Genomic DNA, 288358 nt, shown 5'->3' on the forward strand with positions numbered 1-288358 from the left:
TGTGGATCAGGAGTGTGGGCAGGTTGTAAAAATCTGCAAACTGCAATCTGATTGGCTGATGACATGCAGAGCTGTGCTGTTTTTATTCTTCAATTTTGTTGAATACGAAACTTTTTTCCTAATTTATTATTTACTTTTATCAGGTAGTTTTCAATCTCTACATAATTTTATTTAGTTTGCGAAAATATTTTTGAATTGATAGTTTTCGCTTTGTTATCACTTCCCTGATGGGAAGCGGTCTCATACATAGGAAAACCACGGCACTCACCGGATAGATGGCGATCAGCCAGTGCCCAAATAAAATCTAAATTAAAAGTCAGTAACATCAAAAGGTGAGAGATGCAGGAGAAAGTAGCGAGATGACTGTAGCCAAATGTAATGGGGTTAAACGACGCATTTCTTTTTACAGATTCACTTGAGTTAGAGTGTGAAGTATTTACTTCAAAACAACTAGTTGAAGTACCTTTTTTCCAAAAAGTTACTCAAGTAAGTGTAGTGGATTAAGCGTAATATATTATTACCCACCTCTGCCTACCACTAGCTAGTTTCCTGCAGGTCTATAAGTTTCCACCACCCAAGACTTTGGACCATTAGTTATTCTGGGAGGTGCTAGACCATTTTGGTTCCAGTAACCTGGCAATGCTGGCCATCTGAGCCCCAGATATGTAACTAAACTAAGCTGGCTTCCCTACCCTAAATACTCGCACATGGAACACGGAATTAGGGTTAGAACTAGGGTTATGGCTACGGTTGCTATAAAGGGTAGAATCATGGTTTGGGTTGGTGTTATGGCCAGAACTAGTTATAGGATAAGATAACGTAAAACAAGATTTTGACAAGTCAAATGATCTTTTATTGGTATAAGGCTACCGGACGTGACCGCTCGAACGTTTATGACGCGTTCCACGTCATTGTGCACCTCCGCCGACGAACGCTCGCTGCACTACAAATTTCTGTCCGCGCTGTGCGTGCAGCTCTGACTGTACTGCGCAAGATGGATTCGCTACCGTCCACTTTAAATATCAACACTAATGTTTTGACGACCGTTGGGGTAGTTTGGAAACCCTATAGGCTATTTACAAGGCAATAAAACTGTTACATACATGTAAATGCGTATGTATCTGTGTGTAGACTTGTCTCGCATTGAAAATCTCACTCCAGTTAGCTGACCAATGTTGGCAACACTGTGACCTGACTCTCTTAATTTATAAAACATAGGGAAACGGACACAGACCTTACTGTTGTGGTATGTGTGCAGGGAATATCAGAAGAATAATTTCCATTATCATTATGAAAAATATAAATTAAAAACGTTGTGCGCATGTGCAAAGTACGCGGCTTGACCGGAGAAGTATGAACGTTTCTGCAGAGTGGGTACGCGAGTGTCGCGCTTGTGTGGAGAAGTATGAACCAACCTTTGCTCATCAAAACTTAATTCTTTCTGGTACTAATAACATTCTTTCTAGTATAAATGCAAATTTTACTAATAAATAAATAATATGAATTCAAGATATCTACAATGCAACTCTATGATCAATTTTACTAGTAAGAACTGAATTTTTTACTGGTAAGAATTCATTGTGGAGCTCTATAATTCCGTTATTACTTGTCATATATTCCCATGGACTATTTTGCGTCACATATCCTAAATTCAATTTTTTACTAGTAAAAAGTCATATTGTAGAGAACTGTAATTCAATTTTTACTAGTAAGAACTCCTGTTGTAGCTATGTAATTACATGTTAACTAATAAGAATTACAGGTCCAGATATCCATAATTGAATTTTTGCTACTACAAAATTAAATTGCACAGATCTGAAATTACACAAATACAAAATGTGAAAAGATTCAGGGTTGCTATTAGAGGGGGACCTGGATCATGGTTCGGCTTGCCTTAATAGTTAGGGCTAAGGTTTGGGTTTAGGTTCCAAGTTAGGATCAGAGTCAGGGTCGGGCTAAGGGTTAGGTTACCTTTATGTTTAGACTTTTGTTCACTGTAAGGCTTTTCACTGGGATGCTCGGTAGCTTTACTATTGTGGTTATGTCTTGGGTTACTTTTTTTCTAAACTACTAATCATGAATGTTAAAGCCATTTCTGTGTTATACAATGCCAGCAAACCTTTTCTCGTATACAAAGTACCTACATGGTCATCAACATATATTCCAACATGGTATATGTGTTTATTTAACACAATTAAATAGTTCTTATTATTAAAAATTCCAGTTAGTCTTGTATATTTACTTTATTTTTTAAAGCAGTAGGCCTGTTTCTTGCAGCGTTTAAATTATACCATGTTGTGTAACATTTCAGAGCAAATCATAACATATCATTCAACTTATACATATAAATATTTGAATTGGTGATTTTTTGACAGTTCTTGTGTCTTGTCTGCCACCTTGTGGTTTAATGGTGTCCATAAACAGCCGCGACAACACCGTGGTGTGTCAGTCTTGAAAGGTCCTGATGAATTAATAATGATTATACCTGAATTATTATCCCTGAATCTGAGTTTTGTTATGTTTGCCTGTTTTCTTTGCTTTATCATATGCATCTGAATGTATGATCCATTAGCATTTTTTGTGCAAATTATCATTCTTCTTTTTTTGCCCTTTATTGAAAAGTAAGGTTTTCATGGCATCAGCAGAAAATTTTGATTGAGATGGCCATTAGGGGCCGGTTATATTGTTGAGGGCAGCTGCATTGCACCATATCTATTCTTTTAAAAAAAATCTCTTCATTGGGTTTTTACACTGGCACATTCATATAGTACACAAAGAAGTACAATGTAACAGCATTAGCCCCAGATGCTAACTTCTAAGCATGCCAAAATCTATTCAGTTCTCCGAATCATTAAATCTGTCCCTCTCCCACCCACATCTACCATTATCATACCCTCAAACATCAAATAGAAAGGCACGGGACCAGGAATTAAGAAGAGATAAAAGGGGAAGGGAAAAAAGAAAGATAAGTAGGGATAGATAAGGTCATAAAAAATAAATCAATTAGCAAAAAAACAAAGAAATACATGAATGAATGGATGAATGAGTGAATGGCTGGATGAGTGTCTTGTATTGTACCACCAGATACTGAGGCACCAGTTCCAGCCCCCCCACCAATGACCTGAGGGCCCAATATAACATGTTTTCAAGGGGCCCAAAATCTCTAGCAGGGCCCCTGTCTCCACACCTCACGAAATGATAAAACACAAAATCATTTAATGTATTGAAATAGGATTTTATCTTTTCAGTCATTTGTGGGGAAAATATTAAAAATGATGACTTAATATACACAGTATCATGTCAGTAAAATTATTTTTAAACAATTATGCATATTACAGTCAACAATTTTGGGTTGATGCCTAACGTATATTTATATATGCACAGATATTTTGAGGCTTGTGACGCAAAGTGGGTTAAGGCCAGCTGGCCCTCTGAATGATAGATGAATCATTAAGTGAAGGACATTATTAGTTGAGTATTTGAATATTAGATTGCACAGATCGATCCTTGGACAATAAACCTACCCCATTCCCTGGTTAACACATACACAAACTGGTGATATAGTGGCCTTCTATGTTGCTTTTAATGTTCAACGCCTCCCCTCTCTTTAACATGGTCTGTATAATGCCATTTGATATCTGCCATGGTCTGTAAGCAGTCTTATCATCCTTCGTGTACTAATGTGAAGTCTTTACCTCACTTACATGCCTTGACAAGGATTTAACGGTTAGCTATTGTGAGGATGACATGGCAGCACACACAAAGGCATAGCAATGCAGGATACAGGTCATATTCATGGGAATATGAATGAAAATTTCAACCCAAACTTAGATTTTACCTGGGTAAGCTGTGTAAACCATCTTAAACTGCATTGGATGAAAGTTTCTGCGAAATAAAAAAGTACAATAATCAGACACACGAGGCAGAGAAACAGCATTTGAAATGCTTTATTTATTCATTCATTCAGATATTTACATCCTTGCTGCCATCTTTTTGCCATGCAGAAACAGTTTTTGGATGACAAAGCACACAGTACGAAGACGTCAGCTTGGAATACCTGCGTGAAGCAGCAGAGGAGGCCTAACCTCGGCACATATTCAAACGAGTGCCGTCACTCACAGGAGGGTGGCATGTACAGGATTTCAGCCTGCTGGTATTTACACCCATTTATTACATCTCATTGTATTTCCGTATTTGCATTACATTCAATATTTTACATAGCCAGTTTTCACGCACAGAGGATAAAAATGGTTCCTCTTTGGAGGTTTTGCAATGTTACAACTTCACCTTAAGCAGAACTACGATATAGTGCAATCAAAGAATAGCATTAACATTTTTACATTGCAGTGTATTATACAATATTTGGTCTTTTCAACTCTGTTGCAGTTTGGTTTTTTATACAGATGAAAAAAATATTTTGGTCAATAACATTCAGGATATTTATACATCAGGGCCAATAACAAACGTCTGCGACCAGCCACAGAAACACATTATCGAACCAAACTGCTAGACAAAAGCAAAAATAAACAGCCAGAAATTTTACTACTATTGTCATCCACATTATTAGGTGTGTTTCCTTTATTCTAATCAATATGATGAAAAAATACACAAAATATGTCATTAATAGGCACTGAAAAGCAACACTTTGTTATTTTAGACAATGCCCTTAAACACCACAAATGGCAATTTGTGACACGCCGTGGCGCTTGTGCTAAAAGGTTGTGTTGAACCGTGCAGTGAAGCGCTGCTGGGTGACAGAGATGAATCCGTTATCATCATCAATTATGCAATTGCAGCTACAGACTGCACTGTGCCTTTTGTTTGCAGGACAGCTATTCCGAGTCTAGGGACATGGGTTTCCAGTGCGCTGATTACATAATTATCATTGAACTGGAAATGAGGGATGGCTAAAAACTACCAGTCATGGTGAGATGAGAAAATGTTTAATGGGTCAAGAGTTCATGGGGCAGCTTCAGATAAATTCAAATAAAGCCTAAAAATATACCTCACATATAGGTTATACCAAAAACAATTTTTTGTTTAATGTCTTGTTTTAAATCTTTTTACTCTTATGAGGCACAAATTTGCACAGAAAACTGTAAGGGGGCTGCTTTCCCTTTAAATCTGTGTTACTCTGCCCCGAGCTCCGCCCCCAGCCCCCCCTACCCGGCGCAGCGAGTGCATGGCCAGGGCGCAGCAGCCACGCAGCAGCGAGCCAATGTTGCAGACGGGATGTCCCACCCTGCGGGGGCCGCGGCACAGCCAAGCCACAGCTGGCACTATGGGAATGCCCACCGCCAACAGGTCCACCAAGAAGTGCCGTCCCCAGTAGCTATTCGGGGTATGTCTTGCCGCCCCCATGGCTTCCTCCTCCTCTGATTCTTCGTCCTCCACTACCTTCACAGTTGTGACCTCCTGTGGATGTGGCTCACTTTCGGGCTGCTGCGTTTCGAGCTGCAGCTTGATGACGTTCTCAGGGGACGGAAGTTGCATGGTGCAGGAGATGGCGGCAGGTGCTGGCGAGCTGGTGATGTCAGCCATGTGGTCGCTCTCACTAACGGGGCTGGGGCTCTGCAGCATGGTATCAGTCTGCACGGCCTGCTCACACAGCGGGATCGGAGGCAGCGGCTGCAGAGGCGACTCGGGGTCTGCCTCAGCCAGGAGGGTTTCCAAGTCCGCCCGGCTGCCCCCGCCCACGAAGCCGCTATCCAGGGTCTCCTCGCCCGACAGGCCGTCTCGGTCTGGTAGTGCCTCACAGCTCAGCTTGGTGTAGGTGGAGCTGCGGGTGAGTGAGCGGGCCGGTGAGCTGCCGTGGGAACGCACCTCCTGGCACATCTCCATGCCCAGCAGCAGTGACTCCAGCTTGCGGTTCTGGGTACTGATGTCTCGGAAGCCGCGGTGCACAGCTGTTCCCGTGCCCTCCCCCATGGCCACACCCTCGTCTGTGCCTGCCGGCACGCCCAGCTGGGAGCGCACTGCCTCCACAACCCGCTGCAGCTGCTGGATCTCCCTGCGTGCCTCCTTCAGCGCCAGCTGCACCTCCACGCGGTGGCACTCCTCCTCCACCCAGTCCTCCTGCATCCGCCACAACTGCATCCGGAGCTCATCCACCTCGGCATCTCTGTCAGGGAGAGACAACAGGGGGGTGCAGTGGTTTAGGGGTCAGACAAGACCGAAAGGTTACGATTCCAAATGCCAGGAAACACCTGCAAAGAGACATTCAGAAAGAAATTTCAGAGTAAAACATTCAGCTGTTGGACAAGATTCAGATAAATCCAATATACACAGTTATTATCAGTAATGTGCTCATGCAGTTAGCTAATCATCATCACTCGTTAATTTAATGGTAATTTATGGTGCCTGCAGTAGCCTTGGTTAGACTAAGCTGTGGGCAGCAGATGATGGCATGCATAATTTACAGCCAAATCTCTGTTTAAATAATTCAGCATTTTCTGGTTAGGAATGTCAAAAAGAATTCCACTTTTCATACAAAATTGCTTTAGGAGTGCATTTACATTTTCTTTAAGCCAGTTGCCATAATGAATATTATGAATTGAAAGTTATGAAATCTGAATTATCGTTAAACAGGACTGTAACCATGGCAATATAACCATGGAAACATAATTATGCTTTGGATGAGTGGGAGAGCTCTGCCTTAGCTGAATACTATGAAAATGGTAGATAAATGAATCCATCCATCCTTTCTTCAAGATCGCTTATTCAACAAGGGGTGACAGTGAGCTTGGAGCTGATCCCAGGAAGCACGAGTCAGGAAAATATGCCTGGCTGGGATGCCATTGTCACGCCCAGCTCGTACGATCCTCGTGTGTGGACCTTGCAGAGGAGGTGCGCGAGAACCTCCGTCGGGTAGCCGAGCTCCGGACAGAGCGCTACGTTGCTCCCAGCAAGCCGGGGCCCATTCTTCCGCCGTCCGTCTTTGCGGACGTAGCGCCGCCTCCCGCCACCGCCGTGCGCCGGAGGAGGAGAAGGAGAGGATTGGCGATGGCCCCGACGATCGCCCTGGGGGCGTGCACCCTCGTCCCGGCGTCTCTCCTTGAAGAGGATGGGGAGGGCTTCCCGATCACCCCGTAGGCCCCCAGCTCTGCTAAGCTGCCTCCCCGGGCAGCTTCTCCAATCCGGAGAACATGCCGGGCCACTGAACAGCCTGAGCAGCCGCTTCCGCTGCCACCTGCGCAGCCAGTGCAGCCGCCCCTGCTAGCGGATCCGCCGCCCGAGCAGCCGCCCCTGCCAGCAGATCCAGCGCCCACGCCCGAGGCGCTCCCTCTGCCTGCAGCTCCCGCGCCCACGCCCGAGGCGCTCCCTCTGCATGCAGCTCCCGCGCCCACGCCCGAGGCGCTCCCTCTGCCTGCAGCTCCCGCGCCCACGCCCGAGGCGCTCCCACTGCCTGCAGCTCCCGCGCCCACGCCCGAGGCGCTCCCTCTGCCTGCAGCTCCCGCGCCCACGCCCGAGGCGCTCCCTCTGCCTGCAGCTCCCGCGCCCACGCCCGAGGCGCTCCCACTGCCTGCAGCTCCCGCGCCCACGCCCGAGGCGCTCCCACTGCCTGCAGCTCCCGCGCCCACGCCCGAGGCGCTCCCTCTGCCTGCAGCTCCCGCGCCCACGCCCGAGGCGCTCCCTCTGCCTGCAGCTCCCGCGCCCACGCCCGAGGCGCTCCCTCTGCCTGCAGCTCCCGCGCCCACGCCCGAGGCGCTCCCACTGCCTGCAGCTCCCGCGCCCACGCCCGAGGCACTCCCTCCGCCTCAAGTGACTGTGCCCCCTGGGGCTCTTCTTCCTGGCCCCACTCCTGTCCCTGACCCAGCTCCGGTCCTTCCAGCCCCAGTCCCTGAGGAGGTCCCAGAGAGTCCGACCACCACTCCTCCCTCCGTTGAGGTAGAGGAACTTGAGTGGGACCCCTCGGGGACCTCCCTGCTGTCTCCTCCGTCCTCACCCCGGCGAGCTCGACCCCGGCCAAGGGTCATAATGTCAGTGTCCAAGAAGGGGAGAGGACACAGACGCAGGGGAGAGGACACAGACGCAGGGGAGAGGACACAGACGCAGGGGAGAGGACACAGACGCAGGGCTGGGGACCCTCCCACCCTGCCCCCTGGCTCGCCCTCCCTCACCTGCACTGGGGCTCGGTCGGCGCCTGCGGGCTCCCTGACTGCGGCTCCTCGGTCGCCTGCTGGTCCCCCCACTCCAGCTCGTCGGAGGATATCGCCGCCTGCTGCGGCTCCCCCCCTCTCCTTGCCCTCGCCAGGGTCCCCTCCAGCTCCCTTGTCCCCTTCCCTGGTGCTCCCTCCTGCTCCCTCCTCAGCCCCTCCGTCGGTCCCTCGCCCTGCCTCCTCGGCCCCTCCGAGGTCCCCTCCGGCTCCGGCCTCCCGGCTGCCTGCAGCCCCTCCGGCTGCCACCCGTCGCCCGCTGGGGCTCCCCTTTCTTCCCCATCCTTCTCTCCCTACTCTCCTGCCTGTGTCTCTCCTTTCTTTGCTCCTCCTCCTCCTCTCTTTGTTCCTTGTCCTTTCCTTCCTTCCATCTCGGCTCCTCGTCATCCTGTTTTCCCTCCGTCCACTCCTGGTCCTTTTGTTCCACCTGTTCCCACTGTGTCACCTTTCCTGATCTGTCTGTCTGCTTTCCCGGTCCTGTGTCAAGTTTTGCTTACTTCTTGTCTCTGTGCCAGTTCTGTGTCTCGGTCCTGTTCCCTGTCCCTCGTTAATGGGTTTTTTTCTTGTCTTCCAGGTCCTGGTTCCCCAGTCTCGTCTCATCCGTCAGGGGTTTTGTCACGCCCAGCTCGTACGATCCTCGTGTGTGCCACGCCCTCCCGATTATCCACGTGTGCTTCCCTGATCATACCCAGCTGTGTCTAGTTATTTTGATCAGTCCTGTCTATTTCAGTCCGTGTCTTACCTCAGTTCCTCATCTGTCATTGATGTTAGTCGATGTCTGATGTCTCCTAGTCCCGTACCCGAAATAAATCCCAGTATTTCCCCGTATGTATTTCGCCTGTCTGCCTGCCCGCCTGCCTGAGCGATTACCCGCTCTCGCATCCAGCGATCGTAACAGCCATCTTCCAGGGGTACATTCTGTCATTTTGAAATGTACTCAAAAGTATCAAAAGAAATAGCATTCAATCTAAACAAACTACTTAACTGGGAACAACGTCTATCAGCTTACAGGTTGATCTTGAGACTGCGGCTTATAGGGCTGCCAGGTTTCAACCGATACTGGAACATTTGTTCGAACATGATATGAAAGATTCATGTTGAAACTATAATTAACCCTGTAGGTGCATTTGACCATTTATTGCAATTGTGTTGCTTGTCATCTATGGAGCCCCTTAAAGGTCAGGGTGGGAAAATATTTTTTAAGCATTAAAATATGGGGGACAATGTACACCATGTAACTTTATTAATTAATATGTGTTAAAACACATAATATGAATTACATTGTATCCATTCACTGCCAGTGACTAAGCAAGACAGCTGCAGGGCTACTGAACGTGAAGTGCACACACAAACACTGGACTATATTATAAAGAAGGGAAAATATTACAGTCATAACACTGCATATGAAGCTAACTTTATCACCGTTTTGGAGTTAAGGTTTATAATCCGCTTTCTGTAATATTTCGGTACAGACCCGCATATCCCAGGGAGGTTTCTCTGTGAGTGAGTTTGGGTTTAAACCAGGGGTCTCAAACTGCCGGCCCGCGGGCCATTTACGGCCCTCCCTCCGGCCCGCAACTGACGTTAAAAATATAACGCGATCCGGCCCGCAAAATATTAATTAACAATATTTAATATTAATAATAATTATCATTTTTGTAGTTATTTATAGCAATTTAAACTACTCATTCAATATACAAAAACAACACAAACAAAAACACGGTTAAAAAAATGAATACGGTGATAGCGTAAAAAACCTACGTGTGCCAGCAGACATGCTAAGAAGAGAGCTAGTTTCGGGGCTTTAGCAGTTTATTTTTGTTTGGCTGTGAACGAAAATGTCTTATTCCAAACCGAAAAGGAAAGTGGATGATGAACACAGACAGTTTCAGGAAAGATGGACACTGCAGTATTTTTTGTGGAGTTTAATGGAAATGCTACCTGTCTAATATGCAAAGAAAAAGTTGCCGTTCTAAAGGAATACAATCTCAAGCGTCATTACTCTACTAAACATGGAGACCAGTATGAGAAGTACCAGGAAGACGAAAGAAAAAAACGAGCCCCCCAGTTGCAGAAAGAGCTAACGTCCCAGCAAACTCTTTTTCTACAAAGCCAAAAAGGATGCTGATGCTGCAGTTGAAGCGAGTTATGTGGTGAGTGAGATGATCGCTAAAGCAGGAAAGCCATTCACTGAAGGGCAGTTTATGAAGGACTATATGTTGAAGGTTGCTGATATTTTATGTCCAGAAAAGAAGAACATGTTCAACAATCTCTCTTTATCGGCAAATACAGTGGCAGAGCGCATTACTGAATTATCGAGTGACATTTATGATCAGCTACGCGGGAAAGCGGGGGTTTTCACTGCATACTCTGTGGCGCTTGACGAAAGCACAGACAAAACTGACAATGCTCAGCTAGCTATTTTCGTCAGGGGTATTAATGAAAAGTTTGAAGTGACAGAAGAATTGCTGAGTTTGTGTCCAATGCACGGCCGGTCAACAGCCAAAGATATATTTCAGCAGTTGGGCGACGCGATTGAACGCGCTGGTTTACCTTGGAACAGACTAGTAGGCATTACTACTGATGGCGCCCCGTCTATGACAGGTAAAAAAATGGACTGCTGGCGCTGGTGCAAAGAAAGTTAGAAGAGGAACATGCAGATCCAGCGGTTGTTCTGCACTGCATTATACACCAACAGGCACTGTGCAGCAAATGCTTGAAATATGAACATGTCATGTCTGTTGTCCTAAAATGCATCAATTACATCAGGTCAAGGAGTTTACAGCACCGCCAGTTTCGTGCCTTTTTAGAAGAAATTGAGGCAACATATGGCGATGTACTTTACTTCACTGAGGTGCGCTGGCTCAGCAGGGGAAATGTCTTGAAGAGATTTTTTGAGCTAAGAACAGAGGTGAAGAGATTCATGGAAGATGGCAGAATGGATGTTCCTGAATTTGATGATCCTAAATGGGTCATGGACCTTGCATTCCTAGTGGACATTACAGGAACTGAACATCCTTAACCTGAAGCTCCAGGGCCCTGGTCAGCTTATCACAGCAGCGTATGAAAGTGTGAAAGCCTTCTCCACAAAATTAAGATTGTGGAAAACTCAGCTTTCTGCAAAAAACCTCAGTCATTTCACAACATGCAGATCTCTTGTGGAGGAGGGCATAGCATTCAATGGTGATGAATATGCATCTGCTGTTGAAAACCTACTTCAGGAATTTGATAAGCGTTTTGCAGACTTTACGGCACACCGTGACACTTTCCAGCTGTTTGCAGACCCCTTCTCAGCTGATGTGGAGAGTGTCCCAAATTTGTTGCAAATGGAACTTATTGACTTGCAGTGCAACAGTGAGCTAAAAACTAAATTCAGAGAGGCACAGGGAAATGCAGACAAGACTGCACAGTTTTTGAGAGAATTACCTCCACGCTTCCCAGAGCTGTCCAAAGTGTTCAGTCGGTTAATGTGCCTTTTTGGAAGCACATATCTGTGTGAGAAGCTTTTCTCAGCTATGAACTTTAACAAATGCAAGTTCAGGTCCAGGCTTAGTGATGCATCTTGAAGCTGTACTAAGAGTTTCTACTGTGAACACCATCAGGGCCAATGTGGCGCAGTTGTGTGAGCGAAAGCGCTGCCAGGTGTCTGGCAAGAAATAGCATAGTTTGCAAATGTATTGCATTTGTTCAGTGTAAGGTTGTTTGTTCAGAATAGTTTTGATAAGTAACTTAAGTTAAAATAAATTAGGTAACTGTTAATTAAAAAGTGAAAAATATATAACATAATACACAGACACTTGTTTATATTTTGTTAAGTATAACAGAAATATGTTAGTAATGTAATGTAAAAGAAAGTTAACAACTCAGCAATTAAAGTAAATTTCCAGAAATGTTGTGCTTGAATGGTAAAATGGCCCTCCTATGAAATATCAGTCACAGCAATGGCCCCCAGCCAATTTGAGTTTGAGACCCCTGGTTTAAATCATAACTGACACCACGGGTAAATTAGAGTTTTATATTCAGTTTTCCGGCTGTAATATCTTTCAACAAAAGCAAGCAACACCCCTTGGTTTTTCAGATTTCTTTACGGCACCGACGTTTTCTTTAATTTTAATAGTTTTTTGTCTGCACTTCACGCTCAATAGCCCAGCTATCATAGTTACTACCGGTGAATAAACACAGTGTAATTAATAATAAATGCAAAAACACAAATGAAAGTTACATGGTTTGCATTGTCCGCCATAGTTTAATGCTTAAAACACACTTAACTGGACATGTCCGTATCGTTTGGGTTTATACTTATTTGTCCAGTAATTGATTTCGCAGTTTAAGGTATGACCCCAGCGCATCCTCTCACCTGTCCTGCAGCTTTTCCACGTTCTCCCGGAGCCGCGCCCGCAGGTGTCGGATGCAGACCTCCTTTTGCTGCAGGGGAGTGAGGTACTGCTCTGGGGCGGGTGGGTGGATGCCGTGGTTGTCATTACAGGATGAGCTGTACTTCACGTGACGCCTTGGAGTTAGATAGGGAGTGAGGGTTTGGGTAAGACATTCACCATGTAAATGCAGTAGCTATAAAAAGTGTACACACCCCCCCTGTTAAAACGGCAGGTTTTTCTGTAAAAAACGAGAGTACGATAAATCAAAGCATTTCCCACCTTTAATATGACCTATAAACTGTACAACTCAATTGAAAATCAAACAAATCTGTTAAGGGGAAAAATATACAACAGTAATAATAATAATAATAATAATAATAATAATAATAATAAACATACAATGAGCTGGTTGCACAAGTGTGCACCCCCTTAAACTAATACTTTGCTGAAGCACCTTTTGATTAAATCATGGCATTCACTCTTTTGGGATACACACTTGCCATCAATTAAAGTGACTGATTAACCCCAAATAAAGTTCAGCTGTCCTAGTATTTACTCAGTTGCATCCCATAGCGAAAGCCATAATTTGCAGAGCATCAAAGTTATCAGTCAGGAGAAGGGTACAAGAAATTTCCACAGCATTAGATATACCATGGAACCAATGGAGTTGCCGCCATTAAATCTGAGGGAGACGTGTAATGTTTATTTCTTCCTCTAATATCTGCATCCTACTGCAATTCACAGGAACCAGATAGTGTGACATTTCCATCATGAGTGTGTGATTTTTTTTTACCTTTATCTATGTGTGTGTGACCTATATAGGTGCTGGGTGATGGCGCCCACCGTGGATGACGTGTTTGCATCGCTCTCCCGACTTAAAAGTTTTTTTTTGTGTTACAACACGAGTATCATTAAATTTGCTAATGAGACCACAGTCATAGGGCTGATCACCGTGAGGGCAGAGACAGACTATAGGACCGAGGTGGCGGGACTTGTGGCCTGGTGTCAGAAAAACAACCTCACTTTGAACACAGATCGACCCAAGGAAAAAGAAGTCGCAGCTCAGTCCTATTCATATCTGTGAGGCCGAAGTGGAGAGAGTGGAAATCTTCAAATTCCTTATGTCAGTGAGGATCTGACTTGGACTCACAATACACAATAATTCATCAACCAGGCGCATAAAAGACTGTACTGCCTGAGGAAGCTGAGGAGTTTCACATGTCAACCAAAATCCTAACCAATTTCTACAGGGGTACAGTAGAGAGCGTCATCACCAGTTCCATCACCGTATGGTAACTGTTCTGTGCAGGAGAAGGCGGCTCTCCAGCATGTAATTAAAACTGCACAGTACATTTCTGGAACATCCTTCCCCTCTCTGCAGGACATCTATGACAGCAGGGTCACCAAGAGGGTCCACAACATCATCAAAGACAATACACACCCCAACACATCGCGTTCACACCCCTCCCCTCGGGAAGATGCTACAGGAGCATAAAGTCCCGCACCATAAGACTGAAGAAAAGCTTTTTCCCTCAAGCAATCAGACTCTTGAACAATGCGAAAAGCTCAAGTTAATCTGACACCATATTCATATCGATATTCATATTCATATATTCATATCCAACTGTTACTGTACGTCATTTAGTACTGTGCACTTTATCGAGTGATTCTTCTTTTTTTATATTTAAAAAAAAAATTATTCTGTTTTTGTGTATTTTTCGAAGGGTGAGCAAGCAAAGTAAGAATTTCATTACATGGTTCTAACATTTACAAGTTTTTTTACTGAGTATATGCCAATAAACTTCTTGACTTGACTATATCTAAGGCTTCTTTTAGAATGCTCCGTGCTATGTTATGGCCTCATAATTACATAGACCTTACCTGGGTGTGCTTGGGTATGGGCCAGATGTAGGACTGGCATCACTGCCCTTGCAGGAATTGCTGCTACTGCTCAGTGTGGAGTTTGCATAGGTGTCTCTTGTGTTGACTGTTCCAGTTGACCGTCTAGTGCAAAGACATCGACACACTCATGACACGTGACAAGACCAGCAGCACCCACAGAACTGAAGACAACTTTCCCCTCTATCCCACCCCCATCAAAATTAAACAGTCATATCTATGAAAAGTTAAAGTCTGAAGTAGGGTATTACATAGTGCCCAAGGAACATAGGCAAGCTGGAAGGTGTAGGTGAGATGATGGCAATGAGGATACAGGACACAGAAGAACAGGCATGGAGGACTAAAGATGAGGATGGTGGATGCTGGACTGAAGAGGTGTGAGGACAATGGAAGGTGTGAGCAGGGTGTGTGAGGCTGAAACAGAGAGACGCTAACCGGTAGTGGTGCTCCGGTGGCTGAGGAGACAACGACCCACGATTTGGGCGCATTGAAATCATATAGCCTTCCATGGGAGAGAAGGCCAATTCTATGAACCTGAAACAGTCAAAACTTATAAGACAAGAAGAGGAATCAGAACCTAAGGACATAATATTTTGTACAAATGATGGAGTAATGTATTGCCACACACTCTTGTCAAGTGTCTTGGGGCAACTGTGTTGTGAAAGGCACTATCCATCCATTGGCCATACTAGCTTGTCCTATGGAGGTTTGCAAGAGCCCAGAGCCTATCCTGGAAGCTATAGGTGCAAGGCAGAAAATAATGCATGATGGGGTGCCAGCCCATTGCAGGGCACACACTCCATTCATCCCTGTGGGCAATTTGGTAACTCCAATTCACCTAAGCATGTTTTAGGACTGTGGGGGGAAAACGGGAAACCCAGAGGAAACCCCAAGATAACACAGGGAGAACATGCTCAGGGAGAACCTGGGGTGGGGACCCTGCTCTCCAGAGGTGTGCATCAACAGTGCAAGGCATTACACCAATGTACCATCCTGAAGGGGGCTATATAAAAGTAAACTGAATATTTATTAAACTGGGTACACAAGGGATATTATATAAAAGTGGGAATCGTGAAGGAACTATTGGATTTGTTCCTGGAGCTTTCCCCTAGAGTTCAGTGAATCATAGGTGAGAAATATCTAAAAAAAAATCAAGAAGAATGCCACACAAAAACAGACCACTATCTGACACAGCGCCAAAGATTTTCAGAAGACTGTTGGAAAGCTACGGAATAAATTAAAGACAATTCTGTCATCGCACAGAACACTAATCAGAAAAGAAGTGGAATTAAACAGCTTATCCTACTACCACGTACTTCTTCCAATGTTGTTAGGGATGTTTCATTGAGTGTTAATAAGCTGATTCATACACCATTTAATAACCCCATTATGGTAATGTGCGAGTAGCAAGAGCTTCCCTCAACTAAGTGCCAACGAAAGAATAGAAGCTCACAGGTCAAAGCTAGGTCTCTCCAAGTGCATTTGATCGATGCATTGAGATGCATTAGTATGTCTACTCAAAATCCATGGCCTTCCTCTTTTCTCATAGACATGACCCTGGAGTTTCTGTAATTTTCACCTTGCCACACTGGGAAACCTGGAGGGTAAAGCAGCTGCCTCTCTATTTGGTAGCCAAGCTATCCCCAGTGGCATGGATCACACCAGGTAGTCTTCCTGCTCCCTCCATCAAAGCCTTAAAGGTCAAAGGGTGGGTAAGGAGTGCTGGAAGTCAAATTAGCCCTTGGGACTTCTGCTAAGATCCAATCAATCTACTTTCAATCATGCCTCATTTAAGCTACTGATCCAGATTTAACATGACTGACATATCATGTGATTTTGCATACTGGTACGTATAGCACTCTGGAGTAGGTCTCCACAGTAATGGATGAGAATGGAAAATGTATTCAATCCTTTTTCGTGCTTAGCTTCCCATTCATCTGTTAATCTGTATTGATTGCCCCTGTGCTGCATCTAAAGGCATCAAATGGGTTTTTGGTTCTTGTCAGCAACAAATCCACATCCTCCTTGGCAGAAAGGAGCAGCTTTGGTGATTTCCAGACATAGGAGAAACCCCCTGAAGTGAAATGAGGAGTGAATTGGATTGAACGTTTTGTTACTGACCCAGGTCTTCTGAACAAAGACTGTTGACAATCACACAGCCCAGGTAATATCATAAAGTCTCCCTAAACGTGTGAGTAAGGAGTGAAAAATGGCTGACTACTGTAAAAGGAAAAGTGCAAAAATATCCAAGCAGCTTACAGTAGTCTTGTTATCCTGACACGAGCAACCAGTGACAGGAGAAGACAAGCTTAGTTACACATGGGGGTAAGTGGAATAATGGCTGGGACTGACCACAGTAATCTGTAATCTCACCTACAGTGAAGCCTTCTTTCTTCAGTCACTACACCAAGAAAACACTGCCTTCTTTATAATTCATAGCAGCAGCAGTGTACAATCTAATGCTTGTCTGATTCTTCAGCAAGCTTCAGTGAAGACACAACTGAACAACAGGCTGAAAATGAGGACAAAGGAGAAATCGCTATATATCCGCAAAATACTGTTGAAGCACCTGGAATAGGTACTTACATCATATGATGTGTATTTGCCTGACTGTGATATGAGAAGGAGGTTAAGCCTGAAGCCAATTTATAATGCAAGTGGAACACAAGGAAGCACACGTCATAACGACAGAAAACCAACGCAATTCGCCAGCCAGATTCATCAAGATCAAATTCGGCTTATTCGATTCATTTAACGCGGGAGTACTCAACCCTAATCCTGAACCAGCAACAAATAACACAATAATTCGATTAGTTCCGGTTTCACAGACGCGTGAAAACAACGTATCTTCAGATCAGACAAATATGATGGAGTATAAGAAGGTATTTCTCAATTTCACAAGAATAGCATCGGGCGTTAAAACCTAAATGTTTGTTGCTATTTTTGCTTCAAAACAAAGAACATACCATATAGCATACATATATGCAAAAACAGCAACAAAACAATAAAATCTGATGGGAATTTTCCCTAATGTTCCAGCGCACCAAACTAAAAGACACTCCCCATAAAAGGTTGTATGCAGCCCATTCTCGACACCCTAAATTATTTAATCTGTCAACACATTCCACTATACTCTACGATGCTATAGCATCGTACCAGTGAGTTGTATTACCCACCCAGTTTTTCGCGTGTTGTATGTAGTTGCTAGGTGCATGAAGATATTTATATATACATACACCGGTTTCCCAATGAGTCACCCACAAAGCGCCGACAAAATCCTAGTACCCTTTACCTGTTTTCTCCACGGTTCAAGGAATACACCACTCATATAGTAGACTCTGACCAGTGAAGACAGCTGTGTAAGCGCCGTCACAGGTGGGTTCAGACACAGAAATACAGCTCGAAACCTACATGTGACTGCAGAGTGTCACTTCACAGACGCGTCCCTAACATTACGTTTCTTAAAGAGACAGTGACATCTATTCCATTTTGTCTAAGGAATTGTAAAGACGCTATGCGTTAAATACGCAGCACACCGATGACGTTAATTTTGCAGACTGTAAGTCATGTCAGTAACAGCAAGTTTATTATATTTAACGTTATGGATTATAAACTATAATTCTACCAACATCACCACACCAAATTTTCCATATCCCGATCTTGCATCTTTGTCTGTGATCATTACTGTAAATAAGTACTGAATTCTCATTAGTCTTGACAGAATACAAATTATAGGTCAAGGTGTAACGTATTCAAATTTGTGAGAAAAAGTTTCAGACAAAGTACTAGGGTTCCAGTTTTGCTCTCAGTGTAAAATGTGTTCTTTTGTTTTGGTTTTGTTGTATTCTTGCAATAATATGGGAATAATGTGATTTTTTTTTGTTTAATAAGCTGTACTCTTTTGTCCAGAGTATAGAAAATGTCAATATTGTATTAATTTCTCAGTTCAGTTTCAGACTGGCACGTAATATATGGGAAATGACCATGAAGAGGAAGATGACAACCATCACTAAGGTAGACAGACTCAGTTATCACACATTAACATGACAATTGGAAGCCCAAAGCCTCAGAATTACAAGGCTGGAGGAAAATTATGTCACCAGGAGTCAACCATGCCCTGACACTGCATAAGAGCATACATAAGAATTATCTCTACATGTGGAACAGTAACTACCAACGTGATATTTTTGCAGAATAAGTGCAATTTCAGTCAAATCTTAGGATTAATTTCATTTTAATAAAACATCTGTAGAGGAACTTTCTAGCGTTTGGTGATTAAAAAAACCTCAAGTCATATGTGTTTAAAAAAGTTCTTAGAACAATACAACAGTGCTTACTGTGGCAAAAAAGAACACATACACAGAGTGGAAGTACAGTTTAAGTGAAATCAGAATCAATGCGTCTGGCCTTCTACTCTGCAGGCCTGAGTGTGCCGATGACATCAGCATAGGGGGTATCCTGGTGGAGCTCCAGCATTCCCCGTTTCTTCAGCACCAGCAGGCAGAAGAAGGTGGTAGCAGCCATTGTGCGGTTACACCCCTTGCACAGCTCATGCAGGCTGAACACAGTACTGCCACTACTCTGCTGATTCTGCTGACAACGATAAAAGGACAGCTTTGCACACGAGACCCAGGAGGACATGACTGGGCTGATCTGACTTGGATCTGAATAGTGAGATTTATGTTACTCGTGCAAATGATCCACAAACTTTATTTGTAATGTCATTAACAGTTTTAATGCATGTTTTCCCAGTTTTCCCCCATATATAAGTGCAACATATTATTTGCATAACTGACGCAGCATCTTACTATTTTTGCTTATTTATAAAGCTTTATAAAGTTGTATTTATGCTAATTACATCAAGTGCATTAGCTTGGTAAATGAACTAGCATACATTAGATATAAGGTTAAATAACAGTACATGTACATGTAGTGTCAGTATTGTGGCAAAGTCATACGAAATAATGTTCAAATCTATCAAGCAGGCAAGGCATATTAAAGGCATATTTTTTAGGCCTCACTTCTACCACCTGCAATGTTCTATACACTTTTTTTTATTCACTTATTATTTCTCTGGAGAAAACTATTTTGCTGGTAGTCATGCTGCTGAGCAACAAAAATGCCCCCTTGAGGAATAGTAAAGCTATATCTTATCTTTAAGGCGTACAGTCATTGGGAGGAAGCAGTCGGACAGACATTATATTGGCCTATCTTCCTACTGTCTAATTTAACTTACCCCTTACTTTAAAATTTCCAACTCACAATTTCTGTTTACATCTCTATCCCACAAGATTTGTGGGTTATTTTCCGAAAGGCTAAGAACCAGTTGTCCTTCTTCCTTTTTGTTTAAACACTGGCTGATAACAACAGAATATGAATTGCTATGTATTGGTACAAAGGTACCTTGAGATGCCCTGCAGCTATTAAGCTTATAACAGGGTTGCAATTGCACTAAAGTTCTTCTTGAAACAAGAAGAAAATTGTCAGAGAAATAGATGTCGTGGGATCTATTTTTGAAAATCATTTAGCTACAATAGACCATTGTTCTTATATAAAATAAGTTCTTGACCAAAAGTCAACTGTGTTTTGCTGCACTTTTGTGGAGAAGTACCTCCAGAAGCAACATAAATCCTGCTGATGCACCATGCCTTTTAGAACTGCAAGCTTTACTTAGCTTATTTAGTGTCAAGAAGGCAAGGATTGCGACAAATGTGACTTACCAGCTTGCCACAATTATAATACTTAAATCAAATATCTAAATTTAGAAATCCAGTCTGAACCCTCTATTTTAACAAGTTAATGGAGTACTGTGTGAACTTTTTCTCTTTAGCCAGTAATTCTCAGTAATTTACTTCATTATTTGTATTTTTCCTCCAAAGTTCCTGAACTCACAGCGGAATATGTAGTTTAGTAAAACTGACAGATATACAGAGACTGCTTCAAACTACAATAAACAAACTAGTAAATCATGATTGTTTTATGTTGAGATCAGTTTTTCTAACAAAGTCCCATAGCATATCCTGCAGAACAAAGGATGCTTCTGACAAATTCACTTCATGTTAAACATCTACACAGTCTATATCAGGGGTCTCCAACTCCGGTCCTGGAGGTCTACCGTCCAGTGGGTTTTGTATCCTACCTGGCTTCTGATGAGTCACACCTGTTCTCAGGTAAATATCAGGAACAGATGTGACTCATCAGAAGCCAAGTGGAACAGAAAACCTACTGAATAGTAGCTCTCCAGGACCAGAGTTGGAGACCCCTGGTCTATATTATAACTACTGCTAAAGTGAATGTGTACATCCATCCTTTAAATACTGCAGGGACCCTTTTCTTGAGTCATCACTAAACTTTTCTGAGAAGGTCATACAACTGGATTCCAAAACCCTAAAAGGCTCCCTCATCTAACCAAAGGAATGTGCCGAAGAACTACAAGAGTGCTAGATTATAACGTTTCACACCCTTACTCTGAGGAAGTGTAGTAGGCGATGTGTCCTGTGGTTCATCATCTTCTCCTCAAAATCTTGACTGTTCACTGTAGACTGCTCCGGCCAATCCTAAACAAAGAAAAACAAAAACATTCAGGGTATATGTGTAAAGAAACATTCATGTACCTCTTGTGTGTGTCACTAGTTGAATCCTTCAGTGATGCAGACAGAAATGTGACACAGTACCTGGGTATGACTTGAGTCTGGCATATTTGGAAGCAGTACTTCAGATAGCATTTCTGGGAATGTGAATTCTGTCCTACTTTCTTCCTGTGACAGAAAGACAAAATCAAGTAAAAAGACAAGAGAAAGTAACATGTGGATATGTGAGTTGAAAGACAAATAGAGAAACACAGTAGTGATGTTATATTTTCCAATTACATTCATGCTGTTGCATTGTGATGGAGATGAGTTGTGCTCTTCAGAGGCGATCAGAGGCAGGTGATCAAGGCTATGTTTGGTGGAGTCCAGATCCAAAATCCCTGATAGGAGGCCGGTGTTTTCAGCAGCCAGCATGCTTTCATTAACTCCTGAGGAAAACACAAGGATGAGGAAAGAGGGATTATGAGTCAAATAATCATGCAAGTCAGTAAGACAGGTCGATCGGCGATACATTTCCAGTCTATCGTGACTACCAACCCCGCTGACTAGCCAAAAATTAACCAAGGGGGATCCCCCTAATTCAGCAAAAACTATCAAAGGGGACTCCTCCTTGGTCGGCAACATATACCATTGTGACTCAGCAGTTTCCCTGGTTATTTTTTTTGTAAAAGTCGCTCTCAATGCAAAACAAAGTTGGAAACCACAGATATAAATCAGTTTATTTATATAGTACGTAATGCATTTTAATGACAAAGTGCAAATGCATGGGAATGGAGTTTTATGGTACGCTGTCTATTTTGATAGGATCATAAGAAAAAAGCAATAAATAAGCCTCACCTGACTGGTCCCTCATCTCCTCCCAGTCTTGCTCCCTGTCTCTCCGGCTTTTCCACCATTCAATTGACATCATATTGCTGGGAAATAGCTGTCAAAACAGGCAAGGCTGCTCTACCATACTGCATCACTACAGACTACTTTTTATTAAACAAAAGTAACTCATTTAATATGTACACTCAGTGGACACTTTATTAGGCATGCCCAAACAGTACAGAACCACTTCAAGGGCTTGCAGATGCACTTAAGATACCTTTTTGTGCACCACCGTTTTACTGAGCTGTTGTCTTTGCACCTGTGGTCTTCCTGTGAGCTGACAATTATCCTCTGACCACTCTCATTAACAAGATTTATTCCCCCACTTACCTGCTGCTGACTGAATGTTTTTTTGTTTACCACACAGTATTATTTAAACTGTAAACACTGCAGTACACGAAAATCCCAGAAGGGTAGCTATTTCTGAGATGCTAGAACCATCACATCAGACAGGAAATCAGATCAATAGTCCTGTGTGCTGTATGTATTCATTGCAGCCATATGATTTGTTATTTGGAAGAACTGGTTGTTTGGGTAAATAAGAGGTACTTAAAAAGTTGCTATTGTGTATAAGAATGTGCATAACACATAGAGCATGTTTATATTTAGGGTAAACAGGTGAACAAAATCATTTGCAAATGTATAAAGGTGCATTTATTTTCTGTAGATTTGAGAAAGGTTCTGCTCACAGGTGTGAACAGATAAAGTAATTCATTTTTGGGTTATTGTTTTAAGTAAACATCATTGGCATGGCCCAGTAAGGGTGTTGACATCTTAATGGCAGCTGACTGTTACCTGTTGGAGTTGTGGGTGTATAACAGGCACACAGAGATGGCAGAACAGTCTGTGCACCCCTCCAGTCATCTTCCACTCCATGAGCTGACGTGTGGGTGGTGCTATGCTCAATGGCACCAGGAGGTCGGAGCAGTCTTCAATCTGTCTGCGAATCGCCTCGTTAGACAGCTCCTTCACAGAATCCACCAGTAGCCGTCTTTTGGATTTCCCCCTTTTCCTTTCTGTTGAGGCTACAGGCAGAGCAGGCCAGATATTAAATGGTGCGATAGTTAAAACCAAGGGTACAAGCCAGCCAGCTCAAAGACAGGCGCTAGGCTGTATATCGGTTTAACCACAAGCCACCAAAGATGGACTCGCTACTATACTTAGCCTTTTTAAAAAAATTAAAAAAAGGTGTGAGACCAAAGAATAGCTTTCATTAATAATTAAGGGAGTGAGCAAGAAACCTGGGATGATATCCTGACTTTTCTGCCTGTGGAGACACACTCACAGAGGACAGACACTGGTTCAAGTGCAAACGCCTCCTCCTCATTCTCCAGCAGAATGGTCTCACTGACAGCAGCATGTTCTTCGGCAGCCTCAGATCCTGTCTCCTGGTGCTCTGCTGCTAACATTCCACAAACAACCGTTTCCGTAAGCCACAGTGGAATTGGGACTAGAGTGACATGAATATTTGTCTTTCTTAATTGCTTTATTGTAAATTGCATTAGACTCCGTGTTTCCCATTTTGATAAAAGACACAGTCCCATAATATCTTTAGCATAAATGTTTTGTTTTACATTTCACAGGTTTAAATGGCTTCTATTCTAAATAAAGAATACTCCACAGACACTGGATGTCTTTTCCTGTTTTCCTCCGGCTCATTTATTTCTGAGCCAGCTGGGTTCTTGTACCTGCCAACTAATAAAAGGTAACGTGAGCAAATTTTACCATCAGCAGAGGCCACCCAAGGCTAAAAGGAGAATCTTAGGAGCTTTTTAAAGTAGGCTTTGTGCAGTGAGTGCAGAACAGTGTGTGTGTGTCTATGTGTGCACAAGGAGTGCACAGGGCAGCAAAGCCTGAGAGTTGAGAAGAATGTAAAAAGAAAAACGGCCACCAGGATGCTGTCACGTCAACCATTCAGCTGCATCCTTTGACAATGCACCTTATCTGTAAAACTCGCTTGAAATTCCCTCACAAAAATATATACACATTTATTTTTGTCTGTGTATAAATTTAACCTTCTTTCGGCTCAGCAGTCGGAGGTGGAGCTGCTGGGACCTCATTGTTCAAGCCAACTGAGAAAACGTCCATGGGCATGGCATCCTCATTTGAATTCACCATCAAATCTACAGGAAGAACAACACCTCAAACAGGTCAGGATCCTTCTAAAACAAAATCAGTTTTCAACCTTCCTTAAACCAGAGACCCCCAAATTAAAAAAAGAACACAAGAGACCGCCACCACTAAAGAGTGATCACTTAGGTAATTCGGAATTTAGGACTGTGGGGAAGCTTTCCTTCACATAAAGACGATAAATGTACAGAAAACATTTCTCATGAGAATGACAGCTACCTAGAAGGGTGAAGTCAGTGTCCTCATCCCCAAAACCATCGCATCTGGGAGCCAAGCTGTGGAAGCTTCCATCAAGTATACTGCCTTCCTGAAAATTAGCCTCATCCCCTGCCCAGCAGTGAAATACAAAACAAACACAGACTCTAAGTGAGAAAGAATAGGTGGATCAAGCAATAAAAGATCCATCAATATCATCAAATTCATACATTTGAAATCATGGGAAAACACAATTGTTAAAACTAAAAGTAAAAAGCATACAAAATTTTCTTACCAAAATCAGACTCCAGTACATGGAAGCTACTTCCATAGTCCTCTTTCAGGGTAATGTCCTCTGTCTTGCACTGGTTGAGTGTGAAATGATCTGTAAAGTCTATATCACTGATAGAAGTGGGACAAATAAGCTGCTCTGACTTTCTAAGAGGACAAAATCAAACATCACAAGCGATCCCTCCATGTTATTCAAGCTTAGAATCCAGTTACAGCTGAAAAAATATGTACCAGAAAGGCCCAGGAGACCATGTGACATAGATACTGGTTGCATGACTTAAAATTAAAAATCAAGCCATTTTAGATAGAAACATTCTCAGTGTTGGGTAGCTTTACTCTGGATATACTGGTTTTCTTCCATCCCAAATGCATCCAGGTAGATGAACTGGTATTTCTGAATTCACCCATAGTGTGTGTGAATGCATGTGCCCTTTAATAGACAGGCATTCTTGGAAGCTTGGAAGATGGACAGATCTATAGAGCAACTGAACAGTAACTAATAATTAAGCTGATTCCCACAGGAGAGTCTTAAAGTCTTAAAGTGAAATGTATGTAATGTATTAAACAAGATTATAAGGTGTGTGAAGTATGCAGAATATGTGAAGAGTGAGCACCTGATATTGGGCAGCTGTAACTCAAAATCGGTGAAATCCTCTGGCAAGGTTATGGCTTTAAATGAAGCCTCCAGACTCTCACTGGGTAAATCTGTCTGCCCTGTGATGTGGATGGGAACATCATCCATGTAAAATTACATTCAAGGATTCTGAGGGGTTTCTAATTGCTGTAAGCTCTTCAACTTTGATTATATTTCTATGTGTCAATATAAAGTAGACAAATAAAAAAATACCCCCCTCCAAAATGTAAGAAAAGAAATATGTTTCAAGCACAGTAGCTGCGCCTTTATAATACATGGACTTCATAGGTGTTGAAAGTGCTTTCCAACCTATATGTGCCATATCTAGTTTGGAAGAGATGTTTTTGTGTCTCACATAAAGGAAAAGGCCATTATACCCTTAAACACAGTAATTAACCAGAAATGCTTCAGTGAAATATATAGCTGTTGGAAACAGTGATTTGAACAATCCCAGAGAAAACATCTAACAACCAAATGTAATTAGGCATTTTTTAACCACATTGTTATATCAAAAAGTTTTATATTTTGCTACAGGTAATGCATTTATGAAGTTCACTTCCACCAGATAAGATATAAAACCTGGACGAAAGGCCACTTTGATTTTCACGACAGCATCTGTGCAGTCAGATAGGAGGTACTTTGCCTTCCGAAAGTATATCCGTACCACCCCCAGAAGTAGGTGACCAGATATCCTGAGGCCAATTATAACCTGTCAAAATAATGCAAAACGTCACAAAAAATAACAAAATTATAGCTAATACCCAACTGTTATTACCAATAATACAAATAAAGAAATAATGAGTGTTATGGTGGCATATAACATATCTTCTCCCTAGTTAATTGGGTATTTATGGCCAACAGCTACCTCAGGGGAAATAATGTCTTTGATGGTCGCCTCCAGGTTACACTCAAAGACGTGCATTTTCGTGATCTTCTTCTCCCAGTGTGCTGCTAGCCAAATCCTGGCCAGAGGCCCACGTTTCAAAGTGAAAAGCTGCGTGTAAAACATTTCCCAAGTACATCTGGCAGAGGCTTCTGCCTAACCTGCTCTACTTCTCCATTCCTGAAAGCAGGAAGAGACAGAGAAGATGGAGCAGCGGCTGCAACATACAGCGACGGCAGATGGCGCCACAACCCTGGTACCAACCGAAAAGGGTCTCAGAATAGAAACGAACTTTTCCCTTAATCATTATTCAACATGCTGCCAGTAGCGTTACATTTGTTCACAAATGATTAATTTGTGGGTAAAGAATAAAGCCGGTGTTACGCAGATATTAATTTAATCAGTAACATGTTTAACAGCATTTCGGTTCGATCTTTTCCATCAAGTCAAGGAGGCGTGTCTTATTGTAAGTAGTTAACATTTTATCCTTAGTTGCTACTGCTTTCTCATTTGTTATTATTCCGTCTCAGTTCGTGTTTTCTGTAGTAATGATTAGTCACTGACAGCCTCACAGGAGATGACCTGATTACCGTTATACGTGAATTCATTAATTTAAGCTTTCGTTCCCAAGCCTGCATAATTAGCTAGTCGAAATCATATACTAATAGAGCTTTCAGCGATCGTGACAACTTTATATATTTATGTATAACTGGTCAATAACTATATACATATATATTAGAAGCACACTTACGTACCTCTCTGAGGAGAAAAATAATGTCAAGGCGCGAGAGCACCTAGGAATCGCTCGCTCATCCCGCCACTGCGAGCTCGAGACACCATGTCCCGCTGACAGAGCTTTACTACGTCTCGAGCAGATTGTTATTTCTCATATCTACCGTACACTCATGGGTGTAAATTATGCGGGGAATGAGAGGGTTGTAAACCCCTCAATAATCTAAACCAGCCAATACAACTCCCTGGACCCCCTTAAAATGCTCAATCCAAAGTTATGCTCTTGCTTACACTCGCGCCGGCGAGATGTCAGACGGGCGGACTGACTTTACCGCCGTGGTTAGCAACAAGCGTTTGCTGCGTATAACAGCTCATTGACTTTTAAATGCGTTAACATAGCTATTCTGAATCGTATAATCGCTTGTCCTATCAGTGAAACAGAAAGCATCGAGGTGAGGAATGTACGCAGGAAGGACAAGACAAATTCTTTCTAACCTACTACGGAGCATTGCGGTGCACCGGAGTGAAGTTAGCAGTGGGTTCGATATTCGCCAGACATTGACAAATCATCTCTGAATTTACTCTGTTAAAACATTAAAAAACAAAGTAAATTCCACATTCACAGATTCGTGTGTGTTTGTGAAATCACATGCACACCTTGGTTATTCAATTCTTATATCCAGGAAATTGTGAAAAAGCTAACTAATGCAGCTCCTGATGTGAACGCGTTCGCTTGGGTTTTGACAGACCGCGACGTTTCAAAATAAAAGTTCCAAATGTAAAAAAGGAGTTGCTCAACAAAAGATTATTACAAAACACACAAAACACTTTCAAACACTATTCCAATGTGGCACATACTTACAAGAAATGACAAGCACATTCATGGCCCACTAACACTCGTGAAACCGTAAATAGTGGTATAAGATAACATCCATTATTTTTCTATGCATGTGCAACATTGACTATACTAAATTTCAGCCTGTGGTTGAAGTACATGAGTAAAGCCACCCATATCGTAGCCTTTGGCACTTGTGAAACCTGTAGAAAATTTGTGAAATCAACTGATATGCCTCATATCCATTGTTTTTGGAACATAGAACATAGAGCATCCCAATGCTCAAAGGACAAAGAACCCAGCAACTGAATATCAGCCTGTGGTTCAGGGACATGAGGAAAGCTACACATATCATAGCCTTTGGCACTTGTGAAACCTGTAGATAATCTGTGAAATTAACTTAAATCCCTTACTTCCGTTTTTTTCTATGGAGGTGAAACATATAGCATGGTATTGCTCCATAGCCAGAGAATGTAGCAACTAATTTCTCACTTTCAGTGATTATATTTCTTGAGTGTATATATATTTTTAAAACATTAAATTTAATTTAATGTTTTGAAAATATATATTCATGTATTTAATATATTGTTTTAGTATGTTCAATGTCACATGTGTGCTTTTGTTTCATAAATATTCATATTTTCTCAACGTTTTTGTAACTGGAGTTGTACTGCAGAACAGAAAGACACTGTATGCAGGATGATATTCTCATCATAGCCAATCAGTGATATCATGAAAAATGCCTGTCACTGTCTGAGAAAGACTGGAAGTATTTCTCGTAGAAGATGCATGAATGGGTGTATCCTCACTGCAACCCAGACCAGTAAGATTAGAACAGTTCCTGTTAAGAACTAACAGAACTAAGAAACCCCTTCAGTAGATATTTCAGAAATGTTTTATGTTTTCATTTTTATGTCTGTATATTCTACATGTATATAGTTTTGATTATTATAAATAGGTTATATAAATGAATGATGTAAAGTGCCTTTGTCTAACAATAAGGAGGGGAGAAGAGGTCATTGGAATGCCAAAAAACAAACGAACATGAACAAAAGGACCATGAGGGGTCAAAACAGTGAGGAACAATAAAAAAGACCATACTGTATATGCTAATCTAAAATGCCCAGTGGACTTCATGGAGAGGAGATGGAGGACTATCTATCTATCTTGGGGAGAGGGGCTAACATTGACAATGTCTGAATAATGGAATCTCACACAGTTGAGTTCCACTATACAGGGCCAATGAGGACCATGCAAAGGCATTTGTGTGCAAAACAGTGAATCAAAAAATAATCAATATGAGCTACTGAAGTTAATTTCATAAATTATCTATAGGTTTCACAAGTTTCAAAGTGCATGATATGTATAGCTTGACATGTGCCCTTTGACCCCAAGTTGAAATTGAGGTGATGGAGTCTTTGGTTTTGGACCAATAGGTTACTGTATGTTCCACCTCCACAGAAACCAAAGGAAATCAGGGATTTAAGTTAATTTCACAAATTTTCAACAGGTTTGAATATTATATAAGATAATGTTACTGTTATCTTCAGCCGGACCTTCATTTGGAGAAGAGTCTATGACTCACATGAGTCAGGTCATGTAGGATTGTGCTGTTTCAGTATCGGCAATTGCATTTGGAATATCAAGGGAAGAATGGATGTTTTGTTGCCATTTCTCACCACTTGTGTTCATCTTGTCAAAAAGTCCAAAATCCAATTGCAGATTGTGGTGAGCAAGTTTACCTTCTTGAGTTTAAAAACCATCTTAATAGGGAGGATGGTATTAGAGGCTGCGATGTAATCTATACCAGTGGGAATCCCAGACAATCCACGTTTTTACTTCCTCTCCGCTCCCAGGGCACCTGTACCAGATATTTGATGTTCTTGATTGGCTGGAAGCTGGGAGGTAGCAAAAAGGTGAACTATCTGGGGTTCCCTGAGGACTGGCTTGGGAAACACTGATTTATACAACATGATTACATCGTGAGAGCCTGAGTGCAGCCATGCAGCCGGTGACACCCAGGCGCCACACGAAATGGAACAATGTGAGATTTTTCCAGTGGTTGGAGTGCCAATCCTATCACCAACCCCCAAACTTTCCTTGTAAGTTGGAGGACCTCCTTGCAGGGCTGAATGTAGAGTAATGTCATACTCAGGATGAAGCAATTGCTGGCTAAGGGCCTTACTCAAGGGCCCAATGGACTAGGTTCACTCCTGGCATTCTCAGGATTTGAGCCAGCAACCTTCCGATTGCTGACACAGATTCCTAGCCTCAGAGCCATCACTCCACCCTGCATAATCTACAAGCAGTATCCAAATGTGTGTGTTTGGACTGTTCAGGTGGCAAAGAGCAGTGTGGAGGGCTAGGAAGACCACATCATCCACAGATCTATTTCTTTGGTAGGCAAACTGCAAAGGGTCTAGAGCAGGGGTGTCAAACATACTGGTTTGCGAAATTAATTTTGCAAAGTGTGAAAATTACATAGAAGAAAGTAATTGCAATTTTTCAACAAAAGTAACTGCTATTCTCAATTTGTCCACTAGGGACCACAGTTGTAGAGTGTTTTAGACATACAGTAAAATCCCGTTATAACGGACTTCAAGGGACCTGGCAAAACAGTTTGTTAAATACAAAGTCCATTACAGCCAGAGTTGCTGTATGCCCAGAATACAACTACAGGACACCATTTACTCATGCCACAGTCCAGCATACACATTTATGGTATAGATTATTATATTATACATATAGTAATCCAACTTTACCTGGCCTGATCCATGACTATTAATAATCCCGATGACGTATCTGCGCTGGATATCACCGGCACGCCACGCGCAAATTCCGTTACATGCGAGTCCGCTATATATGATGCTTTTTCTGCATGTTCTTAAAGGTGCACGGCCGGGACCAGCGGACCTCATCCGTTATAGACGATATTCCGTTATAAGCGAGTCCACTATAACAGGATTTTACTGTGATACAACACTGAGACCCAGAACTAAACAGCAGATGGCAGCAACATTGTAAAGCTATCATATTGTTTATGCTAAAGCAACCGGCAAACTGGTAATACATATCCGGAACTGAGTTGTTCTAGAAATGCCAATTTTGCTATATCTTTTGATGTATTTTATGTGCGCCTTTGTGTCACTCTCGTTACCCAAAATGTCTTTGTCAAAGAAGAGATAAGTGGACAGTGAGTGCAGAGTTTTCCAAGAAAAATTGACCAATTCCTATTTATTCACAGAGCTGAATGGAATACCTGTGTGCTTGATGTGTTTGAAGCAAGTTTCAGTGCACTACACTGATGAGAAAGTGTACATTTCAAATAATTTCTAGAGCTTGGCAAGTTGTTTTAATCATAAAGTGTATTACCATTCTCCATTTTCAGAGACCTGTGACTATGTTTTGTGTCTTTGTAGATCCACTGTGATCTGAGGCATAATGTTGTTGAAATTGCACTTATTTTTCATATGAAAATTCAGGTTGTTCATAATGTTTTGTGAAAGGATGGTTACATAAGAACATAAGAAATTTACAAACAAGTTATTTAAACTTTAAATTTAAACATTTTCTTCCTTGTGCTTTCACTTACTTGTAGTTCTTTCCAATAAAACAAATGGAAAATTATAGAGTTCTTGTTATGTGTAGGTTGTTATGCTATTATTTTACTGGTCCGGCCCAGATCAGATCAAATTGTTTTGTATGTGGCCTCTGAACTAAAATGAGTTTAACACCCCTGGTCTAGAGAGTCTGAAATTATGCTTTCGATGTAGGAATGTCTTCACATCTTCACTGAGTTTGCAGCCTGAAGTGTGGCAGTATTCCATAAGTTCCTTGTCTCCTCCATCTAACAGCAGAGTGTTTTTTTGTAAATTACACCCACCCTATCACCTGTGAATGCCATGTGATGTGTGTTTAGAAACCTTGCCTTGCTTGGTACTCTTCCAGTGATTGTGTTGAGCCCTTGACATGCTCTGAATTGCTTCCCATTTCATCATTCCCTGGACTACCTGATGAGGGTGTTACAGGACAACTGATTCAACAAAAACAGCAGCAAAGGTAAACATAGAATGAGATGCCACCCATTTCAATCAAATTTTTTTCATACTTGTTTGTGTAACTTCTGCCTACTCCCTGTTTATTCCTATCACCCTAACCAGAGATTCTCCTTGCTTCTATGTGTTTCAGAATTAATGTTCTGAAGTTGAATAGAAGCATGTTTTTAATCTTTTCCATGCTTTTGTCTGTAAATTTCACTGAAAAGTGACCACTTTCAGTACAAGAGGGCTGATTCCAGTGAAATTTGAAGCATTGATCTGTTGAAACACTATTGATCTATTTCCCTAGGAATGCATGATGATTTAACTGCACATTGGACACAGCACACAACACATAGTCTGCTTTGTGAAAAATAGTGTGTTAACACTATTGATGACATAATCACAGGGCAGCATGTGGCTCAGTAGGCTAAGCTTCTATGGCTGTGATTGGAAGGTTGCCAGTTCAAGCCCAGTCTTAGCACTCGTGCGGGTCCTTTGGCACTGTTATGGGTGACTGTCCTTCACGGCCTACTTGCTCTCACCTACAGAGTTGGTGGAAATGTAAAGAAGTGTTGGGGGAAGTGTTATGAGAATTTCCCCATCTATTATTATTATTGTATCTCTGTTAAATCGAGAATGTTTCCCATTTCTGCATTCCTCAGTCACCAGAGGAGGTGACGATGCTGCTGCACCTTCCTGGCTAGTATAGAGGTGTTGAAAATTCAGGTGAGGTCCTACATCAAGTGCAGCTCAGAAATGTTGGTGTTCCTGGTTCTCTTCGCCACAGAGTGGAAGTCATGGGCCTTCCTGAATTCAACAGTCATTTCTCTTGGTTTATGTACGTTGACAGATTGTGGTATTTGCACCAGTCTGCAAGCTGCTTCACCTCTAGCTTGTATGATGACTCATTACTTGCCACTGTTTTGTCATCAGCACACTTTGCTGAACACTCATGAGTCGGAGGGGTGAACAGATCTAGTGAACAGCTCTGGGGTGTTCTGGTGCTCAGTATGGTGGTTCCAGGGATGTTGTTATGGACTGTCTCTCGGTTAGGAAGTTCAGGATCTAGTTGCACAGGGAGGATATTGACACCCAGCTACCTCAATTTCCCGATCAACTTTTGGGGGAGTTCAGAACCACTTCAGTTAATTGTACTGCAACCTGAAGCTGGTTATATGAGGTGACAGACAGATCTGGTCGATTCCAGGCAAGGCACAGCAGGGTAAAATGTCATCTTCTGGCCCTTCATTTCGGCCCTCCCATTTTAATTTTCAGCTCATGTTATTCCCCGACTCAAAGTACTCTGCTAACCTCTTGCTTTAAACCAGTTGGGGCCTCAAGAGCTAAACTACTTTTTGATTTTTTTTTTCACCTCCTACCCATTAGCCCATCCTTGCAGACTGAGGCTTTTGCTCTCTGTGAAAGGGAACATAGAATTAAGGTGATTCCTGGAATAGGGAACCTGAGAATACCACAAGCAGTAGTGTTTCTCCACCCACAGTGAATATGGGATCGGAAGTCATTCCTACTAAGGCTATCACATGCTGCCCTGCTTTCCCACTTCTGTACCTCACATCCAGACCCTTGAATAAAAGCTTTCTACATGGCAACATTTTTGTGGTATTTCTCCCTGCAATGTTCATTATTTCAACCCCATATTTAAAATTTTCAACAAAATGTGAGGAAGGCAGTAGGGAGGGGGGCAGTGATGCGTTTGAGGCCTTACTTAACTCCTGTAGCACTTAAACTAAAGCGGTTCCATTAAAAATTTGACTGGAGTGGCACATGTTGCTACTTTCTCATCTACAGTATAAACACTTTATACCTACATACCTATATATACACAAACACACACACACACACATATATATATATATATATATATATATATATATATATATACATATATATATATACCAATATACTGTATATAAAAATAAATAGTTAACTCACCCTTAATGAAAATAAGCAAAAATGGAACATAAACTATACACATGATGATTCAAAAGACCCAAATGATTTACAATCTGGGGAATCATTTTTGAAGCATAAAGGATGCCGATGGAAAACAAATGGGTTTTGTATGCTAGGAATCTCATATTTAAAACCCAAAGACACAGGAAATGGGGAAAGGCAGCAATACAGTTTCTGGAGACCAACTATAAAGAACAGAATTTTGTAACAGATACGTATGGTTTTATTTGGAATGATTTGGGTGCCAATAATTTTGAAACCTGTTTTACTGCTTTTACTGCTCAATCTTTATTTGAAAAATAATATACAACTATCCCAAATGGTTGATCAGAACATTTGAAATAATATATGTGTTGTACAAATACAGTAACAACCTCAAAACCTAAAACCCTCTCAATCAATGATCATACATTTATTTCAGTATTTCTCAGTATTTATAACTTTAACTTCAGGCTTTAAAATCAAGGTTTAATGTCTGATAAAAGCAGCGGACTAATCAAATTACCATATCAAAAGGAAAAATAAGGTTGCTTGTCATTTTTGTACTGTACTGACATAATTATTGTCAATCATCAATGATGAGACTCTTGGTACCACAGCTAAAGTAGAATGCATATGCATAAGGCATAGCTATTACAGTCAGTCACAGGACTTGAATAAATGATGTTTTCTCAATTTATTTGGATGTCTGGATTATTTTCAAGTATAGTGAAAATGCAGTGCGCATGGAAAGTCTTAGGACGCTTGCTTAATTCTTTAACAATGTTGCCAATATATTGATTTCACAACAAAAGTCCATGAAAGTCAGTTGTTTTCTTGCACTTTTGCTGTTAACTGCAGTTGTAGTCATTGGCTCCCAAATATTTGGCATTTTATGTTCTTGCATAGGTGTTACTAATTAAAAAGGACCTAATGAGACTCCTTGCCAATTAACTTTTTAACTCAGAACAGCTCTTTTAGAACTATAGTTTGGGTTTCAATTTATTACTACTTGAAATTCTATGTTTTTTGTAAAGAAAATAATAAGGTAATGATTTTGTTATAAAACCAATAAATTTGCTGTTTTTTACTGAATTGTGTAAGCATTCCAAGACTTTCTGTGAGCACTGTAAGGGATAACAACAAGTGGGTATGGAAAATGGACAGACATTTTATGCATGTGGTTGTCTTTCCTCTTACTGCAACACCCTTTCGATATTTTAGTAGATGTTTACTAACCCAATTCTCTTTTTCCCCAGACAGAGCAGTGGTTTGATCGTGGTTATTTATGGCCTCGGTGGATAAGATTATATCTGAATTTTAGTCAGTGGTAACTTGGTATGATGATACCTTTAGGCAAATTTCTCATGGTGCAAAGATCCTTGTGCACATATTATGTCGGCATGAAATAATGCACCCATTTACAGTATGGCCATTTATGGCCTGCTAGAATGCAGTACATATTTGAATGCAGTACAGAAAGAGATGCTTAGGGTTTTTTTTCTCCCAAGGCCATAAATTGGTGCAATGGGATTGTATTGGCTTATTCAATGAAGGAAGGTGGATGTGGTGTTTCAAACTCAAATGTCATCAGTAGACACCCAGTTGGCAGTAAACTGAGAGCCTCTTAATGTCATTGTAAATGTATTTGCTGAGGAACTTATGGTGTCCCACAACAAAGAAGTGATCTATCGATCTATCTAAACTATAGGTACAAAGGTGTTGAGACACACCTCTCAATCATTGAATTCAGGTGTTTCATTCAGACCCATTGAAATTTATTCTAAATTGATTTTACTGTATTGTAATAGACACCTGATCTATATATGTTTTCATCACCTAATATTTTCTAGTGCAAGAGAGCACCGTTAGCCCCTTTTGCCTCAATGGTAACGTACTTGGTCCATCTCCAGGTTAACTGACATATTCTCTAATAAGAACCTGTCTAATTTAGCACATTTTCTTCCAAATGAATAGTATACACTCCCTTCTCACCTGTGTTTGCATGTCTTATTGGAGTATATGGTACATGCGAAAGCTAAAGAATTCCTTTGTACCTCTATTTGTACTTATACAAAATTTGTACAATTTATACTTGTAAAACAGCCAAATAAAATATCATTATCGTTAGCATTGCAAAGAGCTGTATAGCATGGAACTATGGAAAGTACCATTTCCACAAAAGCCAGCCATTGCTCTGCTTTGTGGGAGGGGTAATTTTTTCAGTTCTATGAATTAGTTCCTTATAATTAAGCAATTTGAAGAACATTTTGTGCTGGAGAAATGTGATACATCCTTTAAGGACACATGCTACTGTATTTCCGCCAAGAATCCCTCGAGATTTGGGTCTGTATATATTAGCATTTTTGAGAATGGCTTCTTTGTGCTGAGGTTTCTTTTAGTTTGTCATACAGTTCATGACTGCCGACACACTAAAACTATGGTGTATGTGTGCGGTAGTGATACTTTATCAATCGCAGTGGGGAAATTCTCTTTTCACTTCCATCTTGCTCCATCTTCCATCATGAGACACAGACACATATGCATATGCACGTAGAACCCCTAGAGCTGGGGGTTAAGGGATTTTCTCAAGAGCCCAGAGACATGTGACTCTTCTGCAAACGCTTGAACCGGCACCCTTCCGGTTACTGACACAGAGTCTGCTGAGTCACACATTGTCAATGTAAGTATGCTGTTCATCTACAAACATCATGCACTAAGAAAAACAATCCTGAGCATGTTTATTTTTCCACAAATTGCAATTTCGCTTCACTTTTTTTGTAGATTGCACAGTGTCAATTCACTAAGGACAACTGAAAAAGTTACTACTTCAAAGGGTGAGCTCTAAATAAAGACGAGCAACTTTTTCACATGCAAAAAACTAAACTAAACGCTTAACTATTCCAACATGAATCATAATATCAGCATGAAGGAGTAGGCCTCAGGTGAAGACTTCTGTGTTTGGAGATAGTGAGGGAAGTAGAGAAAAGGTGAGTAAGAAAGAAAGTAAAGAGGACAGGAGGAAGAGAAAAATGGGAAGGGGACTGAGAGATGTTTATTCACTGTTAACCATTAGTAATGTAAATCAGTGCTGGATTCAGGCAACTGTCTAGAACCTCATCGGGGGCCTAGAAGAAGGCATTAAAGAATATATGTATAGTATGTTCATACATATTTATAAAAAAGAATAATTACACAAATTTTGAAATAATAAAAAAGAACTATATACATCATATCAAGATGTTTATGTGCAGGCAGAAACATGGCTACCTCCAGTTGTGGGGCTGGGGCCCCTGAATGACCTGCTTGTGGACCTTTGCCTAGGGCCCCTGTAAAGGTAGATCTAGCCCTGATGTTAACAAGCTCCTTTCTCGAAGTAGTAGTTTCATTTTTCACTGAAACAGCATGAATACAGTCACGCCGTTACAGTCTGAAGCCTACGTGTAGCCTACTGTATCTTGGATGTGTATAATGCACTTAGTATTGTCTGTGTTTGTTGTTTTAATATATGTTCTTGTTATATAGCAACATATTATAAGAATAACCACAGTAATGAAAGTTTGTTTCCTTCTTTTGCAATAAAACAATTTCCAATCCCAAGATGCGTGCAATTTTGTACTGAACATTAACTGGTGATTTTCCAGCAACCCTAAACTTATGTTCGATCCCAGTAACTGGTATGGCACATAAACACAGGTACACGGTATACAGAACTGAAGGGTTTAACACCACAAAATACAGTTAAGGATATATATGGATATATATATCATAAAAGATTTTAAAAAGTCACATACTGTTAGAGGCTTTACAGTAGATCCATCTGCATCACAACTTTCCCCATCACAGTTTCAATAGCATAAGAAATTAAACAGGATTTTTTCGGGGAGTTTTGTGAAAGCCACAGTTGCCACAAAAATGTTTAGTAACACATAAACTCATAAAATATATGTACAGTGCTGATTCAAAAGAGGAGGCGGCATGGTAGCACAGTGGTTAGCACTGTCATCTCGCACCTCTGTAACCAGGGTTCCAGCATCCACCACAGCTCCATGGGTGTGGAGTTTGCATGTTCTCCCCTTGTCATCATGTCCATAGGTGTGAATGTGTGAGTGACTGTGAGTGTGCCCTGCAAATGGACTGGCATCTCACTCTGGGTCATCCCCTGCCTCGCACCCATAGACTCTGGACCCTCACAATCCTGTACAGGATAAGCAGTTATAGAAGATGGGTGGTTAGAAGGATACCAAGCTTGTTTACAGCAGTCTCTCCTGTGATATCTCACATATCTTGTACCTTTTTGCTTTGCTTCACTCTGCTCACATGCTTGCTTTCCTTGCCAAGAGGACAAAGAGGCCCAAAAAAATTTATATGGTCTTTCAAGATCATGGGGGGAGACTGTGCCCCTAACCCCCATGAGTTGGAAGGATCAACTGTAGTGTGGTCTTATAGTGAGCCTATGCTTTACACCAGGAGTAGGCAATCCAAATCCTGGAGTGCCGGTATCCAGCAGGTTTTCTGTCCTGCCTGATGAGTTACTATCAGTCTGAGATGAGGTTTGGTTCATCAGAGACCAGGAAAGATAGAAAACCTGCTGGATGCTGGCAATCCAGGACCAGGGTTGCATACCACTACTTTATAAAGTTAGTGAGGGATTCAACTTCAAACACTTCCTGTGTGTATTCTGGTTTCTGGTACTATGTAATGCTCCACCTCTTGTCCAAAATGTTTCAGGTGCCCTTGATGCTGAACGTGTGGTTGCTGGTGATGCTATTGGAGAACCTGGGTTGGACCTGTTGCTGGCCTTGCTCTTGTCCCTGCAATCTCTCATCCCTGCAGAAGCAGTGGAGTGTGGAGAAGAAAAATTTCCGATAGTTGGCAGACACCAGATTGTAGAGCACAGGGTTGATGGCCGAGCTGATATAGAACAGCACGTTGGTAACCATGTAGAAGTAGTGGTAGAAGTCAAACAGTACTCTGTGGGGACAGCAAAAAATGGTTCATTATTCTGTCAGTGCTTACTTTTTAACTCAAGTAGGTTGCATTTTCAATACTGTATGTACACCTCTCTGCTTCTAGTGAAACTCTAGTGGAAGAACATGTACCCAGATCCCCATCACTCTGTCCATTCAGTTAGTAATAGCGCATGGACCAAAGTTATTTATGGGTCAACCCTAATCCCTCTGTCCATCAAATTACATGGGGTCCAGATGCAAATGACACTCACTCTGTCCACTCTGTCACATAGCAGTACATCAGCCGCCGGGAGTGGTAGGGCAGCCAGCACACCACAAAGGCGAGGACCACGGCGCCTAGCAGATGTGCCCCAAGAGCATGGGAGAAGGCAGGGGTGCGAGACAATAGAGCGAAAGCAACAAGGCAGGTTTAGATGGCGAGATGGAAGAAAGAACAGTATCAGAGGTAGTAGCCATGCAAAGTTAGCGAAAATTCCGAAGCATTATAAAGACGTTTGCAGAATTAGAATGGTGTTTCCTTATGGTGTACTTGGATATGTCTTTGAAAAAATAAGATTAATTTTGAGGTTCCAGCTCATTGGAAATATATTTACTACTAACGTTTAGATACTGCTCAAGCAAACAATTAGGCATCATGGCAATGGGCTAATTGTAACATTAGGCTTAAGTATAATTAAGTTAAAGAAAGAAGTCAGGAAGACGAGCTTGGAAACCTAACTATTGATGGTATCATTATAGTACCATCCATCCATCCATCTTCCATTCACTTATTTTGGTCATGATTATGGGGGTGTGTAGGGTCTATCCCAGGTACACCCTAGATGGAATACCAGCCCATCACAGGACAATTATAGCATCAAAACCAACAAATTAGCAACCTTGCCAGAGTGATGCTGTTGGGTTTACTTCTTTACTTCTCCTCTGGGCAGCTGTTGTGAGCCTCATTACTGACATGGTCGTGGACATATGCTTAAGTGCAGAACTGAGAGCTCACGTTTTTGCCTAAATCTGCAGTGGTTCCCTCATTTCCACGATTGGATGCAATTCCTCTCCATTAAGGAAAACCCAAACAATGTTTGTTAAATAATAAGCTGAAGTATATGAAGTATGTGTTGGTGGACTCTGAATATCATATTTAGCCAATCAGGAACCAGCTTCCTTAAGGATAGTGATGAGGTAATATGCTGTAAAATGTGCCATTTTTATAATGAAAGTCCATCCATCTCCCAACAAATTGTTTAAACAGTACAGAGTTGCAGAGGAGCCTGGAGTTTAGCTCAGGCTGCATAAAGGATAAAGGCAGCAGTACAGTGTAACATCTCAGTATAGTACAAACTACATTTTTGTAGCCACAATATAAAACTGAATTTGCCTCAGTTCCAAATGACGAAATGCAAAATGAACAATGAGTATCCTTGCATTTCCCTCATCAATAGTCGATGCTTTAGGTAAAGTCAACCTAATACTTATCTTCTTTGTACTTACCATTTTCTTTTCTAATAATTTTAAGTAATTCTTATTGCTTCATATAACACTCTTTGTTAACACTTTGTTCATGGTCAGAATTTGGCAATATTCTTTGCACTTAATTTTTTCCCTCAACTCCTTGCCACCAAAGCTTTTAAGATGCCCCTTTTCAAAATGATACACATTCTCTTTTAAAAATCCCATGTCAGAGGTCTGTGTGTGCCTATGCCACAGCTTTGTACTAATGTTAAAACTGTCTTTTGAAGGTGAGAGCATAGTCAGGACATCATGCTAAGATGCATCCACTTACTGTGGAAACATCAAAGGATGTTTTCAAACCACATTAAAATTCATCAATTGCCTTGAAAAAGTAGATCAAGCAACTGAAACATGGAAATATAAAAATACTTTCAATGACTCTATGAGTCAACATGTAAGGGGCATGGACCATCTTTATTTTTTTCATCCTCCAGTCTATTTCACTTAAAATCAAATATCTAAAAACATTTAGTCGCAAACCATTTCAAAATAGCAGTTCTAACAGTTTTTTTTTCAGACTGAGCAGTATTGATGATAGCTGCACAGGTATGGTGATTGGTCGTACACGAACGATCACGCAACCGCAGAATTCCGCAGTTCTCTCCACTAGTTCACATTATTTATATAAATTTTGAGAGATAAACACACAAAGCGTCAGCGGTAACGTGAATTATGACAACAGCTGTAGTTACTATTCATTCTGCGTGTATACCATTGTCGTAAGAGTATTTTTGTTTGTATATTTGCTGTGTGACCATGTTAAGGAGTGCCTTATGGCAAGCTGCCCTACTCACGCAGCACCTTGACCCCATGCCGCAGCGACTGCACGCGGCTCGTTTCCATGGCCATGCCTGGTTCGGGCCTGGAACCCTTAATAAAACACGTGCGCCAGTTCGGCTGAAACATCTGCTGCAGCTGCCTGGCAATGGCTGTGTTCAGCACCGAAATGATCACCATAGGGACTGCGAAGGACAGCAGGGCGTTGACCTGCAGGGGGCGAGAAGAGCAGACCACGGGACCCACAGCAGATATCAGCTGCTGGAATGTACAATCTGCTTCATTCTTATGGTATCTCCATCCCCCACCAGATCTTCTTTGCGTCAGACACAAAAATCCATGCTACATATTCTCTGCAGTTTTTCTTCAGCGGTATAATATATTTTTAAGAAGGCATCTTATTGATCCATTTTCCTACTTCTAACACCAAAACACATGGGTTTACCCAACTGATCGAAATCAATATATCAGCAACCATCCATACACCCATGTATTTTTTGACTTGACCACTAGCACACCTCACATAGCTAATCAATATCTCATTGACTTTTTAACTAATTGAGTTAAGTAATCTGGGGGTGAAATTTAATAATTTCATGGAATGGCTGAGGTGTCCATGAGGAGAGGTTTGGGAACTGAAGCGGTGATAATCCAGCCATTGTCATGATACGAGGCGGTTCGGGCATGAGAACGAGGCATGATGTAAGCTGAACAGAAATGTGGACGGGCCACTTGCAGCTCACCGGAACAGAAGGGGTTTATTTAACAAAACAGAAAACACTACAAAGAAAAATAGACCTGGAGGGGCCAGAAACACTTACAAAAGTGGTAGGGCAACGAAAGGTAGGCAGGTAGGTTACAAATAACATAACATCCAAAGTACCTACATCTAACCACAAAACTACAACCAACAACGAACCATTGGTGAACTCAACTCAGGCTGGAAATTAAATAGGAAAACTGAACTGGGTAACGAGACAGCAGGAGTGAGACAGACAAATAACCAATAGGGGAAGGTGCAGGACAACGAGCAATCAGGGAAACACACAAGCGCAGGCACAAGAACAGGCAACAGGTGGAACTAATACACTCAGGGAACTGGGAGGGAAAAACTAAGACTGACAGAAAGAAGGAAACAGAATCTACACTAGGGGAATAACAGACAGGTAGAAACACAGGCACGGGCACAAAAAATTTTTACCAAAACCAAATACAAATCACAAGACACGGGAACTAGAAAAAACTCATACAATGAAACACTAGGGAACAAAATACAAAAACAGGGATTTCAACACGCAACAAAGGGATTTGCAGGTAGCCATATGCTCAACACGTTGAGCCATGCAGTTGCCAGGAAATAGGGGAAACACGCAGACTAACAGGAGGGACAGGATGGCCAGCGACACCTGCTGGCCAAACGGGGTAGGGACACAAAAGACTGAGACAACAGGAGCCGACCCTGACAGCCATCCAACTAGATATCAGTAACTTTTTGGAGAACAGAAGAGATTCTTATGAGGTTTTTATCGTGTTACTCTTCATTTGTGTATGTTCTAATGCTAAATTGTTGCTTTTATTGTTATGTGCAAAAGTGCACTACGTAGATAAATAGCTTTAAACATTTCTCTTGACTGCCTAAGGCTTAAGCATTTTTCCAGTGCAGCATCATTGCTCACAAAGAACATAAACATATAAAATAAAAAGTATATTATGTTACTTGCCAGCTGCCACTTGCTAATTCTGACAGGCATCTGATAAGCTGACCCTGTTAAGTTTAATTAACAGCTTTCAGCCTCACAATGAAATAAAATCACAATAATGTCAGGTTTTGAGTTTTCATTCTTCTGAGTGCGCTTACAGATTGCATTGTGCTCATGCTTTAATTAATTTGAAGCTGGAAAAAACATTAACAATCAGCCCATACCTCCATTAGCATCAAAGTGCCATGTGCTTCAGCTGGCTGTTTATCGCAGCCCTAGGATGGCTGCATACACAGATCACAGGCACAGAAGCCCATTTGCTCTCCTTGCAAACCTCCTTTTCACCCCTTGAACAATACATCAGTTGTAATACGGGCTTCTGGAAACTTCTTGGGACCATTTCCCCCTTTTATATGCTAATGTTAAAACAATAAGTAAAAAAAATAATGAAACAAAAAAATAGAAGATTAATTTTGGAAGATTTAGCAAATGATAAACACTCCAGAATGTCATTTTCTGGTGCACAGGGAGTTCTGTGGAATCAGACTGCTGCTTACTGCTCTTGCAATCTGAACATGATGTACCATCAAAAAAACACTTTAAACTTGCACCACTCCAGTAAAATTGAGCCACAGAAGAAAGGTAAACTGTGTCGTTACAATAACAGCATTTGTTAAACCCACTAAAATATTATCATTAGATTTAGGGGCGGACTAACTTCTATGGGGGCCCTAAGTGGGCTGTTCAAGATATTTTCTGGAGCCAAAAGATAAATGAGTGGGAGTTTAAAAAAACAATGGAATATCAATAATATGTTGATCAAAGCACGGGGTGCCAGTGGTAAAACTTAATGGTCAGGGTGGGCTGGGAGTGCTGTTGGTAAAATTTGCAGATCAGAGGGTGTATCGAGGGATTTCACACTGGCAGATCTAGCTGCTAAATTTAAGATATTTTAGCATGAGCGAGTTGCCTCTCACTAGTGTAAGAACTAATTTACATGTCCCCGGTGCATTCTGGGTGTTGTAAGTAGTCCCTGTATGCTGAATATTGCCTCTGATTAGAAGGAAAAACCATAAACTATCTACAGAGTATTAGAAGACTTGAGACTCATTTATGGTAATGAAGGCTATCCTGTCTGATCCAAACCAACAGAAGGGCTACTGTGGCACAAATGGAAGATAATTTTAATGATGGCCAAAGGAGCAGTCTGTCATGACACACAGGTCATCGTGTCCGGTGGCCAAGGGGCTAATTAGCTGTAGGCTAGTCAGACTGTCCATACTGACCCCTGGCTACTACTGAAAGTACCTACAGTGGACAAAGAAAACAAGTGTCAAAACATGACCTTTCTGGACCGACAAGTCTGATAGGCAACTTTGCAGCCCCATACGCAGCAGGCTTCCCTGCACTGTATGTCATGACACATTGCTCCCATAGTCATCTTTAGTGAAGTAGCCCTTCTGTTAGTTCATACTTGGTTGCCCAACACCCTGTTGGTAGATGGTGATGTATCCCTCCTCAAAGAACTTTCAGTAGGCATTCACAATGGCCAACCACGGGTAGCCTGCAAGCCTTGATACTCTGAGGTACATGAGAGACAACTGGGAGGAAGCAGGGTGCTGGGTTGTACGATATAATAATAGTATCACAGTATTTACATATGTGACAGTGGTCAAAATGTCTTGGAAAAGTAAAAGTAAAAATACTTAGCACTGGTCAGAAATGGTCGATAGCCGAGCGAAGTGGACAGACTTCTTTGCTTTCTTGTGCAAATGTATCTTAAATACGGAGACCATAATACAAATGCAGCTGGACAGCCATCTCACACCTCTCTATTCTTCTAAAAGGACACAGGGGGGTTTCAGCACCACATGGATTTGGCAACCATCACATGATGGTAGTGACAATATGATGAGTGAGAACACCTGCATGCTGAATGTAGTTCATTCCCAGAGGGACTCTGATATTTCCTTTAATAAGATATGTAATCTGAAGTACTCCAGTAAAAAAAAAAAAGAAATACTGTATTGATCAATCTTAGGATGAACAAGAAAACTCACATACTTCGTATTATCTAGGTTCATCAGCTGCTGAGCACAGTTTAAAACAAGCAACTAACTGATACAGACCCTGAGAGAAACACTATCATCCCTAGACTCTAGCTTGACGGCTTTATTCGGCATCCTTGGGTGTGCTTGGGGGTTAAGTCCACTCTGGGAAGCTTTCCAAATAGTGCCGAGGGGTGGAATAAATTTCAGGTTACTTTGCATAATACAGAAAAGGTCACAAACTAAGAATTAGCAATGCTATATTGGACCTCTGTGCTGTAAACTAACCTGAATTAACTTAACAATAAATCGGAACATAGCATTATGATGTTGCCGATTCATATGATGTGCAGTTTCACATGAATACCATGTTTGCTCTAGATTAAGGTATTAGCATAATGGACCATTTCTACACATAAAAATCTGCTGCAGTTCAACATAGTAAAGAGGTTATGAAAAACAGAGAGAAGAATACATGTACAGTGCATTTTGCTTTAACGGTTCATAAAAAATTCTAATGGCATTTCTTGACATCAACTGATATAGATGCGTAAGCTGTAAATGTAAAGGAAGCTTAATGTCCGCATGACATTTTATCCGCGTAATTTTTACGGGGAAAATTGGTCTCTGCTGAAGTACGTGACCTTATTGAAAGGAAAAGAAATTTACTTGTAATTTTTCAGAATTCAAAACTATTATTATAATAACCTCACGTGATGGATGCATGAATGCACCTATAACTGCTTCATTTGTATTCGTTAGAACAACATTTACTATTCATTACCAACCTTGAGTTTTGTCCACCGAGCAATAACAATGTTAACAATCTCAGTTACTTCCCTCGTTTGCAGAAACATTAAATACACAACAGGCATGTTGTCAATAAAGTCGGAAATTGTATTTACCTGAATCATACAATACCGCATATAGGTGTTATACACACAAACATTTTTTTTTCGTCGAAGGCTTGGTAGAATTAATATTCCAGTTCCTCAACCACTGCGCCGCCTGCCTGATGCAGTCTTGCACCCACCTGTAGCACGGTCTTGGCGGTGACCGTGGATACGACAGTAGTGCAGATCTTCTCCCCGTCGATGCTGAGCTGACCCATCGTCAGAAGCATCGGTGTTGCCAGCAGGAACGACGCCACCCAAACTCCACTGATGAGCTTCTTGGTTCGACTGCGGGACATGACGCTTTTCGCCTTGAAAGGGTGGCATATTGCCATGTAGCGTTCCGTGCTGAGGCTGGCGATGTTAAACGCCGTGGCGTAGGAGCAGCCGTCCCGGATGAAGTAGTAACCTTTACAAACTGCATCGCCGAACGCCCACGGGTGATGTACCCAAATGAAGTTGTAGAGCTCGATAGGCATGCTGAACAACAAAATAAACAGATCGGAAACGGCCAAACTGGCCAGGTGGTAATGCACTGTGCTCTGCAGGTTCCGCCAGGTCCGTCTTTTCAGCAGCGTGTATAATGTAACCGAGTTGCCCAGACAGCCGACCAGAAACAGCACCAAGTATATGACGGTGACCAGTACCTTGGAGAACAGACGCGTGTTCACGTCCAAACTGTTCTCCAGTTCGGGCTCTGTGCAGTTCGGCTGGGAACGATTTGCGGACACCTGAAGCTGTAAGGATAAATATCGGAAATCCGATCTGAATTTGCTTTCCGCGGACGGCACGCTGTCATTTGGATCCATCTGCAAGTCAGTCAAGATGCATACCTAAGGCAGGAACCGAGCTTGATTTTCCTGACAGCTAACATGTGGTGTGGGGCGGGCGCCCTTCGACTTCGTAACACCGGCTTTCTGTGACCAGTGGCGAAGCCGCTTTATATCCTACCGGATAGGGGTGTGCTTTAGAGGAGTAAACTTGGCATAACTGAAAAATTATTGAACGCTTTGAACATGCATTCAGAACGCAATGGTATATAGGTCTCGGATCAATGTAAGAAAATTAAAAGATGAGCATCGTAAAACGGTTCGCTGTTGTTGTAAAATATATTTTTCGTGTTTTTATAGAAGGAATGGGACCTTGCTGAATGAATAATGAATTAATCGATATTCATTTGTTATTTATTTTATGCATTTAACCAGGGTCGTCGTTAGGCCTGTTTTAGGGGGTTTTTGCCCCCCCCCCCCCCACCAATAAATGTACTCTAATTAGTTTAAACAATGTGGACCATTTCCATTAGACCCCCTAATAAATAAAGGCGTAACTTCCCCATGTCATAAATCTCTAGTGACGCTCATGCATTTAACCGAATAGTTCGGAGTCATTACTGGCTTTTCACAATCATTTAGATGCAGGGATGAAATGGCCGTAGGGAGACAGCCTTCCATAGATCATTCTGGTTAAGTGTGCTTTACAGTTTTCTTTTAAAAATGCACTGAATGAAAGTGGTGGTATTATTAATACTTATGGGCATGTAAGAAGCTGAAGAGGAATTTTCTGATGCTGAAAGGTTGATATTCCGGTTGATGGATAGTTGATGTTGTCTGATGTATATACTTTAAGAGCTCCGTCACGTAAATGGAACAGGAGTGAGATGATTCTAATTGATCTAATAGTTGTCATGAATCATCAATTACACTGTGGATTACAGGCGAACCGGCATGCATTGCACCGGACTATACATAGTGTAAGTATATGTATAAATAACGTCCGTGGTATAGAGTTATGTCAGTGAATGTAAGTGTGTCGGGTTCTGTTGAAATGCCGAAAATAGTGTTCCCCTATTACGGTGGGTTTGGCCCGCGATGTATTTCGATGCATGTACTAATGACTTTGGCTGTCCGTGCCATTGCTGGTGTCACGCCCGGCTCGTCCGCTCCTCCTGTGTGCCACGCCCCCTGCTTACCCACATGTGTTTCCCGAATTGTACCCAGCTGTTTCCGTTTGCTGTCATTCAGTCTTGTGTATTTAAGTCCTGGTCTCCCCAGTTTGCTTGGTCTGTCATTGATGTTGTCGGTGCCCATGTCCTGTCCTGCCTTGCCCTTATTAAATCCCCTTCTACCCCGTACTCTGTTTGCCTTGCCTGCTCCTTGCCCGCACGATCGCCGCTCTGCTCGCGATCGCTGCCTTGTCTCCCGTGACAGCTGGTACTTAATCTGCCAGTTCTGTCAAATAAAAACGGAAACTGTCATCTGCGTTTTTGCATATTTATCACGATATTCACTACGCTTACATTGCAACAATAATTAACACTGGTTAGAAATGGTTAAAAGCGGAGAAAGCTGGGCAGACTTCATTGCATTTAAGTCTCTCTTGTGTTAATGGGTCGATAAATTTGGCGTTTCATTTTGCAGGAATGGTTTAGGTTGGTTTAGGTTACATTTAGGTTGAAATTTGGTTTTCATTAACAAACTGAAATTGTCAATGTAAAAAAAATACAAATAAAAACATAACGATGACTTACAACATGGTAGGTGAGATCAGCTGCAACTTGAATGTAGTTCATTCCCAGAAGAACTGTGATGCTTCCTTTGATTCCTGTTCAAGACAGGTAATCTGGGGTAGTCCAATAAAATAAATAAAAAACTGTACTGATGCATGAAATTGCCAATATCTCTGGATGAACTGACAGACTTGGTCGTCATCGCAGTTTAGTACAGTCAAGCAACAAATTGCTACGGACCTTCTTAAAAACACCATTGTCCCCAGACCCTATAGCCTGCTTTGATCAGCATCCTTGGGGGTGCCTAGTGCTCCACCCTGTGAACCTTTCCAGTGACTCCCTAAGAGATCTGCTGCTTCCATTGGCCAGAACAAAAAATATTGAAGCTGATCCTTGTCCCAGAATGAAAAAATATTGAAGCCAGATGGAATTTCCTGGGCTGATATTTACTTACAGTCCATAATTGTACCCTGATAAAAATGCAAGAAACAGGTTATTAAATGTCATATGTCAGCACCTCTTCATGTTTTGGTGCATGGAAGTAATATTTGAATAATACTTGCCTTTTCCGACCTGTAAAAAGGCAAAAAAAATTCTCTGTAGACAAATGTAATAGAGAAATCCAAGCAAACATTCACTGAAGCCTTGAAATATCAAATTTGTTTAATTCTTTACACTGTCGGAAAAATAGTACCGATTTGTACCTTTGAGGGTACAATTACTTACCACTGGGGCTGCACCCGCTACGGTCTGCCAGTTGTACCCTAGCTGTACAGTGTTTCAGGCACTGTGTATCTCTGGCCCAGATGTTTCTGCATTCAAAGTGCATGTGTGTAGGTTTTGTGGATATTAATAGATAGGTGGCACTTTTGCTAGTGTCCCTCAACTCTGTGGCCCTAAATCCATGTAATCTTTTGACGAGTGAGATCACGTATGCCTACCTTACACCTTATCAAATGGGTTGAAAGGTTTTAGCGCTGTGACGCTGTCATTGATATCTTTTCCTCACATTGCCTAGGTCCCTCTTCTCTCCCTCCTCCCGTTCTGATCCCTTCAGATCATGTTCATTTCCAGCTGTTGATCATTTGGGTTTAATAAGAAGCCATTTTGTTTGTTATCATGTCTGCCTCTGTCTCCGTCGTCCCACCCAATGTGACAGAATAACAGGACTTGGGGACATCCCCGGGAACCTCTTTTAGTCCGGGGGTCTGCTTGCATGCTTTCCCCTGCACCCAACCTCCTACTGCTTAGTGATTCACGGACAACCCGTTGATTGATCCACTGAGTGATAGTGACCTGGAGGAGCCTGAGGAGGACGAAGACCCCGGAGAGTTTCCCGGCATGCGGGTCACCCCTCTGGTATGGACGCCTTACCGAGCTTCTGGCTGCGACACGGACAACCTACCCGCACTGCTCCCTCTGGAAACCCATGTCTCTGCGATGGCCTGGCTTGCTGGGGTTCCACTGCGTAAAGCTGCTCAACACACTGCTTCCCTACAGTGTGGTTCCCCAAAGCTCACTGCCGATTTGCCTGATGGCTTCCCGAAGCTTGCTACCAATTCGATTTTCTTTTCCTGCACCTGACCCCTTCTTGCTGGACTCAGTTTAGCCGGCGCCTGGACCAGGAGAAGTCGCCACCATGTCTCCAGCACCCGACCCAGGAGAAGAAGCAGTTGCGCCCCAGACTTCCTCTGCCGAAGACCCAGGCTTCTAGCCTACAAAGGGCTGCTTTACCTGAGGCCCTCTGTCCTGGCCCAAGAAGGGTTGCCTCACCTGCATGTGACCCCACTGCAGCAGTGCGGCGCTGCTCACCTCCAGGCATCCCGGCTGCACCTTGCTCACCTCCAGTGTCCCAGCTGCACCTTGCTCACCTCCAGGTGTCCCGGCTGCACCTTGCTCACCTCCAGTGTCCCAGCTGCACCTTGCTCACCTCCAGGTGTCCCGGCTGCACCTTGTTCACCTCCAGGCGTCCCGGCTGCACCTTGCTCACCTCCAGGCATCTAAACTCTTATGACGCCGTCCTGCAGAACTCAGCATCACTGGACTTCAGCCGTTACGCCAAGGTTCTGATGGAGAGGATTTTCCTCTTGCGTCTGCCCCAGTACGATCCCGTTACTGAGAGGGCTGCTATGAATCAGTAAGCGACTTGGTGTACCTCAATACTCAGAGAACCCAATGAGAATGCATTAACTAGGAAAAAAATCTGTTGCTGTTATATCCTGAACGATTGACATTAGAAAATTTGTTGTCATGCGTTCTATTCAATGACATTTCATTCTTTGTACGCGACTTCCTTTTTTTTCTAATGTTTTCAATTTCATCCTGCATATTGTCAAGTGACCAAACTTTTTAATATAGCTGCTAATCCCTCAGACGCAAAGACAGACTGTTAGTCAATAGCCCTGGTCATTTAAAGTGGACTTTGTCATCAAGATGGTGCTGGGTAAAAATCAACTAAATGAATGAATCAGCAGCTTGAATAATGACGTTGAACTCAAATGCCTAATGGTTGACCTATGACCTCATTACCATCTACCGCAGGCACTTCCATGGAGAAAACCTGACACACTTAAATGCCACCATGCATAGGAACCTCCAGACCCTTCTGACATCAGACATTCTTCTGAACCGGATGGACTGGAAACAAGATGGGCTGTTTCGCTTCTGCTACAGCCTGCTATTCAGGTCTGTCTCCGGTGACATTCGCCCTAGATAAACAATTTACAAAGTCGTCTATGTCGGGCCCCATATTTGTAAGCAAAAGAACGTGTGTAATGTGAACCTTCACATAGTTTGAATTCCAAAGAAGAAAATATTGCTGTGTCCTTATTAAACCACCCACACGGACCTCTTTGGTCCATGGACAACAACAGGAAATAAACAGTTTAGTAACATCATAACACTGTAAGTCATTGTAATTAACACAATTAAACCTTCCTATTTTTGTTTTTTAGGGCAGGGTACCTTACACTCTTTGGTTCAGGACAGTACAGCTCGGACACTGTCTACGATGAGTTCAGGAGATTTGATGGACTCCTGACGAAAATGGCCCGGACCACTCTTAAGCCAGGTACTGAGTGGAGGAATGCAGGAAGCAAAACAATATTATTGCTAACCAGCTAATATTAAAACATGTCAATTTTCTTTTCCTGCACCTGACCCCTTCTTGCTGGACTCAGTTTAGCCGGCGCCTGGACCAGGAGAAGTCCCCACCATGTCTCCAGCACCCGACCCAGGAGAAGAAGCAGTTGCGCCCCAGACTTCCTCTGCCGAAGTCCCAGGCTTCTAGCCTACAAAGGGCTGCTTTACCTGAGGCCCTCTGTCCTGGCCCAAGAAGGGTTGCCTCACCTGCATGTGACCCCACTGCAGCAGTGCGGCGCTGCTCACCTCCAGGCATCCCGGCTGCACCTTGCTCACCTCCAGTGTCCCAGCTGCACCTTGCTCACCTCCAGGTGTCCCGGCTGCACCTTGCTCACCTCCAGTGTCCCAGCTGCACCTTGCTCACCTCCAGGTGTCCCGGCTGCACCTTGTTCACCTCCAGGCGTCCCGGCTGCACCTTGCTCACCTCCAGGCATCTAAACTCTTATGACGCCGTCCTGCAGAACTCAGCATCACTGGACTTCAGCCGTTACGCCAAGGTTCTGATGGAGAGGATTTTCCTCTTGCGTCTGCCCCAGTACGATCCCGTTACTGAGAGGGCTGCTATGAATCAGTAAGCGACTTGGTGTACCTCAATACTCAGAGAACCCAATGAGAATGCATTAACTAGGAAAAAAATCTGTTGCTGTTATATCCTGAACGATTGACATTAGAAAATTTGTTGTCATGCGTTCTATTCAATGACATTTCATTCTTTGTACGCGACTTCCTTTTTTTTCTAATGTTTTCAATTTCATCCTGCATATTGTCAAGTGACCAAACTTTTTAATATAGCTGCTAATCCCTCAGACGCAAAGACAGACTGTTAGTCAATAGCCCTGGTCATTTAAAGTGGATTTTGTCATCAAGATGGTGCTGGGTAAAAATCAACTAAATGAATGAATCAGCAGCTTGAATAATGACGTTGAACTCAAATGCCTAATGGTTGACCTATGACCTCATTACCATCTACCGCAGGCACTTCCATGGAGAAAACCTGACACACTTAAATGCCAGTTGCACCTTGCTCACCTCCAGTGTCCCAGCTGCACCTTGCTCACCTCCAGGCATCCCGGCTGCACCTTGCTCACCTCCAGTGTCCCAGCTGCACCTTGCTCACCTCCAGTGTCCCAGCTGCACCTTGCTCACCTCCAGGCATCCCGGCTGCACCTTGCTCACCTCCAGTGTCCCAGCTGCACCTTGCTCACCTCCAGGCATCCCGGCTGCACCTTGCTCACCTCCAGTGTCCCAGCTGCACCTTGCTCACCTCCAGTGTCCCAGCTGCACCTTGCTCACCTCCAGGTGTCCCGGCTGTGCCTTGCTTGCCTTCAGGTGTCCTGGCCTCGCTGTGCTCTCCTCCTGGTGTCTCAGCCTCACCCCCTCCCCCATGCTGGTGTTCCGCAGCTTTGTATCCTGAACATGAGCTGTCATAGCTAACAAGTCACTTTAACGCTTTTTTACCAACTCATTCCCACTGCACGTCTTTTTTAATTGTTGATACTGCTCCCCATTTTTGTCATCAGTACTCTGTCATCAGTTTGTTGTTATTTTCATGATCTTATTCTTATTTTTATTCAAATCTTATTTATTCTTTCCTAGTTAAACTGTTTTACTTTTTCTCTTTGTATTGCATATTTCATCAAGCCTGATACAGGAAGTATTTCACTGCACAGTGTATGATTGCGTATATGACAGACAAAACTTGAAACTTGAGCACACACACGCAGGCACACATGTGTCATCTCTCACATTCAGTACTTTATCTTCAGACAAACAAAACGTCACATGTATGCACTTGGGTTACACCATTGTGCCTCAGATTTGTTCCCCGGTTTCTGTTCTTGTTCCCATGTGTACGGTTTCTCCACAGAATTTTACCGTTTTCATATGCCTGCATTTGTGTGTGTGGAAGTGTGTGTCTGTATGCTTACATGTGTACGTCTGGGTGTGCTGCGTGTGTGGCAGCCCCATGGTGACGCATTTGCCTAGCAGATGGGTGGTATTGCAGGCTTGTCCTCTCGCATACACCCATTCACACCCACACACAGTAAGACTTCACAAATGGGCACATACTCATTCGCGCACATATGCACGCATGCACACACACACACACACACACACAAACTCACACATTGGCAGTTTTATACTGTGTACTATTCCTTCCTCTGTCCTGGTGCTGTATTTGCACTTCACTGTGGCACCAGGCTAGATCACCAGTCTGCCTGACGAGCGACAATGCTTAGCTACTCTGCTAGCCCAAACTGAGTGTGCAAGCCCCCTGGTTTACAAATAACTACATGATTTGCACACTGTTTTATGTGACTGCCCTTCCCTGCTTGGTCTGCATTTTAACTTTCAGTTCTTTCAGTCATACAATCAATAACTTACTAAAAGCCTGGAGCAGCGATTCCACAGAGCGCATTTCGCAGCCTGGTTTTCTTTCTGCCCTGACCCTTGCTGGCAGCTGTGTCCTTGGTCATCTGTTACACAGCCAGCAGCCTGATTCTTGACTTTACTTCTAAATGCTGCCATGCATGTGTTTAGTCTAACTGCCCCCCAACACCACACAGGAAGTGGTCTGCATACCCTCTGAGCAGCAAAGGAAAATGACGCAGAAGTTTGCTTGAAGAGTAGAGCAACACCTTTCTATTAAGTCCTGTAAAGCACTCACACAGGCATTCTAAGAAGCACTAAACTACATGCAGCGGGAAAAGCAGGGTGGTCAGGCACACACGCGGCAGGTAATTTACACAATAACTAGAGACACATGAGGATGGGACAGAGGTCAAAGAAGATGTGGAAAAGTGTAAATGCCACAATAGGAAATGCACTGCGTTCACAGATGGAACACAGCCTTACGTAGTCTTCAATGACACGTACGACACACATAATAATATCAGGCCATCACTGTCTCTATGAGAATAAGAGTGTCTAGTGTTTATGCAGAGGAGATCATTCTAAGGACAATATAAATGTTAATGAAATTTGCTGCTGCATAGGAGCATCGGGGAAGGCAGCAGGTTCACAGTTTTTCCACTTCACAGAGTGTCGAACTGAGTTTATACTGAACACAGGTACCGGATTCCGGACTGGCAGTGGAAAAGCAGCACTTCCGATACCTGAACTTGGAACCTGCTGGCAAAGTGCATTTGGTAGCCCTGTGTGTCACTGATTTACTCCAACAAACAGAGGATAGAAGAGCTGGAGAGAGGGAGAGATATCATAGGGATATAAGACCAGCTGAAATGCCATGCAAGCAGTGCCAGTCAACCCGTTATGCCACGTAGATGGGAGACCTGACTTAGCAAACCGCCTGCACCACCACCAACCCCCGCCACCTTTGTCTGAGATAAAGTGAAATTAGGTGAGGTGGTTAAGCTTGCCTAGGGTGGCACTTCTACAAGTATTCGTCAAGTAGACTCATTTGCATTGATGTACCATAGATAAAAAAACAACGTATGTTGCTGTACGCTACAACAATACAATAATAAAGCAAGTAAAATGCAGCACATTTTACACTAAAGCAGAGACACTGGACAATGTTACACACAAAAAAGAAAAGAAATTAATATAGAATTAAGGTATAACAGAACTGAAGGCCAGAGGTTTTTAAACTAGATTTAAAAGTATACTGTAGTTGAGGATAATCTCACGTGCAATGTTTGGGGATACCACAACCTGGGCGCAGCAATGGCAAAAAAATTGATTTGAAGTGCTGAGTATTTATGTGTTGAGTGTTTAGTGGCTTTTCCCCATAGGTTTAAAATGGGTTTTGCGACATAGATATGACACAATGCAATCAAAGGCACACTATTACCAGTCACAGTATTGTTTGGCGCCCCCTCCTGATAACTTTCATAAGTTGCACATACAATTGCAACGGATTTTGTGTCCTATACTATGCAAGGCAAACTAGAGAAACGCTCACACTGACAAACAGCCCCGATAGCACAAAAATGACACATACACAAGAGCCCCGGAGATAGGGGGACGGGGGGAAACGTGTCCCCCTCCTACTCCAAATATTGGCAGACCCCCCTCATTTTCTTCCTACAAAATAAACATCAACAGATATCTATATTTAGGACTGAACGATATAACGAGGGAAATATCAAGTTACAATAATTGTCCACAACCGAGTTGTTTTTTTTTTTTTTTTGCTATTTTGGCCTTTCTGTCATGATTCAGATGCAACAGATAAGACGAATTAATGGCAAGTTCCCTATCTTGAATCCACGCGTTGCTGAGGCCAATTCGAAACATTTAGGCCTACCTAACAAAGGCTGTAGTCCTATACCTGACAAAATCATTTCATCATATGGATCAATTACCCTTTTTAGTTGTGAAACAGCACCCTAAACACTGTTAGTCTCATTTTAAATTTAAATTATTAAAATGAGACCATTCAGTATAGGATTTAAAAAATTATGTATGAATATACTGTATAATATGTTAAAGCTACACTGATGTATCAAAGTATTTTGTTTAGTTGCTTATAATTGCTTAGTTAAATGATATCACTCTTTAAACTGCTATATAACTCAAGGTTGCTTTAGAAGATTATAAAATGTTTGTAATGTAATGCTTTAATACCTGATCCGACACAGCAAATGATGATGATGATGATGACAATACTGATGAGTACAATTACTGTCTGAAGAACATAGGTCATGTGCTATGCTTAGAAACGCTGATTTGGGATTGTGCCCCTATGCTTCGGCTATATTTTGCTGTTTGGTGATTTGCCAACTATTTTTAACAGTAGTGTTCTTCCGGCTTCATAGTCTGGGTGCTTTTTTGAGGACATTGTAAAAGTGTTTCAGTAAATGTGTAACTGCTAATAGGGAAAAAAAACACTTGGTCCATTTTCTTTTTCCATTCCTGTCTCTTTTACAATTCTTTTCTATGAGCATGAAGCCTTTTAAGAGTGAGAAACTCAACTCTTCCTCTTTTTCATTTGAGGAAGCACTTTTTTTGCAAGAGCTAATTTTCCATCCACAGAAGCAGTTATTTATGTAGACAGTTGAGGGGGAGGGGGCTTAGAAATAGGAAATATGTTTTAAAAATATACAAACAAACCTAACATGCAGATTCTCTAAAATTCTCCTGTTGCTGTTACTTACTGAAAAAGTGTTGCTCCATAGTTAAATTGTGCTGTTTTGTAGATTAAATCTAACTTAGTGGAGAGAAAATATGTAATCCAAGTTAATGGAGGTTAAAATTTCAAAAATATGTGTGATATAATGCACATTTTCTCTATTATAAAACCTATTCCTGAACTTCAAGTGCAGATAGACCTTGCTATCTAACGATTGCAATGAAAAGAACATTTACACAACCTTATTTTAGTTTCTTACACTACTACTTCTACTAGTGAATGATGATGATGATGATAATGACAGGGACAAGGATCATTATGATGAAATATTGTCAGCGTCACCAGTAACAGAAATCAAAAATTACGTAGGCTTATAGTTTAAATGGTATATGGACATTCAATACAAATAAATTATTAGTTATTATCGGTACATTTCTTGTATCAGCATTTTGTGTGATACCAGATGGAACAACACTTTTTTTCCCTTGGCGTGAATATTTCGCATCCGGAAGTTTCGTTTTCAGTCTGAGGTCTATATTTCAGCGGCGCTCTCCAGATCTTGATGCTTTTTCTCGTTGACGGTGGTAGCAGGTTAGTTTACTGGATCAATTCACTCTGCACTCTTTAATCCTTCACTCCTCTTTAACCAACGGTATGGCGGAACCACCTTATAAAGACTAAATAGTCTTGATCAGACGGAGAATCAAATTTCGTGGATGCCAGAATTTGGAAACTGAAAAAAGTTAGTAGAAAGTAAGTATTGACGTATTTGACAGGTCTCTACATATTCTGTGTATCACAGCAATGCGCATATTGTATGATTACAGATATATATTGCCTCTAGGAACAGTGGTGTTTCACGATGGAACATTTAAAAATGTGTTTTAATATATAGTTATTTTATGTATAATCAAGGCCGTGTATGTTATAACGTATTCCTCTTTCAGTGTTTGTGCTTGCGAAGGGCAATTTACTAGGCATTAAAAACGTAACTTTAAATGGATGGTGTAATCTCGGGGCCAGTGGCGTGAAATTCGCTTAAGTAGTACCACCAAAATCTAGAAGCCAAACTGCTCACAGTACTCACAATATCGTTTTTTGGTTCTACGATGGAGCTCACGTGAATCCAGGTGTACTGCCTGGGACGTTCCACCGACCGGTGTATTTTATGATTGAAGAGGAAGCAAGTAGTTGCACTGCAACGAGCGGTGCCAGGGTGAGAGTACGCACATTTCCTTATGTGTTAGCTTCAGATAACTCTTATAAACATATCCGGGTCCGTGGAAATTGCAATAACTATGGGCCAGTTCACATTCATAGCCCAATAAGAAAGCGTCGTCACAGCAGAAGGAAGAGAGAAGGAATAAAAAAATATTTTTTGAGGTAGTATCTGTCAAACAGTGAGGAGATGCAAGATCATCTTTTCAAAGACAAATCAACCATTTTGCTAATGGCCTAGGAAAAAGAAGTTTAAATGTCAATATTTGCTGTTTGCCCTTGTTACTTATTTCAATAATCCTTGGAAAAATGCCCATTTAGTAATCAATGAGAAATGTCCAAGTCATACCTGTTACCATCGCATCACATCTTCGGCAGTATAGATAAGGTCAATGTTTTCACACTGGTTGCTTGAGGGTTGCTGTGAGCTATTAGACATTGCAGTCCAGTGCCATGAAATGAAACTTCATTTCAATATAATACATATTTTGTGTAATTTGATGGTTTGAAAGTGTTAGACTGTAAGGGGAAGACTTTGATCATCTATTAATACGACCGTGTGATACCTGTCAGTCATTTCAGTCTGATGGCACACAACTATGTTTGAGATTACGACCTGACAATATTCATTACGCTGTTAACTTATTGAAAGGTCTTCCTGAAAAAAAAACTGACAAAAGCTTATTGTAATATCCAATGTTATATGTCACAAGTATGTTTGCCCTATAAATGCGTTATTTCAGAAATAGATTTAGTAGGTGCTAAAAGCGATTTAAAACATTAGTTAACTTCTCGTTCACTCTGTCACTGCCAAATAACTACGTAAATGATGTGTACACCATCAACTCCCATCCCAGACTGTTTATATCCCATCATGTAAAATTGATAGAAGAGTCTTTAATGTATAGGGTTTATGGAACATTCTAGAGGCTGGTCACACTAATATTAACAATGTAGTTGTATTAATGGCATATATTTTTCAAATTAATTTTGAAGGTGAGAGGGGCTGAATGATTTATTGTTTGTTCAAAACACCCACAATCTGAGTATGATTTGTACATTTACTTGAAAAACTAGTATTTTATAATTATAGAAAAATTGCTTCTGGGTTCTTAAGTTCCACTCACCACTTTATGTGAGAATCTAGTCCACTGACCTGAGATCAGTTTAGTCTAGCAATGATTTAGCTAGTAATTGCTACCACAGGAAGTCACAGGAAAATGAACCAAGAGTCAAACGGCAAACTGAAAGTGGTGGTTAAGCCTGTAAGCTTGCAGTAGCAGTTAGTCCCCAGATATGCATCTTGACCAGTTTGGCTGTAATTGTTAAGCATTTACACAGCATTTTGACAAGCAAGTGATAATGGTCATGGAACAGCACCTTTTACGCCGGGGTTTAAGGTTCCTACATCAGTAAATAACGTCACATATTTTGGCATATTTAAGCCAGCTGGTTAGCCACAATTGTTTCAGTAAACATGTCCTGGTTAGCAGTTTGCACTGGGAGAGTGATGGAATCTGAGAAGAATGTTTGGGAGATTTAATGTCTCGTGTATTTAATGTCACGTACAACGGGGCTTCTCAGCATCCACTATATTATTTTTAAACTAGCACAGAAATAAATTACTGCTTTTAGTTGAGCTGTTGAATAGACCAGGAACTTGGGGCAGGCTATTTGGAATCCAAATTCAAGCTCATTTTGAATATCACCTGACACTGAACTTTCACACTGCCCCCCCCCCCCCCAACAATAGAACACTGTGCTGGATGCATGTTAGTGTGAATGGTTTGTGCTAAATTTGGTTATTCAATGGAAAGCAACTGTCCCTAAGGTCCTGTTTATTTGTTTGTCTGTTTATTTGCTTACTTACTTACTTACTTACTTGCTTACTTATTAGACTTATGTGATGGTTTTCTGTTGTTTATTGTAAATGAGGAGATATTCCAGCGGGTGTATAATATCAGCCTGTCCGGCGGGAAAAACATGATATGAAATTTTTTTTCTCAGTGGCTGCTTGTTGTTCAGTTAGGGGTTGTTGTTAGGCTTTTTCACACCAGGTACAAGGTAACCTCACCTAAAGATCACAACCAGGCCTGGAGTGGCTACTTGGGAGATTCGGGAGTTTTCTCGGTGGGTCGTTTGACTTTTGTCAGTCAGTATTCTGCCAAGAATGAGGGACTGCTGATTACTTAATTTAAATCCAGATACTATATTCAGAAGTTGATGAGATTTACATTTTAGATTCAGAGGTAAACTACACCCCATCATGGGTGGTTCCCTGCCTCGTGCCCATTGCTTCCCGCGACCCAGTAGGATAAGCGGTTTGGAAAATGGATGGATGGATGGAGGTTACGAAGCTCACTGACTCGGGAGCACTTGGAGGCCTTCGTGCTAATGTTCACAGGGAAGGAAATCCTTATGTTGATAGATAATGAGACGGTAATGAACAAAGTTGCAGAGACCAGTACGCTACTCAGGCAGCCGTTACCGTTATAAATGGCTACTGTTATAGATATTATGTTATTGTTATTGCACTGAATTGGAAATGTTTTAGAAAAATACACTGAAGTACAAGGCTTTACAGAACAGTGCACTGTTGTAGACCTAAGATGTAAGGTTATAATTACATGATTTTAATAATAATAGGTTGTTATCTAAAGTGGTCCGGTCTGAGGCATGAAACTGCAGGGCTCAAAATGATTCCCACCACGGCCCTGACCACAACTGAGGTCATGAGGTTGAGTGTTAACTTCTGCCTATAACAGTTCTGGACACATGTGGGTTTTAACCATGAAATCAGGTGAGGCTTAAACTAGAGGGAAGCTTAGGGTCAGACAGCTAAGTTTAAATAATTCATACTTTTGGTTCAGCTTCAGTCTTTCGCTGCACAAAACATGGGGTCGTTTCGGCATATCAGAGATTGGTGAATTGAAAAGTAGTGTGTATGGGCTTCCTCCTGAAATGTTTATGATCACAAAAATGAAAAGTTGGAGGCAGATTAATTGCTGATTATATAAATTAATGCTCAGTGTATTGGACGCACAAAGATCCCAGTTTGTCCTTTATGTAACTTACTGTGTAGATATGGCAAATTCTATCAAGTTAAGGGTAAATACACTGTGGCATCTACTTTTGTCCAGCAGGGGGCAAGATGGGCTGCATGAAATCCAAGGAGCCACTGGAACAGGAGAAGAAAAGCAAAGATCTAGATGGAAACGCAAGCAAAGCCAACACACAGTACCCTCACTATGTGGAGGACCCAACATCACATGTGAGTGAGGCCTGATAATGTGAGGGGGCTCCTGAGTTTAGTACTGGGTGTGACAATTCATGCATATTCTTAGTCTACCTTTTAGCTCTAGAGTTAACTTATTATTTTGCTCAGGCAACAAATTAAGCCTTTCCTCTACATGCTGAAGGAGATAGCAGTAGCACGTTATTTAAAGCTGTTATCTATAATGCACTCTAGATACCTTCATTATAATGGTTGATATAAGATTTAAGGATGCTTTGTACTGCATTACGAAGGTATCTATAGTGCATTATAGATGAGAGCTTCATAAAGCATTCATAATGCATAATAAACATTGCTAAAATGTGTTATGCCTTTTTATAAACATTTATAGCCATGTTTATGATTCTTTATGAATATGTTATGAATGAGATAGATTCTTATAGATATGACATTCATATAAAGTGTTGCAAAGTAGATTGTTCAAAAAGAACTTGAAAACCTGGGTGTGAGTCATTGGTAGAAGGCAATAAACTAGGAAGGAGGTAAGGAGCCTGTGATTGAGAAGATGAAGCACAATAAGGTCTGGTGTAGGGGACTTGGATAAAGCTGCAAAAAATTGTAGAAGTGCAGTACTGAAGTGGATTGGGGAATGGTAAGCTTGTAAGAGGCATGTGTGAGTGTGTAGCATACTAAAATGAGGGTATACCATGCTTGGGAATTAAGGAGAGTTGTACAGGAGCATGCAAAAAGTATAATCTGCTGACTGCGAGCACAACACTAGACTTTGAGAGAGTTGTTGGTCACTTTGCAGTTTGTGTGACAATTGCATGAAATGTATGGCACTGTATGAAAGAAGCTTTCAGAGAAATGGAATGTAAATGCAGCAGAAGTGTCAGTAAAAACTGGCAGTGCAGGTCCACCCAATTGGGGAGGGGGGCATTGCTGGTGCATTTCACTTTCATGCTCCTTCAGTTCTGCCCCCCCAGTGTTTGGTTCTGACATGTTACGTCTCGAGTCTTTGGTTCAGGATAACAGTTCTTATTTGTTTGATGGGCATAGACTTTGGTATTTATCTGAGTCTTATACTGTAAATGTACTGAAGGCTTTTAAGTGAGGCAATAGAAAAACTAGCATACTACAAAGTTCACCCAACATATTTCAGCTTTGTGCAGAGTTTTCAGAGAAAATGTCCTTTTTACTTTTTCTTCCTCTTTCTTTTCCTCTCTTGCCTGTCTGTCATTTTTTGGCCCCTGTTCCAACGAGACAGAAGAAATCCAGTGCTCCCACTGGAGACGATGGTAAGCATGTGCAAACCAAACCAGTAAGGAACTGCACAGCATACTAAATTATGGGAACTGCTTTCCATATTGAAGTCCAGGCTGCTGCCCCCCTCCCCATCCCCCCCATGTGATTTCATAGTTTGTACTTCCTGCTTTTGCCAAAACTAATACCATTTTTATACCAGATTCTTATTGCTTTTACTGTTGAAAAAATAACACGTTTATTTGATACAGAGTCCTTCTGAATAAAAAAACTCACAAATCTGCAATACCAGACATAATCTAGTTCTGTTTTCTCCTTTTGATTGAAGATTGATGTGGATATAAAATATCATAAAGCAAAACTTAAACATGGGACATACCCATCATGAAGTGTGAACGTTTGTGAGCTAAAAGCACGAGACAAACACTGTCACTCCACCCCGTAACAGGAGGGACCGCAGCCATTGCTTTGTATGACTATGAGCCAATCCATGATGGAGACCTGGGATTCAAGAAGGGAGACAAGCTGAGCATTCTGGAGGAGTGAGTGATCTTCTTCTCTTGGATGCTACTCTATAGGAAGCTTGTCCCCGGGGCATAAAAATGTGTCCCTGAAGGTCTCTCTCTTATATGATTAGTTGTTGTCCATGCTGATTTATCCAGCTTGACTTTTGCCTGGGGTTGCTTTAGGTACAGAGACCAGACTGGTGTTGTCTGTGGCGCTGTTACCTCACAGCTACAAGGATGAAGCTGGTCCCAGTTTAGTTTTTGTTGGGTTTCAAGGAGTTTCAGCTTCTAGTTAGTCGCCTGTTGGTGATTTCTGCTTGTACGAGTATGTTAGTTTCCTCTCATTATCCAGAGACAGCCTTTTTCTTACTCTTTATTCCCCTTAGTGTGTGTGTGTGTGTGTCTGTGTGTGTGAGTGTGCGCCTCTGTGTGTGTCTGTGTGTGTGTGTGCCTCTGTGTGTGTCTGTGTGTGTGTCTGTGCCTCTGTGTGTGTCTGTGTGTGTGTGTGCCTCTGTGTGTGTCTGTCTGTGTGTGTGTGTGCGTGTGTGTGCCTCTGTGTGTGTGTGTGCCTCTGTGTGTGTCTGTCTGTGTGTGTGCCTCTGTGTGTGTCTGTCTGTGTGTGCTTCTGTGTGTGTGTGTGCCTCTGTGTGTGTGTGTGTCTGTGTGCCTCTGTGTGTGTCTGTCTGTGTGTGTGCCTCTGTGTGTGTGTGTCTGTGTGTGCCTCTGTGTGTGTCTGTCTGTGTGTGTGCCTCTGTGTGTGTCTGTGTGCCTCTGTGTGTGTCTGTCTGTGTGTGCCTCTGTGTGTGTGTGTGTGTGCCTCTGTGTGTGTCTGCGTGTGTGTGTGCCTCTGTGTGTGCCTCTGTGTGTGTCTGTCTGTGTGTGTGTGTGTGTCTGTGTGTGTCTGTGCCTCTGTGTGTGTCTGTGTGCGTGTGTGTGTGCCTCTGTGTGTGTCTGTGTGCCTCTGTGTGTGTGTGTGCCTCTGTGTGTGTCTGTGTGTGTGTGTCTGTGTCTGTCTGTGTGTGTCTGTGTGTGTGTGTGCCTCTGTGTGTGTCTGTCTGTGTGTCTGTGTGTGTGTGCCTCTGTGTGTGTGTGTGCCTCTGTGTGTGTGTGTGTGTGTGTCTGTGTGTGTGTGTGTGTGTGTGGTCCATAGTCTTTCTCTGTTCTGTTCCTCTTTCTTTTTTCTGTTCTATCATTCACTTTTCATAGTTTTGGTTTTGCTCTCCTTCCCCACACATAATGTCTAACAAATTTCAGGCAGTGCTTTTCTTGTTTTAAATCCTGAGTTGTGTTGTAAATCTGGGGAGCCTTACTGGCACTAAATGAACATGGTAATAATATGTCTACAATCAGAATTTGTCACACGTGTAATGTTGAAATTGGCATAAAAATGCTTTATATTTAATAATATAGTTAAAGACGTCGTAAATCTATTTTTATCTAGTGCTGTGGTTATTGTATTGTAAAAGGATTTGTAAGTTTTGGTTGGGAAACTATGAATGTCCTATTTGTTTACTTTCCTTGTTCTTGTTTGTTGACCTGCCTCTTCGGTGCTCTCTCTAGGTCAGGGGAGTGGTGGATGGCTAAACTGATTACCTCAGGAAAAGAGGGCTACATCCCCTGTAACTATGTGGCCAAAGACAGCTTGCAGACTGAAGAGTAGGTATCTCGCCTTAACTCGGGGCTTCTGTTTGTCTCGGTGCGCTTCTCTGTAAGAAGCTGGACTTTTGTATTCAGTCACTTTCCAGGATGGAGAGAAAAACAAAGTGCTTACATAAGCTCCAACGTCCTTGTTGTTACCCTCGGCAAGTAAAGCTTCTTCATTATTGCTGTGTGAGGGCTATCAAATGTCATTGGGCTATCAAATGTTCTTCTTTTTTGTCTGTTTCTTGGACAACAGAGGCTTGATGTGTTTCCTGTTGTACCCACTGCACTGGCAGGGGTTCTGTGGGATTCATTTATGGCACTATAACCTCACCTCTCTGGGTCTAATTAATTCAGGTTTGACACTATACGTGAGAAGCAATCATCCATCCATCCATTTTCCAAACCGCTTATCCTACTGGGTCACGGGGGGTCCGGAGCCTATCCCGGAAGCAATGGGCACGAGGCAGGGAACAACCCAGGATGGGGGGGCCAGCCCATCGCAGGGCACACTCATACACACCATTCACTCCCACATGCACACCTACGGGCAATTTAGCAAGTCCAATTAGCCTCAGCATGTTTTTGGACTGTGGGGGGAAACCGGAGTACCCGGAGAAAACCCCACGACGACATGGGGAGAACATGCAAACACCGCACACATGTGACCCAGGCGGAGACTCGAACCCGGGTCCCAGAGGTGTGAAGCAACAATGCTAACCACTGCACCACCATGCTGCCTACCCAGAAGCAATCATGAGAAATCAATTAGCAAAATGACTCTTTTGTTCTGTGATATTTCTGTCCCAGTACATTGGGAAGCTGGGAGGAAGTTATGTGACATGATGCACGTCTTGGTTGGAGGCATAGCTCTCTGACTCAACCGCCACGATGCATTCCCAGGTGGTTTTTCAAAGGACTGAGCCGGAAAGATGCGGAACGCCTACTGTTGGTGACGGACAATCCCGTTGGTGCCTACTTGATCCGAGATAGTGAGACCACCAAAGGCAAGCCCCGTCATTGGTCCATTCCCCCCTCACGTGCTCAGAACAATTTGCCTGTTAAAATACGTAGAACCAGATAAGCTCTAGTCAGGCTCTAAAAAAAGTATTAGAGAGTAATTAGTAAACTGGCACCTCTATTGAGGTGAGAAAATATCTCCTTTTTACTTTGAGTAATGCCTGACCTGCTGCCTTCAGATGGCCTTTGTACTAAAGTGCTACTTGTGCTTGCAGAAAATAGATATATTTTTGTCACCACTAAGTGTGAAATGTGCAGCACTTGATTATCCTAGAGCTGCTTTTCGCTTCATGTTAACCTCTGACTTGCCCCTATGTGTTCCGCTTTTGTCTTACAGGCAGCTACTCACTGTCGGTAAAAGACTACGATGCCCAGTCTGGGAACTCCGTCAAGCATTACAAAATCCGCACCCTGGACAATGGAGGCTTCTACATCTCTCCTCGGATCACATTTGCTACCTTGCAGGACTTGGTCACCCACTACAAAAGTGAGTGACATTTGATTACCATCCTCGCTGATGCACATGATCACAAAAAGGATATCAGTCTATGTCAACACACAGCGCCATGTGCTAGTGGCGTGTCTTGACAGTGATTCACAGGGTGTGACCGACCACATCGTTATACATCACAAATAGGGAATGTTCAGGTATGGCAGGACTCTCGAACTCCAGTCCTGGAGAGCTACTATTCAGTAGCTTGTCTATTCTATCTCACTTCCTGGTATTTTCTTGAGAACAGGTGTGACTCATCAGAAGCCAGGTAGGATAGAAAACTTACAGAACAGTAGCACTCCAGGATTGGAGCTGGAAACCCGTGGAATATGTATACATCTGTGAACTGTGCCTGTTTTGGTAGGCTGTGATTAGGTGTTGTAATCCCTATTTCAGGACAGACAGGCATTCTTCAGGTCAACAATGGTTCCAGTATCTTCATCTTGGCTTGTCTGTTTGCGTGTAAACAGAACAAGGTGACGGACTCTGCCAGCCCCTCAAAAGCGCTTGCATAAGCTTGAAGCCTGAGAAGCCCTGGGAGAAGGATGCCTGGGAAGTCCCCCGCGAATCCCTGAAGCTGGACAAGCGGTTGGGTGCCGGCCAGTTTGGGGAAGTCTGGATGGGTAGGCTGCCTGTTCTTCAGTCTTGCTGACCAGTCAGCTAGTCTGCTGTGCATGCTGAGTAATGTAGTTCCTCTTGTCTACAGCCACCTACAACAAACACACCAAAGTTGCTGTGAAGACCATGAAGCCGGGAAGTATGTCATTAGAGGCCTTCATGGCTGAGGCCAACCTGATGAAGACTCTGCAGCATGACAAGCTGGTACGACTGAATGCTGTGGTGACCAAGGAGGAGCCCATTTATATCATCACAGAGTTCATGGAAAAAGGCAAGTAGCCTTTTCATTCTACTATCGTTCTATTTTTTACTTTCAAAGGTAGGATGTATGCATTTGCTCTTTAACTAGGAGCTGTGTGCATTTGTTTGAGAAGCCAGTGTGTTTAAATAGCTGTCTAGTGTGTGGATTTTGTATATCCTATTGTATATGTTGTATTTTAACATGCGGTAAGTTTGTACAGCTGCTACCTTAGCCAGGTATCTCTTGTAAAAGAGATTTTAATCTCAATGGAACTTCCCGGTAAAATAAAGGTAAATAAATAAAACAAAAATTTGCATGGTAGATGTTCACAGTGTCCCAGTATGAGCATTAAGCGAGTATGAGCCTTGAGCATTGAGTATGAACGTTGATCATTAAGTGAGTATGAGCATTAACGAGTATGAACGTTGAGCATTAAGCGAGTATGAGCATTAACGAGTATGAACGTTGAGCATTAAGCGAGTATGAGCATTAAGTGAGTATGAGGATTAAGCGAATATGAGCATTAAGTGAGTATGAAATTTGATCATTAAGTGAGTATGAGCATTAACGAGTATGAACGTTGTGCATTAAGCAAGTATGAGCATTGAGAGAGTATGAGCATTAAGTTTCCACGTCAGTGTTTGGGTGAGCACAGGTTTATGGTTGATTGCATGTGTTTGTCTCTGTCTCCAGGAAGCTTATTAGATTTCCTGAAGAGCAGCGAGGGGAACGCTATTCAGCTTCCAAAGCTCATCGACTTCACAGCCCAGGTGAGGCTGCAAATGCTGCTGCTGTAGGCATATGCTCATAGGTGTCTAGTGCAGTGGCCTGTCAGCCAGAGCAGTGGGCTGCACAGTGGCAACCTGTGTAAGATGGCTAACATCTGCGTGCTGTGGTAGCTGGTGCACGCTACCTTTCATGCCTTAATCTGTGCCAGTGAATGCAGATCTCTCAGCACAAGAGCAAATTATCATGACGCTTCTCACACCTCCTGTAATGTATAGCGAATAAGCATGTATATTAGTGGTTTGAGTGGCTCATACTATATTGGCCATGACCAACACAGGGCTAATATTGGATTGTGCTTAAATACAAGCCATTAAGATGAGAGAATAACAGTTCAGTTAATTTTACACATTTTTTGAAATATAAAACTGGTACGTTTTTGTACATTTCAATTAAAAGATTTTAAAAGCCTTTACCTTGACCGTAACAAAGTTTGGTTACTGTGGAAATGTTTAATTTACTATTTCCTAGAACTGGTTCATGTCCAATTTAAACAGTCTAACATTCTCATTTAAATAGGCTTTTCATGATATTATTGACTGGGATCTAACAGATACCATTTAAGAAAAAAATGTGGAGAGACCAAACGCTACAATGCTTTTTTTCTGTAATTTATTTGCATTTCCGAATGGCTTCACCAACATTCTCATATATGACGTGTGTGTTTCACACCCACTGTCACACCTTGGAGCCGTAGAAGCCATGTGGGCTGTATGTCAGCATATGCAGTCAGAGATGCACAGAGATAAAAACATGCTGTGCACAAGGACAGGCAGTGGTGCTGAAAGGTATTGGTCAGAGGCAGAAATTCCAGGTCCAGAAAGTAAAAATCCAGACTAAGACTTTATTTCAACCAATCAGCTGAGTACTCTGTGACTGTAACTCTTCAAACTCTATTGTTTCAAACTGGTTGAAACAAAATCCTGGTCTGGATTTTTACTTTCTGGACTTGAAATTTCCACATCTTTTATTGGTACAGACCTACAGAGGCAGGAATGAGTTTGTTGTTCCTGGGGCCTTATTCAAAAAATTACTTTGGACCCCTGAAACCTCAGGGGCCCCCTGCAAATGCATGATCCGAGTGGTGGTAAACACTGCTGTGGCACAGAGGTACGAACAGAGATACATAAACACAGATAGACACACAGATTTCCTGATAATTACCTATGAGGGAGAGAGAGGCAGGCAGAGAAGGTGGGTATGATTGTATTCGATCGGCCAGTGGAAAGAAATAGGAAGTATGTTTTCGGATTGGCCTCCTGTTGTTGTACTTCTCCATTTTGCAGAGCAATCTTATCATTGAACTGTCAATTTACGAGATCAAAAGTACCTTATTACATTTTGTGCTGAATTCTCTTTCCTGAAGCCATTTTCAAAGTCCCTCATGTTTGCATTGTGACCTCTTCTGACCTGCCTCAGAGTTCAGCCTGCTTCTTTTCATATTGATTTATTACCCTTCTGCTGCCTTCCTGTCACACTTCCTGTCATGCTCAGTACAGACAGTCATGTGAGTGGGTCTTGTGTAGCTGCATGTCTGCTGCATTATCTAGAATATACTCTTCCGTGCTGTACATGTGACGCTTCTTACAGAGCAAGGTCATGCAACAGTGCCCCCTAAAGTACCACAAAACAAATTGCTTTTAATGCATAGATATCCATGTGCTCATCGGTCCATTTTCCATACCCGCCTATTTTAATTTATATAATCATAATAATATTGTTGTTGTCGTATAATGAGATGCATGCCCCTGAAGTCATTTTCAGTACTGTTTGGGAAGCATAGAAATGGCTGTAAGATGCATGAATTTCAAAATTTAGTTTCAAAATACATTGTTTTGAAATTCACTGAATTTCTTCGTAGAATCCTTGGGTGCCGCTGGTTTGACATTGTGTTTAATGAGCAGTTGCTCAGGGAGTGCCAAATGAGGCACATTATAGGCACATTGGCCCGGAGGGGCTCGCACACCGGGATCCCAAGGTGTTTTATTGTGTGGTGGACGCGGGCGGCAGTGTGCTCTACCAGTGAATGCTCACTGGTTTGACCTGATTCACTGAATTCTCTAAGCACCTTACTTTATATGCTTTGCCCCCCCCCCCAAACCATTTGGTGTGACAGCAAAGCACTTTCACAGGACACTTCTTTAGCTCAAGCCTGAGAGTTGTGTGTTTTCAAGAAGTCAGCATTTGTAACCGCAACTGTCCAAATGCAGTATTATATGACATAACATTATCAAGCTAAAGCAAATGAAAATTGCACTACCATTTGGGAAACCTTTGGGAGCGCTATTCACAGCTTTTGGGAAGTTACAGAACAATTGCTACTGATACTGATGGATTTCCTCCTGAAAGACATTGACCCTGTGCATTCCCAGATTGCAGAGGGCATGGCTTACATCGAAAGGAGGAATTACATCCACAGGGACCTGCGTGCTGCCAACATCCTGGTCAGTAAGGCTCTGGTCTGCAAGATTGCAGACTTTGGTCTGGCACGTGTCATTGAGGACAACGAGTACACTGCCCAGGAGGGTGAGTAAGTGGCAAAGCACCCCAGTGGCTTGGTTTGCTTTGGATTGCAGTTTCCATGCTGGCCACAGCTTCTAACGGACCTGCCGGCAGGCTCCAAGACCCACTAAGCCAGATTGACTCTGTCCCGGCAGGTGCCAAGTTCCCCATCAAATGGACTGCCCCAGAGGCCATTAACTTCGGCACCTTCACCATTAAGTCCGATGTCTGGTCCTTTGGAATCCTGCTGACTGAGATCATCACCTATGGCCGCACACCATATCCAGGCAAGTGACTATTATAGCACAGTGACTCATATTTAGTGGCTAAGGTCATTAAGGATGTATGGTGACCAAGGTTGGTCATGTCTGTCACATGGTCATTGAAAACAGAGGTGGAAGATTCAGGTTCAGAAAGTACAACTCTAGACCAGGATTTTATTTCTACCAACCAGTTGAGTATTCTGAGCTTGTTACTCTTTATATTCAACTGGTTAGTGGAAACAAAATCTTGGTCTGGATTTGTACTTTCTGGACCTGAACTTTCCACCTCTGATTGAAAAGGACCAATCAATAAGGCCGGATGGCATAGTAGCCAAAATTGACCCTTAAGCACTCATCCTAGTAGTGAAGGAATGAAGCTGTCTCTGAACGTTGTACATTGTGTGTGTATGTGTGTGTATGTGTACATGTGCACATATCTTCAGGAATGTCAAACCCGGAGGTCATCCGCCTCCTGGAAAAGGGCTATCGCATGCCACGTACAGACAGCTGCCCCCCCGAGCTGTATGACATCATGATGATGTGCTGGAAGAACAAAGCCGAAGACAGGCCCACCTTCGAGTATCTGCAGAGCGTGCTGGAGGACTTCTACACGGCCACGGAGAGCCAGTACCAGCAGCAGCCTTGAGAGACACACACATTCTCTCGCAGACACAGGCCCCAGTGAACACTGCTAATGTACATGCATGCACACATCCACATATAACCAACTTTAACTCATACCCAGACAGGCAAGGTTAATGTCCATACAGGACATATCAGTCTTTAAAGTCACCTGTCATTATAACTGAAACTCCAGGAGAGCAGGGTTTCCAGCTTCGGTCAGCTGGCTGCCATGAGATTTTCAATTCGACACAAATCTACACGCAGATTTATTTGTATGTAAATGTTTTATTACTTTGTACATAGTTTGTAGGTTTTGCAAACAGCCCATAACGCTTAGGATGTAGCTACCCCACAACCCTGAACAGAATAAGTTGTTACAGAAAAAGGATGGATGGGACAAGTAATAATCATCCATTAATAATAGAATAATATTGCTGGAGGGTGACACTCTTTCAAAGATGGATGGATGGATATTACTTGACTTATTTAAATTCATAACCAATTTGAAAGGGTATGACAGCAGACATTGTTCTGAAGAATTTACCATTATTTCCCTTATATATTAAAAGTCTTAAATGTTGGTCGGCTGGCATTTCAATGTCTAAAGACTTCTGTATCACCATAATACCGTAAAAAATTGTAGCTCATCCTTAATTGCATACGCAGTACAGAATCGCGTTGGATTGTGCTTAATCAAACAGCCAGACCTTTTGATTTTCTTTAGAGCCACACGTAGGAAAATCCGTCAAGCTTGTCTAACCTGCCTACGTCTAACAGTAACGTTTCAGCTCCCTTCATTTTCCCAGTGTGCCAAAAGAGGGCGATATACACGAAGTACATCACCAGCACGCATGTCTCCGGATTGAACTTAATTGTGATGCAGAGTTTTAGAACCGAATCTATCTAAAATCAAACTTTAAATAAAGCAGAGTCACTTTGTTTTATATAGTAACTAACATATTATGAAGTCTAATGTATTGTGGAGTTCTCGCAATTGTCTTATAGATATTGTCTTTGTTCTGTTATATATTTTGTCTATTCATTGCACATTGGCTGGAAACAAATGTTCGATATTTTTGGAAACGTTTTTCAAATGTATGGACAAAGTGTTTAAATACAAACGGTATTTTGTCTTGACGTGTAACAAAACCATTTCGGAGATAAGTACAATTATTAAAAAATGATATGCTATTTTTGAAACAGTTTATAAAGATTAATGGCAAAACTGACTTATTATTTGGTCGGTATAATTTGCACATTTTACATTTTATATTTCATTGTCACACTTATGTATTTATTGAATGCCAAGGATAGATGTGTGATTTTGGTATTGACATAGAATAACATATTAAAGTTTTTAACTGCAGTTTGAACTCCCAATAACTAATGTACCAGCTAATCTTCCGATTTTAGTTTGCAGAAGTCTTCGTGTTGTGCTTTGCAACTGGATGTAATCATAAAATAAACTTTCACCAATGTCGGCGTAAATTCTGTCCTTGTGCAGCGTTTGTAGTCATCACAAAGCCGTTCTGGAGAGACAAATTTTCTTGAGATAAGTGATATTTTGGAACTAGGCTAAAGGTCCTTGATAGTGTTATAATTAAGAATTATAAAATTTCTTTTGTCATACTGACATCTTTCAAATCAGTAATATTCTACAGTTAATACTTAATATCTCGTGAAATGCTCGCAGTTTGAATGATCGTGTAATTTAACTCGAGATACTAATGAATGGGTATATAGGGGGCTGATCATCGTTTTAAATAGAGTAATTAACTTACTGCTGAAATTAGTTTATTTTGCCTAAAATATGTTATGCACATATTTCAATGACTCCAGGTAATACGGGCATTATGCTGCTATATAGTCACATATTCTGACCGTAGGTGAATCGTTTTATCATGTCAGCGGCATAACAATATAGGATATCAGGTTTTTTCCCCCAAATTCAAAGGCGTCAGCCAGGCGTCAACTAAAAGGCAAATACAAAATACACTAACAACTTGAGAAACAGAAACTTGTAACTCAACTTGCGGAAATATAGGGATTTAGAATGATGGCGCCACTGGTGAGTGTGTCTGACAAAGGGAGTAGTGTTTTTTCTTTACATTTTGTCTTTTAAGGCATGCTATAATACCAATAATGTGCTGAAATATGAGTAAGTTGGCTTTGCCGGTAAGTACTCAGGTAACACTAACAGTGCTTATATAATGATTAACTTTAATGATTTTTGTCTGCTGCAATCTGTTTCTTGTAGAAGTGGTCACCTATTATTAAATAAGACTAATCAGTCTTCTAATTTGATAACGATCTGATTTTTAATCATATAATTACTCGATCCAAACCTGTCTTTTCCCACCTGCATTGTTGTGAGTTCGAATCCCTGCATACGTGCGTTTCGGTTAACGTTTGCAGATATCGGGGCTCCGCAACCATCCACACGATCAATACAATAAGTGAGAAAAAAATTTTTGGCGTTGTTTTGTCAATTGTCTCAGAATAGAATTTTGACGTTACTTCTTTAATCATCTAATCATATACAAATCAAAACATTCCATTTTCTGTTGCTCTTTCGCAATTCTGTCAGAGGTGGATGTTTGGCATCTTTTCTTGCAACAGGTTCGTTTATGTTTGGGGTGAGGTTCTGTGTTGTGGAGATTCTCAGCCACATTAGCTCCACAAATAACACACACGCGTTTACCGTTAATGTCAGTAAACATATACTCAACCTCCCACCGGTTTTGAAATGCTCTGTTTTTAGACTCAACGTTTCCTTTGGCCATTATTAAGGGCTAACTTTGAAATTTGGGCTGTATACATCAACAGACGCTTGTTTGATTTGACGTAATTGACGCGGGAATGATCGCAGGTAGCCGATCGATCGGTAAGGCAACTTTTGCGCTGCATTATGGGATTTGTAGTTTTATCGGCGCTTCATATCGCCGGGCCATCAAAAAAATATATCGAACGATCTTGCGGGCCGGGTAAAATTGTACGCTGAGCCTTGTGTTCACATGTGTCTTAACTGTAGACGGACTAAGAAATAGAAAATATAGAGAAAATGTGGAAGGTGCTGTGGTCTGAAAATGTGAGCTTTCTATGGCCATCTGTTTCTCTGCATTCCATCCGCATGCTTGAATTTTTGCAACCGTGTCTGTATGTGACTTCTTGTATATAAAACGATTTTCGTGTATATAAAACTATACACACACGTACACACGGCTGTCTGTGCGTGCATTTTCCTTTCTAGGCATGGGGTGCTGTCCTGTTGCTGTCTATGGTCCACAGCATTCAGACCTTCTATGTGCCTGGAGTCGCTCCCATCAGCTACCAGAAGTACAGCTTGGTGGAAATCAAAGTAGGCGGTGACCTTCCACACCTTCTCACTTGTTCATAAGTTAATCATAGGTTCAAGTTTTTATTTATTTTTTTTGAGTTCACAGCAAAATGAAAACATATTTCTGAGAAAAGCTACTTTTATTCTTTTATTTTTGGAAGTATAAGTGTGGGCACTCTGCCTACGACCACACGTTTAATGCTGTTTACGCTTATGTGTAGCTGAGAGGGTTAGGCATCTGTGCCCAGTTGCCCCAGGAGCACTGGGCGCTGGCTAAAGCTGCACCCTGAGCTTGAAGCCTGCTCTCACCTGCAAATATCTGTGTGCCTGTGTCTCTCTTAGAGAGCAACATGGAGTATGTGAAAACCCATTTTGCCATATTGATAAGCAAGCTATTCTGTATTCAGGCTGTGAAGCTGACAAGCTCTCATACTCAGCTGCCCTACGAGTACTACTCACTGCCATTCTGCCAGCCAGAAAAGGTGGTCTACAAGACAGAGAACCTGGGTACGCCATCTCTGTCCCCATGGAGATATGTTGAACCAATAAGAGAAGAGTCTACCTCCATTCCATGAAATGAATGCAATCCAGAGGAATTCTCTCTCATATGCCAGAACATATGAAACCTCCTGTAGTTATCGGAGGGTTGATGTACAGGTTAAAGATACTGTTTGTGTGTATGAATACGTGGCTATGGTTTTGATCTTGTATGGCTACAGCAATCTGAGCTCTCTGTTATACATTCAAGTAAAATTGCTTGCAGTTGAAGTGTATCCTGGGTATTTGTTTTGCACAGGAGAAGTGCTCCGTGGAGACCGCATCGTTAACACACCCTACAAGGTTCTGATGAGTGAGGAATATAGCTGTAAGGTTCTGTGCATGAAGCCCAACAAGCCACTGAGGCTCAGCGAGAAGGAAAGCAGACTTGTGGCTCAGCGAATCCTGGAAGAGTATTATGTACACCTGTGAGTCTCTCTCCACCAATCAGATCATGGTGCATTCCTACAAATATCTGTCAGCCTATAAGTGTTTGTGTTGGTTTATACAAATTAGATTGCCACCCCAACTTAATCACATGAGTTAATCACTCAACCAGCTCATTATTGAAAACTCTGAACCCCTATCTAAGACAGTCCATGGACGGTTCCCGTTTATATAAATGCTGTTGGATAGACATAAGAGAAGCCCTATGTGTAGGATTGCAGATAACCTTCCTGTGGCTACCCGTTTGGAGTTCTTACCGGTTGGAGGGCCCGGAGACACAGAGGAGCCAAAGGAGAAGGAGGATGTACAGTTTGAGCATGGCTACAGGCTGGGCTTTGTGGACAACAATAAGGTCCGTCAGCCTATTCACCCAATGGTACAGAGAGTGATCCTACTTACACCATTGCACTTTTATTAGGCTAGCCGGCCTTGGTATACATTTAACAGCAGCATAGAGGCAGTGTGTGGCTCAGTGGGCTAAGGCTGTGTGCTTATAATCAAAAAGTCACAGGTTCAAACCCAGCCTCAGCACGTCTGCAGGTTCTTGAGCAAGTCCCTTAACCCCCTCGCTCCCTGGGGCCCCAACAGGTGATTGCCATTCATAAAGAACTTATTCTACAAAGAGCAAGTTGAGGGAGATGTAAAAAAAGAGAATTTCCCCACAGGGATCAATAAAAGTATCTATTATTATTAACTCATCCTATTACACTAAGAAAGTCTAAATAAGGGAAATAATTCAATTACAGAAGATAATTGAAGTCTGTGACAGTTTTTTTTCTTGTTTGTGTCTTGTCATCCTCGTTTTTTGCTAATTTTTCTGAGGATAAATATTAATCGCCTGAATTGTAAAATGAGCAAAGTGCTGAGCATGACACAAATGTCCTTGTTGGTGCAGGAGTGCCACTGACGTTTGGCTTCCCTTCCCCCCAGTTCTACCTGCACAACCACCTGTCTTTCATCATATATTACCACAAGGAAGAGGTGGAGGAGGATGAGGAGTCAAGCTTCCGGGTAGTGCGCTTCGAAGTGGTGCCACGGAGCGTGAGATTAGAAGGTACTGGAAGATCATCGTTGTGTAGTAAGGGCCACGCTATCAGCGAACCATCGGTTTCTGAACCAGTCGTCATCGTGTCATTACTTAGCTGCCAGAAATGAAATTAGATTCATGACACCTTGTATGTAATGTTGTAGTACATAATTGTTTTTTGGTTCTGAAAGCTGAAATAGATCAGGCTGTTCTGTTAAGCATCTTGCAGATTGAATGGTGATGTGCTCTAACTTTATGGCACGGAAATTATGCATCAACAACATTAGCTAAATTAGCTAGTCTATTAACTGGGTTTGGATTACCTCACCTCAAAAACACTTCTCCTAATGAACATAAAATATTAAGAACAATAGATTGTACACATCAAGGTACATTGATTTCGGGACAGTTACCACAGCACATATGTCAGTCTATAGATGAGTTACTTACTTCTTTTTCCAGCTGCTCCGGTTAAGGGTCAGCACAGAGGATTATCTGTTTCCCTTTCTTCCTGTCCTCTGCATTTTCTTCTACCTCCATGTTTTCTGTCTCACCACAACCATGAACTGTCTCTTAGACCTTTTTCTTTTCCTCTTGCCTAGCAGCTCTATCCTTAGCATCTTTTCCCAGCATGCTCATCATCTCACATTAATTACTTACTAAAGCTGTGAAGTGGGTTACTGTTTGTATTGGTGATATTTACAATGTCAGACCAATGCGGTGGCTTAGCAGTTAAGACTGTTGCCTCACACCTCCAGTTTTATGGGCTCGAGTTCTGTTTGTATGTCTACATGTTTTTATGGTGCTCAGTGAGTTTGCTCCTAAAATCCTGAAATATGCAGTTAAATGAATTTGTACCTCTAATTTACCCATAATGCCTTGTTCTGGTAGAACACCTCAATGAAGAAATGGTATGAGTTTTAGGGAAGAGCCTTTTCTGGGTGCTCGTAATTCATTGGTCAGTCTTTTATATGATTGGTGACTGCTGAGCTCATTATTTGATGACTGATGATTGCTGTCGATGGCCGGTTGGGTGAACGGCTTCCCAACCTCCCTGAAGATTTGAAGCCTGATGACTGGGATGATTGTAGCCTTCCTGGAGTCTCACTACCCCTGGAGATTGACCCCAAGAAGGAGAATGATGTCATTTTCTCCTACTCTGTTAGCTGGAAGGTAAGCTCAAACACGAGCCCTGCCATCAAATGCCACTTATGCAGTTTTGGGAAGGTCATGTCCCTTCAAACCACAACAAAAAGAAAAGAAACATGTATAATTACTATGGTCAAAGCAGTAAAAGTTCTGAATATTTACCTGCATTTGTGAGAATAAACCTTTTGTTATTAAATTATATACTTTTTATATTAAATTCTGCTTGCATAGAAATGATGATACCGCATGACCTGATGATGATTTACTTCTGTATAGCACTACTGATGTCTCTCACTGACGTGTAACTGAAACGTATCCCACTTTCACACAGTTGATATTTTCTTTCCTTGCCCATATGTTTAGTTTTTCATGCACGGTTATCAGTGAATGGTGAGAATCATGGAAAGTAAATCTGAGTGTAACAAGGCTTGACTGTGTCATGGTAAATGCTCCCACTTATTTGCTGGTGGCATTCATGTGAAAAGCTCAGTACCCATTCAAGCTCACATTTTTCTGCATAAATGCTGTTTCCGACTTACAAAAACCTATCACGCCTTTATTTAAATTACCTCCTTACTGAGATTTTTACTGAACAGGGTCTATGTTTTCTGAAATACAGAGGAGAGGTAATTCACTCCTGAACTTTTAATCTGTACACTTGAAATAATTGGTGGATTTGGACTGATTAAAATTGTGGACCTCATCAGTAATTGCTTCGATTAGATTACGTCTCCAGGTGGAAACAATTCCTGTCTAAATATGGCTGTATTCACATGCGTGGGGCACTGCAGTTGTAGTACTAACTAAGATATTTAACCTGAATTATTTCAGGAAAGTTGTGCGTATGCATAATAAAAATTATAAAATATGCATTAGACAAAGGATCTACAGGACTAAAACCTGACTTTGACTTCCGTACCATCCCTTGCAGGAGAGCCAAGTAAAGTGGGCCTCACGTTGGGACACCTACCTGACCATGAGTGACGTGCAGATCCACTGGCTTTCAATTATCAACTCCTTGGTGGTCGTCCTCTTACTCTCTGGTAAGACTTGGAGAGCTTCTTTCCCAGACTGCACTGAGAGTCACATGCAGGAAACTGTACAATTCTCTCATGGTCTGTTTCTGAAAATGAGAGTCACAGCTCGCTCACAGTGCCTGACTGTCTCCTCCTATTGTGTGCAGCTGTTCTAAGCATGATAATGATCAGGATCCTTAGGATGGACATTGCAACGTACAACAAGTATGACTTGGTAAGAAACACTGGTAAGAGCCTGGTGTTTTGTCTCTTTGCTTCGGCATTAAAGAAAATCACTACGATGTATCTTGTTATTCAAATATAATTATAACATGATCATGCGATTTTGCTGCAGTGTTTCCCGAAAACAAAGAAGTACTGCTTTGTCCTCCTGGGCTTCTCTAAATTGGTTGCAATGGGTTTTATTTTTTACTTTTAGGTATAATGTGGTACAATAGCCTGTGGAGCCTTGGTCTGGCAACATGAGTGCTGTCTATTAAGTATAGGTACTTTAGTGAATGATGTTTAGTAGACAGTTTGAGGAAATGTAAGTTGATCTCAAATAAGAGTGTGCTAGGGTATGTTTTCACCACAATGCCCTGTGATCTGTCAGGAGGAGACCATGGAAGAGTCTGGCTGGAAGAACATCCATGGTGATGTGTTCCGCCCCCCTCGATACCCCATGATTCTTAGTTCACTGCTGGGCTCCGGTGTACAGCTCTTTTGTATGATCCTCATTGTCATATGTGAGTGGCTACAACATGCATCCTGTCTTCTGCTACCATGGTCACTGTTTGATTGATTGATTGATTGATATAAACGTGCAGCACTGGAACTTGCATTGTGCATTTCTTGTCAACGCAGTCATGGCCATGCTGGGAATGCTTTCTCCTTCCAGTCGAGGAGCCCTAATGACCACAGCCTGCTTCCTCTTCATGTGTATGGGGTACGTGCCTGCGGTGTGTTAGGTGATTCTGTGCTATGTGCTCTGTCATGGAGAGTCTAATAGGTGCTGTTGAGTCCTGGTCTCTCTCTGCAGTATGAAAGAAAATTTTGCATGCAAATCTGAACAAACATTACATTTACACTGCACAAATATGCTCACCACACAGTAGCTAAGGTGGTGAAGGGGCAGGAGAGAATTAGGAGGAGTTAGATACGGGGGAGATCTGATAGGGCCACAGTGGGAAATTTTAGCCTGGACATCAGATTAGCAGCCCTACTTTTTTGAAAGATGCCCAGAGATCTGTTAGGACCTCAGAGGATCAGGACTGTGGTTTTTGTATCTCATCTGAAAGGCAGTGCCATTTTAACAGCAAAGTGTCCTCATCACTGGGATCCACAAAGACCACAGCATGGGCTAACCTGTTGGCCACACCAACACCTCTTCCAGCAGCAACCTAGCTTTTCCTAGTTTATATCTCATCCAAGTACTGGTCAGGCCAAAACCTACTTAGCTTCAGATGGTCTGAACTGCAGGTGGTATGACTGCTGAAAGTATATACACTATGGTAGAGGGTGTGGACTATATGATGTTTCTTTGCAGTATAAAGAAGGTGACAAGTCTACACAGTCTCCATCAGGCCCTGCAGAGGGGTAGGAGATTTTGAGTGTCTAGTCTAGTAGATCGTGTCTGAATTGTTGAAGATCTGATTTCTCTCTACAGTGTTTTCGGCGGATATTTTGCAGGAAGATTGTACAGATCTGTGAGAGGAAAGAAGTGGTTGAAAGGAGCGTTCTGTGTGAGTACTGCCCATCTTACTGTTAGGGGTCATCTGCACAGAGGTTGGCTTTTTCAAGTTAAAGGACAGTATGGTGTTTTGTACATTGTTGCTTCTTTCCATCGGCCAGATTCACACATCATCATGGCATTTAGATTATGATAATGACAGTATTTCTGTAGCACATGATTAGTTTCTAAAGCAATCAGATGGGCTTTGTAGGCAGTATATTTAAATCTTTTAAACTTACCACTCAATGGCTCATTTTTTGTTGACTGACTATATGCATATGTAGATGAATAAGTATGTATGTTTCCCCTACAGACAGCAACTCTCTTCCCTGCTGTGGTTTTTGGAATTTGCTTCTTTCTCAACTTCTTTATCTGGGGGAAGGACTCGTCAGGAGCGGTAAATAAGTCACGGCCTCGGGTCAGCAGGTCACAAACTTTTCTTGACATTCTAGCACACACATGCACCTACATAAACTCTCACGAAGAACAAACACACATCCCATAATGTATGAGCGCACAATAACCTGTCACGATTAAAAATTAGGGGGAATTAGGAAGGTTTTCCCCTGGGGAAGTATGAATACACTGATTGGTTCTCCCTTCTCAATCCCTAGGTCCCCTTCTCCACCATGGGGGCATTGCTTTGCATGTGGTTTGGCATTTCCATGCCCTTGGTATGTATCGGCTACTTCCTGGGTTTCCGCAAACAACCCTATGAAAACCCCGTGTATACCAATCAGATCCATCGCCAGATCCCCAAACAACAGTGGTACATGAACAATTTTGTGGGGTAAGTGGCTAGCCCAAGGTGAATCCCTTCATCCATGATCACACCGTGTCTGACTCTGTGGCATCTGTCCTGTCAAGACAAATTCAACAGGAGAACCTCAACATGCAAGGCTGCAGCTTAGTGATGGGCAAATGAAGCATCATGAACCATTTGCTACAATTTCTGATCCCACTAGATGGTGCTCTAGATTCATAAAAGGGCTCAAAGAATGCCTCCAAAGCAAACCAAGAGCATTATCTAGATGGGTCAAAAAATACAGCAAATGGTTGATGAAGCTTCATCTGTCCATCACTACTGCAGCTTTAGATTCTTTTGTCTTTTCCTCTGGCAACTCTTAGAGAGTGTTTATGAGTTTGTCTCTGCTGTGTGTTAATATCTGCATGTGTGGCCTTTGGAAGTCCATCACTGGACCTAGCAGGCCTAGCATCTACTGGAATGTTGAGATAAAATCACTAAGAAACCTCCGTCAAAGGATGTCACAGAGAAATCACCTTCCCTCATGTTCTGGTAGCTCATAGTAACATCCAAATTACTAAGTTATGCAGTGTCTTCTCCTCAGTTACTCTTTCTTTGTTAGGATCCTGATTGCTGGAATTCTTCCTTTCGGCGGAATGTTCATTGAACTCTTCTTTATCTTCAGTGTGAGTAGTCAGCAAGCTCAATACAGCCTACTGCCCTGTCATAAGCCTACTGGAATAAGATATTTGTTCCTTCTAGGGGTATTTGATGGATATGTGGTTTCAATCTCTCCCCTTCCACAGGCCATATGGAAGAATCAGTTCTACTACTTGTTTGGGTTCCTGTTCCTGGTATTCATCATCCTGGTCATGTCCTGTTCTCAGATCAGTATAGTTATGGTCTATTTCCAGCTATGTGCTGAGGTAAGTGAAGGGAAAGTGTGGCGGCTTCTTCTGTGCGTATAAAATGGTGAGGGGGAGCAGTTACTTTTGCTAAAACGTCAATGCTGTGCTTCCGTAGGACTACCACTGGTGGTGGAGAGCCTTCATTGTATCGGGGGGCTCTGCCTTCTACATGCTCCTGTATGCCATTTTCTACTTTTTCAACAAGGTAGGACACACTTAAGAGTACTATCTGTAGTGTAGGGAGTCTCTGTCGTATACTATTCCCATAGAGGCGCACTTCATCATGCTCTCGCTAACCTCCAAAGGACTCCCCCATTCACCATATACAGAATGTATAATATTTACATATATAATTGTTCATGTTATCTAGTATGATTTGTAGGACTTTGAGGCGAAAATGGGTGAAGGGCAATGAAAATAAATATGAGCAAAACCAGTATGTGCAGTAGTGGAATATTAAGCATGTCCCAAATGAGTGGACAGATAGGTGGATTGGTTTAGGGACTCTAGAGTAAAGAAATGAGTGTTTACATCATCGCAGACAGGCCTAATTGAAAAGCAGCCTTTTGTTGCGTATTTTATACTATATAATTTTTTTACTAATAGTGGAGCTGGGCAGAATTAAGTGAACCCTAATGGGTAGCTGGGAATGTCTGACTAAACTTCCATATTTATATTGGGCATGTTTAGTGTCCCTCAACCACAATAACCACAGTTCTTTACTTCTGTTTTACAACCCCAAATCAGAAAAAGTTGGGACAGGGTGGAAAATGTGAATAAAAAAATAAAGCAGTAATTCACAAATGTCCCTTAACTTTTATTTCATTGCAGACAGTATGAACACAAGATAATTCATGTATTTTTTGGTCAACATCATTTGATTTGTAAATAAACATCCATTCTTGCCATTCAGGCTTGCAACACATTCCAAAAAAAGTTGGGACAGTACAGCATTTACCACTTTGTACAGTTCCCCTGTCTTTTAACAACACTTAAAAGACGTTTAGGCATTGAAGAAATCAAGTGACTAAGTGTTGCAGGTGTTAGTTTGTCCCATTCTTCCTGCAAACAATGTTTTAGGTGCGCAACAGTACGGGGTCTTCTTCGACGCAATTTTCGTTTCAAAATGCGCCAAACATTCTCTATTGGAGACAAATCAGGGCTGCAGGCCGGCCAGTCAAGCATCCGCACCCTCTTCTTACGCAGCCATGCCTTTGTTATGCGCGCAGTATGTGGTTTGGCATTGTCTTGCTGAAATAAGCATGGGCGTCCCTGGAAAAGACGTCGTCTTGAAGGCAGCATTTGTTCCTCCAAAACTGAGATATACTTCTCAGCATTGATGGTGCCATCGCAGAAGTGCAAGTTACCTTTGCCGAAGGCACTGACACAACCCCATACCATGACAGACCCTGGCTTTTGGACTTGTGTCTGGTAACAGTCTGGATGGTCCTTTTCCTCTTTGGTCCGCAGCACACGGCGTCCATTTCTTCCAAAAAAGATGTGAAAAACCGATTCGTCTGACCACAATACACGTTTCCACTGCACAATGGACCATCCCAGATGCCTTCGAACCCAGAGAAGTCGACGGCGCTTCTGGATGCTATTTATGTAGGGCTTCCTTTTGGCACAGTACAGTTTTAGCTGGCATTTCCTAATGTAGCTACGTACTGTAGTGCTTGAGAGTGACTTCCTGAAGTAATCCTGAGCCCACGCAGTTATATCATTTATTGATGAATGACGGTTTTTAATGCAGTGCCGTCTGAGGGCTCGGAGATCACGGCCATTCAGTTTAGGCTTGCGCCCTTGGCCTTTGCGCACGGTGATTTCTCCAGATTCCCTGATTCTTTTCACTATGTTATGCACTGTAGAGGGAGGGATGCCCAAATCTCTTCCTATCTTTCTTTGAGAAATGTTTTTCTTCATCATTTCAAAGACTTTTGCCCGCACTTGATGGCAAACTGGCGATCCTCTGCCCATCTTTGCTCCTGAAGGAGTAGGCCTTTCCTTGATGCTGCTATTGTACCGAATCATGATTGCAATCACCTGTTAACATCACCAGTTTCAAATCACATCATTATTTAGTTATTATGCCTCATTACTACCCCTGAATTGCCCCCGTCCCAACTTTTTTTGGAATGTGTTGCAAGCCTGAATGGCAAGAATGGATGTTTATTTACAAATCAGATGATGTTGACCAAAAAATACATGAATTATCTTGTGTTCATACTGTCTGCAATGAAATAAAAGTTAAGGGACATTTGTGAATTACTGCTTTATTTTTTTATTCACATTTTCCACCCTGTCCCAACTTTTTCTGATTTGGGGTTGTACTTTATCATCTGAAGTGCTGATTCCTCTGTTATGTCTTTGCTTGGCCTTCGCCACATCTACTCGAGGTTTCACAATGAAAACCTGACTGTGTGTTTATCTGTATGGCTCCTGCAGCTCGACATCGTGGACGTCCTCCCCTCGTTGCTCTACTTTGGCTACACAGCCCTCATGGTCCTCTCCTTCTGGCTCCTGATGGGCACGGTCGGCTTTTATGCGGCATACGCGTTCATACACAAGATTTATGCCGCTGTCAAGATTGACTGAACAATCATCTGTTGTTCAACCTTTCCATTGGGATTCTAATGTGCTTTTTGTTGTTGTTCTTTAAAGTAAGTAAACAACCGATGAAAGATTGGTAAGAAGAGAGACCCCTAGTGGCCTCTAAGGGAATAAATGACTAGAAAAAGAATACAAAGGACAGCCACTGTAACCCAGACAATTGCATCAAGCCTTTTCATTTGATTTGAGTCATTTTTCAGAGCAGGAGTCAGAGGGGTTGAAATGGAATACTGTTTAATTGACCAACTATACTTTTGAACTTTTCTTTTATACTTAATGCTGGTATTCTACACAGATTTCCGCTGATACCAATTTGAGGGAACATGCATGAATAATTATGCTTTTTATGATTTATTCAGTCTGATTTTTAAAAAGTTTCATCCTGCACGATTATGGTTCTATGCTGAATAAGCTGATGGCACCCATAAGTCAGTTATGTATTTCCTGCCACTGTGCTTACTGGTGTGGAAAGGACACCTTCCATAGGCATGAGACTCAGGGTGGCGATACACAGGACAGATTTTTGAGCAATGTTGCTGGGCAGTGTTGCTGACAAATGTCGCTTGGGCGCTTTACCATTGATATTGGGTTACAAATTTCAATGCTAAAAAAACTGATCAGTGGGCAGCTTTCGTGATCCAGATCCAGGTTGCCCGTCGATGTTACTCAAAAGGTTGCCGTGTGTATCATCACCTCAAGAGCTTCCACAAAAAGAAATAGTGCTCTGTAGTGCCCGCTACCTCCAAAGCTGCTATTAGGAGGCAAGTACAGATTTCGCTGCATGATAACCTATAAACACTAACTGATGGCGTTGATCTGTGTGTTCCATTATAACTACCTTCAGCTTCTAAAGGATTTTCTTATTTCATTATGTCTGTATTCATCACTTATGCTTTTATCAGTTGTATCTATGCAGAATTCAGGAACTGGAACCATGGAGAATACATGCACCAGAGAATCAGAGGGCACTGCAACCACTTCCTGGTGCATTCTGTGCACTGCAGTTCTCATTCTAGTCTCTTCTATTTCTACAATATATGACTTACTCTTTAATCACTGCAGATTATTGCCTGAATATGGGGAGTAGCTATCATTTGTTAAAAGTCTGACACATCTGCAGTCTTCCTGGAAATATATTCAAATACAATCCGACTTTACATACTCATTCATTGATATGTTTGTGTTGGCTAATTAATTCACAAATTTGCCTAACCAATACTGTGTTACTTAAAGGTATAATAGCAATGTCTCCCCATTGACTTCGAATTACGACTGCATTCCCATGTGTCCAGTTTATGCACTGTAATAGTTGAATAGTTACATTTTAACACGTGTGCGTCAGTTTAAACGTTAAGGAGATGGAGATTCAGTTGAGTTTAATGGTGGATTCTTCCTTTAATCACTTTAATAACATACTGCATTACAAATCAAAAGTACAACAAAACTGCACTGTAGTTCAATATACCGGTTGAAACCACAAGCTTAAAAATCTGTCAGGTTGTGCAGTCTTTTAAATGAGACTTCTGAAAACCATAACGTAAAAAGCAGACACTTTGCCACTGAAGTGCCTTTGTACAGCCCTTCCCTGTAGCTAAAAGCCCATACAGAAGTACAGGACAGAACCTGGTTAACATTCTCTTTTTTGTGTTCCAGTTATTGTTCTCTTAGTGTTGGCAACAAAAGGTAGGTAGGACGGTTTATGTTACTCAAACAAAGGGGTTTGGAATGCAAACGCTGAGTTAAGATAGAGAAGCTGCGTGGGTGGGGGTGGACAAGGATGGGGTAGTTGGTAATTCTGGCTCCAGAGAGCCTTACTTCCATTTGAGGGCTTAGGTTACCTGACCAAATTTCGCCAAGCATGGAGGTCAAATGCAATTGAAAGGGAGCTGGAAATTATGCACATGCAGCAATTAACTGCACCCCAGTCTCCCAATGGCAGTCTTCCAGTAATTAGTCATTAATACTGTCATTAACAGATTGACTTGAACTCGTGGGAGTGCAAAAGGGAAGGACCAGATCTGGCAACCCTCTGCTGCATGCTGCCAGTGTCCCAACGTGGTGCAGCGGTCTGCAGACCAGCTATGTGCCACTGGTGGGACGGTACTGGGGTAATAAAGGCAAGCGTATGAAAAAAGTGTGCTTTAAAAGGAAAAAGCTTATGAATTTACCAAGATGCTTCAAGTACTGTGCTGATAGCTGCACAGGACCAGTCTCCGTGCTTGTTACTGGTGTTATGTTTACCTGTAAATACACCAGTACGTGGTGTGTTTATATCTGAAACAGGTGACACAGTTTCTCGCCCAATCGATGAAAGGTATGATCTGAAACAGAAACCCCACAGCCTATGAGCACAGGGCTGATGAGGGAAGGTGGTGGAAAGAACCTTCTGTGAGCAAAGGAAGCATTATTGATGTGTCACATCAGTGCCAAGAGGGGCAAACGATAAGGTAAGGATCAGTGACTGTATAGGAGGAGGGGAGTTTATTCCTGTTTAACTGGACTTTCTTATAACGTGAAATGTTCTCCAGCAATAGGGACGTGCCCTAAAAAAATACTGTCATTCTATAGAAAACAACAACAACAAAAAATAAAACACATAGATATGCATAAAACCTACACAACATTAAACCGATGGCACAAACATACGAAATGATAAAGAACGCAGCCAGGGGAGGCCTCCCGACCGTAGTAAACAGGGCCTCATACCACAGTAAACAGGCCAGTACCACAGGGAGATCCTCTGAGGGCTGACTGCATTCAGCTGGAATAACTACTCTGTACACGGTTTAAAAGTGCTAGCATAACACAGGGGCTCTCAGAAAGCCAGGGAGGCGCCTCGTCACCTTTCCATCCTTCTTCCCTTCTTTTTTGCCCTCCTCTCTCTGAGCAGGACAGAGCCTCATTCTCACGAGACGCCCCACATGAGGTATCACCCAGGAGCACGTCATCGTTGGGTTCAAAGGTCAAGCCAAATATGCAAAGCCAATCGGCTACAGCTGGCTGATGATGTCATCTTTAGAGACACTCTGGCCCCCCTTTCCAGCTTTTATTGTTACTATAGCTACAGTACCCGCGACCCAGTAGGCTAAGCGGTTTGGAAAATGGATGGATGGATGGATGGATAGTTACAGTAAAAGGTGAGGCAGTACTCGCATGGGGGAGTATGGGGGAGTATGGGGTGCCGGGGTCTGGCTCTCCTCCCTGGATTTCTGTTGAGAACAATGAGGTGATGTGTTGTTTTAAAGGTTTCTTGAACAGAAAACGCACATTGTAAGACGACGCACAACAATCCCTGTTGGATTTCCTCGGAGCTGTTTGTTTTGAACGTCACTATAACAATGATTCCATTTCACTCCATAACTTTTTTTTTTCTAATCCCCAAAACAAGTCACATATGGACTGATGGTAGAGAACATTCGGAATCCACTCTGCCTGTGTGGAAGGCTGAGGCACATGGAGGCGAGGGCGAAAGTTCATCCAGTTCAACTTGACATGCGGACAACTTATGTCACTAAAATCATCCAGCTCCCGTCTATCCCTGTTCATTAGAACGACTGACTTTTTCCAGCCAGTGAATTTGTTACTTCGCCGTATTGATAAGCACTGTCGCAAAGGTTTCCTTGGAGACCCTGATAAGAACTGGGTCAGCAGCTTAGATTTTGTGCATCCTTTGATATGTTCCTGATTGTCCCTCCGGTTTTAAAAGGGCATTCAATACCGAAAAAAAAGGCCAAGCTGGGGCATTCGCATGCTTGTCCACATTTTGTTCATGCGGTCCAGGAGCTGCCAGAATCCATACAGTGTGGTTTGACTGGGCTGTCTTCGCTCACCATGCTCTGGAACACAATTCCGGAAGCTTAGCTCCAAAAACTCCGACTGGGTCTTAGCACGCGACGGCTAATCCTTCAGCCCCTGAGCCTGTAGTGTGTGCTGACAGTCAGCCTTTAGCTAAAGTTACCCCAGGGATCTGCACTGGGGACCAGTTTTAATTAAGTCAAATAGGTTAAAACAACAGGGCCCATCAGACACAACCTAGGCACTGGGGCAGATATGGCATTTCGGAGGATGTCTGAGGTTAGAGGTGGAGGAATGGGAACAGTATAGTATTGTATCAAATGATATCTGGGTTTTTTTTTTTTTTAAACACGTGTCCAGCCTCCCACAAACAATTTACCGCTAGTCATTCACTTCAGTACATCTACCACTAAACAGAAGCGGAAGCAGATTTAATAACTTTTCCAAATGTTTCACACACTGCAGTAATATTCCTTCACAGGATCTCTGCTTGACTTGCTTGACATTATTCACATATGTCAGGTGGCTTGATCCATTTAGAGATCGCTGGGCGAGTCACGCAGGATGGACGCCTCACGATGCCCTCAGCGGCATGAGTTTGCGAGCAAGTGCTGCAAGATCTATGAGGGATGTAGAATCAATTCTAAGAGCTGATTTGTGTGTTTTTAGTCTCTGTTGGGGTGAAGTGCATGCGGTGTTGAAAGTGCTTCTTTGGGTGGGAGTCCCACCCCAAAAGCCTCTGCTGGCCTCACCTTGCCTCCGGCTTGTGCCGGAAACGGCTCGGGGGGAATCTCTGTAGCTTTCCTTTGAGGCAGATTATCTCACGTATCCTCTGAAGAACCTGAGGCAAACTAGTCTGCTATCTGTACGACTGTTCGTACGATTGTAGGTAGGTAGCCATAAACCCCAAAACACAAAGGGGGCACTGAGTTCTCTTACGATTTGCAGAGGTGGCTAGTTCAGGTCCAGACAGTAAAAGTCCAGAGCAAGCTTTTGTTTCAGCCAACCAGCAGAGTACTCTGTGACTGTGAATTTTTATACTCAACTGGTTGGTTGAAATAAAATCTTGGTCTGGACTTCAACTTTCTGGACTTACACTACCCACCTCTCAGGATGTGTTTGTTTGGCGTGGGAAGAAACACTTCAGCCACGAGCCCTTGAGGTCTTCATAAATCACAGCTGTAGGCAATCTCCTTCTTCACACAAGTTCACTGTACATCCCGTGTAGAGCTATGCCGTCTGGAGCAGCAGCCGGGAACTTTTGACCCCATAACTTCACCATCTGGCTTAGCCTGTTAAACTTCCCACGTGGGTGAGGTAAGTGACGTTGATCCACTACAAACTAATCATTCTGAGAAATATCTAAATTAATCTTTGACTTTTCGTTCCTACAGTTTATTGTGGACAGCATCATGCTTCTAGTCACTATGGTGCTGTCTCCTACCTATACAGACACAGACACAGTGTTACTGTTTTTGGGGCATGAGTTCATAGAGCTCTGTGTCTGACAGGATTCAGACCTCCTAAGCCCTTTCACCTGGGCCTCAGTAAGCTGTAAAGTAATGAGGCCTGGAACTCTAGGGCTGGACAGAGGTCCTCACTGGAAGGCCTGATGGAAGCGGGGAAGAGTGCTGGTACTGAGGGTGGAGCTGAATCCCAGGGGCAATGAGGACAGCGATTCCTGATGCAGAACCTGGGCGGAGGCAAGGGGTGTGCCCAGGGTCTCGGCTGCGTGAGAGGAAGATGAGGAGGATGAGGTGGAGGATGATGAGGAAGTGGCTGGGTAGCCCATCACCAGGCCACCTGCACCGATGGGGGTGCTGTAGGGCGGCAGGTTAAGCGGCAGGAAGCCCAGTAGGTGGGAGAAGTCCATGCCAGAACCGCACAAGGACTCAGCCGGACCCTTGGGCAAGAGGACGTCGCCACACAGGGACTCTGACTCATCGCCGGGCAGGATGTGGGGAGGGGCCGGAGGCAGACCCTGGGGCTCGGGCAGTGGCGGCAGGGGCAGGCCGCTCTGCAGGTCCATCAGAAAGCTCTCCATCTCCATCTTGAGGTAGGATGAGGTAGATCCAGGTTGGTACTTGGAAGAAGGAGGGAGCGGTGGGGGGTGATGCTGCTGTTGCTGCTGCTGCAGGTGGTGCTGATGGTGCTGGTGATGAGATAGAGGGACAGGCAAGGCCAGCTGGGTCGGATGGTGAGGAGGACCACACGGTGGTTCCATATGGCGGCCCATCCCTGGCCGGCATGCTGGTGAAGTATGGGCTGGCTGGAGATGTGGGTCATACAGGCCAACAGGAAAAACCCCTGCGAAGGGTTTGTTCACTGGATGGACCCTGGGGGGGCCCCCGCATGACAGATGGCTGAGCTCCTCCTTAATCACATTCGGGGGCGGGGTCAGCTCAGCCTTACCCTCCAACGGCTCCTGCGGGTGGCTCTTCTTGGCGTGCCGCGTCAGGTGGTCCTTCCGACCGAAGCGCTGGGCGCAGTGCGGACACAGGAAGTCCTTGCGGCCGGTGTGGACCACCAGGTGACGCCGTACATCCTTGCGCGTGTAAAAGCGGCGGTCGCAGTGGGCGCAGGGGTGGCGGCGCTCGCGGGTCACCCCCGCCACCGGGGGCTTGCCGGAGTGACCCCTCAGGTGCTCCAGAAGCGCCGCTGTGCTCTCACAGCCCAGCAGACACACCTGGCAAGAGGTGGGAAGCACAGCGTTTAAGGTTAACCGCAGCGCCACTAGGATCCGGATTCACACTCGACACGGCGGATCCAGCCTGAGACAGATCGACACCCGCAGAAACACAAAGAGCCAACAAACATCATACATAGTGCAGGCAACAGTAACTTACTAACCCCCCCCCCCCAGAGGTAGGCAGTGCTGACAGACCTTGCAGGTGAGGTCTCCGCTGGCGGCCGAGTGCATGGCGGCGTGCCGGCGATAGCCCAGCTTGGTGTGGTAGCGCTTGCCGCACTCCTCGCACCGAAAGGCCTCCTTGTTGGGATCGTGGGTCTGCAGGTGGTTCTTCAGGTGGTCCTTGCGGTGGAACATCTTCTCGCAGAAGGAGCACTGGTGAGTCTTCTGCTGGGAGTGCGTGGCCATGTGTCTGGGTGGAGGAAACGGATTTCCGATGGTCATTACCGTGTCTTCAGGGCTGTGGGTTCGAACTCAGCCTTTACTCTGGGTGCATGCAGTTTGTTCTTCCTGGTACTGCGCAAGTTTACTTCAGATGGGCCAGAAAAAGTCCAGCATTTTAAGTGAAGTCATTACATTGCCCGTAGGCTGTGACTCCATGCGTGTGTGAGTACATGCCCCTTGGTAGGCTGTGACTCCATGCGTGTGTGAGTACATGCCCCTTGGTAGGCTGTGACTCCATGCGTGTGTGAGTACATGCCCCTTGGTAGGCTGTGACTCCATGCGTGTGTGAGTACATGCCCCTTGGTAGGCTGTGACTCCATGCGTGTGTGAGTACATGCCCCTTGGTAGGCTGTGACTCCATGCGTGTGTGAGTACATGCCCCTTGGTAGGCTGTGACTCCATGCGTGTGTGAGTACATGCCCCTTGGTAGGCTGTGACTCCATGCGTGTGTGAGTACATGCCCCTTGGTAGGCTGTGACTCCATGTGTGTGAGTACATGCCCCTTGGTAGGCTGTGACTCCATGCGTGTGTGAGTACATGCCCCTTGGTAGGCTGTGACTCCATGCGTGTGTGAGTACATGCCCCTTGGTAGGCTGTGACTCCATGCGTGTGTGAGTACATGCCCCTTGGTAGGCTGTGACTCCATGCGTGTGTGAGTACATGCCCCTTGGTAGGCTGTGACTCCATGCGTGTGTGAGTACATGCCCCTTGGTAGGCTGTGACTCCATGCGTGTGTGAGTACATGCCCCTTGGTAGGCTGTGACTCCATGCGTGTGTGAGTACATGCCCCTTGGTAGGCTGTGACTCCATGTGTGTGTGAGTACATGCCCCTTGGTAGGCTGTGACTCCATGCGTGTGTGAGTACATGCCCCATTGGTAGGCTGTTCCCAGCTTTGTGCTCCCCCCCGACCCCGAAATGAAACAGCAGTTATGGATGATGCATCATGTTTAACCTGTTTCTTAGCATTGTGATGCCTATCTATCATGTTTTTATTTTAGCCCAGTGTAGGTATTTATCCTTCATCACTGTGCACCCCTATGCTACATGCTACCTGGGGTTATGAGCCAATGCCCTGTGAGGGATGCCTACCGGAGCAGCTTGTACTTGGAGACGAAGGCCTTGGCACAGTGTGGCTGGGAGCAGTGAAAGGCCTTCTCTCCACCCTGGCAGTAAGTCTGAAGGCGGAGTTTGTCCTGCGAGCCCAGGAGACACAGCGGGGACTGGCTCCTACCGAGCCCCTTCCACAGCTCCCCTTCACTCTCGGCTTCTCCCCTCAGCTCTAGGCGTGGCTGCTCTGCCAGCAGGGCGGCGCTAAAGGTAGCGGTGGTTCTGTTTTGTCGGTCCTGACTCTCTGGGCTCACTTGGTCAGTTTGGCATGGGACATCGGTGGCGGCTGCTGCCATGGCAGCCCTAAGGTTTCGTTGCCATGGAGAGGTAGGTGGAGCTTGACTGCCTTCTTGGCCGTGACTGGTCAGTCGCTGGACAAAGCAGGCCCACACAAGGTAAACGTCCAATCAGAGCAGGATCTGTGCTGGGGCCTTTGCTACTCAAATCTGTAAACCAACATGCACAGCGTTGTCATTTGCTGTGTATTAGAACAGTTCAGACCATTCACACACAGTTCTTCGTAACACAAAAAGCATTAACATAAGAAAAAAATAGAGCCAAATCTGCTCACAGCTCACACTGTATGTATTTGTGACACGGCTACACTAGACAATATGGGCAGTGAATCCAGTGCTGTCAGAGGGTGAATCTCAAGTAACTCATGTAAAATGTTTGTTACGGTTTAGTGGGGAATGGGGCCCACAGACATAGATACACACCATTAAAACAATGAAATTAGGATACGGTACAGAATTCAGAGTATGAATTTGCTTTGAACTGCGAGGAGAAAAAAAAAAAACAGTAATCAGAGGAAACCCATATTACATGAGGAGAACATGCAAACTCCAGGGAATTCCTGGAATTGAAGGACGTAGGAAACAGGCCGGAAGCTTACCTTTCAGATGACCATGGGAACGAGGTTTTGACTGTCAGCCGGTTCCCATGGTGACCACTTCTGGGGTGAGGGGTGTGCTTCTGGGCATCCTGTAGTTCTGCATGGGAGATTACAGATGCATATCCTGACTTTCTTTAAGGTCCCAGCCATCCATCACCATTACAATTACATAACAGTAGTAATATGCTAGATTTTTTTGCTGGGGGATATAACTTAAAAAGGGACATCTTGGCTACATGGATAAAAAGCAAATTATAATGGTAAACAGCATGGCTCACGGGAGAATGCGAAAACATAATGAAAGGAAAACACAATAAAGCTCAGGTGTCTGGAGATGGCACAATGTCATTTGATCTAGTCCAATCCCATTATAAAAATTTTGAGTATCTGCCGATACTGATTCCAATCCAATATTTCCCCTTTTATCAACTACTAAGCATTATATGTGATATTTGTATTATTAGTTTGCCATGTTAATTGAAATTTATCTGCATTCAGTGTTGTAGCTGCATTGTTTTAGGATGCTAAGAATCAGAAATGATAATGGCCATGCTGCTGAAACAAAAGCTATGGCACTCGGCTACAGGGAGAAATCCACGGCCAATAGGATTCACACAAGGCTGCATCCGTTTTATTCAGTAGCAACTTTCACAAAAAATGAACGAAATATTTCTTAAAAACGCAAATTACGTATTCTGTTGCCAAATTAAATATGATAAAGAAATCAATCATCAATCATATCATGGTACCCCCACCCCAACTAACCATTTCCAGTCAAAAGGTACATGTCTCCAGTACTAAATATCTGATAAAGCACATATAAAACTTGTAAGACTATATAAATTTTGCTGTGTTCAGTGTAAAATACAGCCTTTGGGTTAGGGGTGGAAGACCCCCGTAAATGTGAAAATTCACAAGTAATAGCCACCCCTAACTGCAACCCATGACAGTCGGCTAACCTAAATGTTAATATTTATTACCAATTTCTAAACAAACAGTACTGAAAACTTTGCGGCTCAAATTACTTTGTCATATCCTGTAAGGACCTTGTCATATAATAATCAAACCATTTAAATTATGTCCCTTACTACTGTACACACTGCGAGCGGTAAGTTTTGGATTCGTTATTAACAATGCAGAATGAACAGCACTGAAAACCTTAAAAGTTACCCCGAAAAGCCTGAGATTCCACAGACACATAATCAGCTAATACATGAATGATGCTGGTTGCCAAGACAAAAATGCATGGTACCCAAGCCAAGACTTTTAATATTAGATACAGTATGTACTTATACTGACAAGTATTTTATATATATATGATTTTGTATGATTTCATTTGCAAGATTCTGCAATCTTTTGGCAAGCTCAAAAATATTCCCGTTTAACTGTTCACAGCCTCAGTTACCAAAACCACGAATGTCAGATGCACAAATGTGAAGCGGTTACTGTACGTCCACAAAGCCTGCATTGGAGCCATCACGTGACCCTCACTACTGGTTATGGTATTTTATGCTAAGGCTGCAAGCATTTTCAAGATATTTCAAACAAGACCAATCCCTATCGGAAAATCTGTTTGGTTTCTTACTTTCCCGCCCTCGATCCCAGCATTTTTCGCCAGTATCAGCCCGATACCAATAGTGGGTGTCGTATCGGTACCATCTTTACGTCATAACTTTGTGACCTAAATTAAAAAGAGCTTATTATATGTTGGTGTATCTAACAACAGACCATTGAAATATTAGACGTTGTTTCCTCCACAAGGAGAGTCATGGACAATTATTGTACACATTTTCATTATTTTCACATTTCTTTGCACAATGCCGTCTCTGGGTCTTCCTGAACTGCATGCTCAATTGCAGTGAAAAGGTAGGCTGGAGATCAACTAACCCTATTCTCAATACAGTTCATGTACTATTGTTGTAACAAAACAAATTTCAATCAGATCACTCAAATTATCCATTACACTGAATGGCATAATTATTGTTCAATGTAAATGTATAGCTCAATATACTCGACTTTAACCTAAAACATACAAGGGTCTGTATAACCTTTATTAAAACTCAGTTTTAATTGTTGAAATATTTGACTATGACCATAATGTGCTGCAACGGATCACACTCCAGATTCAAGTTAAACTGAACTGCATCCATTTATGGTTATTTCACAAATGGTATAAGCACTGCGTGTGATCCCTGCGCATGACACAGACACACCCCACAACACAAGTGTAATGTGACAAAGTTGTTTTCCACATATACAGAAATATAACTGCTTTAAAACTGAGATTTGTGTTAGGTGTTATACAGGAATTAGGCCATTAATCATACTAACTGTGTTACGATTGACCGACTGACCATCCACCAATTATAGGGTCAAAGAGAGGCTGTAGCTTACTTAAGGCGGCAAAAACACTATGTAGTGGTACAGATGATCAAAGATGTTTGCTAGCAAGATGGTCTTAAACAGTAAAACATACAAACAACTCACTATGTTAAGAGCATTGACTGAGTATTCATCTTATTACATAACATGTACAAGAACCTCCGCTGCATTTTAAGTGTCATTTATTGTGGAACATTTTTTTTTAACTTTTTCAAAATGTTGCAGCTGGAGATCTAATGCCATTTCATAACTTTAATCCTTTGTAAATTTGTTACAATGGACATTATCATGCACTTTAATGCTACATCTGCAAACGATCAATTGTTAAATTCCAATGCACACTACTGTCTATAACATACAGCATTGGTGCATGATGCTATTCAAAATCAAAATAAAAATCTTACTGGTGTCAGGCCCAGCTCGTACGATCCTCGTGTGTGCCACGCCCCCCTGATTATCCACGTGTGCTTCCCTGATCGTACCCAGCTGTGTCTAGTTATTTTGCTCCGTCTTGTGTATTTCAGTCTGCGTCTTGCCCTGGTTCCTTGTCTGTCATTGATGTTAGTCTGCGTATGATGTTTCCTGCTCCCCGTCTACCCAATAAATCCCCGTTTGCTCGACTTTGCCTGCCTCCAGCCTGCTTCCCTGCTTGTTCGCTTTCCCCGTCTTTGACAGATCGTAACAACTGGCTACGTTCTGTAATATTTTCGGAGTTGGTCCCCAAACAGCCCTACTGTTAAATAATATTCTTATGTCACATAACAAAGACATTTAGTAATGTAGTAATATACAATAAGCTGTATTACTGAATTAACAAACTACTTATCTGTTACTTTAATATCTGCTAAAGGGCATAAGTTGTAATTCTGGGTTATTAAAACCATTTTAATACAGAGTTGGACACCAGGTTCTTTTTCATTGTCTGTTATGTAATCTGCTCCTACCTTCCAAATCACCACTAGATGATACACTTGCCAGATAGAATTTGGACAGCGTGTAAAAGCTGTAAAACAAAAAGTTGGATATTTAAAGGGAAAATTCATCATTTGTTCTTCATGGTTACAGTACTGGCTATTTAAAAGCTGACCTGACTTATTATGTACTCACTAACAAAAAAAGCATTTCATGTCATCTTTCCTGTGCTGTGGCTTACAGGCAGTAGCTTACAGTTTCTACTTGGACTGGGCAATTAATTGAATTTTAATTTCAATTACAATTTTGCTTTCCAATGAATAATCAAGATAAAATGATTGTGCCACATTTTGTTTCATAATGATGCTCCTGTTTGGATTTGTGTTATAAACCCAGCGCACCCCTTTCCAACACGTTTTTATTTGTTTCTGTTTCACTATATTTAGATTTCAAGGAAATCCACTGCTAAAAGGCGAAGTTTTTTTTTTTTTTTTTAAGTTCAATAAATGCATGATATTTCGAAAGTCAATGAGTAATCGTGTTGAATAATCATCATTTTTGCCATAATCAAGCAGCCCTAGTTTCTACATGCTACAACCCTTGGAATCCAACAGTGATAAACCACACACATAGTTTAAGGATAGGTCCCCCAAATCCAGTCCTGGAGGGCCAGAATCCAACACAGTTGGCAGAATTCCCTGCTCAAACACACCTACCGAACCTGGTAATTCACTGATTAAGGTATGTTTGAGCAGGGATATCTGGTAACTGGCCCTCCGAGACGAGAATGGGGGAACCCTGGTTTAAGGCTTGCTATTATTTTTTGGGAGTAATGAGGAAATGCAACGTGGCAGGATTTCCCCCAGTGAGGTCAGCTACTAAATCTATGCTTTAAAACACTGCAGCAGACCAGCACAGAAATCATTACCCATAACATGCATACAGAAGCCCCAGCCTGAGGGAACCACTAGATACACTTTTCTTCAGTCAGCTTCCTATTTCAGCTTAATCTGACCATTCACAGAACTAATTCAGCATAGCATGACATTCTTTGCGAGGGGAAATCAGTACTGAAAATGACAGGGAACTTCCACCATTTTTATATACGGTAAATAAATGTCTATTTACACTCATAATTCAGCAAACCAGTGACAAAATAGTCCTATTTAGTTTAGTTCAATAACTACACAATTATATATCAACATGTCAGTAATGTACATAAATTTCTGTTTAGGTTAATAGCACACAAAACCTTAAAATGTTTCACTGGCTTTTATCAAACTGACGCCCCCCTACGCCAAAATACCTGCCCTCATTTCATTAACCACTAAGCTGCCATTTTAGCCTTTTAATCTAGGTATGTGTGTGTGACGAAAACCTTACAGTGACATTCAGTGACTCTGTGGGCTGATGGTGTTCCATCTTCTGTTGTGTAAGAGTAGTCGTCTTACTCAACAAAGGATGCCTCTTTTGTATCCTGAGGGCCCAACAGCTCCCCCTGCAGTGTGCTTCACTAACACCAAGCCAACAGATACACCTGTTTGCCTCAATGGCAAAAAATCCCTAATCATGCATCAAGCTCACTGCTAAATAAAGCCAGAGGAAGGACTTCAAATTAATAACGGGGCCAGCGATGTGTGAACTCCAGATCTGTATGAAATCCCTGGGGTTTGTTGGTAATTATGGTATACTTGGAAGAATATTTACCACAAAGCAAAAAGAGTTACTAAAGGGAATTTAAGTGCATCGGGGAACCATAACAGATGCAACTAACCAGACTGTATGCTGATCATATTTCAGACATTTTGTATGATACATAAGCTGATCTCTATCTTAAAACAAGAGCAGCTTTTTAGAAATGTGGCTGCCAAAAAATTGTATAATATACAAACCGTCCAGGTTATATCAGTAACATAAAAAAAAATCAAAGTATCAACAAATATGGCGCAGGTTATTTTTAGAGGTTTAAACTGCATTCAAAACTTGTGTTGTGATTTTTTAAAGCATACTGGTCTCCTTTTTTTCCAAGTAAATAAACCATCCATTTTCACTTATTCAATTTGGGTCAAAATGATGCAAAGGCAATCCCTGAAAGCTAAGAGCACAAGATGGTGTAGGATGGGAAAGCAGTCCATCACTTAGCAGGATGAACTAGCTACAGGGGGCTTACAAAGGGTGCGAAGGCATCTGTTCAAGACAAAGGGGAAAAATGTGAAGTGTTATACAACTAGGCCATCCCTCCCAGAAGTCTGCACCTGTCCAAATGTCATGTCAAATCATATTCACTGTTTATTCATAGCTAGCTGTGTCATTCACACCTTCCTCAAATAGTTCCTGTAAAAACGTTCTTCCACAATAGAACTGAATTAATTGAGTTAATTTATTCAAAGCCCAGCTGCACATACAAACTGAAAGGCTAGAAAACATATAGCGATAACAATCAGTAACAAGGCAGGAACAAAATGTAAGAGTTTAGGTAAATAGTGGACGTGCTCATTTGTGAAGGCAGACATGCACAACAGCTGGAGAACGATACTACAGGTAAAACTGACTAAAAGCATAGAAAAGGTGTAAAATAATTATCGATATATTCATCTCCGTCTTACCGGCATCATTTTCTTAGATGATCAATGATATTCGATTTATTTTTTGTAAATTTTGAATTATAATCCGTATACCAACTAGGGAATGCACTACAATTCAAAGAATCATCGAAAATCTTTACGGTATAGTTTGGGTTTGTAACTTTTGAGATCGTCGTATCTGCTGCTAATCACTAACCATAACTTAGAAATTAAATGCTTGATGTAGCAGGGGGTATAAGGTGCAGGTGCTTTACAGCCCCTCAGTCAAACTGAGCGCTTGTAGGCGCACTTTGAGGTTTACCACTCAGGTAAAACCAGAACTGGGCGCAGTTGCGCGCAATTAGTCTGATTTCGTTAAAAGATTTGCAACGCTACTTTAAGGGTTTTTTAAAAACACAAAGGTTAACCCAGAAGTGCATGTAATCTATATTTGGCATGGAAATGGTGAACGGAACTTAGGTAAATCATTTGCGTCTTGCATTAACGTTATAAACGATTTTAGATTTAAGTCAGACTAGGCTTTTCTAAAACATCAACCTTTGAAGGCTTTTCAACAACTTAACTTGGATCATCACACGGGCCTAATTGAGTTTTTCTTTACCTTCTTTATATGGGCAGTATAGAATGAAAGTTTTGCAAAACTATTTCTATAGTTTTCTAAGGTGGAAAAAGTGATCTGTATACCTCATATCGAGGCGCGGGCATACAAATGAGCGGAAACAAAAAAGCACTCGAAATACTTTTATCTTTTAAGTAAAGATAGTGAGAAACGAGGAACCTCGTCGCAAAACAGCCCGCCCAAGAACAACTGTGAGTTGAACCACTCGCAACTAGAACAACAACTGACAGACCGTAGTTCTAGGGAACAGTAGGAAACACGCAAAATTCATAGATAAGATTTTGGTTTACTTTGCTAAATACGCAATAGGGAAGTACAAAATGATGCACCAAAAAAAACAGCAAGCACAATCATTTCTCTCTTGTTTAATCGTCCAGAATAAATTACGCAAGCTAACCTCGAAATGTACTCATTTACGTCCGCATATGGCTTGTGCTAATGGCATGGTCTCCTTAAAAACATACCCCATTGCTTAAAATTCTGAAGGTGCAAGGAAACCCTAACCCCCCTGCAAAAGCTGTTACCAGTTTGTTTGTAAGTTAAATCTCGCATATCCGCACTCTATTTAAGGGCAATGGTGAGATTAAGTTAATTAATGATTAAAATTCTCCGACGCTAGTAATGCTTCTACAGAAATCACAAAATGATACATATAAAAAGCAATCCTAAACAATTAGTACAGTAATACCGGGTAACCAACAATAAATAATCGATCCATAACGGAAACGTATTTCAGTATTACTGACACGGTCGTAATAAAAATACATAAGGACTGAGAAGTGGAACTACGTTAAAAGGACTCGCAAAAATGAACAGCAATCCACCAAAAAGTTTCCAGCAACTCACAGGTCAATTACCGAAGGAACCCCGGTATCATTCCACTCTGACCCAGTGCAAACCTACCGTGGGAGTACCCTCGGAACCTTATGCTGTCGTTTTGTCTCGGATTTGTTGTTTTATTATTTTTCCCAATTTTTTCTATATTTTTTTTATTTTTCGGGGCCTGACTGTTTCTGTCTCCTCTGGCTGCAGAGCTAGAGTTAGGGGGCGCGAGCATTGTGGGAGTGTGACGTCACGTCACTTTCACAAACTTTTTTTCTTTTTTTTCTTTTTTTACTCGGGTGTGTAAACTTTTTTTTTTTTTTTTAATTACAGCTGGCAAGACCCTACACACAACGCAGTATAAGTTATACTAAGTAGCTATTATTATTACGTACGTACGTTATAAAGAGTGAGAAAAGTCATAAGCGTGTATATAATTAAGGATAGTCTGACAAAACGTTATGCCGCCCAGTACCTTATACCAAATAAAGCTTCATTGGCTTAATATGAAAATCTTATTATCTATAGAAGAAAGTGTATATGTACAAAATAATATGTATATATAAACCGTCTGATTTGTTTAATCAAATATATTCATTCAAATATAGCCTATATACTCATCAGTGGTGTTTTCCTTTATGTTTTGACACCAAGAATCTGTGTTTCATGCATTAATAGAAAGATTAATGTCTATTTTATCACTTATTTATTAAGGTCATCTAGATTGATAGTCCCATGAAAAATTAGGTAAAATTTAAATATATTTCTTTCATATATAATAACTGGAGATTGCAATTTAAAAAAAAAAGTTTAAATATTTGTAATTACAATTCAAATAGTCTTTGTTCATTTTATTTTGAAACATTGAATTGTAGGCTATGTAGTAGGTCTATTATTCTATATTATATTAAAATAATCGAAAATATATACATACATATACACATTTTTAAAAAGAAATATATAATCGATACTTCAATTTTTTAAAATGTTGTCTAAAAAGTAGAAGTACCTATGTAACAAAAAACAAAATATATATTTGTAATATTGGATAGACCATCACATGTTAAAACAAGTACGCTATTTTAGTAACTATTTTATGTAATATTTAAAAAGCAAGACTCAATTATATGTTAACATGTTTGGGGGCTTTCAAAAATATTGAGCCAAAACAGCACAAAAGGACACATCTCTCCGGATTCTGGTTGGTGTCATCCGGCTTTAGGGACATGGGTCGCCATGGGATCCACGGGCGGTTCTCTGTGGTGGTCCCTTTTCACCTATTTTGGGGCGAAAGAATCACTTCCAGGGCACATCGGCGCGTTTCCTCACGTTTCCCCATCCCCCTCCACGCGCGCTTTTATCGCGGTGGTCTGTATGTGTGAGAGTTTAGAAGGGGTTAGTGTGGAGAGAAGTAGACCCCTATTTTATTTCGCGAGTGAGTTCACCTTTTCTATTTGTATAGTTTTCACGCCAATAAATCATGAGAATTCTCGATTACAGTTTAGTGAAATTAGTACATTTGATCCCACGATAAACAATTTCGTTATAGCCAAAATAGAATGCATTAATTGTATTTTTCTATGTGATATTTTTGTGAAATAACGGCTGACAATACATTTGAAGAAGCTTCGAACTCCCCTAACATAAGTGACCCAAACTTCTTTAAAAATTAAATACTTTATAGAGGGATGATTTGTAGCCTTAAACTATCCAATATTTTGATAGGAATGTAAATTGAGTGTTACGAATTTAAATAATTGTAAATTTAAATTATTTAAATAATTAGTGAAATATAAATTTCGATTATAATTTTAAAGATTAATTATTGATGATGCTATTTATATTTTGAGAAACTACTTAAATGACCTGAATATACATATGTGATAGTTTCCTCCCAAATCGGCTGTTTTAAGAAATCGACATCACATAGGATCAAAATAATTTGAAGATCTTAGCCACGGTAGAAACTTAAGTAAACAAACAATAGATGTACAGTTAACAGCAACAAGCTAGTAAATAGGAATTTCCCGTATATACATTATAATCCAGGTACTATTAATATACTTATATATTCTTTTATGTTCTCGAGCCTATCCCAGGCAGGGTTGCACCCTGGACGGAGTACCCAGAGGAATCCCGACACGAGGTGAAAATGCAAGCTCCACCCCCCTCCTCTAGAATAATATAATTTTGATCGAGCAAAGTTATTTTACATAGAAACGTAATTTATCAAGACATAAGTTATATATACCCGTTCATCAATATATGTCCGATACTTCAGCTGAGAGTCGAAGTAACTATATTTTATTATTAATAAATTATTATTAATATTTGCTATGTATAAGCAATGCATCACTATCTCTTAAATATACCAGTTGTTTTATTTATTTCTTACTTTTGGCCAATCGTGGGCTCCCAGTCACAGTTAACCATAATCTAGAGAATCTCATATATCTTTTATTGACTTTTTTCACAATTGTATTGGTGGTTTGTGTGTATATATGCACGTTTAGTTTAAATTCATTAACAGACTGAAACATGACAGCCTTGGTGTGCACTGTTGTATAAGTTCCAGTTTTAGACACAGAAAACACTTTTATACATCCGAGAGTAAAGGTACAAGCAGAAGCAACTGATCATGCAAGCTAACTGATTTCATAATTTGTTCAGACATCGTACATGCATTACTTATTCAGATTGGCACCGTGAGCGACACTATTGCCTCACGCCTCCTCTACCGTCAGGGTTCCTGTTCTGCATGTTGTTTGCATGTTCACTGTGTGTTGCTTTGGTTTCCTGTCACAGTCCAAAGACATGCAGTTAGGCTAATTTGTGTTTCTAAATTGCCCATAGTGTATGAGTGTAGGCATGCATGTTCCTAGTGATGGACCGGCATCCCATCCACGGTGTAACCCTATCAAACATATTCAGCTCACTTTTCATCCCATTCCACTCTCTTTACAGCTCTACAACTCAGTTCATAAATGTTCACTATTGTAATTTGTTCACTCGTTCACTAGTAGGCACCATGTATGAATGCAAACATGTTTTGTTCACGAGTCTGAATTCCTTAATGTGATGTGTCTGCCAGACCCACATCAGTGATGCCAAATTGTTTAAACCACCGAGGAGTCAAAAATAAAGGGCACAATGGCAAAATAGATGCAGAGATGACAAGAAAGGGAACGACTGTTTTTGTTCTTCTGCTCGCTGCCTCTCCTTGTTTACTGCTCTCGCAGACTCTGTGGTCAGAGGGCTCTGTTTGATTGTGGCAGTTATTGTGTGCACATCCCCACCCTCCGCCCACAAAGTTTTGGGTGCCAGATTTGTTTCAAAGCAAGTATGCTATGCCAAATACCGGTAGTCCTCCCAGAGCCCAATTATGAAGCCCCGAGGTGCCCACTATAGAGAGATTTTTGAGGACTGGTGGTCTCCTTGCTCAGCCTGGATCTACTGGAAATCTGGAAATGAACTGTCCTTCTATTACAGCCTCCAGCATCGTCTCAGTTCCCCCTTCAGTTCTTCTCGCCTTCCCACTCCCCATCTCCCAGCTCTCCCACCTGCAGTTTCCTATAAAAGGGATGAAAAGACTGTGTACTGCTCCCCAGCATTGTCACCCACGACAGCTATCACACTGGTCATATGGCAGCTCTACCACATCTTGTTCTTATCTCCTGACTGACAGAGGTCTCACCCCAGAGACCACTGGCGGTCTGGTCTGCTGTCTTTCTGATCCATTGGGTAAGTGGGGGGTGGTAAGAGCAAAGAGCAAACAATTTCTATACATGATATATTTCCTTCTTGTGCACTGTTTTTTTCTTATCCAATTGAATGCATAAAGCCGTATGGTACAGCGGACACTTTAAGCTGACTCATAGTATAATCAATTAATTCTTTACCCAGACTGTTTTTTGCACGCGCTGATTTCTTTCCGTGAAAAATCCCTGATGCTCTCCGCAACTTACTAATTGAAACTTATGAGCAGACCCGCTACCATCCACCCACCGCTGCAGTGTAAACAGAAGTAATTTAGCTCCCGCCCAGTGCTTCTCGGGCGTGGTCCTCCGAGACATTTTTTTTAACGTTTAATTTTCTTCCCTTCTACTGGACAAACTTTGGTCAGTGACATAGTTTGTCTGCATCACACTGATTTTTTTAACAGACGCTTTTATCGCCCAGACAACACACGTTTATGAAGCATTAAGGAGTATTTTTTTAAAAAAGACTAACATTGCAACATTTAATGTATACAAATATTTAATGCTCTTTTGTCCTGAAGCAAGAATGATAACGAAATCTCCGTGTCATTTAATTAAAATAATTAATTATGAAATAAATACTAAAACACACGAAAGTTTAAAAATAACTTTCAATATGTCATTGAGAGACTATTAAAGTGAGCAAACGGAAGTAAGCGGATATTTATAGAACTGCCAAAAGTAGAAAGATTTAATTCGTAGTGGTGCATGTACTGGATCAAATAAAATCCTTTGAGGACTGGGAGGAGACTGACCATAAAGTGAATGGAGACCACACTGAATCGTGTTGTTTCCAGCATACTGACTTAAACTACTCTGAAAAACCTATTGGCGGATTTATGAGAAAGAATGATGATTTCAAATGGCAGTACACAGAACCGTATACAGTTTCTTTGACATTAGTAGACTATAAATTAGTGTAAATACAAAAAGTGATGTAATGCAACATGGTAATTAACAGTGATTTATTTTACTCACTGCTGAAGTTTTAAGGGCTCCGGTTTTGTTATTCCGTAGTATTCCTGCAAATCCAAAAAACAATAGGCAATCAAATAATACACTCATGCAATCGTCACGCCAGATACTAACTACAAATGATTCCGACGGAATATATAATCAATTCAGAGAAAATAAAACATATAATTAATTCATGTGACGTGAATAGATAATAAGATGCTACTAGCTAAGTTCAGGCATTCATGGGTGTAAAGTTAACGTTCAGAGAAGTTTAAACGCGATTTTGATTTTACATGAACAAACAGAACGATTTTCTCATCATTGTGTGTAAAACATAAAGCCGTTCGCAAAACGAAAACGAAGGAACGTGTTACATTTTACACCGTATGTAATAGTTTGTTTTTTTAACTAACAGGTCATATACTGTTGTTTTTTTCAACTAAACGGTTGGACGGCGTATACAATTAGAGCATACGTAGGCCTATTTATCTTGTGTTTTAATTGAATAAAGCCTATAGCTAATAACTAGCCAGTGGTAATAACTACAGCATCATTAGTAACCTAAATGGTTAAGCGGTAAAAGCCTGATCTTAAAAGATATTAAGGATAGTCACCAATGCAAGTGAAAATCATATTAAAATTTAAAATATTGGTATACGTATGCAATTTATAAATGTAATAACATCATCAGTAGCAGTGTATGAATTCAGCATCTTGCGTTTTTAAAAAACATGTTTCTTACATAAAAGATTTTTTTCCATTTTTATCCGTAGTTTATTGATATTTTTATGAAAATGTATTATTCGTATTCAAATATACTATGACAGCGACATCAAAAAGCTATATTTATCGATTTTAGATTACAATGTATTTATCTGAGTAGCCACTAGTTGTGCGGTGGACTCTTCAGCAATTCATTAAGCATCCTTATTTAGAATAGCTCAAATCGGCCTATGTTTGTATCATTACTTTGTTAGTACAGTATACATACAGAAATTAATCATACTGAAACATAATTTCTCAATAACTTTAATTATTTACTCCCAATAATACAGGCAAAATATATAGGACGGGGTCCTTGTCGGGTTCCGCGAGTATTTTTCTTTTCCTTTCTTCTTCTGAAAGCCCCTTTTTGTTGAGTCACTAGAATAGAAGGGTTACTTAAATTCTAACAAAAGTATGCATACATACCATAAATGTAGACGAGAAAATGCTAGTCTAATTTCCAGCCTTCCACAGATTTTTACACTCAACATTATAACTATTAAACTAAATTTGTATTATATTTGTATTGTTATCTGCAGAACAGTATCAGCACTATTTCTGAGGAAATTTCTGAGGAAATTTTGAGAAGCAAATTGTTATATGACAGCTTTACCTCATATGTTGAAAATGTTTAAGAAATAGAAAAGGGCACAAAACCAACGTGCAAGAAACGTGTGAGGCGAATGGACTGCATATATATTTCCATTAATGGTATTTAATATAGCTAGTTTGCGTTTCAGCTCTTAGGATATTACAAAAATAAGTTTCATGCGCTCACCACTAGGTGGGGTTGCTTAAATTTGTCAAGGGTATTTTGCCTACTACTAGCAACAACATCCTGTATTCAAATTTGTATCCTCTCGATTAATTTATATTACAAAACATTCGAATTACGTATATCTGCTGGCAGATAAAGAGAACAAGAATTCGTCAAAATGAGACCGTAAACACATACTTCAACGTATACATTGTGTATTTTGTATACGCTGTTTAACATAAGTTTAATGTTAAAGCGGGTTATGTCGAATGAAATACTAACATATATCCAATGTCATATTGTCTCTAGTGTGAATTCAGTTAATATCTGGACGTGTTATGCACATAATATAAAAGATCGTCGGCATAAACATTTGGACCATACACTGGAAAACGCCATTTTTTCTTTCCCTAAAAGGCAAGAAGGGAGTGAATGGGTAGCGAATTGGGCGACATTTAGGCTCTCGGATGTGTCCTCCCCCGGCGATCGTAGTTTCTGAGCCACAATGGCGTCCTTTCGGTCGGAGAAGCTCCGCCGTGGCGTTGCCTTTTAGAGAGGGGGATGGGGGAAGAGTTGTTTTGTGTTGCATTCCTGCAGTGTGTGTGACCTTTGACCCCGTTGTTATGCTCTCGCCTCCTTGCATTCCAAAGTGAGGATTTCCTGCAGTATGCCACAAGCGTCTGTAGCTGCTGGGGCTAGTCTCTGCGCCCTGTGCCTCTTTACTATCTAGCATTACAAAGAGGAGCCGACGAGGAGCGACGGGCACGTTAATGCGCTACGGAAGCGCCTTTTGAACACACGACGAAGGAGGACACGCATTTTTTTTGTTCCGTGCGAGCGGAAAAGGGAGGCGAAAGAAGACAGGGGGTATTAGCCTGTAGGCGCTCTCTGAATTGCGCAGCTTTATCGTAAACAGGTTCCGAGACAGAAGAGAGAGGGGGAAAAGAGCGAAGGAAATGAAGGACAAACAGAAGAGAAAGAAGGAGCGCACGTGGGCCGAGGCAGCGCGCATGGTAAGACGCGACCCCGACAGGCGCGAGGCTCGCGGTTCGGGCGCCTCCGACACCCGCGGGCGGTCCGGGCCAGACGGGGCGGTCTGGCTAACAAAGGTGCGCCGGCTCTGGGGCGTTTTGTTCGGGGCTGGCCTTGTAGCTACAGGGAGTACCCTAAGTACCGTCCCGTCTCCTTTATCCGGGCAGGCTTTTGGAAAACGGGGAAATAACGTGCGTATGTGGGGAATTTGCGGTGGCGGTGTGTTGCTTCAGCAGACGGGGTTGGCTTTATTTTATAGAAGCTTCTAGTTTGCAAATGTGGTGTGGGCTGCGTTGCGCGTAATGTACGCACCTAGCTAGCAGTTTGACCCTTTGTTAGCTAGCAGGCTGACGAATGCAGGTTCGTGCTAGCATCCGTGCTGCGTTTTAACAATAATGTTAGAAAATGTCATCTTTTGGGACGTCGCTCGGCCGAGTCGCTCTTCGCTGCCGGCCTCTAACGCAGCCATTTAGCCGCGGTGGTGGTGATGTTGTCAGCGTCGGATGACCCTTTTTTGTGAAAGAGGCCTAGTTAGCCGGCTAGCTAGCTGTTTATGTAGCGCTATTGTCAGGATGGGCTACGTGTTTTGGTAGTCGGCCGGGTCGGCTGTCCGCCAATGCTGCACACGTATACGTGTCCGCTTATTTGTTAAAATAGACCATTGCCCCCCGGCACAATAAAAGTCAGTTTTTGCCCAAATCACTAAGTTATCTTGGAAAGTCATTTACAGATGGCAGATGCGCAGGCTGTTAGGATATAAATCTCCCAAAAAGCAATGGCCTTAAGGTTTCTGGGTATTCTGTCCCTGGCGGTTTAACCTGAGCAATTCTGTAAGGCTTCCCCTGTCCAACAGAATGGGGGAGCTTGGAAAAAATAGATGGATCGCTCTTTCCACACCGAATATACGTAGCCAATAGCACATTGAGGTTGTTGAACCCACTTTTTCAGAATCCTGGGGGTTGTTGGCCATCCTAAAGAATCCCAGTGCACCGTGATCTGACATTGTCTCATAATGTCAACCTCTTGACAGCTAATTTGTGGTATAAGGCGGGGTACAGGCTGCTTGTCGAATTTATGGGGACATTGCTTCCGTTTGGTTATAACCACGATGACATCAAAGCTGTTGGCAGATGGTCCTGCTCAGGGACATGGATTAACTCTCTTGCAGTTTATTATTTTGAAGGTTTTATTCCAAATTTTTTTGTCACATCTCTGGAGACCATACCTCTTATTTGAGTGTGTTATGCCCTCAGCCCTGGTTGCATTGTTTGGCCATGTTGGTGCTGGGGTGCTGTTTGGGGCTTGTCCTCGCCGTTCGAGTGAGCGGTGTTTTCCAACTGGTGAGCTTTCAGTGAAACTGGAGATTTTCTGTCAGTTCATTGGCCGTGTGGTTTGAGAGCTTGCCCTGTCACCGCAAGGTTGCAGGTTCTTGTCTTAGTCAGACTGGTGACCGAGACCCAGTATCTTTTTCATAACTGGATGGAAGTGGTTGTTGTGCATTTTATTTCTGCGTTTCAATAGCAGCTGCCCTCCTGGGAGTTGAACTAGATACCTTCTGTTTGCTGGTTTAAAAAATATCATACCCAGGCTGCTGTCGAGAGTAGTGCTTCACTTACTTTCCCACCAGGGGCTGATTCACATCTCGAAAGTCCCCCATGCTGTCCGGCCTTCGAGTCATTGTGGCTTGGACACATTTCCCTCTTGACTCTCTCATGAACCGAAACTGGGTGGAGGCCCAGACGTTGGCTGCGAATTCTGGTTCAGGTTGCTGGGTCTGTGGGGGAAACAGTTTTACAGAAATAGCGTGGGGAGTGTCTTTCCTCGGGTTGGTGTGGGTGCATTTGGCTGTATGATGTATCCCATTGGACTTTCTTCTGCAGTCTAGTCCAGTTCTGTATTCAATTGTGCAACCAGGTAGCGTCAGGCCCAAACTCGAGGTTCACTATCTTAATGATGAGCTGTTTGATCTTAAGGGAGAATGATTGGAGAAGTTGTCCTCCACAGAGTAATGCCCAAATTTCCATTTGAGTGTTAAAGCCTCTTGTTTCCACCAAAGGCTTCAGTGTTTTGCTGCTGGGGTGCAGCCATGTGTGCTTGTACAGGCGTGTGTATGCATGTTGTCCTGCTGGTCTGGTAGCCCTTTGCCCAGATGTGGAACTTGCTGATGAGAATTTCAGTTCTGCTGCAGAGGATCAAGCCATGGTTGAAAAAGGAAAAAGAGTAGTGCCCCATATGTGTGTGTGTCTGGTGTTTTTTGGAGGCGCTTATAACACAGAACTGTATTTCGAGGGGAGGTGTCTTTTTCTGGAGATCTACGCACTGCCCCAGAACATTCTGCTAGGTTTTCTTTTTGGGTTTGAAACATGCTGGCTTCGGGAATTTTTGGGAGCCACTGGAGACATGAAAGGTCTAGCGGAAGTACTGGCCCTTGCTTCGCCATTGAGGTTCGGATCATCGCACAGACCATCATTCGCCTTTGCTGGTGGTTGCCCCTCTGCTTTCAAGCTGCTTCTCATCTGGAGAGCACTTTGTGGGCTCAGAGGGTTGCTAATTGGCAAGAGGTGGGGCTTAAAATCACTACCAGCATCTTCCTGCCGTTTACCCTTCTGACGTCTCAGGCCACTGTTTTGGCCTTGAGTGGGTGTGCTCTGGTGTGGTTAGAGACTGCAGTTCAGGAGGGTGCCCAGCTGGAGAGATGTGGGCCGTACGGGCTTCTCATCAGGCACGGAGCTGCACCCGCCAGGCATCCTTCACACGTGCATGTATGAATTAAAAAGAAAATCTAGCTTTTGGATCTACAGCATGGTTGCATCATGCATTTGTTAGGGAAGCTACTGAGCCTTCATTCAGTTTCGTTAAGGCTGTGAAGGTGGGACGTTGTGAAGATGTGATATTGTTCATTTTTGGAAAGTGTATTATTCGTATTCAAATATACTTTGAGAGTGACATGAAAGGGCTAATGATTATAGGTGTGTCTACAATGTATGTATCTGAGTAGCCACTAGTGCAGTAGACTCCTGAGCAATTCAGTAGGCATAATTATTTAGAATAGCTCAAATCAGCCTTTGTTTGTAACATTACTTTGCGAGTACCTCTAGAAATTAAATGTATTAAAAACGCTGTATTTTAGAGTCAATGTTTAATTTGTCCGGCTCCGCCATTTTACTTAAATTTTTGGTCGTTTTCAAACAACTCTTTCTCCCCCGTTGCTCCCTTAATTCGTCATCAACATGATTTTTTTCCCTCAACATAATAACATTAATTTATAAAACAGTGTAAAGTATTTACTAGACTATAAGGGTTACTTACATTCCAACAAAAGTATGCATGCATGCCATAAATGTACATGCATCCTCTAAATGAAATGCTATTCTTTGTCCTAGCCCCTTTCACAGATTTTTACACTCAACATTATAACTATTAAACTAAAGATGTGGCTTTATTTGATGTTACAGTTCTGCAGATAATGCAAATATATCTGCACTGTTTTGAGGAAATCTTGAGAAGCAATTTTTTTATGACAGCTTTACCTCAAAAAGTGGAAAAGTAACATTCAAGAAACTTGAGGTGAATGTATTGTATATACTTCCTTTAATGTGATTAAATGTAGCTAGTTTACGTTTCAGCTCTCAGGGTACTGAGCGTTCATTCAGTTCCCTTCTGGATACGTATCAGCAGCAGTAAGGCGTTTTGAGGGCTGTGAAGCTGGGATGTCCTCGGTCCTCTTCTTAAAATGGGATGCCGCCTGCCCCAGGTCTACCTGTCTGTGAGGGTGCAGAGTAGAACCCATGTGATGTTGCCTGTTAACCTATTGCTGCTTCAAGTTTGGAGGTTGACCCCCTCTTCAGGTCTGCCGCCCCTAAAGGTTGGGTATGCCTTAAATTTTCGTTTAAGGTTGCATGCGAGATGTTACACTTGCATTCCACGTCTGAATGTATTTTGTCTCCAGCAGAGTTCATGATCCCTTTCCGGCTTTGTTTTCCCTTTCTGTGTCGTGCTGAGCTGTAGGAAAAAATGGAGCAAAGGACTCCAAAGGTTTTAGCTTAATTTCAACATTCTTGCCGCGACAAAAGATGCGCGTATCCCTCTCTGGCTTCCCAGTTGGGGCCTTTTCCGTCCAGATGCTGCTGGCACTAGTGGTCGTGTGGGGTTGGGGATGAGCCACCGTTTTGATCTGAGCTGATAGAGAAGAGAAGCTCGTCAACATTACGCATAACGGGCATGTTTCACATTAATTCAAAATTGCCCCTCCTGCTGGTTTGCGCTGCACATTTGGGCATGCAGCTGCTTGCCTGCTGGTGTTTGTGCAACTGTGTGTGGGCACAAGAAAGCTGTGCATGGGGGTTCTGGGGGTCTTTCCAAAGTGATCTCAGGTGGTATGGAGGTATAGTGACTGCAGCACCCGGATTGTGGCAAAGGGACGTGGGTTTGGAACCAAAGAAAATTGAGCTACGTTTGTAGTTTAAACATTCATTATGTTTGGCATGATTAGGGCTGCATGATATCACATCCTGATTATATGGTTCAAGCGCAATAATCACCAGGGCTTCAGATGATGGGTGTAAACATTTGTCCAGATGCCAGGTTTTCGGTACGGTTTTGACCTCTTACTTGGATTAGTCGTACACCAAAAATATTAGGCATATTATGACATCCCAAATTAGAAATCTGTATCAATTCAGCGTATCCTTATCTTTAATGAATGTCGGACTTTAAATTGCAGAAAGTACCTCCAGACCACTGACTTTTTTTTAACCTTGTCTACCCGCAATATCTCCTCTTTCAAATTAGAATTACGAATTTTGATTACCTGTATGAAGCTGTTCCACATTCTGGAGGAAGCAGCATGAATACTTTGAAACCTTTTGCCAGACGGCAAGAGAGAAACAAAGCCCACGTAGTGGGTGGAATTGGTCTTCCATGATGTTGCTAGCTGTTCGAAGGCAGCAGTCATGGTAAATGACCTTCAGGGGAGGTAGGGGCTCCCCAGTGACTTTCCCCGCTGCCCTCACTATCCACTGCAGTGTGTTGCTGTCGGAAACCTTGATGTTCCCATACCAGACAGTGATGCAGTTGGACAGACTTTCAATGGTTCCCCTATAGAACGTTGTGAGGATTGGAGAGGGGAGCCATGCTCTGTTTAGTTTCTTGAAAATGTGTTGGCTGCTGCTGCAATCTCTTGGCTAGGGAGGCTGTGTTAAGGGACCAAATAAGACTGTCCGTGATGTGGGCACCCAGGATTTTTGTGCTTTTAACCCTCTCTACAGCGGCGCCATCAGTGGTGAGAGGTGGGTGGACAGTGTTTTTCCTGTAGTGAGTTCTCTCTTCTCTTACGAATGTTAAGAGAGCGATTATTGCACTTACACCAGGCAGCAAGTCTTCCCACTTCCTCCACGTATGATGAGACATAATTATTGTCAATGAGGCCCACCACTGTCGTGTTGTCTGCAAATTTGATGATGTGGTTGGAGCCTAACTTCGCTCAGCATTATGGCTTAGTAGGATAAAGAGCAGAGGGCTGAGAATGCAGCCCTGATGCACTCCCATGCTTAGTGTGATGGTGCTGGAGGTATTGGCGCCAATGCGAACTGACAGGCCTTTCTGTCAAAAAGCCCATGATCCAGTTCACAAGGGGTGTGTTCAGGCCCGGCCCTCAATTTAGTGGACAGTTTCTGAGGAATTATAGTGTTAAATGCTGAACTGAAAGCGATGAACAGCATCCTTATATGAGTCTCTGTTGTCCAGGTGGGTCAATGACTGGTGAGGTGCGGTGGAAATGGTATTGTTGATGGATCGGTTTGGGTGGTAGGCAAACTGGAGTGGCTCCAAGGAGCTGATAAGGGCAGCTTTAATGTGACCCATGACTAGTCTTCCGAAGCTCTTCATAATGCCTGATGTGAGTGCTACAGGATGGTAGTCATTCAGACGGGGCACACGTGATTTCTTGGAAACTGCGATGATTGTGGTGTTTTCAGGCATGAGGGTACAACTGCTTGGCTCAGGGAGATTCTAAACAGTGAGGACGTCAGCCAGCTGATCTGCACACTCTTTAAGTACCTGGCTAGGTATGCTGTCAGGACCTGAAGCTTTGCGAGGGTTTGCTCTGGATAGTGTTCTCCTTACTGCAGCTGTAGGATCCCACGTACTACCAAAGCAGTAGTATGTGGCGTGCTTCTCTAATCAAATGTAATAAAGGTAGGGACGTCAAATTTACACACATTCCTAACTTTGGGCGTCACGATACACATCATATTAATATATTGGGCATACTACTAATCTACCTACCAAATTGTGTAACTAAATATCCGTATAGTACAGAAAATCTAGCATGACTGCATCGTGATATATCATGCAGCGCTAGATGTGGAATTCGTCTAGGGGGGCTGTTACGCCACTGCATAGGTTTGTGATTTTTTATTTGCTTATTTTGTGGTGACATCACTATATTGGCATACTAGAACGTGTAAGTGAATCAATTTGCTAAAAGCTTAGTAGCAGTTTTCTGCAAAACTTAATCTCTCGATGGTCTTCATGACATTCATTTAAACAGTGTGTCGAAATCCATCCCAGCTGCAGACGGTACTCATTTTGCGTGGCTGCAAGTAAGTCTTTACACACTGTTCTGGGTGGAGGGGGTCCGTAAAAATGCAATTTTTGCATTCTCGGTAAAAATTCTTTAATTGCTCAGTATATTTAAATGCAGGATTATATGATGATTAGCAATTCTGTGAGGGGGAGGGGGTGTCCTTTTTGAAAAGGATGTCCTGGCCAGCCGTCCTGGCTGAATGCCCCCACCTCTCATCCCAACACTGGTAGGGTTGCCTGGTCTGAATGTGGCAGCGGGCTGGTCGGAGTGGCAGTCTTACCCCCTTGCCTTTGGTGGGTGGTCAAATAGCGTATTAAGCTTCTCAGCAGCGTGTTTTGCTTGCAAGTGATGGAGCTACGTGTGAGCAGGTTGCAGGAGCCTGCAAACACATGGGACGGGTGTGTCTGCTCTGTTTTGGCCGGAGCTGAGGACAGTCGGCTGACTGTGTTGCGGTAGAGCTGACGTTGCATTAGACTGTGTGGCTCCCAGGAGCGCCGGACCACTGGGTCTAGGAGCCGAGGACCCTGGGGTTATGCCTGAGGGTGTCTGTCAGCATGTGGAGCAAAGGGGAGTCACGAGTGGAGGAGCTGAATGACTCTCGGAAGCTACCCCACATGCTGGGGTGCCCACCTGCCTGGCTGGCTGCTTCCTTCTATGGTTGTGTGTGTGTGTGTGTGTGTATATATGAGTGTGAGCACTTAGGAGACCATGTAGCTTCTGCTATCTGACTTCTCAATCTGCCCCCAGACTGTTTCTCCCACCACACTCGCGTAACATCTGTCGTCACCATGGTAGGATGCCCGTGTCCCCTCACGCCCTTTGAGTATTTAACCAGCACAGAGAAGGTCTTGGCTTCTGCTGGTGTGAAGAGCATAGAACCGTCGTATAAGGGCTGCTTTTCTTTCTCCAGCTTTGGTCCAGCTCCCTTTCAGCTGGCGCACATACCTTTCTTGCTTGGTATCGCCTTAACTCTGCATTGGAAAAAACATTTCCTGTTTGCGCATGTCCTTGGTCTGGGAGGAAATGGTGCAGCCAGGAAGCATTATGAAAGTGTGGTCCAGTCAGTGTCTGCCTTTTGCGTTCGGTCATTTCGAGGAGGTGTCCTTCGGTTTTGGGTTGTCGGTTTGGGAAGCCCAAATATGCACATGCAGTGAAACGGATAAACGCCTCTTCAAAGCTGCTGATTACTGGTAGTAATCAAGCTACTGTTGGCGTCTTGTTATTGGTGCTGGGTGTTGTTATTGTTGTCCTGTTTTTGCCCCTTGACAGCTTTTACTGAGAGATAATTATTTCAGCCTTCCGCCCCTATCAGGTAAAGCCCGTCATATGCATTCAGTTGTCATGGTTACACTGTTCTGCATCTCATCTTGGAAGTCCCTGTCGTTAACTGCGGGATTGGTGTGCGTGCGGCCCGCAGGATGTGCCACCATAGGCGCCGAGCCGAATCTGTGCCGCTGGGGTCTCTGTGAATGCGGGTCCTGGGGTGTAGCTGGAAGCCTTTGCATTCCTGGTTTCCTTAGTAAAAGAACTGCTACCCAACGCTGCAGATATGGGGTCCGAAAAACAGGCGTCATTGTAATCCAGTGCTAAAAATACAGCTCTGGAAAGCTGCGGTGGTAGCGAGAGCATGCTTCACGAAGGTTTCCGCCATGGTGGAGTTGGCTTCCCATGTCCGTGCCTGTCTGTCCGCTTCCTCATTAAGAATTCAGAGAGACAGTTTTGTCAATTAGTATTGATCTTTTTTCACAGCATGTGTCAATTTCCTTGATTTTATACATTTTGCATTTAAATTGTGAAAGTGTGACCCCCCCATGATTACATAAGCATAACCTGTATATAAATGTGTGCCAGGGTAAATGTGGGCAATGTTGGTTGTTATATTAGCAGAGGTACCAGTTGTATTGGCGTTTCTGGCAGGTATGCAGTGCCGGCAAACGGTATGCAGTAAGGAGCCGAGCAAAGATGGTTTCCATGAGCTTTTCTTTATTAGAAATGTGTAAAGATAGAGTAAGTAGTGGTAGTCGTGCATGCCAGCCCTATTGGCTGTAGGGCAGCCTTTTGAGGAAGTGCCGTTGAAGGTCCTGCTTACTTGCAGATTTTTGGCTGAAAAACTTGAATTTTAAATTTGTCACTGCAGCCGGATTGGTTGCGTGTCTTATGTTCCGTTCTGGTTTTACTTGGTTGTTCTGCCATTGCATCTGACCATAGATGCAACTAATGTGAAGCTGCCAACTCAATGGATTATTAATAAATATTAGTTAGCTGACATGGTCGCATTGGTCAGTGGTCTGGACTGAAATATGTGTCTGAACTGGCTCCGCAATATTATCAGCGTTGGGGACCCCCGATAAAGATTTCTGGTGAGAAAAGAGTGCTCTCATAGGAGGGAACTGCGGAGAAGCTGTCATTTCTGCATCACCATGCACCACTCGTAGTTTTTATGAGTAAGTGTTCAGTCTGGGGCTGAGCTGTGACAGTGTGTCTGTGTATGTGTAGTTAAACATACATAAATACACAAATACCATTGGAAATTTTTGTGGCGAGTTTTATTTATGTCAGTTGGACATACACCCACTGGCAGACAACAAATAAAAAACCCACATCTACTTTGGTGTAAAAACTCTGCTTTACTTATGACAAATGAACGAGGCCCATGGGAATGAAAATCTGCTCTATCTGACCCCTGAATTAAACCGAAATGGGGGGTTATTACAACCAACAAACAGCAAAACCAAACAAACCATACTAAAATGTCTAATTGTTTAAATAAAACTGTTGGTGTCCGTCTAATTTTTGGCCAGTGTAAAACTATATGGGTTAGTATTAGGCATGGGCTGATACTCATTTTTTCAGTTCCGATCTGATTCCGAAACACAACTGCCGATACAGATTCCAATACAAGAGCTCTTTTTACTTTAACATTTTAATATGATAAATGGATAATATATATTTATACTTTTTATATTATTTTTAAACTAGTAAATACTGATGAAAAAAACATATGCCCAAAATCTTTAATTAGGCTACTAGAACCATACATTATGTGCTCCTCCACCTCGTTTGTACATCTTAGTTTAAGCACTTTTGAGACATTTTACAATTTCTATATCTTCCGAGAGAGGATACGCAAGTGGCGAATGCTGAGCATGCCCCACAACGGCAAGTGTCACACTTTGTTGTGACAGCAGCCCCTTGTGTATCACAGGCTGTAGTGTGCGCAAAGCTGTCCAAGCTAGCAACTCCTAAATCCGCTGTTTTTTTCGTATTACTTTTGTCTCGCACAATTGCGTGCATTTTTAGTGGGATTTTCCACTAAACGCTACTTCCACCTCTCAGAACTAGTTTTTTTTTGCAAAGATTGCAAATCGCTGTGCTACAAGTTGCTGTTAAGTGTAACATACTCCCAAGATCGCCACCTTATCTGATGTTCTTGCACTCTTCGTACTGCAAAGGGTATGCACATGATGTCACAGCAGGCGGAAGTCACTGTTCTCACTCCCACTGAGTGGCAGCGTTAGCGCTCAGCTTGAATGCTGCACAAAGCACATCTGAAATGGGAAAGAGCTGTCATGCGATTGATTGTACAAATAGCTCCTATTTTGTGTTAAATCTATCTTCTTAGCGGCTGACAAAGTCTAAATAAGCAAGCACCGGACGTGGATCGGTCACATATGGCCGATACCCAATCTGTGAAAAAGGTTTGGGTCGGTGCATCTCTAGTTAGTATTGGTTATCCGAGTTTATAGATCCTGACTGAAATTTTCACATTGGCCAGGCTCGTCTGAAAGACTGTTGTAATAATCTCTGTATGTCTGTCTGCCTGTCTACCCTGATCCAATGATTGCTTTCCGGCTGCTATGCAAGAGCTGCTGCCTGAGATCAGGGTTCAGCCTGCTTTGCAAAGATAGGAATCTTCCTGGGTGGGGGTGGGGTGTTCCGGTTGAGCGTGAAGCATGCCTTTCAGGTGTTCACCCGGGTGGGTGATCTGCAGTGCCCAGCCCTCTGAAATTTGCTGGGGTGGTGGGGGTTTGTGAAACGGTTATATTGTGTGAATTAAATTTGCAGCAGTATGTTCCTCTTTACATGTTTGTGAAAACAAGCATCTATATAAAAATGTCCACCTCCAGTTTGGCTGAATTGGGACATTGAAAGCCCCCTCCCCTTTTTCCCATTGTGCACGGCAGACCACGAAATCCTCAGCCCTACCTTGTAACAAGAACTACAGTGGCTGCTGAAGTACTGAGTTGTTGAACAGTCTACTGAGTCTGTAGAGTATTTTGCCTGATATATTGAAGGTGCGGTCTGAAATGCTAGTAATGGGTAAACACTGTACAATACAAATGCTGTTAGATTCATCTTATTTGAGGATCTGCTTGTCAGCTAGTGTAGTTGATTTCAGTCTAAATGTTTGTTTTTTCATTAATTTTGGGTTGTTAAATTTCAGTGCTGGCCCTACCACGCAAAGTTAAACGTTCAATCAACTTTCATCTGAGGATAGCTCAGCCAGCATGTTCCCTGGGCTTAGCGGATACTTCTAAATTGAGGTGGGGTTTGTGTGTTATCTTGTATTAAGGTTGATTGCTCTTTGCTTGTGCGTGTGGCTTTTCTGCCATTTTCTGAAAACACGGTGGCTCTGACTTGTGGCCTTTGACGCACCGGCATCCTGTTCAGCGTGTCCCCTGTGTTTCCTTGGATATGCTTCTCGCCCACAGTGGCCCCTCTTCTGGATGGAAGGTTATCCCCCCCCCCCCCCCACTGACTGCACTTGGATGCTGTGTTACGCTGCTACCCCAGACCATTCTTCCAGTGTGGGCACAACTGTAACTCTAGCTTTTGCCTTGGATCTCCTTCCCTTTTATGAGCAAACAGGATAGGGGGAATGTGGCAGGGTTACTGGACTCCCTGGTGTGTTTCTCTGCCCGTGACATTCTCCCCAGCCTCTCTTATAAGTGTGTCACAGTCTATTGTTCTGTATCTGGTGCCGAATGGCCACATAACTGGCTGCCAGCCAATCAGATCTAATGTGCCGATGCTTCTAAACAGTCTGGGAGGGAAGGTTCACCATGCCAAAAGCAGAACACATTCTGGGATTTCCTGTTACTGGTGACCGATGTGGACCTATCCTCATTTGGGGGCGGTGGGGGGGGCGCTGATATTGGTCAAACACTGGTCTGACAGTCCTCTGGCTTATCCACATGTGTAAGGTGAAATTAGATACGTTATTGTCTTACTTGGACTTTAGGGATATCCTTTAATTTACCTCTGTGATCAATGAAGTCTCTCTGCACCTGTCTGTCTCTCTGTCTGTCTGTCTGTCTCTCTCTCTCTCTCTCTCTCTCTCTCTCTCCCCCCCTCTGTGTTTGAGTGGTTGGTCCCTGGTTCTTGCCTGGTTCTCTTTTGTGTCCCAGTCAGTGCACAGGTTGTCTGTTGGCTTTCCCAATGCCCCAGTAGTGCTTTGTCCTTTTAAAGCAGTTTTTTTGCTTTTAAATGCATACTTGTGTCTCTCTGTCAACCACGCCGATGCTTGAGCCAGTGTCGCCTTCAAATGCGTCTTGTTTTTCCATGGCGGCCACCTGCGTCTCCCGTGGTGTGAGCTGCGCAGGTGATGCGAATTGCAGAGCATCTCCCCAGATGGCTTCCTCAGTCTGCACGACTGTTTACCCTTCAATAGGAGCCATGTGTGCTGGTGCTGGTTTTTTGGGGGAGGTTGGTGTTTTCAAGTTGGGTTTTTTCCTGAAGGTGTTTTTCATAAATAATATAGCCATGTGAGTAACCACTGCCCCCCCCCTTCTTCACAGGTGTTGGAGAATTTTTCAGACGCCCCCATGACACCCAAACAGATACTGCATGTCATTCAGACCAAGGGCCTCAAGGAAATGCGGTAAAACCTTTTTTTTGGGCACTCGTTACACAATCGCTATATTAGTCCCTTTATATCAGTGCTTCTGAATCCGGTCCTTGGGGACCCACAGACAGTCCATGTTTTTGCTCCCTCCCAGGTGGGGAAACACTGCTTTATATTATTCCCAGAACCTGCTGGGAAGGGCCCAGCCCCCTCCATCCATTTTTATTGAGTTCTTTTCTTCTTCAAGTCAACTAGCATTATTGCCATGAGTGTTAACTAATTTTCCCTGTTTTTCCAACATGTTTGTTGCATCCGCTGCCTTCCATACCGCTGCATTATAAAGGAGGTAAGCTTCAGGGGTTAACAAATAACAGGCTAACACTGACAAGCAGTGCAGGTGATGTTTAAAAACCCATGCATCTAATTACAAACTTCTTTCTCCTTCACTGCTGCCCTCCGCTTCTCTACCAACAGCGGCACGGCCCCCCTGGCCTGCCTGGTGACCATGTTGCACTCCCAGGTCCGTGGCGACAGAGTCAAAAACAGCATCTTCTTCAAGCTGCCTGGACGAATGAGCCTATTCACACTCAAGGTGCTGCCATCTTCTGGTTGAACTACCTCCTGCCCAGGGTCATGGGCAGGGCACTAGCAGATTGTAGGGCTTCGCAGAAGGGTGTTCTTTAATGAGATTCTGACATGCAACTCCTCAGTCATCATTCTGTCGATCAGATTATTTGGCTGTGTGTTCTTCCTTATTTAGAGGCAGTGTTTCTGTCATATGACTGACTCTTAAAGATGGTGCAGAGTCTGGGATGGAACCAGAGCTGTTCTGATCTTCACAACCAGTCCAAATTGGCTACTGGGTTTTGTTTTTCAACACCTTTCATGGTGTTTTGGCTAGCAGATATTGGCCTGAACTGCTGCAGACTTAAGCTTAACTAAAGCGAAGGGCTGGCGTGTTGATCTGGACACTGTGCATGTGATTTGACAGTCGCTAGTTTGAGTCCCAGGCTTGGCAAGGCCCTTATCCTCCATTTGCTCCAAGGTCTGCCTGCTTTACTTTCTCAAAATGTGTGTCATTCTGGATACAAGAGTCTGTTAAATTAATTGAATGTAAATGTACAAAAAACAATTTAAAGCCTTCGGGTGGTTAAAAATGAACTCGGACTGTGTGGTGTTGCCTGGGTGCTGGCATAGGCCAAGGGACAGGATGTGACCGGATGTGGGCCGTTTGACTGAGTTCACTGCATCCCTCCCACGCCTTACAGAAGAACGCCCTCCAGTGGACAAAAGGGCCGGCTGGACCAGAACCCGTGGAGGCGCCAGCAGCGGGAGCGGGAACAGCTGCAGGGGCGGGGGAAGCTGCCGAGCAGGAGAGCTGCGACTCCACGGAAACGGCAGGGGCCAGCGGGGAGAATGATGGTGCTTACTCTAGATTGGTGGATTACGGTGGGAGGGGTGGAGCCATGTGAGACGGAAGGCCCTTTCGTTGCTTTGGCTGTCCCTTAAAGTTTATCCTGTTAGCAAGTCACTACATTCTAGATCAGGTTTAATTGTTTATCTCCATTTTTCAAAAGCAGTATCCAGCAAAAGCACTTCAAGTTCTAAACTTAATGAGCTTCATGGTTATAAAATTACAGTAAAGCTGATGTGGTAGATTTTATGCTCCATTACTGCTGATGGCCCAATGCAGGTACGTGCTGTTTCTCCCCAGAATGAGTGAATATTGCCTTTCCTAATATTCAATAGGGAACAGGTCTTAGAAGGGGGGGGGCAAATAAAATTTATGATCCCAGAGGTGCAGAAGTGGTTGTGACCTCAGGTTGAGGCTTAAAATCAGCTTGAGTAAAACTTCAGATTATTACAGCACATACCTATAGTCTGTCCAGCTGCTTGTCCCCCTAGAAGTGCGTCCGTGGTGTGACACTCACTGTCATTTCACTTCCTTCCTGGCCGCAGCCTCCGTAGACGAGACATCCTCCAGCGCCTCCTGCTCCACGGAGCCGCAGCCCCGGCTGAGCCGCTCCTCACAGGTAAGCTCGCCCCTGCCCCGCGAGGGTGTAGAGGATCTGCTGTATTGTCAGCACCGCTCCCCGCCTCCGCCACTGTTCCAGTGCCATGTGGGTGTGAAGATGATCTTCTCTCTTTCAGTCTGGTAGACAGAGGAAGAAATCTGTGATGATGCCACGAGTCGTCCTCACGCCCCTTAAAGTCAACGGTGAACACGTCCCACCAGGTTAATGCTGACTCCTCTCTATCTCTCTTACAGTACCACTGCTGCTAGACAATTAATGTAAAGATGGACATACCTCCTGGTTATTTGTACCGTCGTTGTTGTTCTGGTGCACAAGTCATGAAAAAGGTTGCTGGATGAATCGGTCGACTCCTTATAATGCATTTATTTTGCTTATTATACAGTTAACATATTTTGCACCGGAAAAGGGCCAGTTCACTGTATGGCTCTGACTTGGTTCTTGGTGTCAGTGGAACAGCACCAATTGGTGTTCCTAATCCCAGGCAAGGGCTCTTTCACGTTGACTTGTTTCTTTGACTAGTTCAGGTAAAATTTAAGTTGACACAGGAGGTAGCAGGTGATTCCCTTTTCTGTGAAGGTGGATGTGTTTATGCTCCATCCTCTTCCATGCCCATCCACTGTTCTCAGACAGCCAGAGCACTGCTGCATGTTCAAACCCTGCGATCTGCCTGTAAGCCGCAGCCTGACGAAGAATGCGTGAGCAGCTGCTCATTTGTTTGTCACAGGCCGCAAGAGCATCTTCCTGTCTCATGTAATCGCCTCCTTCCTTAGAGTTCTGCTGCCCCCATCTGCGTTAGCAGATGCCTCCCTCTCACGTCAGACCCCCTTCAGCGTCACTAGGTCATGGGTGTATCACTTACTCAAATGTTCTGAGGGCAGAAGGAATAATGATTGGTTCAAATGGAGAACCAATCAGATTGTAGTCCTGTTGGGTCTAATCAATTAAAGGTGGGACCAATGAATCAGATTTCTTGGTCCCGCCTCCTCTACAATTTGATTGGTTCTCTCTCTGAACCAGTCATTTTTCTTTTGGACCCTAGAACATTTTTATGTAAAAAAAAAAGTCCCACAAGCGTGCCGCTAAGCATTGGGAAATTGCCTGGTTTGGCATCTTGCGCATTAAGAAGCCTCTGACACTGCTGTTTCCCCCACATCCTTTCCAGGGCCCATGAAGAGAAGCCGAGGAGTGGAGGTGGACTTCGAGACACCTGGCTCTATCCTCGTGAACACCAACATCCGCGCCCTAATCAACACGCGCACTTTCGCTGCCTTCCCCCCCCACTCCCAGCAGCAGTTGCTCCAGCTCCTGCCGGAAGTGGACCGCCAGGTGGGTCTGTTCGTCCGTCCGTCCCTCAGTTTGAGGTTGACCTCGACCCCCATTAATGTGCTTGGCATGGATGCCCCTCTCTCCCTGCCCAGGTTGGAGCTGATGGCATGGCTCGTCTCAGCAGCTCAGCGCTCAACAACGAATTTTTTACCCATGCCTCTCAGAGCTGGAAGGAGCGGCTGGCTGAAGGTGAGGAACGAGGGTTCGGGTCTGACTCGCTCAGAATGTGGCTTGGATCCCAGAAAGAATGCAGACAGCTGTACCCCTAACTTTTGCCTGACATTTCCTTCCCATAAATATCCTACTATATGAACTCAGTTGTAGAGTTCCTGCCCTTTGATCTGGCTTTCTGGTAACATTTGGAATTCGGTGAACAGAACACAAGCTCTCTGTCATGGTCAAAAATGGGAATCGTTTCTAGTGAGAATTCTGCAACTGTCATTACTCCAAAAATCAAATTGAACTGGTATCATTAAAGGGTTTCACCAAAAGCATCACAGGTCTGAAATGCTTCTGCTCTGCTTTAGTAAAAGTGGCCATTTCTGTGTGAGATTAGAATGATGTAATTTATTTGCTTTGCATGGTTATTTTGGTTATGCCTTGGTAATAATGTGAATTTTACAGGGAATTATAAACCTCCCCAGGTCATCGACAGTTTGGTGTTTTAAAATCCTGCCTATTTTGCGTAGATAAAGCATTATGGCTGCTTTCCTATTGCATGCCTCACTGTTCAATTCTGATTTTTATTCGCTCAGATTTGTCTACTTTGATGGTTCATTCGTAATTACAAGTGACATGCAACTTAGTGTAATGTGAATGCATCTTTTTTCCAAAATGGCATGCATGTGCACATTGATAAAGTTCTGCATGAGCCATTTGCAGCACCAACAACAAAAGCGCTTAGCACATGTACATTGGCAGAAAACCACGAGAATTCTGATCTGATTGTTCCCATTCATGTTACATGGCCACAAATCGGATAGGTATCCGATCTAGAACCATGTAAGAAAGTCAGTCAAATCTGACTCGGATCAGATTTCTGTGTCCACACAACCCTGAAAATATCTCACATTAAGGCAAAAAAATAAGATTTGAGTCACTTCGGCCTGGCAATATGAACATTGCTTAAAAATCTGCAATAGTGATCGTTGATGGTTTTGTGGCCTTAGCCATGCGAGTAGCGAGACTGTCTGTCCAGTGTGAAGAGACTGGGTTCAGTGCAGTGCATTAAATCTAGTCAGGTTCCCGTAGCTGACAGCACTAACAGAGGACTGCCTGCACCCTGTGTTCTGCCTGAAGTATAGAATACAGCTGGAGGTTCCGGGTCACCTCTAAGCCTCCACAATACTCTTCGCTTTCACAGGCGAGTTCACGCATGAGATGCAAGCTCGCTTCCGACAAGAGATGGAGAAGGAGAAGAAGGTGGAGGCCTGGAAGGAGAAGTTTTTTGAGGAATACCATGGCCAGAAGTAAGTAGCCATCATGACTGTAGCCGGATGGGATTTTGCTTGTTTATATGATATGGGCTAATCCTGGCTCAGGGGTTTAGTTATTGCACAGAACTGTAGTTCTAGGCTGTTGATGGCATTAATCCCATAAATAGTCATTTAGCTTTATCTGATATTTAACACTCCGTCATTTACTTTACTTTCTTTAAACCGTAGTAATTGCCAAGGAATACATGCATTGATGTAAAAATGGCACAGATATTATTCATGGAATGGAAAATGGTTTGTTTTGAAGCAAATCAGAGGATAACAAACAATTTGGAGTCATGTATCCTGACTTAAATTTCAGAGGTTGTTGCAGATATTTGTCATTCAGTACAAAACTGCCAAACAGTAACAAAGCAAATGGCACATTCATTTGGATGGCATGGAATGTAAGCCCAGTGTCGCCCCCTGGCAGTTAGTAGTAAAGCGCAGCTAGGCAGATACCTGCTCTCACCTGGTGCCGCCCGCAGGTCCGGCCTCACGAGGGAGGAGTCCCTCAAACTGACGATGGACGATGGGGGGGCTGTGGCAGACGCTGGTCTCGACAGTGAGACGGCTGCGGTTACTGTGGCACCCAAACGGCGAAGTGTTGGTAGGAGGCGGCGGGATGGGCGCATGCGGCGGCGCTCGCGAGCCGACCTGCGGCGGCGTGCCAGAAGGCCCATGTGCAAGGCAGTGACGGCGGCGGCGGCAGCTGGGGCACCCGACAAGCTGGTAGCCTCCGATGTCTCCACTGCCACGCCCACCCCCTCTACCACGTCTGATGTCTCAGAGGCTGCGGCAAGCCAAGCGGAGGCCACGCCCCCAACAGACTCTGGTGCAGAACCCCACGAGGTCCCAGACCCCATCCCAGCCTCTTCCCTCACAGCCACGGCCCCTGAACCCGAGCCCGAAGTATCAGCCCGGCTGCTTCCTGAGGCGACAGAGGTCTCTGTCGTCCCCTCCTCCTCTTCTGACTCTTCGTCCCCCTCATCGTCATCCTCGCCCTCCTCGTCGTCCGAGAGGCGAGGGTCATTCACCACCAGCTCGGACGTCCCCACCGCTACCAGCCCACTGGACCTCGGGACCCCCAGTGCAGGTGGCGATGCCTCGGCGGGCCCCAGCCGGGACAGCAGCCCTGTCTCCAGCCCTGCTGTGCCGGTTAAGGAGCAGAAGAGGAGGGCAGAGGAGCCCCAGGCCCACAGCAGCTTCTCCGAGAAGAGGCCGCGTCTCGATGACCGTCAGTCCTTTCGTAACACAATTGACTGTGTTCACTCCGAGAAGCCCCAGCCCACAGCGGAAGAACCCAAGGTCCCACCTATCCGGGTATGACGTCGTCATTTGTAAGTTGTTTTTCTGGGTTGTGTGTGAAGCCTTAACGCTTGGCTGGAGTCGAACTTGCGCCTAAAGCGGGCAGCTGTGCAGAAACCGCACTCTTTCTCTGTTCTGCACTGGTGGGCGAGAGCTTACAAAGAAGCTGTAAAAGAACACCCCCCACCCCATGTGTTGAATGCAAATTTTAGCTACCATTTGTATGCTTTTTAGAAACCGCTTAATGAAAATGCTTTACTCTTTTGCTAGCAATTCAGCCCATATCTAATGACAAGGAATCCACTGCAGAGCGCCCTTCTAAAAGCTACCGTTGTTTCTCTGTCGTCTTTTTCCAAGATTCAGCTCTCCCGAATCAAACCGCCCTGGGTTAAGGGTCCGCCAACCTACCAGATCTGCCACCGCATCGTGCCCCCTGGGGAGGCCTCCCGGCGCACGGGCACCGGCGCCCGCACCCTGGCTGACATCAAGGCCCGCGCCCAGCAGGCCCGTGCCCAGCGTGAGGCCGCTGCTGCTGTTGCAGCCACTGGCGATGGGGCGGGGCCGGGCGGGGGCGGCCCGGGGGGCGGTCCTGGAGTACCGGATCGCGGCGGGTACCGGTCGGAGGGCCCGAGAGCACCCGGGCCCCATCGAGCCGGGAGGAGGAGGGGGGCCCTCGGAGGAGCCGGGAGTGGTTACGCTCCCTCATCCTACAGGAGCACAACTACAGCTGCCTGACGTAGAGCTGACCCAGCCTTTCTCGCAGCTGTATCCGGAACCACAGCTCGACACGCACTGCGGTCACACACACTCACCAGCAGAGGGCACCCCCGAGGCATGCTTGGAAGAGGAAGCCGGCTCTGTGGAGGGCAGCCCCTCGACACAGACTCCTGATGTTCGGACACCGTCTGTCATGGGACTGGGGGCAGGCGACTACTCGAAAGAACAGGGCCGAGGTGGTGCGGTGAATGAAGACCAGAAGGCGGGATGCGATGTCAGTCTAGTGACCAGCATCAATGAGGTTACTGTTCTGGCCCCCACCTCCATCCCTGACACGCTGCCCAGGTTTGGGAGTCGAGGCATGGAGGCCATACGGACTCTGTCCCCGGGCCATGTCCAAGAAGGTGAGCAGAGTGGGGAGCATCAGCAGCTTATCTCTGGAGCTCACAGTGTGGACACAGTTACAGTAATGGGCTGGAATCAGCAGAACCCTGGGCCTAGAGGGTCTGAGGAGGCACCCGAGCCACATAGTACTGGGAGGACTGAGGATGAAGAGGAAGGAACACTGCGGGCGCCCAACCTAGCGGCGGCGGCAGTTTCGGATCCGCACCCCGACTGCAGGACCGGCCCGTGTGTCAGCCCAGAGCCACAGCTCCCTGCTGGCACCGAAGATGACACGGGGGCCCACAGTGACTCGACTGAGACTGCCTCGGACATTGAGAACGAGGTGAATGAGGAGGACTCTGACTGGTGCGTGCCATCCAACCCAAAGAATGTCCAGGACCGGGCCCATCTTCTGGATGCCACTGGTGACCAGCTATCTAACTGGGTCCATCCTGCAAATGCTGCTCATGGCCAGCCGGCCGCTCCATCCCGTCAACTGAGCACTCCTCCCCGACACACTGCCATCCTGCCTCGAAGCCAGCACGACCCCTTGTATCTCCATAACTCAGAGATGATTCCTACTAACCTTCAAGCGGAGAGCAACCAGAGCTTTCCCGCAGCTCCCAAGGCCGGCGGTGATGTTGATCCTTGGGGACGGACAGACTCGGATGAGTCCAAGACCCTTGGGAAGGCGCCTGTCTCTGTCAGTGAGAACTGCAAGGTGTCGCTGAAGCTAGCTGGCACTGCTAGCGCCCCTAGAAAAGCCATTGGTTCAGCCCGGCCAGTATCCTCAGTAGAGGCTAACAACCCGCTGGTCACCCAGTTGTTACAGGGCAGCCTGCCCCTGGAGAAGGTCCTACCCCAGTCCCACTCCACTAGCAAGCTAGAAATCAACCGCCTCCCGGCCGGGCCAACTGCACCTTCAGCCCACCTCCAAGGTTCCTGCAAGGTGGAGCCAAGCCGGCAACACAGTGGACCCACCAGAACCCCAGCTGTCCGGTCTAGGTGTCCGTCTACAGGTCCCTCAGACTCCCGCGTTCTGGGAACCTTGCCAGAGTCGTTTACTCAGAGTCACCTCAAGGTTCCGACGGCCTGTGCCTCTCCCGGAAAGGGGCGGAGCTTTGGCACAGCTGCACCCCTGCCAAAGGCGCGGCAATTGCAAGACCAGCAGCTCAGCCGGGTGGGGACAGTGCCTGTCATTACGGCCCTGTCCTGCATGCGTGCTTCAGACTTTAACCAGAGCACCCCCTTCGAACCAACTGCAGTCAAAGAACACCCCGGACCTCAGCCGCCACTGGGTGGCGCTCTCGAGAGACCTGTGGGAGGCGCTGGGCCCCAGGCCCACTGCAGAACTGTGGCTGAGACCCCATCTCCGCCCCACGGCGACCTCTGCCCCTCTGAGGTTGTGCCCACCGTTAAAATCGACTGGCGGCCCAAGCTGGACCCCCAATTGTCACCGGCGCCGGCGCCCACAGTGAAGAACGAGGCCGTCCGTCCCTCGTGCCAGGCCCTTGCGAAAAACTCCATGTCAACTGTAACCAAAAACGAGCCGCTGGCTAACGCTTACCTCGGCGGCGGGGCCATGGAGGGACTGCTCAACATGGAGATGTCCCTCGTACGAATGGCCAAGAAGGAGCAGGGCAAGGTGTACGGTCGGCCGGCAGACTCCTCGCCCTCTGCGCTCCCCTTCCAGGTTAGCCTGCAGCAACAGCTGTACGGAAAGCTGCCCAAACTGCAGCCCGGTGGCAGTGGCAGCTTCAGCTACACGGCCAATGTGTCCGTGGTGGACAGCAGCGGATTCCCACGCAACATCACCGACAGCGTACTGCAGCTGCGGCAGCGTGCTGGGCCAGGCTCCGCCCCCAGCATCCTGGCCTTCGCTGATGGCACAGCTGAGGAGGTGGCACTCAAGTGCTCCTGCAGGCTCAAGGCAATGATCATGTGCCAGGGCTGCGGGGCCTTCTGCCACGACGACTGCATCGGGCCCTCGAAACTCTGTGTGTCCTGCCTGGTGGTGAGATAGTACCCTTTGCCATGTGGCGCCCCCTGGGTGGGGCGCCGGGGCCAGGGAATTGCGTCTTGTATGATAAAAATCTCGTCTGTATTTTTGTTGCATATTTTTTTTCTAATGCTGTTATAATAATTATGGTTGTTGTCGTTGTTGATATTATTATTGTTATTATTATTATTATTGTTATTATTATGATTAAGTGAATTTATGGGGCATGGTTGCTTGTAAATCGTGCCTTTTTTGTTCCTTTTCACAATAACATTTACCTCATCTCCTCTGACATCATAAGTTCTGTGTCACAATCCTGACGTCCCCCCAGTTCATTCTCGGTGTACTTCGGGGAGGGGACAGAGCTGATCTGTATGTCTGTGTCGCAAAGAAATATTTTTTTAATCATTAAACAAGTGAATTACATTTTTTTTTAAACTTCTAAGTTCTTTCATTTGTCTTTTCTTTTGAAGCCAAGTCTGTATTGGGCAGTAAAGCACAGTATTCCAATAAAGCTGGCACTGAGTCCGTGCATTCAAATCAGTATACATCTGTGAGTCGTGGTTATGTGGTGGCATGCTACTCCATCAGCCCACCCTCCACACCAAATTGCAGTTTGCTCCGTCCAGCCTGCGGGTGAGACTCCTCCTGGAATAAGACCTGGGCCCATGACTGTCATCCGACTTGGTTGTCAGTCCTGTTTGGATCACTTAGGGCAGTGTTTCCCAAACCAATCTTTGGGGACCCCCAGTCCACATTTTTGCTCCCTCTCAGCTCCCAGCCAATCAGGAACATTGAATATCTCTTACCTGTGTGTTGGGAGTTGGGAGGCAGCAAAAAATGTGGGCTGTCTGGGGGTCCCTTAAGACTGGGTTGGGGAAACATTTTCTTCGAGGGGAGAATTCAGTCAAGTAACAATGTTTTGGGTGAGTGTAACTTTTCTGGATGACACTGCCTTATGATGGGCAGACTTCTGTTCCGTTAATCACACGTTTTCAGTGCCTGGTGGCATCTGGGAGGTTTGTGTTAAGTTTCTGCCTACTTGCATGTGGTTCTTGTCGCATTGATCCTTTTCTTGTCTGTAATGAACAGCTGCAGTGTTGTGGCACTGAGCAGAAATCCCCCATTACGGTAATAGTACGCATGTGAGTGATGTCTGCTAGCTTGCGGCCCGTACCGCAACCTGCCCTGTAGTGTCAGCCCGCTGCCTCGACTGGAAGCACTTCTGTGTACCACCTAAGATGCCAGCTATAGGTGTGGCACCAGCAGTCTTCGTCCTGAACAAGTGACGCGAGTGTACGGTTGACGTAAATAAACGTACACAAATGAAATTTTAAAGATGCTTTATTTGGGGATGGGGGAGGGGGGTACAGTGACTGGGGGCTCACGGCAGAGCTCTTGTGGAAATGGGCATGCTGTTTTCAAAACGGTAAAAACGCAAGTCATTTATCCACCCCAGAAATCGCTCACCAAGTTTTTAAATGTCATGATGCAGATAACACAAGATAGAAGTACCCAGCCGCACGTTAGGCTGCACAAACAGAATAGTCTGGTGTTACCGCTGCACAGTTTGTCCTGAAGTTATCTGCTCATCTGCAAGCAAATCTCAAAGATCTTTTTAATAATGGAGGAAATTAGTTGACCCCTCCCCCAACCACTCAGATACACATATCGCACAAAGTCTTAAATGCAACACATCCTGTACTCACAAAGTAAACACTGTTGACCTGCGCACATAACAAAATTAAATTGTTTTGTATCTTTTGTTCGGTCGGAAAATAATGTGATTTCCTGGTATTCTTGGATGGACAGAAGAAAATGTGTTTGCTAGAGGGATAACTAGTGGTAATGGGATGAAAAGGCTTGTGTTACTGCTGTGTAGGTCCACTATTTGTGGGGTGATCCTTCATTAGTAAAGCTGAGAATCTTTGGAGCCAGGGTTCTCTAGCACCCTCATGGCAGGCTTGACAATAACTCATTAGAGAAACCGGGCGGTGTGGCGTTGAGCTTCGTTAGAACTTAAAGCCTGCATGGTTTCACTGTCCCTGTAGACACCCAATCCATTAGGACCAAGCTGAACTCGCCCATAAAATCTGAAAATAGGAACAATGGAACTCGCCTGAGAGTCCCCAGTGTCCCTTAGGGAAATTTTCCAATTCTACTTTGGGCAGCCAATAGCTTGTCTGCGATTTACGGGGACAAAGACACTGATCCTTTCCCAGCAGAGTCTGTATTATCTTTATAGATGTGCTCAGAACCACTAGAAGGAGGCTACCTGCAAATCCATCTCGCGAAACTCCTACTGTCAAATCCACCTCATTGTATGCACAAATGTCAAAAACTGTCCCCTAAGATCCTGTGGCACTGAATCATCTACAATGCGAGAGGGAGGGGAAAAATGAGGTGAACAGTGAAGCACCTGCATACTAAGAGCATATCTTGACAAAAATCTTTGCAGGTGTTTTCCCTCCACAACTGATGCGTTTGAGGGTGTGTGTGTTTTTCCTTCATGTGAAGAGACAGAGGCTCGGAGTTGGTAGGGGTTAAACCCTAAAAGGCTGTATCAGGCTCTGCCATGCTTACTTCTGACGGTAGTAGAGCAGATACATCTTCAGTGGCTCTGGTAGCGGCAGACCTAGGATCCTTTCCCTGAGCAGATTGACAGGGGTGTCTGGCCTACTCTCCCTGCCCACTTCCTCGCCGGTCAAATCTACCCGCCTCTCCACCACCCCCTCCTCCTCCTCTGCTTCCTCATCCGTCTCGGAGCGGTCGCAGCCGTCGTCCGTGTGCTTCCGCGGGATTGTGCGGCTCACAAACGCGTGCCGGTTGGCCAGGAGCAGTGAGTCTGCGCGGCGACACGTCCGCCTGCGCTTTGGCCGTGCCCTAGCCCCACTCCTGGCTCCGCCCCTCTCCAGCCGCAACCTGCTCGGCTGCAAGACCGTCGTCTTCAAGGTGTGCCGGATGGCAATCCGAGCCAAGTCCTGCAGGGGGCGCACCTCGAACATCGCCGCTGGGGTGAGCCGTGGTCGGACACCGATGGGCAAGAGGGCAGGAGGCGGAAGCAAATGTGTGCCGGGGGAGCACACGGGCAGAGGTGAGCACAGACGGGCCGGCATGATTTTTGGGTAACCGCATGCCAGAGCGATATGCAGTCACAGACAGGAATGGGTGAAGAGGGAGTGTGCAGGAGAGATGAACATAAAGGACAGAGAATGACAGAGGGGTAAGCACACATAACAGGAAAAAGAAGAGAAGCATCAACACCCAACACCTTGATCAAGGGCTCTTTCAAAACAAAAAAACAGGCAGCAAACACACCCAACATCTAAAATACTACACAGGCTCAGACTTTGGGAAACTAATGGAAGACCAAGTTCAGTCACGTGACTCATTCAGAAAGCAAAGCCGGCCTGGTTCGGAGGGGGAGCGCCTCTGCGGGCCAACACTCACGTAGAGGGACGATCTTGGACTTCTCGGTGTCCCTGTTCTTCGGCAGCACCAATGGGGCAAAGGACACAGCAATGATCTTCTTGGTCTCCCAGGTGTTGTGGCCCGTGCGGGTGATCTTTGTCAGCTGGGAGGGGGAAAAGGCTTCACTGTTTCTCTCACATTTGTTTAATTAGACATTCCACCTTAAAATCCAACAGAAATCACATTCTTTTCATCATATGTGACCCACCACCACAAAATGATTCTTATGGGTGCAGTTCTACCAGTGCGACTTAAGACTCATTTCGTGGTGACGGGTCACATATAATAAAAATTATGGAAATGAGCACTGAACAGTCCCACGCAACAAAGCCGTATCTCTGTCCACACGGGCAAAAGACACGGTAAGTGCATGCTACCAAACTTGTTTGAATGCCCAGCAGTCTCTACTTTTCTGTGCTTCTGTTTCTATATGACTGTCTCTGTTTGTGTCTGTCTCTAGGTGAGTGTGTGTTTGTGTAAGCCTTTGTGTGCATCTCTGTTGGTGTTTTAGTCTGTGTGTGTCTCCATATGAGGGTCTCGGTCCGTGCGTCTGTCTGTGTGTGTGTGTCAGTCTGAGTGTCTATTTCTATGTGTGTATCAATCTGTGTGTCTGCTTCTCTGTCTCATTGCTCCTGTTTCTATGTTTGCATGCACATGCTGACCTTTTCCTCCAGGGGGAGCACCAGAATGCCGCCGACCTTCAGCAGGTTCTTCATGTAGTCCTCATGCTCACGCTGCACACCAGCCCCGCAGTACACCCGGTCGTACTGCCTGCTTTCCGGCGTAATCTCCAGGCAGTTTCCCACCACAAAGGAGGGCTCGCAAAACTCAAACCTGCAGCACAAGTCCACATCAGCATGTCTCCACAATGAAAGACTTAGGAATCATTTTTTATGCTGTGCAACCATGTTAAAAAAAGATGCACTTCCTGTTATGATGTTCTCACATGGGTGTTTAATTGGTATCTTCTTCATAAGTAGGTCACACTCCTACATGCAAATGGAATGAAAGGGAGCCAAACGAACTAGAGATGCACCGATTGATTGGCCAGGGACCGGAATCCGATGATTTTCACCGCATGTATGTCCGATACGGAACTGGTCCGTTTTACCAATACCAACACCATAGCCTCACAACTGCCTGCGCACACACAACCACATGCTAACATGTCATAAGCATAGAAGTTCTTCACTAGGAGTGAAGATGACTCAAAGCTTGCAATTTGTTATATAGGTAAAGCCAAAGTAAACCAGGGGGGAACCACCACGAAAATGTGGTGAAACATCAGAGGTAAACTTTAAACTTATTATTAAACATATACTACATAATCTAGAAAAGGACTAATCATTAAAACTACAGGGGCGGCATGCTGGTGCAGTGGTTAGCACTGTTGCCTCACACCTCTGGAACCCAGGTTCGAGTCTCCGCCTGGGTCAAATGTCTGTGGAGTTTGCATGTTCTCCCCATGTCGTCGTGGGGTTTCCTCCGGTAACTCCAGTTTCCCCCCACAGTCCAAAAACATGCTGAGGCTAATTGGAGTTGTTAAATTGCCCATAGGTTTGCATGTGTGAGTGAATGGTGTGTGAGTGTGCCCTGCGATGGGCTGGCCCCCCATCCTGGGTTGTTCCCTGCCTCGTGCCCATTGCTTCCGGGATAGGCTCCGGACTCCCCGCGACCCAGTAGGATAAGCAGTTTGGAAAATGGATGGATGCATGGATTAAAACTGCAAAGCTAGCTAAGGTTTTTTCCTATGACAGTGAAAATGTTTCAGCGAAAAATGTTTAGTACAGTATGACAGTACAGTATGAAGGTATGCAAAAACCTGATCTTACTAGCGATGTAAGAATTGTATGTGCATAACGTGCAATACTGACATTATTAAAATTACCCTGCACCTATTATTATTTGGAAGAATATAGTACATTTCAGTTTTACTTGGAGGTTTGTAATCTATGGACTTTTTTAAAGACGAGCAAAACAACTGAAAAAGTTCAATGTCGTGTTATCTGGAGAATTTTAAACTTACTGGAAAACTGTATAAGTAACAGATTTGTTTTGTTATTTAAATTTGCTGCACCTGCTCTTGTTTGGTAAAGTAAAATATGTCAGATAAAGTTGGGTGTACAGCAACTCATTTTCAGTTACTTGTGCCTCTTTCCAGTCACAGAGCACTTTATTTTGAGACTTGTTTAAGTGAAAGAAGATCCTATAACTTAGTGTAGTTTAGGGGAAATTGTGAAGTTTAACTATTTCTTTTATTATGAAAATCACGTCAATCTCTGAGGCTTGCTCACCTGTCAAAGCTGTCGCTGGTTTTGATGAACACGTCCAACCTTTGGTAGGCGTAATCAATGACGTCTGAATGCAGCTCTACCCCATGGTTGACGCCAAATGGACCTGTTGAATCAAAGAGGGCGCAGAGGTAAGGCTGTGACCTGTAGCTCACATCCTCGCATACTGTACCATAAGAACATAAGAACATAAGAACTATACAAACGAGAGGAGGCCATTCGGCCCATCAAGCTCGCTTGGGGAGAACTTAACTAATACCTCAGAGTTGTTAAAATCTTATCTAGCTCTGATTTAAAGGAACCCAAGGATTCAGCTTGCACTACGTTATCAGGAGGACTATTCCATACTCTGACTACGCGCTGTGTAAAGAAGTGCTTCCTTAAATCCAGTTTGAAATGTTCTCCCGCTAATTTCCACCTATGGCCACGAGTTCGTGTATTTGAACTAATGCTGAAGTAACTATTTGGTTGAACAGCATCCAAACCTGTTAGAATCTTATATACCTGGATCATGTCCCCCTTCAGTCTCCTTTGCTTGAGACTGAACAGATTTAGCTCAAGTAACCGTTCCTCGTATGACATTCCTCTAAGACCAGGAATCATTTTTGTGGCCCTACGCTGCACCTTTTCTAAGGCCACAATGTCCTTTTTAAGATATGGTGACCAAACCTGCACACAATATTCTAGGTGAGGTCTCACCAAGGAATTGTATAATCTTAGCATTACCTCCCTTGACTTATACTCCACACACCTGGAGATATACCCCAACATCCTATTGGCCTTTTTTATTGCTTCCCCACACTGGCGAGAATGGGACATGGAAGCATCAACATACACACCAAGGTCTTTTTCATGATCAGCTACCTTTATTTCAGTGGGACCCATAAAATACCTGTACTTTATATTTCTGCTCCCTACATGCAGTACCTTACATTTGTCTACGTTAAATTTCATCTGCCAGGTATCGGCCCAGTCACTAATTAAATCAAGATCCCGCTGTAGCTGCTGAGCCGCTAATTCAGTATCTGCTACACCACCCACCTTGGTGTCATCTGCAAATTTCACCAGTTTACTGTATATATTTGTATCTATATCATTTATGTAAATTAGAAACAATAGTGGTCCTAAAATCGAACCCTGCGGTACCCCACTATGGACGCAGGCCCACTGTGACATTGTGCCTCTTATAACTACTCGCTGTTTCCTATCTGTTAACCAGTTATCAATCCAGGTCGCTACGGTACCTAAAATACCAGTCGCTTTGAGTTTTAGTAGGAGCCTCTTGTGGGGGACAACATCAAAAGCCTTTTGGAAATCTAAGTAGATGACATCATAGGCCTTCTTATCATCAACTTCCTGAGTAGCTTCCTCAAAAAACTCCTACAGATTCGTTAAACAGGATCTACCTCTCCTAAATCCATGCTGGCTATCCCGCAAAATGTTATTGGAGTCCAGGTAATCTACCATTTTCTCTTTGATTATAGCCTCCATAACTTTACCAGTTATACAAGTTAGACTGATTGGCCTATAGTTTGACAAATTACTTCTATCCCCTTTTTTGAAAATGGGTGTTATGTTGGCATGCTTCCAATCTCAATACACAACATCAACAAAGCCAAAACTAACCTCACTGCCACTCCACATGCATATTTTTTCCCTCATATTTTAAAAACTCAAATCATTATGGCCAGAAGACTGGGTCAGAGTATCTCCAAAATGGCAAGGCTTGTACGGTGCTCAAGGTCAGCCATGCTGAGAAAGTACTGAGAGTGATCCAAAGAGGGAAAAACCACGAACCATCGACAGGGTGTTGGGTGATCAGGAGTCATTGATGGGGGATGTGAACGAAGTTTATCCTGTATAGAACAAACCAATAAAGGGGCTATTATGACACCTACAATGGGCAACTAAATCATTGGAACAGGACCTTGGCACAATGGAAGACGTTCACATTATTCACGTTACGTAAGGATGAGCATGTTTTGGCATTTGTATGCATGCATGCATATATTGCTATATTGTTTTTAATGCCTATTCAGTGTTTCCCCTAAGTTTACAACTTTGGGGTGGGGGTGGGGGTGGGCAGACGGACACCGACAGGATGTTCATGTGTTTCTTTTAATGACAGCAGTCAAAAATGCAGATATTTTTGTCTGCTTTTCAGGTGCTTGACGCGGCATATTTTCTGACGCGCGCTCTCTGTCCGCTGGTGGGAGTGTGCTCACCTGTGTGTGCATGCATGTCTCTGTGCATGCGCATTGGGGCGGAGCTTGGCCATGCGTGATACAGAGAGCAGAGGGAAATTGTAAACGCATGACTGTGTAGATACAAAAATGACAAGCTGTTGTGTAAATAAGATAAATAACATAAGGCTATTTAGTTTGTTTGATAAAATGACAATGTATAGACCTGTTCTATAGGAAAAGGTGACCTTAAATGACTTTCGTTGTGATCTGGCGCTATATAGAAATTTTTTTTAAATAAAATTAACTTGACCTTCAAGGGGGGGGCGGGAGGTGCCATTAGGGGGGCGGGGCACCCCCCCTAATAAAATTGTAGGGGAAACATTGGTATTACATTGCCTATTATATTATATGCTTTGTATATCTTACTTCTTAAATTTATTTTAAAAAATAAACAGATTTTATTTTTCGGCTGTTGTCTGTTTTTTCTGACATGTGCTGTTCTGAAGGAACACTGCATCCATTATCTCCTTTTGATCCACCACAGTTTGATGTACCTGGGGGAGATGCCCTCTACTCACTCACCCAGGATGAGGCCGACCATGGTGCTCAGGTATCCAGTCCCACTGCCCAGGTTAAGGAAGGAGAGCCCAGGCTGCAGGTCCAACGCCTCCATCACCTCAGAGTAAATGCAGGGGGCGGACAGGTGGATGTTGCCATGGCGCCAGGCCAGGTCTTTGTAAGCGCTGTTGCGGAACTCCTCCAGGTAGTAGTCGGCGCGGTCGACGGCGCGGAAGGCCTGCTCCACCAGCTCGGATCGGATGTAGTGCGCCTCTTTCAAGTTGTCAATCAGCTCGTCGTTGTCTTCCCCAGCGCTTACAGCGCCACCCATCTTCAGGTGAAGTGACAGGGCCGGGGACCACACCTAGGACACAGCAAAAGTCAGACCTTGGCACACATCTGAAGGTATGTCTGCCACAATCCAAACTTCACCAAACCTCTCCAGAGTTTCAGCCACAAGCTCTTTCTCCTACCTGAAATGCTCTTCCCTAGAAAATCTTTACCCATGTGCTGCCATCTGAATGGGCACAATTTCTGACCCCAAACTGAAGTGATCACACTGGAATTACACTAATAACTCAGGGGGTGTCATAGTGGCCCAGTATGTCGCCTCAAACACCCTGGGCTGGTGGCTTGGATCCTTGCACTGTTCTGTAAGGAGGTAGCAAGTCCTCCCCATGTAACATAAGCTGCCTCCTGAAATCCAAAGACATGCAGTACACAATAAAATTGTGGTTACCCTACGATGCACTGCCATCCTGCTCATGAATCCCAGCCTCTTGCACAATGCTGACCAGCACTGGCTGCAGGAATTTGGTTTGCGAGTCCAGGACAAGGTATGTACTATTTATTATGTCTGGCTGCGATAAAATGAGTTGAAAACACAAACCCATTTTTCTGTCTTCCAGAAAAATGTCAAAAGTGTATTTTGTAAAGAGCACTGTTATTTGGCTTACATTGGATGACAGTGAAATGTCTTTTTTAAAAGAAAATTTCTGACAGAGAAAATTGGTGGTAAACTAGAAAATTCTATTTAATTTACCTTTTAATCTAAAAGCAGCCAGTAGCCTATTATCCTCTTACAGCAGGTGGATTTAGTTGAACAGCTCCTCAGAGTACCAGTTCCCCTTCTGTGATGTGAAATGACAATTACAGCTTCTTACCCATATGCTTACTTACTGTCTTTTAAACCCATCTGTCCCTTTATAATTGACATACCATGTGACCACCTATTATAATGTTCCGTAAATATAAATAACTATAAACCGAAAACGGCGCAATTCAAACATCAGAGCGAAACCGCTCAGCAAACAGTGGTCCAAACCCCGTCCTGCCCAAAATGACTGTAAATGACAGGAAAAACAATCACATGTGCCACGGCTCTACCAGCAAATGGATGAAGACCAGATTCAGCTGGTTTATCGCAATCAGAATCCGTGCTCACACATGCATCCCGCACACGCTGCAGAGTTTCACGGTTAGAGATATGAGCTCATCTGTCATTCTAGTGTACATGTCAGCACGCTAACGTTTATGGACACCCCCCCATCTCCATCAACTGTGAAAGCAGACGTATTTCCGTGCGAATGTGGAGAAGGCAGCAGTTCCAGGCAGAGAGGGCTGCAGCTGCTGTGTGCCGTGCCTTTATCCGCAGCTGCGCCACACATGAACGGCCGATCTTCGTGTGCATCCGGCACGCCGCCTGCCTTTGAAAACACAGCCCGTCTCGTTTGCACGAAACACAGGGGCAGAGATGGCCATTCACTTAGCTATCGAGTCAACCTAAATATATCTAGATAAGCTCACCGAAACCAGTAACTAATTCAGTAATGACTGCAAATTACGGTAAAAACGAGGCAAGACGTTCCCCACATTCTTCCGGCTAAGCCGTGAAATCAGTTATTTTAAAGCACCACAAGTGAGAAAAACACAATGGTTTAAGCATTGCAACAGCAGAGAAACTAGCTACGAAAACGCATCAAAAACCATTAATCGTAACGGTCTAAGAAGTTCATATTTTACCGAGAATATGCCGACTTTGTGGGGTATTTTCTTTATAATTTAATCTGATATCACTGATATCTTCGTTGCGTTTTTCTCTTTTTCCAAGATATTGTTCCTGAATAATCTGATCCAGTACAGAGCTGGAAGTAAACATTGACCAGCTGGTGCTCTGACGTCACGCACACAAACACACCAAATGTGGACTAAACGGATCGGGTTTTTTTCTCATCGCGCCCAACACGCACTTGTCTGTGATTGGCCACGGCGTCATTAAAATGACGATTTACCCAATCAGAAGCGATTGCTGCCCTTCTTCGGAGGTGAAAACATATGCGCACAAAAGGAATATTTGCTTGGGTATCTAGGTAAGATCCGATAACTCATACACAGCTGCCGCATAATTTAATAATAAAACGGTCATTATAAATTCGGGTGGTTAGATTAGAACTACATCAATGCAGATGTTATTATATGTTGTAATCTAGACAGTGGGCGTTTAAACCTTCTGCCCAAGGAAATCTGTGCTTAAGATACCTTTGTACCTTTGTGTATACCACTAGCAAATCAGACACATTTCCTTTGGGAGGCAGTATGTTCAGTATCTTTTTCTTAATATTTTGATTGACAGGCAGCATTATATTCAATTTGGACCTAATAATCATGAATATAAGAGGCATCCTGCTTAAAAACATGTTTCTTCATTTTTGTCTATAACGTAATAACGTTATTTGAAAAGAGGTTAAAAGTCTGGCTTAATACTTTCTTAAACTCTATACTCTGTAAATATTCATAATTTGTAAATGATATTTTCTTAAATCAATACAGTTCAGAGCTACATACCTGACTTATGCTTTTTTTAGTTAATGTAGAGGGATATGTTTACTGGATCAATTCATGTGAAGATCTTTTGCTAGAAAACACATCAGCAAAGCCCTTTCTAAACAAGACGAAATCCTGTAATCTTTTGGTCACGTGTTCTTGTTCATAAGTACTGTGAGGCCTTCTACTGTTCCTTGCTGTTAAAGCAGAAGCTTACTGACTGGGCAAATCAATTACAGTATGCCGTAGTATTTAATTAATTACTTTGTGTTTGATTTTGAGGATTCTGCCTGACGGTTATTGGTTTTTGTATTACCTTATAATTTTGTCTTAAAGGCAACAATCTTATTTTGTGTCCAAAACAGAATTGTGTAACCATTTTCTTTTATATAAATGACAGCTGTGATGACTGAAAAAAAGGGAATTAAATCCAGTTTTCCTCACCTACTTATATATGATAATTCCTGGGTTACAGAGCAGCACTTAATGGATGGTGTGTGGCTCTGTGGTTTAGGGCTCTGTGTCTGTGTCCGGCAGATCATTGGTTCAAATCCCCTGACTGATACCACAATCATATCATTGTTGATCCCTTGTGATGCCGCCAACTTCGAAAACCTTTTCCCTTCTGACCGCTTTTTATTTGTGTCTTGCGGGAGGGTGAGACTGGATATGTGAGAATCAAGGAATAGAAAATGAAGTATTATTATTCAAAGAAGAGGAGGAGCGGAAGACTGCATTGGACCCTAAAAATTCAAAAAATCCAAATCACTACATTGTTACTCCCTTCAATCCAGCCACCTAATCTTGTTGAGTGACAAATATAGGCAGAGATACATCTCAGATATTTTGGCTGTGCAGTGTACCTGGGAACAGCACTGGTCGAAGCTCATGTTGCTTCCTAGGCAAGCTTTGCTGCTGGGGCCCCCTGCTGGAGGCACAGTGAAGTTGGCTTGCTGAGTTGGTGACCACACAGGAGATGCAGACCAAGGTGGTCGCCCATGTTGACTTAGGGGTAACCTGGCACTGGATGCAGATGGGGTGTGTGCTTCCCATCTGCAGTAGTAGATAGTATTATGGACCCGTAACAAGTTTGCTTGTTCTATTCCCAGCTGGGGTTCTGGTGTACGACCTTTGAATAACCGAATGATGTAATAAACAAAAATATCTGCATGTTAGTAATTCTTAAAAACGTCACTATCACAGATGTACGAGGAATTACTGCAAATATACTCTTAGTGTTCAGACGAAACTGATAACACAGAGGAGCAAAAACGAAAATGGGGAGACTACAGTAATAACGATCAATAATTCTGTATTGATAACAGAAAATGCTTTTGAGAAGTAGAACATGCAGACGCTTCAAGGCAAATGCCCTTTGTTCTGATTGTGATTTTTATTTAGATATCAACTATTTGTACGCAGTCATCACAAACACAGACGTTACAAAATAAATATCTAACAATATTACGGTTCATTGTTCTTTAAATATCAAATAAATAATAAATACATAATTTCATTTTTTTTTCCTGATTTCAGGGGGTGTCAAAATACTTTAACGGAAAACATAAATAATATCAACAAAAATGATAACTTTTAAAAATTATCAAACTTGGTCCATTATAAAATATTTGCACTTAAAAAAGAAGTTAAAAATCCCATTCTCTAAATTAAAAAATATGATATATAAAATAATTCATTGTGGTTGAAATTCGTAAATAGCATTTTTATTCTTGACACAAAGGACAATATCTCGCTACTTCTTAGCCAGTTCAAATACATTAACATCTTAAGTTGCATGCTATCCTTCAGAACAATTAAATAAGTCAATAAATAAGCATGGTAAAAATAAATAAGAAAACGTAACGTGGAATAGAATGAATAAATTACATTGTACCATTCACATATTCAACTTAAATAATTTATGTAACAATAATTCAACTACTCACTATTTCTTCAAATGAAGTGCAATTTCTATGATCGTAAGTACCTTGAACTAGATGGGAATGGAATTAATTTACATGATATATAGTTATATTTCTGTATGAGGAAAAGCTTGTCAGGTCCATAGTCTGTTCTGTTTTGTCTTGTACCATTTACGTGGTGAAGAGGTTGCGTTCGTCCGCTAAACAGTCACAGCTTTTTTCATGGTGGAAAGGACATTTTCTCAGCTGTTTCAAATTGCTCACTAAAGGTCAGTGCCAAGCACAGATGCGTGCATGCACACATTGTCTGTCACAGCCTCAAGAGGGTTTGGTTATCACAGAGAATCAAAGTTCTGCTGAGATTTACCCCTAACCCATTTTTTTTACCTTGCCCTTCCCCCCTCCCCCACACCCCCCCAGCCCCACCCCCAAAATGCAGGAACGCCGCTACGTTGTGGAAGAGAGCTACGAAGAAGCAGCACAGACAGGCAGGTAAATGAGAAGTTTAAGGCCGAGGTGCACGTCGTTGAGTTCGCTGAGGCCAAACGCTACGCTGGAGATCTTCATGTGAGTGTTGCGGAAAGGAAGCCGCTGCGCACCGCAGCTACATCAAGGGCGTAAGATCCTAAATCTGAGAGTGCCGGCTTTCTGCTCCCACCCAATCCGATGAGCCGGGCCGTGATATGTAGTCGTCTTTGTCTGTAAGGCTAAATCCCACATCCTGCGTCAGGTCTGCGTGCTTTGTTCTTGACAAACCATCTCCTCAAAAAGTCGTGGAAGAGAAAATAACATTTGAAATTGAAAAAGAGAAAAATTTGGTTTGTTCCGCCAAGCCCCTGAAAATGAAGAGCAGCAAGGATGGATTTTGGTCCTGTTGGGTTTTTTTCTGTTTAATTCTCTCTCAGAATGCTCTTTAACTGTGGAGGAATTCTACAGTCGCATATATAACCTGAATGCCCTTTTTTATTTGCCATTTGGCCGTCTGCGTATCCCATACCTTGTCTCTCTCACTCTCTCTCATTTCCTTGTCATAATTTCTAGACCTTGATCCCTTTCACAGCCTGGTTTATGGTCTCCAGCAAAGCCTTGTTGTCAGGGTTCTGGTAGCACTCTTTGTTGGTGTACATATCCATCAGTCTGTCCACATAGGTGTCAAAATTCTGCTCTGTGATTGGCTCCTGCTGTCATGGGCAAAACGCAAAGACATTCGTTAAAAACTCAGCACTGACTTTCAATTCTTCTCAACAGTCTTGTCCTAAGTCTACCTGTTTTGTATTCAAGAGAGAGCGCTCTCTCCCATTTGACTGATGATTGTTACTGCAGAAACTGCCAGCTCGAATATGTGACATTAGATTTGATGTGCTATAACGGTAACTGCCCTTCTAGTGACTGTGAAGCTGATTTACTCCATAATCTGTACAGAACATCCGTATGTAACATCCGTACAAAGAAAATCAAGTAAAAATAGAGCTTGGTGTAATAAACACGAGGTATGATAGACCTACAGTATACAGCATGACAACTGAGTGCTAACTCTGACCCTAATTATGCAGTGTAGTGCAATGCAGTGGCTCAGTGGGCTATGCCTTGGTGCCAGTGATTGGAAGGTCACTGGCTCCCCAGTTTCAGCATGTCTGCGGGCCCTTGAAGAAGGTCCTTAACCCCCAGCTCCCTGAGTGCCTCTACGGGTGGCTGCCCTTCTTTTCTGAGTTTACTCTTACCTACATATGTGTCATGGAGAGCAAGATGGGGTAGGTGAAAAGGGAATTTCCCCACAGGGATCAATAAAGTATTATTAGACAAGCCCCTACCACAAGGGCGTTTGCCTGGCTTCAACATTGGTTCTGGTTCATTGGTAGGGGCCAAATCAGCCCTGAACCCCCTGCTCCCCTAAGCACACACAGCACTCCCACAATATTGGTAGGGACATGTCCATATCCAAAGTCACACCCTCACCCTGTCACCCACACTATCATGAATGGGAACAAGCCGCTTACCATGTGGGGGAGCCGGATGTGAGCGAGGCTGCGGATCAACGCCTGGCTGAGGCCTGACAGTTCCACAAAGAGTGCTTCGTTCTGCTCCTCAATAGCCTTGTTCTCCTCCTCCATGTTTTTCAGGTTCTTCTCCATGGAGGAGATCTGCATCGAGACAAAATAACATTAGCTGTTTTGGTCTTAAGAATGATGTAATCCAGTGTTTCCCAATCCGGTCCTCTGGGACCCACAGATGGTCCACGTTTTTGCTCCCTCTGGGCCCCTTGCCAGACAGTGCACATTTTTGCTCCCTCCCAAGTGGGAGCAAAAACGTGGACTGTTTGTGGGTTCCTGAGGACTGGATTGGGAAACACTGATCTAATCCAATAGGATTCAGTGCTATATCTCTGATTCAAACCATGTTACCTTGACTTTAACATCATTCAGACCACCATTACCCCACCCACATATGGGGTGCTGTGACATCTTCTAAGTTATATGCACAAGAAAGGAAAGGGGTTTGAAAAAGAGGGATACTGTTTCTCATCTTTCAGGCTATACGCTCAAAGGGAAGGTGCCCTACTGATATTTTTATGCCACTCACTAAAGATCCTCTCTCTTCTCGACAAGAAAGTATTGTGAGATAATGGCAGTTGGCAGATAGGATTATTTCACAGACAAAGATAAGGACGGGGGTAAGTAATGTAGATGAGGTGGAGAAGCACAGCCTACCTGCGTGTGAAGGTTGACCATGTCGGCCTCCATCTCATTATTGGATTCATTCAGCTCATTGATCTCTTTGTTCAGCTGCTTGATATCCTCATCATTGTCCAGAACTGAAAACAAGAGAAAAAGTATAAAGAACCGGTAGTGAAGGTTTAAGAATCAAATGACACTTGGACATGTCTAATGAACAGTCCAGCTACGAGGAACTAGTGCATTTGTAGACCTCACTGTTGACGATTTTCTCAATAACACTAGGCAACAACGATTTTGTCACAGAACAATTGTGTGTGGTGTTTTTTTACGAACTTCTTAAATGCTGATTTCTGAAATGCACTCAAAATGCAAAAGAATATATATATTTTTTTTATTTTATTTTTGAACATTTTAAGGCTTTAGAGAAGTGTATAAATTACTACAAGTCTGTTTTGCCAGAGTTTATGGGCTGTAACAGTGTTGGAGATATAATCAGGGCATCTCTAATATGGAAAAACGATATGAAGGCTAGCGGAGTCCCTGTATGCCTGCTGACTCTGCTCGACCTTTAAGGCCACATACAGCATAAAATCATACACGTCTACCTTTTAGATCAGTCACGTCCATCATAAAAAAATACAAGGTTTAATCACGTGTTACTCAAAATCCTTGCATTAAAAGGAAATTCCGATTTGTGTGACAAAAAGAAAGTAAAAATTCGTTGACCAGTGGAATCAGTGAAGGTTAAGCTGAGTTCTGCTAGGGACGGTGCTGTCACCCTGCCAGACAGTCTGAGGGCCATTGCTCACCATCACTGGAGCGGAACTTGGTGCTTAAGTACTCCTCTCCTGGACATTTGGCCTTCTTCTTGGCTAGGGATGCCCTGGGACAGCCAGAGAGGCTGCGAGAACAAGTACATGGGTCAGATGCAACATCCCGGAGAACCAGGTACTGAGCAGTGGAATGTGCTTCTCTGGCCTCACCTGCGGTGAGTGAGGAAACTCCCGTTGGCATGTCCTGAGCCATCGCAGCCTGGGGTGGGGCAGGTGGGACCGTCGGTCTTGAAAGACTTCCACGAGAAGGGGGAGCCGTTGAGCATGCCGTCCTTCTGCCGACGCGCCGCCAGAGGGCAACCGTAGGCACTGCGATGGGTGGCGTACTTGCCGCTGATGTGGCCCAGGCTGTCGCAGCCAGGCACCGGGCATCTGTTGGCATAGAAACACATGTTTGAAGCAGAACTGGAGCCAAATGGAAGGGAAAGACAGCTGGAAACATGAGTGAAGACAGCCAAACAAAACATTCAGTTTGTCCATCACTCAATATTGCCTTCACCATTAGGTGCAAAGGCTGAAGAAAACACCAACCTAAGTTGAACAGGCATGGCATAAGGTGTCACTCCTTATAAAAAGGAAGCATTTACAACCATGACTAACTTCAATCGTTACCTCCCACCACTTGGCCTATATTACCCTTGCACTACTCCACCCTTTACTACCAGTTAAATGGTACGAACTTAATAAGCTCCGAGTCTTCCTTGTCATCCTTGGTTGGTGTGGTCTTCATCCCTCCTTTCTTAGCACGTGGGCACCCAGAAAGACTGAAGGAAGAGAGCACAAATCTCACTAAAGGAAATAGGAAGTACCTTCAAAATGGTTTTGGTGTGGGCCGAAAAAAAATTGACTGTAAAGCTTATTCTACAGTAATCCCACCAACCAAAAAGATAGACAATTTGAAGTAATTATAATTAAAGATGAGGAGACCTGGAACACTTAGCCAGTCAATATAAGGAAAATTCTAGATCCTTTGAATGAAACAATTGAAGAAGGGATCAGAGACCCACTGAGTGTCAGAGGAGAGGAATGGGAGCCTGCGGCAATGTACCTTCTGTGGGAGGCATAATTTCCTGTGATGTGACCCGAACCATCGCATCCTGGAGTGGGGCACCTGTCAGGAAGAGCCGGGATATTTATTACATTCCCTTCAGAAGCTCTGCACTTCGGCATTAACTTGAACCCTAAATGTATTTCACCTCTTACACAAGATCCAGCCTCATTAACTACCGATTATTTTTTTTCTTGTCCAACACAGATTTTGTTCCAGCAAACAAATGATCAAGGGTTATGTTTAATGCAGCTAAATCTGAAAGGGGGCAGTAAGCAGCCACAGAGAGTTGCAGTAACAGAGCATCATCAGAAGATGATAGCAATTTGGATTGAATAAGCACTGTTAGCACTGAAGTAATCGCAAGCAGCACAGTAATAATAGATATTACAACAAGCATAGTTAACAGTGGAGAGAGAGCAGTCCGTGCAGCAACAGCAGAGAGTATCAGTATTTGTAATTAACACAGAATAAGCACAGTTAGTGGTAAAGTACCTGCAAGCTGCAGTAGTAATAATAGCACAGCAGTAAATATAATTATCAGTGTCACTAACTTCAGTCAGCTGGCTGGAGTGAGTTTTTCAATTCAAGACAGGTCTGGGCATACATTTACATGTATGTAAGTTTTATTAACTTGTAAATAGTCTGTAGGATTTGCAAACTACCCGAATATTTTTGATGCAGCTAATTTTAAGCTTATAATGGAATAATATAGATTTGCGTATGGTTTTTTTGCGTAAGTGCGGGAGTCTGAAAGCGTGAGTTTCACGCCAGATGCCTGAGAGTTGGCAACCCTGAATTATTAGTGGAGAGACAGTGTGGGAATGGTGCTCAGTGGCAGTAAGAATAACAGTGCAGTGGGCTTTGTTAACGGTGCAGTATCTGCAGTTAACAATGCAGCGGAGCAGAGGAGGGAAAGTGCAGTGCAGACATACTTGAGTTCAGCAGAGTGGGCTGCCATGAGGGTCCGCAGACTCTTATCAGCAAGAGGACAGCCAGACAGGCTGAGAGAGAGAAGGAGAGAAGGCGAAAGGGGGAAAGGAACAATAATCGGGGGAGGGGTAAGTATTCTGTCCGAGCAGTTTGAGGAAACACACCGAAAGGATAATTAAGCCCTTTTAAAAATCGCTGCCTGTGTCTTTAGCGCTGATGTGAACAGCGGCTTTTTGGCGAGACCAGCGTTTTAGCGCCTGGCGCCGAGCGAGCCAGCGAGCAGCGGGCTAGCAGCACAGAAACGTCCAAGGCGGCTAATGGCCTGGAGCGCCGGCTGAGAGCCGCAGTTAGTGACACCGAGCTAGCTGCGACAGATTGAGCTGATAGGGAAGCACAGTGCCGGAATCACAGAGCACAGGAAGATAGAGCAGGTATTCATTAAACAGAAGCTGGGTGGACTTGTGTAAACTATAACATAGGATTCAAGGTTGATGAGCTTCCCCGATAAAAACATTCACCCATCTGCTAACGGGCGCGGCGTACAGATATGGAGAAACCAGGATGATTCCAAGGGCCCCTGAAAAGTTTGTAACATAACTGAATTGGTCTGCGCTGGGAGCCGAAAATCTCTAGCAGTGCTCCTGACTGCTAATACAATTTTGACGAATTTATACATTTATCATTAAACCTACCAAAAAAGTTTGGAAAACTTCCATTTCCCCCAATATACTTCCATGTAACACAAGCAATCTCTTTGCTTTTCAGGTTAAGCTTAATAGAACCACCTTCACTTGCTATGGATGTTTATCTCTGAATTTTAAAAAGCCTTATATTGTCTATTATGTGTTATAGCAGAATGTGCATTTATAAACACGAGGGGGGGGGGGGGGGGTTAGGGTTTGTGGGAGGGGCCTTACTTTTGAGGTATACCTGATTTGCACACATAGACAGTTCTGCTGCCAAGCATTGGAGTCAATATTTGTAATCAACATATTTTTATTGTACATTATTAATTGCTATTTCATTTTTTTGGAATTATTATTTCAGAAAGTTTTACAACACCCAAGGCTTGGGATGGTAACATTACAACGGATGTTTAGACTGTTTAAGTCATATAATAACAGGCCAGAACACCCGGTATCTATATTCAACAAATATCTCCTAGATAGGCCTTATCTAGAGCTGTTATGGTTATTTCTCACTTGCTGTGATCCTGTTATGCGAACTGCCTTTAAAGAGGGGACAGACAAACAGGGGCTTGATGTAAGGCCAGGAGATCCACATTTGACTTATTTTACCCTATAAGTCTGCTTCTTTACCTGCGGTGGGATGCATAGTTTCCAGTGATGTGACCACTTCCATCACAGCCCGGAGTGGGACACCTGCAGGAAGTCAAAGTGGCCAACAAGGTGGCGTCAGTGGTATACATACTGACTCTACAGTCCCTGAGGCTGTATCTGGGTGCCTAAGTCAAAATAATGTGTTGACTTTAGTGCAGGTAAATGTATGGATTATGACAGTTCATGAGTGTCTTTATGAACCGCAATGGATACATATGAGGCTCAGACTCACAGCAAGACGTCTTTCTTGTTGTCCTTGGGCTGGAATTTGACTTTGAAGGTGGGTGTGGTGACCTCGCCGGGGTACTTCCTGTCTTCCAGGCTGTCCTGCATCATCTCGTGCTCGTCGTCATCCGATGCAGCTTCGGACTGCTCGGCCTGCTGTGCCTGCATCGCACAAGACCCAGCAAGATCAGCGTACATTTAGCACTTTCTCTTGAAGTACAAAAATTATGGAGCATCAATTCAAAAGTACATAGCAGCAAGAAATCCAGGTAAAAGAAGGGAGCATGACGGGGAGCTGACCTCCTCTGTCTCCTCCTCTCGTTGCCGATTGGGCGTGGTATAGTCCAGAGGCCCCTCCCACTCCTCCTGCTTGTGGGTGTGTCCTGAGTGAGACGACGCATTTATTCCACTGCTGCCTGGTGTCTGTGAAGAGGAGGATGAAGAGGAGGAGGAAGGCTCTGGGGACAGCACTCCAGGACTGGAACCCTCTTTCTTGACAGGCTTCTTCATGCTTAGGTCTAACGTGCCATTCTCATCCACCTCGATGTCCATGCTCTAGAGAGGGCAGCAGAAATCATTGGCTGTTAAACTGACGATGTGAGGCCAGCCTGTCGGGAAAGGGGCGGGGCTAAGGTGTGGAGTGGGAGGGGTGAGGTTCCCGAAGCAGACCTGGCCGACGGCATCTTGCTGCTTGGTGCTGAGGTTCTCCGGCATCTCCCAGCAGCGTGTGGACAGGTTGAGGATAGCTGTGGCGGCCATGTGTGCAGCCTCTGCATCGTGAGAGTAGTCGTACCCGCTGGAGGAGGAAGAAGAGGACGAGGAGGACTTGGTGTAGCCGCCCGGTAGGCTGTGGCTGGGAGATGGTTTGGCTGTGAAGCAGAGATCGAGACAAGAACCAGGTTGAGTAACAGACTGTGAAACTCAGAGCGCATTTACCATGGGATTGAATTTAGACTGAGCCAGCATTAAACTAAACCAGGCAACTAGCTGCTTCTCCTAAAACTCACTCACAGAACCAACCATTATTTATTATACTGTGAGCTGTAAATATTTAACTCATAATTTTTATATTTATTTCATATTGTACATTACTCATCCTATTTATGGACTGTAAACACTTTATATAGTGTATCCATTGCACCTTATGATGATATATTGCTACAGTATACATGTGCAGACTTGCAGTACTGTGCCAGAGTCTCAGCTACTCACAGAAAATGTTTTAAATGATCTTCATGTTGGTGTAAAAGTAAGATATTGTCTCTCGAAGTGTGTCAGCTTAGCCATTTTGAAACCTATTCTGAAATTACTGCAGTATTTGCAGCAACTGTCCAATACAGCCATGTATTTTTGACTCAACCACAATCCCACCTTGTTTGGCTAATCAGTACCCCATAATTAATTAGTGGAGGTGGTGGAGAAATTTAATGAATGCATAGAATGACTGAGGTGCCTCTGAGGAGAGGGTTGGGAACCAAAGCAGAAGTTATCTAGCTATCCAACGGGATAGCAGTTATTTTTTGGAGAACACACAAAATTCTTGTTTTACTGTATATTTACACGTTATAATGTTAAATTGTGTTTTTTTTTCTGAGCAGATATACAATTACAATTAGATAAATAGCCATAAACATTTTATGCCTTAGACTATTGCACAGTACTGTACATGCACATACATTCTTGCACATTTTTTACTGTGTATTTTATGTAAATGTCATCTGTCGTGTGTAAATGTCTTATACTTTTGTTATCCTGGGAACTGCACACTATATCTTGTCGTACTTTTACAATGGCAATAAAAGTTACCTTTTCTTATGTTATCTTATTAAATGTGATATATGCAGGTTTTGCCTGCTACGGGTAACCTGTTCATATTTTAATCCTCAATAAAAGTCACAGTAAGAGAGGGCCCTCACATTTCAGTGGCTTCGGTGACGTTTCGCCCGGCTGCAGCTTCGGAGCGAGCATCCGTTTCCCGAAGACCTGGACGTCGAAGCTGGCATAGTCAAAGGAGACCTTGGAGTACTTCTCCAACTCCTTGGCCAGGTTGGCCCGGGGGGTGGTCGGGAGCGTGCTGGGCCTGTAGCTGCCATACTGGGGGATCTCCAGTTGCTTTACGAAGCACATTGGTCTGTGGGACGCAGGGAGATGTGAGCACTGGTGTGGATTTTCTCCTGATTGGGGGGTGGAGGTACGAGGCAGGGCAGGGCTCACCTGAGGACCCTGTCGGAATGGGGGCTCCCCGCCGGTTGGGATGTCACCTGTTTCTCGTGAGTTTTGGAGAGCTTCTCTGCTGCCGCAATGGGGCACCCTGACAGACTGGGAGGGAAGAGGACAGGGAGTGTTCAGACTTGAAGATGCCTGCTGTTTGTAGCAAAGCATCACTGTCCGTTGAAAACTGCGTAAGTCTAGTAGTAGTAGTCGTAGTAGTAATAGTAGTAGTAGTAGTAGTAGTATTTCATTAATCCCAAAGTAAATTCCAAAAGCACTACAGCAGCATACACAAAAGTGACGTAAAACTGTACATATACAACACAAAAAGACACAATACTATACTGTACTATACTATACTTTACTATACATCCATTCTCCTCTATCTACAGATAGTGTTTGAATATAATGAAAAGATGTCTTATGAAGGCATCTATTTAACTGATATTTATATTTGTACTAGGTAATATTTGTATTCATGAGGGTTGCTTGTGTGAGTTACTTTAAATCACTTATTTTAACAAATTAACATTAATCGCTTAATAGCTAGCTAACGAACATCATTGTTAAATGCGAATATAAAGTGACATTAATTTTTGTTTTGCCCTGCTGACCACAATCCACTTAAGTCAATTTAAAACATTAAACTGTTCACTGACGGCTGCCTAAGGATTTCTATTTGTGGTGCTAAGTGTGCCTCATTACGTTATTTTGGGTTTATTTTGTAAAGAAGTTTTTTCACAGTCCTGGAATAACGCATTTTTGGAGATGTGTGTTTTTCAACTGGCAGCGAAGAAATGGTTGTATTTTCACAATTCACCACAAGGGGGCAGGGGATGCTGGACGCCTCCAGGTGTAATTCGCAGACACCCAGGCAGAGCTTTTGTCTGCTTCAGGCAATGAGGCACCGAGAGCCCTACCTCCGGTGGGTGTTGCGGTTGCTGTTGACGTGTCCCTGTCCTGTGCAGCCAGGCGTTGGACACTTCAGCACATTCTCATGCATGGCCAGGACTGAACGAGGAGACACAGAACGTTGTTTTACTGCAAAATGCCCTCCAGCGGGAAGCACTTTCTGTCCTGCAGGATCTTGCCCCATTCATACGGCAGCAGTGGATGACTGTGGGAGCGAGTACTCACTCTCTGGGGGTATCCTGTCTTTGTGGGGGCAGCCAGACAGACTACGATGGTGGGGATACAGTCCAGTCACGTGACCCGTTCCATCACAGCCGGGGGTGGGGCATTTGATCTCCTTTTTCTCTGCCCGAGAGCTTTCTGTGGGGGTGGGGGAGATGGGGGAGGGACCATACACATCAGCTCTGGAATGGTGAAAACTTTCAGCAACTATGGTGTGCAAATAATCGCGTCTTTGCCATTAAATCAACTTTTGCACTTAAATATTGATTAAATTAAATTTGCCCACAGTTGATGCAATTCAGCAGCCTCTCTATCTAGACAATGTTAACAAGGTACCACCTGATTGCAAACCTACATACACAGCAGACTGACAGGAACAGACTTGGGATACTCTGAGCTAATTGACCCAAATTTGGAAGCCACACCACAGCCCAGCTCATTATAAATAAGGCAGTGGGCTAATTGAAACTGGCCCGATGCCAAAGCAATTAAGACCTTCAGCTTTCTCCATCAGGTAGTGTGCCTGGGAACAAAAATGTATTTTTCCTTTCTGGCTTGCTTCTGTTCATCCCTTCCTTCTTGTTTCGCTGTCTTGTTGCTTTGATTTGCCATATGCTGACACAGAAAGCTACCTTAAAAGCTACCTTAGAAGCTCGAAGCATAATTAAAATCAGAACAGACTGAAGAAACGTGGGTGTCTGAACGAGGCCCTACCTTTGCCAAAGGAGTAACCCTTGCGCTGGCCGTCAGTGCGTTTGCCCATCTGCTCGTCCCCATGACCCTGCCTGGGCGTGTCTGACCCCTGCTGGGCCTTGAGGGCGATGGCCTGTTCCAGGAGGCCCAGGTTACCCCGTCTCATGTCATACATCTCTATATCATCTGAAAGGACGGATTGCTGCGACGGGCCGCCATCTTCGTCATCCTCTTCGTCATCTTCTTCCTCTTCCTCCCCATCATCCTCCTCCTCCTCCTCTTCTCTCTCTGAGCCCTCTGACCGCACTTCAATAACCATGGATGGCATGGCCTTGTGGGAAACGTAGTCCTCTTCAGCAAAAGGGAGCTGGCCCCCTCTGTCCTGTGTTACCATCTCAGACCCCGGAGTTGTCACATCACTGATGCTAACAGCAGGTTCAGCACAGTTCTCCCCGTCGCCATCTTCATTGCCTTCTTCCTCATCTTCATCATCCTCTTCATCCTCTGCAATGTTCTCCCCGGGCTGCACTCTGTCCCCTGGTACCTTTGAGTAGCCACCACTGAAGTACTGGTGGTCTGAGTTGTCTTTCTGGCCAGCACATTGACTCTCTTCCTCTTCATCACCTTCCTCTTCCTGCTCCTCACCTTTCCCATCATGCCCTTCTGCCCTGTCTGTCATGGGTGAATGTGTCATGTCCTCCTCCTTCTCCTCGGTCATCGCAGTCACTTCCTGACTGTCCCTCTCCTGGGGGGGTGGTAGCTGGAGGGCCATGGGCCTGCTGTTGGCGTCACATGTTTCGACGACCTGGCCAAGGTGAAGCAGTGAGTTGGCCGCCATCTCGTGACGGCTGGAGTATTGTTCGGTCTGGCCTTGACCAGAGAGTATGGAGCTGCAGGTTCCAGCAGGTGAGGGTTCTGCCTCTTCACAATTCCCTCCACTTAGGTGTTCCATTGGTGGCTGTCCTTCTGCAAGGAGAGAGTGGAGGTCAGAGGTCAGGACTATGTGGAGATATATGGGTAGCTGGCCAAGATCTGAGTAGATGCCTTAATCTAAGATTCAGTTATGTCATGTGCAGTTTCACATACATTTACTAAAACAGTCCTGTAGACCTCTGAATTTCAGCTGGACTTCCGCCAGAATACAAACTTTCTCTTCATGAATATAGGCAACTCTTCCAAAATGTGAGGGTTAGGGGTGCAGACCCCCCACGGTCTGGAAAAACCTTGTTAAATTTTTTGGTCCCCGTTGCGAGCAAAGCAAGCATGTGGCTGGACACAAAATAATATGAGAAACACAAAATCGCTGCTAGATATTTATCAGTCTATTATATATAGACTGTACATGTAGTTCATGAATTTATGAGTTACTAAACTTTTTGTGTGTCTGTTGGCTTTTGTGTTTTGCCTATGGCTTTTGTGAAACTCTCCAAAAATTCCTGTACTCCTGTACAACTTCTTGTTCCGACCCTGTGATATATCGAAACTGCGATGGGCAAAGTCACAATGCAGAAGGGTGGACTTCACCCTTATCAGCCTTAACATCAGTAGGTGTTCCAGTGTCCCTTATAACCCTCCAAACCTCACAATGTGTCACGGCTCATGTCACTTTTGTCACACTACCACCTTTGGCAGGCTCTGGTTCCGCTGCTCCTTCTCCTGCCTCGGCCTGCTCCTCTTCCCTTCGCTGCTCCTCTTCTCTGGGATCTGGCTCCTCGCTGCTCCCGTCACTGTCCACACTGTAGCCCTCGTCTAAGGCCAGCTTCAGTGGGTTGGCCTTCTTTTTGGAGTTGGGCCGGCTCTGGTCTGACTCCGCCTCTGACTCCGCCTCCTGGTTTTTCCTCTTACGGGGCGGTGGGCTGCTAAGGCCACTAATGAGGGGATGTAGGAGCAACAATGTGAATCACATGCCAACACACACACAGACACACACACACATATGAATGATGAACATGAACAAGGCCACACTGCATGGAGACTCTATGGTCTGCCTACAGTGGCAAAGACAGTACACATTTAGTTAATCTGACATTGAGTTAATCTGACAAATCATTGTGCCATCATTTACCTAAAACCATACAGACAACATTACAGCCAAACTGACCCAGATGGGACACATTTACAGGAAATGGGCATGAACTTGTAAAAAAAAAAAATTTGCTCATTCGATTTTCATGATTGACATTGCTGCAGTACTTACAGTAAACTGAACTGTTCCAATTTTGATTTGTTACTCTGCAAGAGGTCCTTTTTATTTATCTAATGAAGTGCCACTTCATGGAAGTAATGACAAGCAGCTTAGATTCGCTAATGACAAATATGTCAAGCGGTAAGAGCAAGGTAGCCAACTGTTGACTAGAAATTGTGGAAACTCCTTCAGGGACTGTTGGAGAAGCATTGCAGGTGGCTACATCTGGAAGCTGGTTGAAAGAATCCCAAGAGTCTGCAATGCTGTTATCACAGCAAAAGGGGGCTATTTTGAAGAGATGAAAATTCTGAGATGTTGAACACTTCTCTTGATTGTTGCTGCATTTGATATATATTACTTCATTGCTTTGAGGCCTTTTATTATAATGTGAATGGCGTAGATAAAATAAAGACAAATGCATTAAACACAGGTGTGCCCAGACTGGTACTGTAACTGGTTTTGGCCATCTCTTGAAGCACTGGCATAAATACAAGTGAACTGTACAGTGAACGGCCTTATAAAACATTTGTCCATCTTCCGTAACTGCTTATCCAGTACTGGGCAGTGACGTGACTAAGCAGCTCAGGGCACGAGGCAGGGGACGTGCTGAATGGGATTCCAGTCTATCACTGGGCAATAGCATACCCCTTTCATGCATTATCTTATTGTCACACTAATATACATAATGTTCTTTAGAAGATATATACTACTATTTTATTAGCGGTCTGTCTGTATATCAAAAATATATGTATTCTCTTCATATTTTAAGAGAGTAACACTGGCAGTCTGTCCAGGGTGTACACTATGTCTCCTAGAATAACCCCCCCACACCCCCCACACCCATAACCCAGACCAGGATAACACGATCATAGGATGGAGAGATACATCTACTGGTCATGCTAGCAATATCCATTTATGTGTTTACATGCATTTCACCAATGAGTAGGCATTCAGCATAGCATATGGTCCTTTAAAAGGCTATAGGTTCATCACAAAAGTTATGATGCTATTTTTATTACCTTCATCACATTGACTAAAATAAAGTAACACATTAGTGTGGCATGCTTTTGCATTTACTGCATTTACCCATTGATGGGTTAGTTATTTACCCAATTAAAAAATATGTTCTATAATAATAATACTTAATAAAACTGAAAAATTTCATCAAGAACTATTTATGGGTCAACGCACTATAATAAATCCCTCACTCAGCCACTAAGGGGAAGCAAAGAGACACACATTGAAATTATTCTTTACACAGCCTCTAGGCGGAGACATTGAGACTTTATGAGATACCGACCACAGGGGCGTCAATAGCACAATTGAAGGCTTAGTAAAGGGAGTCATTGAATACAACATCTCTATAATGATGGTCTTAATTAGCCTATAAGGCTGCCCTGTAGGTCATGCTTGCCACAAGGTCATTTGTTAGACTAATGTCGCTCATACCAAACAATGCTAGGGGATACAGGGACATAAAATCTTGAAACTGTAAAACTCAGTGCTTAACATAATTTTGTAATTTCTTACTGACCTACCTCACTATTTTATTACCATTTTCAATTAAATTCCTGTAGAGCGTGATGTGGCTCATTGCTAATGCTGAGGATTTTTACGGTTTTTGTTTATATGCGAAATACTTCAGTTTATTGATATTTTATATTTTCATATTTAAGATTTATGTAACTTTTTTGACTAGTCATACCCTGGGCCTCAGTTATATGCCATCATCATCATCATAATGGTCATCATCGCCACAATTATCATCATTATTAACCAAAGATATGCTAGAATATTCAGAATTTGCTTTTCGTTCCCACTGGGCCGAGTTTCATCCTCTTCGTCTGCATCGGGGTTCATGAGTTTGTACGGTCGGAAATTAACCAGGGAACACAGACAAAGCAATAATATGTGCCTGTGCAAATATCAAACAGAGAACAGCACCCCCCTCTCTCTCTCTCCCCCCCCCCCCCCCCCCCCCCGTGACCTTGTACTGAATAAGCAGCTAAATGGATGGATGGATGGATGTATATTTATTTTCACAAGGTTTACAATATATCTTGAACATCACAGGAAATGTTCTTTCGGAACTGATTTAATCTCCTAGATTTGGGGTGGATGAAAGGACACAAAATATAAACTCTGTATATAAAAGCACACTTTTTTAGTCACTCTCATATATCCATTAAAATGGCCTCTTACCTTAAGTCTTGTCCTATGAGTTCAACAGGCACTGAAAAGTAAAGAAAAACAGTGATGATTATAGAATGTTACCTGTCCAGATATCGGGATAGATGCCTTGTTCACCCCAAATGTACAAAATACGTAGAAAGGAACCCAGTTAACAAAAACAACTGCAGATATGTTGTTAAAAATTTAAGCTATATTTGTAAATCAATCCGTTCTGCAGCCGAACCATGTCTACTGCACACAACAAACCAGAGGCCTGGATTTGGCTGTAAAAGCCCACAAGGTGACATTAGCGCACAGCTGGCTTATTTAGGTCAGCGGGAAGCTAAACGATGCCTGTCGTGCTGTTAAGACGAGCCTGCGGATGGGCCAGTCGGTTTTTAAGCATGAACCACTGATCCCGCATCCTCAGCCTGCGGCGCAGAGCTCACCTCGGGTCCCTTTAGAGCGTGTCCGTGTTCGTTTGTCGTCGCTGGCCAAGCTCATCTGCCAAGGACATGACGGCACGTACACACACACACACACACACACACACACACACACACGGAGACACACAGAGCATTGAACTGAATAGATGGGACACAAAAAGCAGAAACCGCTATGCCAGTCAACTGTGGACAAAAGCTGCACATTCGGGCAGATGGATAATATGGTGCCATACATGCAACAAATACTCAGACAGCCCTACAGGCCCCAGGGGGTACATACTCCCAGATAGTGAGGCCCCCAAGCTTACTTCTTATCCACAGGTCACATATTTCACATGCATGCGCATCTAGATATAAAAAAGTATACACCAAGGGCGTGGCTTTGGGTATGGACAGCGGGGACATGTTCCTACCAATATTGTGAGATTAACCTGTGTGTTTAAGGGGGCGTGAGGTTCAGGGCTGAGTTGGTCCCTATCCGTGTTGAAACCAAAACTATGCCCTTGATATACAGAGAAATAAACCAACACAGGCACACATTGTGTAGGAGAGAGTTTGTTATTGGGGGAGACATGACATAATATAAAGGTAAAGGTCTATTTATGGGGAGGACAAATTAAGCCAAATTAAACATTGGGGGGTACATGTCCCCCCCCGACCCTACATCCCTGTACACACACACACACACACACACACACACACACACACCACAGGCAAATGCAGAGGCAGCAGAAAGGAAGTGCAGCGTCACTCACTTTGATGTGCGCCCTCTGCAGGCCCCTTGATGACCTGCAGCTGCTGATCTTTTCCCCCCTTGTCCACCTCTGATTCAGCAGCTTGCCTCGGAACTCATTTTCTGTTGGAGGGCAGACAGCACAACAAGCATTAAAAGCCGTCAGCCTCTGCAGTATATAGGGTGTCCCCGGCCCCCTCAGGACTTCTCAGCACCTACACGTCAGTGCTAAGGGCACAGAGCTAGCTGGACAAAATGTACCACTGCAAACTGCATGAGTCAGAGCCAGGCCTGAGTGTTCTGGCGCCCTAGACGAGATTCTGCAGAGAGCCCCTGTTCCCCCCTGACCCCACCCCACCACCCAGAGCGGTGTGAAAACTGTTTTTTTCAATTGATCTATATTAAAAACATTGCAGTAGTACGGGGTATCTGACTGCTAACTCACGCCTGTTTCACACGAAAAACAGCAAAACATTAAAACTAGCGTAAATAACTTCAATCTCACGGAATACAACCAGAGGTATTTCATGTAATTTTTTTCACTCCCTCTTTTGTACCTTCTATTCAAAGGGCGCCCTAGGCGATTGCCTATGTCTCCTATGTGTGGGCAGGTATTTGTTGATCGAACTAAAGACACCACAGAACAGCCTGTTGTGTAAAGGATGCTATGAAAACCAGTTAATAAGGTTTATGTGGATGTTTTACCAAGTAGGAACACCGGTGATGAAACCTTGGGAAGGTAGGGGTGGCATGATGTAACAAACAGGTAATCCTGAATACAACAGTCCTGTACCCTCTACGCCTCTACAATACACTCCCCATCATTACAGCACCCCTCTTTGTGGTGTCAGTAGGAGCCCTTCCGAAACTAGAGCTTCTCTCATCATCCGGGGCCGAAGATTTGCCTCACGGTGAACATCCCCATGCATGTTCAGCCCCAGTCCAGCATCTTGCACAGTTGAGGGGACCACCTACTGCTCTCTCCCTGTGCACTGACACCCTGGAAGACTTGCCCGTCCCAATTCCCCTGTTTTTACAGCCCCGCTGAGGAATCATTTCCAGCAGTAGGTGAAGCACGCGTGTGTGAAAATGCAGTATGACTGCACTGATTGCATGAGTGCGAATGCAACATGACTGTCCCCACAGCTTGTCACGGCTACCCGGATGGGGGAAGTCATTACGCTCAATTTCAATGGGGCACGTCAGACAGAACACCCACTGCCTGAAAATGCAATACACTTTACCAGACATTCTCTTAGCCCTGACAGGACACCTACTGACACATTCACCGCGCAATAGCTGCCGATGCATGTTTGATGGGACCACTGTCAAAATTTTTTAATTCGGCTAATGCGTGCGCACACTCGCTCGCTCTATTTCTATCTGTTCTCCCCTGTTCACTTAAACAGCCATCTGACACACTTACAGGGAAAGTGCAGCATGGTCATAAACCACACTGCTGAAAATGTATTTATTGATTTAAATATTGATCCTGTCAACCACCTTCAATTTTTGATTGATTTTGCAGATATTGTTCAGGCTTTTAGTTTTAGGTCTTGACTAAATCTAGCCCTAATGCTGCGCTCCTAGAGAGAGGAAGAAAAATCGCCTGGTCACAGCCAACCCCCCCATATCACATATCAGGACCTAACTCCGTTATTACAGACATGGTGAGTATTGTTTTACAGGAAGTAAGATTACACCCCTATTAGAGACTGCTTAAACTGATGCAAGCTCTTTATATTGGCGTTAAACTGTTATCTGGTAAGCTTATAACCAAGAAGATCTTTTTAATGCAGCAACTATGCATTAAGAACAGCTCACCCACGCTTTCCTGTTTACTTGCATCAGCTTATGGACCTGACAGTTTTAGGTAGAAAAGAGTTACTGTGTAAATTTGGAAAGTTTGCGTGCAGCATTTAAAAAGAGCATCGACTCATAAAATATGCATCTGAAGGGGGTGCATAAGAGCTGTAATTGACTTAACAAGGAGCGTCCTTGATATGAGCCTTAAAGGTCCATCCAAGTTATTCTGGAGGTCTCTCCTTCTCGCAGAGAATTTAACTATGTGCACAAAAAATGACGAGGGAGGTAAGATGAGCCTATAATGGCCATACTGAGCTCCCTTTCCATCCTAATAGCAAGACATCATATTAAAATAAGGTGGGGATTCAAATGATTTGTGTCTTTCCCTTTAATCACATGATGAGCTATATGTCATGTGATTTGCTTTCAGTCTGGATGCCGTTACCAGAAATGAGAAAAACCGTAAAGTCTGTCCAGATAATGCAATGTTCGATCCGGCTGCGCTGGTTTTTGCCAGAAACAAATGGGGAAATCCCAAGCAAGAGTAAAAAGTAAATCCATCCCGGAAGAGTGGAAACCATTTGCTGAGAGACCACCGCCTAAATCCAGTTTCACATTTTATAAATGAAATCCAATTTTCCACCAGCCATGATAATCAAATCACACTTCTGCAGGCCTTAAGCTGGATAATAACCGGACAGTTTAGGAAAAGTATCAGTGCATAAATGTGTAATATTGTAAATATGTAACTGACATGCGTCTCTTTCTATTAAAACATCTTCTGAGCAACAGATCAATGTAAAATATGCTAGAGAGATTCGACAAATAAAACAGCACGTAAGATTCAGAGTGAAAAAGCCCACGTATTACAGCGTGATTGTGTGTTTTAGCTAATTCATCAACTACAGCATAAGGATGATGAAGCCGGATATGAATTAATAAGCACTGCCTGCGTGTATTTCTTCCATGCCATCACAACTGCATATTCCAAGACTTCTTGTTTTACACGCTGCGAACGACACGTTTTATTGATGACTCGGACTGTTCTGACCCACGTGTCCGTTGCTGTGGTTACGATCGCATGTTTTATTGATGAGACCCCCATCTAACTCGCTGGGCTCTCGGAAGTCCGACCGCGTTCTGCTTTCCTGCTCAACGAGGTGCCTGATTCACCTTCCATGCATCACGTTCCCACTTTTTGTAGGACAGTACCCAAAAGCCACAACCAAAATGGAAACTAATAGCTACGGCCATCCGAGTTCACGAAGACAGAAAATGCACATGTTACACAAATCACAATTATTGCGATTAATATTATTGTTTGTGGCTTTGAGTTGCGTGTTTATCTTTGGTATACCTCTATAGCTGAATGACATTTTAACTGCAGTTTTCAAATATAAATATAACCTAACTGGAAGGGATCTTGGGGAACAAAAAACATGCATATCAGGCGTAAAGCATTAGAAGAAATGATGACTTTTTACGCTCCCTCGGTAGTCATCCTTTCTTTTCACAGAGAATGTTTTATATGCGGTTTATTGTAGCCTATTTAATTATTGACCTATTCTTTTGTACAAGAACACTGCGAGCTCCCTACAAGTACTTCAATAATAAGTCTTTGGTCAGTTTAGAAAGACAACGGCCCTTTAAGATCATTTGATAGATACTGTACAACTTATTAAGTTAGGCAAAATTTATTAACCATATACAGCAAATGTTTTGGGGGAAAAGAAGATACTATTAAATAAGTAAGACAGACGACGAAAACGTGCTTGATTTTTCTTTAATATGTAGTATAATTATCCTTAACGGCTGGTCTTAAAAGCACAGAGCGCGCACTCTGGGTGGCAGGGCTATACATGGCCAGAGGCGTCCTCGCGCGATAGCCATATGTTGGCGTCTAACTAGTTTCCGTTCTTTGGCATCACGCATCTCTGTTCTTCGAGGCATAGAGGATACACCGATTGGTCATTTTAATACAACGGTAACCATATTTACGCGATTTTTTTGTTAATTGTCATCGTCATATTGTGGTCAGAATACAGGGAAAATATTCTTTTGTCTTGGTCTCGCTACATTTTTGTAGCCTTGTTATTATTTTGAGTGGACTTTTAATTATTATGTATTTGCACATCGACATAACGACAAAAAAACTGCAAATGTGTGAAATCCATCCGAATTCAGTTTTATCATGCGTTTGAGTTCACTAAATGCCAGCGACTTTACTGTGTTTATCTTTGGGAGTGGTTGACATCGGAAGAGCATTTACATTTTGTGTTTCGATACTGGAAATAGGATGACGGCCCCCTCCCCCACCTTTCACTTTTCTTTCCTAGAGCTTTCCTAGAGCCGGGTGTTATTGTTCCGCCATAACCAGAAATAAACACATGGAACTAACTTTTGACTAGGGACGTCAATCCGCGGTGGGCTACATATAATTTCTATAAATCAGGACTTCCGTATTTTTTTAGGATTGTTACAGCACAATTGGCACTTAATAATACCAGAGTTTGATATGGAAGAATACAAAATACCGTAGAATGAAACCGATTTAGCTGGATAAGACAAAGAAAGAGGAATCAGAGGTTTAATTTCTTGGAAGTATCAGAGACACTGTTATGCGGGTGCCACGCAAAAGACAAATAAGCCCGAAAGAGATTTTTTATTTTTTTTTAAAGCCCCATATTCCGATATCAGCAGTACCGTGCGTTTTTCAATTATTTTCCACAAACCGGTATGTACATACAAGATAGAAATTTTATACGATGGTATTATGTATAAAAATATATTGTTTAACATGTTTGTATTATTAAGTTAAAGTAATCAAAATTGTTATAATTATATTATTGTCACCATGCCTTTAAACGGGAAACAATAGATTACCCACAATTTCAGTAAAAATAATACGTTATCGAACGATTGCTTTATATTTTCAAATTTGGAAAACGAAGTACATTTTTTATATTTGCATATGCGTTGATGGGTTCGGCATTAACAAGCCAATGTGGCTGCGTAAAACACGGTAGCAATAGCTCTTGCTATTAGGCCTGGCTTTATAGACTGTTCTTTGACAAGAAGCAGAATGTGTGTCGGCGTCTTTAAAAGATCACCCACCGGGCGTCCATTACAGCGGACAAGAACATCGCATGTACATATTGAGAAGAACTGGGTTGAAACACCATGCCGTACAATAAACACAGCATGGAAATTATGCCTTACTGTAGATCGCAAACAATGAAAATGGTTTAATTGTTCAAGTGTGCTTATTTAATTTTATAATAGTAAATATAACAAATACCTTAAGAAGGTGATTTCCACAGAAGCCTTCCCTTTGAACAAGTGCAATGGCCCCTTTCGTCTTTATTTCATGAACTTCTATACGAAGCCCTGCACAACGTCCCGAATATGTCCGTTCCCGATTTGGATTTCGTTATTAACATCCACCGTTATTCTGATGTGGTCGAATAAAAATGTGAGGACACAATTCCGCTACGTCTCCGCCCTACAAAAGGTGGAAATCTCCGGGTGCTTTAACTATTACTTATTCATAGGAATAAACATGGCTTCATCTGCCTTTGCCAGCATGAAAACGTAATATTGACTTACCTTTCCCTTATGAGCCCCCCTCCCTCTCTGTGACATCACCGAAAAGCTGTAGTAAACCCTACAACATAAGATGGGCCGGGCTTCGGGCACCCCAGTGTAGCACGTAAACACACAGATTAATCCTGTTTGGACTTCGGAGATTCTGGATAATCTCTGTTTTACAGTACAATTTCGTTAAATAACAGGTATGCGCTAAACAGCTATTTATTTCAGCGAGGCGCATTGGAGTGCCATGGTCTGTTCTTGTATACTGAAGCCTACTATACACTGTATCGTTATAATGCCAAAATAAATGTGACGGCATATTTGCGAGACAAGTGGATGAATTCGATTAAAACTAAGGTATACTTAACGAGCGACACTGAAAAGACAAAATAAGAAACGCAAGGTCTTTAATTCACATAGTCATTATTTTAACTATAAGTGCTCTCCAGGCATAGTAGTCCGCATATGTTACTAATGTTAGCCAAGCTCCCCTCCCCCTACAATTCCTAGCAAATGGTACTATCCAACACTTCAAACAATGGATAGTCTAATCTCCTCTTGATTAAGATCCGAGTATAGTGGGATCATAAAGGCATCGTAAGATACAATACGCAGTTTTATGAGGACAACGCTTGACTGAACTCAGGACTTTCGGAAGATAACCGAGTAATGCAGCAGTTCCTGTTCAAGTAAGTGCATTTTCTTTGCTGTCACTGTCACACACACACACACACACGTATATATATATATATATATATATATATATATATATATATATATATATATATATATATATATATATATATATATATATATATATATATACGCGCACGCCCATTATTAGTTCTATTTAATGAATCTCAAATGTTTTCCTCGGGTATTGCATTTCTCTTGTTAGGTTACAAGTTATGTAGTTCAAACAGCAGAATGAGTAAACTAAGCAATAATAATGAATCAATTTTGTGCAATCGATTCTAAAGAAATGCTCGCAAATGTCATTCTTTATCTTGCGCTCCCACGCCGACCGGGTTGGAAACGTTTAAAGCAAACTTTTGCCATTCGGAAATTCTATTAAATTCTTATCGCAGTCAAACAGACTCTCCACCGACCCCTTTGTCACGCATCTAAGCTGGACTCCAGTTCAGCGTAAGCGTAGTATTTTAGCTGCTAATACACGCAAAGACACCCCACCGTTCAGCAACCTCGACGATAATATAAATACCATCTCCACAAGAAAGTACTGCAAATCATAACTATAGTTAGGCAGAGAAATGCCTCTAAACTGAGGAAACTTCCCAAATCCAAATACCTTGATTTGCAATTTCTTTCCCCCTTTTTTTTCAGGACCCGAGACAGCGCGTTTTAGTGCACTTCACAGCCGTTTTCAGTACCAAGGACAGGGTCTCTGAATTGCTGTATAGACACGGATTTCGAAAAGGGAAAGATCCAAAATTAAAGCAACCCCGGTGACGCCATTCTTTTTGTATGCAAACGACTTAATTTCTAACTATGTCAAATTAATATATATTTATAAATATATATTCCCCCGCGAAAATGCAGTTTCTCAATTGTAAAGTAATTATTGCGAATCACATTTTTTTGATTGTATATATTTTAATTGCTCTAAAATATATCCCTCGACTCCCTCGAAGAGTTTAAGAGAGTAAACTCTAAGGTTCTGCATATTTAATGAGTATGAACGTCTTAGGTTACCAGCTGGGATACTTTCTTTCTTTTTTTCAGTCGAGATAATGCCTACAGCCCCGTTTCAGATGAGTAGCCTCGTCTCTCCAGACTATAATTAGCGACGTGACTATATTGTGACAGGATCCGACGTGCATAAATATTACATAGGATGCCAGCTGAGAGAATGACGCACCCCGACCTGGCTCGGTCCCCTGACAGATGGGACAAGCTGACGCAGTGACACACACAAAAAACTTTTCACAAGTCCGCGGGCTGTCCCCACGCTGTTGAGCCTCAAGTCCCAATAGAAACAGCGTCTTCTTTGTTTGTTCGTGTCTGGAGGGGATAAACGTTTAGGACGAGTACTCGAGAAGGTCAAAAGTAAACTATAACTTCGAGCGTTGCCCGTACCAAAGTTTCTTCCACAACTCATTTCATCCGCTGACACGTTTAAAATAAATCGGTCTAATATCAGTGTGATTTGGTAATCTTTTTGAATCGGACTAGCGTTTAACTTATTCAAACAAATTTTAACCTGGTTTATTCACAGAATCTATCTTTTGGCCTACTATTTCTTAGACACGCTTGTTAAACATTAACATTAAAAATGAAACTATTTTAAAGTTTGCATCAATTGGCTGCCAGTTTTCAAATATGTTATGGTTAAAAGTAAATCACTAAGTCCGAGATGCATTATTTCCGACTGTATAAAACTTACAATGCATCAACTGAACAAGTTATCCATTTAACAATGTTAAAACTTTCTAACAGTACGGAACAGACGTACACATATAATGCAATACATTTTCAATATAATTCAATATAAATTTAAGTCTTAAGAGTGAAACTGAACATACGTGCTAAGTTTCTAAATCAAAGCTTTGAATGAAACTTTCTAAGCCAGCTTTGGAACTCGGCCGTACGAAACGTGTAGGCGTAAACTGAGACGTGAAGAAAAGAAGTTAAGAAAAGAAAACGTTTGAGTACTAACCTAGAAAAGTTCCACAGAGCCTCATCTTTGCGGTGGTTTTTTCTGCAAACCACCATCAACTACTAAGAAGTTACTTAGTTCTTGTGAAAGTTGCGAGCGTAAGAAGACAAGGTACCAGTCAGGGCGGGGCTCACTTGCTCAAACCAATCAGAGACAAGAAGTCAGTCGACGAGCCGGAGAAGCCACTTTTACAGCCAATCACGAGCACGCACCTCCCAAGCGTTCCTCAACAATGACCATTCAAAACAAACACAAAGGACATGTGGTATACTATACTAGTAAAGAAGAGAATCTCACTAGGATTTCTCATAGATACTTTTGTCAACGGCCTTTCCACGAATTGACCCCAATTGACTCAACTTTTAAAATGGTCTTGGCAAAAAAAGCTAATAAAATACGTTATTAAATAAATATTCGTAATACTGAAAATTTTGATTATGAATATATTAAGTTTAATTAGGTAAAGAAATTACATTGAAGTAAATTATGCTCATTATCAAAATAGGTAACAAAATATTGCCATTGTATCCATTTGTGCTACCTTCCAGTTTCCTTGTGATTGTATCAGTCCATATGCCAACACAGTGTTAAACTCATGTCAATGTATCTACAGATAAAGTTTCAGTTAATATTCAATTTAGAGCTAAGTGGCTTTTGGAGATGTTCCTCTGTGTCTGTGCGTTGCCGTTCAACTCAGGCAGGAGACAGAAGCACTGGCGCCAAAATATGCTTCCACAGACGTGTGGGAGATATATGTGCCAGGCAATTTCACAGAGACAAGCGAGCAGAAGGACAACGGACAGCACGGAGTCAGACATACGCAAACGGGCAAGTGGGAACTCAATCTGTCAAATCTTAAAGCACCCTAAAATACAGTAATAGTAATAATAAGATAATCATCTAAATGTATTCATCTATCAATAAAAACTAACTCATCACATTTTTCTGATCTTTATGCATTCCAGAGTCCACAGCAGCCATTAGTCCCGGATTTCTTTGGCTAGGCTCCAAGTTCTCACAACTCTTACCAGCACATGCAGTTAGAAGTTGCATAGACGGAGGAATAGATAGATATACAGTTTGAAGTCACATTATGCATGTTACAGTTATGCTAGGGGCACAGTTATAGCATATAAGGATGAGTTTCAGCAGTGATGGTGCTGGTAACTCAAAGCAGAGCTGTCACACAGTTGTGTCATAATAAAACTCTGCGTGATGCAAGGAATGGAGAACAGCACAAACCCCAAGGCGCTAAAGTGTCACTGGGCTGTAGGGTACCATGTCCCTCATTTTCCCCAGTGCCCCTGCGGAACAACATGTCAAGATGCCTCTCACAGGCCAAACCAAAGCAAAGCTCGCTCTGTCTTTGTAAAAGACTCGTTTGAGCCCCGGGTGGTGTGCAGACAGTACATGATTCCACGTTCACTGTCCTTCAGCCAGAAACCCTGCTTGTTTTCTCTGGTTAAGTGAGAAAGTAGAATTCAAATGTAGCTTTTTATTTGTATAATTTACATATCTTTTGATTGGCAGATTATTCTTTATATACCCTACATTTTATCACTTAAACAACGTCGATCATCTTTCTATGGTTTTGCAGCTTATAGCAGTGGGGTTTCTCCTAAATGTAAACTTAGATATAAACGAAACAAATTTTCGTTCACAGTGTTAGCAAATCCATGTAAAAAGTCTTCCTCTGAATCGCATCAGCAGCACCAATTCCACTGGGTGTTTCTTTAGCCTCACCCCAGCAGTGAAATGCTTATATTTCGTCGTTCAGGGGGACTCCACCCCCTGTCATCTCCGTGCTCCCTCTTCTCTTCCCCTCTCCTCTCCATGTGCTCTTAGCCGGGGTAGCTCCTGGCCCCAGTAAATGGTGGACTTTGCCCCGTTTGAATCTGCACAGACTGAGTGCCCCTATCGACAGATGGCCCTGCCAGATAATGACGCCCCGTACTGGTTGCCATGGCAAGGGGACAGGAGAGAGGTTGAAAGGGGCCAGGCACTCATTAGAGACACCGGCTGCCATGAATGGAGTATCTGCACCAATCAGAGTACCGGCTTTCCCCACACCTCCGGTCCCTTTTCAGCCGAAAGAGCCAGGCACCCCCTAGTATTCCTCATGCACACCAAATGCTCGTTAACCTATTAACTTTCAGTACAACCCTACCCTCCCTCCCCCAAAAAAATCATCCACTCTCCAATGAAGGGGTTTCAAGCCAGCCCCCCATCTCCCAACTCCCACAACAATTCCCCTAGCAACTCTGCCTGCCCCAGCCTGCCCTGTCTGGATTTTTGGAAACTGCACACTGGACAGATGCATTCTGGCCATTTTCCTTTTTAATTTGTCCTTTTTCCAGAATTGATTAAAGTCTTGCTGGCCCACTCTTCCCTTTACTCCAGTTTCACTATGCAATTTTCTTGTAAAACACTTTGAAATCATAAGGGAAGTCAGCAATACTGTGTAGCTGTATGCCTTTATTATTGCTAATAAAAACATTTAAATGAAACCCAGTACTGATTGCTTGCTGGAATCTCTGACCTCTTTACCCTGTTTAAAAGTTAACTTGGCAAATCTCAACACAACTCGGATATCGCATTAAGCCTGGATGAGAAAATGGACCACACTGCATCACTCAGAAACACATTCTGTAATTACAATCATAACGTAACTGCAGGGCGGCAGGCTGTGTCAGTGGCATTAACAGATTCGTTATCCTCCAACATGGCCGTCGCCGCTTATTTGGTGTTTTTGCATCAGCAGTCGTCCTGCCGTCTCCGGTTCCTCAGGGACACCGGTCCGGCCGACTCGTGGGGACCGCGTCCCGCACAAAGGTGAGGCTGCAGTAATTATCCTGCGTGCAAAGCGACTGCGCACAGATGGGATGCTGTTTGTGCTTTCACACTGCCCCGTGCCCCGCAGCCGCTCACGATGGCTTCATTATTGTGCCCAGACCTTGTTATCAGTCAACTGCAGCGGGACTCCAAACGGGGTCAGATAAAGAAACATTCAGCCAAAATGCACGAATTACGGGGAAAAAAGGATTATAAACCAATTTAGCACAAAAGCATCTGATTTTATTTTCACTCCTCAGTTTTCACAAAAATTCCTGAAGAGAAAAATGATGAGGTAACAACAGTGCTGCTAGATTTCTTGCAGCTGCAGAAGTAACGCATTGTGCTAATAGCCTAAACGTTGTGGGTTTGAATCCCAGGAAGTGCACATAAATGACGACTCTTCTCTCTTCCATAAGTTGCTTTTCATAAAAGATTTAGATAAAGAAAATAGTCGTTTACAAATAAAACCCTTAATTCTTCTGATTCCTGAGGCTGGAATTTTAGGCAAAAGAAAAATCCAGGAAGAGAAAATCAAGTCAAGTAAGAGCATAACGCGGTTTGTCTGAGGACACAAGGCCAGTGATCCTTGTCTGTCTGAGGGTAAACCCCACCTCTCAACACCCTCCCCGTTCCCCCCTCCCAATGAAGCAGCAAGAGGACTGAATAAAGACCCTGCCGACGGTAGCTAGAAGCCCCCACTTCACAGACAAGACCTCATTACAATCACAAAAGCTGCCACACTTTGGGGCGAGGCCAGAATGCACGGGCTGCCGGGGGACAGGCTGTGTGTGTGTGTGTGTTTGTGTGTGCGCGTGCGCTGCTGCGCGTGTGTCCGTGTGCAAGTGCGTGTGAAAGAAAAGCCCTGGTTTCAGAGGCCAGCTGTCACTGTGGGTAATATCAGCCTGGCCTGCTTCCACTGTTTCCAATTATTTATTTATTTAAGGCTGCCCTGTGGGCAGGAAAAACCGACGGAAAAAGCTTGGTAATCTTGAGTATTAAATCAAACCAAACAAGCACTTTCAGGGAGAAAGTCAAAGCATTTTTGAGAGACAGGGGTTTTTAAGCGTGTTTCCGTGCCAATACATTCTCTGTCATGGTGAATTATGAAAGTATGAATTAGCTCTATGAATTGGCAACCATATAACTGCTGCCTCATCTAATTATTAACAGCTCTCAAAAATGTAAAATTCAACGTTAACTTTCGATAAGTTTTTAATAGCAATCACAAAGAAGTTTAATTTTATTTTTTTTAAAAAGCTACTGCCAATGTAATGATTATTTTCTCTCTCTCATTCTGTTACTTGCTTCAAACAACAAAAAGAAAATCAATAAACAGTACTATTAGTCATTAGTTTACTTTTGATTAAGATTTAATCCGCAAAAAACTGCAAGTAGAATTAAAATTTACACCGAAATCCACCTTATATTGTAGGCTGAAGAAAAAAAATCCGAAAAATTATATGTTGAAACATCCCAAGAGGAAAAGAAACATAATCCTGCAGTTAAGCCCAGTAAAATCAGCCTAGTTGTCCCCCAAGTATACGTGGCTTGTCTCAAGAGGTGAAGAGAGGCTTGTCGCATGAATAAGGGTACGAAGCCCTCCCTCGCCAGACCCCCCACCTCCTCCTTCATGAAAAGGCTCTCGCTTTCCTTGACAGTCTCCTAATGCTTCTCTCCCCTTCCATTGGACCCCTCTGCTGCTGTGGCTCTCATACGAAGGGAAATAAAGTTATAGATGAGTTATAAAGGTAGAAATGTCCAGAGCCGCGAACTGTAAGCGGAGAGCCGGCGGCGGCCATGACGCCACGCGACACATTCCAGATGCCGGCGGCCATGGTGGGCACATAGCTGGTGAGCCTGGGTGGCCGACGATGCCCCCGAACACCCACCCCCCCATCCACCATTCATCTACCGCATCCACTGAGGGGGGGGCAAGCAGCTGATGAGATGGATGGATTGCGCAAGACATCTGTATGCAAATTACAGGGATGGGGTAGAACAGTGGGAGGCTGAGGCTGGGGGCAGGGGACGAGGGGCGAGGGGGGGGGGGGGGCTCAGGAATGTCTCCTCTGATGTCACGCTCCTGTAAATGCTTTATTTCCACACAGTGCCGCGAAGGTCATTTACCTGAATCTGGATCTCGATATTAGAATCAGGTTCTTTTCTGGAATGTGGCATGTGGAGGAGTGTGTGTGTGCGTGTCTACTCTTCACCTGTGCTGCGTGTGCTCCCTGTTTCCATGTGCAGGTCGTAGGGACAGGCCATGTGCAGGAAGCAGGAATGCCATTATTAGCCAGGTGGAAGAGGGGCTCCCCACAGCTGAAGGCCGGAATATTCTCTAAATAAAAGCAGGGTCTGCACCTGCAAGGCCACTTTGTCTTTTAAAGTCAGGCCCAACCTGCCAGCACAAAACCCCTCTCCTCCTCATCTCTGCACAAACATCTTCCGCCTTCACCCAGAGGTCACCCAGAGGTCACGCAGCCGGCAAACGCTCAGTGATCCACAACAAAGTTTCATAACCCGGGGATTGGCTGTCCTTCTGGAGAATTCCCACCCGTTTCCGAGTAAGCTAACTTTCCGAAATGGTAACATCACTTCCTGGACATGACGCTGAAAATGGCAACTTCTGAGCCATGTGGGTTGATTTACTCCGCTCTGTGGCGGGCTGCGGCAAATCTGTTACATAAAATAAAATGTACGTATTTCTAAGGTGAGTCTAAAAAGGAATAGAAAGCAAGAGTTAGTAACCAAAAACATTGTAGTTTTTAATCTTTTCATTTGTGAATGAGATCCATTAATCCCCTAGAGAGGAGTGTTTGACCCGTCTTGTAAAGGGGGACTGGGCGGAGCTTATGGCAGTTCAGAATGAAGGTAGAGCTTCAAGCAGCTGCTCTTAAAACTCACAATGGCGTGGATATGAATTTAAAGCATAAAGAGAAGGCTTTGTGTATGGTATGTACACATTGTATAGATTATTCAGCAGTAATGGAGTTGCCAGGGTGTGAATGTGTGCTGTGTGATCTCCACTTGCTGCCCAGTGACAGGTGTTTAAACAGGGAGTCTGACTGACGGCCTCTATATGAGGTCCAGCTTGCACTGCCTGGGGCGCAGTGTACAGCTGGCAGTTTGAGCCACTGGAGCTGAGTCATAGTCGAGGGGAAGAGAGGCTGCTGCTTGGGGCTGCTCAGCCCCTAGGAAACACAGGACACCACGCTTGGGGCAGCATCCTGGCAGAAAGGACAGCCGTTCTCACGTTTCCTGACTGCCGGATCCGTTAATCGCAGATACCCAGTAAGACCTGTGCATTTCTCTGCATTTTGCTGAATATGCACGCTGGGGTGTGAGGCTGCTTATCAGTATTCCATGTGTTTTTGTCTGTGGTGGGGGCGCTGCTTGAGATTTTGGGCCCCATGAAAGCATATCATATTGGCCTCCCCAACCCAGATCAATCCAGTTATTTTCTTAATTTTTAGGGCCCCTGTCTCATAGCCTGTCGCTGTACCTCATTAAGTTTATTCCTTGTGCACCAATGCCAGCCCACATACACACACACACACACACACATTTTTGTATTCGTTTCCATTCATATCTTTGGGCAAGACCCCCCTACCCAGCCCTAGCATTAACCATAAGTAACCAAAGAAAATACAAGACATTTGGCATTTTTAGTTTTCTGATTGCAGGCACAGATTTTTATTAAACTGAGTTTACAAAAGAAAAAATTACCATCACATCAGATTTGTGTCATCTTTGGTCCCCACAATGTAATATATACATAACCCCCCCCCCACAAACACACACACACACACACACACAGTTACAGGTTACAGGTTTCTATCACATGGTGAAGGGAATCTGGTCCCCACAATGTAATAATTACAAAACCACACACACATGGTTTTTAGGAGATCCCCTTCCCGCTTACTGTGAAGTGAAGGCAGGTCTCCCCCCCTTATTGATTCCCAAAGCCCCCGAGGGCCTTTACAGGCCTCCCCTTTTTCAGGCCTCGTCTGAGCGTGTGACACGCACCTGATGGCGGCCGTGCGGATCTACCTGCATTAGCAGGTCTCCTGGGGTCAGAGGTCGGCTGCCCCATTCATGCCACACGGTGGGGTTTCACCCTGCTGCTTGTCACTGTGCTCTAACTGGGGGCCGGGGAGCACTGCGGGCGCACAGCATGGGTGCCACTTAGTAGCCATGGCGACGGCAAACACCCCATGTACTAAGGCTGAAAAACCAAGCAACATAAAGATTAATCAGCAATGCTGAGTGCTTTCAAACCTCCCTGCCACTCCCAAAACAAAAACAGTATTATTTATGTGAAAAAGAACTTGTCCACAATATCTGAGGAGAGAGAGGAATAAGAAAAGTATAAAATGAAGGGGGGCTGTAGTCGGTAAAAGGGGCAGCAGAGCAGGAAAATCCTCTTTCTGCTCAGTCTCTCTCCAGTGATACAATTGGTGTCTTAGGTATGCATCTGGTAACAGGAAAATTTCCACAATTGTCTTTAAATGACACGGGGCACAATCATCCTAGGGTCACTCAGGACACAGGCCAGCACCTCTTCCTGAATGACTAATTTATCGCCATAATTTGAGACTCCCACACTGGCTTAAGCTTCCTGGCAATGCCTCCACAAGGTGTTCAGAAACGTAACTCCCCAGGCGCTCAGCCGGCTCCTACGTCACTTCTGCTCACTGACACCTGATGCCACCGGGCATGTGCAGTGGGCTGTGGTGATTGGTTGTGTGACATTAGAGCCACGCTGTATTTTTCTATACATGCAGAGCAGCTAGGATACCCTTTGTCGTTACAATGTTTTCAGACAGCTCTGTAGAGTCTTCCATATCTTATTTTCCCCTTAACTGTATTGTCAGAAAAAGGGTACCAGTTTGTAACTTTGCTTGTCATTGGGGCTGCCAATTGTACCCTAACTGTAGGTAAATGTACCTTTTAAGGGACAGAAATGGACTCTGATGAACATCTCCAATGTACAAACAACATTAATGTACCCTAATGGTGAAAAATGTTCCCCTTAGTCTATTTCTGCACCTTACGAGACACATTTACCTACAGCTTTAGGGTACAACTGTCAGACCCTTGTGGGTAGAGCTCCAGTGACAAGCAGAGGTACAAATTGGTATAATTTTTTTGACAGTGTGTGTGGAAATTAAACTTCACACTGTGAAGACCCCACTCTCAAACCTGGTCTAAACCCATCTTCTAACCACTTATGATGGTCGGGGTCACTGGAGGTCCTGGAGATAATCCCAGGCAGCATGGGCCACTCTGGATAGGATGCCAGCCCATCACAGGGCACACAAGCTCAATCACACACTAGGGCCACTCCAGAAACTCCAATTAGTCTAACGTGCAAACTCCACACAAACAGAGAGAAGGTGAGATTGAAGTCCACAGTCCAGGTGCCATGAGGCAGTGAGTGATTACTGCCCGCGGAGCCACTGTATTGCACGAATACACAAAGGAAAGAGAAATGTTAAAGGTCAAAAGGACAGTCCATCCACACAACGTACTAAACACAGATGTCAGGGATGGGGTGTGTTCTCAAACAAAAAGTAAAACAATTAGATGCGTGACAGTTGGATGGGCTTGGCCGCGTAAGCCACAAATCTTCCAGGAGCCATAATTTAACCTTTTGCAGGACACAGGACCACTGATAAGAATTAGCCCCCCTACTGTTCTGTATTTAGGTCAACCAATAAGGATTGAGTGACCAATATTGAGGTAGGACAGATATCATAGCCCTGGTTTCCATTGGATAAATTAACATGTTTTTTATTGTTAGGCAGGAAATCTCTGAGGATTTTTTTAATTAGAGAAGGTCAGTATGTAGGACAAGATACTTTTTCCTTTGTGATAAAGCAAGAAAGATAAACTGACATTATAAGAGGTAAAATAAAATCCTGTTTTGTTCATTTACGGTGTGAAAACCAATATTAAAATGAAAATTGTTAAATCAGAGTTAAATCAGATCAGCAAAGTAGATCAGCAAACTTCAATTAATCAATTGCTGGGAATTTAAAAAAAGATTTATTTCTCCTTATTTCATCTTTGTTTCTTGAGGCAAGGCATGAAAGTTTGCTACATTTCATGTGTTTACCATACCAAGAATATACACAACATACACTACATATAATCTGTTCCCATTTTTGTAATTCAGAGCTCAGAACTCGTCCATCAAGATAAAGTGCAGATCAACAGATTGTTTGCTCTCCAATTCGTCATCACCGGATTAATTGTGGCTACAGTCATTACCGCAACGCTGTGGTAAACAGGCTGCATCCATGGGAACGGACATGTGCTTTATTTAATCCAGAAACAAGAGGGCAAATTTGATAGACAATGTCAGAGCAAGAAACCGAGGCAGAAATACAGAACAGAGGAGGAGACAAAATGAGGAAAGTGAACTATAATGGAGCAACCTTGAGTTTTTCAGTGTCCTTAAATGTAATTAAAGGATGCCGTTAATGAGGTCTATAGAAATGTTGGCCTCCAGGCAACCCGTGCTGAAGGGCCACTGACCTAGTTAGAACTTAACAAGATGTGCTGAAGTCTCTGCTCCTTATAAAGCCATTTTGGTTACTGTTTACTGTAGGTATTCGCTGCTGAAGCTGGACGACGCAACAACGGAGAAATGGTTTGTTTTGTTTACTACCAACACAAGGCGTTTAACAGGATATTTCAAATTCAGATAGGGGAAGGAAGCCACTCTCATAAATCCATACACCCTGTCCCCAGTGAAGATCCACACACCATCTTCTAAGTGAATTTCCGCAGTAAAGTTCCGCATCCTCTCCCATGATGCTGTTGGGAGCTGAATGTTCCCATAGCTGAACACAACCCTGGTGTGATTCATGGCGAGGACACCTGCATGCAGAAACGGGCACCCAAAATGTAAATAAAGTTCGGCAAACAAGAATCACTTTCAGAGTTTTGGGCCATTTATTCAGAACGGCAGGTGAGCACCATCAATGCTCACATGCAGCTACTAAAACAGCCACTGAGATTTTCCCGGAAGGGGGGAACCGTGAGCTGGATGCCCGGCTTTCGTGCTCTGCATTTGGGATGCTTCTGATTCGTGGTCCCGTTCTCACACAGGTCCCAGTCTCCGACTCCCCACCCCTACAGCTGCATTAGGAGCCTGGGAGATGGCTTTCTGCTTCCCCCAGAAACAGTGTCTCAGTGAGCCCACAGCCGGCGTCTGAGCTACATCTGCCCCAGGCGGGACACAAGTTTCCTTTCTTTCTCTGTCTGTCCGACGCTCTGATTTAAACTTCATCAACAGTGGGGTATTCATGAATCAGAAGGCCCATTCACAAATCCTAAGCCCTGCCCACCCCCATTCATGGTCACTCAATGGCCAGCACTCTGGACGTGGGGCTAGTGAGAGAGAAAAGGAAAGAGAGTGTGAGTGAGAGAGAGCAGCAGGGGCAGGGCTAATATGGAGCCCATCGATGGTGGCGATTTCAGGCTACTGGCCCCAGTACTGCCCCCCCCCTCCCAACACCACCGGTAGGCCTGTCGGAACCGGTGGCACCAGCGGCGCTCCCACGGGACACCTGAGCTGGGTCAGACAGGAGATTCTCTGTGCCACCCCACAGCCCAGCACCAGTCCTCTTCAGGGACCAGCCCCCTCCAATTATCCAGACTGGGAGGGGCACATCTTTATTCCCTTCCATGGGAAACAAACTGGCACCATGCTGAGAGCAAGACCAAGAGACGTTTGGGGGGGGGGGTGTGGCAGGTGATGGAGGGGAACACTGTTGCCATTGAGCCTCCAGCAACCCCGTGACCTCTTGGGCCTTTACACCTGAATCGAGATCATCCATAACAAGCACTCTGCTCACATTACCCCTATTCTCTCACACTCACACTGGTTAAGTATCAACTTGAAAATGTTGTTACTCACCTTCAAAGCGCTACATGACCTTGCACCCCTTACCTCAGTAATCTTCTGACCCCTTACTGCCCCCCTTGCTCTTTCTGGTCATCTGGCTCCTTATCCAGTCACACCAGGTCCAAACTCTGTAACCGTCCGCTCAGTCTCCCTGTGACTGTCCTACTGTCCTTCATTCTGCACTTTTAAATCCGACTTAAAGACTGTGTCCCACTCTGTTTAAAGGTCATTTCTCTTCCTGAACTCAGGATTGCCAACTCTCACGCATCTGGTGTGACAAGAAATCTTACAACAAATCTATATTATTCCAGTATAAACCTAAAATTAGCTACATCAAAAGTGTTAGGGTAGTTTGCAAACCCTGCAGACTATTTACAAGGTAATAAAACTTACATTCATGTTGCCAATCCTGTGAATTGCTTAGTTTTTTTGTTTTTTTTGTGAAAGGCACTATATACAATTAATTTATGATTATTATTATTATTATTGTTGTTGTTATAAACAAAGCAGCAAGCACAGGAAAAGCATGTGTTAGCGAGTTGCAAGTTTATTGCATATACTGATAACAATGGAATATTATTACCTATAATGAAGTTTCTTGGACTTAGAGCCTCCTCAAGTTTCCATGCTAAAATAACACTTAACAGTAAAAAAGTAACAGTTGAGTAGAATAAAACACAGGAGCAAAATAGTACAAGTAGTCCATCCATCCATCCATTTTCCAAACGGCTTATCCTACTGGGTCACGGGGGGTCCGGAGCCTATCCCGGAAACAATGGGCACAAGGCAGGGAACAACCCAGGATGGGGGACCAGTCCATCACAGGGCACATTCACACACCATTCACTCTCGCACGCACTCCTATGGGCAATTTAGCAAGTCCAATGAGCCTCAGCATGTTTTTGGACTGTGGGGGGAAACCGGAGTACCCGGAGGAAACCCCACAATGACATGGGGAGAACATGCAAACTCCGCACACATGTGACCCAGGCGGAGACTCGAACCCGGGTCCCAGAGGTGTGAGGCGACAGTGCTAACCACTGCACCACCATGCCGCCCCTTAGCACAAGTAGTAAATAGTAAAATAAAAGAGTTCAGTAATAAGGTTTATAGTACAGGGTGTTCAGTGTTTGCGAGTACTTATAAAAGACTATAGTATAAAAGAGAGTAGCGTGTACATGTATACAGTCCTGCATATGTACAAAAGGTAAGTTTAAAGGGACTTTAGATTTTAAAGTGACTGAGAAGGAACGGATTTCAAGTGTTCAGTATTTCAGCAATTCAGTAGCCTGATGGTCACGAAGGCACTATCAGCAACATCTCTCGTGCCCAATCCTTATGAAAATGGTGTTATCTTACGTGTACGGTGTGTTAACGCACTTACTGCATACAGGATCGATAAGCTGTACCATAAGTAAAATTTGGAAACACTTAATATTCAAAAGAGAAGCCATGTCTCTCAGCGATGAGAATCCATCACACTGCATTAGGCTAAATATGATCTTGCCACCGGACACTGTGCAGCATACTGGGCAAGATTTTGCTGGTTGATGACACAGATAAAAAACCCATTAGTGCATCTGCGTCAATAAGAGCATGAGTAGTCTTCCTGGAAAATGGGAAAAGAGCAGTAATCGTGTGGCCCAGTTCCCTCCTTAAAGCCGTATTCTTCCATAAATATGGCCGCATCGCTGTCAGAAAGCAGCCAGTGCGGCCTGGGTATTCAGATGGCCTGCCTAATCTATGCCAGTGAAGGCCCACCTCCCACAATTCATTGGCACCCAGCAAAGAGTGATGCCTGAAATGGAGGCTCATTAATGAGAACGTCAGTGTGGTGGGACTCTGGGTCTGGTCCACTTAGTGGGATGTTAAATGCAATAATTAACCAATGTGTGGACTTTGTAGATAAGAATGCACACTTAACTAAAACGGCCCTATTGTGTGTGTATATTATCCACAACACACACCTTATGTGTTCATATACAGGTTCAATGGAGTCTCCAAACTCGTCTGTGGCTGGGGGGCGGGGGAGTTAAATCCTACGCTTATCTTTGTTTGCATGCTCTCCCTGTGTTTTGCAGGTTCCTTGTACCTCTTGTGGTCCAGAAGCACGTGACTCTGTGAATGTGCATCTCTAAATCACCGATTTTATGTGTGTGTGTGTGTGAGCGGTCCTCAAAAAGATATGATTTTACAACTGTGCGTGTGCTTGTGCTTGTGTGTGTGTGTGAGCGGTCCTCAAAAAGATATGATTTTACAACTGTACGTGTGTGTGTGTGTGTGTGTCTGTGGAGGTGGGGGGGTTGCATCAATCACATTTTGGGAACAAAATGTCCCCAAAGTGAAGTAAAACCTGAAACTTCCTTAAATTTGGGGACATTTTTCAGGTCCCCATTTGGTCCCCACCTTATATTCCAGGGTTGGCCAATCTGCAAAGGGCCGATGTATATGCAGGTTTTTAGGATAACCTTTAGGTCAGCTGTTCAAACCCACGTGTGAGGACTCTTCAGTCCTCTAATTAGTGACCTAATTAGGAAGTTGCAGTAAAAACCTGCACACACACTGGCCCTTTGCTGATAAGATTGGCCACCCCTGTTATATTGGATAACTTTATAAAAATCTGTGAATGCAATAAAAAAAAGTAAAAATTGCAAAATGTATTTTGTTTGTTTACTTATGGTTAAAGTTAGGGCTGGTTAGGGGTTAAAGGTAAGGGTTTTTTGCATTGAAATGAATGGAGGATCCCCATTTAGATAGGTATATCCTTTGCTGAATAAAGGGCTGGAAGATTATATACTAATAAACGACTGCTGTTAACTGCTGGGTAATCACATTGTGAAATAGCTCCCCCTGCTGACAGTACTGGAAAAAACATATTGAGGCAGAAGTCAGGAGAGTCAAAATGAACGAGGTCAAAACTGATAATAAACTGATAAGAATGTCTGCCAGCATTTGTACATGCATCCTTAAACAAGTTCTGGCATCATGGATGTGACACATACAGATTTGAAAATAGTGATCTTTATTACAACCCTGCTTGGGATTGTTACCTGAAGGCTTCAGACCTTGTGATCATTGGGCCAGGCCTTAACCATTCTTTAAAATAATCCATAGTTACTTAAGAGATATTGTTCAGTATTTCAAAAGGTCAGAGCTGCTATTGGTCAGGTTTGGTCCCTGTCCGGCCCCATTCCGTATGTCACTTTTCCATTTGGCCAGTAGGTGTCACTGGCCATCCTATTCTTAGTTCCTAGTGTGTCACCCTGTTTTCAGAGCTGCAGCATGGTTTAAAAGCTGGCACTTCTATCATCCCCACTTCTATTTTGTCATAGGTTCGAGGCTCTCTTTGGTTGATCCTCATTGGGTACATATTCGAGACTCTGCCCATGCTCAATTCTTTAGTTGGTCATTAAGTGTGTTTGTGCTCTATTTAGTTACTATTTTAGTTATTTGATGCTGTGTATTTCTGCTCCTGGTTCTTTTGTGTTTTTTGTTAAAGAGTTAAAATTTATTTGCCTTATGTTTGCCCTCTGCTCCTTCTGAAAACTCCCTCAGTGTTTCTCTGCTTGTTCTGATCCCTTCTGTTCCTTTTGTTTTCAGGTCGCCTGGGTGAGTCTAGTTCTTAAATAAAAATCCCTTTTGTCTGGGAGCTGCGCTGTGGATTATCCTACCGTTAATGCCTTGTGTTCGTAACAGTTATTGATAAATAATGCTTGAAGTTCTGTAACAAGAAAATCAAAATGATTTCATGTGCAAATAATTTAATGAAAATAAAATTTCAGACAATACAGTTGGCTTTGTGATACTGTAATAATAATGAAAGTAATTTCACTTTTTAATTAATTAAAAACAGTCTGTCTACCCACTGACACCATGCCATAGCACTCCACTGATAAACAGCCGCACCACCTACTGACACCATGCCATAGCACTCCACTGATAAACAGCCGCCCTACCCATTGACACCACGCCATAGCACTCCATTGATGAACAGCTGACCTACCCATTCACATCATGCCATAATACTCCACTGATAAAGAGCAGACCTACCCACTGACACCATGCCATAGCACTCCATTGATAAACAGCCGACTTACCCTCTGACACCATGCCATAGCACTCCACTGATAAACAGCCGACCTACCCACTGACACCATGCCATAGCACTCCATTGATAAACAGCCGACCTACCCACTGATACCACGCCATAGCACTCCATTGATGAACAGACGACCTACCCACTAACACTATGCCATGCCACTCCATTGATTTACAGTTGACCTACCCACTGACACCATGCCATAGCACTCCATTGTCAAACAGCAGACCTACCCACTGACACCACGCCATAGTACTCCATTGATGAACAGCCGACCTACCCACTGACACCACGTAATAGCACTCCATTAATGAACAACTAACCTACCCACTGACACCATGCCATAGCACTCCATTGATAAACAGCCGACTTACCCTCTGACACCATGCCATAGCACTCCACTGATAAACAGCCGACCTACCCACTGACACCATGCCATAGCACTCCATTGATAAACAGCCGACCTACCCACTGATACCACGCCATAGCACTCCATTGATGAACAGACGACCTACCCACTAACACTATGCCATGCCACTCCATTGATTTACAGTTGACCTACCCACTGACACCATGCCATAGCACTCCATTGATGAACAGCCGACCTACCCACTGACACCACGTAATAGCAGTCCATTGATGAACAGCTAACCTACCCACTCACACCATGCCATAGCACTCAACTGATAAACAGCCAACCTACCCACTGACACCATACCATAGCACTCCATTGATAAACAGCCATCCTACCCACTCATACCATGCCATAGCACTCCATTGATAAACAGCCAACCTACCCACTGACACCACACCATAGCACTCCATTGATAAACAGCCAACCTACCCACTGACACCATGTCATAGCACTCCATTGATAAACAGCCATCCTACCCACTCACACCATGCCATAGCACTCCATTGATAAACAGCTGACCTACCCACTCACATCATGCCATAATACTCCACTGATAAAGAGCCAACCTACCCACTGACACCACGCCATAGCACTCCATTGATAAACAGTCTGTCCACCCATGCCTTAATTGTCTTAATTGCCTTTCAAGAATCTTTAATATTGCTAAAGTAGATGTATCATATTCATAAAGAAACTACATATTGTTCTCATAAATTTGAACTAAATCAAGTTATTTATTAAATTGGATAGGAATATATATTAAGGATAAGATACACACATCTTTCAGCACAGCAGAAAGGAACAATTAATATCATAGGTGAGGGAGGAGTACTGAAAAAGTCAAATAAAAAAAAGTTAACGACTGCTTGAAGGATCTTGCGCATTCCGCATGGCAATCCTTCTTCCCCTGACAGCTATTACGCCAACGTACATTTTATTCGGTTAAGCAGGTTCGCCCCCTTGTGGACAAATGAATAATTGCAAGTAAAAGTACAGATCTTTTTCAAACACTAGGGGTTCCCAATAGCCGATCCGCGGAACGTGAAGCCCCTGACCCTTCGCGTATTTTAATCGCCTCTGAAAAGAAATCGGGAACGGATAAACTGCTTAAACCCATCCTGCTGATCGATCTGTGGTTAGCAGTGTCTCCCTGAATAACACGTTACGCAGAGTAAACCAGTCCACAGTTATCCAAAAGGAATCCCACGATCCCTAAGACTAGACTAGCAATGATACCTAGTTCAATAAAACAGCGATGTGCTGCTTGTTGCGCTGGACTTCAGAACTGTACCAGTGTGTTGTTCAGATCCTCGCCAGTTACACAATCGAATGCCTTTTAAGATTCCTGGGTATCATTGTGGGAGAGACGGACACAACACAGCACAAAGAATTCAGAACAGTTGACCATCTTTATCATATTTTTCCCCTTTTTTCAGCACAAAAGGGAAAAAGTTGAGGAAGAAGAACTACGCAGCAAAACAGAAAAAATGCCACTTAGACACGACAGATAATATGAATAAACAGCTCACAATAAAGATCGGCAATCTTCCTTAGGGGCCAGGCTTACAGGGCTGTGAAAAGAAACGGAAAACATGAACGGGAAAAAATGGAGCCGGAAGGAGAGAAATTAAACAAAGAGGTGCAGTCCCCTGACTAACCTCCAGGGGCAGCCACCTGTAATGTGGTGACATTACACTAATGCATTGTGTATATATCGCATGAGTAGCCGAGTGGAACTCAGGTAATTTGCTATTTGCCTCGCTTGTATGGCATTTTGCTTCATAAATAAATGTAAATGAGCCTTTGCATGTTGAATATGTCCATAATGAGGTATGGTTACAGTATTTCTGCTGTTTGATCACCACCTTGTGAGCTGTGTGAAACACGACACACGTACTCACAAAGGTATCAGACCCAGCATGATCCCAGCTTGCGTCCGGGTCCCGGCGCCACTGAAGGCAAGGTGGTTGCCCCGACGACAGACGCCTGATGAACTTTTCTGACAAGATGCTAATTAGTAGATACATACAGATTCCAGTTTTTAGATATTTCACCGTGGAGACCGAGCCAGTGAGCTGGTGTGAGTGATTGGGACGCATTATAATAATGTTGCAGGTTTGAAGCATGCTTCCCTCTCAGGAGCCTCGAGGCATGTGCCGTCAGTGCGATTAAATATCACGCCTTAAATATCGTAAACATGTGTGGGATGACGAGTGGCTCAGCTGATTCTGAAGAGGCGCGTAATGGGTTGGAAGTGGCACATTTTCAGGGCCATTGGTTTCATGAATAAAGTACGTCACAGGAAAAAAAAAAGCATATATACATCACAACTCGCACACGCACAGGTTTGTAATTATATCTTAGTCATATCTAAGGGGAAAACTCTAATCCCAACATGACGACCTAAACCCAGCCCTAACCTTAACCATAAGTAACCAAACTAAATATCACCTGAAAAATGCCTCCCACAACATCAAAATGACAGCTTTTATTAAATTATAGGGAACATTTACTACATGTGGGGAACATTTATTACATGTATATAATGTAGTGTATACATAACTCCCCCCTCCCCTACACCACACAAACACACACACACGTATAAATATATATGTATTAAAACTGACTGAAATAAAAGAATGAAAAAGTTACATATTCTAATCTTTAGTTTAAAAGATAATATGTAGAAAATAAATGTACTATTTAGCCTTACCTCTAGTGTGAGAAAAGCATCTGGATGTGCAGGAGACAGACGAGATGCCGTAAAGGCCCACCGGGGGCAGTAGCGAAGACTGCTTACCGCCTTAATGAAAACATTTCCATTTTCAGCTATACACACAGCATGAGGGAAAGGGGCACAGATGGAGTAATTAGTTCCATCGCTGCTGTCCCCTGGCACGCGCCCGCCATGCCGCCCCAGGCTGGATGCGCTGCGATAATGACACGTGTGCGTCTGTCTTTGTGTCGCGTTCACTACTGGCTCGTTCAGCATCTTGCTCTCAGTCAGGTCTACTGAAGCATGATCTGTCACCTCCCTTTGGCCCTCCACTTTTACCTAATTGCTCCCCTCCACCCCCAGCTTTCAGTTCTTCTGATGGCCCATCGTTTGCGTCATTGGCCTCAGCACCCCGATGGAGAGCGATGTTCCCCTCTCATTGCTGGTTTTAATCTGTTGCCATGGTGAGAGATGCTGCTGTTCAACATAGGTGACCCAAGACAGGAAATCCAAAATGACTTCCTATACATAGTGGGAAATGTTTGCCCTTCTGGATGCTTGCGTCCAGTCGTCCAGCGACGTAAGTTAGTGGACTCAATGGTTTTAGAACCATTGGATGGTAGTGATCATAACATGGTTAAATTCAAGGTTAATTTTAGTGTCCGAAGAGCAAAGTCCAAAACAAAAGTATACAATGTTATGAAGGTTAACTTTAATGATATGAGACTGAAACCAGAAACTGTAAACTGGATGGAGTTAAATAGCAAAATGGTTGAAGAGGCATGGGAATGTTTTAAAAGCACATTGTTGAAAGTGTAAGAGGACATCATACCTGTTTTCAGCAAAACTAAATCTAGGAAACTGCAACCAAAGTGGTTTAATAAGGAAATTAAGAATAAAGTCAGGAGGAAAAGGGTTCTCTTACACAAATGGAAATTAACTAATGATTTCAAAATAAAGCAGGAATATCTAAGTCTACAGGTTAAGTTAAAAAATAACATTAGACTCTCCAAGAGGAATGTAGAAAGAAAGATTGTATTGGAGGCTAAGGATGACAATAAAAGTTTCCTCCAATATTTTAACTCCAAAAGAGCTATAGAAGCTGAAATCACTAATTTACAGGATAGTAAGGGCCTTATAATCCATCCATCCATCCATCCATCCATCCATCCATCCATCCATCCATCCATCCATCCATTTTCGCTTATCCTATTGGGTCGCGGAGGGCCTTATAATTGAAAATGAAATTTGTAACACCGGTCGAGAAGAAAGGACAAGGATCCAGGAGTGCGAGCTACAGCGAGATTTAATAACAGCACTGGAGCGCTGGTCAGAAAGGGAGCAGGCAGAGAGAGTGGTCTTGGTCCGATAGCGAGGGTCAGTAGCCGGGGGGTCTGTCCTACAAGACACGGGACTGGAACACACGGGGAAGTGGGAACAGGAGACGCCGGACTCAGCGAGGTAGACAGATCAGGGTCTGGGAAGAGGACGAGGAGAAGGCAAGGTTAATACGCATGGTAGACGGAATAGGTACAGGGAATCAGGGAGACAAGAGACAAGAAAACGCTTGGTACGGCACAAGAACATTGGCACAATACTTCGCAGCGTCCTCTAACTTGTCTGCACCTTTTGACTGCTCGGAAACGAGGCTCGCTACGGCGCACCCAGTAGGCTCCGCCCCTGTGGGCGTGACAGAATCCCCCCCTGACGGCCGCCTCCCGGAGGCCGTGGATGTTTACGGGGTCTACCCCTCGGTCGGGGAGCCGGCTTAGCGGGGTGCGCCAGGTGAAAAGTCGCCAGGAGGGTAGGATCCGAAACGGAGCTGGCGGGAACCCAGCTGCGATCGTCAGGGTCGCAGCCTGCCCAGTCAACCAGGTATTGCAGCTTCCCCTGACGTCGGCGGGAATCCAAGACGGATTGAATCCGGTCCGAGGGAGCCCCCTCCTGCACCTCCATGGCAGGGTCTGTCAAAGGGGCGATCTCTGGGCGTAAGGGACTGAACTTGACGGGTTTGACCAGGGACACGTGAAACGTGGGACATATGCGGTACAGCTTGGGAAGTTGTAATCGGACGGCCACGGGTCCCACCCGCCACAGGATACGAAAAGGACCAATGTATTTGGCTGTAAGCTTACGGCACCCTGGGATACGAAGGTTCTTGGTAGAGAGCCAGACTAACTGGCCCGCCCGGTAGGCAGGTCCTGGTCGTCGTCGTTTATCGGCCTGGTGTCGTTGTTTCTCCGTCTGGGTCTGCAGAGATCGTTGTATCTGCTGCCATGCCTGCCGGCTTCCGTGGTACCAGTCTTCCACCCGAGGCACTGATCCTTCCGGGGAGTCCCACGGAAAGAGGGGCGGTTGATAGCCTAGGACACACTGGAAAGGAATACTTTAGTGACAGGACTTACCCGGGCATTGATGGCGTATTCTGCCCACACTAGCTGGGTTGCCCAGGTGGTGAGATCGTTCCGGCACATCATTCGGAGGGCTTTTGTTACTTCCTGATTAGTCTGTTCTGCGAGACCATTAGACTGCGGGTGATAAGCCGAGGACAGACTAAGCTGTATGTGAAGCTTCTGGCAAATCTCCTTGAATACACGTGAATTGAACTGGGGACCTCGGTCAGAGACTATATCTTTGGGTATGCCGTAGTATCTGAACAGGGTTGAAATCAGGATGTCCGCGAGTTCTCCCGCAGAGGGGAGTTTGGACAGGGCAGTCAGGCGACACATCTTGGAGAATCTATCTACCACGGTAAGCACAACTGTTTTTCCTTGTGCTCGGGGCAGATCCGTAATGAAATCCATGGCGATGTGAGACCACGGTCGAGAAGGGACTGGCAGTGGCTGGAGGAGACCCGCAGGTGCTTGATGGGATGCTTTTACTTGTTCACATTCTGGGCAGGACTCGACGTAGGACTGGGTCTCCTTCCTCCAGCCTGGCCACCAGTACCTGCGTGAGACGAGGTGGAGTGTAGCTCTCACCCCCGGATGTCCACTGCCCCGCTGAGCGTGAATCCACCTCAACAGTGCGCTGCGATGTCTGCGGGGTACAAAGAGAAATCCGGAGGGACATCCGGGGGGTGGACGCCTCACCTCGTTCTCCTGCCGGATGGATTCTTCTAAGGTCCAGGAGATGGTGGATACAAAACAGGCGGGGTCTAGGATGGGATACTGTCTGTCCGTCTGGGATGGGGGGTCGAATTGGCGAGACAAAGCGTCAGCCTTGACAGTCTTACTGCCGGGGAGATATTGTACCTTGAACACGAAGCGGGCGAACCATTCGGCCCACCGAGCCTGATGGGCTGAAAGGCGTTTAGCGGGATTGTAGGTACTCTAAATTACGGTGATCTGTTAAAACCAGGAAGGGATGACGAGCCCCCTCTAGCCAGTGTCTCCACTCTTCGAGGGCAAGACGAATAGCCAGCAACTCACGGTCTCCCACGGAGTAATTGCGTTCTGCCACCGATAGTTTGCGTGAAAAATACGCACAGGGATGCCGTCTGCCGGTCCGAGGGCTGCGCTGAAGGAGTAACGCTCCGACTCCGGCTTCAGATGCGTCGACTTCCACCTTGAATGGCAGATCTGGATTGGGGTGAGTCAGCACTGGAGCGGTACAAAAGGCTCTTTTTGATGATGATGATGATGATGATAGTACTTTATTGATCCCACAGTGGGGAAATTGCGTGTTAACACAGCCCCAGACAGGTAGCAAAACGAGCTGGGAGCTGAGGTAACTGGCTGCCTACCGTGGCGCCATTCGGAAAAAACCGACCATACATAAAGGGTAAACGCTGCGGCCGCCTCTGTCGGCCAGGCGAGACAGGTTGGTGAACCCCGGGTTAAGGATGTGAGGGGCGCCGCTACCCGGCTGAAATTCCGGATAAACCGGCGGTAAAAATTGGCAAACCCAAGAAACCTTTGCAATTCTTTGAGGTTGCGTGGGGTGGGCCAATTTTGAATGGTGGCGACTTTACCCTCTTCCATTGACACCTTCCCCAGTTGGAGCACATAGCCGAGGAACCGGATTCGGGGTTGATGGAACTCACATTTAGAGGCTTTTGCGAATAGGTGATGTTCCCGCAGGTGCTGAAGAACCTGTCTCACCTGCAGGACATGTGTTCGCTGGTCGGGGGAGTAGATAAGGATGTCGTCTATGTACACGATCACAAACCTGCGTAGAAAGTCTTGGAATATACAGTTCATGAAGGCTTGGAAAATGGACGGGCTATTAGCTAGCCCGTATGGCATGACGAGATATTCGTATTGTCCTCTACTGGTCACGAAGGAGGTCTTCCACTCCTCCCCCTCTCTGATTTGAATCAAGTTATACGCGCTACGGAGATCTAGTTTGGTGAAAATTTTCGCCCCTCTGAGTTGTTCCAGAGATGAGGGAATTAAGGGCAGAGGTTCTCTTCTCTTTACCGTGATCGCGTTGAGGGCTCGGTAATCCACGCACGGCCGTAATCCTCCGTCTTTCTTCTTCACGAAGAAGAACCCTGTGGTAACGGGGGAGGTAGAAGGTCTTATTATTCCTTGTTTCAGGCTCTCCCTTATGTACTCCTCGAGCAAATCCTCCTCCTGGAGCGAAACAGGGTATAGTCTACCCTGGGGGAGAGTCGCACCCTCCAGGGGTTCAATCGAGCAGTCACAGCTCCTGTTGGGCGGAAGGGCGAAGGCTCGAACCTTACTAATCACGTCCTGGTAATCCCGGTACTCCTCCGGGACCAAGTCCATGTTCTCCGGTCCGGGACTCTCCACTCTGGAGGCTCTACACGGCAAGCTCATGCAGGACGATAAACAAGCAATTAGCTCACCGGTTCTCCAGTTCATTCTCGGGTTGTGTTGCCTTAACCATGGAAGACCCAGAATTAGAGGGTCCTTAGCATGGGGCAGAACATACACCTCTGCCATCTCCTGGTGGAGCACCCCGACTTGCAGGGAAAAGGGGCGTGTACGGAACCGGATGGTCCCGTCTCTAATTCTCTTTCAACCCGAGGACCGAAATAGGGCGGGCGAGTCGCTGAAGGGTAATCCCCAAACGCTGTGCCAGGGTCTGGTCTATGAAAGACCCTGCTGCACCACTGTCAACGAGAGCTAGAACAGATACACCCTGCTCCTGAGACCCCAGTACAACGGGAACCGTTACTTGTGGTAAGACGGGGTTAAACCGAGCCGGTACACCTACCGGCTGTGTCTCCTCCTCTCGACGAGGGCGTCTGGGGCAGTTGAGACGTAGGTGTCCCGCCTCCCCGCAGTACAAGCACAGTCCGCCCTGGGTGCGCCATCTCCTCTCAGCCTCGGTGAGGGGAGATCTTCCCAACTGCATGGGTTCAGGGACATCGAGCGGAGGACCTGCCGGGGTTCTGCGCGCTTCGGACTGGTTCCGCCGTCGTCTACGGTCTCGGACCGTATTATCGAGCCGGATGGCTAACCTGACAAACTCCTCGAAGGTCAGGGCTTCTCCACGCGAGGCAAGTTCGTCCTGGAGCTCTTGATTCAGGCCTCTTCGAAAGATGGTCATCAAGGCGTCGTCCGGCTACTGGAGTCCGGCGGCGATGGTGCGAAACGAGAACTCCGCCGCCGAGCGACTCCCCTGTCGGCAGTCCAGGAGTCTATCCCCTGGCCTGCGTCCCATGGCCGGGTGGTCAAAGACCTCAAGCAAGGCGTGGCGGAAATCCCGGGCTGAATCAACAAGCAGGCTCTGGGACGTCCACAGCGCAGTGGCCCAATCCTGTGCCCGGCCGGTCAGGAGGGAGAGGACAAAGTGCACCTCCGCGTCCTGGGTGCGGAACATCTCGGGGTGTTCCTCCACATACAGACCGCACTGCATGAGGAAACCCCGACATGCGTCGGGGTTGCCGTCGTAGCGCTCGGGCAGCGCTATGGGGATCGAGGTGACGGGTCGGGGAGGTGATGTAGGCAGGGGAACCTGAGCTACTTGAGCCGCTAGGAGTTGTTCCACAGCGGCCAAGCGGGTTTCCAGTACTGCGCTGCGCGCTGGATCCATCTCGTCAAGGCGAAGTATTCTGTAACACCAGTCGAGGAGAAAGGACAAGGATCCAGGAGTGCAAGCTACAGCGAGATTTAATAACAGCACTGGAGCGCTGGTCAGAAAGGGAGCAGGCAGAGAGAGTGGTCTTGGTCCGATAGCGAGGGTCAGTAGCCGGGGGGTCTGTCGACACGGGACTGGACACACAGGGAAGTGGGAACAGGAGACGCCGGACTCAGCGAGGTAGATAGATCAGGGTCGGGAACGGGTCTGGGAAGAGGACGAGGAGAAGGCAAGGTTAATACACAAGGTAGACGGAATAGGTACAGGGAATCAGGGAGACAAGAGACAAGAAAACGCTTGGTACGGCACAAGAACATTGGCACAATACTTCGCAGCGTCCTCTAACTTGTCTGCGCCTTTTGACTGCTCGGAAACGAGGCTTGCTACGGCGCACCCGGTAGGCTCCGCCCCTGTGGGCGTGACAAAATTGATATAGTAAAAGAGTTTAATTATTATTTTACACGGGTGTTCACAGTAGAGAACATGAGTAACTTACCAACATTTGGTATGAAAACAGTGTCGTCTTTGACCAATGTATGTATAACGGAGGCTGATGTGGTACTAAGCCTAGCTAAGCTCAAAATAAATGAACTGGAGGGCCCGATGGCATCTTACCTATAGTTTCAAAAGAGATGAGGGATATTATTAGCCAACTTTTAACTTTAATATTCCAGAAATCGTTATCTGCTGGTGTGGTACCTTCTGATTGGAAGTGTGCTAATATAACGCCCATATTCAAAAAAGAAGGGATAGAAGTAATCCAGAAAACTATAGGCCAATCAGTTTAACTAGCATTACTGGAATAATAATGGAAGCTATATTCCAAGTGAAAATTGTAGATTACCTGGATTCAAATAACATTCTAAGGGATAGCCAACATGGATTTCGGAGAGGTAGATCCTGTTTAACTAATTTTCTTGAGTTCTTTGAGGAAGCTACAAGAGAAATTGATCACAAAAAGGCCTACGATATGATCTACTTAGATTTTCAGAAGGCCTTTGATGTTGTCCCCCACATGTATCTACAGAAGGCTCTTGCTTAAGCTCAAAGTTACAGGAATTTTAGGAACTGTAGCAGCTTGGATCGAAAACTGGTTAACAGACAGGAAGCAGCTAGTAGTTATTAGAGGCGCAATGTCACAGTGGGCCTGCGTTCATAGTGGGGCACCGCAGGGTTCAATTTTAGGACCACTGTTCCGAATTTACATTAATGGTATTGACACCAATACATAAAATAAACTGGTTAAATTTGCAGATGACTCCAAGGTGGGTGGTGTAACAGATACTGATCTAGAAGCAGAGAGGCTACAATGGGATCTGGATTTAAATAGTGACTGGGCTGATATGTGGCAGATGAAATTTAACAAAGATAAATGTAAGGTAATGCATTCAGGTAGCAGAAATATAAAGCACAGATACTTTATGGGTTCCACTGAAATAAAGGTAGCTGATTATGAGAAAGACCTCGGTGTGTATGTTAATGCTTTCATATCCCACTCTCGCCAGTGTGGAGAAGCAATAAAAAGGCCAATAGGATGTTGGGTTACATCTCTAGGTGTGCGGAGTTTAAGTCAAAGGAGGAGATGCTACGATTATATAATTCCTTGGTAAGACCCCACTTTGAATATTGTGTGCAGCTTTGGTCACCATACCTTAATAAGGACATTCATACCTTGGAAAGGGTGCAATGTAAGGCAACAAGAATGATTCCTGGTCTTAGAGGAATGTCTTATGAGGAGAGGTTAGCGGAGGTGAAGGGGGGGACATGATCCAGGTATATAATATTCAAACAGGTCTGGATGCTGTGATTTCAATATTAGTTTAAATACTAGCACTCGTGGCCATAAGTGGAAATTAGTGGGAAAACATTTTAAAATGAATCTGAGGAAGCACTTCTTAACATAGCGTGCAGTTAGAGTATGGAATAATCTCCCTGTTACTATAGTGCAAGCTAAAACCCTGGGTTCCTTTAAATGAGAGCTAGATAATATTTTAACAACTCTTAGCTATTAAGTTCTCCCCAAATGAGCTTGACGGGCCGAATGGCCTCCTCTCGTTTGTAAATTTCTTATGTTCTTATGAAAAAAATACAACTTTGATGATGCCTGGAAACTACCAACCCATTTAGGCAGATTTTCTTGTTGTTTACAGTGGTACAGTAAAGCTGTTTTAGATAAAAGTGTGAGATAATAAATACTGTCATTCCTCGGTATCTATGGGAGATTAGTTCCAGGATCTATGAATGCTCTAGTTTGCTCATGTTAAATGTAGTGTTTGCCTATAATACTGGGAGGAGTAAGTGGCTCTTTGGGCTTAGAATTTGTGCCTGTGCCAGTGATTGGAAGGTCACTGGTTCACACACCAGCTTTGTCAGAACAACCACATGTCTGTGAGCCCTTGAGTACGGCCCTTAACTCCATCTCTAAAGGTACCACACATTAGCTGATGCTGTACTGTGACCCCCAAGGTGAGGCAGGCAAACATAATCATTCCTACGTACCTGTACTTGTGTAAATATAGAATTTGTCATATAACCTCCACACATCCTCCCTTATACTTTAAATTAGCTCTAGATTATTTGTGATCCCTAACACAATGTGAATCCTAATACTATGTAAATACTCAGATGCAGATTTTGGGGGCCTGTCCTATGGGTTGTGAAGTGCGAAGAAGAGTGTAGAAGGTCCCATCAAAAATCAAGGCAGATGTTTGTATTTGTCAACAGCTGAGAAAAATATGGGGTCTGCTACAGATAATCTTATAAGCACAAAACAAGACTGGTTAATCCATCCATCCATCCATCCATCCATCCATCCATCCATCCATCCATCCATCCATCCATCCATCCAAATCACTTACCCAGTACCAAGTCACAGTGACCTTGGAGCCTATATTAGGAAGAACAAGGCACAAAGCAGGGAACAGCCTGGATGGGATGCCAGGCAAGATAAAATATGTGTGATAAACATGATGATGCAAAAACTATAAGAACGATTATGTTTGTGTTTTGCTCAATCAATCAAAATTCACTTTAAAAAATCTCATTTGGTGTTTTCACACTTCTTGTCTTTAGGGGGCATTGTTGTCCTGCCAAAGTCATGCACTCGGTAAGGCAGCACTGCAACCACTGGACAGAGGAGTCCCCCCTCCCCCCCCATCACCCAAGTAATGACTCGTTGAGCACTGCATTGCATTGTGGCAACCACAGTACAGACACCAATTAAGACAAGGCAACCCTGAGGCCCTGGGGGATGTGGGTTGAGGGGGCTGAGGAGGTGGGCGGCTCTCGCAAAGGCTGTCAGAGGTGAGCTGGCAGGAGCACAGGTCTGAGGAAGCTCTTAAACAAAGAAGGTGCCCTTCACCACAGTACCTTTACATATCTTTCTGGCCAAAGCCTGCAGGTGATCACAGGCACTTATTTGAAACACAACCACCTTGCTTCAGGCTCATAAAAGTACATCTTTTTAATTCAAACAAAATCACAGAGCAAAGTTGGTCAATTAAGATAACATACGATTAATGGTGGAGGTCGGTGCTGTCATGTCAGATGTTGGGTTGCCGACTTCCTCTTGGCTGTTGGCGTTCCCTCTCCCTCACCTCAGCATGAGTGGGAATAACATGGCAGTTATGTGTCCACTAAAATGCTTGGGCTAAGGTAACAAGCAGGCTGGGACCGCCATCGAACGGTCTCCACATCCCTTCTTCATTATCTTCCTGTGTGGCCTAATGTCCTTAACACAGAGTCACAATCTCAACATTACGCGAAGAAGCCAGCGGCCGGGAACCTGGAACGTTTACCCAGAATAAAACAATTGAATTGCTGCTTTACTCTTAAGTTAGATACTGACTGTATAAAAGTGTCTCACAGCAGAACTGAGCAGAAAACAAGCGAATACATATATGCTGTAATCTCTAGGCATATGCAGTGTCCTCGATAAAAAGTGAATAGAACCTCAAAGTAGACTGCTAACACATAGTTCATACTTTGGTATATCTATTACTTAGATGCATTATGACTTTTCCCTCTTGAGTATTTTGTTCCCTTTCACAGTAGATTATTCTGCATCTTTCTGCTTGCAGCGTGTTGTTTTTCCTGACTGAAAGCAGACGAGGTATTCCGCATGTTTCATCTCTCATCGTCCTCCCCCACTCCTAGCAGGTGGTTTACTCTCCCCGTTGAGGAGTTTCGGTGTCACGACTGGCCACAGCCACGTAATCTGCTCCTGGATTAAATAACTGGTTTACTGCTCGCTGTTCAATTGCCTAGTTTGATTACAGTCCTGCACACCACCACCCAGTTCTGTCATCACAAGGCCAGCCAGAAACACATACGCTTGCACATTATTACGCATATATCAAAATATGCCAAAAGACTCAACTATTTTAAACTACGCAAAGACAGGGAGATTTACTTGATGGTGACAGATGGCATGCCCACTTCCAATATCATGCTCATATAGGAGCCGAAGTGCTACGAAAGAGTCAAAAGTAAAATGTAATTTGGGCCCTTGGAGTATCTATGACTTGCAAATAATATTATTTTAATCTAAAACACTTGGGTCCAACAGTACACGAAACTACCAAAATTCAGAAAATTCCAAACTGTCTGGCACACTTTGTCCTACCAGCCCACATTTTAATCTGTCTGTAGCAAAGACAGTTCCCCAGCTATGTAACTGCTGCTCATACGCTACCTTTGCCTAATGATGAATTTCTGGCTGTTTTGACGGATTAAATAATTGTTTTCAAAATGCCTGGCGACGTGCTCACTGGCCTTGCTGTGACATGCATGCTATTTATTTGATTCGTTTACGAGATAGAACAATAGCCTGAGTTGTTTATTAGTACTGTTATTTTTCTCATTATAGTTAGTGATGCGTATAATAATACAATTTTAAACAAAACGGTTTGCGATACTGACAGTACCCACACAGTAGAGCTTGAAAGAGGAACACAATTTCTCATATGGATAACCATATCATTCGTGTATAGGATCGCTCATGCAGACAGACATCCACTGGTTATTTGACTTATGGACTAGTCAAGGAGAGACACGACAAGCCTCTCTGAGGGTCCCTCTTCGGGCCACGGTATCCATGGTTGCACTGACAGTTCATCTAAGAGCGCCCCCCTCCCCTTAGACTGACCTTTTCTGAGTCACGCTTCTGGTGTGGCTTCCTGTCACCTCTCTGAAACGCTGCACCCAAACATTAACTCCTAACTTTCCCACGATTTAGATGCAGAACGTTTAGCAAGGCAAGCAGTGGAAGTTAACCATGAATTTGATTGCAATGGTGCACCAACAATTGGTCAGCAGGTGGCATTGTGGTTAAGCAACTGGACTTTCAATAAATACTTGCAGATTGGTACCTGACATGGGACATGCTATTGTGGCTTCTCTGAGAGGATTGCATCCTGAATCTGTTGTTCTCAATGCATTGGATCGAACAAGGGCATAGCTTTGGGTATGGATGGTATGGACATGTCCCTACCAATATTGTGAGAGTAACAACTGGGCAACAACTGTGCGCTGTGTACTTACCATTTGCTCCCCAAAACCACTTAGTTAATTGGCTTTGGTTCTAAGTGCATGAATATATAAAAAAATTATGACAGCAAGTGCATTTGTGCTGTTCAGAAAGGAAAAATACTTTTTGTGCACATTTTCTTTGGTTAATTTGTGCTTGCATTAATTATGCTAATGTAGAATGAGTTATATGAGTTTAATTGGCTTTGCGCCAAGTTACATGAAACAATTAAATACTAAATATATTTAACTGAAGAGGTAGCTGTAATAGGGAACACTTTCAACACTGTAGACAAGAAGTACAGAAAGTGTTTAAGGGTGGAATATTGGTCACATGGTGTTGAGAGATGCTCCTTCCAGTAAGTTCTCGCTCTGAACCGTTTCTGCCCAGCGGAGGACTCAGTATCATTTTCCTCTGGTGGTCAGCAGGGTTATGTGGGGTTGGCCTGTTGACTCAGGCAGCGACAGATGGATTTTATGATGGGCAAACAAAAGGTACAGCCTGGTCCCACTTTCCCAGTTTCTGGTTCTCCTCTGCATAAACAAAAGTTGTTTGTGCCAGATTCAGGGTTGCCAGTTCCCCCTAGCGTGGAATCCTCTTTGACCCCCTATTTGGCTCTTCCTTTACCACCTACACAACAAGACTCTTGAGTCAAGCTTCAGAGGGCAGCAGGTTGTTTGGGTGGGGGCCCAGGTGCTGGATCCAGCAACAGAAGGTTGGTGGGGTCCAGATTGTGGAACCCGAGTTCCCCTGACACCAGTGTTCAACCTGAACTGCTTTCATAAACCTCAAGCAGTAGAAAATGAATAAAAGCAAACATAAGGCCTATGCAAATAGTTCCAGGACAGAGTGTCTACTGAGCTCGTAAATAAGTTCATGGACCCCTGTTCCCTGAGTGCCCTGTTAAGTCTGGCACAGTAGCCATACGACTCCGGTGTTTAGACCTCTATCTTTGCTGTACCCCGCATTGGCTTATTAAAGCCACCCTTGGGAAGATCCTTAATCTTTTTTTTAATGGAATCCTATTGGTAATCTTAGTTATTGTTTTGTTTCAACACAGTGCTAATCTCTCCCTCCGCTGAATCTCGGAAAGAGTGCCACTAAAATGAATATATCGCAGTAATAACAGTCCCATGGTTCTGAGCGTAAAGAACATATCCAGCAGACCCGCTTGCTCAGGCGCTGACCCGGCAAATTTAATCTTGATAAGTCCAGGTCTCAGTGGCCAACCTGGTGTCGAGAGCTGGGACTTGGTTAAAATGTATGGCCCTTTCGAGTGGCTATTCAAGCATGAACACAATAAGACCGGCGTGTTAATGAATTCTCCCGAATTCAGGCGGCGATGGGGAGAGTCAGACGCATTCAGACAAAAGCACACCCCCATCCAGGCAGCCTGAAATACGTCAATCACGTTTTCACTTGCAGGGCTACAGACATCTATAGTATCTATTGAGCTCCGGATTGCCTTCCTAGAAAAGTAAATTCACATCATTCTTTTATGTACCGGGTGTGACAGGACACAGCTTCCGGAAAGCACACTTCTCCTTTGAACCGCCACTTTATGGTCATTTTTGGACTTTGCTTATAATGTCATAGCAAAAGCTGGGCATGCTTTTTTCCGTAAACAGCTTCACAATGCACCAACATGGAATACATGTGAACTCACCTGACCTTTGGCTGCTAATCATGTGACCATTCACTTCACAAGACTGACCCAATCGGGTGCGATGTCAACAGGCTGGGTTGTCTATCCAAATGGATATGGAAACTGAATAAATGTTTAAAGACTGGGTCTTAAACATATACACAAAGCTAGAAAATGGTTACATGGGCCGCAGAAATACAGAATATTATTTTACATTTTCATACAGTGTATAATATGTTTGTTACTTCATAATAGATCTTCTAATAAAAAATCTGGCATTTCCTTGTGAAAACAAAAAAATGCTTTTCTGTCTGAGAACAGCACAGTAATATTTCTCTGTGACAGTTTTGTTCTTTGATCTGGATAATGGTGGCAAGGAGGACAGGGGGGACTCGTACAGCAGAAGCCCCTTGTGGAAGTTGTTCAGGCTGATATTAATTGGCGTTAAAGACACACTGCATGATGATCACAGAGAGCCAGCCGGCAGGTCGCCACAGACAGACTTCTTAATCTCCTGCCTTGTGCTCCCTGATCCGTACAGGAAGGGTTTAAGGAAAAGTCAACAGAATGTGCAAAGTCGCCATCTGATTGGTTTGCTCTGCAAACTCATTTTCCTTTGGCAACAAACGTGGGAAATGTCCTGTGGTTGAGACCTGGAGTGGACAGATTGTGGCACGCTTGTGTTTGTGCATCTGTATGTGTGTGGGACTACATACTTAAGTTTAAGTGTGGGTTCTTCTTCGTACGAGAGTAGGTGAAGTATGTAGTAGGTGAAACTAATCCTCAGTATGGATGAGACAGAATGTAAATGGACCCTGGGTGATCTACTCCAAATTCCAAAGTATGCAACCAATGGCAGTATCCTATAAGGCTCCACCCCTTGGCCTATCAGGTCAGGGGGTCTATGGCAATAGATTCGCTGACCATGCAGCTCTGAATTGGGAATCAATCAGATCCAGGAGCCTGTCTCCCTTAAACCCCCACCTGTAACCTGAAAGCTTCTCTCCTTTGGGTGTTAGATGCCTTCCCCAGTTTTCTTGAATGTCTTCATAATGCTGTGATTCACTTCCCCTTTTACCTGACAGAAAGGCAGTACATGAGCTCCCTCTCCAATGTACCCTGATGTCAGAGCAGAGAGGTGTTTGACTGTTCAGTCTCAGCCCCAGAATTCTGCAGCTACCTCATTTAACTAATTTCTCTTAAGATGTGATTCTCAAGCTCTTCCCATGTCAGAACTCCCTGTTGTCCTTCTAATCATGCCTGAAATGCAAGCATGAAATCGTAGACATCCAATAAGCAAGTGTGATGCAGAATGACCCCAGTTTGGAGGACCTGGACATACGGTCCAAAAGCCTTTCCTTCCGGCATCCCATCTGTGATCATTCAGCTTATAAGACCCTGCACGGGGCACGCTCGCTCACAAAGATGAGAACGGGGCTCCCTCACGCACAAACACTAAGGCTCAATGCTGTTTGACTGCTCCTTTTTATGTTTCCAGGCTGATTGCAGACAGTTCACAGCTTCCCCTGTAATTGGAGGGGTGGGGGTTCTGTTCACGTGCTCTTCAGTCCTCTGTGTTCAGATTTTACGTCTTCGCTCCGCGTGTCAGCTTGCATGTGGATGACATGTTATAAAGGTTTGCTGTAAGCCTGCCGAATAGGATAAAAAAAGATCTTGGAAGTAACTTAAATCAAATAAATGACCTCACAGTCTCGAAATTCACCTACTTAATTACAGTTGGCGGGTCTGCTTTTCTATGTTCAGTCCTATTCCAAAGAAAATGTCACAAATAAAAGAGCAAAAACATCAAAAATCAGTTCCAGATCAAGAAGTAAGACTTGACATAAAACACTGAGCTAGTTTTGAAAGTGGTTGCGCGTTCAGGTAATACTGCCCCTGTTTGCTAATACATGGTACTGCGCCAGTTTTAGTGAGGTCATAGGACTAGGAAGCATAGAAGACAAGAAAAAGAAACAAAGAGTAAATACAGACAATGTGGATGCAGAAACAAAGGGGAGACTGAAATTAGTTGGCCAACTGGCCAACCCCTGTGGGTGTGGATGCGGTGGAGAGGTGTGGAGCATCCAGTTAGTGACTGATTTACTCCTGGTGCATTTGAGGAGGTGACTTTCTGTCCAGTTAATGACTTCCACGAAGTAATTAAGAGGTGAAGGTGAGGAAGCCCAGCCACTGCTGCACCCAGTCGCATCCTGGGGCCTGCAGCGTACCGGCAAACTGTCCCTACCTCCACTCAGATTTGAGCTGTGATATGCCTGCAACCGATGCTCTGCTTGGGCAGGCGGGGGCAGGGGGGGTTTGATTCAGATTCTGCTCGACATGTTGCCTGCTGTTTGCACTGCCTATTGGGAGCAATAGATTTAAACGGCACAATGTTACAACCAATCAGGGGTAGAGTAAAGATTTCAGAAAGTGATCGTGGGGGTCCACGTTGCTGTGGAATCCCTGTTACTACAGTTATCATACCTAATCTTCATGTGTGCTAGCACAGTTTCTTTTGTCTGGGTATACTACTGTTGTAACTGCATGCTGTTGTTTGATGATATTATTGCTAATAATACTCTATTGTTTCTAATGTCCTGTGTAAAAACACTCAGCATAATGAGAGATCCGCAGGGAAAAAATACAGCTGTTGCCGAGCAAAGAAACAGATAAGTGTGCACGCTATAGAGCAGTGTTTCCCAGTACGGTCGTCAGGGACCCACGGTTGGTCCACGTTTTTGCTCCCTCCCTCTCCGCTCCCTACCAGACAGTCCGCATTTCTCAGGAGCTGGGAGGCAGCAAAAACATGGACTGGCTGTGGGTCGCCTGAGGATCGGATTGGGAAACACTGTTGCAGAACAAAGGATAATGAGGCCCAGGAGGTCCAACCCCCCCCCCCCCCCGCCCCCCAGAATCTGAAATGGGGAAACGTGGCGAAGAAAGTGCCTCATGTTACCTGGCGTTTTGATTGCAGTACGTCCATCTAATTGAGGTACAAATAAACTAACACTTAAGGGTCAACAGGCAATAATACAGCACACTCAACGTCTTTGTTCCAAGCTTAAATTGTTGTGTCCCCCTTTCTTGTCGTCACGGTAACAAGCCTAGCCGCAACCTGCATTGAGTGTTAAAAAGAGTCATGGATGCCTGTGCACACCTGGCCCATTTAACCCTGTGTAAGCGCACCGACGACAGTGTTGAGCATAGCATGAGTAAGCGAGATGGGGCATGTCTGTAAACCCTCATTATGGATTTACATGCATGTGGCAGCCCATCACCACGGCAGCTTGTCTCCACGGCTCCCTCACACGTGCTATTTCCATTCTGTCCTGCATCTCTGCCGTCACAGATTGGGAGTCAGGCAAGTGCGAGGGTGGAGGCGTTTGTTTACGACGGGTCCACATGCTCACCCTGAGCCAGCCTGATCTCACTATTCTGAAACAGACTGACAATGAAGCACTCTGGATTTAGGCTGTTTAGATGAGCATAAACAGTTAGGAAGGGCAATTAAGCAGCCATGTGGTTTATTAACAAAATAAACAGCCGCACAAAGAATTTTTGTTGAAAATAACATAATTTCCAGAGGTCAGACGAAGTGCATAATCCCTACAGCAAAGTATGATCCATCTGTCACTTCTGCACTAGCAAAGTCGAATTGAACACTTAGAATGTTATATTGTGTAATAGTATTATTGTTTTAGAACCTTCAAAAAACTGTGTATTTTGCTTATTAAATTATTTAATATATCATAGACAAAGGTTTGAGCAAATTCTAATAACTTCATTATGCTTAAAATCTTATAGCTATAAGGAACTTCCATTTATATAAACCATGTGTAAGCAAATCTCCCAATTTTGCAATTTGCAGTTAGTTGACTGTTGTTATTGTTGATTGTGACTCGTATGTTTAGTGTTAGTTTAGTAATATTATTGAATACATTTGAATCATTAACACGGTATTACCACCTGTTACTTCTGTAAAAGTTAATTAACCAGAAAGTTAGACCCATTTGATTGTTATGCGAACCTTCTGTGAAAGTGCTAACCCACTTGAGGCAAACGGCAGCTAATGTCAGACGAGGCAGGTTACACTCTGAAGGCACTTTGAAACAGCACGTCCTCTTTCCCCTGGCAAATCTGGGCTGTCACGACATGCCATGAGCCCTCATATGCAGCTGGATATGTGTTCTCATCAGGGGCTTAAGCAGGAACTTTCTTAAAGACAGCACATTCAGGGAGAGTGTTATGCAGAGAATTTTTGTGCATTTGTCTTTGTTTTTGTTCATTGGTTTATTTGACAGGGACAATGCATATTAATAATCCATGATATGTTTGATACAACTGTAAAACAAAAGCACATATACTGTAATGTTTATAAAAATGTAAAGCACAAAACAAGACTGGTTAATCCATCCATCCATCCATCCATCCATCCATCATCTCCTGCTAGATCCAATTGTGGGGGCAGCAGTCTCAACAGGGAAACCCAGACTTCCCTCTCCCCGACCACTTCATCCAGCTCCTCCAGAGGAATCCTGAGGTGCAGATTCTCATTCCAGCCGCTTCACACTCGGCTGCGAACTGTCCCATTGAGCGCCGAAGGTCACGGTCCGATGAAACCAACCGAACCACATCATCTGCAAAAAGCAGAGACCTAATCTTGAGGTCACAAAACCAGACACTCTTAACACCCTGGCTGCGGCTAGAAATTCTGTCCATAAAAATTATAAACAGAATCGGTGACAAAGGGCAGCCCTGGCAGAGTCCTACCCTCACCGGAAACGAGTCCACTCAGGGAGGCTGAGGAGTGTGATCCCCCTATATTTGAGGAGTGTGATCCCTCCGGTCCCCCTTCTTAAAGAGGGGGACCACCACCCCGGTCTGCCAGTCCAGAGGCACCGCCCCCGATGTCCATGCGATGCTGCAGATGCGTGTCAACCAGGACAGCCCCACAGCATCCAGAGTCGGAAGTCGTTTTCCATGGCCACGCCAAACTCCTTCCACACCCGAGTTTTTGCCTCAGCAACCACTGAAGCTGCATCTCGCTTGGCCTGTCGGTAGCTGTTAGCTGCCTCTGCAGTCCCACAGGCCAAAAAGGCTTCAGCTTGACGGTATCCCTCACCGCCGGTGTCCACCAGCGGGTTCGGGGATTGCCGCCGCGGCAGGCACCGACCACCTTACGGCCACAGCTCCGGTCAGCTGCCTCCTCCCAATCACGCCACTCCAGGTCTCACTGTCATTGCCCACGTGAGCATTGAAGTCCCCCAGCAGAACAAGAGAGTCCCCAGGAGGAGCGCTCTCCAACACCCCTTCCAGGGACTCCAGAAAGGGTGGGTATTCCGAACTGCTGCTTGGCGCATAAGTGCAAACAGAAGTCAGAACCCGTCCACCCACCCGAAGGCGGAGGGAGGCGACCCTCTCATCCACTGCGGTAAACCCCAATGTGCAGGCGCCCAGCCACGGGGCAATAAATATGCCCTCCCCTGCTCAGCACCTCTCCCCATGGACAACTCCAGAGTGGAAAAAGGTCCAACCCCCCCTTGAGCAGACTGGTTCCAGAGCCTAAGCCGTGTGTCGAGGTGAGTCCGACTATATCTAGCCGGAACTTCACAACCTCGCGCACCAGCTCAGGCTCCTTCCCCATCAGAGAGGTGACATTCCATGTCCCTAGAGCTAGCTTCTGCAGCCGAGGATCGGTCTGCCAAGGTTCCCGCCTTTGGCCATTGCCCAGCTCACATCGCATCCGACCCCTATAGCACCTCCTATAGGTGGTGAGCCCATTGGAGGGGGGACCCACGTGCCTTCTTCAGGCTGTGCCTGACCAGGCCCCATGGGTGCAGGCCTGGCCACCAGGCGCTTGCCATCGAGCCCCACCCCCAGGCCTGGCTCCAGGGAGGGGCCCCAGTGACCCACATCTGGGCAAGGGAAACCGTGGATCCAAAGTCTTTTTCTTCATTCGGGGTCTTGTGAGTCGCACTTCGTCTGGTTCCTCACCCAGGACCTGTTTGCCTTGGGTGACCCTATCAGGGGCATAAAGCCCTGGGCAACTTAGCTCCCGGGATCATTTTAACACGCAAACCCCTCCACCACGATAAGGTGTTGGCTCCTGAGAGGAAGATTGGTTAAACAAAACAGAAATGCAGGACCTTTCTCTAATGTATACAAGTTAGATTGTTTAAAAGCCATTCCTTTAATAGGAGAAGGAGTGATAAGTAGCATTACTTCTTATGTGTTCTGGCATAGTGTTCCAATCCTGTGGAGCTCTAATTGAAATAGAATTCTGGACAAAACTACTTTGTCTGTTGGGGAGGAATTAATCTGCTCTGGTGGATACTCTGGTTCGTCAGTTGTTTGTAGTACAGAGTGGAGGAGGTTCCAGGAGGTGTTTAATAACAAGAAGGTTCAATCTGCTGTATTTTATTATGGTTTCCCAACTTAAAATATATTTCTTTATATATTTGTGAGGGGCGGCATGGTGGTGTAGTGGTTAGCACTGTTGCTTCACACCTCTGGGACCCGGGTGCGAGTCTCCGCCTGGGTTACATGTATGTGGAGTTTGCATGTTCTCCCCATGTCATCGTGGGGTTTCCTCTGGGTACTCCGGTTTCCCCCCACAGTCCAAAAACATGCTGAGGCTAATTGGAGTTGCTAAATTGCCCATAGGAATGCGAGTGTGAGTGAATGGTGTGTGAGTGTGCCCTGCGATGGGCTGGCCCCCCATCCATGGTTATTCCCTGCCTCGTTCCCATTGCTTCCGGGATAGGCTCCGGACCCCCCGTGACCCAGTAGGATAAGCGGTTTGGAAAATGGATGGATGGATGGATGTATCGATAAATTGTGGGTTTTGTTCTGAACAAATTTACACTTATTATTCAGATAAATAGCTTTAAACATTTGTTCTGACTGCTTAAGACTTATGCACAGTATTGTGTGTACACACACACACACAGACACACACACACACAGACACATGCACGCACACAGACACACACACGCGCACACATGCACACACACACACGCACACACACGCACACACACGCACGCACACATGCACACACACACACGCACACACGCGCACACACACACATGCACACACACACACACACACACACACACATACACCAGGTTGCTTAATGTGCCTCAGCTTCACGATCCAGACCTTTGTGTTGAATTGCTTTCTTTGTGTTTTCAGTTGTGCTTGAATGGAGCACAGAGTCATTAATTGCATGGTGATGAGAGTCAATGCACTGTCAGAAATAGAAGATCGCATTCTTCAGTGTGTTTGTTTCATACGGTTCTGCAAGGTTGTTACCCATTTGAACAAAAACAAAAAGATACCCATCTTTTAAAGTGTTAAGCCAGGTTGCTATGGAAACCGTCTCTGGTAAAGAAAAAAAAATCTTCGAAACTAGAGATGCGGGCAAGGTGACGATGTCTCAGGGTGCCCCAGAAGCATCGTCACCCTGCCGCAGGGCTTCTCAGAGGCACAGGAATTCTACCTGTACCGAAACGTCCCCCCCGGTGACCACTGGGTATCATGCACCCTGTCACTTCCTGATGGTAATCCACACTGACAGCCTGACCTGCTGGCTCTGTCCACACCAACGGGCATGGAGGGGGGCAGAAAACTCTGAGACAGTCCCCATATCGACACACACAAAGACACTATCACCTGATAGCAACAGCACGCATGCACACACACACATACACACACACACACACACACATTTGTATCCATATATTTGAAGGCAGTCTCCATTAATTTCTATTGGCATAACCCTAATACCAACAATGACATCCTTAACCTCTACCCAGCCCTAACCGTAGCCTTAAGTATCCAAACAAAATATGACACTTCCGGCAATTTTAGGTTTTTGATTGCAGTCACAGATTTAAAAAAAAAATGAGGATTATATTGTGGGACCTGAAAAATGTCCCCCCAACCTAAAAAATATTATCTAAATCTAAAAATATTTGGCTCCCACAATGTGGTACACACACCCACACAAATAAACACGCATGGACTCACCCACGGTGAGCACCCTGGGATAGGTGAAGCCAAAGGTGCCTGATGTTGCCTGTGACACAATGTTCCTGTTCCCCATGGGGGCCTGAGTATATATCCTGAGAGGCCGAATAACAGCAATCAGCCCAGTGTGACGCCGCACTACATTACAGTCACTGCTGAGGGGTCACAGAGTCTCTTCAGGGCTTAAAAAAACGGACACTCTGTAAATATGTGTCGCAGTACACCTGAAATGCACTTCTGCATTTCTACGCTGCACCTTTTTATTTTATGTCAAATGAAGGACTGTTGTATAAGTCACACAATCTTTAGAATTTTATTGTGGACAGTCCAAAAAAAAGACAAGACGACACAAGTGGACTTAACAAGTATATATATTTGATTTTCATTAAATCCAGTAAAAAAAAATTACAGCTGGAAAGCGGGAGAATTTGAATTGTGTGAATTTAATTTTCTGCTGCCACATCCAATAATAATAATAATAATAATAATAATAATAATTGTCAGGATCAGTCACTGTCCTGTCCCATTTTGTCCTTCATTTCCCTAAGTTCCCATCTCTCCCCTGATGACCAACACATGCTGCTGGTCTTTGCTAGTGCTCCTGGTCTAGTCCATGTCTTGGTATTCTCCCAGGGTCGAGGTCATATGTTGAAGTTACCAGTTTGGCCAGCAGGTGTCGCTGGTTGTCCTGTTTGGCTCCTTCTGTTCCCTTAGATTTATCCCCAGTCGCAGGCCTTGTAGTTCTTCCCATTCCCAGGGCTACTGTGTGGCTGAATTGGCTAAGTGTGCAGCTGATAACCATTCAGCCCGGACCATCAGGAGTTTGAGGCTGGCTGGAAGTACCCTGATTTTAAAAGCTCCATTGTGGGTCATCAATCATGCCCAGACATGAGAGTAATAATAATAATAATAATAATAATCATAATAATAATAATAATAATAATAATAACAATAATAGTAATAATAATAATGGCAGCACCATTATTAAGTTTGGAGTTTTGGGTCCCTCTCCCCATTCTGGTCCATCTTGCATACATCTAGAGTGTTTCCTTGCTCTGTGAATCTTACGGAAGATGCTATGTGACCAATTTACTTCTACCCTGGAATGTCTCTGATTGTATAAGTTATCAGATCCACTCCTCTTACTCAGAACAAAATATTATGTAAATCAATTCTGCTACAATTAGATCCATACATCCATGCTTATCTGGTCATGTTCATAGGTTGATGCTTCAGTAGTTATGCTCCTGTTTATCTAACTCTGGCAACAATTGTGTATTAAAAGTAAATGCAATATCTCTTCAATATCATAAAGTATTTTTCTGGGTACAGTTAAGAAAACACTGTCATGAGACATCCAGGTTGGTTCAGCTTAACCTGAGTAGAATAAGGAATCTGAATGGGAAGTAAGCCTGAGCATCAGCATTTTTTCAGGTGTGTGCAGAATCTACAGTGGTGACAGGACGAACTGGCTGTGATAACAGACTCTCTTCATCACTCTCTTACTACTCTTTCCCATCTTATCCATATTGCTTTCTCAAGACAAAATAGAGTCGGCCCTCATTTATCGCGGTTAATCAGTTCCAGACTCTACCGCGGTAAGTGAATTTCCGCGAAGATTCTTTATTTATAAATTGAATATAACAGCCTTCTAAATACAGTTTTTAACATTATTAGACATGAAATAACACCCTTTAGTCACCATTACTGTTATGGTTGCTGGACATGGAAGCAGGAACGGGGAGACGAGGAATCAGGATCGAAGGGTTTATTTGGAATCACTCCAAATGCACAGGAATATGTAACATCAAAACGTCAATGACAGACCTGGGGTTACAGACTCTAATGTGAACTTAAATACACTGGAGGAATCAAACTGACAGGAAACAGCTGGTAACGATCGGGGCTGCACACGTGGTTAATAAGGTCCTACAGGCAGGTCATGACAATTACACTCCTATTACCCAATATATTACACAAAGTAAGAGAAAATAAGACATATTAGACGTTAATAATGTCATATTATTATTGTACATTTAATTACGAAGAGCAAAGATGCTTCCAATGCATAATGATGTATCATTTTCATTGTCTCAATCAACTTTTTAATGAATATACAAAAAACCGTGATAGAGTGAAGCTGCGAAAGTCAAAGCGCGAAATGGCGAGGGACGACTGTACCTACATTATGGCTTTTATTAAATCTAGTATAAATTTTTAGTCCTGACACCCAAGGAAGGAAGTATGGAAAGCATGTTATCTCATTTTAGAACCATCGCTGTGTGTGTGTGTGTGTGTGTGTGTGTGTGTGTCGGTTGAGATGACCTTTTAGGCTGATGGCTTTCCAAACAACAGCATAATCTGAAAAAATCATAACTAAACAGTCCCCTAATGCAATTAGTAAATGTAACAGCTGTAGTCAAAGTGCTTCTGCCGCCTAGGATAGGAGGGGGTTCTGCACGAACGGGCACCAATGTGGTCTGTGTTTGCTCACAAGATGGTGAACGTGGCCCCATGTGGGCTGGCGGGCAGTAACTGGGCGTGCTTCACTGCCCGTGTCCACGCAGGTGCATCCAAGTGAAAGATCGGCCAGTAAATATACTGGTAGAATGGATGCAGTGAGCCCCGGGTGGGGGTATACTGTGTTGCTGGGCAACTGGCAAGCAGGCGCCACCCGAAGATCTCCGGGGAGTCATATGACCCGTGGGCTGCGGGCTGGCGGCGAGATAACCGCCATAGCGCATTATCATGGCTGAAAAGACTGCCGACTTACCCTGGGGCCACACAGGGGCAACTTCATAGACATTAAGCTCAAAGCAAATAAATTCACCTGAGGCTCTGGCCTCATTTGCATTGGCTTTTTGACATGAGGTACTGGCACTGTGATCCCATCTTACCGCTAAATGCTTTTGTTGAGATATTTTTAATATATAATGTCAGACAGATGGGTAAATCCTTTTTATCAAGCAGCACTGCTACAGTACCTCTGTGTGGTACGGTTAGTACATCCAAATGGATCGCCAGTGGTAATAAAGAATAAAACCAGGCAAACATGACACTGGGAAGATATTGTACATATGGGGTGTGTACAGAATGTCCCCAGAAACTATTTCTCAAAATGATTGACTATCCCCTTTTCTGTGACCAGCCCTGTTCCTTAACCATCTCAATAACTACTAACCTTTTGGGCAAGCATAGGGACGGGGACCAGACCAGCCATATAAATTCTGAGTGAAGACCAAGACCTTGAAGGATTAAGACCGAGTCAAGACTAAGACTTTGGGATTTTAGAGTGGCAAGACCGAGTCAAGACCGAGTCTTTCGAGGAGGCGAGACTGAGTCAAGACCGAGTCCTAAAAAACAGAGAAGGTCAATTGATTAAAGAAATTAATCCAGTTAATCGCGATAATAAGCTGTGATTAATCATGATTAATCACAAGTTTAAAATGATAGTGTTTTGTTGAACATATATATAGTATATGTAATTATAGGTTGAACATATATATAGAACATATATATTGTGTTTATTTTTTAATTTTGGTTTGGGAAGATTTTTATAGCGTGTTAAGGTTTCCAGATTAACCCAAAGCGTTAATGCATTAACGTTGACAGCACTACTAAAAAAACAAGACTTGTTAACCTCAGTAGAATAAGACCCTGAATTTAATTAGACTTAACATGACCCTTTAGACACATGCAGTCTAAAGCTGCCCATTCAATCATGGACTCCATTCCCATGAGCACACACACATGGCTGCACTTCCCAACTCTGAATGGACTCCAAATCCCATGGGCACATGCAGTTGAGTCCGACAAACTCCCACATCTCGGAACAAACATGGCTGCCTCCATGAACACGCTGCTGTGTGTTGTTGCTTTATATTTTAGCAGATTTGGAGTGAGATTATTTTTTCTGAGAGACAAACAAACCAGAAACACAAACTAGTAAAACTACATTAAAAGCTTTCTAAAATATTTTAGTACATTCATAGCGATGCTCTTTTTTCGAGAGGCAAGCAAACTACAAACAAACAAAAGACGCTAACAAGTCTGGTAGAAATCTGATATTTCCTGCTAGGATACTGTTTACGGTTACGATATGGTATTCTCTAAATCGAAAATGTGCAATTATATTTATAATTATTAATACATATAACAAAATAAACATTTTGTTTACAAGATTAATAAAATAGAATTACTGTTGAGTGTGTAAACTGCCATGTTGAAATTACATCACAAGGGCAACTCGGACAAGAAAATTCTGTCCGACATTAATGTCATAAAAGAGGTGTGTTTCTGACAGGAAGTGATGTGTTTCGTGACGTTTTCATCCGAGTTCTAACCTGGAGAGAAATAATCAAATGCACCAATACACATGGCTGCACTTCCCAGCTCTGAACGGACTCATGGGCGCCTACAAAGCAACAACAGTGCACACATGATTCAGAATTTCAGATGGTCTCGAGGTCTCCCTCTAAAATTACAAGTCAAACCCATTTTTCCATTCCTACACAACACTACATTTCTCTATAATCACGGTCATATCCTTTGAGGAGGGAAGAAGGTGCCTCTGGTGTAGAATCCATTCTCAGGTGTGATCTTCGCTGTTTCCACTAAGGGGAACTTTTCAGATCTGTTCATCTACTCCCTTCGATTAATCACCTTTTTATGATGAAATACAAGTCAAATGATCCAATCAGTTCTGATTGGTCACAGAGTGCTGTGTTTGAGCATCATGCATTGAGAAGTAATGGGGTGGGTGGCCTACGTCGGGAGATCAGGTAAAAATTCACAGGAGCCCATCTGACATGTTAATATGCAGTCAAAGTAAAACGTTTGTGAACCTGTTGTGATTTACTGTATTCATGTGTAATTCCCATATAAAACATCGTTGTATCACCATGTAAATCACAATAATGAACAAACACAGTCTCTTTTAACTAAAGATGCACATATTTTCAGAGAATTTTTGATCATATTGAATAATTCATTCAAATTGTGAAACTGAAGGTTAGAAAAAGTAAGTGAACCCTAAGCTAATGACTTTTTAAAAAGATCATAGCAGTCAGAATTTAGCAAACCTGGAGTCAATTTAATGAAAAGGGGTCAGAGGTGTGACCTAGAATTACTTTGATTGATGAAAAACACTAAAGAGTTTGAGCTTTTGAACTGAAGCATATCCAGATGAGAATCATACCTCGCACAAAAGAGCTACGATCAAGAATTGTTCATTTACATAAGGCTGGAAAGGGTTACAAAGTCATCTCAGATATTTTAGATATTCATCAGTCTACTTTTAGGCAAGTTGTCTATAAATGGAGACAATTTGGTATCGTGCCTACTCTGCCTAGAAGTGGATGCCCCGTCAAGATGGCCCCAAGAGCACAATGCAAAGTAAGCAATGATGTAAAGAAGAACCCTAGAGTGACAGCGAATGACATGAGGAAGTCATTAGAAGTAGGTAACATCTCTATTCATGATTCAACAATACGCAACACACTGAACAAGAAAGGAGTCCCTGGCAGGACACCGAGGAGGAAGCCACTGCTGTCAAAAAGAACATTGGTGCATACCTGAAGTTCGCAATAGAGCACTTGGACACTCCACAATGGTGCTTGGAAAATGTTTTCTGGAGTTATGAAACCAAAATTGAACTATTTGGGAGGAACAAGCAGAACTTCATTTGGCGTAAAAGGGGTACTGCATATCAACATCAAAACATCATTCCTACACTAAAGTATGGTGAAGGGAACATCATGATTTGGGCCTGCTTTGCTGTGTCAGGACCTGGGCAGCTTGCCATCATTGAGGAGAAAATGAATTCCCAAGTTTATTAACAAATTATCCAGGATAATGTGAAGGTGTCTGTCCATCAACTGAAGCTCAGAAGACCCCAAACATCACAGCAAATCCACAGCACAATGGTTTCAGAAGAAAAAAATCCGCCTTTGGAGTGGCCCAGTCAGAGCCCAGATCTCAGTCCAAATTTGCTTATTTATGCAGTGATGACATGGGGATAAAGGAACATCGTATAGTTTATTAGCAGTGAGTAGCTCAGGTGGTTTGTGATCCTTGCTAGATTCACACCTCCTAACAGAGTGATTCTGCAGCTCATAACACTGCTCATTTGGCTGTTTGTATGGTTCACAGGCTGTGTTACTCATTAAATGTCACTGGCAACACTAAACAGATTGTACTCGTTCCACTAAGGCAGGAGGGTGAGTGCCAGAATCGGAACTGGCGTGCGTCTGTTAGCTTGGATGTAAGTGGCCATTGGCAGTGATGATGGTGTCACGCCTCAAATAGACACTTTGCTCCTCTGCATGGTACCCAGTTGGCTGGGATGTGGATCTAGAAGCACTAATCTGTAGCCTTAGGTCACTTTGCAGTCACAACAATACTGTGCAATAAACAGCAGAGGGGAGACGATCTTGAAATGAAATTACGGGAGAAATGGCGGGCAGTATATTTTGACAGTGCCATAATGTACAGCCCTTATTGAGAGAAACCACTGGGCTTCATCCTTAGGGAAGTCCCCCCCGACATCCTGTGGCACCCTAACTACAAGGAGGAATGCTATCTACAGAAAGGATGAACGATCCTTTATGCTTTTAGGATGGTCTAAGAAAAGGAACAATTCAGAAACAGGGACAGTGACAAATCTCACTGAAGCCTGTAGCAAGTTTAGCAATTTCTCTGCTGCCTTAGATTGACTCAGGAACTCCTTAGAAAAGATTGGGGGTCAAATTTTATCCTGAAAAGTGTTTGCAGGCAACCCCTGTTAACTCTGTAAAGTTAATTCTGCTTTCATCGGAGATGAGAAGTCTAAAAAGAAATGTTCCAGAACTTTCCTGATTGGACCAGATTGATCCACACATTGGAGGGATAAGAGCCAGAAATGACAGTGACCTACTTGCAAATAAACAAAGGTAAAAAGTCCATGGCATGATTATTCTAGGTATAGAACTTCACTGAAAGTCTCTAAATGGCTTCTAAGAAAAGATCAAACATAATAAATGCCTCAGTTGTGCAACATGTTATTTGATCTGTGTGTTTGGCACCTGAATGTTTAAAATGTCCCCTGTGTTGTTTTACTCCCACACATTAAATAGAAATGGATTTACCAGAACTACTGTGCAAATAGCAATTATAACTATAGTGGAATATGAAAATTGGATGCTATCAGCCTATGACCAAGTCAATCTAGAATGTCATTAGCTGATCAGGATCAGTAGTTTTCCTGTATGGATATCATTAGTTGGAGTGGGTGTCTGAGGTGACAGCATCTCCACTCATGATAGTTCATAATCATCTAGAGTATCTCAGAATTCTAGATTACCTTTCACCTGAAACCTAATGAACACCCCCCCTCCCCCCAAGTCTTGGTGGATTACTCATCTGGATTTTTAAGGCTCCAATAAACTGCAATAACAGTGTGCTGCTATAATATGTCTAATATGAGGTGTTTAGCTTTGATTAAAAAATCATTATCTTCAGTAGCAAAGACTCATTGAATGTTCTGGTGACCCCTAACTCTCCAGTAGTTCTTATGAGCTGCATTCATTACCTCTAAACTTTCTTACAGTGAACTGAGTCACGGAAAATTTATGAGGGAATCAAAACGACCTTTTACATCAGGCTTCAAAACCTTCAAAAGGTTTTTTGCAGACTCCATTGATGGTTCCCCTTCATATCATTCTCTCGGAGCTTAAGTGGAAAATGCTCTATATGCATTATGGAAATGCTGTTTTTTTGCATTCTTCAATTTCTCTTATTGAAGTGATGAGCAAAGTGATGACCCTTGTGAAAGAAGCAATCCCAGATGCCTCTTCCAAAGCTCTGTGACGTCTCAGATGTGAGACACGGTTTTCTTTCTTCTCTTCGCATATCTCCTTGATTGTGAAGAATTTTGCCTGAGCCCAGTTTATGAGATTATATTAAGCAAGTCAACAGTCATTTCTTGATGTTGATGTGTTGGATGTAGGGCAAATGCCTACAGATCTGAGTGACTTTGACAAGGGTCAAAATGTGATGGTTAGACTGGGTTCCAAATCAGCAGGTCTTGTGGGGTGTTCCCGGTATGCAGTGGGCAGTACCGACCAAAACTGATCCAAGGATGGTAAACCGGTAAACTGGTGACAGGGTCATGGATGCCCAAGACTCATTAGTGTGTGTATGGAGCAAAGGCTAACCCGTGTGGTCCATCCCACAGGAAAAGCTGCTGTAGCACCAATTGCTGAGAAAGTTAATGCTAGCTATGACAGAAAGGTGTCAGAACACACAATGCATTGCAGCTTGCTGTGTACGGTGCTGCATAGCCACAGACTGGCCAGATTGCCCATGTTGACCCCTGACCGCCAAAAGTGCTTAAAATGGGCATGTCAGCAACTGATCTGAACTATGTGGATAACTGGCTGCGTGTGCATCGTTTACCTGGAGAAGTGATGGCACCAGGATGCACTATGCGAAGAAGGCAAGTAGGAGGAGGCAGTGTGATGCTCTGGGCAATGTTCTGCTGGGAAACCTTGGGTCCTGGCATTCATGTCCATGTTATTTGGATGTTACTTTGATATGTACATGGGCATAAACATTGTTGCAAACCAAGTTACACCCCTTCGTGGCAATGGTATCCCCTGATGGAAATGGCCTCTTTCAGCAGGATAATGCACCCTGCCATGCTACAAAAATTAGTCAGGAATGGTTTGAGGAACATGAAAAAGAGTTTAAGGTGTTGACTTGGCCTCCGAATTCCCCAGATCTTAATCTAATCGAGTATCTATATGATGTGCTGGACAAACAAGTTGGATTCAGGGCCCCACCTTGCAACTTACAGGATTTACAGGATCTAGCGTCTTGGTACCAGATACCACAGGACACCTCCAGAGGTCTTATGGTGTCCATGCCTCAATGGGTCAGAGCTGCTTTGCTGGCACATGGGGAACCAACATAACATTAAGCAGGAAGTTTTAATGTTGTGGCTGATCAGTGTACAGCAGGAGTAGTATTTATCTCAGCCCCTTGCATATAATCTGTTAGGACAAACACCAGCAGGGGGGTTGATGGAGCTGCTTTTGTTTCCGCTATCTTGCATTAATATTCATAGCAGCCAGGCATAGGCAGGAGTAAATGTTTATTGTTGCCAACAAGTTTCACTTAATAATTTCCTGGTCTTTTATTTCAACAGCTTAAGCAATTAAAACAACGACTCGAAGACAATCAAAGCAAAAGTAATGTACACTTAAAATAGTCCCTAATGAGCGGCTCCCAAGGAGAACCGTTAATGATGATGCTGTTTTTTCACAGGCAGTGTCACGTCTCTGACGACAGGTAGTAATTCCGGCAATTAGAATTCCCTGCGTGTGTTTTTAGGTTAATTCTCCTGGGATACTGTACTCTTGGAGTCGTTGCAGTGTGTGTAATCATCTACTTAATTATATGAGTAATCTGTCAAAGGCACTGAAGACCAGTGTGACTTTATTAATTTTAATGGTGCATGTTCATATGGCCAGGACAAACAGTAATCGGATGGATGGATGGATGATTTTTTCCATATGCTGTCTATGCAGCTGGATTTATATACGTTTGTACACATATTTTTCATTGGATTGAATTGCTGTACATCTGTTAGTGTTTGTGTGCATGTGTGTTCTCTGTGTTATCCTCCTGGAAAAAAAAAAGCCTGCTTAGTTTTGATTGGTGGAGTCAGGTGGGCCCAGTACTCCAGTTATTATTTGATATTTGTTTTGCAAGCCTGTGCACCATTAGCATCATGCAGACATTACAGATTGCCTCTGCATATTACCAGGAGAACAAAGCCTATATTTTTTTGGCACACAGCAGTTAATTTCATGCTCCCTCTTGACCACCCTCCACCTTTCCCCTGTTTTTTCCTGTGCAGCTTTTACTTCCCTCTATATTTAATCAAGCTGTTTGTAGCTGCTGCATATTCCCAATATTCCCAGTTTGCAGCTGTGACATCCTGAGGTACGGCTCACACGAGGCTGGCTGCTGTCCTTACACATGGTGCCTTGCAATGCATGCTGGGACGCGCACATCTCTACTGCTGCCAGCGGGTAACCAGCAGCTCCCCGCCAGGTTCCCAGTAAACAGCTACAGTAACAAGCGGCAGGGGCACTATTCCTGACCCGGATCCATTTTTAGGCTCATGACAGAGCAGCCTTTTTCCCAGGTGAATCACTCACTGCAGACCATTTTCTTTTTATTATTTAAAATCCCATCTGATTTACATTCTTGTTTTTCTGTTCTGTGTAATAATAAAATCTACAAATAGAAACCGCAAACTCATGCTCCCATGTCAGAACACACCCCAGACTACTCTAACTTGGTGGAACGTCATGCAGCTGAATTTAATATGTCTAAAATTAAGCTCACGGTACACAGGGCGAATTTTTGAGCAATGTTGCCGGGCAGTTGTTAACCAGATGAGTCAAAGGGCAACTCAGCTGAATCTGGATGATTGGGAAAAGCTGCTCATTGCTGATTAAAGTTTTTCAAATATGTGACCCGTGCTGGCAAAATGAGTCGGAATGCGCACAGGCCAAGTATGAGCTAGAGCCAGAAGTGTTCATTAAAAAGCCAAAGAAAGAAAATTTTCGTCAAAATTGAGATTTTCCCAAAAATGAGTCCATTAAGTCATCATCTATCGATCCCAATAATCAAAATAGCAAATAAATACCTTGAACCAGGGACGGATTACGGACCGGGCCAGCAGGGCTGCTGCCCAGGGGCCCTTGGGGTGCAGGGGGCCCGTGGGGCCCCTAGCCCAAAACAATTTGCAACGCTTATCAACAATGTATTTTCGTTTGTCTATTTTAGAGGGCCTACATTCTTTGATCCTCTGCCTACAAGGGCCCCTGACCCTATAGGGAGGGCGTTTGGCTGCCAAGGGCCCTTGAATTGTGGTGTTTGTGGTGGTGGTGCTGGTGGTGGTGGTGGTGGGGGCCCTCACGAACGTTTTGCCCAGGGGCCCACACAACCCATAATCCGTCCCTGCCTTGAACCTTCATAATTTGAATGTTTTGTACAGGCTTTGTCTTCAGAAATTAGTCCTTTATCTTAAATTTTCTTAGAAAATTCATGTTTTTCTTCACTCACTCGCGGCATGACTGGGAATCTCCCCACCATCGTGAAGTGAGGCTCGCCTACTTTCTAAAAATTTGCATAGAATTTTCAGTAACATCACTCTGAACCAATAGAACTCGATTTTATAAAGCCCTGTTGATGGTAGGGTTGCTATGGTGTTTTGATTTGGAACATTCAGAAAATTTTAATCAGATTTTTCTCAAAATTGACTTTTCCAACTTTGCTGACTTCTAACGGATCTCATTTTTTGTCAGATTCCAACGAACCATACATCATTTTGAAGGTTTTAAAAGGGAGAATCTAAAAATAATAATAACTCCATCTTGAAAATTTCCTCATTCTGACTCATTTTGCCAGCACGGGTCACATATAAAGTTGTTGCCTAATATCAATGAGAAAGTGACTGAACAACCCTGGTCAATAACACTGCTCAAACGTACGTATAAAAAAATCTCTTTCTCATAAGTTTATATAAGTTAATGAGTTTTAGTTTGCACACACACACACACACACACACACACACACGCACATACACACGCAAGCACGCACACACACCCACCCACACACACCCACACACACGCACATACACATGCACGCACGCACACACACCCACCCACACACACGCACACACACACACACGCACGCATGCACACACACACACACACACACACACACACACACACACACACACACACACACACACACACAGGTTTAACCACAAGTAACCAAACAAAATAAGTGACTTTTGGCATTTTTAGTTTATTTGATTGTATTAACAGATCTTTGTGGGAACCTGAAAAATGGTCTCCACAACGTCAAAACAACAAGTTTTTATTATATTGTGGAGAACTTTGTGGGGACTCTCCATTCATTTCTATGCGGAAAACTCTAATCATAACATGACGACCTTAACTCCTACCCAGCTCTAACCTAAACCATAAGCAAGTACACAAAATATGATACTTCTGGTATTTTATTATTTTTGACTATTGCAGTCAAAGATCTTCATGGAAACCTGAAAAATGGTCCCCATATCATCAAAATAATTTTTGTTACATTGTGGGGGACATTTGGTCAATACTGAGAGCTCACATTTGGCTGTGCCTGTAAAACACAAGATTAGCATGAGCTAGAAAGAATACTTTTATGTGCAAATAATGTGGAGCTAAGCAGACAGGACTTTTGGCCCACGAGCTGAATTGCACAGAGCTCCTTTTAATTACATTAATTCTCTAATTAACAGCTGGTGCTTAACAGCCAGTGGAGTGCTGACCGGTAAAATTCCCAGTTGTGGGCATAAGTGTACATGAGAGATGTTCTGGGTAAATGCAATCGGCAAGAGCTTTTTGCTACCAGATTTCAGGCAGTGCATCTGGTGCATTACACCTCATTAGCACGGTCAATGAGGGAACGTGGCAGGTTGAAGCGGTGTGCGTATGAAAAATGCACGCTTCTGGATATATGCCATCAAGCGATGTGCCGACGGCAAAGGCGGAAGGCAGGCTGCATCATATTCAGGGATTCCAAGCACTAAGCTGTCCGCCTGGATTAATACCATGAGGGTACCTGATAGAGAAATGCCCAGAGATTCGCGTGGCATGGCCCCCTACAGCATAAGAGTGTGAAGTACACGTTCAAGGTTGTTAAAGATGCTGCAGAGTGGATACAGGCCAGCAGGTGTCATCGTCATTAATGGATCGGTACTTGCAACCAGCAATCTGTTGCAAGTTCAAGACCCAATTGGTGAAGTTTAGAACTTGGTTCGGGTTGGAAAAGGACGGTGTGAGTTTGTGAGAAATGCAGACGGATTCAGTTGAAAATGGGTAAATCAAGCAACCAAAATAATGAGCAAGAAACTATGGAAAATGATGAGGTGATTGAATATGTGGGGCAGAGTTCTCCTTTGATGGGCTTGGTTATTACCTCACCTCAGCTTCAGTTTGCTTAATGGTCCCATTGATCTGATTGCACAGCCATTTCTCAGACAAATGTAGGACAGGCAAGCACCTTAATCTCTGCCATAGCCATGCATACAATTTACTTTATTAAACCCATTTTTAAAAAATGATATCAACCTATAACTCTTGAAGAATGAGACTTGACATCCCTGTTGTGATTAGAAGGGTATCTTCACGGAATGTCCACTAGGGCTGCATGATTCTGGGGAAAATATGAATCCTGATTTTTTTTTCCCACCTAGAATTGAGATTGTATTGATTCTTGAGCAATATATGTCATACCATATTTTCTTTCTAGGTTAACATAGCTGGTTCCAATACAAGGCTTGATGACCACTGATCTAATTGGTGAAATGGCTGGAGATCTCATGCAAGAAGCAGTAGAGAAGAATCCATTTCTAGAAGTTCTTACACATTCCAGAGTATAAACCCAGCCTGTTCAATAGCAACACTTAGCATTAACAATCACAGTGCTTTTAAACACATATTCTAGAAGTTATGAAGTGTGACAGACTTATAATACTAAGGAAGGAAGATATTGCCTGATATTTGAAAATGACTTCGTGGCCACTTTGCACTGTAATCAGGATGGAACAACAAAAACACCCCATTTTATTGTCTTTGTAAAAGGCAAAGAGAAGGCTGCAAATGATGTAAAAACAACCTTCATTACAGAGATTAGCGACTTCTATTCTCGCCCCATTTGTCTCTCTTCATTATGGTCACATGTTGGCTTCTAATGCTTTTTGTAATATAATTTTCTGGGCTTCTGCTTTCATGAGTTATGCAAAGGCAGTTACACAATTTATCAAACACTATTTTCAAAAGGATTTTTCCAAAACAAAAACCTTGATTCAACAAAAGCTCAAAGTACAATCTAAAGCAGGGCTTTTCAAATCTGGCCCTTGATTCCAAATCCAGGTCTTTTTTTCAGGGTGTTAGTTTAATAATTACTGATTCTGATTAGGCACAGATGCTTCACATCTCGCTCACAGGTAAAAGAAAGCAGAAAAATCAGCAGTGCTCAGCCCTCGAGGACCACGATTTGAGTATCCCTGATCTAAAGGAATGGTCTGATGTTTTCAACCCCAGAGGTTCTGAGCAAATGAGGAGAACCAGGTACCTCCTGCAGAAGGCCATCAGTAAAAACTGAATTCAGAGAGAGCCCAGGAATCGCAAGGTGGTGGCACTTGAGCAGAAGCTATCTGTGAAATGGAAGCCATCACCAGCTACAAAGGACAAAGGTGTCAGCCTGGAACTTCAGAGGTGGCACTTGATGAGGTGAATAACATTCACAAAAATCTGAAGTGTAAAATATAAACGCAAGGCTCCTAGGGGAATTTCTGCAGCCTCTGACTGAATAGGATCTGGGGAGGAATTTCAGTGAGGTCTGCAGAGCTACCGGCCCTGACAGCTCTCCCACCTGTGTTTTAAATCAGTGTAGAGAACAGCTGGCCCCTGTTTTCACTGCCATCTTCCACATCTTTAACTCTATGTCTCAGTCCTCTGTCCTGCTGAGTACTGCTGAATGGTACAGTATAGTATATAGCTGACTACCCACCAGGGGCAGTAACCTCTGCACTGTTCAGCAGGAGTCATATACCAGTGACCAGTGATGGTGCTCTGGTGGAAATTCAGTTCCTTCATATTTCTTGGCCTCCAGGACTCAAAGAGGATGGATGAATTCTCACAAATGCCTACAAGTGCCTTCACTTATTCAGATGCTTATGAAAGTGGCCACTGAGGGGCGTCTGTACTGTATATATGGCTGAAATGACAAATAAACCTGCTTGACTTGACTTGACTTGAAGGCCATCTAGAGCGTTGTGAGGTTCTCCTAAAAGACCTAGGAAACAGACAGTTATACATGAACCAGATACACCCTGTAAACCCCTGCAACAAAAGGCAGGAGTACAGAGTCTATTATGTGACCCAAAGTTTGATTTTGACTGATTGATTGATTGATTAATGAAACCCTTTATTGCTGTTGCAATACACCATGTCACTAGTCACAAGTACCAGCGAAAAAAGTGTCTGTCAACCCGATCATACATACACACAAACATCACAGTATAGAGTGTAGACAGGTCAGGAAGACAGGGGCAAACAGAGAGAAGAAAAAGAAACAGAATAACATGAGAGAGGAGGAGAATAAAAAAACAGACTGTACTCCAGTAGGGAGGACATTGTAGGAACCGAAAAAAACACCTCAGCAACATAAGCACATGGTTACTACACCTTACATAAAAAGGCATGACTAGAAACAGGTGAGGGAAATGGGGAGGTGGAGGTAGACCAGCATAGACAAACAGCCATCTTGTCCTGCAGCCATGGAGGCGCTGGTCACAGACCCGCCTGTTCACAGTGGAGGTATGAAGCGGCGAAGGCGTGGGATGGGGGGAGGGTGAAGTGAGTCCTTGGGATTGGGGGAGAGGAATGCAAGAGAGTCTTACTGCCTTGTTCTGCTGGGGGAGTTGTTAGTTCAGCAGCGGCCTTGGCCAAGGCCAGTGCTGATTAGGGGGAGCCAAAACCAGATAGGTTAGGCTTGTTTGGGTTTCTGGGTGAGAAGCTGTAATTTCCCAGCTGCTCTAATGTCCACGCTGGTCTCGCCATCCAATAACTTTTGCAAAGCCGTGAGCTTCTCCGTGATGTTATCCAATTTGCGATCAATAGTCACAGTCTGAGTGCTAACAGCTCTACCCACTCCATCAATCATTCCGGCCAGCCTAGTGGGGCTTTGAGCGGCTGTCACCGTCTTCTTCAATCTTCGATAAACCAGGGCAATGCCTAATCCAATCAACATAAGACCTGTAATCATGGTTCCGAATAGGTAGATATCTTCGATGTCCTCCACGGAAAGAGCTGCCAGGCACACGACCCTCCACTTCCCCCATCCGTCCATCGTGTAGCCAGCTGCGTACGTTCCTGCAGGACAGTCAGGTTCCCCCGAACCTGGGCTTCTCGTCGAGAAGATGGTGTCAGTTGCGTTGAGAGACCAGTTGATCAAATCCATGATTCTACTTAGTTTGGAGAGCAGGGCTGAGAGAGTTTCTCAAAGTATAAGACAGTAGACTGGAAGAGACAAGAGGAGCAAAGTAGGGAAGATAAGGGGAGGGAGAAGGAGAGAAGTGTGTCCGCCTCCGCTGAGAGCCAAGAGTGTAAAAAGTACTCCAATCATTAGCTGTTCTCACCCCTTTAGTCTGGTAGGAGGTTTAATAAAGGTTAATGAATAGTTAAATAATTTCAGTACCATAGCTACACCTACACTTACATATTTACAGGGGAATTGTCCTTAGGGTCGTATATTCCATAGCCCTACTGAAGTATTCTATATGATCTATTTCCTATTATTTATTTAATATTTACCCTTTGTATACTGTTCTTTGTACTGGGTGTGACTGAATGAATAATCATTCAACGCACTTGGCCAATAAAACATCCTAAATCATGTCGAATATTGAAGCTGTCATCTTGAATCCTGAGGCTGCCTTTGTTGTCTTCATTGGAGATTTCAGATCTTGATCCAAAGACTGTCAGCTTCTCTCTAGTTCATGGGATTAAGGCAGGCAGATACATAGAATGTAATTCCATCCTTGCAATGTAATTCTCTGGGATCACCACTAGCAGGAGGGGTTGACAGGGGTGCGATTCCTCTGCTTGTCTCTCATTAATATTCTGGACACCTAAATACAGCAGGCATGCATGAATATTCAGACAGCATCCTGGTCATGTTGGTGTCAGTACAATCAAATTAATGACCTTATTAATAGTCATTATATGCAAATGTGGGAAGCCCTACTGAATGAAGTTCTGGGGAAAAAAAGATCCCTCTTGTAGCAAGATGTAACTGATGCACACACATACACATGTATACATGTTTACGTGTTTCTATGTATATTCTGGTTTGTGTGTTTCATAATGAGGTTTGATGGGGCTACTATTATATAAAGATCTAGAAGACCCATTTAAAAATAATTACAAGTTACACATGCTTTGAGAAAAGTGTTATTAGTATAGATTATACAATTAAAGTTACATTTGTGTAACTTGATATTTTCAACTCAAATGAAAAGTAACATACAGCTTAATTAGGACTAATCTATTATTCAAATGTGTGACTATTTGGCAAAAGACTATTAGCATAAGTGACCTAGTCCCTTACATAATTCATCATAATTACATCTGAAATAAGAACAATTTCAATTCACAGAAACAAAAGACTAATTTTTAAAGCTTTATTACCTCTGCACTCAACATGCAAAAAATCAAGTCAAATTACAATTAGAATGAAACAAATAGTTCAGTTACTGCTAATTAAGATTTCAGCTATTACAGCAGCAGTTTGTTCAACTGATGTTTATTTTTATCTGCGACACACTTTTATACTTACATTTACATCTACTTACACTCAGACCCCATGGTAACTGCATGGCGTGATATATTGAGCTTAAAATCTGAAAATATGACCTGTTTTATGGCATTTACGTACCTTGGGGCAACTGTATTGTGAAGGGAGCTGTATAAATGTAACTGAATGTGTATAAATCCCTAGATATGGTTAATATGCTCCCACTGAATGACGCATTTGTGACACTATTTGTACGACCGGAAGTCGACATTTCAGGGCCAAAAAGCAAAAAAACAAACCAAGATATTGTTTCAACCAACCAATTGAGTATAAAGAGTCACAGGCACAGAGTAGTGAACTGGTTGGTTGAAAGAAAATCTTAGACTGGATTTTTACTTTCTGGCCCTGAAATGTCCATCTCTATGTATAACCTGCTATTATTATATTGCAGGCCCTCAGCAAAGTGGCATCATGTGACCAGACCAGGAGAACTAAGAGGAGAGAGTGAGGAGCGTTAACTACGAAGAGGGCAGGCTTGTAGCAGGTGTGCAAGAAGCCATGGAAGCAAAACTGTGAGAGACAAAAAGATGCGAGTGCTGGGGAAGGAGAACAGGTTTTCTGGAGGCACATAAATATTGGAGGCAGGGAGGGCACAGGGCATCACACCATCTTTTAATTAAATCCCAGCCCCACCATCCCGGACCCAGTCCACTGAAGTCCAGTGGTTCAGTCCAAGGTCAGCAGACATGAATAGGACTGTGACAATGAAAGGAAATGAGTCTGACAACAGAAAAACAAATAACAATATCAGTACTTATTAGAAACGTGATCAACTTAGATTATGCAGCTTATAATAGCCTGCAATTTCGAACTTTATTGTGTGTAAAGATTTCTCAGAGGTTTCTGAAGTTTAGATGATTTTTAAAGAGGTCTATCAACTGAGCATTCCTGAGTCACATATTCCCTCATTCAAATTAGTGTTTATTAAGCTTCTATATTTTTATTATGGGGGGCGGCATGGTGGTGCAGTGGTTTGCACTGTTGCCTCACACCTCTGGGACCCGGGTTCGAGTCTCCGCCTGGGTCACATGTGTGTGGAGTTTGCATGTTCTCCCCATGTCGTTGTGGGGTTTCCTCCGGTAACTCCGGTTTCCCCCCACAGTCCAAAAACATGCTGAGGCTAATTGGAGTTGCTAAATTGCCCATAGGTGTGCATGTGTGAGTGAACGGTGTGTGAGTGTGCCCTGCGATGGGCTGGCCCCCCATCCTGGGTTGTTCCCTGCCTCGTGCTCATTGCTTCTGGGATAGGCTCCAGACCCCCTGCGACCCAATAAGATAAGCAGTTTGGAAAATGGATGGATGGATTTATGGTTTTTTATTATGGTTCGTTGAACAAGAAGCCTATTTGCTGCTGTAACTTTAAATGCTGAAATTAATTTTAGCAGAATTCAGTGATGACAGTGGCTCAGAGCTCTCTGGAAAGGTTTTGCCCATGCAGCCATTTTCAGACTTTTGTGTTCTGGGTAGGAAATACACAAAGTTTTGCACAACTCTGCTGATCAGACACACCGGCATCTTTATCATCTTCTCATGTTGTGTTGCCAGATGTTCAGATTCAGATGTTTTACTCCACTCCTTCACACTTCCTGAAAACATGTAACTTCACAAATGGTCATGCAAGCATTTATTGTATAATTATGGTAACATCCTTAAGCTTGTGAGCGATAAGTACAGTAACCTTTCTTGGCTTCTTAACCCTGCTTCCCAATTTGATTATCTTCCCTAACTGTACTCCTCTGAAAAATGTTAAGAACCGGGCTGTAAGAAACCCCCGCACTGACTGCTGATTTTAATGAAATCGCACAGTTCGAACTCCACACTGTCTCTTTATTGCTAGCAATAAAGTTATTGCTGAAGACGAGTGAATGACCTTGAGTTTTCTATTTGAATATCCACTGCAAGAGGAAGCAGAGCTGCAGACGGTTTGAGATGATGCTGCGACAGCTGTCGCAGGACTGAAGGGGCTTGCTGGCTTTGAATGCGATCTAGTGGGCTTTTGGATGCAGTCGAAGTAGCCTGGCTTTGGCTGACTCCTCATGAGACACTCCCAGATCATCACGTAAAGCCTCCGTTCATTTTTATCATTATCAGTCATTGCCACATCCTCTCTTCTTTTCTTATATTGAATACTCTCTACATTGTGCATACATTTTATAACATGCAATTATTACTCAGGTATACTTTAACTTTATTCATATAAATTCTTCTATAAAATCTATAGGTTCCACCTTTACAAGAGTCTAAGTGAAGTCTTGAAGGTTTTTCAGTCTGAGTTACCTCCTCAAATCCTTTCCCTGGTATCTCTTTATGGGGGCTCATGCCTAATTGTTTGCTGTACCAGCAATTGTGAGTAAGAGAAATATATTTTTCTAATAAAAGGTCACCTATATGTCAGACACCTTTGTGACTAGTAAGATGATAAGATAAGATAAGATAAGAGTAAGATAAGATAAGATAAGATAAGAGTAAGATAATCCTTTTTTAGTCCCACAAATGGGAAATTTGCATCGTCACGGCAGAAAGTGGACAGAACAAGAGAGAAAAATTAAAAACAATAGAATAAAATCTATACCAACAGTACAGTATAAAAAGTACACTATACAAACAATCTGGAAATATAAATATGGATGCGTGTACTGAAAATATAAATTATAATATAAATATAAATAATGAAATATAGAAATATTGCACACTGAAACTACCATGGTGTATTGGATGCGTGTGTTTGTTAGTCTGCTGCAAGGACTTTGTTATAGAGTCTGACAGCGGTTGGAAGGAAAGACCTTCTGAATCTCTCCTTCCCATATCGTGGATGCAGAAGCCTGCCACTGAAGGAGCTGCTCAGTGCCGTCAGAGTCTCCTGCATGGGGTGGGACATGTTATCCAACAGGGATGACAGCTTAGCTACCATTCTCCTGTCCCTCACAACCTCCACTGGGCCCAGAGGGCATGCTAGAACAGAGCTGAGCCTCTGGATCAGCCTGTTCTGTCTCTTTTTGTCCCCAACAGAGAAGCTGCTGCTCCAGCAGACCTCACCGTAAAAGATGGCAGATGCCACTATGGATTCATAAAAGGTCCTCAGGAGCGGCCCTGCACTCCAAAAGATCTAAGCCTGCTTTATTGTAGAGTAAATTTGTGTTATGAGTCCAGTCCAGTTTGTTGTTCAGATGAACACCACGGTACCTGTACTGTAGCTCTCCACAGCCTCGATGTCCATACCCTGGATGTTCAGTGGTTGCAGTGGAGGATATTTGTGCCTGCGGAAGTCTACCACCAGCTCCTTGGTTTTTCCAGTGTTGATTTGGAGGTAGTTCTGCTGGTACCAGTCCACAAAGTCCCGTCAGTTCTCTATACTCCTTGTTGTCCCCATCAGTGATGAGGCCGACTATTGCAGAGTCATCAGAGAACTTTTGCAAGAAGCAGTTGGTGGAGTTATAGGAAAAGTCTGCAGTCATACTGCTCCAGTATAACACTGGTTTATTAGGGAGGTAGGTGAATGTTGAATGGGGGGGGGGCATGTTTGTTTCCTGTAACTTCTACTGCATATGCTTAGAGGATGATAAGACCTCTTGGGACTTTTCAGCATCCAACAGTGATTTGCTGTCCCTCCAATCAGTGCCAGATTTCTCCTGCTACTACACCAATCAGTTCCAGCATTCACCTGCCAATCTTCCAGTCAATGCCAGCTCTCCCCTACCTCTATTCCAATCAGTGCCAGGTCTCCCCTATCTCTCTTCCAATGAGTGCCAGGTATACCCTACCTCTCTTCCAATCAGTGCCAGCTATCCCCTGTGCTGCACTTGAAAAAGAGAGTGTGTTGATGGGGTGTGAATGAGAGCAACTCAAGCCAACTGCTATTTGCAGCAACAGAACAGAGGTTTTCAGGCAAAGATCATTCAACACTGGCATTTATTAAGTTTGGGATCTGTTCAAAAGTACATCTTTACAATACTACAGAAAAAAACCTTCTAATCTTTCGGTTTCACAATGGTCATGATAACACTACTGCCAATTAAATATAGTTCAGAGATCAGCAGATTATCTTTTAAGCATCAGGGCCTGTGAGCTTCAATGGCCCTGAGTGTTTCAGCCTGCCAAGGTTAACCACTCTGTCAGAACACAACACCTCAGGCACTGTCTGCCCGGCACCATGCTAAGATAAGGACCCACAGGTCAGACTGAGGTTTCTCTTTTCATTCTGGCTTGCCTGCGCAGACATAGGATTCTAGTATTCATACCTGGGACTTCACGGTTTAAATAAGGTATCAGATTCCTCAGTGGCTGTTTCCTTTTACAGAGTGCCACACTAATTGCGCTGTTGCAGTCCAGTGTAACACACCTAAACAAATGCGATGGACCTCTTTCAGATGTTTGCAGGGAAAGCTTATATTGGCAGCAAGCTTTTTTGCAGTACCTGTGTTGCTACATGACCACAATATGTTTCCATGATCGCCCATCCAGCTGCCTAGTGTCGATCTTCAAACTGCTTATCCTGGTCAGGGCATCATGGGGCCTGGAGGACCTGGGCCACTGGGAATCCACCATGCACCAGCAGGGAGTAATCAGCACCAAGCGGCTAGTAACCATGGTTTCCACGTGGGCGGGGAAAAGGAGCGCAAACAGGGCACAGCTGGCTGTCGATAATGGCTGCAACGAAAAGGCGGAATAACCTTCCCCTGCAAGAAGATGGTAGGGAGAAAACGAACTGGGTGAGCCATCTGTACTGGCTCCCTTTGGCCCTGTGAACAGTCTGCTTGGAGGATAAGCATCCAGAAGGCCCTGCCACCTCTTGACTAACCCCAGCTGCGCTGAAGGACCCATGCCTGTTTGGGAGGGAAACCGACCCACCTCCCCCCCCCCCCCCCCCAAAAAAAAAAATAACAAAAACTAGCAATCTAAGCCCCTTCATCAGCAGAAGGCCTTGGTGTGTAATTTTACCCTCTTCTCCCTGAATATACTTCATTCCATAAAGAGGATTTGCTTGCACCTTAATCTCCTTTGCCTCCTTGCTTGTCACTAGGGTGACCACCAGCATGAAAAGGAGGACACCTGTGTCCAAAAAGGAGGACCAAGGCTCCAAAAGGAGGACACCTGTGTCTAAAAAGGAGGACCAAGGCTCCAAAAGGAGGACACCTGTGTCCAAAAAGGAGGACCAAGGCTCCAAAAGGAGGACACCTATGAAAAGTTGTTGGGGGGGGAGGGGTGGGTTTATGATACACATACTACAGAAGTCACGAATGGTTTATCTATTAAGAAAATTATCTCTAGAGAAGAAGAATAATTTCAAGCATAGCCATTGATGGGTGCTAATTGTTGAAGAGGAGGTGGACGAGGGGAGGGAAAAAGGATGACAAGGGGGCTAAAAGGAGGACACCCAAGAGCATTGCGAACAGAGGGCTGGAAAACCAAACTATTCCAATGAAATCCAGACGAGTGATCACCTTACAGCAGCTGGCTGTTTCATTATTACAGAGGGACAATAAATGTGGCATTGCCTATTGTAGAATTAGCTCTATGATCAATGTTTTATGCTGTCACTAATGGAAGCTTTCCATGCCGTAAATATATTAGCGAGAGCAATCTCGTTATATTCTGAGCCCCGTGACTAAATTCTGCGGGTCTTGTTATAAAGGTTAGAAGGTCTTTTGACCCTTTGCAGTTCATGATGGTTTATTATGGCACTTCATAATAATTCCTGAAAATACTCCAATCGTATTTTGAGAACTTTATGAATTTATAAATATTGTGTAAATGTGAAGTCTTTTACGCTCAGTCTAACGCTTCTTCTTTCAAGCAGGACTTACATCTCTGCTTACATAATATTATGTCATAATAAGAACATTAATAAGTCTTAAGTTCTATTTAAACTGTAAATACTGCAAGATGTGTATCCTACGTTTTCTATTGGACAGTCTCTGCCAACATTAAGCACGTGTAACCTTTAATTTAGCCATTTAGTTGTAACATTGCAAAGATGAGTGATCTTGTGCCACCCAGAAAAAACAGCGTAATCATAACTTTGTTGCCATAAATTTCCTATTGCGGAAGCATTTGTACAATATTCTGTGTATCATTTTTGGGCACGCAGTGGTGATGTATATTAGTATCTTTCATATTTATTCTTAAATGTGCGTGCGGTACTTGACCAAGTAAATCAACAATTTCATGCTCAGTTGTGAAGTACATCAGCAAGTACTCAGCACTCAATTGTGAACAAGTACTCAGCTGTGAACAATTACAATCATTTCTTGCTCAGTAGTGAAGAAGCACCCAAAAGAAATATGATTTCGCCAACTTCTTGTCCCTGTTTACCTTTGGTTCACTGCCTGTTTCTCATTCTTGCCTAGCTCGAGACGTGAAATTGCCTTTGCTTTCATGATTTTCGGTCTTGTTGCGGATCTGACCTTCTTATGTTTCACAGATTACCCCCTTCATTTGCTTCCACTTTCACAAACTTTGATGAATCCACTCTGCTTCAAGTCATGGCTCAGCTAGCAGTGTATCTGTACACCCTGGAGTCAGACGGGTTTAGATTCTATGAATTATTAGAGATACAGTAATGCATTATAGCAGGGTGCATTGTGGATGCATTAAAGCAGAGAATTAGTTTTCTACTATCTAATGCTAGATGCAGGTGTTGCTCAGAGTTTTTAAGTGGGGTTTAGCATTCACTAGCTTTACAAAATGAACACAAACAAGTACAAACAAGTCCTGAAAAATGTACTCATAGATTATTACACAGAGATGGAGCTGCAATGTTTCTTCTTTGGTTCGCATATGCAACAAGCAAACAAGCAAAAAAAATCATTGTTTACTTATATACCATCAACCTGATTGGCACACGGATTGACTGACCTGTTCTAATACTTCTGGGAATTTTCAATGGGAGACCAGCATTCATCTTAAAGACCCAGCAGAGGGGTATATTGTAAGGACGTGCCTAAATTCATCTCTTGACAAAAGGCAATGTGGAAAACTCAGAGGCCATATTCAGAGTAACAGGCTATTTTTGCCAAAGGATGAACACTGCTATTTCTAGCCATTCAAGTCAGTGGTGACGCAAGTGAGAAGAGGAAACAATGATTGGAGTGACCAGCAATTGTGATGAAAAATCCAGGTAAAAGCACATAATTCATCTGCTTGATTTGTTGTAGATTACAGAAGGGAAAAGAGACAGGAAAGGTTATTGCATCAATAAAATAAAATACAGTAAGAGAATATTATTTGTCTTTGTGTCCTTTTACATAAAATGCTATATAAGAAAGCACAGATTTCATAAAAAGGGACATGCATGGATTTGCTCCCAAAGTGCTCAGCCATTCTGTGTGACTGCATGACTGTGTCCAAGATTACAGGGCTGTAATCCACCCCACTTACTCACACAAGGCACCATGTATCATTCCGTTTGACAGAAGCCAACTCCATTGCCATGGCGACCACGCTATTCACAACATCATACCTGTAAACTCCAGTCATCAGCTCAACCTCCTTCTCTATTTAGTTTATGCTACACCTTGTGCTGTATCTGTCTGACACTACACTGCCCGCTCCAACTTTTTATATTAACTTCACAGCTACTCTGTCGGTCACCATGGTTACTGCTGTTTCCTGGGCTGCTTTGCAGGACAACCAAAGGTAGCACTTTAGCAGGGTGATGTCTCCCTGGCAGACGCCCTCAGGCAGTAATAGGAGATATGGGGCTTTGAAATGGTGGTTGGGATTTACTGCGTGCTAACAATTGGTGCATCAGTCTCTTTCTCACCCGTTGGAGTTCAGAAACCACCATCCCCGTTCCAAATGTGATTGACGGCACAGTAGCCCATCCTGGGCTTTTTAAAAATCCTCAGAATTGCTGAGTGGTAAATGCCTGAAGGCCCTGAATTAACCCTCGGTTGTGACTGGACACGAGGTTAAAGTGAAGCATTATCAGAAAACCGCATGCCGATGTTTCAGGTGTGTCTGTATCTACTAAATTTACCTGTTTAATTTACCAGTATAAACATTTAGCATTAGCATGTAATGTTAGCATTTAGTTTTTCTTACTTCTGTTTGAATACACTAGAGCTATTTTTCAGTACAGGTCTATGACTGTAGCATATGAATAGTTATAGCCATGCCTGAGCTGCTGTGAGTGATTTTTGAAGAGTGAGAAACACAACAAGGATGATGTCTGGTCCCATCTGTTGGAGTGCTGGCCTCTCTCCTCTTTCAATGAATGTATCGTTTATTCCAAAAAAGGAGGGAAAAAAGATCGTCCCGTCTGAGGAATCACACCCATGATTGGTAACCTCCAGGCTGCACAGCTCCACTGAGACCTCTTTCCACAATCAGGAGTGTCAGTGATTGCAGCATAAATGCTTCTGTATCGACCGGGATGAAGCCATAAGCTCAGAAACCCTCTCAGCCCTCACGATGAGGTGGTTGGCAGAGCGATGGTACCATTGGGCTCTTGAGAAAGGCCCTCAACAGTAACTGATGCAGGGCCTGGCCCATGCATCCTTGTCAGTTATACATTGATCTCGACTGAAGGGCCAGCTTAATAAATAAATGTGCACCGATGTGTATGTTATTTGTAAAAAAAATAGAGAAATTCTTATGTCGATAAAATTTATGTATTTACAGTCAGGTCCATAAATATTGGGACATCGACACAATTCTAATCTTTTTGGCTCTATACACCACCACAATGGATTTGAAATGAAACGAACAAGATGTGCTTTAACTGCAGACTTTCAGCTTTAATTTGAGGGTACTTACATACAAATCAGGTGAACGGTGTAGGAATTACAGCAGTTTGTATATCTGCCACCCACTTTTTACGGAACCAAAAGTAATGGGACAATTGGCTGCTCAGCTGTTCCATGGCCAAGTGTGTGTCATTCCCTCATTATCTAATTTACAAGGAGCAGATAAAAGGTCTAGAGTTCATTTCAAGTGTGCTATTTGCATTTGGAATCCGTTGCTGTCAACGCTCAATATGAGATGCAAAGAGCTGTCACTATCAGTGAAACAAGCCGTCATTAGGCTGAAAAATAAAAACAAACCCATCAGAGAGATAGCAAATACATTAGGTTTGGCCAAATCAACTGTTTGGAACATTCTTAAAAAGAAAGATCGCACCGGTGAGCTCAGGAACAGCAAAAGAGTTGCAAGACCACGGAAAACAACTGTGGTGGATGACCGAAGAAATCTTTCCCTGGTGAAGAAAAACCCCTTCAGAACAGTTGGCCAGATCAAGAACACTCTCCAGGAAGTAGGTGTATGTGTGTCAAGGTCAACAATCAAGAGAAGACTTCACCAGAGTGAATACAGAGGGTTCAACTAAAGATGTAAACCATTGGTGAGCCTCAAAAACAGGAAGGCCAGATTAGAGTTTGCCAAACAACATCTAAAAAAGCCTTTACAGTTCTGGAACAAAATCCTATGGACAGATGAGACAAAGATCAACTTGTACCAAAGTGATGGGAAGAGAAGAGTATGGAGAAGGAAAGGAACTGCTCATGATCCAAAACATACCACATCATCAGTGAAGTATGGTGGTGGTAGTGTCATGGCATGGGCATGTATGGCTGCCACTGGAACTGGTTCCCTTGTATTTATTGATGATGTGCCTGCTGACAAAAGCAGCAGGATGAATTCTGAAGTGTTTCGGGCAATATTATCTGCTCATATTCAGCCAAATGCTTCAGAACTCATTGGACGGTGCTTCATAGTGCAGATGGACAATGACCTGAAGCATACTGCGAAAGCAACTAAAGAGTTTTTTAAGGCAAAGAAGTAGAATGTTATGCAATGGCCAAGTCAATCACCTGACCTGAATCTGATTGAGCGTGCATTTCACTTGCTAAAGGCAAAACTGAAGGGGAAAAGCCCCAAGAAGAAACAGGAACTGAGGACAGTTGCAGTAGAGGCCTGGCAGAGCATCACTAGGGATGTAACCCAGCGTTTGATGATGCCTGTGCATTCCGGACTTCAGGCTGTAATTGACTGCAAAGGATTTGCAACCAAGTATTAAAGAATGAAAGTTTGATTTATGATTGTTAATTTGTCCCATTACTTTTGGTCCCTTAAAAAGTGGGTGGCAGATATACAAACTGCTGTAATTCCTACACCGTTCACCTGATTTGTATGTAAATACCCTCAAATTAAAGCTGAAAGTCTGCAGTTAAAGCACATCTTGTTCATTCCATTTCAAATCCATTGAGGTGGTGTATAGAGCCAAAAAGATTAGAATTGTGTCGATGTCCCAATATTTATGGACCTGACTGTATGTGAATAAAAGGCAACAAAGCAATAGCACGTTTCCAACTTCCTGGGGGAGTCAGTGAAGTGGGCCATTGCAGACTGTATTTATGAAATTACTAATTAAATGCTGGCTGCATTTATGAAAAACTTATTAAAGAGCCCTTGGAGAACTTTGTGGTCTTTGTTCTACATCAAAAAAAGCCAGCCCCCTAAATAGGAGGATGGAGACTAGAGGAACTCTCAGCATTTCTCTCCATATAAACATCCATGTGTACATTGTTACATAATCAAGCCAAAATGCAAAAATAAATGAAACAGAGACTGACCTGAATGACATACAGGAATGTACATAACTGAACATAAGAATGCATTTACCTTTAAAAGCGACACGTGGCAATTGGTTGTTGAAACAGCGCAAATGTGTATTTATTTTATATGAATTTGAGCTGCTGTAGAAAGAAATTATTGTGCATTGTAATCTTTATATGGTAATTCATACTTCATTTGCAGTATAGAGGTTAAAATATATAGTAATTTCTTGTCATAGCAGCAGACAAATGCGCAGAAAATAAGTACGCATTTGCGCTGTTACAACATTCGATTGCTACATGTATCACTTTTAAAAGGTAAATGCATACTTGTGTACCAGTTATGTGCTTCCCTGATGATATATACCCTTTGACCAACATCAAAATCTGTATTTGTTTAAACTTTGTACTTCTGAAATGACATTGTTCTAAAATTATGTTGTTCGCTTATGGGATTGTGCCATTTCACTAGCATTGTCGCCCCAGTGTGGGTCCTGCTGGGCAGTTTCCATGTTCTCCTCGTGTTCTTCCTGCTTGGTTCCAGGTACTCCAGTTTCCTCCAGCACTCCTGGGGGTCCCCTGCATCACGGCTTCAGATTCAGATTAACATTTAGATTCACATTCACATTCAGATTAGTTTATTTATTCCCAAAGCGAAATTTTTGAGTTCCTTTAGCAAATCACATAAATGGCAGAAACATAAAGGCACGAGGTAGGTATAAAATATATATGAACAAATATACAAAACTATTAAACTATATATAAATAAAATAAACTGAGTTTAAGTGTGCAAAGTAAATATAAATGTGCCTTGTGCATTGTCTCTTCCTCTTCCCCTGAGAGGAGTCATTGTAAATGGTTGTTGCCATGGCCAGGAATGATGTCCTGTAACGATCCTTATTGAAGGAGTCTCTGCCTGAAAACTGTCTGTGGTTCCACCAGTAGGTTATGTTGGAGTGTGTAATATTGTCCATAATGTTGAGCACCTTCTGCAACATGTGGATAGGTTTAGCCCCTGTATTGTGTAAGCAGTTATGGAAAATAAATGTATTATAGTTTTCCTGGAGTAGTGATGTATTGTGTATGTACGCTATTGTACACTGCAAAAACAGAAATTTCAACCACGACAACCTTTTATAGACAACACCACCTGTATGCTTTATTGTGTAGTGTTATTATGGAGTAATCCCTCCATTACACTACGACCCAAAAAACATCTTCGGTCGCTTGTTCCCTTGAATGATTTTACACTGATGATGTATTGTTACTGTAATTATGCTTTTCTTTTTTTTCAGATTTTCATTGTTAGAACTGTTTTCTCCCCCTCATCAGCTAGAATTTAAAACTGAACTTTTACTTGAACACTTTGAACATAATATTTACGCACTGTGATACCACGGCCCTGTTGGGTGCCCACCGTGAACCTACAGGGGGCGATCAGCACCATGCTGACTGGTGGTAACCGTGGTTTCCTTGCTGTCAGCCTCAAGAAGCACAAGAAGCACAAATGGGACACAGCTGGCAGCTGATGATTGCCCCAGTCAGTGGGGGGGGGGGGGTGGTAAATCTTTTCCTGCAGGGCTTATAGCCCACGCTGGGAAAAAGCCAGAGTGAAGAAAAATAGAAGCCAGTTGTCCATGTGTGCTTTCTGCAGGTGGACTGGAGGATGACTGAAGGAGAGTCACTTCCTACCTGCTATAGGGAGTGATAGAGGATGACTAAAGGTGAGATGCCTCATACCTGCTAGGGGAGTAAAGGAGGATGACTGAAGGGGAGACGCCTCCTACCTGCTATAGGGAATGATAGAGGATGAATAAAGGGGAAATGCCTCCTACCTGCTAGGAGAGTGATGGAGGATAGCTGAAGGGGGACTCCTCCTATGTGCTAGGGGAGTGAGGGAGGATGACTGAAGGGGAGTCACCTCCTCCCTGCTGGGGGAATATTGGATGATGACTGGAGGGGAGATGCCTCCTACCTGCTAGGGGAGTAATAGAGGATGACTGAAGGAGAGTAACCTCCTTCCGGCTGGGGGAATATTGGAGGATGACAGAAGGGGAGTCACCTCCTACCCACCAGGGGAGTAATGGAGGATGACTGATGGGGAGTGACCTCCTACCTGCTATGGAGAGTAATGGAGGATGACTGAAGGGGAGCCACCTCCTACCTGCTATGGGGAGTAATGGAGGATGACTGAAGGGGAGGTGTCTCCTAACTGCTATGGGGAGTAATGGAGGATGACTGAAGGACAGCCACCTCCTAACTGCTATGGGGAGTAATGGAGGATGACTGAAGGGGAGGTGTCTCCTACCTTACTTTGTTACCTTGGGAAGTTGCATCTCTCTTATCTCTGTATGGTCCATAGGGCCAGGCGATATGGACCAAAAACAAAACTTGGTATTTTTGGCAGATTAGCAATACACAATATTTTCTATAAAGTGTGCTAAATGTTCGGTTTTAAATCAAAGCCACATATGAGATATAACAATGATTCCTTGCCTTTCCCCTCCATCAAATTCCCATTGAAACTCTAACTGGTTTGATTTTAGTTGTCAATTCTGGGATTCTGTGCAACATCATAATCAAAGCTCTCACATTGCTTACAAACAGGAAGAAATACTTTTGGTCTCTATTCAAAATCTGCAATACAGCCCTAATCTTAACACATGATAAAGGTATATTTAAATATATTGTGTCATCCTATATCTTGTTTTGAAAATATATCAATCATTGTCACCGATTTCTGTATTTGCAGCACATCGACACTTAGAGGCCACTGTACCCTAGTATTGGGTACTGGCTGATGGGCCAATGAACAAACTTGAGGCCTCACAACACGATCGGATGCACATTCTTTATTGTCCCTTTAATCCCTCTTCCAAGTGCCGACGGGCCCCAAACAACCAAATGTAATTAAAGAAAAAATTAAAAAAAAAAGAAAAATACACAAAACCAATATTCCAAATAAGTAAAGCCTAACCAAAGTAACTTAACTATCACAAAATTCTCTCACACTCAAGTACTGGGATTAAGTCTTTCATCAGGGCTGTTCCCGTCCCTGTTCCTGTCTCCAGTAACCTGGTGCAGCTTCCTTATATCCTGCGGGATCAAACCATGTGATAACCAATAATCACATCAATGATAAAGATACTACAAAACTTCACACATCAACTATGCCTCCTTAAATATATTCTAAAATTGACAAATTACAGTTTATAAATGTAAATCATAATAAATTCACAATGAATAATAAAAAATTTCAAAATGAAGAGGCTTTGTCTTAGTATCTCTTAGAATAAAACTATTATGTAAAATGTTAATTTTATATAATACTTGTGACGCCCAGCTCATCCGATCCTCGTATGTGCCACGCCCCCTGATCATCCACGTGTGCTTCCCCAATCGTGCCCAGCTGTTTCCTGTAATTTTCAGCTTGTCTTGAGTATTTAGTCTGCGTCTGAGTCCAAATTCCCCAGACTTGTCATTAATGTAAGTTGCCATCTGCCCTGCTCCCTGCTGCAGCTGCTGCACCGCCCGAGGCATCGCCTCCGCCTGCTGCACCACCCGAGGTCCCGGAGGTGCCTGTTACGGCCCCACCTCCACCTGTGCCTCCGCCCGAGGTCCTTGAGGTGCCTGTTACGGCGCTGCCTCCGCCTGCTGCACCTCCCGAGGCGCCGCCTCCGCCTGTCCCTGCTCCGCCTGAGGCTCCTCTACCTCCACCTGTCCCTGCTCTGCCCGCACCTGAGACTCCTATCCCGGTGGCCCATGTCCCGGTCCCTGACCCTGCTCCAGTCCCCCCGGCTGCAGCTCCAGTCCCCGAGGGAGAGGAGGAGCTTGAGTGGGACTTCCCTAATGACTCCTTTGCCCTCGCCCCAGCGAGGTCGACACCAACCAAGACCCTGCCTTTCCGTGTCCCGAAAGGGGAGAGGACACAGGTACAGGGCTAGGGTCCCGCCCACCCTGCCCCCTGGCTCGCCCTCACTCGCCTTGGCTGGGGCTCAGGGGGCGCGTGCAGGTCCTGTGGCTCCAGTTCGGCTGTCGCCTGCAAGTTCCCCCGATTTGACTCCATTCTGTGTTTCCGTTCTGTTCCCTTTCCCTCGTTAATGGTCTTGCTCTTGTCTCCCAGGTCCCGTGTCCCCGGTTGCATCTCGTCTGTCGGCTCGCCTGAGGTGCGCCCGGAGTGTGTGCCATACCCCCTGAGTGTGTGCTTCCCCGATTGTGCCCAGCTGTTTCCTGTTATTTTCGGCTCGTGTTGTGTATTTAGTCTGTGCCTGAGTCTGTATTCCCCAGACTTGTCATTAATGTTCGTTTCTTGCCATATGCCTTGTCTTCCCCGTATCCTGTTTTCCCCAAATAAACCCGTTTTCCCTCATCCTCGCCTTCCTGCCTCATCCCTACCCGCTGCCTGCCTGCCAATATACCCAGCGATCCTGACAATAATACTTCATAATAAATACCTTAATACAAATTCAAACTCCCCCCCCCCCGGTCAAAATGTCATATGGGAAATCCCATCACTACTGAGCAGGCCCCCCAAACTACATTACCCAGTAGCCAACTGGGCTCAGGTCCTTTAACTAGTGACCCTGCCCTCCCGCTCCCCTGAGAATGGTAAATTGAAACCTTAGAATATACCCACTTCCTCAATCTCAAAAGCCATATTCCAGTTGGCCACCTGAAATATGCCACCTACAATAAACTATATTGCTATGTGGAGTGATGGAGGATGGATATCCATAGACATGCTAAGAGTTTGAGTGCCAAAGAAATAAGCAAAAATATCGACCTGTGTATTTGTGTGCATGGAACGGGCAAGCACCGTTACACCTAGAAAAAACAGATTTTCATGAAAAGGTTTTAAAATTAAAATGAAGATTGTAGATTTATACACATTTACTGCATGGAATGCTGTCCTGAGATTGATTACATTGACTAGAGCTAAGTGTAACTATGTAGCGGAAGTACAGTGCTGGATGTTATAGTGGTGAGCTTCACCTGGTCATCCTGTCCATTGTCCTACATGCTACCGTAGTCTTTTACCAGGCTCATAGCTGTTGAATACCTATTTGTAAGGCCTTTACTAAGCGGTTTCCCTATACTACTAGCTGCTAAAGCACCCATCTGCGATGATATGGTGATCTGTAACCCAGGGCAACCTCACCTTGTCCTCCTTCGCTAAACAAAATCCGAAATATTTCAGCCTGACAGTCCTGTACCACAACACACATTTTACCAACCTAACTCAGTGACAGAATTCAGTTGCAATAAGTTCTGTGAAAATCCATCTTTCATTTGTCTATCCGGTAGAGGGTTGTGCTTATTTTCTGTGTTTCATGTGTCACCAGACACCTGGTCAAATCAAATTGAACTTAGCATAGTTCATTTTCACAAGCAAATTTCCACAATGTCCTCTGGGGATAATGGTGAGAAATGATGGACTTCCCTTTGCAGATATAATTGGCTGCGTGCTGTACATTCACACCCAGTACAGATACAGTTAGCTGCCCTCTCAGTGTCTGAATAAGTCGACGGCATCATTCTCCCTTGTGTTTAACTCAATTGGCTCAAATTGCAGTGGTTCATCAACAGCTGTAATGCCTCTCTGATCCAGTACAAAGAAAAACAAATGTGGCAGCTTTCTCAGAAATGAATCTTTTATGGGCATGAACGCTGTCAATGGGGCCACCAAGCAGCAGAAAAGTAACAGGAGTCCTCAATTCGGGCCAATTCACCCGGGCAAACATTTCCAGATTATAGTAAGACCTTGATTATAGGGAGGCTGTCATTCTAGTTTAGTCTTCTGTGAATGGTTTCAATTAGCATATCATTATCATATTAAAACGATTCATCTTATGTTCATAAATACCTTACAAAATAATTGGAATGCACGAGAAAGATTGTTCAAGGATAAATCAATTGAGGATTATTTTGTCTCTGTCATAGTAACAGGCACTTCAGGAAAGCCCCAACAGAGTTGTTTTCAATAAACACATTAGAGTAGCACATATCTCGGTTGTATTTGCAACGCTGCAGAAACAGATACAATGTGGCAATCGGACATTCAGCTGTGATGATACTGTGAGGGGTGCGATGTCCACGAACCACTCAGAGGGGTCTCTCTCTAAAATACTGGCATTTTAGGTGGAGATTAAAACATCATTGTCAGTCAAATTAAGCAGGTTCTTTCTGGTATATAATATGTTCAATTTCGTCTTGTGTTTTCCACTGAGCAGTAAGCCGTCATGGGCGACACAGCAATGAAGCTTGCATCGCTGAAGGAGTCTCACAGCACCGGGATCACGGTTGTGACCTTAAACATGGGCAGGCTGCTGATTGATCTTAAACAAGACCTGAACATTATTCTCAGGTGGACTTCTCGCTTCCAAAGTAATTAGGAGAAATGTTTCTGCAAGGAAAGTTATAATTGATGGGTATCCGACAGGGGTGGAGGTGGGGGGGGGGGGGGGACTTTGAGTAGGGAGACAGCCAGCTTTCCTCTTAGTGCTGTGAGGATTAGCATAAATCTGGGACTCCTGGGGGAGGTTTTGAGGAACCCGAAACATTGCTTGTCCTTCCCGCTTTCTGAGCAAAGGCACTAATCAGAGTTTCGCCATGATGGCCCCTGCCAACAAGGGAAAGCTTAGGTCCCCACAACAGATTGGCCTGAAAGATACAAGAAGCTAAACAGTCATGTGAAAAGAAAGTGCACTTTCAATTCTAAGGTTTCACGTAAGTATCAGGGCATAATATGAAAATTATCTGGTCCTTAGCAGCTCTTAAAATTAGGTACACACAACCTGAGATACAACAACACATGACATATTAAACCATACCATTATTTATTTAACAAAACTAAGCCAAAATTTAGAAGCTGTATGTAAAATAAAAGTACATCCTTACTGCTTCAATAAGAATTAAGTGGGTCAGTAGCAGCCAGGTGCTGTTAATCAAATGCACTTCATTAATTGATCATCATCAAGTGTGACCAAGTCTATAAAAGCAGAAGCTGGTCTGGAGCAGTCAGGTGTGTGTTAACACAATATCAAGGAGGAAAGACATCAGCAATGATCTTAGAGAATCAATTGTTTCTGCCCATCAATCTGGGAAGGGTTATAAGGCCATTTACAGACCATTACAGTCATTCTGCGTACAGTAAGAAAGATTATTCAGAATTGAATAACATTCAAGACAGTTGCCAGTCTTCCCAGGAGTGAACGTTCCAGCAAATTAACCCTAAGGGCAGACTGTGTGATGCTCAGAGGAATTGCAGAAAACCCAGGAGCTACATCTCAGACTCTATAGAACTCAGTTAGCATGTTAAATGTTAATGTTCATGACAGTACAATTAGAAAAAAGACTGAACGAATGTGGCTTGTTTAGAAAGGTTACCAGGAGAAAGCCTCTTCTCTCTAAAAAGAACATGGCAGCACATCTTAGGTTTGCAGTTACATCTAAACAAATTACAAGACTTCTGGAACATTGTGCTTTGGACAGACGAGACCAAAAGGGAGATGTCTGGCCGTAATGCACAGTGCTACTTTTGAGAAAACCAAACACAGCATATCAGCACAAACACCTCATACCAACTGTCAAGCACGGTGGTGGAGGGGTGATGATTTGGGCTTGTTTTGCAGCCACGGGACCTGGACCAATCATTGAGTCAAATGGGAGGCTATCTGTCCGACCGCTAAAACTTGGCTGAAACTGGGTCAGGCAATGGGACAGTGATCCCAAGCACACCAGCAAATCTACAGCAGAATGGCGGAAAAAGAAACTAATCAAGGCATGGCAATGACCCAGTCAAAGTCCTCAACCCGACAGAAATGCTGTGGTTGGACCTTAAGGAAGCTGTGCATAAATGAATGTCTGCAAACCTCAATGAACCAAAGCAACATTGTAAAGAAGACTGGGCCAGAATTCCTGCAGAATAATGTGAGAGACTGAAAGTCATAGAGAAAATGATTACTAATTTATTGCTGTTAAAGGTGGTTCTACAAGCTAGTGAACCATGGGGTGTACTTCATTTTTCACACAGCTTCTCCATTTTGGCTTAATTTTTGTTAAATAAATAATGACATGGTGGAATCTGTCATGAGTTGTTTTACACCTAAGTTTAGATTTAAATAATTTTAGAACCTGGTAAGGACCAGATGAATTTTCTTAATTATTCCCTGATACAGTAAATGTCATTTTGCTAAATTACTATCAAGACCTTTCTAAAATAGATTGTAAAAACCACATAATTTATTTATTTTATGTCAATTGACGCAGGATCAAACAATGAATGCTGTATGCCAAGATATTTCTCCAGAGCAATGCCAAGGATGGATAATGTGTCACGGGACGCGGTCGGGCGAAGCGGGCAGAGCGGCGATCGTGCGGGCAGGCGGGTAAGAAGCAGGCAGACAGCCGAGAATCAGGGCAAACGAGGGGTTTAATCTTAAAGACGAGGGCACGAACATCGACTGACATCAATGACGGACAAAGGACTCGGGTAAGACACGGACTGAAATACACAGGACTGATTGAAAATAAACGGAAACAGCTGGGTACGAAACACACGTGGGTAAGCAGGGGGCGTGGCACACAGGAGGAGCGGACGAGCTGGGCGTGACATAATGTATGTGAAGAGATAGTACCATATATTCTACTCTGTCTTAGCAATTGAAAAAAACTGTAAGAAAAGACACTATACTAGCCTTTTTACAGTTTATAACATGCAACAGATTAAACGTTGATGTATAAAATGTGCAATCACATTATATTACAGGAATAATACAAAACAATAAATGAATATTAGAACAACAAATTAGTTAGCTATTAGTTGCTGAGCTATTAGTTAAGTTCTCCTCAAACGAGCTTGATGGGCCTAATGGCCTCCTCTCGTTTGTAAATTTCTTATATTCTTATGTTTTTATGTAAATTGTCACTCCTGATCAGGATGCCAAGCTTCAAAACAGTTGTGGGTTATGCTGAAAAGCCAGGTCCATGCCAGGAACTCCATTTTGGCTTCATTTTTGTTAAATAAATAATGAAAAGGTGGAATCTGTCATGTGTTGTTTTACACCTAAGTTTAGATCTAAATAACTTTAGAACCTGGTAAGGACCAGATGAATTTTCTTAATTATTCCCTGATACAGTAAAATCCCGTTATAGCAGACTCGCTTATAACGGAATCTCGTCTATAACGGTCGAGGTCCGCTGGTCCCGGCCGCGCACCTTTAAGAACATGCAGCGGACTCGCATATAACGGGATTTCGCTTATAATGGACAAACAATTTGGTCCCCAGGGCCACTTTTAGCTGTAGTTTTGTTCGGCTATAATGGACATGCAGGCTCCGCTTACAAGGCGCGTGACGTGCCGGTGATATCCAGCGCAGATACGTAATCGGGATTATTAATAGTCAGGTGAAGTTGGATTACTACATGTTTAATATAATAATCTATACCATAAATGTGTCTGCTGGGGTGTTTCATGAGTAAATGATGTCCTGTGTTCTGGGCATATAGCACCTCTGGCTATAACGGACTTTGGATATAACGGACTGTTTTGCCAGGTCCCTTGAAGTCCATCATAATGAGATTTTACTGTACATAAAAAGGTTGTATAGTACTTTCTTTTTCACATGCCTGCGCTAACCCCCGGGATTCTGGGCGATCTGATTGGGTGGGGAGAGAACATGGACTTTGGTGGATGGAGTCCTTCAACCAGAGCCCCCAGAGAAACTCCTTTTTGATTACATGCATTGAGATGACTGTACATGCATTTTGACAGTTTAGTGTTCGATGGGGGAGAAGCAGGGTGAGCAGAAAGAAAGATGGAACAGAAAAGTGGAACGGGAAGAGAGGAATGCGAGGTGAATGATGTGAAATGTGGACAAGCAGACTTTCAAACAGAAACATCTACATGGACAGGAGCAGAGAGATGGAGACAGACACAAGAACGTCTGAGGAGGATAAACAGACTTGAGGTGACCATCGGAGAGAAACAAAGCCACTGACTATTACTGGCACCTTATAAATTAAGGCAGTTAGAGTTCATTGTGTAGAGGTGCATCTAAATCATGCTGTAGGACATGATGTATGAATCCTTTAATGTCCAGCAGAGGCTCATTTTATGCTGTAGTGTTTTAGGCTTTGGGGAGATGGAAGGTTGAGACATCCTGACAGACTGAGAGATGAGCGTGCTGTTCATTCATTGGTGTAGCCATGTGAAACAGCTGGACATGGCTGTCAGTTAAGATAGAGAGCCGGTAATAAGTCCGTTTCACTTGGCTGGCTAAGTTTGTGCTTTATTAATGCTTTGAATAATCCCTGCTGCAGATTAGAGCGAAGGGACTCTATCTCTTGTGAAAGTAACAGAGTGTCCACTCTCTGGAGATAATAGCTGTCGGTTTCCCAAAATGTAACCATTGTCACTCCACTGTATGCTAGTTTTTCGTTCATGCCGTTAGGACAGCTTTGTGTGATTAGAAACACGTCAGTCCAAATCCACATATTGGGGATTCATTATAATTTTAATGGGCATGTTGTAACACATTTGTGGAGAAATGATAAAAATGGAAATAAATAAATAAATAAATAAAGGTGTTACCCTCATTTCAGTGCATGTTTTTGAATTGAACATTATATCTATTAGTTAATTCTCAATAATATTAGTTATAAGATTCTTAGTTAAAATTTTAATCTTCGTAACTTGACTCATAGCGTTGGGTCCAGGGTTCGAGTGCCCGTAGCTTTGTTAAGAGGCTTCCAACCCCTGTGATCCTGCATAGGACAGGCAGGTATAGAAAATGGATGGGTAAGTTAATATGGTTGATTAATTTACTCTCAAACTTTAACAAAACATACAGCACAGATGAAAAATAAAGGCAATGCATTTAATTACCTGATATTTTGTCATGGTCTTGACTCAGAGACAAGGATGGCAGTGCTCTGAGGTTTAACAAAACTGATTAAACAAAAATCAGTCCAATAAATTAACGGGTTGGGTTTAACACAATTTAAACCATGCAATTTATCCAACAGGTCTGTGCCAAGTAATTAATTAGGGCTGAATATAAACACAACAACAGGGCATCACAACCGTCAGGCTTAGGAAACCGTTTTCCATGGGGTCAGAGACCTTCCACAGCATCTTCGCCATAGACGTAACACATGTACACATTGTGTTTTACTCAGAAATATTGCAAGAGGATGGCGAAAGGCTGGTATTTGTGCCCTGATGGCTGGGGCCTTACTCACATGCTACCCACGGCACACTGATTACAGCACCATCGCAGCAGCCAGCTAATCAGCTTCACCTGCCTCATATCTTTGCTCTTGCTCCAGATCTTACCCTCCAGCTCTTCTCCTTCTCTGATCCCCCACCTCTCTCCACCCCACTCTACAGCATTAAGCTGAGGCTGCACTTATTAAGAAGTTACCTGTTAACTGATGTTCATTTGATAGGCATTCGGCCAGTCCTGTCTGACTTGGTTGTCCTCCATCTTCTCCCGCTTTGCATTTGCCCTTTCATTCAGTCGCATCTCCAGTATATGTCCACATTTGCCACGGCCATGCCTGTCAATTTGTTGTGAACGCGCTGAAATAATAGCTGCTGTTTATTCCTGATACCTTTTGAGTTCTGATACCTTCTAAATAGCCATTTTCTTATACTTTCCCAGAATGCATCAGCATGCATCCTCGATAATAACATGCATGCTGATGCACTCCTGCCCAAATCTCGATTGCTTCCTTTTTAAAGCCCATATCTAATTTGCTGTAAAAAGTAGTGTTTAAAAATCAGGCACACATGGTTAGACAACTATGGATTAAGTGTAATATTCTGTAAGACAGCGAAAGAGTCAAATCATAAAGGCATCTTAAAAGGCATTATTGGGATTATAGATACAAATAAAAACATAGCAGTGTTTTAGCTTGGACTGTCTGAATGAATGGCTTGTTTGACTGGTGAAAGTTAGTAGTTTCTGCATCTTGTTCAGAAATCAATCCTCTCCGGTGATGGTCTGTCTCCAAGAGACATTCTGAAATTGGCACAGTGCGTCACACGAGCGTCAGGCCCCTCGAAGCTGACTGGTGAACGACAGCTGGGTGACCGTGAATGATTGCGAATGTCCAAGCCTCAAGAGAAAATGACAGTTTTCTGTCCGACTCCTTTAACCACTGCAGCACCTGAGCATGTCACTCAATAAAAGCAATTATCAAGCTGCTGCATGATCCGCGATCATGCATTCGCACGGACAAACGTGCAGCAGAGTGTCGCGTGCAGCCCTAACATAAACACTGAGCACTAGATGAAATGACACCTAATTGTTTGTGTGTCTTAATTTTGATAAGTTTGTATGTGTTGCTGCACTTTGCGGAGCAAGAATAAAACACTACAGCAATACAGTGTTTGTAATACAGGGAATCATGGAAGCAGTTTCAGTTAGCATGAGGCAGGGGCCACCCTGGATGGGATCTCAGAGCCCTAAATTATGGATAAGTTCAATTGTACAGTGGTACCTTGAAAAACTAACCTAATTTATTCCAGAAGGCTGGTCAATGTTTGGTTGAGGTCTTATGAATTTCCCCATAAGAAATAATCTAAATGAATTTAATCCATTCCAGACCCCAAATGATTGCCTGTTTTAAACCTATATACCTACCTAACTAACAGTAAAAAGCATTAACAATCAATATAAAACTAATAACACATGAAAAAGCACACATACAAAAGCAATAAACATGAAATAAATGACAATTTATGAGCACTTTACTACTGAGGTGAGCAAACTGGAGAGGAGGAGAGGATTGAGGGGTTATTGTTTGAAAGGAGAGATGCATCACCATCCATATAAGTTTTAACAGGTCCGTTTCATTTTGTCGTTTTCTGAGTTTTCGATCGAGTTGCCAGTGGATTTTTCTCGACCAACCCGTTCGAGGTCCGAATTAATGGAGTTGAAACTCATGCAAGTTTTACCAGGAATGGTCGAGTTCCAAGATTTAGAAAACAAAAAGTAAACAAAAAAAAAATTCGACAGACCCGTTTGACATCTGAGTCGGTTGAAATAAGAAGCGCTCGAGTTCCATTTAACCGTGATCATTTGAAAGCTGTAAGACAGCTGATCCATGCGTAGAACTCAAGTTTTCTCATTTTGAAGTATTTCATAAGATGGAGACTGATAGCCATATTCCTTGATAATTACCACTTAATATACATAATTATAGGCAAACTACACCATTAGTGCAGCACTGATTACTCTATTGTTGCAAACACTGCATTTTTTTGTCATCTGCATAAGATTGACAGTCTGGCGAAGGATATTATTAATACGGGCTTGTCATGATGTGAGAGCAGTGTTGCAGATGTATTGCATTATTGAAAACTGGAGCAAAAAAGAAAGAGGTGCCAGCAATTACTGAGGCGCAGAGAGAGACTGACGCTGGGAGAAATGGCAACACAGCGGCACGGATCTTCTCATCACGGGCGTCGGTATAGCTGGGGTCATTGATCCACATTCCCTAACACTGCTGAAAACACATAATGGATCTTGCTTGCTTTCCGAAATAAAATCAAAACCTTACGATTTCACAGCACCTGAAAATACACAGTAACCATAAGAAAGGCATCTATGGTGCCTGGTTAGTGAGGCCAATTAGTGAGATGTACTGCGCATGACAAGGCATATAATGTGCATTTAGAAGGGGGGAGGATTCGCTACCCGCCCCCTCCTGTGAAATAAAGGCCTGGTACAGTATATCCCCTGCGTTCCGTGCCACTGCCAGAACAACCCACATTACCCTTATTAAAGTGACTTTAATCTGCTGCAGTTCCATTAAGATTATAATTACATTTTCTCACTCTGTCTGTCTGTCACTAAACTGCTCATATGTTTATAAGAAACATAATTTTTTGCTTATTATTATGAATCAATCTTTTGAGATTGTGAGAAATACTTTTGTCACACAGTACTTACTTTATGTGGTTACATTTTTAAGGCTTGTTTTTAGATCAAGAGTCTTGCTGGCTGTAAAGTCCAATCCATGCAATCCATACTGATGTAAGTTTCTTCATCAGGACTGTCTGCATGCACTGCGCATGTGCAGCCCAGATTTTGGGTCTGGTGGATTTTTTGTGCATCCGTATGCATTGACTGCGCATGTGCAAGGAATTGATGGTCAGCTGGTCTGGTGGAATACCTTGACTGTGCGCATGCCCTCACTGTGACCATCTGCATGCATAGACAAATGTAACAGAACGTATGCAGAAGTGCAAAGACACATGGAAAGGCGAAGCATGACCTTGGCTTAACACTTTCTCCCAGAAAGGTTCAGGTTACTTTATTAGTACCCATAACTAAATTTGGTTTGCAGTAGATGAATCATCATCCATCTTGACACACATTTTACAAACAGCACAGACAACCAACACACATAATACTATATATATATATATATATATACAGTGCTCAGCATAAATGAGTACACCCCACTACATTTGTCAGAAAACCTTTAGTTTCCTTTCAGAATCAACATTTTCTATGAGATACTATATTACAAAATACTCTCACAAATGTGGGCCATTGATTGCAAACAAGATTTGTTGATTTGCACACACAAAAAAGTGATTTTCCTAACAAATTCACTCAAGCCCATGTTGCAAAAATGAGTACACCCCAATTATAGTCTTAGGAGAAAAGCCACACTTAAGACTACAAAATTCTAATTAACAGGCATTCAACCACAGGTGAGTCTAATGATTCATTTAAGAGGTGTCCAGCAGACAGGTGACTATAAAAGGGCATTACTTAACAAAGAAAAGCCCTTCCCATTTCATGCTGTCAGCAATGGCTCCACATGGAAGAGAAATGTCACAAAATCTGAGAAAGGCAATCATTTCTTTACACAAAAAAGGTGAGGGCTACAAGAAGATCAGCAAAGCTTTACCTATCAGTCAAAATACTGTAGCAAAAGTGATCCAAAAATTTAAGAAAGATGGAAGTGCAACGATCTTACAGCGACGTCCAGGCCGTCCACGGAAGTTAACATCTCGAGAGGAGCGTCTGCTGATGAGAAGGGTTGAAGAAAATCGCCATGCAAGTTCACTGCAGTTAGCTAAAGTAGTAGAAAGCCAAACTGGAGTGACCGTTTCCCGTGACACCATACGGCGCACACTGCAGAGGAATGGCATGCATGGGTATCGTCCACGAAGGAAGCCTCTCCTAAAGCTCATGCACAAAAAAACACGCCTAGAATTTGCTAGGGCCCATGCGGAAAAAGATGAAGACTACTGGGACGCTATACTCTGGAGTGATGAGACAAAAATCCCTGTTTTTGGAACTACTTGTTTCAAAACTGTATGGCGTCGTAAAGGTGAGGATTTCAAAGAAAAATGCATGGTGCCTACAGTGAAGCATGGTGGTGGCAGTGTCCTTATGTGGGGCTGCATGAGTGCTGCTGGTGTTGGGGAGCTGCATTTCATTGATGGTATCATGAACTCAACAATGTACTGCTCTATACTGAAGGAGAAGATGCTGCCATCTCTCCATGCACTTGGTCGTCGTGCACTTTTCCAACACGACAATGATCCAAAACACACATCTAAAGCTACTGTTGCATTTCTGAAGAACAGGGTGAAGGTGATTGAATGGCCAAGTATGTCTCCTGATCTGAACCCAATCGAACACCTGTGGGGAATTCTGAAGCGACAAGTTGAGCATCACTCTCCATCCAGCATCCAGGCTCTAAAACAGGTTATTCTTGAAGGATGGAAAAAGATAGATGTTGCAATATGTCGCCAACTTGTTCATTCCATGCCTAGAAGACTTGGTGCTGTCCTTAAAAATCACGGCGGTCATACAAAATACTAGATGTAGTACTTTTTGTTGCGGGGTGTATTCATTTTTGCTTCAACCAATTTGAGTAAAACTGAAGATTTTGTGATCTAAGTTATATTATTAACCTTAATTTCATGTTATGGAGTTAAACAAGTGTTCAATAAAACTCAGCCTTGTGAAAATTTTGGAAGTTATTCTTTTGTTCATTGAGCTACTGATTACATTCGTACTTTTCAAAGGGGGTGTACTCATTTATGCTGAGCACTGTATATATGTGTGTGTGTGTATATACATATATATACTGTATACATACATATATATATATTTATATTATAACATTTTTAAACCAGTTTTTTTAAACAATAGCTCAATAAACGTAACTTAGCCACAGCCAACACCCCCAGCAGCCAGACCCAGGCCCAAGCAGACTGCACCACAGAATGAATTACAGCCAGGTACAGTAAAGCGCCGTGGGGTGACTCTGTTGTAAAAGGCACTATATAAAAATAAACTAAATTGAATATTAGTATGAGGGGTGTGAGTTGCTGAACAGGACAAGTCAGCAAACTAGCGGTTAGCAGGATGGGTTTTGTCTAACCAGATTCTAACAGCAGCAGATCTAAGCTACTTTAATTATAAAAGAGACAGGTTAACATGGTAGGTTACTCAGGCTGACTGGTGATGGAGCAGGATCAACGCGGTGGGTTAGTCTTGTTGGATGGTAGCGAAGCAGGACCGACATGGTGGTGAGCTCCAGGCTGGCTCAGCTGGTCACCGCACACCATCCTGCTGGAGGCCTCCAGCCTCCAAACACACAACACGTAGGTGTGACGATTCACTATGAGGAGAGAGTCTGGGACAAAATACAATAAAGGTCCAGAAACAATCAAGGGCAAGACTAAGCCAAATCAGAAGGCAGGGTGAGAAGACTGGTGAGAGAACAGGAACTAGGAACTCAGACCCACGGCAAGGCACTGGTTCAGCAAGGAACAAAAGTTCTGCTTCTATATTCTGAGGGGTGTCTGATGCTCAGGTAAGGGAGGGTGTGGTCTGCTTGGGCCTGGGTTGGACCCCTGCAAAAACATGATCTTCCTCACCTGAAGACTGACGGCTGAAGTTGATGGTGAATTCATTTTGGGGCTCACTTAACTGCTTTTTCCTGTTTTCTCAGTATTAGATACGGGTGTGTGAATGCAAGCTGAGCGTTTCTCCTCCCTGCTTTTCCCAGAGTGATTAATTACCCTGCCTGAGTATCCATCCGAGTTTCCAGCCCAGTAAGTGTGTGATTCCTTCCCCCTCTTGGACTGAGTGTGTGTCCTGCTTTCCCTACGTTTGCACGTAATTTCCTTACCCAGCTCCTTCAGAATCAACCGAGCAGCTTTTAGATCCTAGTTTTTCTATCCGACCACGACGTCCTTCTTTAGTATTTTTTACTCGTTTGCTCAGCATCAGGATCCTCGAATCCTGATGGGTGTCATTACAGCCGATGGTTCAGCTTGTCTGTGTAATTGCATTTAAAAGGCAGAAATGAGAAGGTAGCAAATCACAATCTCCCCAGAATACTACTTTCACTAAATATTTACTGAAGAACAATAAATGTTAAAGATCCATGCTTCCCCAGAGAATTACAGGGCTCTTAGATCATAAAGATTTAATTCCGACTTGAGACGCACCTCAAAAAGCCCAGTTTCTGCCTGCTTTCTCCATCATACGCTGCTTTGGATAAGAGCATCTGCTAACATACAACCCCATTTCCAAAAAAGCTGGAACATGGTGTAAAATGTAAATAAAAATAGAATGCTATGATTTACAAATCACATAAACCCATACTTACGTAACTGAAAATCGAACACAGACAGTATATGACATTTTGAAACTCAGAAATATAATTGTTTTGTGACAAATATATGCTCGATTTGAATTTGATGCCAGCAACATGTTTCAAAAAAGTTGGAACAAGAGCGTGTTTGGGACTGTGTTGCATCACCTCTTCTTTTAACAGAACTCGGTAAATGTTTGGGAACTGAGGAGACCAGTTGCTGGAAGTTCTGAAAGTGAAATATTCTTGCCTGATATAGGATGTCGACTGCTCGACAATTTGGGTCTCCTTTGTCAAATTATTTGTTTAATGAAGCACCAAATGTTTTCAGTGGGTCACAGAGCTGGACTGCAGGCAGGCCAGTCTAACACTCGGACTCTTCTACTACAGAGCCATGCTGTTGTATTACACACAGAATTCACTTTGGCATTGTCTTGCTGAAATATACAAGGCCTTCTCTGAAAAAGACATTGTCTGGATGGCAGTATATTTTGCTCCAAAACCTGAATATATCATTCGACATTAATGGTGCCTTCTCTGATGTGCCAGCTATCCAAGTCATGGGCACTAATGCACCCCCATTCCAGCACGATTGTTGGCTTATGAACTGTCTGCTGATAACAAGCTGGATGGTCCCTCTCCTCTTTAGCCCGGAGGACGCAGCGGCCGTGATTTCCAAAAAGAATTTGAAATTTTGATTCATCAGCCTACAGGACAGTTTTCCATTTTGCCTCAGTCCATCTTTAAATGAGATCAGGCACAGAGAATCAGTGGCATCTCTGGATCATGTTTAGATATGGTTTCTTCTTTGAGCGGTGGTATTTCAATCTTGCATTTGTGGATGCAGTGACTAACTGATAGACAATGGTTTTCGGAAGTGCTCCTGAGCCAGTGTTTTTGTCTTTAATGCAGTGGCACCTGAGGACCAGAAGATCAGGGATATCCAGTATTGGTTTTCAGTCTTGTCCCTTGCATACAAAGATATCTCTGGAATCTCTGAATCTTTGAACGATATTATGAACCATACATGATGAAATTACCAAATATCTTACAATAATACATTAAAGAACATTATTCTCGAATAGGTGCACTATTTGCAGACACAGTATTTTACAGAGTTATGAACCTCTCCCCATCTTCACTGCATAGAGACTCTGCTTCTCTGGGAGGTTCATTTTATACCCAGTCATCTTACTGACCTGTTGCCAATTAACCTAATTAGTTGTGAGAAATTCAATCTGGTGCTTTGTTTAAGCATCACACAACATTTTTAGCATTTTGTTGCCCCTGTCCCAACTTTTTTTTAACTTGTTGCAGCATCAAATTCAAATTGGGCATATATTTGTCATAAAACAATACAATTTATCAGTTTAAACATTTGACATAAACATAAAATATAGTGAGTTAAATTATAATGAAATCTGAACATAACCTCATTCTGGAAAGTGAGATGTGTGAAGACAATTTGCCAAATTACTACATAATAAAAGGTAACCTAAGCGTATAAATAAGGCTGGGTAGCTATTTTACATTTTTTTTCATTTAACACATGCAATCGGAATAGGGGTGACATTATGGGCACACCATGGCAAACTCTGAGGGACATTTTTATAAAAATTTTTTTTTTTACCAGGGACATGGTATTTAAAGATGGAGCCTTTAAAGATGGGGGCTCCGGCCTCCCCAGCGTGAGCGGGGCTCTCTACCGGGGTCCTAGAGGCCCTGGTCTTGGCTCTTACGGGAGCGGCCGCGCCCTCGTGAGGTCGGCTGCCTGTTGCCTCTGGTTCTCTGGGGCTCATGCTCTTTTGACTACGGGGGCTGCGTCTGGGACCTCCCTCCTCCCCCGGCTGGAGTGGGGGCGTGGCTGTCATTGGGACGTGGGACCCCGGCTCTTCCGTGCTCTTTGAGGACTGCGGACGTCCTGGGCCTGTGTCCGCCGACCTCTGGCTCTTGTGTGGTGTGGTTGTGGCCTCCTACCCTCACCATTTAATATGTTCCATGTTGAAAACACACACACACAAGCCCACACATTTCGCCTACACAACTGAGCACGCATGTGCATGCACTTGCACGCACCCCTCCAAGCACACACAACAATTTTGTATGTTTGTATACTGTGTTACTTTCTTTATCCTTTATTTTTGTTTGTGTTTATGTATTTATCCATTATTGCACTTCTTTCAGGTGCTGTTGATCTTTTGCCTTTTTTTCTGCCCTCACCTTTACAGATGCAGCAGTTGGAGATTGTGCTTTCTACTTTACTCCTATCGTTCTTGACTTATCTTTCTCACTTACTCCTTTTTTTTTGGTCTTTTGTTCTTTTCATTTCTTCCTTTTTCTCCCCCCCCCTCCAATCTGTCCCTCCTCTTTGGCCAGGTCAGCCACTGCAATATTCTATATGTGCTAAAAATTAAATAAATAAAATAAAAAGAAATCGATCAACATGAGGGGCCCATACACAGTGTATAGAGCCCCTCATGGTAAAGCAAACATGTTTGGCGCAGCAGTGCATTCAGACCATGATTCTGCTTGTTAAAGCTGCCAGACAGGACAAGGAGGAAAAAAGCAAAAGACGGAGCCTCCATGTTTTTCGTACCACAGACAGAGTACAAAAGAGAGTCCTGTCATGGACACATTTGTCCGTGTACAGGCAGGTTGACGATGCCTGATAGGGGCTAAAAGATTAAAACACTTCATGACAGAAATCTACACGAGGATGTCTCTGTGTCCCGGTTTCATAGTGTGTGTTTGGCTCTGCCTTCCTTACACAATCTCTGTCAAGTAAAGGTCACAGTCTGCACCAGGAAGCATAGGGCACAAGGCAGGGGACACTGGGCTAGGATGCTAGCAGAGACAAAAGTTAACCAAGCCACATAATGTTGGACTGCAGAAGGTAACTAGAGAACCCAGAAGATGCAAGAGAACATGCCAGCTCCACACACACACACACACACACACACACACATCTGGGGTGGGATTTCAGCCCTCAGCCCTGGAAGTGTGAGGGACAAGTGGTAACCACTGCACCACTGCGGCTGTCAGAATCTAGCTTTATAGGTATAAATAGCACTGAAATCAAAATAATAAAGATTCATCGTATTTGCATGTTTGCCTGAATAGGTGTGGCATGGTGGCACAAGGGTACGACTCTCTGCCCAGACTCTGCCAGTGTGGAGTTTGCATGTTCTCTTCCAGGTTTTTGTGGGTTTCCTCTAGGTTCTTTATTGCCCCCCCCCCCCTCCCCCCACATGCAGTTCAAAGAATAAGCTGGGGTGAATTGGAGTTACCAAACTGGTACCCCACCTGGGTAATTCCTTGCCTTGTGCCTGTAGCTTCTGAAATAGACTCTGAACCACTGTGACATTGCATAGGCCAAGCGGGTATGGAGAATGGATAGACATTCATTTTAATAATATTTTTAGGCATATACTTCAAAATTTGTGGCCATCTTACACAGAACACAATGTTGTTATCTGCATTGTATTGTGCTGATTGTCACTGCATAGAAAGGCTGATATCTCCCTTTGTAATTCATCTGTTTTTACACAGTGACTGCCCTTGAAATAAACAGAGATAAAGACAATCCTCAGTGCCTCTTAAACTCCGTATTCCGAACAAGCAGCACTATGAGAGCGGCGCGATCTGTTATTCCTCACATATGACAATAAAAGTTTCTGCGACAATCAAGCCTTTTATCTAACCCTAAGCTCCTTGCTTCTTAAGATAAGAGCAATATTTTATAAAAGTACCCTCCGCCCCCCTCCCCCAAGAGCATGAATTTCAGAATGACTGAGATTTTTTTTACTGTTCTCTGAAGATCCACAGACAGGCAATTATGGTGCTTTAAGGGAGACAGAATCATTTTATTCTGTATCATTATTTGTTTTGGCGGGTTTATTCTCAGCAGTTTTTAAATGTCTTTATGCAACTACTAATCTAGTAATGAGGGACAGTACAAAGAGTCCTTGTTACGGATAAAACTGCTTTTCATCTTTAGAATCTAAACCTACACCATACTTCTAACATTTTAAGATACATTGTATTATGTCACCAGCCTGGTTATTTTTACAGTGTTTCTTTTTTCTACTTGTTTTAATTCATACAGTAAAAAATGCCACTAAAACCCAGTACTAGCACCTGGTGTGATAAGGAAATGTTGAGGATGTCAAAGAATGCCCTCTCTACATCACAAAGCCATTTTCCCCAGGTGTCTGCAAAGATATAAAGCAGATACATGAATGTCACAGCAATGTTTCTGATCAGCCTCATCACCTTGGTTACCGATATGAATGATCGGCCACACAAAACAACTACAAATCACACGAGTGACTTACACAAATATAAACAGCAAGTCTTCATCACCATTTTCAATGAAGAATGAGGAAAAAGTGCTTATTTTTTCCTCTTGTGTGGTACTTCTGACTGCTACCATTTTATGTGAGATTTAAATTAAATTAATTATAACACTAAATCGACGACTATAAATACTGCATATTTATCCCCCAAATCATTATTGAAACATGACTTTTTTTGGTGTCCCTCTTCCAAATGTCACGCTCAATGTGCAGGTATTACACACATGGCCGTCTGTTACTTTCCTTCAGATACTTGTTTAATTTTAGTGACAGTTAACCAAAAAAGACCCAACATGCGTCACATTCTGGAAATAAAAAGAATCCGTCTCTCTCCATCCGCATGCTGATCCTGGTCAGGGTCATGATGGGCTGTGGGAGGCTCACCCAGGCAGCATAGCACACCAACTAGATGGAATGCAGCCCCGTCGTGAAGCAAAAAAATGAATGAGAATAATTAATAATGAATGCATTTTTGTATCAGTCTATTGTTGGTTTGCCCTTTGTGTACCTTCATAATGCAGTACAAAGCATCCTTAATTCTTATACCAACCATTATAATACATTATAAAGTATCTATAGTGCATTATAGATGAGAGCTTCATAAAGCATTCATAATGCATAATTAACAAGGCTATAATGTGCTATGCCTTTTGGCAAATATTTATAGCCATATTCATAAAGCTTTATAAATGGATTATAATGCATTATGAATGTGTTTACAGATTACTAAAAACATGGCCTTGAGTAAAGTGTTACCATACTTTTCAATAGGTTGGATTCTTTCTTTTACAAATATTAGGATTAATTTCAGCTTTGTGTGATGTGATGCCCCCTGGCTTAACCGCGTGCTTATTGGCCTGCTTGTGGCGTCTCCCCATTTCATGTCCGCGTGCGCCGGTGTGTGTATGTGTGTGTGTGTGTGTGTCCGTGCTTCCTGGCCACCTCCTCGAGACCTGCTGCTGGAGCAGCAATCCGAAGGCCTTGCAGCTTTACTTTTAGCAGGCGAGAGTCACGATTCGCATTCATAGGCACTTGAGAACAGAGACAGCCGAAAAAGCAGAGGAGACTCTGACATCACTGCGTGTCCCCCAGCCCTACCATTCTTTCAGTCACTGTCATCTGTGTCAGGAAATCCTTTTATTAATCTAGAACAGGGTAATATACGTTTAAAACAGCCTCTTTGCATTCTGATGCATGGCTATTTACCGTACTCTATGTGACAAATCCCCATTTTTATTTTGATGTATACTATGTGTAAGGTTTTTAATAAGGCATGGGGATGCAGTAGTAAGCCCTGTTCTTCCACACCTCTAACACTGGGGTTTGAATCTCCATCCTAGTTCCACATGTGTGGCGTTTGCATGTTTCCTTTGTGCCATCGTGGGGTTTCCCACCACAGTCTTAAAACCTGCAGGATAGGCTCTGGACCCCTCAGGACGCTGAACAAGATAAGCATGTATGAAAAATGGATGGATGGATGGATGGATGGTTTTTAAACAATTAGCAGGCCTAATCTAGTGAAAAACTAACAACGTAATTTCAGTAAGTGTCATTGTTGCCTCCTACCCAGAACTCGCATGGCCCCTCCCCCACCAAGGACAAGTCCCCTGAGGCAGACTGCAGCCCTACTGAGATCTCACAGACGGTGGCCTTGGAGAAACAGTAAAAAAGCCCCAAAAATAAGCATGTTGCATCTTACTGGGCACATCAACTTGATGCGCTGTCATCTAGTGGCTGCAGAGGGTACTTTAAAATAAACTTTTTATGTACTATGGGTGGCACTGTGGTTCAGAGGTTACTAAATTGGGGGTGTTCATGTCATGCCTGTGTTTCCGTGGGTTTGCACTGCATCCTCCTGAAGTGCAAAATCATTTGATTAGGTAAACTGGCACCATAAAATAGCATCCCAGCCCTTATCTCATGCCTTCCCTTATTACCATACCATTGATCTGGGGTATGTTTCCCAAAAGTATAGTTGCTAACGATGTTAGCAATTTACGTAGCTGGGCCCATGCAACTGAACAATTACAACTATGTAAGTTGCTAATGGGAGCTTTTGGGAAACATATCCTTGGTGGAGAATCTGGATTAATCTGGTTCCCTTCTGGTTATACGTCTAGGTCTGAATCTGGTCTCCTTCTGGTTATACGTCTAGCTCTGAATCTGGTCCCCTTCTGGTTATATGTCTAGGTCCTCTGAGCTACCATCTGACCTCATTAATAACTCCAGATGTGCAGTCTGCAGTGCATCACACCCGGTCTGTTCGCTATTCCATTTGGGTTTGCTGGGAGTAAGCTCTTCATCGACAGGGTTTTCAGGGAGTGAACTTATCATTGACAGGAATACATTCTTCATTCAGCAGCTGTGCAGCCCCCAGGACTGAAATCGTTCCTTCTTGTGCCCTTGCACATACACAGTATGTGTAATACCAGCATGAAAACGCTAAAGTAGTAAAACTGGATTCTGATACTGTGGTACAGAGTTACGCTGTTTTAGATTTTTCTTTCACTCAGCTGTTAATTACTTTATTGCTGAACTTAACTGGACTGGACTTAACTGGCCTGGTATTTCAGTTGGCACTAATTAAAGATATATCCTGTAAAACCTGCAGGACCCCAGCCTTTGATATCCACCTGTCATCATCATGATTAGCCCCCTCATTCACTCTGCAGCTCTTCCATATTCTTTGATCTTGTCTTACTTGTGTGATTGAGAAGGCAGTGTGTGCTGAAAATCATCCTCACTGCAGGCCAACAAACCTGTGCTACTTCTGCAACAAAACAAAACAAAATGAAACAAAATAAAACAAAACAACAACATGTCGTTATTAGACTCATAAATCACATATATTTCTATATGCACATTCTCACTGATTTCAGCTGTCGCCCAGCTAAATTTGGCTTGACAGAGCTTTAACTGTGTTCAGTTGGGGAACACAGTAGGAGTAATTCACATGAACTACTGACACCAACAATGAAAAATAGGGCCAAAATAAATTTTTCTCAGTTTCTCGTTATAAGGAGAAACCTTTCACCTTATGACGGCATTTTTTGTTGTTGTTATATTTTCTGTGTTATAATATAAATTAATGTCATTAAAAATTGGTATCTGAATGATTTTATTAAAACCACAAACATTTCTTATCATAATGTAATGTGCATGTTATGTTGTTGTAAGGAGGAAATGGTCAAAGTAAAAGAGGAAAAAGCCACACTGATAATGACTCGTTTACATGATTTGATCAAGTTTCATTTTATGCTGGTGAGCTCAGTAGATTGTGTTGTCTTAATACGACACACGGTATTCCTCCATTCATGAGAGACACTCTTCAAGTACAGCACAACCATTTAAACATTTCAGTAGCGGAGTACTTCAGTGGTACTTCAGGATATGGAGATGCCAGTAAGCATCATAGCAGATAGCAGAGAGTCAGTCACAGCAGTTACTCTACCCACGGACCAAAAGTGTCTGAATCATGAAGGAAGGACCCATGAAATGTTTTTCACGTTTAAACGAGAAACAACATAGTCAAACATAAAAATATATCTAGGCATAGCATTTCTCAATTTGTATACAAAGTTTTTTGGTTTCAGCCATGCTCTAAATGAGGTTTTCTGAGACAGCTACATTAACCTTACCATTCAAATCAGGTTGAGCAGAATGCAAAGGCTGACAATTTGTTGTAATTTTCAACCGTATTTCTGTCATTTTCACATTGTACAGTTAAGTAGTCCGCAAGTAGCAAACCCAGATTTGAAACTATGTATTCTGTTTTCTGTGCTTAATACATAAAAATTTCAATATCAATAATACTAACTTGCTGAATAATAAACATGAGTCCTAAGGGTATTTGTAACTCAATAATAATTTATTATTTAAGTGCTCTGCTGGAAGAAAAGTCAACATAATACTGAACTTTAAAGGCCAAACTCAGTACAGAATTAGCTTAATGACTATTTCCTCAAATGAATATTACATTAAACGCAATTTTCAATGAATTTATATATATATTCAAGTGCCTTTGAATATATGCGGGGTGGCAGTGTCCCCCCACAGTCCAAAAACATGCTGAGGCTAATTGAACTTGCTAAATTGCCCGTAGGGGTGCATGTGTGAGTGAATGGTGTGTGAGTGTGCCCTGTGATGGGCTGGCCCCCCATCCTGGGTTGTTCCCTGCCTCCTGCCCATTGCTTCCGGGATAGGCTCCAGACCCCCCGCGACCCAGTGGGATAAGCAGTTTGGAAAATGAATGGATAGATGGATATATCAATAAGCAGCTGTATTTCAGTTACATTGTCATATATTGTTGAGAATTTTGTATTTCTGAGAGATAGATGTATGCCTGGTAATTCTACTTCCAATATCATATGCTGGGTCTGTTAAATAGAAGCAGAAGTACTACTACAGGCCTGCCTATGCCAGGCTTCACAAGCACATCCACAGAGCCATCTAATTCAGACTCAGTCTCAGATTTGTTGTATTCTGCAGATGAGCAGGCAGTACAATATCAAAAAAGCAGCTAAAATGATCCTTCCTGAGACCTTTGTGCTCTGTCACGGCCCCATTAGCCAGCATAGCAGGCAGACGAGGGCGTGAAGGCGGGTTTGTGGGTGCTCTGCTCATTTGGCAAACCTGAAGAAAGGGAATATTTAGCACTGCTGACTGATATGAGCTAATGTCTTTGCAAAAGGGCTGCCATCAATGTTGGTTCTAATTCCAAAGAGGTCTTTCATAGATAATTATTTACATGCAAGTAAAATAGACAGATTTCTCAATTTTACAACAAATCACAACCTGATGCTTCTAACTGTAACCGCCAGCACAGACCACCGACAACCTATCAGAGCCAGGCGTGTTCGGTATATATTGTAAATATTTGGACTGAGGCTACCAAGGCAGCATCCTGAATGTGATCAGTCAATGGGTAATAACACTGTATTAGAACCCAAGGGGTGTGTTGGCACCCTTCGCCATCTAGTTTTGTCGGTCCCAGTAAGCTACATATGGCAGTGATTGGCAACGCTGGGCTAAAGGGCTTCTCCCTTGGCTGGCTATAAATTTGTGACATAGTCCTGCTGTGGGGCCTCCCAGTCTGGATTTTTGGGGGCCCTTCTGTATTTCAGATCTTGTTTTAAAATCGGATTCAATTAATTACGCTTAACTGAGCCATTCAGCCTCAGTAAAGCGCAACTAATTACTTTTGCAATATTTGTATACTGCGAAATAATAAAGAGACATGTATTCGTAATTATAAAAATATTTCTTCATTTATCTTGCATTTGCTTTCTTGTTCAGAAGAATAACCAAATTTAATTACGATAAACAAATGACTCCATTTATGAATAATTAAGCAGTTGTACTAAGCACTGGGTGTGAATATTCTTACATGCCTCACACATCTAAAGACTGGCAAAGTGAGATTTCAGTCATGCTTGAATATTGGGAACAGCAGCCATCTGGATGTTGTTGCCGCTGGGACAGCTCTAGCCGCCATGTTACAGACTTGTTTCCTTAGGAATCGCGTCATCTGCGAGGGACACTCACTGTACTTCGTCTTCGCTCTGTGGTGCAGACAGTTTTAAAGTGTGGCTGTGTTCCGCCGCTCACATTCACTGCCACCTCGTGATTAAACACCATGCATCACCTGAGTCGGCAGAGATGTTGCGGCGAAAAAAGTTATTCATGAAAAAATATTTGTAAAAAGGATGCAAGAAGTATATTGCATGACACTCACAGTGTTTAAATTTGCATGTACAGCATTTACTACTTGTAACTGCTCACCTGATTCGATGCACTTGTTTCTCATGCCAAAATTTGCCTCTAAAACTTGATATACTTAGTCAAATTTATTCTTTACATTGATACTTTGGATTAGTTATTCATTCTGGGTGTTTTAACACCCACCCCTGACCCAGTCCAGACACGCAGCTACAAGAAAAATATAACAAAGGAACACGAGCTTTGTGCTAACTGCTAACAGGCTACTAGGTGTATTTGACAAAACTTTGCGAACTCAAAGGGTGAGATTCACATAAAGAAAATTACAATAAATCATGCTAACAAAGTGAAACGGAAATGGCAGAACAACACGCAGTTACATACCGTGGTCCCTGGCATACCTACAAGCCCTCTTCTTCACCTCTTAGCTGCTCCCGTTAGGGGTTGCCACAGCAGATCATCTGCTTCCATTTGTTCCTCTCCTCTGCATCTTCCTCTTCCACACCAAGCACCTGCATGTCCTCCCTCACCACATCCATAAACCTCCTCTTAGGCCTTCCTCTTTCACACCAAACACCTGCATGTCCTCCCTCACCACATCTATAAACCTCCTCTTAGGCCTTCCTCTTTCACACCAAGCACCTGCATGTCCTCCCTCACCACATCCATAAACCTCCTCTTAGGCCTTCCTCTTTCACACCAAGCACCTGCATGTCCTCCCTCACCACATCCATATACCTCCTCTTAGGCCTTCCTCTTTCACACCAAGCACCTGCATGTCCTCCCTCACCACATCCATAAACCTCCTCTTAGGCCTTCCTCTTTCACACCAAGCACCTGCATGTCCTCCCTCACCACATCCATACACCTCCTCTTAGGTCTTCCTCTTTCACACCAAACACCTGCATGTCCTCCCTCAGCACATCCATAAACCTCCTCTTAGGCCTTCCTCTTTCACACCAAACACCTGCATGTCCTCCCTCACCACATCCATAAACCTCCTCTTAGGCCTTCCTCTTTCACACCAAGCACCTGCATGTCCTCCCTCACCACATCCATAAACCTCCTCTTAGGCCTTCCTCTTTCACACCAAACACCTGCATGTCCTCCCTCACCACATCCATAAACCTCCTCTTAGGCCTTCCTCTTTCACACCAAGCACCTGCATGTCCTCCCTCACCACATCCATATACCTCCTCTTAGGCCTTCCTCTTTCACACCAAGCACCTGCATGTCCTCCCTCACCACATCCATAAACCTCCTCTTAGGCTTTCCTCTTTCACACCAAGCACCTGCATGTCCTCCCTCACCACATCCATAAACCTCCTCTTAGGCCTTCCTCTTTCACACCAAACACCTGCATGTCCTCCCTCACCACATCCATAAACCTCCACTTAGGTCTTCCTCTTTCACACCAACCACCTGCACATCTTCTCTCACCACATCCATAAACCTCCTCTTAGACCTTCCTCTTTCACACCAAGCACCTGCATGTCCTCCCTCACCACATCCATAAACCTCCTCTTAGGTCTTCCTCTTTGACACCAAACACCTGCATGTCCTCCCTCATCATATCCATAAACCTCCTCTTAGGCCTTCCTCTTTCACACCAAGCACCTGCATGTCCTCCCTCACCACATCCATAAATCTCCTCTTAGGTCTTCCTCTTTCACACCAAGCACCTGCATGTCCTTCCTCACCACATCCATAAACCTCCTCTTAGGCCTTCCTCTTTCACACCAAGCACCTGCATGTCCTCCCTCACCACATCCATATACCTCCTCTTAGGTCTTCCTCTTTCACACCAAACACCTGCATGTCCTCCCTCACCACATCCATAAACCTCCTCTTAGGCCTTCCTCTTTCACACCAAGCACCTGCATGTCCTCCCTCACCACATCCATAAACCTCCTCTTAGGCCTTCCTCTTTCACACCAAGCACCTGCATGTCCTCCCTCACCACATCCATAAACCTCCTCTTAGGCCTTCCTCTTTCACACCAAGCACCTGCATGTCCTCCCTCACCACATCCATAAACCTCCTCTTAGGCCTTCCTCTTTCACACCAAACACCTGCATGTCCTCCCTCACCACATCCATATACCTCCTCGTAGGTCTTCCTCTTTCACACCAAACACCTGCATGTCCTCCCTCACCACATCCATAAACCTCCTCTTAGGTCTTCCTCTTTTACACCAAACACCTGCATGTCCTCCCTCACCACATCCATAAACCTCCTCTTAGGCCTTCCTCATTCACACCAAGCACCTGCATGTCCTCCCTCATCACATCCATAAACCTCCTCTTAGGCCTTCCTCTTTCACACCAAGCACCTGCATGTCCTCCCTAACCACATCCATAAACCTCCTTTTAGGCCTTCCTCTTTCACACCAAGCACCTGCATGTCCTCCCTCACCACATCCATATACCTCCTCTTAGGTCTTCCTCTTTCACACCAAACACCTGCATGTCCTCCCTCACCACATCCATAAACCTCCTCTTAGGCCTTCCTCTTTCACACCAAGCACCTGCATGTCCTCCCTCATCACATCCATATACCTCCTCTTAGGTCTTCCTCTTTCACACCAAACACCTGCATGTCCTCCCTCACCACATCCATAAACCTCCTCTTAGGCCTTCCTCTTTCACACCAAGCACCTGCATGTCCTCCCTCACCACATCCATAAACCTCCTCTTAGGCCTTCCTCTTTCACACCAAGCACCTGCATGTCCTCCCTCACCACATCCATATACCTCCTCTTAGGTCTTCCTCTTTCACACCAAACACCTGCATGTCCTCCCTCACCACATCCATAAACCTCCTCTTAGGCCTTCCTCTTTCACACCAAGCACCTGCATGTCCTCCCTCACCACATCCATAAACCTCCTCTTAGGCCTTCCTCTTTCACACCAAACACCTGCATGTCCTCCCTCACCACATCCATAAACCTCCTCTTTGGCCTTCCTCTTTCACACCAAACACTTGCATGTCCTCCCTCACCACATCCATAAACCTCCTCTTAGGCCTTCCTCTTTCACACCAAGCACCTGCATGTCCTCCCTCACCACATCCATATACCTCCTCTTAGGCGCTCCTCTTTCACACCAAACACCTGCATGTCCTCCCTCACCACACCCATAAACCTCCTCTTAGGCCTTCCTCTTTCACACCAAACACCTGCACATCTTCTCTCACCACATCCATAAACCTTCTCTAAGGCCTTCCTCTTTCACACCAAGCACCTGCATGTCCTCCCTCACCACATCCATAAACCTCCTCTTAGGTCTTCCTCTTTCACACCAACCACCTACACATCTTCTCTCACCACATCCATAAACCTCCTTAGGCCTTCCTCTTTTCCTTATCCATGGTAGCTCTATCCCCAGCATCCTTCTCCTAACATACCCAGCATCTCTCCTCTGTACATGTCCAAACCAATGCAATCTCCCCCATCTGGCTTTGTCTCTAAACCGTCCAACCTATGTTGTCATTCCTAATCCTGTCCATCCTCGTCACTCCCAAAGCAAATCTTAACATCTTTAACTCTGCCACCTCCAGCTCTGCCTCCTGTCTGTTCATCAGTGCCACTTTCTCCAGCTCATGTAACATAGCTGATTTCCCTAAAATATTGTAGACCTTCCCCTTCACTCTTGCTGATACCCATCTGTCACAAATTGCTCCTGCCACTGTTCTCCACCCACCCCACCTTGCCCGCACTCTCTTCTTCACCTCTCTTCCACAGTCCCTGTTACTCTGAACTGCTGATCCCAAGTATTTAAACTCGTCCACCTTCATCAGCTCTACTCCCTGCATCCTCACCCTTCCACCTGTTCTCCCTCTCATTCACACACATGTATTCTGTCTTAGTCCTACTGAGCATCATATCTCCACCTCTCCAGGGTCACCTACTCATACTACAGATCACAATCTCATCTGCAAATATCATAGTCCACGGGAATTCTGTCTGATATAGTCTGTCTACCTGTCCATCACCACAGCAAAGAAGAAAGGGCTCAGAGCTGACCCTTGATGTAATCTCACCTCCACCTTGAACGCATCCATCACTCCTACCGAATATATATTCACCACATCCATTTCCATTTATGCAAAACCCACTACCATCTGATCTTCTGCATTCCTCTCCTTGACAGCATACTTCCCCATTACCTCCTCATCACCTCTGTTCCCATCATCAACATGCCTACTTTAGTCTGCTTCAATCACTACCCTCTCTCCCTTGGATACACTCTCCAGCACTTCATCCTGCTCACTCTAGAATTCTTCTTTCTCATCCAGCTCATACCTAACTCGCGAGGAATATGCATCCATTATTACAAGATCCATTATTACAGCTTCATACTAATCACTCTGTGTGACACTCTCTTCACCTCCAAAACACCCTTGACATACTTTTCCTTCAGCATAATTCCAACCCCATTTCTCCTCCCATCCACACCATGATAAAATGACTTGAAACCACCTCCGATACACCTGGCCTTACTCCATCTGGCCTCTTGAACGCACAATACATCACCCTTCCTTATCTTCATCATATCAGCTAGTTCTCTCCCTTTATCAGTCATACCGCCCACATTAAAGGTTCCTACCCTTCCTCCTCTCCTCCTGCCTCCAGACATGTCTTCCCCCTCTTCTTCGTCTTCAACTAACAGTATCCCAATTTCCACCAGCAACCCGCTGACTACAGTAACAGCATCGGAGGCAGCCATTGTTAACCCGGGCTTCGACTTATCCGGTATGGATATCTGCATTGTTGTCCACATATTAATATGGCAAAAGTTTTACACCGGATGCCCTTCCTGACGTAACCCTCCCCATTTATCCGGGCTTGGGACCAGCACAAAGAAACACACCGGCCTGTGGATCCCCAGTGGCTGGGTCCATTTTGCCTACAAGTACACCCCACTTTCTAAACTCTACTTTCACTTCTCTTGTCTCATCTCTTGCTGTTTTATATCTCTCCAGAGAGAAAGCACAGACTTAAAAACCGGATCCCCCTGGTGGTTGGAGGAAGAATTAACAAAAGAAACAAACAGAGTTTGTTAATCTGCCTGACATTAATACATTATCCTGTGAGAGAAAATGCCATGAAAAATCATTAAACTGATGCTAAGAGACCTTTCTGCCTGCAGCTATTTTGGAGAGAGCATAAACGGCACTATTCCACATCAGTGTATCTCCGTCTGTACTAAATTCTGGGCAAAACCTTAATAATGAGCCCCTTTATAATGGACAGTAATAAATCCAAAATGCTGAACCAAACCACAGCCAGCATGCTGCCCTTCAGTAGTGGCAGCCAATCACAGCCCAGCTGGTGGGCAATATTGCATATGACTCAATGCTTCTGGAGGCAGTAAAGCAGTGAATGCTGGATTGCTGTTGTGTATTGGGGACAGGATTTCCACTTTCAGCCTACAGGGACAGGAGGAAACAGACTTGTCTTAATACAGAAAGAGAACATAAAAGGGAAAAAGGAGTATGACAGATGAAATCCAAATTAGGGCATGTACATTGGGGAAATAATTTTCAGAGCAGACAGGAGTGGCTTTGAGCGATTTTTATGTATTTGATTGCACTCAATAAAAAATGAGCAATTAGACTGAATCAAAACAACTCCCTGAATCACTTAATTTTCCATACCAAATCAGTTATGTCCTCACCCTGCCCACTGTGCAGCACCATATCCTAAAATTAATTTACATCACTACAACTTTTTAATAATATGAAATGACTTTGTCTAATAAGAGCTACTTGTTATTAAGATTAACTAATCATACAGGAAACTGTGATGCTACATATAATTTAGTGAATAATACTTCTGGTGAGTCATGGCACTTTATAATCCAAAATAGCTGCGAGGGGTGTAATGGAGTGGGACACAAGACTTATTGGTGGATGCAGACCATGCCAGCCAGTAATTGGATGAGCGATTAAAACCCAGCTAATCCAGGAGACAATGTCCCTTTTAATTAGCATCTAATACCTAGAACTACCTGTCAAATCACAAACTCTCCAAAGAAGGATTTAGCACTGGGATTGTTCGCTTGCAGCCAGTGCTTCCTGTTGATGCAGTTCCACTGCTGGCCCTTACTGGAGCGGGGAATTCATAAGTCCACTCAGCTGATGGCACATACAGAACCATACAGGATGCAGCTGGCCATTTGCTGTACCAGCTAGGCAGCTGATTGCCTGAGAACCAAAGCTGGTTGGCTCAATAAAATTCACCAACGGCGCATCTGAGGGATCAGTCATAAATGAATCTGCTGCTGTTCTCATATACAACATTACAGGATGCATATCAATAATACAGACTGTTGCAAAGAGTAATGTGCTGACATCCACCCACACACCCATCTATACACACACAATACTCTGCAAAAGTGTTAGACGGTCAACAAAAATGTTTATGACTATTCTCCTGGCTAGTAAGTAAATATTTGCTCAGAAAAAAAACGTAATTGAACCTGTGCAGATTATCAATAACACAATAAAAAACAAATCTACAAGAATTTCTTCGCTTATGCAAAGTTACTGATATCTAATTGGATGGCTAGACAAACAACAGCACCTCAGTCATTCCGTGTATTTGTTAAATTTCACCACCAGCTCAGTTAATCAATTAAATTAATTTAATTGACTCAGTGAGGTATTGATTAGCGGGGCAGCATGGTGGCTCACTGGTTGTCACTGTACTCAGCATTATTACCTCACGCCTTTAGGACCAGGGTTCAAGTCTCTGATGTGGCTCCATGTGTGTGGAATTTGCGTGTTCCCCCCCGGGGGGTTTCCTCCACGTAGTTTGGTTTCTCCCACCAGTCCAAATTCATGTTGAGGTTACATGAAACAAATGAGGGAAAAACTCTCCAAAGCAAGGCACTCCATAAGTTAAACTCTTTGTTATAATGACATGTGCTAAACTTGGAGTTAACAAATTGCGCGTGTGTGTGAATGGTGTGTGAGTGTGCCCTACCAAGGGTTGGTGCCCCATCCTGGGTTATTCCCTACTTTGTGCCCGTAGCCTCCGGGATAAGCTCCCCCACCCCCCCACCCCAACCCCCCACCCCACGACCTTGAATATGATAAGCGGTTACAGAAAATAAATGGCTGGATGGGTGATATTGATTAGTCTGTTGGGGTAGTCAAAAAAATGCAATGGGTGTATTGGATGGTTGCTACAAACACTGGGGTGACTTTAGGATAGATTTTGCAGACCAACATGAAGATTACTTAAACATCATTTTCTTTGACTGCCTAAGACGTTTGCACAGCAGTGTAAATACACAATACACAAACAGCTAATCTACATGCCAGTACACTGATCTATCCAGTTAAACATATGCACACCAACCTAAACAGCAACCCACCCATTTCCCTGGAATACTCTATAACTCCGTCATTACTACAAGCCAAGCAAAGCAGAATGTCATGCAAGATGAAATTCAGAGCTGCAGTTGATGGGAAGCTGTACTGCAGAACTGCAGGAATAATTTTTCTCCAGTATCTGGGTCCAGATTCCAGTGGCATAAAGTAGCTATAAATGTAGCATCAAGGAAGTTTTTTTATAATTTAATTTTTAAGTTGGTAAGAGATAATAATGTCCCTGCGATGGGCTGTCGCCCCATCCTGGGCTGTTCCCAGCCTTGCGCCCATAGCCTCATGCATAGGCTCCGGACTCCCCACCCCCACCCCCCCCGCAACCCTGAATAGTACAAGCAGTGTCAGGAAATGGATGAATGGGATAATAATGTCCATTAGAAAATATGTCCTTTTGTGCATGTATTTCACAAGCACTTTAAGAAAGAAAAAAGAGAAAAAAATACATTAAAATAAGCATGCAACCCCCTCCCGCGCGAAAAAAACAACCTCAGTGCACAGTGGGCTGTAGAACTGCACAAAGTCCATCCCTATTGCATGATGGCTTTCTCTTCAAACCATTTCTCATTAATAATGGTCTGTTCCACTCCCAGTGCTCCATGGTCACAGAGCAAAGTGGTACCAGCTGTGACTTATCATGCTCCAAGCGCTAATACTTCAAAAAGATGACGCTAATTAAGGAGGAGCGAAGGTTACATCAGACACTGAATTAACGTGCCCCCAGAAATGTGTCTGATGCCTCTGATCTGAATAACCATTTTAACAAAGTTCGATAAACAATGCCGCGTGCATGACTGCATTTTAACCCTTCGTTGTGAAATTATATGCTGCACAAATTATCACAAATTACATTACTGCTTATTTTATGGGGGCTTTGTGGTGTTTTTGTGTGTCTGTGAGTGTATGTGCCCTGTAATGGGCTGAGTGCACCTCTGCCTTGTGACCTGGTGTCGGCTCCAGACCAACCCGTGACCGTTACCAGAATAAGTAACTGGGAGATGGATGGATGGATGTTTGTCCTGTAATCCCTGCACCATCCCCTTGACTCCGTCCTCAAAATTAAGAACTAAGGGTGTGAGAGAGGACAGCACTTTCGCCGCCCTGTTTGTGAACACGTCACGTTTGTGACGATCTACTGGAGTACTAAAAGCTTGGTGATCGTGGAGACCTGGCACTCATGGCAATTAGAAGAGCACATCAGTCATCTGAACCCAGACAGCAATCTGTAGTCTTAAATCAACCATAAACCACTGGAGTTTCTGTTTGCGTGATATGGCACCTGATATGCTGTACATAAGTTAAACATTGTAGTTTTGCTGAATTATAGTCTGCTTTTAGCTCATGGGAATTTTACTTACAGATAAATGTTCTGAGGACAGAAGGAAGAATAATTGGTTCGACCAGATGTCTTAGTCCTGCCTAGTTGCTTGGACCAACCTCCTCCACAATCTGATTGGTTATCTTTCTGAACCAATCATTTTTCCTTCTGCCCTCAACATTTATTGTGTATGTAAAAGTGCCAAGAGCATGCTTTTAGGATGCATGCTTATTATTCTGTAAAAGCATGACAACGAAATAAATCACAACCACGATGGTAAGCATCGAGTTTCCGGTCTTTACAATAGCAGGTTTCATGTAAACAAAAAACAAAAACAAGAAACAACAGTTTAAACCAGAAGGTCAAAGTCTGGTGACGTCACTCAAAGCTTTCCCTTCGCTTTTCGATGCTGTATTGTGGTGCCGTTTTGGCAGCGTTGCATTGATTATGATCCCGCTTGTATTTCAATATTCAACATTTCAACATTCAAGGTTCTTTTTATCCTCACACAGCTAGTGCAGTGCAACAGTGGGAGAACGAGCAAAGGCAAGGGTGGAATACAGATGACAAAGATCAAGATCACCCGTATAAAGCCCACATTTAATGTAATATACAGGCCCATTAAATTTTAAATGAAATCAATAAACCTAAGATTCCGCAAAATTTACAGCATGAGCCAGAGTCTATGTAGTATTACAGTGCATATAAATGTTTAATATATGTAGAACTCCTGTCATGAAGATGTATGCAAACTGAAATTTGCATACAAAAAAAAATGGGCTCAAGAATACAAAAAAAAACTGGTATGTTCTGACATTTAAATAATTCAGGCTTCCAGAAACTTTACTCTATGGGCCAAAAACATTCAGCCTACATTTTGAATTTTATACTAGTTCTGTAGGCAAGACAACTCCTGCCTTGAGTGCCATGATTATTAGTAGCTGAATACCTATTAGTATATAGTCAAACTGCTGCAAATGCCCTGATTTTCAGTTTGCTTTGAAATTATTGGCCAGGGAAAAGTAACAGACCAATCACTGTTGATGGAAGGGAAAACAGCCAATCTGCTGGCTGAGTTAGGGAAGTAGCAGCTAAGTTAGGTCAGTAGGCACTGCTACCCATCACTTATTATTAAAACACAGGGGCCTTCATTCCATTCACTAGATTTTCGCACTGATTGTAAATCTCTGGATGACCAGGACTTACAGTCATATAAAGTATAAGCACACCCCTTGAGAAAATGTATCTTTTTCAAGATATTAAAAAAAATATGTATTGTTTTTTGAAAAGTTTTGATAGAGGTGATGTAATCTAACAAAAACAATGAAATTCTGATTTCAAAATCATTTGTTCAATAAGGTACAATAGAAACCTAACCTTTCATCTGTGGGGATGAGTCTCTGTCCCAGAAAGGATAAGTGTCTGTGGGGATAAGTCTCCTTGGAGATGGGTCACTGTCGGGATAAGTCTATATGGGTGTAAGTCTCTGTGGGGATGATTCTCCGATGAGATGAGTCTCTGAAGGGATAAGTCTCCATGGGGATAAGTCTCTGTGGGAATAAGTCGCTGAAGGGATGAGTCTCCGAAGGGATAAGTCTCCATGGGGATAAGTCTCTGTGATGATAAGTCCCTGAAGGGATGAATCTCTGAAGGGATAAGTCTCTGTGGGGATAAGTCTGCGAAGGGATGAGTCTCCGAAGGGATAAGTGTCTGTGGGGATAAGTCTCTGTGGGAATAATTCGCTGAAGGGACGAGTCTCTGAAGGGATAAGTCTCCATAGGGATGAGTCTCTGATGAGATGAGTCTCTGAAGGGATAAGTGTCCGTGGGAATAAGTCGCTGAAGGGACGAGTCTCTGAAGGGATAAGTCTCCGTGAGGATAAGTCTCTGTGGGGATAAGTCCCCGAAGGGATGAGTCTCTGAAGGGATAAGTCTCTGTGGGGATAAGTCTCTGTGGGGATAAGTCCCCGAAGGGATGAGTTTCTGAAGGGATGAGTCTCCGTGGGGATAAGTCTCTGTGGGGATAAGTCTCCGAAGGGATGAGTCTCTGAAGGGATAAGTGTCTGTGGGGATAAGTCAATACATATTTATATTTAGTGCCTGGTATTGCCTCCTTTGGGAGATACAACCTCTTTAAGGCATATAACCTATTAGTCTATTAGTTTCTTACATTGAACTGGAGAAATTATGCCCATTTCTCAATGCCTTCAGTGGTGTATTGTTGGGGGTTTTCTTGTATGGCTCTCTTCAAGTCTCCTACATCATTTTAATTGGATTCATTTGACTTGACTATTCCATGACCCTCCACTGAAATATTTTGAGCCACTTCTTTGTAGATTTTCTTGTATATTTTGGGTCTTTGTCAATGACACACTTATGGTTCAGCTTCATCTTTTTGATGAATGGCTTCATATTCACCTCAAGCACTTTCTGGTAAGATGTTGAATTCATTGTAGACAAGTAAGCCAGTAGCACAGCAGTCCCAGACTGAAACACTCTCCTTCCTTTCAAGAATCCAAAGTATCATCAACCTTCCTTTTGATGGCCTTAGATAGCTGTTTTGGTTCAATCAAGACCAGTTGTTTATATAAGGAATGACTCCCAAAGATACTGTCTAAAATGACCTAATCATTTGCACCTGATTTGATGCATGTGATTCTGCGGCTCTACGTATTTGTATGTGTCGCTGTATCTGTCCCGCCTCGCTGGGAGTCCCCGACGCTGTATCTGTCCCGTCTCGCTGGGAGTCCCCGACGCTGTATCTGTCCCGTCTCGCTGGGAGTCCCTGATGCTGTATCTGTCCCGCCTCGCTGGGAGTCCCTGACGCTGTATCTGTCCCGTCTCGCTGGGAGTCCCCGACGCTGTATCTGTCCCGCCTCGCTGAGAGTCCCTGATGCTGTATCTGTCCCGTCTCGCTGGGAGTCCCTGATGCTGTATCTGTCCCGTCTCGCTGGGAGTCCCTGATGCTGTATCTGTCCCGCCTCGCTGGGAGTCCCTGACGCTGTATCTGTCCCGTCTCGCTGGGAGTCCCCGACGCTGTATCTGTCCCGCCTCGCTGAGAGTCCCCGACGCTGTATCTGTCCCGCCTCGCTGGGAGTCCCTGATGCTGTATCTGTCCCGTCTCGCTGGGAGTCCCTGATGCTGTATCTGTCCCGCCTCGCTGGGAGTCCCCGACGCTGTATCTGTCCCGCCTCGCTGGGAGTCCCCGATGCTGTATCTGTCCCGCCTCGCTGGGAGTCCCTGATGCTGTATCTGTCCCGCCTCGCTGGGAGTCCCTGATGCTGTATCTGTCCCGCCTCGCTGGGAGTCCCCGACGCTGTATCTGTCCCGCCTCGCTGGGAGTCCCCGATGCTGTATCTGTCCCGCCTCGCTGGGAGTCCCCGACGCTGTATCTGTCCCGCCTCGCTGAGAGTCCCTGATGCTGTATCTGTCCCGCCTCACTGGGAGTCCCTGACCACTGTATCGGTCCCCACCTCACATTAATGTCATTTCACCATTTGTGCATTTTTCTGGTAATACGATGCCGAAAAATATACTTATATATCTATCAGTATTATAGATGCAAACCTGCTCGGAAACCAGACATATCTATGGAAATAAAACAATTTAGTGTGTTAGAATTGTACGAATGCAAAGAAAAACCTGTCATGGAGACCAAATAATACCATTCAGAATGCTAATGAAAACAGTTTATTATTGTAAGTGTGTTGAGGGCCATAAGCAAGGAAAAAAGAAAAGAGCAGCTCTTCTGCCTGAGGTGAAATCGTAGATAAAATTTGGTTTTGTTCATGCATTGCTCATGATACTAGGATATGACCGGTTTGTCATTCTTATGAGTTTCATCACAACTGATATTTGGAAATCTGTCGGCTAGTGAGACCAGGAAAGCAGTGAGTGGCTGATGCTCTCCTCTTTAGGCAGAGGGATGAGCCTCACTACCCACCATGGGAAATATGGGAATCACATCTTCACCTAGAAGTACAGTAACCTCTTCAGATTCGTGAGGGTCAGGAGTCCCCACGAATGTGAAAATTGGGCACCCTTAACCTCAAACCATAACAGTCTGCTGGCCTGAACATAAAAAATGTCTGCTGCGACAACATAAAAAATCTACTTATCATAATTGACACTTTTTATTGATCCCCGTAGGGAAATTGTTTTTACGCCTCCCACAACTTGCTCTTTTTTCATAGAGGAAGTTGTCTGCGAAGGGCTGCCACCCGTAGCGGCGCCCAGGGAGCTGGGGGTTAAGGGCCTTGCTCAAGGACCCACAGGCTTAGGCTGGGTTTGAACCTGTGACCTTCTGATTACAGGCACACAGGCTTAGCCCACTGAGCCACACGCTGCCCCTAAATACAGGGGAGAGCGCGAACGCAGTCCCCCACTACCAGAAATTGTGCGGTCGAGATTCCCACATTTGGGGAATTCGCAGGGGTCAGCACAGCCGCAGTGCAATGGCTGAGCCTTGCCCTGGGTGAACCACCTTCGTGATCATGGTATCTCCCCTGCCAGGTAAGTATCCCGGTATCCAGGTAAGTATCACCAATTTAAAACAAACTGTACTGTACTGTACACTTTGCATGTCAAATTACTATCAAGACCTTTGTAAATAATATACAAACCATCTAAATTATGACCCTGTACGTGCAAAGTTACTACTGTATACACGGGGAGCTGTACATTCTGGAATCATCATTAAAAATGCTAAATTAACGGCACTGAAAAGTTAAATGGTTACCGTGAGAAACGCAAGATTTCACAGACACGAAGACAGCTAATACGTAAGTGAGGCTGGTTGCTAAGGCAAAGACGCATGGTACCCAAGCCAAGACTTTTAATATCACAAATATAGGAAGTACTTAGGCTAGCAAATATTATGTGTCACTAATATTTAAATATCATATGATTTTAAGTGATCCAAATCATTTTCAATATTATTTTTGGCTTAGCCGTTGTCCTCGAGTGTCTATGATCTTTCAGCGAGCTCCAAAAATATTCCTGTTTAATCGTTCACAGCCAACTCAAGAATACCCAAAACTGTGATTGTTAAATTCGGGAATGTGATTCCCGTACATCAGTGTATCCCAACCCAGTCCTTGGGGGCCCACTGATGGTTCAGCATTTTTGTTCCCTTCCAGCTCCCGGTAAACAAAAAACATGGACTGTCTGCGGATCCCCGAAGACTGGCTATGGAATCACTGCTGTACATGGTTTAGCCTGAAATAATGATTTGGAAGCAATGGAAATCTCAGCACTGCTTACTGCTTGATGGGAATCTTTATGCCGATTGCTACTGGCCTCCTGAGACTTACAGAAACTGTAGGCCATAGCAGTGCCCTTTCATCATACTGCGGTGGTCACTTTACAAGCAGGTCAGACCGAAATTGTGGTTGGGAACATAGGAGGACACAGACAGTATAACAAGATGGAAAACAGGAATAGAAATATCAGACCTTAAAAGTTTTCCTATCATTAATGACATTAAAAACAGTAAAAAGCGGCAATAAAAAGTTCACAGTTCTTCGGGGATAAACAAATTCAACAATGATATAACCTGTGACATTTTTATATGAACAGAATAAGAAGAAGATAGTATTAAATCAATAATTGCAATTTATAGTGTCCTCTGTCACGATCTGCGTGGAACCTCGCGGCAATCGTGCGGGCAGGCGTGCAAGGAGCAGGCAAAACAGGCGAAGATCAGGGCAAACTACAGGTTTTATTGCGGGAATCAGGACTAGGGAACATCCGACACCAACAAACCACACCATAACCATAATGGTGGACAAGGGATACAAGCAAGACCAGGACTTAAATGGACAAGACTGATCAAAATAATCGGAGACAACTGGGGACGATCAGGGAAGCACACGTGGGTAATCAGGGGGCGTGGCACACACGAGGAGCGTACGAGCCGGGCATGACATACTCAATATTTATATAGTCTGCTCTGTGACACAAATATCTTGGAACAAAACTAAATTGCTCTGGGGGCTTTCTTTATTTTTACTCATTTAATCCGAAAAAACAAGCTGCCAAAAGGGGGCAAGGCGGACAGCCCAGCGGGTAGAACTGTTGCCTCACATCTCTAAGGCTGTACGCTGCTTGCATGCTCTCCCTGTGTTCTGCAGGTTTACTGCTGCAGTCCAAAGACATCCTTTTGGGCTATTCGGTGTCTCTAAATTGCTCATGGTGTAAGTGTCCTGTGACTGGCATCCTGACCAACATCCGCTCCAGGTTTTTGCCCTGTACTGCCTGTGACAATTACATGTCTATTGCTATTATTACAAAATGCAATACTGCCAAAAAATAACTCTATAGAAACACAAATCCATAATCATTACCCTGTTATTGCCCCACTGATTGTTTATTGCTCTTGGTTAGTGTTCTTTATCATGCTGAAATTGGTATTTTTGACCCTTCAGGGAGGTAAGTTTGGGTTCCTTGGTTGGACCTAAAACAAATTAGAAAATGGTAATAATGGAAATAACTTCCTGATATTCGAGTTTGTGTTATTCAAGCTGGAAGACAGAGTATAGGTGTATATGTGTGTGTGTCTCTCTCTATGTGTGTGTGTGTGTGTGTGCATGTGTGTGTATGTGTGTGTGTGCATCCAATAATAATATCCTGGAATATTTTCCAGGTTCACCAAAACCTTGTGCTGAAGTGCTTATGAGAGGTGGATGAAAAAACGATATCAGACATTTTTATCATACTTTCTAAACTGAAATGAGGGATAGAGTAGAAATTTATTGCATCCATTGACAACAAGGGAAGACAGGACTTGATTTGATAGACAGCATGGAAATCTTTTATCAATATGTCTCTGAGCAGCCCCTCCTGTAATTAAGTGCTTGCAAAGACATATAATTATTGGAGAGAAGTGATTGCCTTATCAAGTGTTAACTGGAATCTGAATGGTCACACTAGAAACACCAACAACTCCACAAGGTTACAGTGTGTCCATGTCAGGGATCTAATCGGATGTTGTGAGTCCAGGATACATTTAACCTTGACTCTGAAAGCAGCAACATATCTGCAGTCACATTCACAAGTTACAAATTTTGACTGGGAACAGAATCAGCAGGGGAGTCATAATTCAGAAACCCAAGGTAGGACTCAGATCAAACAAATAGTAACGACGTAAAGAACGTAGGAATTTCAAGCCTTATCATACGCATTAGTTTTTTCTCGGTATTTCGCTTTTTTCTCTCAGTCAGAAATAACATGACTAATTCACCAATTAAATGAGTAAATGATATCTGGCGAGGAAAACAACTCTGGGCACATGACGTCATACATGCACTTGCCCCACTTCATCCAACGCGCTCGGCGAACCGAGAGCTCGTGCTGTTAGACGCCACGCGCCGGACTGAGAGGAGAAGCGCGAGCTTTGTCGCTTCGGTAAGATTAATATACTCCTTTTATGTATATTTCTCCCTAGCAACCTTTCAGTATTGTTTATTTTGAATATGCATTTACGTAGAGCCGCGTGCACGTTGTCATTCCTATTTAAACAAGCTCATTTTGCGATTTGGTGATTTTAGAATATTAAAATTGATTTCATCATTCACCATCATTTATGGTGATAGTATCGTAGTTTTAATAAGCAATGAACTGTGTATTTTATAACAAAAATAAATTAAATCTGCAATAAAAGTTTACACATATTACTTGTTTTAACCCTAACACCCAGAGTCTAGTTGATAACACAAAAATAATATGTTTGTGTTGATAATTCTATAATTTTAATGGCAATTATTTATTCGTTTCTTTGGTATTTAATTCGTATAGGATGACACACTCCAAAGTGTATGCATTATATTTAACAGCACGTAAAGATAAAAAAGACCGCAAGAATAGAAATTTGACGGAAAATGAAAGGAAATTGCAATAGTGTAAGATACTTTTTCATTCCATATTTCAGCAATACTGGGGTGTGCCCTACCAACTGCAAACAAAAAAAAAGATGGAAAATATATCCAAGTATGATGGAAGAAACACTCTCTGTAACCATTCACTGGACTATTATTCCAACATTTCAAACAATCGAACCGACATAAATTGCACTGGCCAGACGGGGTACTTTTTTTACCCAGATATTTATATCCTTTTGCCGGTAATCTACTCTGTGATCTGCGCGGTGGGGTTGACTGGCAATACGGCGGTGATTTATGTAATTCTGAAAGCGCCCAAAATGAAGACAGTCACCAACATGTTCATTCTGAACTTAGCCATCGCCGACGACCTGTTTACGCTTGTTTTGCCCATCAACATCGCCGAGCACTTCCTGCACTACTGGCCCTTCGGCGAGGTCTTGTGCAAAATCATCCTATCCATCGACCACTATAACATCTTCTCCAGCATCTACTTTCTAACGGTAATGAGCGTCGATCGGTACCTGGTGGTCCTGGCGACGGTGCAGTCCAAGCGTATGCCCCATCGCACCTACAGGGCGGCCAAAACAGTCAGCATTTGCGTGTGGACGCTAGTTATTCTAATCGTCATGCCTTTCACAGTTTTCGCAGGCATTTATATTAACCCCGACAACATGGATAGGAAAAGTTGCGTCCTGACTTTCCCCAGCCCGGAGAGTTTCTGGTTCAAGGCCAGTCGTATCTACACCCTCATTCTTGGCTTTGCCATCCCAGTGTCCACCATCTGCATCCTGTATACTATGATGCTCTACAAATTGCGAAACATGCGACTGAACTCCAATGCCAAAGCCCTAGACAAGGCGAAGAAGAAAGTTACGATCATGGTGTTCATCGTCCTGGCGGTATGCCTGTTCTGCTGGACCCCGTTCCACCTTAGCACCGTCGTGGCTCTCACCACGGATATCAAGACAACCCCACTCGTGATCGGAATCTCTTACTTTATCACCAGTTTGAGCTACGCTAACTCATGTCTTAACCCGTTTCTGTACGCCTTCTTGGATGACAGTTTTAGGAAGGCTTTCAAGAAGATGTTAGAATGTAGACCCAGCTGAACGCAAAGCACGACTTGACCATTTTTGGCCTAATTACTCATATAATTATCGTAACACCTATTATACAAGTACGTTACAGGTGTACGCTGAAGGCATGTTAAGTTATTTACAGTACATTCAAATATAACAATGTCTCCCTCTTGTGTTGTAAGAAGGCAATTCTATAACAGAGAGCGGCATTGAAAATGTCCATAAAGTAAGGTAATGCACTGGCTGAAAACATTTTAATGTGTCGTTAATGTAAATAGTTTGAACGTGTAAATTGTTAGATTTGTGTGTGTGTGTGTGTGTGTCCACGCACACGTGTGTGTGTGTGTTTTTCCACTTAAAGTTAAATATAAATGTCACCATGTTGTATGTATTATCCATGTATTGACATTATCATTTTTGTTTTTCATCAACTGGGTTTGGGAAATTTTCAAAGTGTAAAGAAAACCAGTCTACCTTCACTTAAGAAAAAGTTCATAATTGTGGACTATGAAAAGTGGAGATTATCCAGTTTGACGTTTGAATATTTACCTTTCCTCTTCGAGTATAGGGGAAACATAAAGCTTGAAGGCAAATCTGTAAAGTATTTTACTTCTATAATATATTGTCAATATATACACACAGGGAACTGAAAGCACCTGCTAAACTGTGTATATTGTCGTTAATTTTTTTATACCTGTAAATAAATGTGAAATGAAAAATAGTTTTGATTGCTTTATGTTATTTGAGAGAAAAAATATCTTTGTATTGTACCCCAATAATAGCTTTGTATTTTCAGTGGAGTGGCCATCGAGGTGTCAGTATTATGGGATGTTTTATGAAAGGCACTTTCAAGGCCATCTTTTAGACATGTACAACAGTCAGTGTTTGTGTCAGCTCCTGGAATTCTGCAGCTTAATTTGCAGCCTTTGGCTAACTACTTGTTTCTAAGTGATATACAGCTCGCTACAGCATTATAACACATACCCGTTGAGCATAACATTCTTGGGCATTTTACTTCGCTAGAATGACACATGTATAATTCCGTGGGTGTAATAAATCAGAAGTGATCTGAGCACAGTAATCACGGCATCTGACCTTGCAATGCTTGGTCATGTGTCTGGTTCTTATCACCTACTGCCCTGTCCTTGCTCCTCCAGCATGTTGTTCAGAAGGACATACCTGCCACGCCCTGTTTGTCCGATCCTCCTGTATGCCACACCCCCTCATTAACCTTGTGTGTAATTCCGATTGTTACCAGCTGTCTCGTGTTATTTCCGATTAGTCCTGTGCATTTCAGTCCGCGTTCAAGTACGTTACCCCAGTCCTGTCAATGACGTCTCTGGGTGATTGAAGTCTCGTGTTGCCTTGTATGCCTCTTCGTCGCCCAATTAAAGCCCTCTTTCCCCGATCCTGCGTCTCCTTCGCCTGCTTCCCTAGTCCGTGCCCCGCACGTCACGACAATACCTGTGCATTTAATGAAGAGTGTGTATGGTGATAAATAAGCAAGGGGCCACATGGGTTGTGAAGCATTATTTGTGTGGGTCAAGGTAAAAACTGTCAAACAGCAATACACATGATACAAGACCTAAGTAAGAAGGAATTACAAGGCGAAACGTCACTATTGTACAATTTCTCCTGCATTTAAATTAAACAGCAGCCAGTGGATCTGAAGAAAAAAATCTCAGTGCTAAATGCTTTTAATGGTTTTCTTTTTAAATTTAAAGACAAAAGTTCAGCTCCAATAAATTCAAATACACCTCAGCACAGGGGGTAAATAGAATTAGTAGGAAGTTTTAATAATTAATATTTAGGAATAAAAGGTTCATTAGTTCGATGGGCATCATCTCAATTCAGTTAAATTTTATTTGTTGCATTTTCACAACACTACATTGTTTCCAATTTTTCCATTGGCTTCAGAATTACACTACATACATTTAAAATTTAATTGCTGTTCACAACAAAATATACCGTTCATCATGGCCTCTTCTAAATATCAGATTTCCTTAATGTTTCACTTTCACTGTTTTGAGACAGGCGAGGCATTGAAATGACGCTGAATGGGTACATGCGCCTTCTAGTGGTGAAACTAAAACCTTCCCATTCTATTACAGTCCATGACGTTTTTCTGCCATTTCATCCATGTTACATCTTCAGATCCAGAGCAAGACCATTGATAATTGCAGTGCCATACATTTTCATGTTCTGTTTATATGCTCTAAAGCTTCTGTGTTCCACTGTTTTTTTCTCTAAAATTGTGATCCAAGAGGTTTTAAAGACATGTTTAATGTATAGTATTGCATAAAATGGATATTAACACATTGGTCCATGAGTGTCATTATTGGCATATTTTAGCCCCAATGCCAGTTTTCCTTCAAAAAAAAAAGAAAAAAAATCAAGCCCCAGGTAAACTTGACTTAGCGTCTAATTTGTTTCAATAGCTAGAAACGTCCCTGCATTGGACTGTGAATCCAGTAGTGTAACAATGTTCTTTTTGGTAATTGGCAGATCATCCTCCAGCACACAGAGAACACCATTAAAAGGTGTCAATAGGAGATACCTGTCATACGAGGATTCAAGGATTCAATCACTTTCCACTGCACTTTCCACTGCACTTTCTTCTGCACTTTCCACTGCACTTTCCACTGCAGGAAATATCATCATTCGGTGTTCTACTGCAGGCGGATAATTCCTGCTGTGATTAGGCACTGCTTTCTGAATCTCCCAAGCAGTTTGAGATTTGGTCACTGAGATGATCACTGCATATAGTTCATATTATTTACAGGGCGGTTACCCTAAACTTTGGTATGTCAGTAAGTGCCTCTGATTCGTAATTCTTCTTTCAGACTGACATTTTCATTGAGCTGATTCAGAACAGTTAATCTATTTTACACTCTCAAATCAAAACAACTGTGCATCACCTTGGACGAGGAGCCCCATGAAACATCAAAAAGGCTGAACTGTCTTCATTACAATTCATAACTCTTTTCTTTTTCCTCTAATAATTTTCCTATTATGTGTTTTCTACATTGATTTTCAATATATAATTTCAGTTAAACAGTTATATGGACATATAACTTCATACATATATATATATATATAGAAATTTTCCTTATGAATTACTGGTTGTTTAATTTCAGTTAAATATATCATATAGCAGACGAACACAGTGATATTTCAAAAGTGAAATGAAGTTTATAGGATGTACAGAAAGTGTGCGATAATTATTTAAACAAAATTAGGTAGGTGCATACATTTAGGCACCCTTGTCGTTTCATTGATTTGAATACCCTTAGCACTAATTATTGGTAGACAAAATTTGTTTGGTATGCTCATTGACCCTTGACCTACATACACAGTATAGAAGCAACTTTTGGGATTTGGGAACTACAACAGAGATCACCAGCCCGACCTTCATATCCAGCATCAGTGCTTGATCTCACAAATGTTCTTCCGGATGAATTGGCAAAATATTTCACAGGCACACTCCAATATCTTGTGGAAGGCCTTCCCAGAAGAGAGACCAACTCCATACTGATAGGAATATATGAAATTTACAAACGAGAGGAGGCCATTTGGCCCATCTAGCTTGTTTGGAGAGAACTCAACTAATACCTCAGAGCTGTTAAAATCTTATCTAGCTCCCTTATCTAGGAACCCAGGGTTTTAGCTTGCACTACACTAACAGGGAGACTATTCCATACTCCAACCACACGCTGTGTAAAAAAGTGCTTTCTAAAATCCACTTTACAATGTTTTCCCGTTAATGTCCACCTATGGCCACGTGTGCTTGTTTTTAAAGTAATATTGAAGTAATTACTTGGTTGAGTAGCATCCAGACCTGCTAGAATCTTATATACCTGGATCATGTCCCCCCTTAGTCTCCTCTGCTTGAGGCTGAACAGATTCAGCTCAGCTAACCTCTCCTCAAAAGTCATTTCTCAAAGTCCAGGAATCATTCTTGTAGCCCTACGTTACACCTTTTCCAAGGCAGCAATGTCCTTTTTATACGTAAGGTGACCAAATCTGTAGACAATATTCTAGGTCTTACCAAAGAATTGTATTATATTAGCATTACCTCCCTTGATGCCTATGGATTTAGAATGGGATATCATAGAAGTTCCTGTAGGAGTGATGGCCAGGTGTCACAGTCTACTGAATATTACTGCTTATTTCACTTCTTAGGTCCATCACCAGAGGTCAGTATAACTCCACACTGACACGATGAAATATCTGCAGTTTCAGGAATGGATACTTTTGTTAATTCATATTTCGCCTGTTTAATATACAAATATGTAGTTAGGTAGGGCCACACCTTCAGCTCTCAGACAATGCTTGGAAAAGTATAAAATCTTTTTTTTTTTTTAAATCATGACCACGTACCAGGTGATTGTTAAGCACATGTACTGTAAAAACATTAAATTATTCTTAAATCATTTTGCAATAAATAATAAATTACACATTTAGTTACTTTATGTGGTCACGCGTTAGTTGTGGGGGTCTCTGGTTTCTGGGAGGTTGAAAATTCCCAATGTGTAAGAACTTATTTTGATGGTTTTGATACTACCCTAAACACTAGAAGGCAGTGTTACATGAATCAGTCCAAACTGGTGCGTCAGCCAATCCAAGTCCAACACTGAAAGACCACACGAACAAATAAACAGAAGATGGTAACAAAAGACAAGATGCATTTCCTTTATTTTTGGGGAATTCATTGAAAGTCTATGGGAATATTTTGCAATGGATGCAGACTAATTTCCTACTGGGGATGATAATGATTGATGGCATCATTACGATGCCTCTTCTTGATTGTGATTGTATTACCATGAGAGTGATTGTGTTACCGTGTCTGTAATTATGGGACCTGAAGACTTTAAACAGCACAGAATACATTGTAGATAAGACAATCATCAACAAAGTCTACTAATTAATGCTCTGTTTGAAATCATTTTTGGTCTCCTTTCAACAGTAACTTTTAAGTAGCCCTCTATTATGTTTTTGATGGACAAATGACAAATGCACATGGAACATAAGAAATTAGAGTGCAGTCAGGTCAAGGCCGGCACTGACTGAAGGAGCAGCTCTCCATTCAGAATGATCTGTACAATTAATTTGTGCGTAATGAGGCTACCGTACCAAGAAAAGCTCTTTTGTAAGCTTGTTGCCAAGGGCCTGTCAGCACAAACAGAGATCGCTCCTTTATTTGGTCGTGTACTTGGATAGGGCCTATATGTCTTATTTCCATCCTATTCAGACCCCTCAGTAGATGGTGAGGCAGACAATCAATTGTTCTTAATGTGCCCAACAAAGGCCAGCTGTGTGGCTGTTCTATGCTTGAATGCAGGGCTGGATCGGCTCTCTAGCATACAGGGCATTTTCCCAGTGGCCCAATGGGTATGTGGACCAGCAAAATTCACCCCACCACACCAGCCCAGTCTCAAAATGTATTGCTCAGAAAAAGTGGTCATTGCCCCCCCCCCCCCCCCCCCCGCATTCTGATTCGTGAATTCTGATAACATGAAAGAACAGATTTTTTTTTTTTTAATGATTTGGCTTGTTTCTTGTTTTTTCAGCAAAATGGGGTCTAGGATGCCCCACTTAAGGATGTAGAGTTTATGGAGTATCTGATTAGTCACACAGCACTAAAATAGCAAATGAAAGAATCAAAGCTCACTGCAACTGCCTTTAACATCTCTTACTCTGACCCTCAAATATAAAGTGTAATATCAGTATTAAATACGGAGACCCTCACAATTTTTGTGAGTAAGCTATTACCTTTATGCTTTAGGGGGACTGATCCAGTGAGATAAGAGGGCTGAATTACCCATCCACATATTAACCAATCTTCCAACGTAGTGAAGTTTCTTCACCATTAATTTTCAGCCTAAGGGTCAAACTTATAATCTTGCAATGAATGTGAATTGGCTGTTAATATAAGCCCTATTCGGATGGGATTAGTTTTACCTTGGGAAGTTTGGTATGTAGTTTGCAAAGAAATTTGACTGGCTTAATCGGATGGGATAAGAAACTCGTGTAATTTTCCAAAAATACCAAAGATAGCTTTGTATCTTTGGTATTTTTTGGTATTATGTAAGACATAACTATAATCCTGTTAAGGTCAGAGTTAATGTATCTAGAAAGCAAATGAAAAACAGAATTTTCATTTTTGGGTGACTCTGCAAAGGACGAGTGGATATAGAAAATGGGTGAATGAGGGGAGGCCTGTCTCTATCGTACAATGAAAAGCAAAACATATCCCTCTCACCCATTATCTCAGCTTACAAACTGGAATACCCAGTGGTTGTACTGCTCTGCACCTGCTGAATACCTTGATGTAGTAAAGGCTGTAGGTGCAGGTTGTTAGACATTTATGTAGAAAACTCAGTACCTATTCATGCATATCGTAGCACACAAATGCCGTTTTCCACCTTGCAATAAATTGGCATGCCTTTATACATATGACCTTATTACCGAGATGACAATTCAAGACTGGACTACTGTTACTGAAATACAGATACTAAATCACTTCAGGATTTTTATTCTGCAAACTGGCAGATCTAATAATTGAAGACATGGCAGATTCAAACTGGATCAACATTACAGACGTCGTCGGTAATTGCTTTAATCACATTATGTTCTCAGATAAACCTAACCCCGTCGGAATAGGGCTACAGTTTGCAGGTAGCGATAATCCTCTTTTTGAGCTTTGTTTTATACTATCCTGAATATATGCATTGTTACACCAACAAGGGAGTGTCACATACATCTTATGGGGAATTTTCTGGAACAGCAGGGTTCTTCGGCCATCCTGGCAATGATGCTTGATAAAAGATTCTGAGGTCATGGTCGTAGGGTTACCAACTTTCATGGCTTTTTCATATTGTCATATTGCCTCAAAAGGAGACGTGAGGCCTGATGCCTGAATAGTCCTATTAAATTCTTGCTTTGTTGGAAGTCGTTGTGTAGCTCCTGCTCCAATACTGCATACACTCGTCCCTTCACGTTCATTGGAAGCACATTTATAACGACACAAGCGATTACTGCGAACTATTTACAAAGCTGGCATAAGTCCAACCTGCAGCGCTGCCTGCCGGTATCTCCACGTTATTATTATTATTATTATTATTATTATTGCTGTTGTTGTTGTTATGTTACTCATATCCTTACCTCGACATCCACATATCATATGTGTTTAGTGTGTTTTAATAAGTTTACATATGTTTAAAGCGTGTGGGAGGGATATTTTAAGGCTTAAACTATAAATAAATGTTTATTTATACGATCCTTCTATATCGCGGATTTTCACCTATCTCTGATGGGTCTGGAACGTATCTTCAGAGATAGGCGGGGGATCACGCTACATTCAGGTAACCTCTCTTATGAATGTTTTTTTTAATTGCAGTACATTGTCAGTACCCTCAGGTTACAGGTCCATGTTTTATTCAGCTGTATAACTCTCACAGCTTCGTCAAACACAGCACATGCAGGAAGACATGAATCTACGGAATTTGACGCTACACACCAAGACTGCTGTCAACCGCAATAATCTGCTAACGAATGGAAGTGAATGTACTGTACATTGGACTAGTGGTTTTAAAACTGTGGGACATGATCCACTGGGGTGAGTTTGCAAATAATTTGAATATTTTTCATGGGGAACCCCCCTCTTGAAAAAGTTAATCAGTAGCAAGTTGTTAGCAAAACGTATGGCGTGAACTGTTTCATATTTTTGGTGGATCTCCAAACAATTTCAGAAGCAGTGCATTAGACCTTCAGTGTGGGTTAAGTGTTGGAGTGTGACTCAGTTTCCGTTGGAATTGTGAGGTTAAAGCCATAATGGAAGTCTTTCTTATTAACTGGTGAACTTGGCTCACAAATGGCTGCAACCCGACAGAACCGACAGGCTGCCTTTCAGAGTCTCTAAAAAAGGGCAATTTGTTTAAAAAGGAGGGGTCCTCTACTGTCGAAGGTTCAAGGCACCTTTTCGGCTGCGAGCCCCTACACACTCCCGCCCACCATCAGCGAGATGTGAGTCAGAAAGGCTAGGACAGGAGCAGTACCCCACTCTCTGATGTGCTCGTAATTGGGCTCGGTGCCGCAATAGAGACAGAAAGCTCCCACTGTCTCGGAAATGTTGAACTCCATAAAGCATTTCTGCTGCTATGCTTGTATGTCTCTGTGTGTGTCTATACATATTTCTCACGCATGTGGCTGCATATAGTGTGTGTGGGTGGGATTCTATATTTGTGCCTTTGAAAGGTTGCGCACACACCAATGGGTGTAGAGAGACCCATTGCGGGGCAGGTGCTGTGCGGTTAAAAGGCTGCTAGGTACATTTAAACCCCGCCCCCGGCATGTGCCTGCGCGCGTGTGTATGTATGTGTCTGTATGCAGGATAAACACTTCTCTTCTCATCTTTAATCAATTTCACCCTTC

At 43.4% G+C, this 288358-nt stretch overlaps 11 protein-coding genes, 1 long non-coding RNA gene and 1 other non-coding gene across 39 annotated transcripts; 6 read left to right on the top strand and 7 right to left on the bottom strand.

Annotated features, from left to right (window-relative positions):
- Positions 1 to 4152: 4152 nt before the first annotated feature.
- Positions 4153 to 17875, bottom strand: LOC125747490 (syntaphilin-like). 6 transcript variants are annotated; one of them, XM_049022793.1, is made up of 6 exons: positions 17724 to 17875; positions 16805 to 16943; positions 14867 to 14980; positions 14414 to 14536; positions 12514 to 12666; positions 4153 to 6121 (listed from the first exon to the last, which is right to left on the bottom strand). In XM_049022793.1, exons 3-6 carry the CDS (start codon positions 14938 to 14940, stop codon positions 5119 to 5121), a joined length of 1353 nt encoding a protein of 450 aa, XP_048878750.1. In that variant the 5' UTR covers positions 14941 to 14980; positions 16805 to 16943; positions 17724 to 17875; the 3' UTR covers positions 4153 to 5118. The 6 variants fall into 6 exon arrangements, with proteins under 6 accessions (XP_048878750.1, XP_048878752.1, XP_048878749.1 ...); XM_049022795.1 differs by having other exon boundaries at positions 14867 to 14965; positions 17018 to 17872; XM_049022792.1 differs by lacking the exon at positions 16805 to 16943 and having other exon boundaries at positions 14867 to 14965; positions 17608 to 17872.
- Positions 17876 to 18648: 773 nt separating this feature from the next.
- Positions 18649 to 27175, bottom strand: rad21l1 (RAD21 cohesin complex component like 1). Of its 4 annotated transcripts, none has more exons than XM_049022791.1 (14): positions 26780 to 27175; positions 26007 to 26204; positions 25721 to 25850; positions 25122 to 25221; positions 24512 to 24618; positions 24241 to 24348; positions 23907 to 24014; positions 23177 to 23290; positions 22687 to 22916; positions 21859 to 21946; positions 21301 to 21449; positions 21106 to 21189; positions 20899 to 20988; positions 18649 to 19024 (listed from the first exon to the last, which is right to left on the bottom strand). In XM_049022791.1, exons 2-14 carry the CDS (start codon positions 26148 to 26150, stop codon positions 18842 to 18844), a joined length of 1635 nt encoding a protein of 544 aa, XP_048878748.1. In that variant the 5' UTR covers positions 26151 to 26204; positions 26780 to 27175; the 3' UTR covers positions 18649 to 18841. The 4 variants fall into 4 exon arrangements, with proteins under 4 accessions (XP_048878748.1, XP_048878744.1, XP_048878745.1 ...); XM_049022787.1 differs by having other exon boundaries at positions 23177 to 23293; positions 26780 to 27174; XM_049022788.1 differs by having other exon boundaries at positions 23177 to 23293; positions 26007 to 26277; positions 26780 to 27174.
- Positions 27176 to 37392: 10217 nt separating this feature from the next.
- On the bottom strand, positions 37393 to 46344 carry LOC125747674 (neurotensin receptor type 1-like). Its single transcript, XM_049023091.1, has 4 exons — positions 45622 to 46344; positions 40858 to 41050; positions 38809 to 38893; positions 37393 to 38558 (listed from the first exon to the last, which is right to left on the bottom strand). Exons 1-4 carry the CDS (start codon positions 46288 to 46290, stop codon positions 38312 to 38314), a joined length of 1194 nt encoding a protein of 397 aa, XP_048879048.1. The 5' UTR covers positions 46291 to 46344; the 3' UTR covers positions 37393 to 38311.
- A 2984-nt stretch (positions 46345 to 49328) lies between these two features.
- LOC125747796 (prostacyclin synthase-like) lies at positions 49329 to 51110 on the top strand. Its single transcript, XM_049023295.1, has 4 exons — positions 49329 to 49346; positions 49592 to 50124; positions 50529 to 50672; positions 50942 to 51110. The coding sequence occupies exons 1-4, from the start codon at positions 49329 to 49331 to the stop codon at positions 51108 to 51110; spliced, it is 864 nt and encodes a 287-aa protein (XP_048879252.1).
- Positions 51111 to 56714: 5604 nt separating this feature from the next.
- Positions 56715 to 72121, top strand: LOC125747850 (tyrosine-protein kinase HCK-like). 3 transcript variants are annotated; one of them, XM_049023393.1, is made up of 13 exons: positions 56715 to 56976; positions 60585 to 60712; positions 61944 to 61974; positions 62388 to 62481; positions 64006 to 64101; positions 64990 to 65093; positions 65444 to 65593; positions 66070 to 66222; positions 66306 to 66492; positions 67156 to 67228; positions 69617 to 69770; positions 69902 to 70033; positions 70453 to 72121. In XM_049023393.1, the coding sequence occupies exons 2-13, from the start codon at positions 60593 to 60595 to the stop codon at positions 70653 to 70655; spliced, it is 1497 nt and encodes a 498-aa protein (XP_048879350.1). In that variant the 5' UTR covers positions 56715 to 56976; positions 60585 to 60592; the 3' UTR covers positions 70656 to 72121. The 3 variants fall into 3 exon arrangements, with proteins under 3 accessions (XP_048879350.1, XP_048879349.1, XP_048879352.1); XM_049023392.1 differs by having other exon boundaries at positions 56716 to 56976; positions 60582 to 60712; XM_049023395.1 differs by having other exon boundaries at positions 56794 to 56814.
- A 568-nt stretch (positions 72122 to 72689) lies between these two features.
- On the top strand, positions 72690 to 84361 carry LOC125747802 (transmembrane 9 superfamily member 4-like). The gene is made up of 18 exons (XM_049023315.1): positions 72690 to 72701; positions 73884 to 73991; positions 74378 to 74477; positions 74767 to 74935; positions 75168 to 75306; positions 75885 to 76008; positions 77042 to 77154; positions 78062 to 78173; positions 78314 to 78381; positions 78760 to 78892; positions 79011 to 79092; positions 79813 to 79888; positions 80192 to 80275; positions 80493 to 80668; positions 81246 to 81309; positions 81430 to 81549; positions 81647 to 81736; positions 83977 to 84361. The coding sequence occupies exons 1-18, from the start codon at positions 72690 to 72692 to the stop codon at positions 84124 to 84126; spliced, it is 1920 nt and encodes a 639-aa protein (XP_048879272.1). The 3' UTR covers positions 84127 to 84361.
- A 1067-nt stretch (positions 84362 to 85428) lies between these two features.
- LOC125748107 (zinc finger protein PLAGL2-like) lies at positions 85429 to 100610 on the bottom strand. Its single transcript, XM_049023942.1, has 5 exons — positions 100474 to 100610; positions 93073 to 93169; positions 92160 to 92623; positions 90821 to 91037; positions 85429 to 90622 (listed from the first exon to the last, which is right to left on the bottom strand). Exons 3-5 carry the CDS (start codon positions 92471 to 92473, stop codon positions 89534 to 89536), a joined length of 1620 nt encoding a protein of 539 aa, XP_048879899.1. The 5' UTR covers positions 92474 to 92623; positions 93073 to 93169; positions 100474 to 100610; the 3' UTR covers positions 85429 to 89533.
- Positions 100611 to 107142: 6532 nt separating this feature from the next.
- Positions 107143 to 129885, top strand: LOC125747054 (polycomb group protein ASXL1-like). Its single transcript, XM_049021760.1, is given in 12 exon segments — positions 107143 to 107642; positions 120046 to 120129; positions 120565 to 120684; positions 121361 to 121514; positions 122052 to 122125; positions 122244 to 122328; positions 123291 to 123454; positions 123547 to 123643; positions 124818 to 124923; positions 125418 to 126252; positions 126595 to 126843; positions 126845 to 129885. Coding segments are annotated over 12 exon segments (4542 nt in total). The 5' UTR covers positions 107143 to 107585; the 3' UTR covers positions 129362 to 129885.
- Positions 129886 to 130663: 778 nt separating this feature from the next.
- LOC125747056 (protein-L-isoaspartate O-methyltransferase domain-containing protein 2-like) lies at positions 130664 to 140026 on the bottom strand. Of its 12 annotated transcripts, none has more exons than XM_049021767.1 (7): positions 139866 to 140025; positions 139486 to 139568; positions 137868 to 138207; positions 135103 to 135205; positions 133471 to 133642; positions 132788 to 132911; positions 130664 to 132347 (listed from the first exon to the last, which is right to left on the bottom strand). In XM_049021767.1, the coding sequence occupies exons 1-7, from the start codon at positions 139999 to 140001 to the stop codon at positions 131917 to 131919; spliced, it is 1389 nt and encodes a 462-aa protein (XP_048877724.1). In that variant the 5' UTR covers positions 140002 to 140025; the 3' UTR covers positions 130664 to 131916. The 12 variants fall into 12 exon arrangements, with proteins under 12 accessions (XP_048877724.1, XP_048877733.1, XP_048877732.1 ...); XM_049021776.1 differs by having other exon boundaries at positions 138886 to 139568; XM_049021775.1 differs by having other exon boundaries at positions 137868 to 138539; positions 138886 to 139568.
- Positions 140027 to 143015: 2989 nt separating this feature from the next.
- LOC125747055 (myelin transcription factor 1-like) lies at positions 143016 to 167354 on the bottom strand. Of its 6 annotated transcripts, XM_049021762.1 has the most exons (23): positions 167291 to 167354; positions 159239 to 159339; positions 158487 to 158541; positions 158068 to 158098; positions 155304 to 155548; positions 153702 to 154646; positions 152991 to 153125; positions 152774 to 152864; positions 151857 to 151961; positions 151559 to 151773; positions 150312 to 150511; positions 149943 to 150197; positions 149650 to 149804; positions 149397 to 149459; positions 148080 to 148148; positions 147145 to 147207; positions 146777 to 146860; positions 146247 to 146468; positions 146073 to 146164; positions 145297 to 145400; positions 144586 to 144729; positions 143586 to 143769; positions 143016 to 143424 (listed from the first exon to the last, which is right to left on the bottom strand). In XM_049021762.1, exons 1-22 carry the CDS (start codon positions 167313 to 167315, stop codon positions 143626 to 143628), a joined length of 3543 nt encoding a protein of 1180 aa, XP_048877719.1. In that variant the 5' UTR covers positions 167316 to 167354; the 3' UTR covers positions 143016 to 143424; positions 143586 to 143625. The 6 variants fall into 6 exon arrangements, with proteins under 6 accessions (XP_048877719.1, XP_048877720.1, XP_048877718.1 ...); XM_049021763.1 differs by having other exon boundaries at positions 143016 to 143766; XM_049021761.1 differs by having other exon boundaries at positions 143016 to 143769.
- LOC125747058 (uncharacterized) lies at positions 164745 to 169801 on the top strand. The gene is made up of 2 exons (XR_007399164.1): positions 164745 to 165302; positions 167988 to 169801. It is a non-coding gene; the product is annotated as an uncharacterized LOC125747058 (long non-coding RNA).
- Positions 169802 to 275322: 105521 nt separating this feature from the next.
- Positions 275323 to 275486, bottom strand: LOC125748214 (U1 spliceosomal RNA). The gene has a single exon (XR_007399494.1). It is a non-coding gene; the product is annotated as a U1 spliceosomal RNA (small nuclear RNA).
- A 2424-nt stretch (positions 275487 to 277910) lies between these two features.
- On the top strand, positions 277911 to 281533 carry LOC125747638 (neuropeptides B/W receptor type 2-like). The gene is made up of 2 exons (XM_049023047.1): positions 277911 to 278370; positions 278894 to 281533. The coding sequence occupies exon 2, from the start codon at positions 278936 to 278938 to the stop codon at positions 279953 to 279955; it is 1020 nt and encodes a 339-aa protein (XP_048879004.1). The 5' UTR covers positions 277911 to 278370; positions 278894 to 278935; the 3' UTR covers positions 279956 to 281533.
- The last annotated feature ends 6825 nt before the right edge of the window (positions 281534 to 288358 follow it).

The sequence above is a fragment of the Brienomyrus brachyistius genome, chromosome 8, assembly GCF_023856365.1.
Source record: "Brienomyrus brachyistius isolate T26 chromosome 8, BBRACH_0.4, whole genome shotgun sequence".
Classification (NCBI taxonomy): domain Eukaryota; kingdom Metazoa; phylum Chordata; class Actinopteri; order Osteoglossiformes; family Mormyridae; genus Brienomyrus; species Brienomyrus brachyistius.

Bases quoted from the DNA above. Each gene is read 5' to 3' on its own strand.
- LOC125747490 (XM_049022792.1), bottom strand. From the start codon at position 17,645: ATGCACCTAGCAACTACATACAACACGCGAAAAACTGG. The intron at 14,966-17,607 runs GTGGGTAATACA...TGACTGTTTCAG, and splicing joins TACAACACGCGAAAAACTGG to GTTCATAGAATTGGCCTTCT. The intron at 14,537-14,866 runs GTTAGCGTCTCT...TCTTTGCACTAG, and splicing joins CCACCGGAGCACCACTACCG to ACGGTCAACTGGAACAGTCA.
- rad21l1 (XM_049022787.1), bottom strand. From the start codon at position 26,150: ATGTTTTACACGCAGCTTTTCACTTTGAAACGTGGGCCTCTGGCCAGG. The intron at 25,222-25,720 runs GTTTTATATCTT...TCCACATCACAG, and splicing joins CAAAGTGGCCTTTCGTCCAG to GGCAGACAGATTTACCCAGT. The intron at 24,349-24,511 runs GTAAGAAAATTT...ACTGCTGGGCAG, and splicing joins TGTACTGGAGTCTGATTTTG to GGGATGAGGCTAATTTTCAG.
- LOC125747674 (XM_049023091.1), bottom strand. From the start codon at position 46,290: ATGGATCCAAATGACAGCGTGCCGTCCGCGGAAAGCAAATTCAGATCG. The intron at 41,051-45,621 runs GTGGGTGCAAGA...CGCCCCCTGCAG, and splicing joins CCGCCAAGACCGTGCTACAG to GTCAACGCCCTGCTGTCCTT. The intron at 38,559-38,808 runs GTGAGTGTCATT...CTGTCCCCACAG, and splicing joins TATGTGACAGAGTGGACAGA to AGTACTGTTTGACTTCTACC.
- LOC125747796 (XM_049023295.1), top strand. The intron at 50,125-50,528 runs GTAAGCGACTTG...CATCTACCGCAG, and splicing joins GAGAGGGCTGCTATGAATCA to GCACTTCCATGGAGAAAACC. The intron at 50,673-50,941 runs GTCTGTCTCCGG...TTTGTTTTTTAG, and splicing joins TGCTACAGCCTGCTATTCAG to GGCAGGGTACCTTACACTCT.
- LOC125747850 (XM_049023393.1), top strand. From the start codon at position 60,593: ATGGGCTGCATGAAATCCAAGGAGCCACTGGAACAGGAGAAGAAAAGC. The intron at 66,493-67,155 runs GTAGCCTTTTCA...GTCTCCAGGAAG, and splicing joins GAGTTCATGGAAAAAGGCAA to CTTATTAGATTTCCTGAAGA. The intron at 67,229-69,616 runs GTGAGGCTGCAA...GTGCATTCCCAG, and splicing joins TCATCGACTTCACAGCCCAG to ATTGCAGAGGGCATGGCTTA.
- LOC125747802 (XM_049023315.1), top strand. The intron at 75,307-75,884 runs GTCCGTCAGCCT...CCTTCCCCCCAG, and splicing joins GCTTTGTGGACAACAATAAG to TTCTACCTGCACAACCACCT. The intron at 77,155-78,061 runs GTAAGCTCAAAC...CATCCCTTGCAG, and splicing joins CCTACTCTGTTAGCTGGAAG to GAGAGCCAAGTAAAGTGGGC.
- LOC125748107 (XM_049023942.1), bottom strand. From the start codon at position 92,473: ATGGCAGCAGCCGCCACCGATGTCCCATGCCAAACTGACCAAGTGAGC. The intron at 91,038-92,159 runs GTAGGCATCCCT...TCCTCCACCCAG, and splicing joins TCCAAGTACAAGCTGCTCCG to ACACATGGCCACGCACTCCC. The intron at 90,623-90,820 runs GTCTGTCAGCAC...ACCTCTTGCCAG, and splicing joins GCGGAGACCTCACCTGCAAG to GTGTGTCTGCTGGGCTGTGA.
- LOC125747056 (XM_049021767.1), bottom strand. From the start codon at position 140,001: ATGTTTACTTCCAGCTCTGTACTGGATCAGATTATTCAGGAACAATAT. The intron at 138,208-139,485 runs GCACGGCACACA...GCTGTGTCCTAG, and splicing joins TGGCGCAGCTGCGGATAAAG to GTGTGGTCCCCGGCCCTGTC. The intron at 132,348-132,787 runs GTGAGTGTTGGC...GGCTCACCCCAG, and splicing joins GTCCAAGATCGTCCCTCTAC to CGGCGATGTTCGAGGTGCGC.
- LOC125747055 (XM_049021762.1), bottom strand. From the start codon at position 167,315: ATGAGGCTCTGTGGAACTTTTCTAG. The intron at 148,149-149,396 runs GTAAAGAAGCAG...TCTCTCTCTCAG, and splicing joins AACTATGCATCCCACCGCAG to CCTGTCTGGCTGTCCTCTTG. The intron at 144,730-145,296 runs GTAGGCTGTGCT...GTCTCGATGCAG, and splicing joins TGGTCAACCTTCACACGCAG to ATCTCCTCCATGGAGAAGAA.
- LOC125747638 (XM_049023047.1), top strand. From the start codon at position 278,936: ATGGAAAATATATCCAAGTATGATGGAAGAAACACTCTCTGTAACCAT.